At 40.7% G+C, this 218,631-nt stretch overlaps 4 protein-coding genes and 1 long non-coding RNA gene across 8 annotated transcripts; 1 reads left to right on the forward strand and 4 right to left on the reverse strand.

The window, feature by feature from the left end:
• Positions 1–8,666: 8,666 nt before the first annotated feature.
• Positions 8,667–30,319, reverse strand: cct2 (chaperonin containing TCP1, subunit 2 (beta)). The gene is made up of 16 exons (XM_080191225.1): positions 30,218–30,319; positions 27,778–27,852; positions 21,743–21,808; positions 21,406–21,517; positions 20,189–20,265; positions 16,539–16,651; positions 15,574–15,776; positions 14,778–14,878; positions 14,535–14,662; positions 14,315–14,418; positions 12,664–12,783; positions 12,425–12,553; positions 11,789–11,892; positions 10,150–10,249; positions 9,910–10,051; positions 8,667–8,909 (listed from the first exon to the last, which is right to left on the reverse strand). The coding sequence occupies exons 1-16, from the start codon at positions 30,218–30,220 to the stop codon at positions 8,879–8,881; spliced, it is 1,608 nt and encodes a 535-aa protein (XP_080047351.1). The 5' UTR covers positions 30,221–30,319; the 3' UTR covers positions 8,667–8,878.
• Positions 30,320–31,630: 1,311 nt separating this feature from the next.
• On the reverse strand, positions 31,631–116,564 carry frs2a (fibroblast growth factor receptor substrate 2a). Of its 3 annotated transcripts, none has more exons than XM_080191226.1 (7): positions 116,455–116,564; positions 56,746–56,856; positions 46,135–46,226; positions 42,311–42,497; positions 37,865–38,023; positions 36,349–36,512; positions 31,631–34,194 (listed from the first exon to the last, which is right to left on the reverse strand). In XM_080191226.1, exons 3-7 carry the CDS (start codon positions 46,198–46,200, stop codon positions 33,238–33,240), a joined length of 1,533 nt encoding a protein of 510 aa, XP_080047352.1. In that variant the 5' UTR covers positions 46,201–46,226; positions 56,746–56,856; positions 116,455–116,564; the 3' UTR covers positions 31,631–33,237. The 3 variants fall into 3 exon arrangements, with proteins under 3 accessions (XP_080047352.1, XP_080047353.1, XP_080047354.1); XM_080191227.1 differs by lacking the exon at positions 116,455–116,564 and adding an exon at positions 62,184–62,268; XM_080191228.1 differs by lacking the exons at positions 46,135–46,226; positions 56,746–56,856; positions 116,455–116,564 and adding an exon at positions 39,256–39,314 and having other exon boundaries at positions 42,311–42,442.
• Positions 116,565–116,620: 56 nt separating this feature from the next.
• On the forward strand, positions 116,621–137,519 carry LOC145344232 (uncharacterized). Its single transcript, XR_013886845.1, has 4 exons — positions 116,621–116,672; positions 136,111–136,185; positions 136,296–136,416; positions 136,567–137,519. It is a non-coding gene; the product is annotated as an uncharacterized LOC145344232 (long non-coding RNA).
• yeats4 (YEATS domain containing 4) lies at positions 125,236–139,696 on the reverse strand. The gene is made up of 7 exons (XM_080191231.1): positions 138,632–139,696; positions 134,473–134,592; positions 132,459–132,525; positions 130,792–130,886; positions 129,095–129,187; positions 128,643–128,730; positions 125,236–127,043 (listed from the first exon to the last, which is right to left on the reverse strand). The coding sequence occupies exons 1-7, from the start codon at positions 138,680–138,682 to the stop codon at positions 126,874–126,876; spliced, it is 684 nt and encodes a 227-aa protein (XP_080047357.1). The 5' UTR covers positions 138,683–139,696; the 3' UTR covers positions 125,236–126,873.
• Positions 139,697–174,814: 35,118 nt separating this feature from the next.
• Positions 174,815–218,283, reverse strand: cpsf6 (cleavage and polyadenylation specific factor 6). Of its 2 annotated transcripts, XM_080191230.1 has the most exons (11): positions 218,185–218,283; positions 207,916–208,006; positions 206,431–206,649; positions 205,546–205,649; positions 205,018–205,163; positions 204,144–204,314; positions 200,375–200,876; positions 199,107–199,222; positions 198,298–198,451; positions 189,303–189,502; positions 174,815–175,288 (listed from the first exon to the last, which is right to left on the reverse strand). In XM_080191230.1, the coding sequence occupies exons 2-10, from the start codon at positions 207,919–207,921 to the stop codon at positions 189,307–189,309; spliced, it is 1,614 nt and encodes a 537-aa protein (XP_080047356.1). In that variant the 5' UTR covers positions 207,922–208,006; positions 218,185–218,283; the 3' UTR covers positions 174,815–175,288; positions 189,303–189,306. The 2 variants fall into 2 exon arrangements, with proteins under 2 accessions (XP_080047356.1, XP_080047355.1); XM_080191229.1 differs by lacking the exon at positions 207,916–208,006.
• Between the last annotated feature and the right edge of the window lie 348 nt (positions 218,284–218,631).

Here is a 218,631-nt window from a genome sequence, read left to right on the forward strand (position 1 = left end):
TATTTCATTGTCTCCAAGGATTAAGGGGTGAGGGATAAAAATGGCACATTGACAATAAATAAAACATTTATTTTTATGTAAACACTATTAAAACAACAGAAGATTTTTGAATCTTACTAAATTCAGTTGAAGCATTGAACTAGTGTAAAAGGGGAGTCCTAATAAGATTTTCAGGCATAAATTAATGTCCAATCTTACCTTGTTTATCATTACTTGTGAGTCATTCTTTGGCTTTTTTTAAACAATGCCTTACTTGGTAGTTTTTCAACAATAAAGGGATTGCATATCGGTAGGGGAACAGTCCAGTTATCTCACTTCTGGCACTTTCCAGGTCTTGTACTGCACATGTCACGAGTGCTTCAAACTGGACTTAAATGTGCAAAATTGTTCACCACATCCCATTCATTGTTTCAAAAGAACATCATTGCTGAAGCATACACAATATTTATCACTTGAAGGAACATTCAAATCAACTTTCATAAACTCAACCACTAATCCCAGCATAACCAGGATATAAATGGAACTGTGGGAAAATGTGGCAGAAACACCTCTGACAGATGTGCTTAAGTGATGCTAAAACAAGGTCACCTAGATTCTAGGCTTCCACATGGAATCTTCAAGAACAACAGCAAATATTACTCACACTGTCAGCAGATATCTTCCCTTATATGGAAACTGCTTATCATACGTGACATGACTTTATATCCTTTTGATTCCCCACTCCCCCCATACAGTATATGATTTTATTTTCATAATATTGGCAAAAAAATTAACTTTTCCTGCCACAAACTTCTGGTTCTGTGGGGTTTCAAACAGAAAAGTTCTGAATTTGAGAATTAAGCTAATTAATATGTACTGATTTGAATGAGGCAGGTTAAAGATTGTATTTTTACCCTCTTTTTATGAAATGCAAGAGGCCACGGTAATCAGCTTCATGGAGGAGAATGTTAAGCATTTTCATGCTCTATTTATACCATGATTTGAAGACTGGAATCCTTCCAAAACCCTTACTGCTCCCCATTGCAATTGGGAATATTAATGCTGATCGTTCCAGACCAAGATTCTCTGCAGTTTGCAGCATCCAAACTAAAAAATAGGTTATCAGTAAACATTTGAGGTTGTATGCTTCTAATGTCCCACTGCCCAGTAATTTTGTATCAAAGTGTTGTCAGAATTGAATGTTCATAAAACTTCCTTTTCATCTATATCAGACGTATCTCAACATTTCAGCTCAAATCAACTTTGATGTGACCATGTCAATATTCTAGGTTTTCCATCAGCTTTTGGTGAGGAAATTAAAAACTGTCTTGTTTCCAAAATGTATATATAAGCCAGAAACAAATGTTCTGAGTATTTAATTCTAAATATTTCAGAGATAATAGCACAGCTTAGATTAGGTAGGACACAAAAAATTAGATAAATAAAAACACAACATGAGCGAGGTTAGAAGTAAAATCATGAACATTAGCATAAGAAAAGTTAAAGTAACTTTTTGGTAACATTTCTAATTTTGTATTAATTGGTATTCTTTGTGGTTGAAGGGAGGGAAGGAGGGAAGAAAGGAGGGAGGGTGGGGGAGGTTTACATGAAATGGAACATATGCAATTGTCCAAGAGGGGAATCCTTGGTTATGGAAAAGAAAGACCTGATTTGGAACAAACACAGTGGAGACAACAGAAACTGAGGATGAAATGAAGTCCTTACAGGAAGCAGAGTAGACTAGTCTAAGACAAGATATTTGTGAATACTAGTTGATATACGCAGCAAGACAGCTAGTGTTTGTAGTGAGAGAAACGTTTTTTGATTCTAGATCATTGCCCTGTAACCTTAACTCACTTAATTCTCTCAATTGAAGCTCTGAGCTACTGAGTTTTCAATTTCCTGTTTCAATTATAGCTTGGACCTATTTGGGTTCCCTTGTCAACTTTTATTTCAAGGGAGTGAAGAAGCCAGGCAGAGGGTAGAAGGAAACTGTTTGTCAGACTTCATTCAAGTCCTGGTGGGGGGATGGAGATTTTGAATCCATGGGAGCAGCACGGTGGCACAGTGGTCAGCATTGTTGCTGCACAGCGCCTGGGACCACGGGTTTGATTCTGGCCTTGGGTCATTGTTAGTGTGTAGTTTGCACATTCTCCCCGTGTCTGCATGGGTTTTCTCCCGCAGTCCAAAGATATGCGGGTTAGGTTATTGGCTATAGTACTAGATTGACCCTAGTGTCAGGGAATTAGCAGGGTAAATATGTGGTTACGGGAATAGGGACTGGATAGGATTATGGTTGGTACAGACTCGATGGGCTGAATGCACTATAGGGATTCTATGTTCTATGTAAAAAAACAAGCTAGATCTTCTAGCCCTCTTGACATGAATGCTAACATTGCATTTGACTTCCTAACTGCTGACTGAACCTGCACGTTAACTTTAAGAGAATCTTGAACAATGACTCCCAAGTCCCTTTGTGTTTCTGATTTCCTAAGCATTTCCCCATTTAGAAAATAGTCTATACCTCCATTCCTCCTTCCAAAGCAAATAACCACACACATTGTATTCCATCTGCCACTTCTTTACCCACTCTCCTAACCTATCCAAGATCTTCTGCAGCTCCCCTGCTTCCTCAATACTACCTGTTCTTCTACATATCATCTGCAAACTTAGCAACAGTGCCTTCAGTTCCTTCCAAGTTGTTAATGTATATTGTAAAAAGTTGTGGTCTCAGCACTGACTCCTGAGGCACGCCACTAGTCATTGGCTGCCATCCTGAGAAAGACACCTTTATCCCTGCTCTCTGCCAGTCAGCTAATCCTCTATTTTTGCCAGGATCTTATCTTTAACACCATGAGTACTTATTTAACAGTCGCCTATGTGGCACCTTGTCGAAGGCCTTCTGGAAATCTAAGTCACGTCCACTGGTTCTCCTTTATCTAACTTTCTTGTTGCCTCCTCAAAGAACTCAAACAGATTTGTCAGACATGACCTCCCCATGAAGAAGTTGTGTTGACTCAGTCCTACTTTATCATGCACTTCCAAGTACTCTGCGATTTCACCTTTAATAATGGACTCTAAACTCTTGCCAATGACCGAAGTTAGGCTAACCGGCCTATAATTTCCCATCTGCTGCCTTCCTCCCTTCTTAAACAGCAGTGTTAAATTAGCTACTTCCCAGTCCTCTGGTATCCTCCCTGCCTCCAGTGATTCCTAAAAGATCACCACCAATGCCTCCACAATTTCCTCAGCTATTTTTTAGAACCCTGGGGTGTAGTTTATCCAGTCCCGGTGATTTATCCACCTTCAGACCTTTCAGTTTCCCCAGAACCTTCTCCTTAGTGATGGTCACTAGACTCACCTGTGCCTCTTGACTCTCCTGGAGCTCTGGCATCCCACTGTCTTCCACCGTGAAGACTGATGTAAAGTAAGTAGTCAGTTCCTCTGACATTGCTTTGTTTTCTATTATTACTTCTCCAGCCTCATTTTCCAGTGATCCAATGGCTATTTTTGCCTCTCTTATCTTCTATATATTGAAAAACTCTTCCTATCTTCTTTATATTGTTAGCTAGCTTACACTCGTATTTCATCTTCTCCCCCCCCTTATTACTTTTTCAGTTGTCCTGTCTTCCCAATCCCCTGGTTTCCCACTAATCCTTGGCACTTTGTATGCTTTTTCTTTTATGCTGTCCTTGATTTCCCTCACTAACCATGGATCCCTCATCCTCCCTTTAACATGTTTCCTCCTCCTTGGGATAATTTCTGCTGTGCCTCCCGAATAACTCTCAAAAACTCCTGTCATTGCTGTTCCACTGTCTTCCCTGCTTGGCTCCCTTTCCAATCATCTCTGGCCAGCTTCCTCCCTCATGTCTTTGTAGTTACCTTTTATTTAATTGCAATACCCTTACATCTGATTCTAGCTTCTCCCTCTCAACCTGCAGTGTTAAATTAGATACTTTCCAGCCTTTCCTGGACTGGATATACTACACACCAGGTTTCTAAAAAATAGCTGAGGAAATTGTGGAGGTGTTGGTGATCTTTCAGGAATCATATTGTGGTCATTGATCCCGAAGGGTTCCTTCACCTTAACTTCCCTAATCAAGTCTGCCTCGTTACTCTCCATTCACCTGACGAAGGGGCTAACCCCGAAAGCTTGTGAGTATATTATCAAACAAATAGGTTGGACTAAAACCTGGTGTTGTCAGACTTTTTACTGTCGTTACGCATCACCAGATCACTAGGGTGGTGGATAAAGGAGAGCCGGTGGATGTGGTCTTTCTTGATTTTCAGAAGGCGTTTGACAAGGTACCTCACAAGAGGTTATTGCAGAAGGTCAGGGGACATGGAGTTGGGGGTAGGGTGTTAGCGTGGATAGAGGATTGATTGTCAAATAGGAGGCAGAGAGTGGGGGTCAATGGGTGCTATTCGGATTGGCGGTTGGTGACTAGTGGAGTGCCCAGGGGTCGATGCTGGGGCCTCAGCTATTTACCATTTATATAGATGATCTGGAGGAGGGAACCGAGTGTATGGTGTCGAAATTTGCTGATGACACCAAGATTGGTGGAACGGCAAATTGTGCGGAGGGAGTGGAGAGTCTACAGAAGGATCTAGATAGGCTGGGCAAATGGGCCAGGAACTGGCAAATGGAATTTAATGTTGGCAAGTGCGAGGTGGTCCACTTTGGTAGGAATAATGGTAGGAAGGATTATTACTTACGTGGCGAAAAACTGCAGCAGGCGACGGTGCAGAGGGACCTCGGGGTCCTTGTGCATGAGTCGCAAAAACCCAGCTTGCAGGTGCAGCAGGTGGTCAGGAAGGCAAATGGGATGCTGGCCTTCATAGCGAGGGGGATTGAATATAAAAGTAGGGAGGTCTTGCTGCGGCTATATAGGGCATTGGTGAGGCCGCAGCTGGAGTACTGTGTGCAGTTTTGGGCGCCGTACTTACGCAAGGATATTTTGGCCTTGGAGGGAGTGCAGAAGAGGTTTACTAGGCTGATGCCGGAGTTGAGGGGGTTGAGCTATGAGGAGAGGCTGAATAAACTAGGCTTGTACTCGTTAGAGTTTAGCAGAATGAAGGGAGATCTCATTGAGACGTATAAGATGATGAATGGGATGGATAGGATAGACGTGGAGAGACTCTTCCCGCTCAGAAAGGACAGTAGGACTAGGGGGCACAGCCTCAAGATAAAGGGGGGGGGTGGTTTAGAACAGAGTTGAGGAAGAACTTCTTCACTCAAAGGGTGGTGAATCTCTGGAATTCTCTGCCCGTTGAAGTGGTGGAGGCTACCTCGCTAAATATTTTTAAGACGCGGGTTGATGGGTTTTTGATAAGAGAAGGGATTAAGGGTTATGGGGAGAGGGCGGGAATGTGGAACTGAGTCACGACAGATCAGCCATGATCTTATTGAATGGCGGGGCAGGCTTGAAGGGCTAGATGGCCTACTCCTGCTCCTATTTCTTATGTTCTTAGATCCAGAATTACATGTGCCCTAGAAGGCTCTGTCACAAGCAGTTTTCAATAAAAAGATCTACTGCTTGCCAAGAGGCCAGGGAAAAGGGTTCCAGACAAAATATGCATCCTGAAAATGGGAGAACATGCAGTGGGAAGTCTCCTGGTCAAAGAAGGAGGTGTAGAGGCAGAAGAGAGAAAAACTCAGCATTGGGCCAAGCTTGAGGAAGGGGGTGAAGTTGAGATCTTTGATGTCAAAGAGATAACGGTCAGGAGAGGTAATGAAAATAAAACAGGGGATGAAATTTAAAGAAATGGATCAGGGGTAAGTGAGACAGTATCACAGGTAAAGATCCCTAAACTGAATAGAACGAATCAGTCCTTTCATAGAACCCCTACAGTGCAGAAGGAGGCCATTTGGCCCATCGAGTCTGCACCAACCACAATCGCACCCAGGTCCTATAACACCACTTATTTACCCTGTTAATTCTGACAGTGGGGGGTCAATTTAGCATGGCCAATCAACCTAACTGGCACATCTTTGGGCTATAGGAGGAAACCCACACAGACACAAGGAAAACGTGCAAACTCCACACAGTGACCCAAGCCCAAAATTAAACTCGGGTCCCTGGCATTGTGAGGCATTAGTGCTAACCACTATGCCACCATGCTGCCTTTTGTTGAAGCACTTGATGAAATGAAACAGTGGACCATGACAGTTTTGACATGAGTGCTTCAGCACCAGAGCAATCAAGACACATATGATAGCACAAAACTACCTTAGATACATGAAAACAGTGGTTCAAATACTGGACATCTTGCAAAGCTCCAATCCTAATAGATTCATTAAATGAAGGATGGAATTTCAATTGTAACTGACATGGAATAAGCTGGGACTTTCTATCGGAGCTTTTACCTCCCTTGCCCAATCTCTTCCTGTTTCAAGCCAAACACTTTGGATGCCCTCTGCCATTTTGTTTGGTCATATCCACCAAACATGGACATCCAATCCCATTACATCATCAACTGCACAAGACTGGATGGTTCTCTTCTTCCTTGGATGAAAATCCAACCAGTCCTCATCCTCTGTCTGGTTGAACTTGCTTTCACTGAATAGTATCTCCTGACTCTGCATAAAAGGTGTTGCTATGGTATAGTGTGGACCTTACCTAGCGCAGTCTTCGTGCAGGAGTTCCAGTCCTCAAGCCCTCTCGTTTTCAAACATATTGAACTGTTGGTGCTGTTTCTGCTTGGTTCAAATTGGAGAATTTTAACATTGCTTCCAGTTTCCACCCTTCCCCCTTCACATGGTCCATCACTGATCATTTCCTTTCTTGATTTTTCTCTCTCCATTTATTTGTGCAAAGGCTCTGTTCCATCCTCAAAAAATGTCATCATGTTTTGGTTCCACAGGCATCAAGCTAATTTTCTGTTCAGATGATTTCTCTTTCATGCTAGTGCTTCTGCTGTCAAGTTTTTTCTCAACTGATCAATTCCATGGTGTGACAAGGAATGTGTTTGTGCCATTTTCAAACACAAACCGTATCATTTTTTGCACTTTTGCTGTCACTCCTTCCCTTTCCTCCCACAAGCGTAATAGGGTTCCTCAGCATTCACCATTAGTCTCCAGCTCATCTTCCATTGCCAAACAGCATGACCTCCCCAAGCATTCTAAAGGTATCAAACTTTCTTCAAAACTATGGCCCATTCCTCAATCCCTCCCCCAACCCTTCACACAACAGCAGCAGATGCACCATCTACCCTTTTACCTTTTCTCTTCCCATTATTGAGGGCAAACAAATGATGCTTGGTTTAATATACTGTATTCACTGTACGTCATCTTCTCTACTTTGGGAAGACCAAATGCAGATCAGATAGCAATGTGGAACATCTCAGGTCAATTGATAAGTGTTATCTGGAGCTGTTGATCACCTGTCATTGTAATTTTCCAGTCAATCTGCATTCTGGTCTCTGTTCTTAGCCTCTTCCACTGCTTCATGGAATAGAATCACATCTTTCAATAAGGCATTTTTACAACCTTCTACTCACTGAATTCAACAACTGCAGATTGTGAACTTCTACCCCCAGCTTGAATGGCAGACATTGCTATATTTCTACTATTCTCATATACGTCTTCTTCACTTGTCCCATTTCCATCTCTTTTACCTTGCCATTACTCTCGTGGTTGCTTTTGCCTTACTCCCTATTATACCTTGCCTTTCAGGACTCCCCTTCCATATTTATAAAGCTTGGTACATCTCTAATTTTGTTCTAGTTTTGATGAAAGGGCAATGGCCTAATACATGAACAGATTCTCTTTCCCCGTGTTGCTTTATCTGAACATTTTGTTATTTCAGATTTTTAACACTTGCAACATTTTACTTTTGAACACAATCTATATTCTCAGGAAACAGAGTTTGAAATGAGAAAACTGCTTGTTGAAACATGTTTCATTCTCTCTCCAGTTTCACACCACAGTATTAAACGGCAAATATCCCAGCTCTTGGAAAGTCTGCTCAATATCAAAATATGTCACACCAAAAATATTCACTAAATAGTAAAACACTGAAGTTTAAAAACAAAAGGATTTACAGCACAGAGGAGCTGTCATGGTTATTTGGTTGTAGCAACTCCTTAATTGGTGCTATGCATGCATCTCACTTTCCCAAATCCTTTTGCACTCTTCCTTTGCACGTACTGATCCAATTATCCCAAGTTACGTTGTTGTGTGGTCTTAGCTATCTGGAGTAAGATATTCCATATTTAACAACCTCCATGAAGTTGTAACTTCCCCATTGGAATAAACAAGTTTACAGTTGCTGAATTAACAGTTAACTGCTCAAAATCTTAACTTTTGATGTCAGTTAATGATTTCTGTTCCAGAAGAAAAGACCCAATTTTTTGACCAGTTTTGATCATCACTTTAAACCATTGTTATACACTCCCATTCCTGATATAATTCCAGCAAGTCTTTTCACTGCTGTATCTTTCTCGCAGGAGGTTGTCCATAGCAAAAGAATACTCAACAATTGCCTCACCAAGTCTCTACACATAGTAAACAACTATTGTTTTATATTTAATAACCCCATGTATAAAATTAGAACCGTGTTCATTTCAGTGACGCCTCAAAGACTTATGGAAATCGCTCCTATTTTATTAAGGATGGTGAGATTTGTGTTTTTTCCCAGGAAAATATAAACCAATGCTTCAAGATTCGAAGTAAAAAGCATAAGAACTTGTGATGACAAAACTTTAATATAAGGCAACCTGAATATAGCCTCATCTTCAACAGCCTCATCTACAAGTGAGATCTTGTAATCAAATTGAACACTGACTTAAACATTCTACAATTTTATAAATACAAATTTTCTAATTCAGTTCTACTGGGTGGTGTCCCGTGTTCACTGTTGGCACGAGTCCAAATCTTCTCATTATTGATCTTCACGGCTTAGCAAGGATGATGATCAGGTACACGTTTCCTGAGAGAGATAATAAACATTATAAATGTACTGACCATCACACTGCAGGTAATTTTTTTTATTCATTCACAGAATGTGCGCATTGCTGGCCGGGCCAGCATTTACTGCCCATCCCTAACTGCCCTCCATTTCAGAGGACATGAGTCAATGACATTGTTGTAGGTCTGGAGTTACATGTAGGCCAAGGAGGGACAGTAGATTTCCTTCCCTAAAGGACATTAGTGAACAGATAGGTATTTTGGACAATCAACAATGGGCGGTATGGTAGCATAGTGGTTAGCACTGTTGCTTCACAGCTCCAGGGACCTGGGTTCGATTTCCAGCTTGGATCATTGTGCGAACTCCACAGACATTCTCCTCGTGTCTGGGTTTGCTCTGGGTGATCTGGTTTCCTCCCACAGTCCAAAGATGTGCGGATTAGGTTAATTGGCCATGCTAAAATTCACCCTTAGTGTCCTGAGATGCATAGGTTAGAGGGATTAGTGGGCAAATATGTAGGGATGTGGGGGTAGGGCCTGGGTGGGATTGTGGTCAGTGCAGACTTAATGGGCCAAATGGCTTCTTTCTGTACTGTAGGATTTCTATGAATGGTTTCATGGTCATCATTAGACTTTTAATTGCAGATTTTTTTTATTACTGAGTTTAAATTTCACCATCTGACACGGTGAGATCCAAACCCAGGTCCCCAGAACATTATCCTGGGTCTCTGGATTACAGCGACAATACCATTACACCACTGCCTCCCCAATGTCATTATACATGGAGTTTACAGCTAAAATACAAGATGCAGCAAGGGTGCAATCAACATATGGGATCTTTTATTACCACTGATGTGTGTGTATAATACTTTATGAATTAGAGCACACAGGGAATTTTGAGTTACGGCACATAATACTCAGGAATGTTCCTCTTTTGGAACAGATCATGTGCATGGACAGATTTTTTTATTTAAGAGTTCTATTTAATTCTTTGTCAATGTCTGACATATATAAAGCCTTACCTTGGTGCTGCTTTAATAATATCATCTACTCGAAGAATCATTTCAGCTGCCTCTGCTGCGCTCAACAGTACTTGTCTCTTCACTTGGAAGCTCTCTGTAATACCCATTACTGCCATGTCCCCAATGGTACCATTGGTCATGTCTAACAATAGAAATTGCAGATTTTTACTTATTGCAGCAAATCACTTTAAATAATATTTCCAAAGTCAATTTAAATGCATTTCAAATTTGGTTGCTTACCCAATCCATATGTTGTTTTTCCTTCGCTATGAGCAGCTCGCAACTGAGCCACTAAATCTGCACTGTCATACCCAGCATTATCAGCTATAATAGTGGGAAGCTGGAGGGAAAGAAAGCATAAATGCACCACAGGTAGAGTATCTGTTTCAAATCTAACTTTTCTTTTTACAGATAGCGTTAAGCTTATAAATAGCATATGATTCATTTTTTCATAATTTTCAGGATATATGATCCATTTAGTGCACAGGATACATAATGAAAATCTAACAGCAGTCATTGCAAGTACAGAAAGGTTGTATACACAAACATGGTCAGACATTATAATAGTGAGAAGAGTCAGCTTAACAGCAATGTGCTAATGGCAAGCAGAGGCTTAAAATAGTGAGGAAACCACTGGTGCACCTCAGCCACATTTGACGTATTCAATTCAGTAGTGTCACAATTTGTGAACAGATCATCAGGTGTTTATAGCATAACATAGCTGATGTAAGAGTTTGAAAGAATAAGCATCAGGAGAAAGTCTGTGATATTGGGGCAGCATGGGGCACACTAGTTAGTGTTGCAGCCTCACAGCGAGTGGGGCCCTGGTTTGATTCTCGCCTTGGGTCACTGTCTGTGCTAATCTGCATTTTCTTCCCATGTCCCACAGTCTGAAAGATACGCTGATTAGGTGCATTGGCCATGCTAAATTCTCCCTCAGTTTGTCCAAACAGGCGCCAGAATGTGGCGGCTAGGGGATTTTCACAGTAACTTCATTGCCGTGTTATGGTAAGCCTACTTGTGACTAATAAATAAACTTTATTTAGTTTATTTTAATCTGTAACCACTGATGGAGATTGTTATTGTTAACACGACTAATTTGGTAATGTTTTTGTTTTGCCTGGAAGAGTATAGTTTTGTGCAGGGACAATAATCTCCCAATAACTGATTTATCAGTAGGTAAATTTCTGTTTTACATGATGATAAATGTTAAGTATTTCATAACTATAGTTAAGAATAAACTCCATGAACACTTCAGTAACTGCATGATTAACATCTACAATACAATAATGCAATACAGAAGCTGGAACTCCAGGTGATTTCCCCTTCATTTCAGAATGAATCTCACCCAGAACACAATTCAAATTTACCTTATAACATGGTATAGAATTGAGCTGCCCATTAAAGAAATCACTTCTTTTGTTAGCGCATATTGTATTAGCAGCAAATGCAGGACGATAAGAGGAACATTAAACCAGCATGAAAAAGTATGGTCAAATGGTATCAACCCCATTTCTGTTAGAGGTGAAACATGCCACTGGCAAAATCTTATAATATTCATAGGAATTTTATTCAATAGTTTGAAAGTTGTGTCAGTTTTAAAAATCTGCAGTTACTGAGGAACCAAGCGGATGACTGCAGCTAAGATTATCTCAGTCACTTAAACTCCATGAACACTTCAGTAACTGCATGATCAAACAACAAAACCTTAACAAACATCACAGGACAATCAAATGAAGTAACTATTGCATATACAGTTATATGCATAGAACACCTCTGGTAATCAAAGCACTGAAAGTGAACTCTACATTGAGGAGGGAAGGCACCACGTTGGGACTGGGAAGGCGAAAACAAGCTACAATCATGTAATGAAACTTACCATTCCTAGTGCTTTAGCAAATGACTCCATTGCTACAGCTTCTTTGCCAGGTGTTCTGACAGCAAGTTCAGTTACAGCTTGTGCCATTAACATCTCTGAGCAGCCTGCAGAAAGAGGAGAGTCCTATCAGAGAAGTAATTATTGTTTTGCATGATAGGAAATCTGGAACATTAACTGCATCCCTCAAACAGGTGAACTTTCTCAGCATCCCTTCTCTTGAGGGTGCTGTTGATTCGAAACAAACATGGTGAGTTAGGTGCAGGATGAACCCACTGAACTTAAAACTGTCAGCTTCCATACTGTTAATTGCCACTAAACCAAATGTTAACTCTTGAAAAATGTCAACATATATCAGTCAGTAATGAGTTTAAAAATAACATCAACACACCAGCATCAAGTTTATCAGATTCATTCACTGCATGTTAAAGTTTGTTTAAACAACATTTCAGCACAATCAGACAATTCTTTAAATTTATCACTTTAAAAAGTGGAAGTTTGTAGAATTCTAGTATGGTTGAGAAATCACCTCCAATAAAGGGTGGGCAAATTGATCAATTTCAGAAGTCAGTCATTAACTTATTTAAACCTAAACTTCTAAAATCAGCAAGCCATTTATAACGATAAAAGAAAACATACCTCCGCCATAAACTGTTCTAGTTTCTTTCACTGTCTGAGCAAGCACACAAAGAGCATCATGCAAAGATCGTTCCGCCTCATCGAGAATCTGCTGAGTAGCTCCTCGAAGAACGATGGTACATGCCTCACCTTTAGGACGAATGGAAAAATATAAGAGTTGTAAATTAATGTTCTATAATTACTATACGTTATTTTAACAACTTTATCAAGAGCCCTGAAAGAAATAATAAAAAACCTACCTAGCTCCACTCCAGAGAAACGAAGTAGCTTGTCCTCACCAACCATCACCTCCTCAATAACTTTACAGTGGCCCAGTTTAACCAATTCAGGGTGGTCAAAGGTGGAAGCAATTTCACCACCTAAAATATTTCACAATTTCACGAAACTTTATTAGATCAATATTCATTAAGGGCCTAAATACGTTTTGCATTCTTAACCCGCATCACTTTTTTCATCTTAAGAATGTTTAAGTTAAATAATTTCAAAGTGTAAATGATTCAAGTGTTATATGGCAGAAAGTCATTATCAGCAAACAACTTCTAACCCAGCAAGTAGTTAGTCTGTTTATTATGGCATTATAGTTAATACCCACCACCTACATACAATTAAATAGTTAATAATGATTTATATATCTTTTCAGACTCCAAAAGCATAACACACATTAAATATACAAGACTCTGCAAATGCACGTAAAGGCCTACTGAGCATAGGAAGTATGCAAAATGCGGTCCATTTTATCACAACACATTTTACAAACTGGAAAGTAGCACAATGGTTAGCACTGTTGCCTCAGCACCAAGGACCTGGGTTCAATTCCTGGCTTGAGTCACTGTCTGTGTGGAGTTTGCACATTCTCCCCATGTCTGCATGGGTTTCCTCCAGGTGCTTCAACTTCCTCCCAGTCTCCAAGACACGCTGGTTAGGTGCAATGGCACGAACAGGCACCGGAGTGAGGCGACTAGGGCAATTTCACAGTAACTTCGTTGCAGTGTAAATGTAAGCCTTACTTGTGACTAATAAATACATTTTTAAAAAACTTTAAGCTGGTTTTCTCTTTGGATCAAACTACTCTCCCACCAGTGAAATGATTGGGAACACCAAAGTCAAAGATTTATTCAAACCTTCTAGCTCACACATACAGCACAATATTGCCTTATGCCTCAGCTTTCCATTACATAAGTTTTATAGCATTAAAATCAGTTCAATCAAACTGGCCACTTTGTTATCGATCAGCAGTTTGCTTCACAGCAAGAGTTGCATGATGGCACTGACGCATTTATCTCTTGGCCACATAGGAACATGCCCGGGCAATTTTCTACACGATATGCAAAGTATATAAGAGTTACAGTTGTGCTGGAACAGCATGGCTAAGGTCATGACAAGTTGTGGAACACAAACCTGCAGCCCAGATGCTGTCAAGACCTATAAAAGCCTTTGTGATACCCAAAGGCTGTTTCTTGTTATCACATGCAGTTTTAAGGTTTTCAGGGTGGGGAGATATAAACCTAGAAACTACAGGCAAAGTGAGCCACTAGCCTATTGCCAGTGATTTGGAAATATTAAGAGACAATAATCCTGGAAAATATAACCTGGCATTTGGAAAAATATGGGCTAATAAATAAATGCAATTTTTATGCATTTGACAATAAATTCATGACGTTATGAAATATCAGACATAAATTGCCAAAACAACAATGCTGCTTTTAAAAGTGTGAAATTTAAGATGTAAAAAACCAGAATGTCTGGAAAGTAGAATCCTGAAGAATGCAAATAAACTAAGAAGAACTTAAGCGATAATGAGTTGGTGTACACAAAGGTACCAATCTATTTAAACAAATACCTACCCAACTACAGAACAAGTATATCTTGTTAATGACTTCTTTGCCTTACCAGTTACAAGTGCAAGTCGCTCAATTCCAGAAAAGTCAGCATGTTCAATGGCCATAACACCCGCAGCACCAAATAACTGTTCAGGGTAATTATAAATGAGCTGTCTGAAATATAAAAATTGAAGCGTTTATATTATTTTAACTGCAACACTAAAAAATAGCTTATTTATACAAACACTTTGCAAATCATAGCGCTCTTAAAATAAAAATGCCATGACTACCTATTGATAAAACAATTGATCCCGTGTTTCAGGATTCGATCCACCTTTTCTTTCATTTTTTCCTTTTCAGCCAGTTCAATTTCTGCAACTTTTGCCGTTGAATCTACTCGCACACGTGAACCAAATATCTGTCAAAAGACACAATATGGATCAAGAGCAATTCTAGTCACTTTTCCTTGCTTATTGGAGTCGTGCAGCTTCATCAAGATCAGAGGAACAGACGCTCAAACAATTCTCACCCACCTTAATTTTATCTGTATCCATACTAGTATTTGCTATCAGAATTTTTGCATTTTCAATTCTCTTTGGTTGATTAACTCCAATTTTCTTATCCAAAAGAAAACCTGTAAACAATTATGCACAGAGTATTTGAACAGTCTTGATCTGGTCACTACTATCTTATTCTTAGATCTAATTATTCTATTCATTATAATTTTCTATAATTTCCAAGATAACAATTCAAGTGCTCGCCAAACTACTCACATTTATGCCTAGCCCTAGTTTGATGACAAAAATCAATTACTGGAAAGCAGAATGGATGACTCATGTCAATATCTGGCAATACGACTGGTTAAAATCAGAACTAATTTTAGTTTTGTAGATTTGGAAATGAAGGCAAGGAGAATTTGTTCAAATTATTTCCCTCACAGGAATAAATATTAAGCAACAAAATACTGTTGACATAGCATTCATCAGCAAACGATCTTGAAGGCTCAGATTTAAGTACAATGGCTTTCTACCATAAACTATTGGGTTTCTAGCCAAATAAATGTAGAGGCCTGGGAAGGAAGTGTACAGAAGCTAGGAAATATCTTTGTATAAATTCACAAAATGTATAAAAGAATATTGTATAATCAATGGCTGAGAATGTCTGATTTCAAAGCGAACCGTGTCAGGATTACACTGAAAGCTATTTTTAAAATCACATACTAGCATCATTATTTATAACGTCATCACTTAATCATTGAGAACCCAAACTCTACCTACTAGATACTTACTTAGATCATAACATCTCTTCATAAATTTCAAAATACATTACCTTCATCCAGATAGGAATCAACTAAGCTCCCTCCAAGTTTCTTAATCACATGAATAGCTTCAAGGTTGCCAGAACCTTTCAGCCTGACCACAGCTTCCACTGCCAGGCTAGAGAAGTGATTTTTGTGATGAGTCAGCAGCTTGGAAGAGAGCGTAGTCCTGGCAATATTCATCAGATCTTCATGAAATTTGACTTCATCATCCCTGATAATAAAAAGAGTCAGGAGAACATCAAGAACTTTCATAACTGTAGGATAAAAACTGTACAAACACTCTAATTTGCTATTTGCATCACCAAGTTCAGTTCAATTCTTAACTACACAATTGTGCAATCCAATATAAAAAGTCCTAATGTTTAAGATCAAGTGAAGCAATGGGTAAACTGCAGCCATTGCAGTTTATATAGTTGACAAGTCACTATACTCAAGTTTCTATACTCAAACATGAAATATGAAGACCAGCAAATTACATGAAATAATTCTTCCTCAAATCAATAAGAATTAGTTGCATTTGTGGACCAGCTGAATATGCTAAACTGAAACTTATCCAAGGCAAGTGATACGTAGGATTTCAATTTGCTTGGCGTTTACAATAGAAAAGGGTGGAGAATGAGATATTCCTAAAAATGCAATCATACAAGTCTGCTGCTATCTTCCCCATATAACTGGAGAACTAAGGGAAAGTATCCTGTAAATTTCTCTAACATCAATATACACCATCTGAAATCAAGTATATAACTCAAAACTGAAAACTTTAAACACAATGGTTCCAGATTATTTAGTTCAAAGCATTTTTACAATAAGTTATTAGTCAGCAATGGATTTCAAAAAGCTTTAAAATTTGACCAAACGAAAGGAGATTTCACATTTCAACATGTGTCAAGGTTTTGAGCCAAAATAAAAGTCTGCACTTTGACTCCTTTACTTTTCATACTCAAGTCTTTTTAAAAATACAAAATGATCTCACCCATGATCCACTGCAGCTTTTTTCAAGGCTTCTCTTGCTGCCTGGGTTGCTTTCCTCCAGCCTGCAATTATTGTCTGAGGATGAAGCTTTTTAGCAATAAGTAATTCTGCTTCCTAAAAAGGGATAAATGAAGTCCATAAAATCAAACTCTCAGAAATAAATTGTCCAAGACCTAATTTTACTGACAGTTAACCAAACATATTACAACAACATTTCCAATCAAATACTCAATTGGATTATTTATTTGTAAAATGAAAGTTCTTCAGTAATAGCGAATAGTTCTTTTTAATTAAATACTTAAAACTGACAAAAATATTTGGGAGCAATGTAAACAAAATGCATGAAAATATTTCTCTGCAAATGCTGATTATATAGGATTTCTTTTAAAATATATTACCAAAAGATGCTTGAAGAATACATGCTCAAACATCCCCTAGTGGCAGTTTTAATTCAATGTTCTCCAATTTCGCATTCTGCTGTTAAAAGCAAATGTTACTTACTGTTGCAATTAAGAATTAGTTGACATGAAAATTCATAGTAAGGATTCTTCATTGAAAAGCAATTATATGTCACATTCTGCCAATTCCATTAGATTATTCAACATTTCACAAAATGCCTTCTCTATTTTGCTGAAACTGAATTTAACATTTTTAGCTCATATTCAGCATCATTTGTACTAAACATTTTTTCTAATTAAATCACCGATAACACTGTCAACAAACCCAAACTGCTTCACAGCCAAATTAGGGAGCATGTCCCAAAAACAATGATGATACAAATGACCAATGTAATCATACTGGTCTCAGAACAAATGCTGACTCAGAAACTGGAACTCCCTGCTCTACAAAAAAAAACCTGCCACGTGATCTTTTGAACTGAAACAGAACCCGTTTAGTTTCTCAGCAGAAAAATTGGCACCTCCAGCAATGCAGCATTCTCTTCATACTGCATTTAAGCATCATCCTGAGTTGGTGTTTGTAAACAGGCTCACAAATAAAAGCATTGCCATCGAATGATTATTTAAAACTCATCATCCAGCTCAACTTAATTTTCCCTTCATCTCCTCTTCCTGATCAAAACTGCTTAATGTCAAGATTGTCCGAAAGCAGAAACTCTAAACTGCTTTCACTTTTGACCTCCAGCACCCCTCAGGTAACATTCACCATGCAAAAATCTTGGGACTTTCTAGACATTTCATTCTGTCCTTCATTTCCCAACTTCCAGTTCCCCTTCTGGCCTTCCATTTTGGGTGGCACAATGGTTAGCACTACTGTCTCACAACATGAGGGACCTGGGTTCAATTCCCAACTTGGGTCACTGTCTGAGCAGTCTGCAAAACTGCCCTCTTTCTCTGTGTGCATTTCCTCCAGATGCTCCGGTTTCCTCCCACAATCTAAAAGATATGAGGATCAGATGCACTGGTCATGCTAAAAAAATCTTCCTTCTGTATATCCAAACACATCCCCAGTGTGGCAACTCGGGATTTTCGCAGTAACTTCATTGCTGTGTTAATGTAAATCTATTTGTGACACTAAAACTTTAACATTTCTTTGAGGTTACTATTCCATTGCATCCCAGTTCACTTATCAGACCCAGGAAATCAACCCACTACTTACTCCATCAAGATGCTCCAGTTCCAGCTTCTCATCATCGATCTCACCTACATAATGGCAACATCAAGCACCATCTATTTTGCCCAGAACTGGCCCAACTACCAACTTGCATGTCAAATCTTTCCATCCCTTCCAAAAACTTGGGAGAAATTATTTCTATATTCTCATCTTTCACCACTCCTTATTGGAGACCCCCTAATACTGTTCCCAATTTGCCGAGAGCAATAAGGCAATAAACCAAAATCACATTATGTCTTTTGGCTACCTTCAATATTCAATAATTCCATCCACTATAAAATATGCATGGAATACTATTTAAAGCTGTACCTCTGAGGCAGTAACAAGTGAACAGAGCTGTATAGGGTGAAAAGGCACAAGGCCCCAAATTCTGTTCAGCAATCAAATTGAACAAGGTTGGTCATAAAATATCAGATAGCATTGCACGCAGCTGGTAGCAGACATAAGTAGAAGCAAGCAACGCATTTTTCGCCCTAAAACCTCATTTAACCTAAGCCCACCGATGCCTCTACTTTCTCAGGAAGCTAAGGAGATTTGGCATGTCCACTACAATTTTCACCAATTTTTACAGATGCACCACATAAAGCACGCTTTCTGAATGTATCACAGCTTGGGTATGACTCCTACTCTGATCAAAGTGCAAGGGGTTGTGAACGCAGCCCACCCATTGACTCTGTCTACACTTCCTGCTGCCTTGGAAAAGCAATCAGCATTATCACGGACCCCATGCAACCTAGACATACTCTCTTCCACCTTCTTCCGTCAGGAAAGATATAAAAATCTGAGATGACATACTAATTGACTCAAGAACAGCTTCTTCCATGCTGCCATCAAACTTTTGATTGGACCTATCATATGTTAAACTGATCTTTCTCTACACCCCATTAGTAACTGCAACACTATATTCTGCACACTTCCCTCCCCTTCTACTCTATGTACTCTATGAATGGTAAGCTTTGTCTGTGTAGCGCACAAGAAATAATACTTTTCACTGCAGCCCAATACATGTGGCAATAAGAAGTCAAATCAAATGCAAGTAAGTGTTAGGCATAAGACAAGCATACTACTGTATAGGTGCATTAGATCAACAATTTACCAAAAAATGGTGGCCCCAGCTTTCAAATCTATTGAAAGATAACCAACTTACCTTATTGAAACATATAAGATGATTAGCGGTTTGGATAGGGTGGACAGTGATAGCCTTTTTCCTTGGATGGAGAAAGCTAGCACGAGGGGGCATAGCTTTAAATTAAGGGGTGGTAGTTATAGGACGGATGTCAGGGGTAGGTTCTTTACCCAGAGGGTGGTGAGGGATTGGAATGCCCTGCCTGCTGCAGTTGTAAATGCGCCTAGTTTGGGGGCGTTTAAGAGATCCGTGGATAGGTTTATGGATGGAAAGGGTTTGGTTTAGGTTAGAGGGTCATTGTTTTTTAACTGGTCGGTGCAACATCGTGGGCCGAAGGGCCTGTTCTGTGCTGTAATGTTCTATGTTCTAACTTATCCAAGTCATTATGCACACTGTGTGCTGGAAACTTATTATCCACCCTGCCTTCTCCCATCACAGTCTCCATGCTTTTGGTTTGTAGTATTAACTGTATTCCTTTCCTCACCATCGTAAAATGCTGGCAGACATGCGAGAAGCAATATCTAACTGTAAGTAGCTGCCTTTCATCATTTAAAAATGCCATTAAAATTTTGAAACATTTAAGGCATTTTCATGCAAAGAAATGCTATTAGTGCAATTTGGAAAATGCAGCAACATAGCCAGCAAAACGGAGATATGTTAATTGGTACTCAACTGTTTGCATACATTATTTAGATACTTAATCCACAACAGCAAATACATCCTATTTATAATACCCTAAAATTAATTTTCATACCATTTTCATCTTCCACCTGATTAATGAGCAGGCATCCTCTATACAATCGTTGGCAGAGTGTAAAAATGTTGAGGTTGCAAAAGGATTCTTTCCTTTGGCAACATTTTTTTGCAAATGCATAAGAAAACATTCCACTTACTCTCAAGAGTTCAGCAGCTAACACAGTCACAGATGTCGTTCCATCTCCAACTTCTTCATCTTGTACCCTGGATAGCTCTGTTTGTAGGAGAACATAATCAGCAAAATATTATTTTTTGAACTCTCCAACCAGAAATGTCCTCCAGATCATAGCTGCTTTGCCCTCACCATCAGACCTACTTCTATCCAAAACCAAAACTATTGGTCTGTCTATTGTCAACCCAAAAAAGGTCCAAACTAAACAGAAAAAAAAAATTTCAAGTTAGCCTAATGTAAATTCGAATACGACAGTATTAAATGCCTTCACAAATGCAAATCATATTTGCTTGCCACATGTTGACAAGCAAATTCATGGGTGCTCTCTTGATTATAGCTTACCTGAAAGAACTCACCATTGAGCTCAAAATATACCAATATGTTGGAAAGCTACAACATAATGTCTAGGCTGAAGAAACCTCCAACTCAGCCTAATTCTCATTTCCACCCAGAGGCAAATTAAATTGCAAGCCAGCAAAACTAATACATTACTTAAAAGATCTTTTCCAATTTTAACTCCAGCAATGTAATTCCGAGGCCCGTTTGAATTTTGTGCACAAGATCGATCATCATATTGGGCAACAACTTCCTGGCTCCCAAGGGTTGAATTTGAGATGGACCTCAATATGCACTGGGTAATCCCTCTTGCAAGTTCCCATGTTAGGGTTTACCTGGCAATTGTCTAGAAGGGCTAACTTCCCCAGGCCAATTGCACTGGCTAGGAACCATCCGATAAAGCAATTTAAGTAGCTAACTTTGGTGGTTCTGCCAGTTTAATCCTCTGATTTGATTTATTATTGTCACATGTATTAGTGTACAGTGAAATGTATCTGAAAGAATTAAAAGCAAATAAAGTTTTTCTAACTTCAGAGAACTATTTTGAAGCCCCAGATCAAGCCTCGTGTGGGTCCCCCCTCCTCAGATGTCTGAACCCCTAGCCCCACTTGCTCTACCATTGTGGCAGCTAGCGACATAAAAAGGGGTGCGTCCCCATTCACTACATTTCATTTACACCATGTCATTGCAGTTGGGGGCGCAACAATGTTGCTGTCTTACCCTGCCTGAGTGAGGAAGGTTGACAGAGAGAGACAGAGGTTTTACAATTCCAGCAAAGGCAAGTTCCTCTGGAGTGGCAATCCATCGGTGATTACACTCTGAGGAAGTTATAGGCCATTAACTTACCAACCAAAATTCTAGCTGCTGGGTTATCAACACCAATAGCTTTAAGGATTGTGGCTCCATCATTGGTCACTGTCACTAAAGAATCTCTTCCTCCACTCAGCAGTATCTTGTCCTGGAACAAGAATAATCATTCCTTATTGAGTGGCATATCAAGTCATAGAATAAACAACACTTTAAATATGCAACACCCACAGAATGTTCTTCCTATTCATTGCCAATGCTAAAAAGTATGACCAAAAAATTATTTAAAAAACCTATAAACTTATCAAAAGAGCATACATAACTCAATTTATATTAAAGCATATAAACTTGTGAAAGTCTAAAATTTGCTACTTACCATGCCTTTTGGGCCCAAAGTACTTTTAACCAAATCTCCGACTGCAATGGCACCAATAAAAGACGACTGAAACAAATCAGATACATCATGGTGAAAATATTGTATCCAATGCAAAACTACAATTAAACTTTCAGCAGGAGAAATTGTCAATAGTTTCAGTGGGGGTTTTCACAGTGACTTCATTGTAGTGTTAACGTAAGCCTACTTGTGACACCAATAAGTAAACTTTAAACCTTCATGTGTTCAGTAACTCTGGATCAGCTCTCAAGCCAGTCTCTTTAATCTCCATAAGCCACTAAAGAACGCATGTGGTTGACATTAATCAGTGATGACGTAAGAGCTGAGTAATGAGAAAGAAAATATACCTAGCTCAGGATTCCAATTAAATTTGGAAAACTTAATAACAAAAATGCTAAGCATTAGGTGAAGGTATTATATTTCTTTCCAAAAAATTTAATTTTGTCTGTATTTAATGCCCAACTGAAATTTACTGCTTACATTTTAAATTTCATCCAGGCTCAAGCAGGGATACATACAAGCTCCCCAGTGGAGAGTAGTTGAAGCTAATTAAGGAAACTAGCTTAAGCTTAGCTTAAGGTTCTTCTTTACCTGGGGCTGAGTCTTTAGTTTCAGAACCAGACAAATTCAAGCCTCTCAATATGACAGGAGTGCTGGGAGTTAAAGGGATTAGGTGAAGGAGCTGCTCCTCTGCTTTTCTAACTGTCATCCTTTAGGAATTGGTTCTTGCTCTACTACAGGGGAAGAAGCTAGCTATTTGGTGAATATCTGGTGAGTGATTAAGGTCCATTTCATTCAAGGTTTAAAACAGTAAAAAAGGTTAAGTCGTCATAGTCCCAGATGACATAGCTTGCTCTTCCTTCTGAGGATATTGTAAATTGGTGATTATTTAAACAATGGATCACCACACCTCAGGTGAGAGGCAATCCTGAGAAGGTAATCCTTCATGAATAACCTTAGCCAGTATAGGAATTGAACTGCACCATTAACCAGCTGTCCAGCCAACGAAGCTACCCAACTCCACAATAAAATAGTATATGGACTCGTGTTAAGGTTAACAAAATAGATTACAAATGGAAAATAATTATCAATAAAATACAAGTAGTTAATTGGAATAAATTAAGGATGGCAGGACAGATGTTTCACAGTTGCAGCACATTGGCGCTCCAGCTCATTACAGAGCTGGAGGCCAAGCAGCAATGCACCAGGGAGGGGGAATGTTACCTGTACACTTTGTATGAGGAAGGTGGTCACACTTAAGATCTTGTCTTCTGATCTGAAGAGTGGTCAGGGATGGGAGGATGCAACTGCAAGCAACGAAGGTAAGGGGGCCCAGAGATCAGGAGTCAAACAGTTTGAGATTCTTGTTTGGTTAAGAGTGGGGGCTGCAGAGTGGATGATCTGACTGGGTATAGCATTGTGGTACAGAAGTTATTCAAGTGGGGGAAGCATAAAGTAGAAGACAGTATGAGAGAGATCAACACTGTTCATTGCAGAAAAGAGAGAGACGCCAGAAAACAATGTTGCCTGCCTGGTAAAAGGTTCAGGACATCGGCTCAGGGCTGCAGGAATTTGAATGGGAGGGAAGAATCCAATGGGGATGGTTCATAAAGGCACCAACAACATTGACGACAAGGAAAAAGATTCTGCATAGTCAGTACGAAGAGCTAGGCACCAAATTAAACAGAACCACAAAAGGTAATAATCTCTGGATTAAAGGACAAAAATACGTCACTCAAAGACTGGTATAGTACAAATGGGTTCCAGTTCGTGGGACATTTTAAACTAAATAATGGGAGCAACGGATCAAATTTGGGAAGATAGGTAAACAGACTAGAGACAAGGCAAGACAGAAAGGTACAAATATAGGAAATGATAAACACACCATGCCAAGAAGGGATGGAGAGTACAAATCTGAGTATAAATCAGTAGATAAGGCTAGAGATCACGAAAGGACAAGACTAAGGCTTTTTAACCAAATGCACACAGCATTCAAATCAAAATAGATGAGCCAGTAGAGCAAATAGAAATAAATAAACGATACAGAGATATGGCTACACAGCTAAAGATTCGGACCTGAATATAGAAGGTTCAGGAAGAATAGGAAATTGGGAAAAGGTGGGGGGATGACTCTGTTAATTAATGATGGTATATAAGATTGAAGAATAAAAGGGGATTGACAGGGTAGACTCAGCGCGGATTTTCCCATTCTAGAATGAAGTCATAATTTTAGACTAAGGGGTAGCAGATTTAAAACAGAAATTGAGGAGGAATTCTCACTCAAGGGGTTGTCAATCTGGGGGATTCTCTACTTCAGAATGCAATGGATGCCACAACAAAACAAATTTGAGGATACGGGTAGGTTTTCAATTAGTCATGGGATGAAGGGTTATGGGGAGCGAGCAGGAATTTGGAGATAAGGCCCAGATCAGATCAGCCACGATAGCACTGAATGATGAAGGCTGCTCGAGGGGGTGAATTGCCTACTCCTGCTCCTAGTTTTTGTGTCATTAGTGCAATAAAGGAGGAATGATATGGTTAATAAAACAAAATGTAGAAACAGTTTGGGACAAACAAGAAGTCACTTTTGGGAGTGACTTCTACAAGGTAGAATGAATAAACAGAACAGAATAAATCCAGGAATAACGGCAGCTTGTAGAAGGGTTAAAAAAAATCACGGAGGACTATAATCGACATGAGATGAGTAAAAGTAGAATAAATGAAAAGTTCATAAAATCTTTTAGGAACAGCATGTTCTGGAGCCAACCAGAGAACAAGCTATGTTAGACCCGGCGTTGTGTAACAAGATAGCACATTATTGTTTTACACAAAGGGCGGTGGGTGCTCGGAACTCGCTGCCGGGGAAGGTAGTGGAAGTAGGTACGATAAGTGAGTTTTAAGGGGCGGCTGGACAAATACATGAATAGATGGGAATACAGGGACATGGTCGCCGGAAGGGTAGGGGGCTTTAGTTCAGTCAGGCAGTATGATCAGGGCCAAATGGCCTGTTCCTGTGCTGTAAATTTCTTTGTTCTTGATTATATCCTACCACAATTGAAGTCTTGCATTCGGTTTGGGATAGAAGAATAAGGGCAATTATAAGGACATGAAAGCAGAGCTAGCCAAAGATAACTGGCAAATTAGGTTAAAGGACTGATGAATCAAGCTACAGTGGCAGACATTTAAGGGGATATAAGGAAATGGGAAGGAGGGAGGAACTCTAGAAAATTACAAGCACAAGGGAAGTGTGTGGTGTAAATTGTTAAAGCAGCGGGCTAACAAGTCCCCAGATCCTGATGGACTTCATCCTAAAACAAATGGCTGGTGAGATAATTGATCTGTTGGTTTTAATATTCCAAAATTCCCTAGATTTGGGGAAGATCCTATTAGATTGGACAATTGAGAATGCAATTATTTTATTCAAATAGAAATGGAGACAGAAAGCAGAAAACTACAGATCAATTAACTTGGCTTTTAACATTTTCACCATGACAGATACAATTGAACCAAACAGAAATCTCCCTAGATCATTCACCTCATTTTGACCTCTGAGTAATGATGCTTCTCAATTGTGTAACGTGTAGTGAGCATGAAGGTACCACAGGTTGCACACAAAGCTGTTCCCTTTAAGATATTGCTTGTGCATAAAAATTTTAAGGTACCACACAAGTGGAGTACAAGGACACAGTGATCACTGCCTCTGAATCTTAACTGTATTATAGGAAATGAAACTAGTTTCTACAATTGTACCAAGATCAACTGCCTGCAATAATCAATTAAAGTCAAATCTTAATTAATCAGACATAAAATGCTGATGATTACTGGTAAACAAATACAAAAATGCTTTAATTCTAACCCCAACCATTACTTTCAGCTAATCACATCTGCCCACTGCTGCTACAATTTAGTTTTTAAACTTTTTCCATGCTGAATGTTTATTATATATATAAGAAATAGGAGCAGGAGTAGGCCATCCAGCCCTTCGAACCTCCCCCGCCATTCAATAAGATCATGGCTGATCTGTCGCTGCTCAGTTCCACTTTCCCGCCCTCTCCCCATAACCCTTAATCCCCTCTCTTATCAAAAACCCATCAACCCGCGTCTTAAAAATATTTAGCGAGGCAGCCTCCACCACTTCAACGGGCAGAGAATTCCAGAGATTCACCACCCTTTGAGTGAAGAAGTTCCTCCTCAACTCCATTCTAAACCGCCCCCCTTTTATCTTGAGGCTGTGCCCCCTAGTCCTACTGTCTTTTTTGAGCGGGAAGAGTCTCTCCACGTCTATCCTATCCATCCCATTCATCATCTTATACGTCTCAATGAGATCTCCCCTCATTCTTCTAAACTCTAACGAGTACAAGCCTAGTTTATTCAGCCTCTCCTCATAGCTCAACCCCCTCAACTCCGGTATCAGCCTAGTAAACCTCCTCTGCACTCCCTCCAAGGCCAAAATATCTTTGCGCAGGTGCGGCGCCCAAAACCGCACACAGTACTCCAGCTGCGGCCTCACCAATGCCCTATACAGCTGCAGCAAAACCTCCCTACTTTTATATTCAATCCCCCTCGCTATGAAGGCCAGCATCCCATTCGCCTTCCTGACCACCTGCTGCACCTGCAAGCTGGGTTTTTGCGACTCATGCACAAGGACCCCGAGGTCCCTCTGCACCACCGCCTGCTGCAGTTTTTTGCCCCGTAAGTAATAGTCCTTCCTACCATTCTTCCTGCCAAAGTGGACCACCTCACACTTGCCAACATTAAATTCCATTTGCCATTTCCTGGCCCATTCGCCCAGCCTATCTAGATCCTTCTGCAGACTCTCCACACCCTCCGTGCAATTTGCCGTTCCACCAATCTTGGTGTCATCAGCAAATTTCGACACCCTACACTCGGTTCCCTCCTCCAGATCATCTATATAAATGGTAAAAAGCTGAGGCCCCAGCACCGACCCCTGGGGCACTCCACTAGTCACCATCCGCCAATCCGAATAGCACCCGTTGACCCCCACTCTCTGCCTCCTATTTGACAACCAATCCTCTATCCATGCTAACACCCTACCCCCAACTCCATGTCCCTCGACCTTCTGCAATAACCTCTTGTGAGGTACTTTGTCAAACGCCTTCTGAAAATCAAGAAAGACCACATCCACCGGCTCTCCTCTATCCACCGCCCTAGACACATCCTCATAGAACTCCAGTAAATTTGTCAGACACGACTTCCCTTTAATGAAACCGTGCTGCGTCTGCTCTATCAAGCAATTCCCTTCAAGATGCCTCGCAATTTCCTCCTTAATGACAGATTCTAACATTTTACCTACCACAGACGTTAAACTAACCGGCCTATAATTCCCCACCTTTTGCCTGGCACCCTTCTTAAACAACAGCGTAACATTAGCCGTTTTCCAATCATCCGGCAGTTCCCCGGAATCCAGCGACGTCTGGAAAATAACCACCAAGGCATCCACTATCACCTCCGCCATTTCTTTCAGAACCCTCGGATGCATTCCATCCGGTCCTGGGGACTTGTCCACAATCAGCCCCTCCAGTCTGTCGAGCACCGCCTCTCTAGTAACAGTAATGTCATTAAGACCCTCCAGTCCTACCACCTTTCCATCGCTAACACCCGGCAAATTATTCACGTCCTCCTCCGTGAAGACACAAACAAAAAAGTTATTCAATACCTTAGCCATATCCCCATCCCCTACCACTAGATCCCCTTTCTCATCCTCTAAAGGACCAACGTTCACCCTAGCCAGCCTCTTCCTTTTTATATATTTATAAAAACTCTTGCTATCCTTTTTTATATTAAGCGCTAGCCCAGCTTCATAGTTTCTCCTACCCTTCTTTATCAACTTCTTTGTCAATCTTTGTTGACATTTAAACCTCTCCCAATCCTCTTCTCGCCCACTACTCTTAGCTACTCTAAATTCCTCCGCTTTTATATTTATTGTTAGACGTAGTATTCCATTACGTCAAATTATAATATTTCGACCTGCTGAAGAACAAAGAATTGTTGCTTACCAGACGGGCTGTCTCAGCTTTCTCTTCATCGGCACCAGCTTTGAAGATGTTCACAGGAGCAAATGAAAGGGAAGCCTATCAAATAAAAATTAACCTCAAAATTAATTTTGAAAATTTGAATGAATGATACAAGTAATTTCAAATGTAGCAAATTACCACCACCCCAGCATTTGTCAAATATTATCGTATTGAGACAGTGAACCACTTGTTTTTGCTTGAATTACGCCAAGTGAATGTGCATCACATTTAGGTGCACGAAGCCTTCCAACTTACTTAAGCCGTAGTGATCAAGAGCATATGGTTGAGCAACTCCAGTTATAACATCTTCCTAACAGTTAGTAAGAATATTGCATTAAACAGAAAAGCAGTCACTTCAATTATTTTCTATTCTACAAGCACTGCATCAATTCTCATTTTGGCTTTTACCCGCTAGATTCGACCATATCAATGCTCTGGGGAACCTCCTACCTTCAAAGCTCACCCAAAACTGTTGCCCGTATCTTGACATGTAACAGGTCCTGTCATCTAACATGTGTGTTTACTGACCTACATTGGTTCCTAAAGTCAATAATACCCATTTTTAATATACATCCTTGTGTTTGAATTCTCTATAGCCACTTTTCCTTCTCTCAGTAGTTGCCTCCAATTCTATAACCCTCCAAGAACACTCTATTCCTCAAACTGTGACCTCTTGCACATCACGTTGGAGTTTAGAAGGATGAGGGGGAGATCTTATAGAGACGTATAAGATAATGAAGGAGATGGATAGGGTAGAGGTAGAGAGATTCTTCCCGCTTAGAAAGAATAGCAGGACTAAAGGGAACAGCCTCAAGATTGGGGGTGCGGGGGGGGAGAGGAGAGAGAGAGGGTTTAGATCAGAGAGTTGAGGAGGAACTTCTTCACTTAAAGGGTGGTGAATCTCTGGAATTTTCTGCCCATTGAAGTGGTGGAGGCTACCTCGCTAAATATATTTAAGTCACGGGTAGTTAGGTTTTTGATAGACAGGGGAATTAAGGGTTATAGGGAGAAAGTGGGAAAGTGGAACTGATCCACTTCAGATCAGCCATGATCTTATTGAATGGCAGGACAGGCTCGTAGGGCTAGATGGCCTTCTCCTGCTCCTATTTCTTATGTTCTTGCTAGCAGCTATAACTTTAGCCTCAAAGGCTCATCTTAAAACCCACATCTTTGACTGAACATTTGATCACCTGTTCCAACGCTTCAGGCTTGAGTGGAGGAGGATGAACGGCACAGCATGGACTGGCTATTTGTGAGCTGTATTATGGATCTTCTGCAAGTATGCAACACCCCAACTCTTACATTGAGTCTCTCTGCCAATAAAGCGTGCCACATACTTCAAGAACCTTAGATCAAGGCACAATACTGCAGACCCCATCCATTCAATCTGTCTACACTTCCCGCTGCCTCAGCAAAACAGCCAGCATAGTTAAAAATCCCACGCACCCCAGAAATTTTCTCTTCCACCAGGAAAAAGATACAAAAGTCAAGGTCATATACCGACCGACTCAAGAAAAGCTTCTTCCCTGCTGCCATCAAGACTTTAAGATGGACTTACATTGCATTAAGTTGATCTTTCTCTATACCCTAGCTATGACTGTAACACTACATTCTGCACTCTCTCCTTTCTCTATGAATGGTATGCTTTGTGTAAAGCGCACAAGAAACAATGCTTTTCACTGCACGCTAATTCATGTGACAATAATAAATCAAGCCAAATAAGTGCTGTAATCTGAAACAAAAACAGAAAATGCTGGGAAATCTCAGCAGGTCTGTGGAGATTGCAGCCAGCTAGTCTGGACTCCATAGTTCGGGCTCTATATTCTCTCCACAGACCTGCTGAGATTTTCCAGCATTTTCTGTTTTTATTTGAGAATCTTATGGGCTTGGCCTAATAAGGTCCTGTGAAGTGACTTGGCGATGATAACGAGGCTGCAAAACTAGAGTGTAGTTGTAGTCGAGTCTGGTCCAATTTATTTGCATTTTGCAGAACTGAGTCCTGGAGAGAATGGGCCGCGCCTGCGCACTGGCTCAGGTCGCCCCACCGAGTGCTAGAACTTTCGGTGCTGCCGCTTTGTCAGATCCTCTCGACGGCAATAGCACAATCTCCTGCCCGAGGCGGCGGCCGGGGTTCCTACACCACCTTGTAATTTCCCTCCAAGCCGGCCGATTTTAATATCAATCTGTCCGCCGAAACAGCATCCCCAGGCCCGGCGCGGGGGGGCCATCCCCAGACTACCACACCCCAGGGAACAACCGCAACACGTGCTGGGCCGGGTGCCGGGACGAACAAAGGCTCCCGCTCCCTCCGCCAAACGACTGAAAAAGCCGAGACAATGGACGCCGCCGCTAGGGGCCACGGAGCCGGCGGTGGCGGCTGTCGGTGGACTGGGCCCCGGGCGCTTTCGCACCGGCCACCTACCATGACCAAAGCTCGAGTGTCGCTCTCCCCTCAGCCGCTACCCAACCGACGGAAGCTGCGTCACGGTAACCCGGATGTAGGCCACGCCCCCGAATGGAAACCCCGCCTCCTGACGCCCGGATGAGAACGCCAACAGCCGGTGTGGTGGCCCTCCCCCGCCCCTCCAAACAAATGGAAGCCCCGCCTCGTGTGCCCGGATAGAAGTTTCGCCCTCGATCTCCTGAACGCCCGGGGGAGGCCCCGCCCCTGTACGAAAGCCCCGCCTTCAGCATACCCGGATGGAAGCTCCGTCTCTAGATTGCCTGGGTGGAAGCCCAGTCCCCCCGGGTACCCGGATGAAAGTCCCGCCTCTAGAGTGCCCGGATGGGACAGACTTTACTTGGAGACGAGGTTGTTTTAATCGTGTGCTGACCGAATGGATCCATCTTACACCCGAGCTGAAGGCAAAAGCAAAATACTGCGGATTTATTGCAATATGTCTCACAAAACCAGCTTAAATTCCAACAGGTTTATTTGGCAGCATAAGCTTTCGGAATCTTGCTTCTTCATCAGGTGAGTGAGGAGTTATGTTCACAAACAGGACATATACAGACAAACTCAACTTACAAAATTGTGTCTGTATATGTCCTGTTTGTGAACACAACCCCTCACTAACCGAATGGAGCGAGACTCCGAAAGTCCGTGCTACCAATTAAACCTGTTGGACTTTAATCTGGCAGTGTGAGACTTCTGACTGTTTACCCCAGTCTAATACTGGCATCTCCACATCTTTATTTATTGTTGCATGCATTGGTATACAGTGAAAATATTGTTGGAAATCAAATAAAAATAGAAAAATGCTGGGAATACACAGTAGGCTTGACAGCCACTAAAAACAAAGTTTATTGGAGTCACAAGTAAACTTTCATTAATACTGCAATGAAGTTATTGTGAAAATCCCCCAGTCACCACGCTTCAGTGCTTGTTTGGGTACACCAAGGCAGAATTCAGCATGGCCAATGCATCTGACCAACACATTTTTTGGACTGTCGGACGAAACCGGAGCACCCAGAGTAAACCCATGCAGATACAGGGAATATGTGCAGACGCCGCACAGTAACCCATGCCGGGAAATCGAACCTGGATCCCTGGTGCAGTGAAGAAGTACTAACCACTGTGCCACCTTGGGAGGTTAAGGCTGTTCCCCTCTCTGTGCAGATACTGCCAGAGTTGCTGAGCATATTCCAGCAGTTTCTGTCTCTAACCCTGGCATGAGGTGCGGGATTGTTTATTTATTTGAAAAGGTAGGCATTTCTCACATTACTCAGTCATGCTCATCTCCAGCTGGCATCAGGCTCCGCCGTTTCACCACCCACCACTTTTTGAGCACAAGCATCACCTTGTAGAAATGAATGCTAACAATGTCTCCAGAGATTGTTGTTATTCAGCGAAAAAAAGTTTATTAATCATACACTGCTAAGTACATTGCTCACTTCTCGTGAAGCAGCTTATTCCACAGTGAACTTCAAGAGCTGTTAAATGCCAAATCTCTGGACAGCTGCCAAATACATAAACAATGATCTGTTTAAAAAATTTGGTTTTACTTCAAAAACTAGAGGACTCTTGTAAACCTGGTAACTGTAGCAATTGTAAATGTTTGTAAAATCATCATTCTCATGCTACAAAAAAAGTATTATTATATTGGCACTTGACAACCTCAGACACAAAACATATGGGTGTTCCTTAAAACCAGCAATTTTGGCAAACGTCAGTACCTGAAATGCAAACAATAAAACATGGCAACGTCTAACTAATTTTTGCTTAGAGTATATCCTATACTCGGTTATGACAGAGCAATGCAAGAAAAACATGGAATGTTTGCAACTCAAAACATCAAAAGGGGTAAAATATATATAAAAATTTTTACAACAAAATTAAGCAAGGATGTGCGCCATTCTGGAGCTTGTACTATTTTTTGTGTCCTATGTAAAAAATAATTTTAGATCTATTTTACTACCTTTATACAATAACTATATTTATGAAGGAAGAGAGACTATCACTTTATAACATGTTAGAAATTTTTTTACAGTATTGTACAATATAAAAATAGTCAAGAAATATTAGATGCAAGTTTCATCTTTTAGTGTATTTTATAGTCTAGGAATTGTAGTGTCTTTTTACAACTATTAAATGGCACTGTCTTACTGACTGAAGGTTGAATATGACCAGTTGCTAATCGTGTCAAAAGTTACTGCTAGAGAAAATGGCAATTTTGTTTTCAGAATGTGATTCCATTCAACAAATTAGACCTGGATGTAACTGGTAGAAGTGAATTATTCCAAGCAAAAGGAACAACATTGACAGCAAAGTATTTTGAATATAAAGACTGTAAGGCACAAAACATGATGTTTTAACATTCGCCAACAAATTCCTTTGAAATTAAGGGACGTGCTGTATTATATCCTCAGTAATGTTACACGATTGCCTGGTAAAAGTGATTAATGCACATTTATACTTGGATTTTGTTTAGCAAGATCTCAGTACAAATACAAGCTGTATACCAGCATCAATTAAGTCTAATGAAAAACACGAATGCACACCAATCAATCACAGTAGAACTACAGAAATTAAATTTTGTTAGGTATGTAATTTGCCTGCAAAGAATACACATACCATAAAAATTCTGTAAGAATTGCTGGAGAAGCCAGCATAAAAGTAGACTTGGATAACTGCATCAATGTCAATGTTTTGGGAAGCAGCATTTAATTCCATTTCAGTTAAATGGAATTAACACTGTCAAAGTGACCATGTTCTGAAACCTAAGTATAAACTGCAGAATGATAAAGTGAAAAAGGGTGCTCTTATGGAGTTCCTGCTCTACATGAATTCCCTTTAAACTGGCATAGCATGTAAGGCTCAAAATACAATATTCCTATAACTTTTCCTTAATTCAGTCTTTAACGTGTTAGATTTTAGAAGCGAGAACTCAGTCCCTGTCTATTTAACAAAGGTGCAACTGAACAAAATAGTGCTTCCTAGGCTCACATTGGCAGGTCAGTACTATTATGTCTTGTTTTTCTTGCTGTTCCATCATCTCTCGGCAGTGCTTTCTGTAAGTTGGACATAGCAGCAGTCTTTTCTATGTCTATCATAGCATATAATTCTGTTCGCCTGGTTGGAGTCTGTGGAAGTGGAGTAGTGGGTGTTTTTGGAGTCTGTGGGTTGTCTGAATCACTACCACCTTCCAAGTCAACTTGGATGTAGTTCAGCTGCCTATGTTCAAGACTCGGTCGTCTTATATCAAAATTAAAAACACTTGGGGAACAATCCAGTTGTCGTAAAAAATCAACCTTGTGTACGTTAGGCTGAACAGTTACATTCTCTGTGTTGACATAGTTGTGCATTTGATCAAGATTAGTGTGATAACCATTCTGAGAAGGTGTCTTTGGTCCCAAACTATCTTCTTCATCTCTGCTTAGTTTGCGTACTTCCCACACTGGAGGCAAAGAAGGCAAGTTTTCATAATTCAAGAGTGCAGTCCTCCTCTGAGCAGAATTGTTGATATTCTGAGCATCTGTACTATTATTTGATGCTAGTCTACTCCGCCTGCCTCCTGAGGCATTGGGGATTGACAGACCATTAAGATTTTCATACACCAATTTGTTAGTGGAGGGTGCTTCTTTGCGCTCATCACTGTCGTAACCAGTGTCCCAATCAGTACAATTAGTGCCACTACCAGCACTTGTCTGCTCACTTCCCAGGGCTTCTTGTCTCTCCTTTTCCATTAGCTGCATTTGCACAGGAGTTGGTCCCAAAACAAACTTAACCCTTTCAGGTTCAAAAACAACTTGGGGGTTTCTCTCTTCAACTGAACAGCAATGATCTCCTAGTTCTCTGTTGACATCACCATTTAAAGGTCGGAGTTCCAATGGTGGTTGCACAGTGGATTTGCTTTTCAGTTCTTCATGTACACCAGAGGTATTGACATACGTGTGGACCTGTGGATAGATGAAACATAAAGACATCATTGCTTAAAGAACCATCCACGAGTATACAGAAGAAAATCACATCAGCAGTGGAGCAGTAATATCTTCAAATTCGCGAGTCATGGTTTTTCAGATATGGTGTTAATTTTGCAATAATGACAGTGAAACTAAGTGTTCATCATTCTCACAACTCTGAAAACTGACAGCTACTTCTGAAGTCTGCATGTGAATGCAGAAATGCCAACGTTTCTATCAATGATTTTACACTTCCCACAGGGTCCGCTGTTGAAGACCCTAGACTGCAATCAGGTAGAAATCACTCACCTACAGAAACTTTTGCTCTTTGAAATTTAGTCCCTTGACGAGTGGGACCATGTACTAAGCTGAAAATTACTGTTGAACAGCCTCACTGCTTTGTATTTATTGCATTTTGATGAAAAAAAGTCACATTTTTAAAATAAAGGTTTCTTCATGATATGTTAACTTCTATGTTAATCCCACATGTTGTCCTAATCATTTATTTTGCTCTCGAGAAACAACAACTTGGCGTCAAATTCAGACAGATTTCAGGAGAGGGAAAATCCTTGCCATAAAGATGGGTTGCTTTCTACAAGGTCACTGGTGAGTACTTTTGCTTAACTGCTAAAGCAAAATCTGGGTCTATATTTTCTCAGCACAGAGTATAAGAGCATATCTATTTCAGGAGCTTGCTACATTAGGATGCTCTGTCGGAGAGTCAGTGCAGACTGGTTGGGCTGAATGACCTCCTTCTGAACTGCAGGGATTTTATAATTCAATTAATCTTTAACATCTGACTTTATCTCTTCAACAATGTTAGATAAAACCAATAAAAACAAAATACTGGAAAATCTTGGAGTCCCGAATAGTATCCATCCACCACAATGCTTCTTCACCTGGCTGAATTTTTTTCTCATTGAGCAATTAATTCCTCTAAAAGATGTGGCTATGGGTACCCATATGAGCCCAAGTTATGCCTGTGTTTTTGTGGGGTATGTGAAACATTCCTTGTTCTAGTCCTACTCAGGCTGCCTTCCACAATTCTTTTACCAGCACATTGATGGACACATTCTGTCTCGCTTCTTGCTCTTGTCTGGAACTGGAAAAATGGATCAATTTCCAATCTTCTCTCATTGTCATGTGGTGCATCTTGGACACTTTTCTTCCCTTCCTTGACTTATGTGACTATTTTTGGGGAAAGACTACAATTATTCATTACAAGCTGACCGACTCCCACAGCTACCCCAACTACATCACCTCCATTCCATTCTCCCAAATTCTCCATCTCCATTGCATCTGTTCTGATGACGCTACCTTCCACAATGGTGCTTTCAACACAAGTTCCTTTATCCTCAACCATACCACCCTGCCTCCCCATCATCGACATGGTCCTCAAACGCATTTGATGCATTTCCCACACTTCTGCTCTCACCTCTTCCCACTCCTCCCAGAACTTGCCACACCACCAGCCTATGCAATCAAGGGATTATCTTTCCTCATTTCTGCCAACTCCAGCAAGATTCCCTCAACAAACACATATTCCCACCCTCTCCCATCAACATTTTGAAGGGATATTCCCTCCATGACACCCTAATCCACTCTCCTATCACTCCCAACCCTTCACCCCCTTCCCATTTAATTGCCAGCAATAAACATCTGCTGCTGTACCTCAATCACTCCCTAAGGACCCAAAAACTCCAGTCTCCTCTATATTAAGGGGACCAGAGACTGGGTGACCGCTTAGCAGAAAACCTTCTGCTCAGTCCACACGCCTGATCCCTTTGTAATTTAGTTTCCTCCAGCCTATAACCAATCCTCTCCTTCCCTTTTTGCTCCACCGTTTTCAAAAAAACAAAACCGATCGCCAGTGATAATACTCGTGTATCACTGATTTCTGCAATCTCAAAGGAGTGATATTAACTCTCTCAGTCTCCCCACAGATGCTGCCTGATCTGCTGAGTTTTTCCAGCACTTTATTTCAGATCCCTAGCAATGTTGTGCTTTCATTTTAGATCAAGCCAATGTTGTTTTGGCACGTGCAGTAATGCTGTGGAAAAAAAAGAATTCCTTTGCACCAAAAAATAACAACTTTTTTTTTGCAATTTAACCAAATAATTGTTCAGGGGTAAAATGTCACAAAGTTCTTACTTGTTCCTCTGAAACTATCAGAGGGTGTGTTGACTCTTCATCCACGGAGGGCAGACGTGCACTACCTACAGATGGATGTCGCGTTGAAGGATGAGAGGAGCCATCTCCAAATGATGGATACCGAGGATATCCATTTGGTAAACTTGGTTGCACAAAACCTGGAGCTGAAAGAAAAGAAACAGAATTTGTAAACCCAGCCCAATTTTTTTACAGGCTTGAAATTACAGTTTCAAGTGGACCTGGGAACAATCACGATCTGTGGAACTTCTATATTTAGATGCTCTCTGCCACAACAAAACTTCTGCTGTAACTTCAGCCTGAGAGCCATGGAAACCCTATAAAAATGGAAAATAGTACTTTTCCAGGGTCCTTCATTGAAATTAGAGCAGATAATTGGGAAAAACCTGTGGAAATTCACTGCCACTGTAACAGAAATCTGACTGGTAAAGTCTGGTTACAACAAATATTTGCATTTGAATCCTGACTCTCAACAGCTAGTTAAGAAAAAGCAAATGCTGTGTCTGAGAATCAAAATTATTAAGTATGTTGATTTTAGAAAGCTGCAAAAAGCAAACAATTTCTGTTTAGCGGTCATTTTATTTTGGATACCATGTGGTAGTATATCCTCATTGACATTAAAATATCTTTTTTCAGTGAAGAAAGAATTGCCATGATAATGTGTTATCCCCAATGTAGTAATCTTCTATGTGGCACCTTATCGAAAGCCTTTTGGAAATCCAAATACACATCTACTGGTTCTTCATTATCGACTACTGGTTACTTTCTCAAGTAACTCAAATAAACTAGTCAAAGAGGATATCTCTCATTCTCACCAATGTATAATTAAAATTTAGAAATTCAAATTGACACAGACTTTTCAGAGGGCTTGTTCCTTCATGGTTTGCTGATTAGTTTTGTCAATTGAACACTGCACTCAGTTGGGAGGTTGGAAAAAAAAAAGAGCTTGCTGTATGAGGAACGGTTGACGACTCTGGGTCTGTACTCGTTGGAGTTTAGAAGGATGAGGGGGGATCTTATTGAAACTAACAGAATACCGTGAGGACTAGATAGAGTGCACGTGGAGAGGATGTTTCCACTAGTAGGTAAAACTAGAACCAGAGGGCACAACCTCAGGCTAAAGGGATGATCCTTTAAAACTGAGATGAGGAGGAATTTCTTCAGCCAGTGGTGAACCTGTGGAACTCTGCGGCAGAAGGCTGTGGCGGCCAGGTCATTGTCTTTAAGACAGAGCTAGATAGGTTCCTGATTAATAAGGAGATCAGAGGTTATAGGGGGAATGGGGATGAGAAAAATATCAGCCATGATTGAATGGCGGAGCAGACTCGATGGGCCGAGTGGTCTAATCCTGTTCCTAAATGGTCTTATAGAACCTCATAGTTCAGAATGACAGTGAGACCAAATTCATAGCAGGGCACCTGTTAGCCACTTGGCCTTCAAAGGTGAAGTTGTTGGCTCTCAAGAAATATTTCTGAACAAAAATACAGATAATACTCACTGGTAGGTGTCCGCGGAGTTCTTGGAATATCTAATTCATTTTGCTGTTCGTTTCTTTCGACAACTGGCTCTTCCACTACACTTATACTGTTAGACTGCATTATGTCCTGCAGCAAGTTGAAAATCTCTTCTGCTCGTGCACATTTGAAAGCAAAGATTCCTAAAGAACATTAATGATCTAATATGAAGCCAATGTAAAAGATTTTGAAATATCTTCGACAAATTGAATTAATATGTACAACGTTCTATATTTTATTCATCAACACATTTTACATGTTGAATAAAAATAACAGAAACATATTTATTTGGTACCTTTAACATAATAAAACCTTCCAAATTTCACAGAAGCATTATAAAACAAGTACACCAAGCTACATATGGAGACATTAGCTCACTCAACCAAAAACCTAAGGCAGGTTTTAAGGAGCATCTTAAAGGGGGAAAGTGAGGTAGAGGGGCAGAGAAGAGTTGGGAGCACATTCCTGAACTTGTGACGAGGCAACTGAAAGGCATGGCCAACAATGGTGAAGCAATTAAAAATCGGGGATGCTGAGCAGGCCAAAATTAGGTAAGCACAGACATCTTGAGGGTTTGGGATTGGGGTAAATTACTGCGTTAGGTCAATGTCATGGGAGGATTTAAAAACAAGGATGGGAATTTTGAACTCGAGGTGTTGATGTCAATGTTAAAATGGTGAAATCAAGGTTTAATGATTTACAAGCTTCTTCCCCCCACCTTTTTCCTGAGGGCTTTGAATGCATGCCAGAGTTTCGATGCCAAGGGCACACTGACTCCCCCTCACTAGCTGTTATTCACCTGAGACTGGACACTGAGTGCCAGCAGGATATTCACCCTGTGGAGTTATATAGCTGGGTATAATCTTCCCCCAACTCACAAACAGATGCACCACCAGGAGCATCACTAGACAGCAATCAGGAACAGACCCACCCCTGTCCCAGAGTCACCATGGCAAGTTATAGCAATCTACAACCACCCTGCTGAGGATCTAATAACACAACACACATACCAGGAATTAAGTCTTTGTGGTTCACATGGCTCAGCTATTTACTGGATTAATGCTAAACCATTGTGGGGAACAATGTGCAGATTTTTCATTGATGTATTTAACAAATGAACACAAAATACATAACAGGGTCATAAGAGACAATATATATTTGATAAATTAGTCGGAATAAAAGGAGAAAGAAATGCTAATTGCATGATACTGTAACAACGTGGGGGGTGTGGGCCAGGGAAGACAATGCTGTTTAAACAGACACACAACTGGCTGGCCCCCTAAGTGGTTACATATAGTAAATGCAGGCAGCAATGCCAGCTGTCTCTCCAGTATTGTGCCTCTTTGTAATGAACAGCAGAGGGAGCTTCACTTACCACTACAAGTATAGACAGATACCCAGTGATGTCCACCATTCCCAGTTTTTTGATTTATTCTTCCAATGTAAGCATTAAGTCAGAGTCAACATTCTTGTTAATTTAAGTACTCAATGTTAGAAATTATTTACTTTCTAAATACCAAAACTGAATCAATTCTGATTAATTGACGCCACAAAATACCAATGAGCATTTGAATTCATGCAAGACATTTAATCCTTTTTTTATATTGAAAGGAAAACAAATGATAGTGTAACGCATTTCCAAGTGGATAATTAAATAGTCTCATGTCTCTGAATTCCTACAAACTTGGTTTATAAGTAATGAAATATTGTGAAGTCTAGAGTTTATTCATGACAGTGGCTTTTTGAAAACAGCAAGATCCCACAAACAGTAAAGTTACTGACAGGCAAACCTGACTTTGACATACTGATTTAGGGCAGAGCGCTGGCTGGGGAACTGGAAGAATGCTTTCCTCCTCTCCGAACAGGATATATAATGATCTGCTTCACCACCAAAATATGCAGATGGGATCGAAAGTTTGATATGTTATCTGAAGAGCAACATCATCACCAGGAGTCCTTCACCAATGCTTTGGAGTGTTACTTCAGGTTATGTGTTTAATTCTTGGATTGGGACTTAGACTCAGGATGATGATGGGTCCTGCGCCTTGATGTTATCCCACACACAGGAAAATTAAATATAAAGACAAGGTACATTTTGACTCCGTGACATTATTTGGAATTTCTGCTTGGAATGTTAATTACAAAAAAGTGCTTGCACTAAAATGTCTTAAGGTGGTGACAGAGCAAATTGTTTCTTAAGTGCAACGATGGTTGGTAAAATGGAGTGAGATCGGATCAGGAAATTCCTTAGCCAATGCTCAGTTCATTTATTGCAACAAGGGACTGAAATTGACATTAAATACTAATTTTTTGGAAGAATGGGGATAGGGAGAGAGTGCCAGCTTTTGATCATTATCCAGCGGCCCTTACTGGAAATGCAGCTGTAGGACAAGATCTTGGACTGTAGACTTCTTCTAAGACAAAGAAAACTCCTTGGGTATCTCGTCTATGCAGCAAATATTCATTTTCAATCCTTTCTATGCTATACTGAATGGTCTCATTTAAAAGTAAATTCCATCCCTCTCCTGAAGGCATTGATTCCTTTTTGGTTTATTGATCTGTGGGCATTGCTTAACTTCCACTAACTGAACGAAATGGCTGTTAATCAAGTGTGAGCCATAAATGTGAGTCACACAGTTACCGAAATAGGGAGCTCTACTGTGGTGCCCCATATGGTTGAATAGCCTGCTGACTCGCACTGTCAAAGCTCACACATTGAAAAAGGCCACTTGAGTGAAAGGCTGTAAAATCCATTGAAATTTATGATCAGGAATGGAGGGAAATTTTGATGAGAAAAGAGAAATCGTTCTATTAGTATTGGGACTGCTGTTATTTCTAATCAACATAAATGACTTGGATAAAGAAACACAGTTCAATGTTGTCAAACTGCAGATGAAAAGTGGTAGAATCTAGAACTGGGGGAGGGAGGTTGTGTCACTGTTTAAAAAAAGGGACCACCCATTTAACACAAAGATGAGGAGATTTCCCTTTCTCGGAGGGTTATGAGTCTTTGAAACTCTTTTCCTCAAAAGCCAGTGGAAATAGAGATTTTGAACACTTCTAAGGCAAGATAGATAGATTCTTGATAAGCAATGGGGAGAAGAGTAAGGTTACAATGGGGAGAATTGAGGTTACAATCAAATCAGCCATAATCTTATTGATGGCAGAGCAGGGTCAAGGGGCCAACGCGTACTCCTAGTTCATGTGTTCATAAAATGAAAGTAGGCAGAGCAGTAGTAGATTAAATTTTATGCAGACAAGTCTAAAGTACTGCGCATGGAAAGAAAACATTTGTGATATATCTGCTTAATGAATGGTGCTGAATTTGTTAAGAATGAAGGAGTGCAAGACCTAGCAGTCTTAAAACTCTTCACTCAACGTGTCCAGCTTCAAAAAAACAGAAGGCTGAAAAGTAGAATACAAGTCAGGGAAAGTTGCAAACAAACTTTGCACTGTGGATATTGCTGCTTCCACCCTCGGTTGCCAAGACTAAAATGACATTCATGCGCTGGAAGCAGTACAGAGCATTGTCTGAGGATGCCCCCTAATCTCAAAAGTGTGAGTTACGAGAAAATAACGGAGAAATACTTCAGTCTCAAAGAGACAACTGAGAAGGTCATCTTATAGACGTAGTCAAGAAAATGGAAAAGGAAAATTTAGAATATTACTTGAAATTGCAAAAGAAAGATGAGGATATAATATGATTAGACAGGGTCAACATGGTTAAGAAAGGGAAATAGCGTTTGACAGATTTGTTTGTTTTTTGAGGATGTAATTAGCAGGGTAGATGAAGGGAAAATCAGTAGGTATAGCATATTTGGATTCTTATAAGGCATTTCATAAGGGATGGAAAATACAGCTGAGCTCTAAGATCAGCCATCTTACTGAATGGCGGAGCAGGCTTGAGAGGTAGCATGGCCTAATCTGCTCTTATTTCTCATGAGATACAAGGTCCAGCCTGATAAAATGTACATTCAGGACTGTTATCCATAAACTCCTCACAAAAAGAATATTCAATGGAATTGACCCTCAGTTAGATGCTGAAATGGGGAACTTTAAAATTATGAATGAATTAAGATGGTCAGTAAATAACTTATGAAAATCAAAACTACTACTTGCATTTACATTAGATCCTTAACATTAGAAATTGCCCCAAAACATTCAATACGTATAGAAAATACCAGTAATGGAAATTAAATCTAGTGAGAAAAAACCATAATAAGCATAAGGTGGCAGAGTTAAGTAGTAAACTGTAGTTAAATAATATTTATAAATGAATAATATTCTCCCAAATTACTATACATATATGGAACAGTGCCATAAAATTCAACTGAATTCAAAACAAGGCAGTCGCTCAAAGTATAGATTTGAACAGAAATGCAAGAGGAGACAGTATTCTTCTAAACCAGATAAATAAATGACAAACATACCTTGCCCAGTTTGGCATCTGCGGCCACTTTCAAAAGAGAAGAGATTGGAATCATAACCGTATCGGCGCAGACAGAGGTAGGGCCATTTCACAAGATCTCTTTTCCGTGTGTGTAAAATCAATTCTGTGTCTGTAAGTTCCATTATACCAGACCCCAGCTCATTACCATCATCATCCACATTAATCACCTGAGGAGAGTGGAAAAGGTGCACCTTTAAACCTTAGTGTTCTACGAACTGAGTAATACTGTACAAAAAAATGTTCAAACACAGTTAGCAGTATCAATCTCATTTCTATGGAATTAAATGTATGAATTTGGGCAATCTAATACTCCACTAATGGAGAAATAGCTGTCTTAGGTCAAAAATGCATATGGTGTGGTTTCTTGATTTCTAACACGTTGGACAATGCCACATTGTTAATAGGAGGGATCTTGTTTATCATAGAAACCTGCAAAATACTGGTGAAGTTCAGAATCCTACATATATCCAGATTGCTGCTAAAGTGTGAAAGATAGACAAATAAATTGTGCTGGGATGCTGTAATCAGTAGAGCATTTGTAAGGATCAGCACTCAGGCCTCAGCTATTTACAATGTCCATTAATGATTAGAAGAAAGTGCCATGTGCAGCGTATCCAAATTTGTCGACATCACCAAGTTAGATTGGAAAGTCAGCAGTGAATGCAAAGAGGCTGCAGAAGGATATGGACAGGTGAGTGAGTGGGCAGATGAAATATGATGTGCAAGACTTATCCACTTTGTTCTATAAAAAATTATAGAAAGAATTTTTTTGAATCGAGAGAGACTGGGTAATGATTGCAGTCAGAGGAACCTTGTACACAAAAATCACAGAAAATTAACATGCAGGTACAGCAAGCAATTAGGATTGCAAATGGTATGTTCGGTTCTGTTACAAAGGGATTGGAGTATTGAAGTAAATAAATCTTTTGAAAATTATACAGGGCATTGGTAAAGCCACACCTGGAATATTATGTATAGTTTTGGTCTGCTTAAATAAAAGAGGATATGCTTGCCTGAGAGAGATTTTAGCAAAGGTTCACCAGAGTGGTTCCTTGGATAAAAGTACTGTTCTATGAGACAAGACTGTATAGACTAGGACTGTATACTCTAAACTTTGGAAGAATGAGAGAAAATCTAAGTGAAACATAAAATTCTTTGCAATGATTTAATGTTACAGCTTGTGTTTACCAGCACATCAATCATAATTATGCGTTAAACTCGGAAACCTGCAAAACCTTTGCAGTAAGATTAATACAGTGAGTCCTCACTTTAAGTCACCCTGCTTAACGCAATTTTGTTTCAATTTTTTTTATCCTTTAAGGCCTGTTATTTTTGTAATTCCAGCTAGGAATGCACAGCACTACTCACGTACAGCATGGCACAGTATTTCAACCTGCACACTGTTTTTTCTGGGCAAGAAATGTTCAAAGGAACTTAATTCAGGAATTAATATTGATTCCTATTGGAACCCATGATCCATAAAGTCGTTTCACTTAAAAATCGCAATTTTCAAAAATGCATTTGTGTATCTTGAATCCCACAGTATTTCTTTAACTGCCATTCCATCCTTCATATACCATCCTCATCCCTTTCATAGCAAACTCAATCCCAGTCTCCTCATTCAACATTTTTTCTGTATTCCCCACTATCCCAATTCCATGTCCCCAGAAAACATTACACTAGATGATTATCAGATGGATCAAAAATTATTATATGTGGTACGCTGAGTTTGCAATTTATAAAACAAAGTTTTAAAATATCTGATTAACCAACCATCATCCCACAGCTGCAGGATGGAGTTTTCTGGAACAATCTCACCAAACAAAACACTGTAAACATAAGAACATAAGAAATAGGAGCAGGAGTAGGCCATCTAGCCCTTCAAGCCTGCCCCGCCATTCAATAAGATCATGGCTGATCTGTCGTGGCTCAGTTCCACATTCCTGCCCTCTCCCCATAACCCTTAATCCCCTTGCCTATCAAAAACCTATCAACCCGCATCTTAAATATATTTAGCGAGGCAGCCTCCACCACTTCAACGGGCAGAGAATTCCAGAGATTCACCACCCTTTGAGTGAAGAAGTTCCTCCTCAACTCTGTTCTAAACTGCCCCCCCCCATCTTGAGGCTGTGCCCTCTAGTCCTACTGTCCTTTCTGAGCAGGAAGAGCCTCTCCACCTCTATCCTATCCATCCCATTCATCATCTTATATGTCTCAATGAGATCTCCCCTCATTCTTCTGAACTCTAACGAGTACAAGCCTAGTTTATTCAGCCTCTCCTCATAGTTCATTGTGCAAAGCAAGACCCTCAAACATGCTAGGAATCATCATAAGTGAGTCGCTGTTTCGGGGTTTAGTGGGCAAATCCCTGGTCAGCAGTGACCTGCTCAAATTTTACTCTAAATCTATTTCGCTTTGCCGCTATGTAGTAGTTCTGACGCTAGTTGTATATAAACCTCTGCTAATCAGTGTTGGCAATGTAGATTCATGGTTTCTCATACTTTCAAAAAGGTTCATTCCTGGTTATTTTATATTTTCCCCGAGGCACATTTCCTGGCAACGCCTTGCCATTGGCTGTTGGTGGGATCTTCCAGTCCCACCCATGTTTATGGTGTTTTGCAGTAGTTTGCCCGTCCTTCTGCCAGGGGACTGTCGAGAGGGGTCACCTTCGGCGGGACCAGAACATCCCAGGGGCAAGAAGGGCATGAAAATCTCACCCACTGAAATATTTTATTACATTACTGCACCTCATTGTTTCCTCAGGGCTTTTTCTATTCTCCCCAATTATTATCAGACTCACTTTAGCCCACTACTTTCTGTAACTGGTACTGACGTCTCCAATTTTGTTTCTTCTTTTAAGTCTTTTTTCTGCAGCCTTTGAAAGAAATTTCCTGCTGCAGTGGTTTTGATCATACAAGTCATGCTTACCATGAGAAAATGCTAAAAAAAAAAGTCCATAACTGAGACCAAGCAGATTTTAAATAGTAAATGAGATTAAGAATGGAGCCATAGGGTGAACTGATACACATGGTTTCTCAAGAAGGAAAGGAATCTAAGTTGAAAAAACAGTGCAGAGCACCGTCGGGTTTGAAGAATGAGACATAAGGTAAATCAGAAAATACTGATTAGGTCATGTGCAACTCCAAACTTAAAATACAGAGTGCTGTAGAAGGAAGAACTGACGTAAGTAGGAACTTGACCAGTTTAGAGGAGTTGGAAAAGAATGAGACTTATTCGATGTGAGTTTATTAGAATCCCTACAGTGCAGAAGGACGCCATTCAGCCCATTTGAGTCTGCACCAACCACAATCCCACTCAGGCTGTGAATCCTTAACCCTCCTGACATTAAGGGGCAATTTAGCATGGCCAATGCACCTAATCTGCACATCTTTGGAGGGTGGGAGGAAACCACAGCACCTGGAGGAAACACACGGAGACATGGGGAGAATGCGCAAACTCCACACACACACACACACACACACACACACACACACACAGTCACCCAAAGCCGGAACTGAACCCGGGTTCCTGGTGCTGTGAGGCAGCAGTACTAATCACTGTGCCACTCAGATTTGATTTGAGGGAGGAGGAAGAGAACCTGTACAACATGGATGAAAAAGTAGTATTCACTGTAGTTGCCGGAAATCCGACATAAAAACAGAAAATACTGGTACCCCCTCCCCCGACACTGTATTTTCTGGTGGTGGTGATGGTCTAATTGTGCGATCTTCTAGTCCCACAGTGTCTATGGAGTTTAACAATGAAAGAGAGACATGCAGTCGTAATGCACAATAAACCTGTTACCTTAAATTTTGCTTGATGGTCATCTGGGACAGTATCTTTTTCTGGACAGCTACAACAGCTACCCATGACTTCTTCAGAAGACCGCCTGATCTCTGAAATAAAAACAATCGAAGATGTCATGTATAAAGTCAAAGGAAAGTATTTTCCATTTAACTGATGTTGATTTTATAGGAAAATGTCAAGGAAGCGTTACAAAAGGAAAAAAAAACAAATTGTTACCAGACTCCAGGTCTTTTTCGTTTTAATTATGCTCATATAAGTTTTAAATTCATTTTGTTTGTTTCCGTGTATGATCACATACTGAAAGAGGGTATGATATATGTGTTTGTCAAATGACAACTAGTTTAATGTGTAAATCAGGGGAACAAAATGTTCCTACCTCACCCAGAACTCCAAACTTAAAGAATGATTTAAAGATTGTTATGATCATCATATGAGTTATTTCCGAATTAAGGACAACATAGATAGGCTAAGTTTAAAGCAGTGATGGGCAACCTGCAGACAGGGTCACATGCAGCCTCTCTGGGTTCTGAGTGCTGCTCATGAAATACTGTTGACCATTGCAGAATTGCTACATTTCACTGGTTTCTGTCTTAAATTTTTTCTCAACTGATATGGGCTGCACAGTGGTTAGTATGGCTGCTTCACAGCTCCAGGGGCCCAGGTTCAATTCTGACCTTGAGTAACTGCCTGTATGGAGTTTGCACATTTTCCCCATGTCTGTGTTGGTTTCCTCTGGGGATTCCAGTTTCGTCTCAAAGTCCAATGATTTGTACGGTTAGGTTGATTGGCCATGCTAATCAACCTAGCCCTACAGGGACACAGAGGGACAGGAACTGAGGGACACAGAAGGACACAGAAACAGGGACAGAGAGGGACACAGAAACAAAGACAAAGGCACACAGAGGGACACAAAGGGACAGGGATGGCTTAGTTTCAAGAAGAGTAGCAGAGTAAATATTTATGGGTACAACGAAAGAGTCAAGGTGAGATTGTTACCCGATGGGCCAAATGACCTCTTTCTGTTCTGTAGGAATTCTTTGACTGAAATGATATGCATGTGAAGCAAGGGCAAGTGAGGTGAGGAGCACGCTGATTGCACACAACATTGACTGTGAAAACCATGCACTCCCTCTGCGTCCAAAGTATAAATATTTATTTTGTTTTTATCATCTGGAGTTGATGATTAAGCATTTTCCATAATTTATGAAATATTTGCTTTGTATTAAATGCATTTAATTTTATTCGTGGGGTCAAGGTTAGTGAACAAACCTGATTTCAATCTTGTGGCCCACTGAGATGAAGGAGGGCCACCCATGTGGCCCACTCACTAACCTATATTGGCCATCACTGATTTAAGGGATTTACCAAATTCAGTTAGCTGGGAGATAACGAGGGACAGTCTCCCGATTATGACATTTTTAAAAATTTAAGTCTTGATTCAAGTGTCCTTTAACTCATAGGGATGAATAACTGCAATGCAAGCAATTGTAGGATGTTAATTTTAGAAGCAATGGCTTTAATAAAATTGCTCACAAAGAAAAATGCTAATTCAGAACACACAAAGTAGCTATCTTGTCTTATGAAACTTTTAGTCCTCAGACATGTCTAATCAGCCACTGACAATTAAAATGAGTGACTCATCACATTGGGTAGTGTATTAAAACTAAAGCAAATGCCAAGATACCTCATTCAGCAATACACTCCTCTAACCACCTCCCTATGCTGAAGTCATTCCCATTGCCATCGATCCAAAAGTAATTTGTGGAACTTGCAATAATCAGGTCTCGCAACCAGATAGGGCCGTTCAGATGACACACTAATTGGTGTTGTTCCAACTGTCTGAGGAAGAGAGCTGGAATCAGCACTATTGCTTTTGCTGATGCCAACCCCAGCAGTTCCAGAACCCAAAAGTAACTCATTAACTATTTCTCTACTTGCAGTTTTTTGAAAATCATAGTACAGCACTTTCTTCAAGTTGAAGTATTACAGTCAACAATATAAATATGGTTTGAAACCATTTGGCTCCATCAGATTTATCTGATTCAAAGCAAAGGCAGAGCACTGAAATTAAATTTCTTTTTCTAAATTACACCTAAATCTGGATAAACAACCAAAACAACTAAGTGGCTTCGTACAACTCAGAATCATCATCAGCACAGAATCCCTACAGTGCAGAAAGAGGCCATTTGGCCCATCTAGTCTGCACTGACCACAATCCCACCCAGGACCTATTCCCATAACCTCTCATATTTACCCTAGCTAATCCCTCTGACACTAGGGTTAATTTGGCATGGCTAATCAATTTAACCTGCACATCTTTGGAGTGTGGGGGGAAACCAGAGCACCTGGATGAAACCCATACAGTCACGAGGAGAATGTGCAAACTCCAAACTGACAGTGACCCAAGGCTGGAATTGAACCCAGGTCCCTGGCACTGTGAGGCAGCAGAGGTAAATACTGTGCTGCCCAATTCCAATGATTGGAATAAAATGTGAACTTCACTTATGCAGAACATAAATAGATCATGGTGTTTTGAAGTTGAGGCAGTTATGTTTCAACCGCTACATGTTACAATGCATTTCTAAAATGCATTTCCATTTCCACTGTGAAACTGAAAAGCTCAAGTAATTTAGTACAAAGATTAACGGTTTGAATATGGTTTGCCACAATTGAAAATTATTTGTTTTTTCTGTTATTTGTTAAAAAATAGACTATTGCTTTTCCAGTATTGCTTAAACATTTTCACAATTTGTTCTACTTGACTGCAACATTGGAGGAGGTCACAAGCACATATCCAAGCCAAAAAAACTATCGTGGTGAATATTTTTCATATGGAAGTTACTGATTTAAGCTCATCAAAAAGAAAGTGAATGGAATTATGAAATTAGATTCCCAAACATTTCTAAAAGTCCAACATTTAGTTAATATAAACCCTACTTGAAAACAGATGGAATTCTGAAATCTGATCTCCTTATACTTGTTAAAAAAGTCACTGAATCTCAAGTAATAAAATCAGAATTTGATTTAGTCACCATACGTCACTGGTGTTGAATTTAGAAACTAGCATCCTGGGATACAATGAAGTCTGTGCAGGACACAAGAACAGGATATGATCAAAACCTGTTCCCTTTCTCCTCCTTGAAAGCCCCAGGAAATTAAGAAAGTTCTTCTCATTTTATGCTTGACTGACTTTGAAATTGTGGCCAGCAATTTCACCACCCCGGATTCTGCCTTTGCCTGATATCAATCTTCCCTTTCTCTCCTCATTTGAAGTTCGACAATCTACAAAGGATATAACGGATATTCAATGGAGGAGGAAATTGGGTGCAAAATTTCTATACAATCATTAATTTTCTCACTGCTATATCTCTAGCAGCAAATTGTGTGTGATATGTATGAACTTTCTGATGTATGGCTAGATGTATAGAGCACACATCCTTACCACCTATAGTTCAGTGCAAAAATCACTACAACAAAAGCTTTAGACTGCACAATTAGCCCCAATTAATTAAAGACAGACTACAGTAATGTGCTAACTATAATAAAACATTCTGCTCTTTCAATGTGATGCATGTCAATTAATGCACTGTCTCACCTTCACTGATTTTTTTTTCTGAAATTGTTGCACATTTTTTCCTCATGTTCAACCACTCCTTTAGATTGAGGCTGACGGCCAAAATGTAACAGGTGCCATTCCCCAATCATTGGTAATTGACCCTAAAGATCTTGAGAAACCATAAGAATCATAAACAGGAGTAAGCAATTCAGCCTCTTGAGCCTGTTCCACCATTTAATTCGATCATGATTGATCTCATCTCAGCCTCAACTCCACTTACCTGCCTGTTCACCATAGCCCTTAAAACCCTAACTAATTAAAAATCTGTCCACCCCTTCCTTAAATTTACTCCAAGTCCCAGCATCCACCACATTCTGAGGAAGTAATGTGAGAAGGCACCTGACCTAGAAGGTCAGCAGTGTACAGCTAGGTAGCAACATGAAGCGGTATGCCATGGAGTCCTCTCCATATTTGCACTCTCTTTACAATTGTGTACATAGTTTCAGTAATGCTAACAAAGATTTCTTGGTAACTTCTACAAGGCTGCTTAATGTTTTAAAGCAGTACATACTACAGGTAGTGATAAACTAACAAAAAAAAGTCAGGCCACCAATTCTAAAGGCTTATCTCTCAGCAATTGCTGCAGAATGTCTTTTTAGCTAGAGACATGAATCAAGTGCAAAATGTTGATTCAGTGGTGCTCGAAAGCATTAGATATGATCTGCTTAATCTCAACTCAGCCAAAGTTACAGGGGCTCTTAGTTTCCAAACCAGCTTCCCCTTTAACCAACACCAACTGAAAGCAGACTTAATGCATATCATGGTGGTTTTAAGGATATTGCAGATGCAAACTAGTTTGCCTACATAACAACAATTGTTGTATCCCCACTACAAAATGTAATTGATCATTTAAACACTTAAGGCATTTCACCGTGAAAGGCAGTGCATAAATTTGAAGATTATGTCCATAGCTATTAATCCTTTGATAAGTACATTGTGTTAGTGGAAATGAATAGATTTAGTAAAAGGGGAGGTTACAGTTAACACCCCTGCATTAGAGTAAATCTCATGCTAGTCTAATGCTTATAGTCTGGTGTACATTATGCACCCCCAACGATCTGCAATCAGCAAGAACCTTCCAGCAAGGACTTAGCTGCTTACATCAGGGCAGATGGTCTCTAGCTAGGAGCAGATAATGTTCCTGCTTTTGGGTGAAGATTTAACAATGAACCTATGAAGACAAGGGTGCAATTTAAAACAATGTTCTGTGTACTGACCAATTGTAGAAACAACGTATCTGTGACTTAGAGTGCTGCTTTGGACGTTTCTCTGGAGTAGTGCCCTCCATGCCTGAATCATGACTAAATAACTATAAGTTGTACCCAAGTCTCCTGTGGTTAGTTGGAAGAAGTCTACCACAACAATTAGGCATAGTTGGCAGGATACTTGTTTTGGATCATTGGAATGGCTCTGCAAACAGGGTGAATATATTTACCAGCAATAGTTAGTGTAACAAGCCTGCCTAAGGACATCAAAAGAACCTGAAATGAAAACTCGGAGCAGGAGGCAACAAGGTAGGAGGCAGAGCCATGTTGGCAAACTAGCGGTCGCAAAGCTATGCAGGAAGGCCAAAACCCTTACGGTGTGAAGTTGAGGAGGCAGAGCCATGCAGTCATTGCTAAAGCAGGGTGTTGTTCATAAACATTATAGATTCAAAGAATTTGTTTGGAAAGGTAACTAAAAACACATTTAATTTGAACTGCTGTGTGTTTCTGTTTAAAGAAATTCAAACTGTGCTAGAATGCAACTACAAAGTAATAGTTTGTTCCCAAAATATAAAGATAAACCTGGAGTCTGGCTGAAATCCAATTTGAATTTTCCAAAACATGAGAGTTTAAAAAAAAATTAGATTCAGTTCGCAACACATTTCATAAAATATTTCTTTCAACTTTAAGTAGCAGAAAAGTAAACCCTTTTAGCAGACAGTTCATTTAAAAAAAACATTTTTTTGTTCTCTAATGTAAAGGTTGAAGTTTATTTATTAGTATCACATGGAGGCCTACATTAACACTGCAATGAAGTTACTGTGAAAATAGCCTAGTTGACACACTTTGGTACCTGTTTGGGTACACTGAGGGGGAATTTAGCATGGTCAATGCATCTAACCAACACGTCGTTTGGACTATGGGAGGAAACGGGAGTGCCCAGAGGAAATCCACGCAGACATGGGGAGAATGTGCAGACCCCACACAGACAATGACCCAAGCCAGGAATTGAACCAGGTCCCTAGCACTGTGAGGCAGCAGTGCTGCCACAGTGCCATTCCTGTTGTAACCTACAATTGGACATATTAACTCATTGGGAAGAGGCAGATGGATTGTTTATGTTTTTTTTTAAACAGGTGGCAAGTGAAACCAGCAGTTTAGAGAATTAAAATACAGAATAAAAAACTTTACCTTTCAGGAAACCATCAAATCTGCTTTTGAAATTGGAATTGATAAACATCTGGACATGAGTTGCTATTTCAAGCATTTAAAATGGAAATTTACCTGATGCTTAAGGGAAAGAATAAACAGGCAAATTTGTTAATGCCTGGATTCAAATAGGCAGAAATGTTTGATTTCTGTTTTAAAGGTATCAAGAGAATATTTTATTTGACTGTGGCCAAGTGTTGGCAAGTGGATTTAGGTGGGAGTTCAGGTGTTTCTCAAGTGTTGGTGCAGACGTGATGGGCCAAAAGGCCTCTTCTGCACTGTATGATTCTATGACTGCAAAGGTTGCCTTAGTGGAAGGAAAGTATAGATGAGATAAATAAGATGACAGCGTTTTCATGGAGATAGCTATGTCTTGACTGAAGCATTTTAAGATTTAAGTTTTGATAATCTGGTCACTACCTGAGACACTGGAACTGTACAGGGGGAAAAAAAACAAAGATCTTGAGACAGAGGCTGCCTTTACTGATTTTTTGAGAAGATTCTGGAAGAATTATTGAATCGTGCATCCTTTTAAAGATATGGAATCCAGGATGATTGGTAAACTACACATCACAATCCCTATTGGCCTGATAAACCTTTTACATTTTGTGGGAGAGGGCAGGGAGAAGCCAACAATCATGACAAATGAACATTGCCTGAATAGAAAGTCTAGTTCAAATAAAAACATGAGAGATAACATCCAGACAGGAAAATGTGTGAAGATGACATACAAATGAGGGATTCTAACAGGAGATTAAAGAAGAAATTGGAACAGTGACGTGAAAGAGTAGAACTGGTTTGTAACTTACAAATGAACAAACATACAACAGCGTACACAGTGCAGCTGCACTGAACAATGGGTTTGCTCAGCTATTTGATAAACAGATGACATGAAATGGTTAATATGGCCTGAAGAGTAAGACAGCATTTTTAAATGATCAAGGTACTGACACATTCCATTAAGAAATTAAATTTAAGACAAATAAATGTAAAAAGAATATTGGATTGGGACAAAATAAGGCTAGGGAGAAATACTAAGTAACTACAAGAAGGGTACAGCTGAAGAGAGAACTGGAGAATCTTTCAAGTCTATGCAATTACTCTGCAATATGTTATCACTGCTTTTATATGCAGTCATACTGCTTCAGGTTTCTAAATAGTTGTGAGAAGAGGAGCATAAAGGGAGACGAAATTGGCTACCTTGTTGTAGGTCAAGGGCAAAAAGAAGGGACTGTTAGAGGAAGTGAACAAATCTAGGAAAAGGCGGGGGGGGTTAGGAATTTTACCCCTGCATTGGAGTAAATCAAATGCTAGTCCAATACTTGCAGACCATTGAACTTTACACACCCCCAAAGATCAAAGATCAGCAAGAACCCTCTAGAAAGGTCTCAGTTGGTTATGTCAGATCAGATAGTCTCTAGCTAGGAGGCAATATTCTGTTTTTCAGTAAGGGTTTAACAATAAACCAATGTAGACAAGATTGGAATTTAAAACATTCTGTGTACTGGCCAACTGCATAAATAATGTATCTGTGACTTAGGAAAATGCTGTACTAGTGGAGAGTGCTGTTTCAGAGCTTTCTCTGGGGTAATGCCCCCCATGGTTGAATTATGAATAAACAATTGTAACCTGTTTCTGAGTCACGTGTGGTTAGTTGGAAGAAGTCGACCACAACAATTGGGAAGCAAAACTAGGTTGCACTTTCACACTTAAAACTAATCCAACTGGATAATAAACAGCTGTCGCGATATCAATGCTAACAGTTCATATCAGCTCAAAGTTCAAAGTGAGTTGGCTGGAGTGAAATCATTTGTAAAAGTTAGTGCATCATGGGCTTTTTGGTCACTTACCCTTGTCAAAACATTAGCATGACAACTGAAGTCCCTGGTCAGTTTAATGATCATTGACAGGCAGGCAGACAACAACTGAACATGTGAGCTATTCAGAAGAATGTTTATCACCTTGAGCACCTTTTATTCAAAAGATCTTAACATTACTTAATAACAAATCCTGTCAATCCTTGTTTAGAATTTAGTGCAGCAGGCTTGATGGAAATTATGATAACCAGCGATAAGGATCAGCATTGTTTACTATCTTCTCAATAAAAATAGCAAATCTTTCAGCATAGTTAAAGCTGCAAAACCAGGTTGTTCAAAGGTGCCAGAATGCTTAAGAAACGCCACTTAATATTTAATACCAATCTGAATAAATAACTGCTAGTTTGTCCACAGGCATTGGAACCCATAACCAAGAAAAGGTCTTAATTTAGATGGCACAAAGAACTTCATATAAAAATCCTTTCATTCATTCATCAGGGAGAATGAATGAATGTATAGTTGGTATCCTGCAAGCTTCCTGCTTTTCTTCCCAACCAGCACCTGCCCCCAATTTATTTCTCTTTCCCTTTACAATTTTTAGCACTTTTCCCACAGGGATAGTGCACATCTTTTAGGGGACAGTTCCTGCTGACATCTTAAGATACCTCACCCAGTGGCATTCTTCACATATTTAAATAAAATTAAAAACTGGTCTTCAAAGCAAATTTTTCAGCAAACTACAAAAGGTTCACCAATTCAGTTATCCTCATTAAGTTTTGGATAACGTTTTGTTCCTTAGTATGTTATCCTTACTGCTGAATTGACGCATTAATGGTGCTAGAGTTGGGTTAAGAGGCTTGCATTCCAGAATACATAGAAACATAGAAGATAGGAACAGGAAGAGGCCATTTGGCCCTTGGAACCTGCTCTGCTATTCATCACGATCATGGGTGATCTTCCAATTCAATAGTGTAATCCTGATTTCTTTCTCCCCATAACCTTTGATCCCATTTGCCCCAAGTACTATATCTAGCTGCCTCTTGAATACATTCAACACATAATATATGTACCTCCATTAACACCAAGGAGATGAATTCCAGTAATCTAGATCCCAATAAGGTTACAAGCTCCTGAAAAGATTTGACCTAAAAGAAAACATCCATCCTAAGTCTAAACATGAACAAATGTTCTCTTACCAAACTCTTTTCCATTGGAATGAGAACGACAGCTAATGCTGCTACATTATGAATCTAGGTTTTGTAAAATCAGCTCTCATCCCCTCACTGTAGTGCAGTGATCACAAAGGCACTTCCTCAAGAAGGAGTTCCATATTTTCAGTCTTGAACACCAGGGTTTGCAAGAAATTTGGTGTAACTAAGAAATACCTCAAATTCTATACATCAAAAGTAAACCTAAGTTGGTTTTCACACCAATTTAGGAGATGACTAGAATATAAAAAAAAAGTCCACGAGGTGGTGCATTCAGCTGCAAAGTGGCACTCTCACCTGAGGCACAATTTGGAGTATTTAGTGATTTTGAAGCTTTCATTTCAGGACACCAGGTTTTGAGGCCCTCACTGGGTTAACAGCCTGTACTGCAGCAGAGATCAAAGGCTTAGCGCTAAGGACTAACGAACAACACTCTGAATTTGTTCCTTGTGGTCTTGTACATTTCCTTCCTACATGTCTAGCATCCTGGTTAACCAGCTCAGGTCACCTTTATGGTTTATCCAAAACTTATGAGAATCAATACTTCCATTAGACGGTTGAATTATCCTAAATGAGTTTATAAGACAGTTGTTCTATGATAGACTTTCTCCCTAAACTATCTCGTCATTTAACTGACTTAATGTTCATTATGAGGATCCACTTCGGGGAGGGGGCCAAGGAAAAAAAAACAGCAGGCAGGATTCCCACTTGTAACTCCTGTAACATGTCCCTTTGTGGACAGTAGAAGATCATCCTCAACTTCTTCTACCCATACTCAAATAACCTGCTGACACCCATTGTCGTGGATTACACAAGAAAAACCACCTCTCGAATAAGCTCTCAAACGATTGTCAGCAGGAACTGCTTGTGGAAGAAATGCTGAAAATTAAAATGGAAATAAGAAAGAAAATGGGTCAGGTACTCCAACCAATAAACCATCCGTGCACTAGAATAAATGTTTTTTGTAACATTTTTAATAGAAATCCTAATCTCATTTGTATGCATTTAATATTAGTTTTTAAATCAACCTGTGCCACAATATGATAACTCAAAAATCAAAACCCAGGACATGATTCAGATGTCCAAATTGGACACTGTACATAACAGGTCAAAAGGTTGAAAGACAGCTTTCAGATTAATACTCTGTAGCTAAAGTGCAATATTTGTTTATAAAACAAACATCTTTCTTGAACAGGAATTTAATGTTAAATAAACGAATAGAAAAGAATCCAGGTACAAAGAAAACTTCATGAAAGCAACCTGCATGTCATCAGAATATTAAACTTTAATTTCTTTAATAAGTTAAATTTTAATAAGTTACTTTGGTTTAATTTGCAATAGGTGATGTGAACAGTTTAGAATGTCAGTTAAAAATCAGGACATATGCTTCTGTCTCTTAAAGGAGACACAGAACACATACACTCCCTCTCGCCAAATTTCAGGTCTACATCTTTCCTGGTTCAAAAAATACAGTATATTAAAAAAATGATACCCATCTTTAAGTTGATGCCTTTTCATCTGCATCTTAAGCAAAGCTGTAAAAATTCACTTACTCAGACTTGGCCATTAGAGGTAATGCTCCGAGTCTCTGTCTTAGTGTCATGAATCCAATCATATTTCAGAACTTCTGTGTAATCATTGAACAGCCATCTTATATTTTCACCCTGAAGACAGAAAACGCAAAGCATTGGGCACAGCAAGTCAGATATTGTGCAATTGCTCATAGAAGAACGTGCAGATGAAATCACAATTTGTGTGTACATTTTTTAAACTGCAATTCACCTCCATTTCAAATAACATTAAGATAATGATCATCGAACAAAAGTAAACAGTTTAAATTCCTGTAACTGTAGTTGGAAAAACTGGGACCAAGTTCTGAAGCCAAAATACAGGAGAATTCTTGTGTTCAAATGACTGATGATAATGCCACATAATTACATTTTTTGCATTCCACTACATCAAGCATGGGTTAAATTTAGCATTGGCAGTGTTTCTCCCACTGGCTTAGTGGATTTTATCAACATTTAACTAAGCCACAAAGCCTTTCAAGATACCAGGTTTGATCCTTAATCTGTTCTATATTAATTCAACATCACTAGTGTCACGGTAATGATCCTAAATCTAGCCTTAATTTCATACCCTTTTGCTTCGAGGGAAAAGTTAGTGACAAATCCCACCGCTGTTTTTCAAAACAGAGATTCCTAATAGAATGAGAGTGTATGATCAGCTGAGGAGCATCTATCACCGCATTGTCACTCATAAATTACAGACAGAGCTTATACATAAATAACAAACACTCAAATGGAATAATTGAGGGTCCCTGCTTCGTATGAAATTGGGTCCTGACACTGACAGGAAGAAGGGGTGGGGGGGTGCGGTTAAGAAAAAAATCCAAAATTTTAAATATCCCAAGCCAACTTAATATGCCTCAATCAAAAATGGAGGAGGAATTGATAAAGATCCTTTTCCCATTTATGATTTAAAAAAAAGTTTGACAGTAGGGTTTCTGAAGGGTAGCTGCCAACTTTTAGGGAGCTGTGTTGTGCACTTGCATCCACTCAGAATTATTTTAAGCTCCTCTTTATCTTGGACCCCATAACAGCTGTGGAGAGCAGAAATTTTCATCCCAGGCCATATGAACTACATTCGTGCAGCATTTCTTTTTAAACACCACTTCTAATTTAACAGGAAAAGTACTGCGTTTCAACCAGCTGACTTGATGCATATAATCAATTAGTGAGACATTCCATTATATACGACAAAACTAGCCAATTATACTGTACTGAAGTGTGCATGAATCACACTGCACAAGTTCTATGCACAACTTTTGAACAAGACATCGATGATTCTGTCTAGTACAATGCACCTTTTTAGCATTAACCTTCAATGTCTTAACTTCCATGTTGTTTAGTTACAAAGCTCATTTAAACTGCAGTAAAGACTGCCAGTGAGTTAGGTCTAAACAGTACAGAAGAATATGTACCTTGGAAATTATTTCAAATTCAAGAGGTTGAATTAATTTTTAGGAACAGTTGGAACTTTCCAAAAGCTCACTGTTTCAATCTTACGGATGTAGCATTATTAAACCTTTTTTTTATTCAATTGATGCAATTGAAAGCTACACAACGTTAGCCTTAACTTCTGCTGTGTCACTGATTTAGATCTCAGACATTTATACAATATAGCTACCTCTGGTTAGCATGATAAATCCATGACATTCACCAACTTTTTACTGAATAGAAGAAAATTAGAAATATTGTCAAAAGGCAGAAACAGTGGAAAAACTATTAGGGCCTATTATACTGATTTATACACTAGGAATCAGCTTTGGGCGACACAGGTAGCACTGTGGCCTCCCAGCTCCAGGCACCTGGGTTCGATTCCTGGCTTTGGTCACGGTCTGTGTGGAGTTTGCACATTCTCCCCGTGTCTGTGTGGGTTTCCTCTGAGTGCTCCAGTTTCCTCCCCACACTCCAAAGATGTGCAGGTTAGGTGGATTGGCCAAGTTAAATTGCTCCTTAGTGTCAGGGGGACTAGCCAGGGTAAATGCATCGGATTGTGGGGAATAGGGCTTGGACGGGATTGTGGTCAGTGCAGACTTGGTGGGCTGAATGATCTCCTTCTGCGCTGTAGGATTCTATGATTCAAAGAGGGAAAAAAGGGGCAGAAAAGTCAGCCATGGTTCCTGCTCCTGATTTCTGTCTCTGACTCTGTGAGAAACTGATGCCTCGTGTGGTTAGATACTGGCGTTCACAAATCATCATTTGAGCATTACATCAGGGTGTGAGGCCCCTTTGGGTCAAGACCTCAAAATCAATGAATATTTCAAGGAAAGGGAGGACAATTAATCTCAAGATCCTGAAGTTCCTTGAAATGACCACTGCCATGTTCTTCCAAGCTTTTTCTTGGAACAGTCCCCTTAAATAACCATTAACTACTACTCAGACAATGGTCGTAATTCAGCTTATTGCAAGGAAGAACTTTTTTATTAGGGATGGATCACAAATTTTTTTTATTGAAATCTAAGCTGTGAAGTTTTGTGGAAACTTGAACAAGTGAAAATTCTAGCCTTAATTTTCCAATCTTCCTTGTGGGGAGAGGATTGCAGAATTGCAAATGTTACATCCTTGCCCAGAAAAGGGTATAAGGATAAGTTTAGCAACGTAGGTTAGTCAAGGGGAGGCAATGGTCTAGTGGCTTTATCGCTAGACAATTAATCCAGAAACTCAGCCAATATTCTGGAGACCTGGATTAGAATCCTGCCATGGCAGATAGTGGAATCTGAATTCAAAAAAAAATCTGGAATTAAAAATCTACTGATGACCATGAAACCATCGTCGATTGTCGGAAAAACCCACCTCGTTCGCTAATTCCTTTAGGGGAGGAAATCTGCCATTTTTCTAGTCATTTGACTAATTTAGCAAAGCCAGCATAGACTTGTTTAACTAACCTGCTTGAATATTTTGATCAGGTAGGATTGATGAAGGTAGTGCTGTTGATGTGGTGTACATGGATTTCCAGAAGGTATTTGATAAAGTGCCACACAACAGACTTGCAAGCAAAGTTAGAGCTCATTGGATAAAAGTCACAGTAGCAACATGGATATGAAATTGGCCGAGTGACAGGAAACAAAGTAGTAGCGAATGGTTGTTTTTCAGACTGGAGGTAAAGTTTGTAGTGTTCTCTGCTCTTTCTGAAATATATTAATAACCTAGACTTTGGTGTACAGGGCATAAGTTCAAAATTTATGGATGATATAAAACTGGAAAATATTGTGAACCATGTGGATGCTAGTGTAAAGTTTCACAAGGGTATAGACAGGTTGATGGAATGGGTGGGCAAGTGGCAAATGAAATTCAATGCACAGAATCCTGAAATGCTTAGTTTTGGTAGTACAATAAAGGGCTCAATTCTAAACAGAACACAGGAAAAGAGGGATCTGGGTGTATACGTGCATAGATTACTGAAGGGGACAGGACAGGTTGAGAGTGGTTAATAAAGTATGCAGCATCGTGAGATTTATTAATAAGGGCATAACATGCAAAAACATGTTAAACCTGCATTAAAAAACTGACTCAGCCTCAACTGGGCACCACACTTTGGGAGGTGTATGAAGACATTAGAGAAGGTGCAGAAAAGATTCACGATAATGGTATCAGGGTTGAGTGAGGAACTTCAGTTATGTAGGAAAACTGAAGAAGTTGGGGCTGTTCTCCTTGGAGGAGAAAGAGGAGATCTGATAGTGGCATTCAAAATCATGAGGGTTCTGGGCAAAGTAGAAGGGAGAAACTGTTCTAGTTAGCAGAAGGATTGAGAACCAGAGGCCACAGATTGGAGGTAATTGGCAAAACAAGAAATGGTTACAAAAGGAAAACCCTTTTCTAGCGGCAAGGAGTTAGAATCTAGAACGCACAGCCTAAGTGTATGTGGAGAAAAAGCCAACTGAGTTTTTGGAAAGGGAAATGTATAGCAAACATTTGGAGGGCTAAAGAAAAGGACAGGGGAGGGGCAGTAGATGAATTGCTTCTGGAGGGCCAACATAGATAAGATGGGCCAAATAACCTCCTTGTGTGCTATAACCATTCTATGATTTTAAATTACAAATGAATTCACATAAAAACGAGAAACAGTTACATTGCTGCAGGCAGCTGGCAATGCTACAGCCTTTTATTTCAGCTCAAGAGGGTAGTGGACACTTTAAACAATTAATTTTAGTTTAATCAACAAACTTCGCTTTGGTAAGGTAATCAAGGGTTAACTTGTGGCAGCATAACTGGCAGATCAGTGTACAAGATAGGTTCATAGGAATCAATGCTATTCTGAGAGCTACTCATCTAACTGAATTGTTGTTAACTAAGGTGGTACTTTGTATTTTTTTCCTTGCTATGATCATTCCTTCCCCTGTCCTCCAACACACTTGCAACAATTCTTTTTGATGAGTATATGTATACTAAACCACACCTTCCCTCTGGCAAATGTTCTAAGCAGAGCTCATTTAAAATTTCTGGGCATGGGATCAGTCAGAACGGTTGGGATGAGTGATTATTTGTTTGTACAGGACTAATCTCCCTGGAACGTCTGCAACAAATAGGATACACGTCAGCTCAGACTTTGGGGTGGGGCGGGAAGGGTGTGTACAGAGCAGGGGAGGTGGGGCGGAGAAAAGATTGGAGTGCAAGGAAACGCCTTATTTTCCTACTATACCACAAATGATGCTCGCAGTTGAAGTTGGGATTTTCGATTGCTGCACAAAGTTGGAGCTGCTGTTCTGACCTCCATACAAACTGATGCTGTAACCTTTTACTGAAACTAATGTAAATTCTAACTACCCAAACTATCATCGTTAAATGGATTTTTTTCTGGCATTCACATCATATATATTGTGATCTGTATAAGGGCGGCATGGTGGTACAGCGGTTAGCACTGCTGTCTCACAGCTCCTGTGACCTGGGTTTGATTCCTGGCTTGGGTCACTGTGCGGAGTCTGTACGTTTTCCCCATGTCTGCATGTGTTTCTCTGGATACTCCAGTTTCCTCCCACAGTCCAAAAGGTGTGCTGGTTAGGTTCACTGGCGATGCTAAATTCTCTCTCAGTGTACCCGAACAGATGCCAGAGTGTGGCAACTAGGGGATTTTCACAGCAACTTCATTGGAGTATTAATGTAAGCCTACTTGGGACTCTAATAAATAAATTTTACATTAAATCAAAGTGAAATAGTTTGATCATCTTTTCATTTCACCAAATTGTCCCTTCACTTTTTGTATGACACAACATACAATACTGAAATCAGGTAAGACATGCAGAAGAAACCTTGCTTTTCTAGTGCCCGGGATAATTAATAAGGTACTCAGATTGGCTCAAGTTTTTTTAAAAAAACAGATTCTCTCTTCAATCGTAGAGAGCTAGGGAACAATAAGTTTGGAGATGCTACCTTCTTTTTGCCTCACCATGCTACTTAAATTCCATTTATCATGTCCCAATAATACTTACTTTCAATATGTAAATGAGCTTTTCTCTTTCCAGGGCACGCCGACATTTAACTTGCAGACAGAAAACAACATTCCATCGATTGCCTCAACATTGAATGGTTCAATTCCATTGAATGCTTACATGGCCTGATCCAGTTCCTAATCATAACATATCCATTCTCTTGAAGATTCCAAATTAATTCGTTAACCCCTTCAGTTCTAATGGGCAAAAAAAGCGTTTGAAGTCTCTACTCATAAATATAATCACTCACCCCTAACATGAAACCTCATCAATCTATTTGCCATTACTTTCACATCCTTCTTCTCATGATGTGTTGCACAAAATATCAGCATGTGCATATTTTGTTGCACAAAATATCAGCATCTCAGACTGTGCTGTGGCCCATCTATCTGCCATTACTTTCAAATTTCCTTCTCATGATGGGTTGCATCAAATATCAGCATGTCAATAATCTTAGACTGTCTTGTGGCTCTTGTGTTAATGGGCACTCATTGATGCAAAAGTGGCTGAATAATCTGGGAAGCGAGATGAGAACCCCGCTAAGAGGGTTGTATTGTACTTGTTTTTTTTTTAATTGCAAAATATATCCTACTTTAAAAAACTTCTTTCATATTCAGTTTAGCACCATCTCCCCAGTGCAGGAACTGCCACCAGCTGCATGAGGCCCAACTGTGAACATACCCAACTTTCCTCCAGCTAATGGCCTGACAGTTGGCACTGGAAGATCCACCAGGTCTTTCTTCAGATTATAGCCTGCTACATAAGCCCTATTAATGGGAACAATCGTTCTCATGGCTCACTATGTGCATCACAGCATTAATTAATTCTCACTGCCAAGAACAGTGTCAGTTGCAAAGAGGGCTGCAGTATTTCTGAAGATGAACATATGTACCGGGGACACCCAACTCTGGTGCTTTTTCAGTCAGAACTGTAAGATGTAGGATGAGAATGAATTTACATCGCTGACAATCATTTCACAAGACTGAGCTGAGACTGATTCCGTAAAGGTAGAATCCTGTATCAATCAGGGACAGTTGCTACTCATAACTTAAAGCAAACTACTGTGCTTCTTAAAATAAAAATTTATTTAGTTACACGTAAGGCTTACATTAACATTGCAACTAAATTACTGTGAAGTTCCTCTAGTCACCAAATTCCAGCGCCCGTACAAGTCAATGCACCTAACCAGCACGTCTTTCAGACTGTGGGAGGAAACCAGAGCACCTGGAGGAAACCCAGGCAAACACTAGGAGAACGTGCAGACTCCACACAGACAGTGACCCAAGCCGGGAATCGAACCCAGGTCCCTGGTGCTGTGAGGCAGCAGTGCCACCCACTGTGCCACGGCACAGCACAGCACAGTCAATCCAGGAATGGCATCTGAGAGTCAATATTGATCCTAATACGTCTGTACGTTTGATTCTTGATACCAATGTTTGTCATGAACATAATGCTTAAGATTTGCAATGGTGGTATATATTGGTGGAACAGTCAAGAAGCAAACCTTAGGAAGACTGTCCTCCAAGGACAAAAATCATAGAATAGAATGATAGAATTTGTACAGGGCAGGAGGAGGCCAATTGGCCATCAAGTCTGCACCAACAACAATCCCATCCAGATCCTATCCCCGTAACCCCACATATTTGCCCTGCTAGTTGATTGACATTATGGGGCAATTTAGCATGGTCAATCAACCTAATCCACACATCTTGGGACTGTGTGTGTGGGGGGAGTGGGGAGAACTGGAGCTCCTGGAGGAAACCCTCAAAGACACAGGGAGAATGTGCAAACTCCACATAGATAGTTGCCCGAGGTCAAAACTGAACCTGGGTCCCTGGAGCCACGAGGCAGCAGTGCTAACCACTGTTGCACCATAGTTGGCAGGAGGGCTATTACTGCTTTTCATATCCTTACTCCATTCTGACCTCTGTGGATTTCTGCGAATTAAATCCGAGAATGTTCTGATTTGGAGTCACTTCATTCTCGTGCTTTGCATACCAAAGTGTAAAACAGTCTTAGTGATTTCCAGCCATATACAGACTATTGTAATATCATTTGCTATCAAAAAAACTCAACTAAGAAAGTCACAGAAACAGCTGCGGCAACTATATCTTCGCTTATTCTCACTTTCTGGATTTAGTCTCTGCTTTTTTCAACTTGCTTGTACTGCACCACTGGATTCATTATCACCGACTGAGCTCTGATGGCTCTGTCACTTTTCATATGGTTTCAAACGGTCCTCAATCTGGCCAAAGGTTTTGGTTTCCAATTTCGGTTTCAGCCTTAGTTTCCTTAGAAACTGGGAGGGTCCATTTCTTTTCCAACTTTCCCTTTTCAGTTTCCTTTTTCAATTAAGTGCCACCTTTAAAAAATAGGAGGGCAGCACCGTGGTTAACACTACTGCCTCACAGCAGATGGATTGGCCGTGCTAAATTGCCTACAGGTGTCCCAAGATGTGCAGGTTAGGGGGATTGATAGAGTAAATATGCGGGGTTAAGGGAGTGGGGCCTGGGTGGGATGCTCTGACGGAGAGTTGGTGCAGGCCTGAAGGGCCGAACGGTAGGAATTCTATGATTCAATGAGGTAAATAAAAACCGTAAATTCCATCACATTCCAATGCATAATTTAAATAATGATCAGAATTTCACCTTGGGTCCAGCAAGTGCTGAACCTTTGGATCTGTGGGTCTGTCAACTCACATCCATTTGAGAGTTTGTTTCAGAATGAATAATGCTTTCACCCCTGACTGGTTTTCAGCTAAACATTTATTTAATGATAATTATTTGGCCACACTTACATCAGATACAATCACTTATATCATCCCTTCTTCCAAGCCGTGCAGCATTCCTTGTATAGCTCGAGTGTTAGTCTGCAGCAGCCACAGCTCCAGCTCCAGCCAACAAAGTACCTACTGTTTTCCTAATGATGGCCAAAATTCTTCAAAATACTGAGAAGGGCACTAAGAGGGTTGCAAACCTGCACCAAAATGCTACCAATACCACAACATTTTTCAGCTGCAATCATTCCATAATGTTCAAAGGCTCCTACACTGGCCATATTTCCACAGCTGGGTGCTGTCACACCACGGCAATCAGATTATTAATTTGATAAAGTCGTTGGCAACAGCTTGGTACTGAAATTAGAATAAACCAAACTCTCCACAACACTACCAATGACTAAAAGGAGGGTAGAAGTATTTCCTTTCAATGGCTGTCATGTTGCTTCATTATTTTGGACAGGAGCTGTACTTGAATGCGAATCTTACAAAATTCATTAAGTGTATCTGTTAGAAATTGTGGTCTGATAATTGCGCCAAAGTGGAATAGTCTAAGATTGCTAACTTAGTTAGCAAGCAACCAAACTATGTTTAACTTCATTCATTGACCCTTTCACCGCCACATTCCACAGAATGTACTGACGGTTAGCTTCAAAGCAACGATTTGTAGTCAAACAATTAAACACTAACCATTTTATTTACAGACACTGTATTAATAAATAAGTGGAAAAACTAGAAGGTATCTTGGCAACATTTAAATTCCACAGTGCATGGTGCTAGTAAATCTATTCAAATACACCATTGGCTCATTTAACAAATACAACAGAAAGAGCATCTTGAAGCTTCTTTTGTTTTTTCCATTGATGTGATGGAATGAACTCTGACCTGCTGTCTTGCCTTCAGTTGCAGAAACATGAATATTTCAAACCCTTTTCAGCAGTACTCAAATATCTACACAAATTGTCATAGGTTTGAAAATGATAGACATGTTACTCCTCTTTCACAGCATCTCCAGCAATTTTCAAATGTAGAATTCCTACAGTGCAGGAGGCAGCCGTTTGGCCCACCGAGTGTGCACCAACTCTCTAATACAGCATCTCACTCAGGCCCAATCCCTGTAACTCCACGTATTTACCCTGCTAATTCCCTCTAACCTACATATCTAAGGGCCAATTTAGCATGGCCCATGCACCTAATCTGCACATCTTTGGACTGTAGGAGGAAACTGGAGGACCCGAAAGAAACCCATGCAGACACAGGGAGAATGTGCAATCTCCACACAGACAATCACCCAAATCTGGAATCAAACCCAGGTCCCTGGTGCTAACTACTATGCCTGTGGAACAGTACAGAACTACATCAGCATTCGTCTGCAAGAACAGGTCTTTTCTCATTCTCTTTCCTGTTATCATTTGCCTTTGCATAGCGCAAAAGGGTTTGGTACACGGGCTATTGTTTTTGTGCCTGTCAAGAAATGTTTTACCAGCCTGGAAGGCAGCGATATCCAGAAGTTCAGGAATGAGAAATAATTTTCCATTATGACATTGTCAGACCTGTCCAAAGAGAGCAAATCATGGTACGATACAAACAACAGCTTTGACTTTTATGGCCACAAATATACATGTGTTGAACAGTACAGTACTTACGTACACAAAATCACTTGCAGTGATTGCTGCACTGTTACCTCTGGAGGTAACCCAAGAATCTATCCTTGACCCTCAGTTTCTGAATTATTAGACTGTCCCCAACACCCGCTCAACAGAATATCCAACTGAATATCAGGAAGACAAAGCCAATACACCTTCAGTCCCCACCATAAATCTCCAAACCTAGCCATTAATTTAATATCTCACCCTAGCAACTGTCTGAAGCTCAACTGGCCAAGCCATTCACAATTTTTGAGATCATAGCTGACCCTAACGTGAGCTTCCAACTAAATATCCTCATACCTACTTTCACCTCTGTAACATAACCCAACTCTACGCCATTTTCAGCTTATGTGTTGGTGAAACTCTCATTTAAAACTCTGCCTGCTGTATCTCACCAAGTCCTGTTCATTAACCACTACCATACTCACCCACCTACACTGAAGTGTCCCTGGGCATGTTAAAATTCTCAGCCTTATTTTCAAATCCATTTCTGCTATCACCCCTCCCCAACTCCTTAACCTTCTTTAGCCCTACAGCCCTCCAAACTCTGCACTCCTCTAAATCTAAGCATGAGGAGAACATGCAAACCCCACAGAGACAGTCACCTGAGGCCTGAATTGAAACTGGATGCTGGTGCTGTGAAGCAGCAGTGTTAACCACTGTGCCACTTGTCGAGTTCTCAAACTCTGGATTTGATTCAATACACCTCTCCTCCTTTTCCACCTCCATTTGATTGTTTCTTAAAACCAAGCTTTTGGTCCTGACATCTCATGTGGCTTGGTGTCAAAGTTTATTTAATAACACCCCTATTAAGTGCCTTAGGGCACTTGCATTAGAGGTAGTATAGAAATGCAAGCTGTTAAGTGAATGTAATACTATAATAAAAAGATAAAAGCAAATTACTGCAGATGCTGCAATATGAAACAAAAATAGAAAATGCTGGAAAATCTCAGCAGGTCTGACAGCATCTGTGGAGACAGAATAGAGCTAACAAAAGTCTGGATAATCTAGACTCAAAACGTTGACTCTGTTCTCTCTCCACAGATGCTGTCAGACCTGCTGAGATTTTTTTTAACATTTCCTGTTTTTGATTATAACAAAAAGCATGCTTTATCAATACGATAAAGGCTTGGCACAGTAAATACACATATTAAATGTTAAGATTTCATATTCCTAGAGCATCTTCAACTAAACCAAAATAATCCCAAAATGTTGAAGATGAAGGGCCACAATTAGAATAGCCAGAACGGGGAAAGAAACGTGATGTAGTTCCCTGAAATGTTGTAAGAATAATCCAGTGGTACTGCTGATTTGGGTCTTTAGAAGTCTTACCTATCCACCACAAAAGGCCCCAACAGGTTGGACAGAAGTCTTCCCTATCAAACTGTGTGGAATGAATATGGAGAGTGTTCAGGCATCTTAGTCCAATTCTTAATGCACAACACTGCCCCAATTTACAATCTCTGAGGTACATGATAGCTCTGTGGCGAGACACGGAAAAATGTCACTCAGATGAAGTAGATGGGTAAGGGTAGTGTTGGGGCACATTGGTGAGGGTCATTCCTGAGCAACATTTCTCACCGTCACATAAAGCAGATCAGATTTTTTTTCACAAATAGATTTAAAAACCATGAATCATAATTTTAGATCATTGCCTGATTAATTTCACACACTGCTCAGCTCTTGCAGACAAGTAGTTTCACTGGGAAACTACTTTTGATATTTGACACTGTGTAGTTGTTCCAGTCTGCAGCTTTGCAGAATGCTCGATTTAAATTAATTTGAACCTTAATTCAGGTCACCAATATGACCATTTTCTCCCTGAAGATTCTCAGTCACCGTCACCTTGTTGTAACCTGCAATACTTGGCACATTTTACCAACTGGGTGTGCAGTTTTGGTTCACATGGAATTTTTAATGTCAAGATTACATGGCAAAAAACAGTCTGTAAGATGACTGATCATCAGCCAATTTGAAAAGCTAAGATTTGATCTACAGTCAAGTTTCATTATGCCTTTGACACAAACTAAGTGAGTGAAGTGTGCTGGGATGCAGATAAGTAGGGAAGTTTTAAGTTAAAGTTTTATTTATTAGTCACTAACACTGCAACTAAGTTACAGTGAAAATCCCTAGTTGCCACACTCCAGCACCTGTTCAGGTATACTGAGGGAGCACTTAGCATGACCAACTCACCTAAACTGCATGGGAGAAGCCGGAGCACCGGGAGGAAACCCATGCAGACATGGGGAGAATGTGCAAACTCCACACAGTGACCAAAGCCAGGAATTGAACCTATGTCCCTGGCACTATGAGGCAGCAGTGCTGCACCATGCAGGATTGGTCTGCATTTGTGCAAGTACTCCCACCGTCAAAAGCAGCTGCATCTACAGAACCCAGGAAGCTTGCTTCTTTCAATATTCTACCAAGAATGACTAAATCAGAGATGGCATATTTGCAGTATGAGAATAGAGATTGAACTGTTGTCGGCAAACAAGCAGATACATACTTGGTTAGGAAAGACAACCAAAATGCCTGACACTTGGGAAGATCTAGTCATCCACTCGAAATAGTACTATGAGCCAAAGATATATTAGGCCACATATTCATAGGGTGAGGCTCAGGTATTGCAGCACAGCAGCATTGTATGATGCACAATCCTTCAGGCAAAACCCAGATGCACACATATGAGCTGGGTAGGATTAAGGATACACAGTTCAGCACATTGAGGGAAGACTGCTGACAGCTTCAAATTAATTGTGGTGGATAGGTAAAACTTCCAAACTGCCAAATCAGCAGCACCACCGAATTATTCTGACGTCATTTCAGGGAACTACTTCACATTCCTATTCCCACACGCCCCCCACCACCCGCCCGCACACACACACACACACACACACACACAATCTTCCTCCACCCACCAAAATGGCTTCTGCAACTTTCTAAAACAGCCCACTACGGAATGGTCTACAATGATTTTCTTTGAAAAAAAAGTACCATGCTCCTCCCAAATGGTCAATCTGGGGTTGTGCACTACGTTTGCCACTTGGTAGTCAACTGACTCCTTTACTGTCAATCACAGATCACTTAGTTAATGATAAAACTTTAATATCTTAAGATAAAATGGCACAACTTTCAAAAGCAGAACATGGAACATTTAGCCAGCAGTTTTCCTCCTGAAGGTCTAAAGTTAAAATTCTTGTGGGTATGGTTCAAAAGATAACTCTACGTTCACCCACATTTGTCACTGGATTCAATTGCAATTTTCTTTGCTCTGGTCATGGTGACATGAATATTAGGAATGCATTTATACCACCAGCTGTCAAGGATAGAAAGTTGTTTTTTAACAGCAGGGAATGAGTTATCCCGCAGACACTGTGTTGGATATTGATTTTTCAATTTGCGTTCCAGTCAACATTTCAGAACATTTTAACAAAGCCACTATATATGCAGTGTGGCGTTTCAGCAACCAAACTTGTGCTTTCATTCCTTCCACTTCCCATGACAGCAGACCTGTGACTCATTTGCCCATTCAGCTTGTGACTAATTAGCCATAACATCATTTTATCGGACCTAACATTTTGCCACCATGATTTACAGACCACGGTTAAAGCAAGGTGTATACTAGGAATGCGATTATATCATTGAGTATGATGGAGACAGTGTCATTAAACTTATATTTTGTAATGAAGTACTTCCAATGTTCACGCTTTGATCAAATGACTAAGGAGCATCGTCAGTCAGCCACCAGGTGAAGACCATTCAACAAAATTACACAGTCCAGCTACAACAGTCTCTTGTCTGGTTGCAGTGAATAAAAGCCAGCTTTTAACGAAAGTGTGCTGTCAGCCTGTCGGCCCATTTGAGAGAAAAAAAATACCATAACCACACACAGGCCCCACTGCACAGACTTGTAGTTTCTGCATTACACCCACACAGCTTTCTTTGACTGTGTGATTAGGAGGGCTGATGCATGATCACACTAAATTCCTTCCTTCAGCTCACACATCGAGAACTTGCCCTCTTGGCTGCATTCTTTTGCTAACAACCACGGTAACCTTGGCAACCGAGCACTCCTATTATGACCAGCTGGTCTTTTAAAGCTGTCTTTGCTCGCATCTGAACTTTTGTATCACTTCAAACAAGGCCAAGAGTTTATTTTAACTCCCACATCATTTCTTCTGAATCTAGACAGGGGCCTAGTTCAAGCCAAGCTTGGGTCACAATTGACACCGAAAGGAAAAGGCTGCATCTCCTTAAATCTTGGGTCAGATGTAGTGCCCCGCGACATAGTTTGTGCGTGCAGTTGTGCTTAGCTGGGAATTGAATTGCTGAGGAAAATAAAATGCCAGGATTTGTGATTGTTGGCAACGTACGCTCTCTGCCTATTCCTTACGGCAAAAGCAAGTCCTCAAACTAACCCGTTGCCAGAATCGCCAGAACCTTCCACCGTGTTGCTAAAATTGAATTCTAACTGTTTGGGATTTGAGCGCGTTGCTTGAGCAGACTTCACCAGGACAAAGTGGAGTCCTGCTGGTTTCAAACGGTATAAAAGGCACATTGAGAATATTGAAGTGCGGAGGATTGCAGACACCTGGCTCTGCTTCCACAGAAGAGCCTCAGTTTCAGGGGCCAGCGGCAGCTCAATCCCTTAAAAAGGTGGCTGAGTGGCTTGATTGTTGGGATAAGCAAGTCAATTTTACTTATGCAGATATATGGAGCTGGCATTTTCCCTCCACAGGTTTCTGCGTAAAAGCACACTTCTGGAATCTGACTTGTTAAAATCAGAGAACTGCGAGTGGTGTCTGCTCTTTGGAAGCAGGGTCTAGTGATGGCACATCACAACAGTAAAACTAGCTAAAGTTACAGAATTGCACTTAACCTTGAACAGAAAATCCCAACACTTGAGGTCCAATTCCTATTGCTGAAAATAAATTGAACAGTGATCAAGAAGAAACAAAAATATCACCTTGGTCAGCAACACTCACTCCCTCGGTGTCCCTGCTTCAAACCAAGAGTCAATGTTTGTAATAATCTGTAAACAACAGCAGTTGCTTTTTTCAACAAATCTTGTCCAAGTTCTATTTATGTAAACTCTGGATTGAGTTGACCACACTGTGTACAGTAACAGGAAAAACTTGTTGGAATTCAAGATGTATTATTGAAGATTCACTTCACTTTGCTCAATTTTTCCCTCCTTCCCTGCTGTCCTATCCTATTTTGAATACTTATATGGAGCTGTGCCAGATGTGTCCAATTCATTCCATGCTTTATTCTACTTTGATTCTTCATTTAAATCAGTATGCAAATTCAGTGTATTGTAAAAACAGCTTAAAAACCAGACAGCGTGAGTCAGGACAGAGTACAGAACACACTCATACTATAATCAAAAATAAATGATAGTTTTATATTTTCAAAAAACTGACTTCTATTTTGCCACTGATGCTCAACCTGCCAAGCATTTCCAGCTTTTGTCTCTCCTTTTTTTGCTCTCTAAAAATGTAGTATCTGTGGTACTTTGCTTTCTGTTTAAAAGCTGCAACCAATGTATTTTGTGGGAAAATAGCTAGATTTGCTCTAACCATGTCAGAAACTATTAAGGCACTGACTCAAACCTTCTTCAGATCAAATCCAAAGATACGTATGGCTAAACTATGCAACACAACAAGGATGGTGTCATTAGCAACTGCCGGCTGCAATTCTTTGAATGAAGGTACAGTATACTCCACATTCCATGGGCAACCAACTAACCAGAGAAAAAAAAATCAAACAATAACATCACTGGAATGTTTGATCCAATACTGTGTCACCAATCCTCAATTTTTGTTGAAAAATATTGCTGTTTATGGGGTAAAGCAAAATGCTGCAAATACTGGAAACACCAGAGATTGACGCAAAATTTTCTTTCCTCCTGATGTTTTTGCAGACTATTTAACAAGATTTTTTTAAAAAAAATACATGCATAACTTTTAGGATACAGCCAAAATATCTTCTGACTTTATTTAGCTTCATTTGAAATTCCATGTGAACGTTGTGATTAGCCATAGTAAGCTCAAAGGTGATGTTAAATTATACGGCAAGGCAAATAATTTTTTCCCTTTGATTTCATGCAATTAAGTAAACATTTTATACTGAAAGAAAAATATATTTGCTTCAAACAGTAATTAAGGTCACTTTAGGCTCTCACTCAATTATACATTTGAATTTAAATTTAAATCAAAGCAGGTCTGCACTGGTCTTTAATTAACTATTTATTCCATACAGTGAAGAAAAATAACACTTCCTTTACCAAGAAAACATTCTCCTATATTATTAGTCTATAAATTCACTTCTTTAACAAGTCAGTGAATGAACAATTGTTCTGAACAATTAAACATCATTAGATTTAGAACAAAAGTCAGATAAAGGTTAATCATAGAAGAGAGTTAAAGCTGACAAATTAGGAAAGAGTTTGTTCTCAGCAAAATTGACATGATAAATGTCTTTTTGTCCTATAACACTCCTTCTACATCCCTTACTCCTTTCATTTATAGGTAACTATGAGGAGTTTCTGAAAAATTAGTACTTAGTACATTGCTATAAGAGACATGCAAAAATATCCTCTGCTATAACCTTTTTTATGCATATTTTGTGCCAAATCAAATACATTTACTTATGTGTGTCACATCAAGATTAACACTGCAATGAAGTCCAGCGCCTGTTCAGGTGCACTGAAGGAGAATTCAGCATAGCCAATGCACTACATAAGAACATAAGAAATAGGAGCAGGAGAAGGCCATCTAGCCCTTTGAGCCTGCTCCACCATTCAATAAGATCATGGCTGATCTGAAGTGGATCAGTTCCACATTCCCACTTTCTTCCCATAACCCTTAATTCCCTTGTCTATCAGAAACCCAACTACCTGTGACTTAAATATATTCAGCAAGGTAGCCTCCACCACTTCAATGGGCAGAGAATTCCAGAGATTCACTACCCTTTGAGTGAAGAAGTTCCTCCTCAACTCCGATCTAAACTGCCCCCCCCCACCCCTATTTTGAGGCTGTGCTCTCTAATCCTGCTATCCTTTCTAAGCAGGAGGAATCTCTCTACCTCTACCCTATCTATCCCCTTCACTATCTTGTAGGTCTCTATAAGATCCCCCCTCGGCCTTCTAAACTCCAACGAGTACAGACCCAGTCTATTCAGTCTCTCTTCATAGGCTAGCCCCCTCATCTCTGGTATCAGCCTAGTGAACCTTCTCTGCACTCCTTCCAAGGCCAATATACCCTTCCGCAAGTGCGGCAACCAAAACTACACACAGTACTCCAGCTGTGGCCTCACCAGTACCCTGTACAGTTACAGCAAGTCCTCCCTACTTTTATAGTCTATCCCCCTCGCTATGAAGGCCAACATTCCGTTCACGTTCTTGATCACCTGCTGCAGGTGCAGAATGGGTTTTTGCGATTCGTGCACAATGAGCCCCAGGTCCCCCTGCACCGTAGCATGTTGCAGCTTTTCGCCTTTTAAATAATAATCCGTCCTATTATTATTTCTACCAAAGTGGATAACCTCACACTTGCTAACATTGTACTTCATCTGCTAGGTCCTCGCCCACTCGCTCAGCCTATCTAGATCTCTCTGCAGACTTTCCACACCCTCCACGCAATTTGCTTTTCCACTCATCTTCACGTCATCAGCAAATTTTATTACCCTACACTCAGCCCCCTCCTCCAGATCGTCTATGTAAATGGTAAACAGTTGAGGCCCCAGCACCGATCCCTGCAGCACTCCACTAGTCACCAACTGTCAACCAGAATAGCACCCATTGATTCCAACTCTCTGCTTCCTATTAGACATCCAATCCTCTATCCACGCTCACACCTTACCCCCAACTCTGTGCAGCCTAACCTTTTGCAGCAACCTTTTGTGAGGTACCTTATCAAACGCTTTTCGGAAATCTAAAAACACCACATCTACCGGTTCCCCTCTGTCTACCGCTCTCGTCACATCTTCATAGAAGTCCAATAAATTCGTCAAACACGACTTCCCCTTAACGAATCCGTGCTGCGTCTGCTCTATCAAACCATTCTTTTCTAGGTGCCTTGCTATTTCTTCTTTGACGACGGATTCTAGCATTTTTCCAACTACAGACGTTAAACTAACCGGCCTATAATTCCCTGCCTTTTGTCTGTTACCTTTTTTAAACAGCGGTGTAACATTAGCCGTTTTCCAATCTTCCGGCACTTCCCTGGAGTCCAGCAAATTTTGATAAATAATTACTAAGGCATCCGCTATCACCTCTGCCATTTCTTTCAGGACCCTGGGATGCATTCCATCTGGTCCTGGGGACTTGTCTACCTTCAGTCCAGTTAGTCTATCAAGCACTACCTCGCTAGTGACAGTTAACCCATTAAGGCCCTCATCTCCTACCATCCTTCTATCTTTAAGATCTGGCAAACTATTTGTGTCCTCCTCCGTGAAGACCGAGGCAAAAAACTTATTTAAAGCTTCAGCCATTTCCTCATGGCCCACGGCTAAATCCCCCCTCTCATCCTCCAAGCGTCCAACATTCATGCTAGCCAGTCTCCTCCTCTTTATATATTTGTAAAAACTTTTACTGTCATTTTTTATATTTAGAGCTAGTTTAGCTTCATACTCCATCTTTCCTTTATCACCTTCTTAGTCATTCTTTGTTGATTTTTAAATCTTTCCCAATCTTCTAATCGCCCACTATTTTTAGCTGCTCTGAACGCATGAGCTTTCAATTTAATACTTTCCTTTATTTCCTTAGATAACCACGGCTGGTTATCCCTTCTCCTACAGTCCTTCTTTACCATCGGAACTAACTAGCACATCTTTCAGACTGTGGGAGGAAACCAGAGCACCCGGAGAAAATCCATGCAGACATGGAAAGAACGTGCATACTCTGCACATGCACATGAGGAGAATGTGCGTACTCTGCACATGTAGACATGGGGAGAATGCGCATACTGTGCACAGACAGTGACCAAAGCAGGAACTGTACCCAGGTCCCTGGCGCAGGGAGGCAGCAGTGCTAACCACTGGGCCACTTTGTTGCCCATTATGCCAGTAACGACAATAGATCAGATGTGTCTTCAGGGTTTACTCGCTCTCCATTAGACAAATCTTCAATACTATAGCAAATAATTTATATATTATTGAAAATAATGAAACCAAGTTGCCATGCAGCAATCTGATTGATCCATTTAAATCATGCAAACACAGCTCCATTACGTTTTTTGGCAAACTTACTTGTTTGCGCTTTATCCAAACAGGGGTATGTTAGATTGTTTTTTAATAATAGCAACTGCTCTTCCAATTTACCTGTATGGCCACACTCATGCCTCTACCTCACTGATATCTCACTTGTGTGTGGCCATTCTCACACCTCTGCCTCATTGATATCTCATCTCTGTGAGGCCACTCTCACACCTCTGCCTCACTGACAGTGCAACAGGTATCCTCCCCTGATCAATAATCTCTCCCTGGCCTCTTTGAACATACACACACAGTATCTTGGCTTCTCCACTACACCATTGTTACAGCTTCATTGTGTATGCTGATGCTGTAAAAAGTCTGACAACACCAGGTTTCAGTCCAACCAATTTATTTGATCAAATAATTTGATCATATAAATCGGTTGGACTGAAACCTGGTGTTATCAGACTTTTTACTGTGTTTACCCCAGTCCAACGCCAGCATATCCACATCATGCTGATGCTAACAGTGCAATCTGTTTGGTGAGAACAAACCCAATTTAGAAAAGGGGAATATTGCAACAACCACAAACTAAATGAGTAAATACATATTATTGAGGGGATTGCCAGATGTTTGCCATAATTTTAATTATAAAAGAGAATGAATGCTAGTTTAAGTGATGAAACTAGACTATGATGTGGAGTTGCTGGCGTTGGACTGGGGTAGGCACAATAGGCACCAGGTTAAAGTCCAACAGGTTTATTTTATTGCACAAGCTTTTGCAGCGCTGCTTCTTCATCAGGTCCTTCATCATCTGACGAAGAAGCAGTGCTCCGAAAGCTCATGCTACCAAATAAATCTCTGGAAGTGCGTTCATCACAGGCTGCAGCAGTTCAAGAAGGTGGCTCATTACCACATTCTCAAAGGCAATTACACATGGGCAATATGTACTGACCTTACAAGCAAAGCCCACATCCCATGAATGAATTTTTAAAAAATCTTTGATTTAAGTAGTGATATGGGCACAAGTTTATGTGGCCTTTTTTGAAAACATTTTTATTTGGAGCAAAAGCATGGTGAGTCTGCCAGGCTGTCCAGAAATTCTGGTGATAGTAATAAAACTTGAGCAAAAGGCTACATGAAATTTCTTCCTATTCACAATAGGGTTTAAATAAAGAAAAGTCATCAGGTAAAATACCAGTCTGTGGATGTGCTATATGAGAACTATGCTCTGTACTTAATCCCCTGGCAATCTAACGTCAAAACAAACTCAAGCAGCTTTGGCAAACTCGAAGTACAAAAATCAAATGATGTCTAAACAAAGGCATGCAGTTAAAAACAGAGAACGCTGGAAAAACTCAGCAGCTCTGGCAGCATCCATAAAGAGAGAGGACAGAGTTAATGTTTTGGGTCCGTTTGGCACTTCATCAGAACTGAGCAGGGAAATCTGTTAGATACGATAAGCTGCAAGAGTTTGTAAACTGAAGAACAAGAGACAGGTGACCAAGTATGGGGGAAGAAGGAAGGAGTATTTTGCACTGGAACAAAAATGTATGAAATATTAAAAAAAGGGTTAAGATGGAGAAAGGTCAAGCTCTAAAGTTTTTGAACACAGTGTTGATCCTGAGGGCTGTAACATGCCTAGTCAGAGGATTAGTTGCTGCTGCTCCTCTAACTTGCATTGGGCTTCACTGGAGTAGGTCAAGGACAGACACGTGAGCATGAAAGCAAGGTGCTGAATTAAAATGGCAAGCAAGAGGAAAGCTGAGGGTCATGCTTGCAGACTAAGCGAAGGTGCTCTGCAAATCAATCACCCAGTCTGAGTTTAGTCTCCTCAATGTAGACAAAACTGCATTGGGAGCAGCGAGTACAATAAACCAAATTGACGGAGGTGCAAGAGAAACACTACGTAACCTGAAAGGATGTTTGAGGCTTTGAACAGTGAGGAAGAAGGAGGTAAAGCGGCAGGTGTTCTGCAATTGCAAGGGAAGGTGCAATGGGAAAGTGATGGAGAGTTGGGTGTGATGGAGGAGTGGATCAGGGTGTCGCGAAGGGAATGGTCCCTGCAGAATGCTGACAAAGGGAAGATGTATTTGGTGATATCATGCTGGAATTGGTGGAAATGGCTGGCTCTTGTGGGAGGGGGGAGCCGGGTATAAAGAGCTGTAATCAAGGTAGCTGTAGGAGTCGGTGGCTTGTAATGAATATTGGTGGCCAGTCTACCACCGGAAATGGAGACAGAGACGTCAAGGAAAGGAAGGAATGTGTCAGAGATGGACATATGAAGGTGAGAGAAGGGTGGAAATTGGAAGCAAATTGATAATGTTTTCCAGGTCCAGAGGAGAGCATGAAGCACCACACAGATGAATTGCAGGAGAGGGCCTGAGTAGGACTGAAACAAGGAATGTTCCACATTATGGGCAGCATGGTGGCAGAGTGGTTAGCACTGCTGCCAGGGAGCCGGTTTGATTCCCAGCTTGGGTCACTGTCTGTGTGGAGTTTCCACATTCTCCGTGTCTGCATGGGTCTTCTCCAGATGCTCTGGTTTCCTGTCACAGTCTGAAAGACGTGCTGGATTGGTGCACCCAAACAGGTGCCAGTGCGGCCGCTAGAGGATTTTCACAGTAACTCCATTGCGACGTTAATGTAAGCCTTGCTTGTGACTAATAAACTTTAAACATAATTGATAAAAAAGAGAGGCATAATTAGGGCACATGATCACACTTCTTATTTACAATATGTGAGACAAGTTAAAGAAATTATTGAATGGCAAAACAAGTTCAGTCAAGCGGAGAAGTGGTGGTGGTGGACAGGGATCGTTTGGGCCTCTGCTCAAGGAAGAGGTGGAGAGCCCTCAGACCCAGCTGTTGGGACATTCAGAAGGATTGGATATCCACAGTGAAAAGAAGGCAGTTAGGGCCAACGAACCTGAAATTGTGACATAAGGCATCAGGGGAATCACTAACATAGGTGGGAAAATACTGGACAAGGGGGAGACAGGATGGAGTCAAGATAGGAAGAAATGAGTTGTGTGGGGCAGGAACAGGCTGACATAATGGGTCAACCAGGGGCAATCCTGTTGGTGGATCTTGGGAAGGAGGTAGAAGCGGGCTGTGCAGGGTTGGGGTGTTTGAGGTTGGAAGCTGTGAAGGGAAGATTTCCAGAGGTGAGAAGGTCGGTGACAGTGGTGGAAACAACGGTTTGATGTTTAGTGGTGTGGTCCAGGTTGCAGGAAGTATTTGAGAGTTGGCACATCACCTCGACAGTCCGTTAAAAATATATTGGTAAAAAAGTAAATGTTTGTCTTTGCACAAGCATATTGTCCAACCAAGGATTCCAATCCAGGCATTTATATTGGCTTGCTATTTTGCGCAAATAGTCATCACCCCAAAAATATTCCCACAGCCGTCAACAAATTCATGTGTTTTGTTGCTTAATATTTTCCAGTATGGAATCAAATGGTTATTAATGATTATTGTATAACCCAAGATGAACCGGAGCACGGTTTTGCATTTTCTGCACTCATCTTCACAAAACCTGCCAGGGCAGGATGGGAGAAGAAGGAAAGACAGATTCCTGGTAATTTCCAGATCTAAGAAGTCTCACAACGTCAGGTTAGAGTCCAAAGGTTGAACTCTAACCTGGTGTTGTGAGACTTCTTACTGTGTTTACCCCAGTCCAACGCCAGCATCTCTACACCAGAATATCCAGATCTCCAGAAGCTTTTCAATTATGTTAAAGAGTTTGCAAGACACTGAAGCAGAATAAGTCAGCACAATGAAATTTAGTTCTAATTTAGTTCTAGAATAAAAGACCATGGGAAAGAAAGCATCTGGACATTTTTTTTTGTTTGAAGAATGGGCTATGCTTGTGCTGAATAATCCACCTTTTTTCATTGGTGGTTCATCACCCAAATTTCAACTTACTTCCCTGGTCTCAAGTTGAACTCTTTCCCTCTCATGTGAAGGTCAATTTCCTGTTTTCTGCAAACAAACAACTCATAATACTTTATAATGCCCAAATCAGAAGAAGATTTGAAAACTGCTCCAAAATCTGAAGAGAGTCTCCCAATATGTCTGCCTTACTCCTTCAGAGATATGGGAAACAAGCTCCCATTGGTTCGGAGAAACCTTTCTCACCTCTTGTTTTAAGCTTTTCTCTCCCTCCATGGTCTTTCCTCTCAGCTCTAATTTAAGTATACACTCCTGCGGCAGCAACTCTCTGACCTTTCCTGTTTTGTTCTTCAATGCAAATATGCCCATCTTCCTCCTCTCTAGAACCTCTATGTTGAAATTAAGGTTCATCACTAATGCCTCCTAATCTAGCTATTTTCTTCGTACAGAACTATGAAACTGCTCATTCACTTTCCTCATACAGTCGATAGATCTTTAAAAGAAAGCTGAACTTTATGACCTAAATCAGTATTTTGGATTTACTGGCCTGATTTTTAACACCTTTCAATCTTTGCTGCTTATACCATGGACTGCAGATCTTCATTCTGGTTTTTCAGTTTTGAAAAAAGGACACTCTCTATGAAGTGCCTTTAGGATAAGAACATAAGAAATAGGAGCAGGAGTAGGCCATCTAGCCCCTCGAGCCTGCCCTGCCATTCAATAAGATCATGGCTGATCTGTCGTGGCTCAGTTCCACATTCCCGCCCTCTCCCCATAACCCTTAATCCCCTTGCCTATCAAAAACCTATCAACCCGCATCTTAAAAATATTGAGCGAGGCAGCCTCCACCACTTCAATGGGCAGAGAATTCCAGAGATTCACCACCCTTTGAGTGAAGAAGTTCCTCCTCAACTCCATTCTAAACCACCCCCCCTTTATCGAGGCTGTGCCCTCTAGGATCATGTTAACCGTGACTACAGGGGCCCTTCAAAGAAATGCGGGTCCCACCTTATCCACAAACAGGCAATTGGTAATGAGAAGTAAAATGGTCCGTAGTGCTGGGCATCCTTAGAGGCTATCAGCTTATCACTAGCTCTTGGCTATGGGAATAGGGCATATGAAAGTAATTGGAAAATGCGCTTAATTATTATCAACATTGAACATACCCAGTGATGGAACAGAAAAAAAAACATATCTTCAAAAAGGATAAGATTCCCAACTAACTCATTTTCTGTAGTCCACAAAAAGTGTGTATGTTTGGACAGGGAACTTATAACACAGAAATATTGAAATGTGGAGTTGATGTATTGGACCAGATTAAACTCCCTAAACATGTGTAACTTAGCGTGATTCTAAAAGATATTTAAAAATCTGCCGTCTACTGCAGATGACATTAAATCTAATATGTTATCCATGGCACAATTTTCTAACTCCTCCAAGTAATATATTTACAGATCAGGAATAAAGTGGAACAAAACATGTATGTTCAGTTCCATGCAGGAGTTTTTAGAAATGAGAGAAATGGATGGGGGAAAGAAACACATATCAAGGGTGAACACCTGTATCTGAAAACAAAGGGATATTACTGGGTCACAAGTGAACACGCAAGAGAAAGCAAGGATATAAAATATTTGGGCTGTCAAAGGAATGGGACGGCTGTAATAATGGGGGATTTCAATCTGCATATTGATTGGTCGACCCATGTTGGACGCAGTGGGCTCGAGGAGGAGTTCTTGGAATGCTGCCGGGATAGTTTCCTTGAACAGTGTGTGTTGGAGCCGACGAGGGAGTGAGCTATCTTGGATCTGGTGTTATGTAATGAGGCGGGTAGAATCAGGGACCTCGCGGTGAAGGATCCTCTTGGGGAGAGTGATCATTGTATGGTGGAGTTTCTGGTGCAGATGGAGGAGGACAAAGTGGGTTCCCGGGCACGTGTCCTTTGTTTGAACAGAGGGGAGTACGGTAGGATGAGAGAGGAATTGGCGAATGTGGACTGGGGGAGCGCATTGGAAGGTAGGTCTGCTGAGGAGCAGTGGAGGATTTTTAAGGAGATCTTTCTTGGTGCTCAGCAGAAATTTATTCCGATGGTCAAAAAGGACCGTAGGAAGAGAGGTAATAAGCCGTGGATAACGAAGGAGGTGAAGGAAAGTGTTAAATTAAAAGCGGAGGCGTTTAGAGTAGCTAAGAGTAGTGGGTGAGAAGAGGATTGGGAGAGGTTTAAATGTCAACAAAGATTGACAAAGAAATTGATAAAGAAGGGTAGGAGAAACTATGAAGCTGGGCTAGCGCTTAATATAAAAAAGGATAGCAAGAGTTTTTATAAGTATATAAAAAGGAAGAGGCTGGCTAGGGTGAACGTTGGACCCTTAGAGGATGAGAAGGGGGACTTAGTGGTAGGGGATGGGGAAATGGCTGAGGTCTTGAATAACTTTTTTGTTTCGGTCTTCACGGAGGAGGACGTGAATAATTTGCCGGGTGTTAGAGATGGAAAGGTGGTAGGACTGGAGGGTCTCGATGACATTACTGTTACTAGAGAGGTGGTGCTCGACAGACTGGAGGGGCTGATTGTGGACAAGTCCCCAGGACCGGATGGAATGCATCCGAGGGTTCTGAAAGAAATGGCGGAGGTGATAGTGGATGCCTTGGTGGTTATTTTCCAGACGTCGCTGGATTCCGGGGAAGTGCTGGACGATTGGAAAACGGCTAATGTTACGCCGTTGTTTAAGAAGGGTGCCAGGCAAAAGGTGGGGAATTATAGGCCGGTTAGTTTAACGTCTGTTGTAGGTAAAATGTTAGAATCCATCATCAAGGAGGAAATAGCGAGGCATCTTGAGGGGAATTGCTTGATAGAGCAGACGCAGCACGGTTTCGTTAAGGGGAAGTCGTGTCTGACAAATTTACTGGAGTTCTATGAGGATGTGTCTAGGGCGGTGGATAGAGGAGAGCCGGTGGATGTGGTCTTTCTTGATTTTCAGAAGGCGTTTGACAAGGTACCTCACAAGAGGTTACTGCAGAAGGTCAGGGGACATGGAGTTGGGGGTAGGGTGTTAGCGTGGATAGAGGACTGGTTGTCAAATAGGAGGCAGAGAGTGGGGGTCAATGGGTGCTATTCGGATTGGCGGTTGGTGACTAGTGGAGTGCCTCAGGGGTCGGTGCTGGGGCCTCAGCTATTTACCATTTATATAGATGATCTGGAGGAGGGAACCGAGTGTATGGTGTCGAAATTTGCTGATGACACCAAGATTGGTGGAACGGCAAATTGTGCGGAGGGTGTGGAGAGTCTGCAGAAGGACCTAGATAGGCTGGGCGAATGGGCCAGGAACTGGCAAATGGAATTTAACGTTGGCAAGTGCGAGGTGGTCCACTTTCGTAGGAATAACGGTAGGAAGGATTATTACTTACGTGGAGAAAAACTGCAGCAGGCGACGGTGCAGAGGGACCTCGGGGTCCTTGTGCATGAGTCGCAAAAACCCAGCTTGCAGGTGCAGCAGGTGGTCAGGAAGGCGAATGGGATGCTGGCCTTCATAGCGAGGGGGATTGAGTATAAAAGTAGGGAGGTCTTGCTGCGGCTATATAGGGCATTGGTGAGGCTGCAGCTAGAGTACTGTGTGCAGTTTTGGGCGCCGTACTTACGCAAGGATATTTTGGCCTTGGAGGGAGTGCGGAGGAGGTTTACTAGGCTGATGCCGGAGTTGAGCTATGAGGAGAGGCTGAATAAACTAGGCTTGTACTCGTTAGAGTTTAGAAGAATGAGGGGAGATCTCATTGAGACGTATAAGATGGTGAATGGGATGGATAGGATAGAGGTGGAGAGACTCTTCCCGCTCAGAAAGGACAGTAGGACTAGGGGGCACAGCCTCAAGATAAAGGGGGGGGGGGCGGTTTAGAACAGAGTTGAGGAAGAACTTCTTCACGCAAAGGGTGGTGAATCTCTGGAATTCTCTGCCCGTTGAAGTGGTGGAGGTTACCTCGCTAAATATTTTTAAGATGCGGGTTGATGGGTTTTTGACAAGAGAGGGGATGAAGGGTTACGGGGAGAGGGCGGGAATGTGGAACTGAGCCAAGACAGATCAGCCATGATCTTATTGAATGGCGGGGCAGGCTTGAAGGGCCAGATGGCCTACTCCTGCTCCTATTTCTTATGTTCTTATGTTTATGTTCTTATCCTTGTACTGTTAAGTTAGGTACAATCAGCACTGAGAAGTCTTTGTGGAGAATTGCAGGAGAGTTAACATCAAGAACCAACGTCACAAAAAGTGAATCCTTGGTATCCTGGGAGAGCTACAGTTGGCACCTCACTATTCTGACTTAATATATGCCGCTCCCAAGAGTCTGCTGAAGCAATAGCTTTTCCATGGACTCTAAGTCAAAGGTCATAAAGTCAGCTGACTTGCAATAACTACCGTCAGAATCTGTCAAATGGTGAAGCGAATAATATATAAACCAAAACGAGCCAGCCAAGGGAGTATCAGATTATTTGGACAGAAGAATTATAGATCTTCTTGAACTTTTTTAACATTCATACTGATTTGTCCCTTCCTATTCAATGAGGTTTGAGAGCTTAAAGCACAAAAATGTATCTTGCAATGTTTTCAAGATACTGATATGACCCCAGTATCTTCGCTGCTAATTATTGCTACTTTAGATAATAAAGAGCATAGAAACAGGTCATTGGGTCCACGTAAAGCCTTAATGATGAGGTATTGACAAAGGATTACAATTATGTACCAAAAGATGACCCTGATTTCAGACCAGATAGCAACACATCCAAACAAACATGGGATCCAGGAGCAGGAGTAGGCCATTCAGCCCTTTAAGACTAATTCACGAATATCATGGTTGATCTGGTTGTGGTCTTCAACTCCACTTTGCTGTCTGCTCATAGCCCTGGATTCTCTTGTCACTCCAAAGTCTGTCAAATGCTGCCTTGAATAAATTCAACGACCCAGCTTCTACTGCTCTCTGGTAAATAGAATCCCAAATACTAACCACCCTTTGAGAAAAAAGACTCATAAAATTTCATCTCCATCTTAAATAGTAAATCTCTTATTCTTAAACTGTGATGTTCTGGTCTCTCCCACAAGTGGAAACACCCTCTCGGTATACATCCTATCAAGTCCCCTCAGGATCTTACATGTGTCAGTAAGATCACCTCTCACTCTTCTAATTTCCAGTGTGGAAAGGCCCAACCTGTTCAACCTTTCTTCATAAGATAAGCCTCTCATCCCAAGAAGGAGTTTGGTGAGCCCTTTCTGACGTACACCTAACACCATTAATTACATCTTTTTTCAAATGAGACCAAATGATATGGTCACCCATGCATAGTACTCGAGATGTGGTCTCATCAATACCCTATACAGCTGCAGTAAAACATCCCTTTGTTTTATATTCCATTCTTTTTGCAATAAATGTCAACATTCCATCTGCGTCCCAATCAATTGCTGCATCAGCATACTAAACTTTTGTGGTTCACATACCAGGATATCCAAATCCCTCTGAAGCACTGGGTTCTGCAACCTCTCTCCATTTAAATACTATGCTTTTTCATTCTTCCTGCCAAGGTGGGCAAGTTCATATTTTTCCACATTACACTCCATTTGCCAAAACATTGCTCACTCACCTGACCTTTCTACATCCCTTTGCAGACTCTCTTGACAACTTACTTTCCTACCTACCTTGGTGTCATTGGCAAAGTTAGCTGTCATACACTCGGACCCTTCATCATTGATGCAGATGTATCACAGCTTGGTGTGGCTCTTGCTCTGACTAAGACTGCAAGAAACTACAAAAGGGTTGTGAACGTACCCAGTCAATTATGCAAACCAGCCTCCCATCCATTAACTCCATATACACTTGCTGCTGCCTCAGAAAAGCAACCAGCATAATCAAGGACTCCATGCACCCCAGAGATTCTCTCTTCCACCTTCTCCTACCAGAGAAAGATACAAAAGTCTGGGGACACATACCAACTGACTCAAGAACATCTTCTCCCCTGCTGCCATCAGACTTTTGAATGGTCTTACTATATATTAAGCCGATCTTTCTCTCTACCCTAGCTATGCTGTAACACCAAGTTCTGCACCCTCTTCTTTCCTTCTCCCTTATGTACTCTGTGAACCAGTATGCTTTGTCTGTACAGTGTGCAAGAAACAACAATTTTCATTGTATACCAATACGTGACAATAATAAAACAAATCAAATCAGATTATAAATAGTCAAAGTCCCAATACTGATCGTTGTGGCAATCCACTGGTTGCAGCTTGCAAACCCAAAAAAGATCAATTTATCCCTATTTTCTGCTCCCTATTGGTTAATCAATCCTTTATCCATACTAATATATTATTCCCATATGGGAATAATATGTGGAATAATATATGGGAATAATGTCCAATCTTTTTGTTAGGGGATTGGGGGGTAGTGTGGGGGCAGACTTCCATTTTTCTCATTCAGGGAGACACTGAGCTAATTTTATGAAGCTAAAAAGGTTGGGCACAACATTCATGAATTTCAAAGAAAGGTTGCGCTCTTACAAAAACAAACGACCCACTGAACAACAATAAAGCAATGTCATAGCAATACACTGCGAAGATAAAAAAGAATAAAAATGAGTTGAATGTGCGTGCGCCAGACTTATTCCCAGTCTCTGGGTGTTTATTCACTCACCATTACCCAGTGTGTGAATGGGTGAAAGAATGTGATGATGTGTGGTAGTGAGAGTGAGTGAGAAGCCTAAGATTGGGAATAAGGCGCACACACACACTCCCACATTCTCTATCATGTGCGCGTGTGCACGCACACACACATCTACTCACTCACACTTGCCATCATGCATGCACTCGCTTGCCAACACACACGTTCGTCAACCTTGTCTCCAACACCCCCTTTACTGAATGAATCAGGGTACACAGCATCTCACCACCAGTCCTTGCAGCCTGGCTCTCCCTCCCCCTGGGTACATGTACACATACTTACATGCACACGCAACCTCCTCTTTCTCTCTCTCTCTCTCTCTTTCACCACTGCCCCCCCCACCCCCACCTGAAAGAAAACCTTCTTTTCCACAGCAAACTCACCTCAAATGATGTCTCCAATCACAGACTTTTTCTTTCCCACATTTCCGGCTCAAAGGCTCAGAGCCTATGAGTTTTGAATGCAGGAGAGAAATGGTCTGTGATTGGAGGACTGCTTCCTTGCAGAATCTTCCACTCAAACTACTTATCTGACTGGCATCTTGAAGATTGGCTCTCGGGGCCAAGTACAAGGCTTTGCAGGCCACATTCAGCCCTGGGGCCACTTTTTGGTCAAATCTGCACAACACCATGTAATCCTATCTTGTAGTGTGCTAATATTTGATGTGGCACCTCATCAAATGCTTTCTGGAAATCCAAGTACACTACATCTAAAGGTTCCCTTTTATCCACCCTGTTACCTCATCAAAAAACTCTCAAATTAATTAAACATGATTTCCCTTTCACAAACATGAAAATTATGAATTGCTAAGTATTCTGCTGTAACCTGTTTGCTAAGGATTCTAACAGAAGGTAGCAGTTTAAAAGTGTGCATCCAATTGTCATGCTAGGCCATAATTCTATATTTATATTCAGATCACCAGTAGTCCAACCTTGAGATACAGTAACTATCCATAGATGAATACAGTTAACTTGGAAGTAACTTTGTAAATAGAATGTCAATGAAAACTGCATTTGCCCAAATATCTATAGTATATACACTACATAATGGCTGTGGTTGCTAAATGCAGAACTTATTTTGAATGAAATGACAAATTTTCATTAAGTTTCCACACAGCAGAATAAAATCCACGGTACATTATTGTAAAAAGAGACATGCTGTTGAAACTCTTAGCAAAGCTCAGAACATTGTGTCCAACATTAGATGTAATTCTGACATTAGGCAGCACTTAATGAACAATCCTGACAGCCAATTTACGATTATCGGTCGAGCTCATTTATGTTTGTTAGAAGCTGCACATCTTTACTCGCAGGGTCATAACTGCTGTAAACGAAAATAACATGCCCACATATTATACCTTTTCAACAATATTTCTCTGGGAACTCACCAGGGCAACACCTTGACCAGAGTCTTTTTGCCAAACAACCAGCATTCTTTCTAATACAGTATATATAAATTGTTCCCTTTGAAATTTGATATTCTTGCAATTCTGTCCTGATGAGTGCAAGATGAAAAGCTTCGACAGCATGACTCTTTCTACAACAATACTCAAGTTCTGTACTACTAAACAACTATTTAAAATCAACTAAATTCCACACCTCTTGACTCCCCGAAACCTGTTCACCATCTACTCAGCACGTTAGCAGCGTAATGGAAGACTCCTTACTTGCCTGGATGAGTGCAGCTCCAGCAACACTCACTTGACACCACTCAAGTCAAACAGCCCACTTGATTGGCATACAACCCACTTCACCACCGACACACAATGGCAGCAGGGTGTTCCATCCACAAGACACACTGCAGGAGCTCACCAAGGCTCCTGAAAGCACCTTCCAAACCCATGACAACTAGAAGCAAAGGCAACAAATATTTGGGAATGCCACTACCTGGAAGTCACTCAGCATCCTGACTTGGAAATATATCGTCACTGTCGCTGGGTCAAAATCCTGGAACTCCTCCCTGACAGCATTGTGTGCACACCTACACCACATGAACTGAAGCAGTTCAAGAAGGCAGCTCACCACCACCTTCTCAAGGGCACTAAGGGATGGGCAATAAATGCTGGCTTAGGCAGAGAAATCTACATCCCATGAATGAATATTGTTGTAAATTTCGATTAAAGAAGATTTTTGCAATTTATAAAAAATGATTCAACTCATAATGAGGGCTATTATAAGCATACGGATACTTTTAATAGTTTACATTTAACATTCAGCATACTCCTGCCGTAACATCTGAAAATGCCTTTTGTACAAACAAACATTCATTTGAACATCTTACCCTAAACACAGCACAGTGAAGCAGTAAGTCACAAAGTTAGAATGCATCATATTTCTGAAAAAGAGACAAGATCTTACTTTGGAACTTCATATCAATTATTCAGTGTATTAAGCCAAGACAACTAATGAATGTTGCTCTTAAATCTCAGCTGAAGGGACTCTCATTATGGCAATGGATACAAAGATCTCCACAATGCATCCACAGTTCAGTATATGCGCAAACATGCAAGGAATCAATTTTACATACTATATATTTTTCTTCCATTTACTTGCCATAATACACCATTTTTAAAACCAATACCTAAAGTAAAAATCCATAAAACGACTTTTGTGTTCTGTGAAATCACAATACCAAACCATAATTGAAATTTACCGACCACAGAAAAAAAAAATCAGATTACAGAATCATTTTACCGAGAATTATTCCATTCCAAGAAGCGGTTGACCAAGGCCTAATCGGATTGCAAAACTGCAAGAGAGGCAACATATAAACTGCTAAGTATTCGCCTATTCCAACTGCTTTATCAATCTTGCTCTCCTGCACTGGTCACCTCAAGCCTGGGCTTTTCTCACCCCCACACATCAATTTAAATCCTCCCTCACAGCTTAATCTTTTCTGGAAGGTTACTCATGCTGTTTCAGTTGAGGCCGTCCCATAGGTGTCATCTTTCCTTGTTCCAGAACTCACCACAACGTCCCAACATAGTGAACCATTAGCACAGAATCAACCTATGTGATGCTTTCCTAACCTTCCCCTCCTTAATTTGTCCAGGACGTTAAAGAGAATGATTTGCTTACCACATCCTTAGGGCATCCAAAATCCCGTTAATTACTAAAATGCAGTCACTGTTGTAATCTGGGCAAATATGGCAGCTAACTTGTATATTGCAAGGTCTCAGAAGTGTGGTCTGGTCTTGCTGCATATGAACATGGCCTGATTTAATATGTGACAAGTTGCAAACAATAATGAACATGGTGTAATCATTAGCGAACATTCCCACTTCCACTCTAATGTTGGAGGGAAGGTCATTGATGAAGCAGCTGAAGATGGTTGGGCCTAGGATATTAACCTGAGGAACTGCTGCAGTAACGCCCTGTGACTAAGGGCCTCCACAACCCTCTTGCTTTGTGCCAGGTATGACTTCAACCACATTGACTCCAGTTTGAGCTTCTTGATGCCATACTCAGTCAAATGTGGTCTTGATATCAAGAATAATCACTCTCACCTTCCCTCTCCAGTTTAGCTCTTTTGCCCATGTTTGGACCAAGGCTGTAATGAGGTCAGGAGCCAAGTAGTCATGGCAGAACCCATACTGAGCACTATTGCTCAGCAAGTGCCACTTGATAACACTGCTGACAAACCTTCCATTACTTTGCTGACGATCTTTCTAACATTCTGTGAAATCTTTCAGCCTGGCACTAAGAAGGTAACACAACATGACTCCTAGTTACAAGATTTTAAAAAATGAAATGAATATCAAGCCTTTTAAAGAAACTTACTAACATAATCCAAACTGTGGGAACCTTCACTGATTTTGAGGCAGCTCAGTCATGCCAAAGAAATCCATTTGGGACAGACAGAATTTGTTTAGTCCATTTTCTAGTACTCATCACTGTGACTGCTCCACTTTCTCAATTTCTTTCTGCCTCATTTAATGACTGCTTCTCTGTCATTTCAGGAATGCAGTTTGAAGCAACAGTAGTCTAAAGATTCAAAAAGGAATTTATAAACTCAGGCTTTGCGAAAGCCACTTCCCAGTTGAGGGAAAATATTACAGTAATATTCAGACCACTGTACATCCAAATACAAAATATATGATTCGGCTTAAAACAAAGCAGATGTTCAACTATCAAAGGATGAATTCAGGTTATTTTGTCTTACCTGGAACTCAGGTTTGCATAAAGAAAACACTTGCCAATGTTACACAGGAACCATCTTATTCAAAAGATCCAAATCTAAAGGACCAACGGCATTTACGTGATACCTTGTCACAGCCTCAGAACAACCCAAAGAACTTCACATCCAATGAATGAATAATTATGTCAGCACTGTAGTGGCCAATTTGCACACTGCAAGACCTCACAAATAAAAAAAAATGGCTTTTTGGTTGCACTAGTTCAAGGAAGGATGTTGGCCTACATGAGGAAAAATTCCTACTCTCAAGTAGTGCCATCCATCCAAATCTGGGTGAATCATTCTACACTCTCTCCTTTCCTTCTCTATGAACAGTATGCTTTGTCCGTATAGTGCACAAGGAGTAAAGCTTTTCACTGTGTACTGATACATGTGACAATAATAAATCAAATCCACCTCTGACTATGCAGCATTCCCATCAGTAGCGCACTGAAGGATCAGTCCAAGTTCTTAAGTGGAGCCAACATCTGAACCTCGCAAACCTAGACAGCTAAAACAACAACTCTGGCTTATATAGCAGCTATAATGTAATAACAATGCCCGAGATGCTTCACAGGTGGAGCACTATCAAACAGAATTTAACAAGGGCAAGGATCTATCAATTCAGTAAATCTGGTAGTTAAGTGAAAGAAAAACAATACTTGGATTATTTCTTGAACTGTACCCCATACAATTCAGATGAATTATGCAAAAACTGATTGAAGGAAATTGCCTCTGCAACAGTGGCACTATTTGAATAAAGTTTTGGATCAAAACCGATTCGTTGAGATGGGTGACTCTTCCCACATACAGATCCTTGGCTGTATATTTCTGAAGGTTTGGTAACGTGCAATGCCTCATGTCATGAACACAATTCATTTTGCATTTTTTTTATTGTTCATATTCATAGAATGTGTGCAGTTTACCAAATTTAGAGTCAAATGCTAAGATCCATGTAGACTAACTATTCTTTGGCATTTTTCTTTTACCTTAATTTTAAGGCTCATTTTACTTACTGTTTAAAATTTATTTATTAGTGTCAAAGTAAGCTTACATTAACTCAAACTGCTTATTCAAACACCATAACTCATGTATTACCATAACCCCAATCTACTTCCAAGCCTACATCTTTACTCCATGATTCTTTTAGACTCTGACCTGCTCTGTTCCACCATTGATAGAACTCTCCACAAAAACTACCTTTGCACTTCTTCCCGAAATCCCTCTGTAAACGCCTCAAACTCATTACATCTCTCTCCTCCCTCAAAAGCCATCATGCTGTCAACCACCGTATTTCGTAATTCCACTCACCATCCGCACTTCTACGAGCAGTACTTGTGGCACGTACAATGTTGAGACAATAAAATGCAAGTTACTTTTATTTTTCTGATCACTTTATTCTTCATAAAACCCTTTCACATTCTAGAAACATGATTTTATCTGTTCCCAGGCAAAACAAAAGAAATTAAATAAAATTTGATTTCAGAATTTAAGAATTGAGCGCTTTAGGATAAAAATAATCCTTTTTTAAAACTAATGTATTACAGTAATTTAATAACGATAATATTCTCTGATCACAAAGAAATAGCATTCATCTCTGTACTGCTTATTGGGCCACTAAACTAAATATATGCCTCAGTGTATCAAAATAGCCCAAATTTCTTTAAATAGCTAATTTGTTTAAATTAGTAACTCATTATCGTTGTGTTTCTACCATGTTTTAGCATGACCCTTTTCAAAAGGTCACTCCAAACCACTCAGCCACAAGCTGGGAACACCCTGCTGCTTGAGAACTTTCAAACCTTTCAATAAAACTCCTTTGGTTCCTGCAGAACTCTAGCTTCAGCTTTGAGTAATTGATTGTCCCCAAAGGCCATGATGAGCTGTTGGGAGTAATTCACCTCAGGTTCAAATGAACATCTGTCCTGAGAAAACAAACACACGCATGCTCTGACTGATAGAGACAGTGTTATAGCTTGCCCTTGTGGATGGCACGAATGTCAGATTTAGCATCTCTTTTCACTAACTTCTGCATTTAGTCAACTTTCTGCTGAAGTTTTTTTCTTTAAATTCCCTTGTGTCTGCATCCTCCTTGGCTCCTCTCCCAAGCATGTTGAATCCTGCTGGAATAGAGTTCCGCAAGTGCTGGTTGCCTTCCAGAATCTGGACACGGTGACTAACCTTTACATTCAAGTCAGAACAGCGAGCAGTGGTGAGCCGCATGAAGACCGAGATGGGCATCAGAAGTGAGCAGCCCAAACAAATGCATAAACCTGCTGTTGGGGATGGTGGTGGTGTCACTGGAAAGCAATCAGAAAGAAGCATCTCCAGCTGAGTTCTTCTCCTGAACTCAAAAGCGCTATGTCTAAGTCTAGTCATTCTGGCTGAAATTAGCTAACTTAATTCATAGCAAGGATGAACCTTGTACCAGATAAGAACAGGAGTCAGTCCCTTGAGCCTATTTTGCCGTTCAATTAGATCAAGCTGGGTTGTATCTAAACACAATCAAATAATCTTGATCCTGTAAACTTTCTGAATTACTCAAGTACACTTTATATGCTTACTAATTCTTTCTTAATCAGACTTTGTTTTTATTTTCTCTTGATATTTCTCCAAAAAATTCAATTCCAAAATTTCTATTTATGAATAGGCAGAGAACTGACACAAAATCCACAGAATCTGTACACCACAGCTGCTCATGTAGTCGATCTAAGCCTACATAATGCTTCAAACTCAAAAACAAAGTCAAGGGTATGAAATCAAAGTATATAATTTCCACCAACAATTAACTGAGATTTTTCTGACCATTCAGGATAAGTTCAAAGAGAAACATGGATCTCACTCCCTTGCATACCTACATTCAGACCTCACAGTCAGTAGATGTACAAGATCAACAACATGACGACCTTCCTTGCTGCCCCCCCATCATATAAGCACCACAGTCCAAAGAGCTCATGAATGCAGTGAGAAAACCAAGAGCAACCTTCCTAGTATTCCATAGTACAGACTATTCTCCTTGTGCCACCAACTGATTCCTAACATAGATTGATTACATCATTTTGTTGGATGTAATTGTAATAAATTCCAATCAAACACTACATTTTCTTTTAATATACAAAATAAAACCCATTCCTTAACTGGACAGATTATCTGGTTAAAAAATAAACTAGTGAAATAACTTGCAATTCAATTACTTAATGAATTGCAGGTAATTTATAAGTGAAACATTTGACTTTCCCTGAGCAAATCCTCACTAGTCCACATGAACATCTTGCATGAATGAAATACCGCTATACCACCCCATTTGAAACTGTAATACCATGAGATCTTTCCACTCAGTACAAGTAGTTTCTGGACATTCAAACTACAGAAAACCTGACTATTTTTAGTTCCATTTCTGTGCTTTAGAGCACTGACTGAATTGGTACAAGAGGAAAAATCCACCTCATGCCAGACCACTAATTTGTCCCTATATAAAAATACTTTAATGCTTCCCCTCTATCACACATTAGTTTGCCTCATTGCATGACATTTGTGTGAATTTTAAAAACATATTTAAATGGTTACATCATTGGGTATCTTTAAATTGCTCAGTCATCTGGTGTCATAGTTATACCTTAATTCTAAAATGTGGTTTTCAGAATTTAAGACTCAATTTCTCATGTTATACTCAGTATTATTCTCCTTTAAAAATTATTTTCTCTTACTCTTTGATGGCATTAGCTCTTATCCTTCTTCTGAAAGTACCATCATTAGAAATTTAAATTTTGAGACAAAAGATTCAAGTCCTATTATGAGCCTTGAGCGTGTAATCCAACTTGATACTTTGATGGAACACTGAGGAAGTGCTGTCATTTGAATAAAATAGGTGGATGCAAAAGATTCCATATTGCTATTCAAAGGATACAGTCTCATGCCCAACATTCATCCACAAATAACACCACCAAAACATTTAACTAATCATTTGAAAGAATGAAAAATAACGTGCTTTGGTCACTAAGACAATGAGGTAATAATCAAGTCACGAGGGTGATGCAGAAGATTCACAGGATATATTCCTTCTGCCAAAGGATTATGGAAGCAGTGGCTCTTGAACGTTGAAAGGAAGTAACTGAGAGCCAATATAATCAAAATACATAATAATTTAGGCAAGGTAAATCTGAGAAACAGCTTTAAGCTGCACCACATTAAAAAAAGGGAGGGAAAATGGGTTAAATCTACTAAATATTCAACTTTGGATAAATATTAGGAATAGCTTCTTCACATTATTTTCAATAGTTTTCAAGGTAAGGTACTGACGGCATATACATGGCATGATGTAATCTTATATTTATTCTGAATAGATGAGTTAAGTAGGCTAACTAGCCTCTTTATCTGGGCATTTCTTATGATAACAGCAAGACCAGTTAGAAAAGGGGACCTTGTACTATTGCTGCTGTCCATCAGCTGCAGTTACGTGCAGCCTAATTTCTAAACTTCAATGTCCAAAGAAAAATTTAGGCACAGTTAGTACTGTTGCCTCAGCGCCAGAGACCCAGGTTTGATTTTGATCTTGGGTGACGGTGGAGTTTGCACCTTCTCCCCACGGGTTTTCTCCTGCAGTCCAAAGATGTGTAGGTTAGGTTGATTGACCATGCTAAATTGCCCCTTAGTGTCAGGGCAACGTCCAGGTGACTAGCAGAGTAAAATAGGTGGGGTTACGGGGATAGGGCCTGGGTAGGATTCCTGTCAGTGCTAGGCCGAATGGCCTCCTTCTGCACTGTAAATTCTATGACACGGAATAATGGTCAATTCTTTTAAAAATAATTTCTAACTTTATAAACATTGCTGTTGGTCATAGAACCATAAAAAAAAGCACCAAAAGGGCTATTTGGGCTCTCGTGTCTGTGACAGCTAAAATAGAGCTAATCAGCCTAATTTCACTTTCCAGTTCTTGATCCATTGCGTTGTAGGTTACGGTGCTTCAGTTGTTGTTAGCATAGTATTAATACATCTAATCTTAACAGAATAAACCATTTAGTAACATGTTAAAACAAGCAGCAACAATCTTCTATATTCCTCAAGGCAAGAGTGGTGCTAGCTGGCAACACACTTCCTGGCCACTTGCACCCCACTCTGAAAAAGGATCAACGTGCAACAACTTTATCAAATCTACTGGGGAAAATAAATGTTTCTGATAAAAAGTGCACCTTCAGTAAAGACAGGTTACAAAGAGGCTGAAGACCAAACATATTTAAGTATAAATGGGATAAAAATAGTACATGTTTAACAATCCTATAATTAAAACAGATTATATTAAACCAAACGCAACAGTGAGACAGGAGAGTAGACTTAAGACTTGGCCTTGATAATTAAAGAAAATTACACTGATTCTATGGACACAACCATGTTTATATAAGAGTGCTACAATCTAAATGTTTTGAATTTTCAGACCACAATAGCTACTTTGTCAGCAACACTGATCTACAAACTTTATCCAAACTCTTTGTTGTTTAAATTTTAAAACTGGGAATACCTGAGCAGTGAAATTAACAGCAGTACTTGCCCAAGTACTAGAGTTCCACAACTTCCAAGTACTCCACCCTATAGCAAGTTAAGGCGGTCTTTCAAGCAAGTAAAAGAATGCCCGGAATTCAGTGTACCTGATGAGATATTTTGTTTATTCTATAAGCTCGCCCAGCTGAAGTACTTGTTAAAATCAATTCTGGAATTGCTTGTAAATAAATATACACTGATGTTTGGATTGTTTGTGAAATCTATCATTACAGCAATAACAATAGCAATCATGGAAGGTTTTTAAATTCACTCACGATTAGAGGATTATATTTATGCACAGGTTTATTTTTATTAACTTCATCATTTAGATAATGTCAAATCCATAGATTTATCTCTGTTCGAAGAGCTAAAGTTCCCAAACACAGCCTCTTTCTTATTCATTCCCACTAGCAAGGCTAAATATTTTTCAATACATAAAAGCTTACATTCTTCTCCAACTCCTGGGTTACATCCAAATTTTGACATATTGGAGGACTAGCATTCCAGTGAACCAGCGATGGAAGAATTCAATTGGTTTAAGCTTGAATGCATCTATAACATCTAATGGCATGCATGACTTTCACTGCACCAGTACTTAACCATTCAAGCACTGTAATCAGTATACAGCTCAGTGGGACCTTTTAAAAACTCAACTAAAGTAACTTCCAAGGTAAAAGCAACCATGATTATGAACTTTAAACAGGATAATATGTAAAAAGTGAATAAAACACAACTTTGGCACTGACAAAGCACATACTCGCCATTCGCGGTGGACATTAGTAATAGGTTACACAAAAATCAGAATATAGAAAGAAACAATAAAGTCACAAAGGGCTAATAAAAGAATAAAAATACACCAAATTTCTCACAAGCCGCAGGGTTGCTTTGTTTTTTAGCTGGAAAGTCATTCACCCCCAACCGGCTGGCGAATGGAATTTTCCAGTCATGTCTCGGACTAAGCTAATTTATAAGTTTTCATACTTCCATTGAGCAGAGTAACCCTTCCAATTAAAGGTACTTAACATACATTGCAGCTAGTTTTTAAATGCACTTATTCTCAAAATGCAAAACTAATTTAATGCGCACTTATTTCAAACACAAAAATGTTCAACTGACCCAAAAGAAAACAAATATTTATTAGTAATCACAAGAGTCAGACATTTTCCAGAAAACATTAACTGGTTACTGTACTGCGTAAGATACTGAAAACACTCAACCACAATGTTGGACCAACAAGATCTTGTTTGACTAAGAAATGAAAACTGCCAGCATACAAAATTGAGAGGCAGATGACAACTAGCTGACCCATCAAACCTGTCCCATACTATAACAGCCAGAGCATCACAGCTAAACAGTTCTTCCTTCCTTTCCAAACTCCCCTCACTCCACCCACACAGACTGCAATCTTCTGACAGGATCAAAAAAAAGCAAACAGAATAAGGGAAAAATACTTTCGAAACACAAGACCAAAACTTTGAGTTTGCTTTAATCATTTCAGTATTTAACAAATGCACATAACCCCACTGGTTGACTTGACAAAGAAATACCATAATTTTTCCTACATAAAAAGTTTCATTCAATGCACTCAAGAGTTCAAATCTATTCAGAATTTCCTGAGAAAGTAACAGTGACTGAATGATGCACACCACTGCTAATGTGCAAATCTTTCAGGAACTTCTGGTGACAAAGATAATGCTGTCGTGAATCACCACAAGCTGTTGCACGATTTGCACCAGTCCAAAACTAATATTGCAAAAATAGTGCCTTTATTTTAAGCTTCCAATAAGTTACAGAGCATCTTCATGTTTGTACATTAAATTTCCATTAACCTCGCATAAATAGTATTTTAATGGCATAATAATTGTTAATGATTGCCAATCAACCTCACTGGCTCAGAAAGTAAACAATTGAATAGTGGAATCTCACTCTTTCAGGTAGCAAATTGTTGCTTGATTTTTAAAATTTCAAAATGGTCAATTTTCCTTTTCCTTTTTTTCTCTCTCCCTCTCTCAATCCAATTCACCCCCATTTTTGCACCCTCCTTCTCAGCCCTTCCTTTGTTTCCTTCTCAATTCTTTGATCTCATCAGTCAAGAAACACCATTGGTACCTTCCATCACCAAGGTGCCAGATGCTCTATCACCCTCGCTCCACCAGCTCACACTTCCACTAACTTACAGGGCCAAACAATTTTGAGCTGAAGGGCACAGGAACAAGTGAAGCTAACAGGGTACGCACAGTGAGAGCAAAGACTCCCTGGAGAAGGTGCTTTCAGTCTGCTTTGCTTCAGAGTCAATGTGAGTCTTGACACAAATGACACAAGTTTAGCATTAGCACAAAACAAACAACTTTGCACGGACACAACGTGTTGTGAGAGTCTGGACAGCTGTGTTGGCAACTGAAGAAGAAACTAAACCATTGATTTTTTTTTAAACTGTGAACAAGGTACTGTGTCAGTTATTAAGGCTGTTTTAATTGTCTGTTTAGCGCAAACTAAAAGGTGTAGGATACTTGCAAAGACTGAACTGAAACTGCAGATCATAGGCTGGAGGATGAAGTCCTGCTAGAGCTGTTTGGTCTCATGGACAAGGCATATTACTGATCCACTGCAACTAATTAAAAGATGACAAGTAATACTCCAACAGTAAAGGAAAGAACAATAATGCATCCAAAACATAGGCAGATACCACAAGACACTCCTTAATACAATCAGAGATGGCAGCACTGTGTTTAAGTTGCTGGGCTAGCAATCTAGAGACCTGGATAAATAAACTGGAGACATAAATTCAGATCCTGAACTGGCAGCTGGGGATTTAAATTCAGTTAATTAAATACATTTGGAATAAAAGGCTGGCATTAGTAATAGCAATCAGGAGGAAACTATCAGATTGTAGTAAAAATGCATCTTGTTCATTGATGTCTTTGAGGAAGAATATCTGCTATCCTTACTTGGTCTGGACTATGAATGATTGTGGACCCACAGCAACGTGGTTGACTATTAACTCTGAACTGTTCCAGCAAGGCTTTCAAAAATCACTGAGAAAAAGCATCAATAAGAAAACCGCGCAGCAAAATTCTAGAACTCCCCAACTAACAGCTCTGTGGATGTAGCTACACTATACGAGTGCTTACCACCACGTTCTCAAGGCAATTAGGGATGGGCAATAAATGCAGGCCATGTCAGCAATGTCCACAGCCCATGAACAAGCTTGCTGGCTGAAGGAATACCCTCCCTAAATGAGAATTTAAAATAATTTAGCTTCTCCAGTCCCAAACACATTCGACCCCTTTCGGACAGACTTCTCTCTACATCATCCTACCCAAAACACTTTTAGTCGTTTTTACTTTAAAATAAAATACTCACAAGAAATTTGACTAACTTGTTTCTTTTTCTACTGCACCACAACCACAATGATGCAACCTCCCTGCGAATGAGGCACAGCAGACAAAATTAAATTAAAAAAGAGAGGAAGTAAGAGGGAAAACATAAACAGTAAAAAAAAGAACTGAACTGGGTTCAATACAACTGACCAAACAATTGCTGCAATATATCACATTGGTAACTTGCCAAAATATTTTTTGTGCCTTTGCTATAAATAAATGATGCGTGAAAGAAAAAGTTGGACTGAGTTCAGCAGGCCAAAGCAAGCCATGTTTTGGACAATCAATCTATTTCTGTCACATGACAGTAGGTGGCACAAACAAAAATTCACCGTCCCAGCACAGCCACTCAGTAAAACAACTGCAACCAAAGCCAAGCGAGTTTTACATTTGAATGCCAAGTAATATGTTACAGATTGCATTCAGCAGTCTTTTAAAATTAGGGGAATTCCATCCAGTGTTAACATTTTTGCTTACCTGCAGCAAGCCTGTCACATCAAAAATAGCAATTCAAGGCCAGTGCAAGTAAGGCACTCTTTAGTAAGCAAGGTTATATGCTGAAATGGAACTTGCTATTGTGCATCAATGCAGAGTTTACCATAAACTGTGTTTTGTCAGTTCATGTTCTGTTATTGGAGCCCCTTCCAATTATTTTACGGCTACGTTTTTTTCTCCCCAAAAATATACTTTAATGAGCCGGAGTTATTTTGATACGTAATATTTCAGTTCAACTACAAGTTATAAAATCAAGCCCAATTTAACTGTAGTAAGATAAACAGACCAACCATGGAACTAATCAAGCTCTTCCACTGTAATTAACTTAATGTATTTACCATAGCTTGTTTTTCTAGTTTGAGGTTTTAGCTTCCAGTGTCATCCATGCAGAATTTTGTGAATGTGAGTAACTCAGGATCAATGTTAAATATAAGCTTTGATTTTACTTTTTTTTTAAAACAGTTATATTGTATTCCTGCATCTCAACTGAAAACAGGTTTCAAAAGGTCATTAGTTTCTCAGTTATATTTTTGGTAAAACCAAAGTTTATTGAATAATTTCTGGACTACTTACAGTTCTCCTGTGGCACTGCTCATGGGTAGTCTGAATTTTGCACAATAGTTTGGCCTGTTACAAGTCATAGTAAGATAATTCCAGGTCCTTATCGCTGAGACAATCAGGGGACCTCAGGTTTCAGGCTGTTACTGGCTTTCTCCACTTTTTAAGATTGCACTGCACTTGTGACAAAATCTGAAGTGCAAAATCACAGATTCCTGCAGTGCAGGAGGTGGCCATTTGATCCATCGAGTCAATCCTACCCAGACCCTATCCCCATAACCCCATGTACTTACCCTGCTAGTCCTCCCTGACACTAAGGAGAAATTTAGCATGGCCAATCCACCAAACCCACACATCTTTGGACTGTGGGAGGAAACCGGAGCACTCAGAGGAAACCCAAGAGAACATGCAAACTCCACACAGAGAATCACTCAAGGCCAGAAGTGAACCCAGGTTACTGGCACTGTGAGGCAGCAGAGCTAACCACTGTGCCACCATGCTGCCCATTAAATCTGCAACAAGACACGTTGTGCATGGCAAGCTGGAGATGACACTATTTTATAATGCTGTTTCTATAAAATAGTTTGTCCAGAAAATGGATTATCAAGCTACTGATTTAGGATCATGGAATATGTCAAATTCTATTTTTATGCCTTGGTATTCTAGATTTTTTTGCAAATTTTAATTTTTCTGTGAAAAGCATAAATGGTTGTTATAGATATCAGCTATGTTTCAGCAGGGCACACACTGAACTAGAAGACTGTGGATTCCAGATATTTTAACATGAAACCCAGGCTGATACTTCAATACCTGCAGTACTGACAGGTATTGTCAGAAGTGCCTTTTTTTGGATGAGATGTAAACTGAGGCCTCTTTTGCCACTGCAGGGATCCAGGTTTGATTCCTGGCTCAGGTTACTGTCTGTGTGGAGTTTGCACGTTCCCCATGTCTGCGTGGGTTTCCTCTGGCTGCTCTGGTTTCCTCCCACAGTCCAAAAGTTAGATGGATTGGCCATGCTTAATTCTCCCTCAGTGTACTCAAACAGGCACCAAAGGTGGCAACTAGGAGATTTTCACAGTAACATCATTGCAGTGTTAATGTAAACCTACTTGTGACGCCAATAAAACTTGAAATAATCCCATGGCATTTTCTTTTCAGCTGCTTTGCCTGAATGTAATTTTCTTTTTAATCTTTAATGGGATGTGGGCATCACCAGAAAGGCAAGTATATATTGCCCAAGCTCAATTGCCCTTGAATGGCTCATTTCAGCAGGTTAAGAGTCAACCACATTGCTGTGGTCTGAAGTCACATGTAGGCCAGACCAGGGTAAGGGTGGCAGATTTCATTCCCTAAAGGATATTAGTGAACTAGATGGGCTATGACAATTGACAGTGGTTTCATGTTTCAGACACTTTCAATTATTTTATTAACTGAATTTAAATTAATTCTCAAGGCGATTAGGGATGGGCAAATTTTATTAATTGAATTTAAATTCCACCAGCTTCCGAAGTGGGATTTGAATGCATGAACCAAGAACACCAACCTGGGCCTCTGGATTAAAAGTCCAGTGATGTTACCAGGATGCCACTACCTCCCCACTATTGCTAAACAGTCGCTTCTTCTACAAGTGTTCCTCACTGATTCCTGAGAATGCATATTTGCCATTCCTTGATGCCGCTGTCCAAGAAACACTTGGTCTTCCTTGGCTCCTTTTATCATTGTCACCCTCTTTGTACATTGTCATGCAATATCAGTTGGCTAAAAGAACTTAATTTTCAGATTTTGATGATGTACGCTTCTGGATTGCATTCTCCTTGGGCCATTCTCATCGTTTACCCTCCTTTTCCAAGATTGTAATGACCTCAACAAGGCCCATGAGGTTGGCCTCTCAGAGTATAATCTCCTGTCAGATGATGCATTCAATTTTAAGTTGCTACGTGCAACATTTCTACCATCTTTCCCATGTTACAACTATAGACAATGCAATAATACTTCACTGGCTGTGAATGGCTTTGAATGTCCTTAAACATTTACCACAAATTCAAAAATTCTTTCTACTTGTGCATACTTTGCCAAAGTTACCTTTTTCCTCTTCTACCTTCTTTAAAGGTCCACAACACACAGCCAATTGCATCAAGTACGGGGTACAATGCCTCCACAAAGTATCTCTGATCCTGGCACCTGGCCATATTGGACTAAGTAGCTGCCAGATCTTTCAGTGCTGGTTTGCAAGAGATTTCTGTAGCAATGACGAATTGTGTTTTTTGATTGGTTACACTTTCGTTAGATAAATAAATAATTAGCAGAGCTCCATTAATAAAGATTCCACTCCCTGTGTCTCAATCTCTATCTGGAACAGTAAATAAACATAGGATTGCTTTAACAACATTTACTTTTACTTTCTATTGGTGAAAAATTCTCAAAAATGTTTTGTACTTTGGAGTGAGAACAAGCGGGCTGGGAGGGAGCAATGGGGCGGGGCTTGCAAACTGCAGACTCTATGAACAGCCAGTCATCCTGTCGATCATAAACATTCACAGAAAAGCGCCCCGAAGTATTTCCTTTGATGAAAAACTGCTAACCGTTTTGGTTTATCGTACCAATTTTTTTTTACTTCTTTCATTTCCCGAACACATTACCCTATAGCAAATGACTGGTTCACCTTCTGGGCCTGCATAAACAAATATTTTGTTTCAAATGTAAACAATAGATTATCCACTGTGGGGGTAAAATTCAGCTTTGGTTGGGCAACAAATGATAGCAGATCTACTACTTGTTATACATCCTTATTTTCTTTTTTATTGAAGTCATTTACTAGAGATCCAACATGGGATGAGCCATTCAACCCTTCGAGTATTTTTTAAGATGTGAAGTTTATATATTAGCGTCATAAGTAGGCTTACATTGACACTGCAATGACTGTGGAAACCCCCTAGTCACCATACTCCAGCACTTGACAGTTGTTGTTCGTCCATCGTCATTGATGAGGACCTCGATACCATTAGTCATTTTGAGGCTGGTTGCGGTGTGTCTGAAGATGACTGGTCAACCAATTCAGGCACGGAATGTCCTGGCACATACTGGACAGACTTGTGTAGACACTGTAGTTGTTGTGCTGGTGGCTCTGGTCTTGTGCAGCTTGCGCTTAAGTTGTGCTTCAGCAATACACCTTGCTTCGTAAACTTGACAGCCCTTGTGGATGAGGTAGTGCCAGGTAGGGTGGTTTTGTGCCAGCGTTTCCCAGATGGCCGTGTCAAGCAACTACAGGGAGGCCTTGAGTGTGTCTTTGAAATGTTTCTTCTGCCCTCCATGCGAGTACCTTCCAGCAGAGAGTTCCCCAAAAAGGAGCTGCTTGGATATGCACATGTCTGACATACGGATGATGTGACCTGCCCACCGGGTCTGCGCTCTCATCAACAGTGTGTGGACTGATGGTAGACTTGCTTTAGAGAGAACTTCAGCGTCTGGTACTTTGTCTTGCCATCTGATGTGTAATATTCTGCGAAAACAAGTCATGTGGAAATGACTGAGCAATCTTGCATGCCTTCGATACACAGTCCACGTTTCACAGGCACACAGGGGGGTGGTGAGTACCGTGGTGCTGCAGATCTTCAGTTTTGTTGCTGGGCTGATTCCTCGACATTCCCATACAGTGGAGCGCAGTCTACCGAAAGCAGAACTTGCCTTTGCTATTCTGCAGTTAACTTCTGCATCAGTAGTCACTGCTTGGGAGAGGGTGCTGCCAAGATAAGTGAACTGGTCCACTACCTGTAGTTTCTGCCCTTTGATTGTGATTATGGGTTCTGTGTACGATGCATAACGAGCATGACTTCGGTCTTTTTAATGTTGACGGTGAGTCCAAAGTTGTCCATGCTGACTTGCATCTCCAGCTCTGAGCCAGTATACAGGAGCAGTCATTGGCAAAGAGGCAGTTTCTCAGAACAGTCTCCTTCACTTTGGTAATAGCTTGAAGTCTCCTCAGGGTTGAAGAGCTTCCCATCCACTTTGTACTTGAGGCTCTACTTCCAACAACTCTGTCCTGGAAGGCGTCATTCAGCTTGGCAGTAAACATCATGCTGAACAGTGTGGGTGCAAGCACACAGCCCTGTTTGACACCATTGGTGACTGAGAATGCCTCAGAGGATTCTCCACCATCCAGTACTCTGGCCATCATGGAACTGGCATATCATCTGAATGAATTTGGGGGGCAGCCGAACTTTGACATGATCGTCCACAGGCCTTGTCGGCTTACAGCGTCGAAGGCTTTCGCGAGGTCAACAAAGGTTGTGTAGAGCTCGCAATTCTGCTCCTGACACTTCTCCTGAAGTTGGTGCACAGCAAAAATCATGTCAATAGTCCCGTGACCTTTGCAGAAGCCACACCGTGACTCTGGAAGCAGGCCCAGCTCCAGTTGAATGACCAGACGATGTAGCAGGACTCTTGCGAGGGTTTTTTCTGTGATGGAGAGCAGCGAGATTCCTCAGTGGTTGTCGAATACCTGCAGATTGCCCTTCCTCTTGTAGAAGTGTACGATGGAAGCATCTTTAAGTTCCTGAGGAATGAATCCTTGCTTCCAAAAGGACTCGAACAACTCGGTGAGCTTCTCAGTAAGTACAGGACCAGCAGCTTTGTAGATCTTTGTGGGTATGGCATCTGCCCTGGGGCTTTGCCACTGGATGGCTGGCTGACAGCTTTCACGACTTAGGCTACTACTGGTGGGTCATCCATGGCGCTGTTGATATCAAGCTGGGGAATCCTGTCTATTGCCTCATCGTTAATAGATGACGGTTGGTTGAGGGCGGCTTCAAAGTGGTCAGCCCATCTCTGCAGGATCTCTGTAATGAGTGTTGTACCATCTGTACTCAGGAGGGGGGAGCTCCCAAGAGACTGAGGTCCGTAGAGTGTTTTGAGGGCTTCACAAAACCGTTTCAAGTAATTTCTGTCAGCACATCCCTGTATTTCATCTGCCTTGGCGCTCAGTCAGACATCCTGCATTTTACGCAGTTTATCCTGGACTGTCCTGTGAGCACTGGTAAAAGCATTTTTCTTGGCAGCTGATAATGGGGTCATTCTGACAGGCCCAATGAAGACAGTGCTTTTCAACAAGTAGAGCCTGTATCTCCTCATCATTCTCATCGAACCAATCATGCCGCTTGCTGGTAGAGGGCCTGAGCATCTTCAGTGCAGATGTATGGACAGCATCCCTGAAGCGTTCCCAGTCATCCTCAGCACTGCCTGAGAGGAGTAAGTCAGCAAGCTTGATTTCTGCCAGTGCTGAAGCTATGCTGGGGTTCTTCAGCTTAGCCGCATTGATTCTTTCCATAACCTTGCTTCCTTGTGGTTGCCTCCTGAGTCTGATGCAGAGCCTTATTTTGGAGACAATGAGCCTGTAATCTGTCCAGCAGTCAGCACTACACATGGCCTTGGTCACTCTGACATCCTGCCTGTCTTTTCTCCTGACAATGACAGTCGATAAGATGACAACGACATAGTTGATAAGATGCCAATGCTTAGAGCCGGGGTGCATCCAAGAGGTCTTGTTATGGGTAGACAGACAGAAGGTTGTGTTGGTGATGAGGAGGTCGTGTCCTGCACAGGTCTTCATTAAGAGTAGGCTGTTACTGTTACACTTGCCCACTCCATGCCTCCCAATGACTTCCTGCCAGACTGCACAGTCACACCCACCAGCCGCAGTAAACTGGCCAGGGTGGAGTGAAGCAGGCAATGTTTAGGGCACCTTTTCTAGCCCCTTCCTCATTCTATGGAGGTGAGCAGTGCATTCCTGAAGAGGACTGCTCAGTTGCCCAGGTAGATACCAAGTTTCACTGCTGCTTCGGTCAGCGGAAAACGACTATTAGACCTGAGCGGCCTGTGTGCAGGTCCGTGACTACAGCTCCCAGTGTATCCATACCTGCTGCTTCATTGCTCGCCCAGCGCCACAGGACTTCAAGGGTTGAACAGGACACTGATGATGATGATGGTGTTGAGACTAGTGCTTGATTTGAGTTGCGCAGCATCAGCCTCAGCCTCACTCACTCTTCCCAATTCCCATCTAGATCCAGTGGCAAGACAAGAGTCGAGATGGCTGGAGATGAGACTAGGCGCAGTGGATAACCAGGATGTCTTGTGTGTCTTGTCCTGCTCTTCGCATTCCACGACACCTGCAGAGATCGCCCACTTGACAGTTGGATCTTCCATTGGTCTTGTCCGCTCAATCCGCCGGAGTCTGTCTTCACATGCTGGGATAGACATCTCCCTATCTCACCAAGGGTTGAGACCTGTCGGCTACCCTCACCTGGTTTAGCTGGCTTGTCAAAACCATTGCCTGGGGTGTGGCCGCTGTCGCATGCAAACAGCTATGGGGAGCCACAGGTCACAGCTGACTGCCAGGTGGGGACAAAAGGTGGAAAACTGCCCTGAAAGGACACAACATGCTCCCCCACCAGAGGTACTACCACCTCCCTGACACCCCATATACGCATCTGTCAGTACACTGAGGGAGAATTTAGCATGGCCAATGCACCTAATCAGCACGTCTTTCAGCCTAGGGGAGGAAACCGGAGCACCCGGACGAAACTCACACAGACATGGGGAGAATGCGCAGACTCTGCACAAGCAATGACCCAAGCTGGGAATCAAACCCTGGTCCCTGGAAGTGGGCAGCTGTGCTAACCACTGTGCCACCCATGCATCCGCTCCGCCATTCAATAAGATCATGGCTGATCTGGTTGTGACCTCAACTCTACTCTCCCCAAAACCCTTCACTCCCTAGCCTGTTAAAAATCTGTCTAACTCTACTTGAATAAATTCAATGACCCAGCCTCCAGTGCTTTCTGAGGAAGAGAATTCTATATGCTAACAAGTATTTGAGAGCATAAATTCCTCCTCATAACTATGTTTAATGGTGAACCTCTAATTCTTAAACTGTGCACCCTGGTTCTAGTCTCTCCAACAAGAGGAAACATCCTCTGGTATCTACTCTATCAAATTCCCAGATTTATATCAAAAAATCTTTCACAAAAGGATCCATCAGCCCTACAGCCTTAAATGCACAGACACAATTTTTGTGTATGTTGCTATGAAACACTTTGAGATGTTTCTTTATGTTAAAGAATTTATTTTACATACATTTATTGCTGGAATTATGATCAAGCCTGTTTATTTATTAAATTTTGCGACTAAGACAATGTGGAGTGGCACATTGACTAGTACTGCTGCCTCACAGCGCCAGAGACCCAGATTCGATTCTCGGCTTGAGTCACTGACAGTGTGGAGTTTGCACGTTCTCTTCGTGTCTGCTTGGTTTCCTCCCACAGTCCAAAGATGTGCAGGTTAGGTGGATTGGCCATGCTAAATTGTCCCTTATTGTCAGGGGGACTAGCTAAGGTAAATGCATCGGGTTATGGGGATAGGGCCTGGGTGAATGAGATTGTGGTTGGCACAGACTCAGTGGGCCATATGACCTCATTCTGCACTGTAGGGTTCTATGAAATAATACATTGTGTAACCAAGTACGAATCTCCTGCCCTGATAATTTTAAAAAATGTATTTTTGACAAGTAAAAAAGATGTGTAGGTGAGGTGGATTGGCCATGGTCAATTTGGCCCATTAGTGTCAGAGGATTAACAAGGTAACTACGTGCAGTTATGGTGATAGGGCCTGGGTGGATTGCTGTTGGGACAGGCTCGATAGGATGAATGGCCTCCTTTGTACTTATGGATTCTATGATTAGTATGATTGCTAAGGCCAATTAAGAGGTCGTAGTCATAATGAAATCAGTGTCATCTCTCATTAGGGGAGCTCTTATTTATTGTATATGACTGTATGCCTTTTTTCACGCTTTTTGGCAGTGCGACACTTTATGTGTAATGGCACTGCTCCCAGGAAGATGAGAGGATACACTGTCTTCGGTTAGGAACAGGGTGCCATGTAAAAACACAATGTAATATTTATCTGCAAAAAAGCCTAGATACATCTTTCCAAAATGACAGAATTTAATTGCTGGTAGGTAATCACTGGCTTCTTACAGTTTTCAGTTGAGAGACTGCTGTTATGTAAACACAGAGTGAATTCATACAGATGTCAATTAAGAGATTGCAGACAGACTGGCTGTTATATTTTGTATTCCTGGAGAGTTCCTTTGAAGATGATAGAGAAAGTCAAGTGTTCCACTTTAAGTGTAACAGAGAGGAATGTGCTAGATGTAGTACTTTTTTTTATACATAGAATCACAGCCAAACCAAAGTCAGTGCTTCGCGAGAATAAGGGGGAAAAAAAAGCAAAAATACCAGTTTTGCTTCAATGACCAAATACATAAGTATTTTAACACAGACGTGCCACATAGTTTGACTAAAAGCACCTGACATTTTATTAATGCATACTTTTCTGCTGATGCATCTAACAACAGTTCATGAACATTTTAAAATGTATCACAAACTAATCTCCTCTCAGTCTATCATGCCATCAACTAATACCTTAGCCGTTGTATCCCACCACAAGTCCCCATTGTTCTATGACTGAGATTCAAGATTGGTGACCTGTTCCAAGGCCTCGGTCACCCTTACTCTGAATTACATAATCTTTTAGCACAGGAGGTAGCCATTTGGTCCATCAAGCTTTGAAAGAGCAATCCAATTAGTTCCACTCTCCTGCTATTTCCCTGTTTCCCTAAAGCAGGTTTCATAAGCTATGCACGTGAAATCTCTGTTGACGCACATTCCTTCCTCCACTGCCTCTCTCAACAAGGCTGTTACTGGGGAATTGGAAAAAGTTTACAATTTTGAACATGATCTCAATACTCCTCAGTCGGATGTAGCACTGGCTGGATTTAGGGCTGAATTTGCCCAACATCACCCATGTTGAATTCCACCTTCTGAATAATAGTTGCTACTGCACCAGTAATACAGTTCCATTCTCACAATAGCCTTTCATGTAAAACAACCCATTTGCCAAAATGTGGTGAAATGTGTGATGCCGTCTTACAGATAAAGCGGGTGAAACCAGGTCTCAGAAGTGAAGCTTCAATATTTTAATTTGTCACCATCCAGTCCCTTAATGGATTGAAGCAATACTATATTGGTTGACTCTCATGGGCACTCAGAATATAGGTAAAAATGTAACTTCAAAAAAAAACCAAACATTAACTTCCCTGTCGAGTGACTGATAACTTACAAGCGTTTAAAATGACAGACTTTCGGTACATCTAGTACAGCCTCTTTAGAAGGCTGAAGGGCAGACTCCTTCCTCCAATCATTATCCACAGGTCTAGCTTTAATTTATCCTGACCATAAAAGCTGCCTAAGCCTAATGCATGCTATATGCAGAATTTGTTTGTTGCTTCTCACACGCCTATCCTAGATGTGTCGATTCTCAGAGTGATAGAGATCCACGTGCTCTTTATAACTCACTTGCATCCTCCTGGGAATAGAGCAGACAACTGGCTTTTGGAAAGACAAATTATCTTCTCAACCTACATGCATCTTCTTTCAGGTGACATTCAATGGTGATCAATAAAGGGGATTTGATGGAATATATTCCTTTTCAGTCGAGGGGCATTGAAGCCAGTTGTAGCACCTTGATTACTGCCTCAGCTGAGATCAGCTGAAGCGAGTTATCAACTTTTGTCAAGAAGAGACAATATAAGCTAAAAGGCATACGGGGCAGAGGGACCTAGGGGTGCAAGCGCTCAAATCATTGAGTGCAGCAGGGCAGGTTGAGAAAGTGGTTAATAATGCATAGATGATGTTGGGATTCAGGAAAACAAGGAATTTGTGATGAACCTGAATAAAACATGGGTTTAGGCTCAACTGTGTTCCATTCTGAGCACAACGTTTTGGGAAGGATGTGAAGGCATGAGAAAAAATGCGGTATAAAATCGAGAACAGTTGAGGAATTGAGGAACTTTAGTTATGTTAATATAAATGTGAATATATTGGAGAAGATTGAGAAGAAACTTGATAGAGGTTTTCAAAATCAAGAGCGATCTGGACAGAGCAGATTGGGAGAATCGATTCCCAATGGCTGAAGGATCGAGAATCAGAAAGCTTCCATTTAAGGTGATTCACAAAAGAACAAAAAATTATTTCACGCAGCAAGTAGTTAGGATCTGGAATGCATTGTCTGACTCTCAGGGAGATTCAATCCAGGGCTTAAGAGAGATTTGGATAACTATCTGGGGAGAAAAATTTGCAGGGCTAAGGGGGAAAAGATGGAGGTGTGGAGCTTGTACTTGTAGGGAGCTTGCTCGGGCACAACAGGCCGAATGGTCTCCTGTGCACTAACCATTCCATGATTCTAAGGCAAAATAAAGTTAGCAAAGGTAAAAGAAATGACTTTTGAATGGCATTCATCATACCAGATACACAGGAGAACTGCTCTGTTCTCGAATAGTGCTATTGAATCTTGCATTTCCACTCATCAGGGCATACATTTTCTTTGTGTAAGGCTTCCTTTAAAAGACAGCACCACAAAGGGTGCAGCGCTCTTATAGCCAATTACCCCTCCCCTAGTACTGCAGAGAAGTGGAATGTGTGCTCAGAAAGGGGCAGCACAGCGGTAAGCACTGCTATCTCTCAGTGTCAGGGACTGGGTTCGATTCCAGTGTCAGATGACTGCACATTCTCCTCGTGTTTGTGTGGGTTTTCTCCGGGTGGTCCAGTTTCCTTCCACACACAATAGACGTATAGATTTGGTGGATTGATCATGCTAAATTGCCCTATTTTCTCCCAGAATGCTTAGGTTAGAGCTGTTAGTGAGGTAAAGACGTGGGGTTATGGCGAAAGGACCTGGGTAAGATGCTCTGTTAGTGAGTCGGTGCAGGTTCGATGGGCCAAGTGGCCTCCTGTACTGCAGGGATTCAGTGATTTCTAAATTGGGGACCGAGCCCACAGCCTTCAGGCTTAGAGGTGAGAGTGCTATAACAAAGCCACAGCTGATGGAAAGTTGGAAAGCCATTGTATGGACAGAATGAAAGATGATTTTTAAATTATTTTTCCAGCTCTTCTAAAATTACGTAAATCTCTCAAAATTCCTTCTGGCAAAAATGACAAGGAATAGAAAATTAATTTTTAAAAATGTGTACATGTCCTGTCTAGTATCTTATATATTTATGAATTGCAGTACATGCGTCACAGAGGTTTTTACTCGTTTAGCGCGAGCAGCACAAAGTGTACTGACAGTTTGGATCATCACTGACAACAATTACAAGAAAATGGAATAAAAATGATTGAAGCCCGAGAGTAATTACAACTTATACTATAAATAGATACCAAACACATGACTTATTAACCCAAACTTCCACTGAGTTTATTATTTGAATTCCTTAATTAGAGTACAGCTTTTAGAATCATTCCTCTGCCTCAGTAGCCCACATACAAACACAGATCTCTTACGAGATATGTCCTATCATATTGCAATGAATATAACATCCGAGGATAGTACAATATGTTGAAACTCCACTGCACCAAGTCACATGTAGCGCAGGGGTTTGCATCTGTTTCCTCAACACAGCAAAGTCCCAATCTTAATTAAGGCAGTATGACAAGACCAACAGAAAGAACAGGCAACCACACAGAAAAAAGAAAAAAATCAAAGGCCAGTCACCAGGAATATTCTCATGTACCCCTTATTAGTGACTTGGATTAATAGAGACCTCCATAATGTATTCTCATTTAATGATCTGAGTTAGGTTGAATGGCTTTTGTTACTCCTAACTATATTTGTGATCCCTACCTATCGCCCGAGCCTCCTTTAAAATTAGTCTTTCTGACCAAGCTTTTGTTCAGCTGTCCTAATATCTTAACTGGCTTGGTGCCAATTGTTTTTGGATATTACTCTTGTGAAGCACCTCGAGTCCCCTTACTATGTTGAACGTGCTATATAAATGCAAGTTACTGTTGCAGTTGTCCAGCAGAGAGAGTGAATAAAGGGAAAACAGTCAGCTCCCGGCGTTCATGGGCGGTCCATTCCCACGAAAGGTAAAATCACGAACGATGAACTTGTACATGTGGAGTGCATGCTTTCCATGTGGAAAGACATGGGAAAAGAGGAGTATAACCTTCCTTTTGGTAATTCTATCACATGTCAAGTAAAGTGAGGATCGTTGGTGCACTTACATTGCTGTGTGTACTTGAAGTTAAGCAATTATTATGTTTCCTGCACTGGTATATGTTAAATCACGGATGAGTGAACTTTCAGGGGCATGGACCACAACTTGACACAAACAAATTTGTATAGGTAAACAATATGAATGACAGAGTTGACTTTACCCACTTTAAACCATTAGAAATACATCTTTGGTTCATCATAAATGCTGCAACAACTTGTATTTAGCATCTTTAATTTAGCAAAATGTCCCAACGCACCTCAAAGAAGCAATGTAAACTAAAGTACAACACTGAGCCACATAAGGAGATATTAGTAAAATGAAGTTTGCAGTTCAGGCCAAAAGCGATGTCTTCCCAATACTTGTGATGTGGAGATGCCAGTGTCGGGCTGGGATAAACGCAGTAAGAAGTCTCACAACACCAGATTAAAGTCCAACAAGTTTATTTGATAGTGAACCCATAAGCTTTCAGAACATCATTCCGAAGGCTTGTGGGTTTACTATCAAATAAACTTGTTGGAATTTAACCTATGTTGCGAAACTTCTTGCTGTGTTTTCCCAATATTTAACAGGAGGAAATTTTTCCTTATCCAGTAGTGGATGCCGGGTAATCTGTTCGACAGCTTAGCAACAGCAGAGGCGTCATCTTCACAACTGTATTTTCCTTCTGACATTTGTGTCTTCAGCCATCTAAGGCATAATCTTTGGGACTCCCTCCCTAAACCCTTTTATCTCACTGACTCGCCCTCTCCCCATTAAGATGCTCCACATAATAATGGAGCATTTTAAATATTAAATATTATTTCATCCACTTGTTCTGATGCCTTCTTTTTGGTTCAGACATTTTACTATATTAAAGGTGCTTTAGAAATGTAACTTGTTGCTGTAAAGAGAAAGCAAACACCTGCAGCCAAAGTGCACCAAATCAGCTCCCTCCCTCACATGCAGGTTCACACATTAGAAGGGTCACTTGGCTGATCTAGAAAAAGTGTGCTTCCAGCATCCGTGGGACTGTCATCCTGCAGAAGCTGATGTTTTATCAAAAGAATGGAACTAGAGGAAATAAATTAAATGCTGCCCGAGAGTGGGCACTGATGATCTATAGTTTTGGCCACCTCCATTCTCCTGACAACTAGCATTTGATGTGGGCAAATAACATCATCTCATGGAAGTTGCTGGAAGATAACGTAAATCACATTCTGACAGCGCAAGGAAAAGTAATGCTGTGCAGCATTCCAAATACTCTGATGCACAACAGAGCACTAGTTTGTAGTTCAGTTTCAGGCAAGCCAACTTGTGCAAGCTGGCAACCTGTAGCAGAATGCAATTGGACAATGAAACTTTGATGTAGACAAGATGCTCACCATCTCATAATTCTATTCTGAAATCAAACATCCACCAGTTGATGGGCACTTCTAAGCTTAGCATTAACACTGATAGATGTCATCATCTGCCAAGTAGCCACCAGTCTATTTTCTGATAATTCTTTTTACAAGCATTTCTGACAAGAAGTTATTACCACAAATATAAGGTATTCTGCAAACATTTGAAAAGTCAGCCAATTAGAAGCCCGGGACCTATCTATACTTCAAGATATCATGGTGGTATAGTAGTGGTCAGCACTGCTGCATCACGGCGTCAGGGACCCGGGTTCGATTCCCAGCATGGGTCACTGTCCTTGTGGAGTTTGCACATTCTCTCCATGTCTGCATGGGTTTCCACCTGATGGTTTGGTTTCCTCCCACGGTAAGAAAGATGTGCTGGTTAAGTGCATTAACCATACTAAATTCTCCCTCAGTGTACCCGAACAGACACCAGAGTGTGGCAACTGGGGGATTTTCACAGTAACTTCATCGCAATGTTAATGTAAGCCTACTTATGACTCTAATAAATAAACATAACAGAAAGAAAATCAGTCCCAAGCAACAAAATAACTACCATGCTGCAATATTTCGAAAATCTGTTAACACAACTGAGCCAACTGTAACAAAGTATAGGATATAATTCACAACTTCTTTTAAAACAGAAGTAGAGCCGTTATCCTGTTTTTAATGCTTCCGCATACATCAAAAAGCTTCAAGGTTTCAAATGCAAATCATTTTTGAGATACCTTCTGTACCTGGAAATTAAAGCTCAAAACATAACTCTACATTTCTAGTCTTCAAAAGTGACATAATAAAAAATCAATGCAATCTGAGAAACATGAATATATACATGCTCAATTCTACTCAGGCTTTTAAATATCTTGAAGAAAAGACCTGGTTTTTAAAAAAGTCCGTTCTGGGCAAGCCAAAATGTCTCATGTGAAATTCAAGTCATCCTCTAAGCCAGCACAACAACTCATGCAAACTGTTGTGTTCATAAAGCTTGTATCTAGTAACATGCAGCTGATTGCATTAAATACTATAGAGAAGAAGCCAGTGTTTATTATGGTCACACGCCCAAGATACGCAGTTAATCATTGACAGAGTCACTGTGATGCAAATTTAAATTTGTCGACATTATGCAACTGAAGAAAGCTACCCTAAGAAAGTAACGTTTCCAAACATGTCACGCAAATCTCCTGGTTTGTCTTTTTAATGTGGTGCATCAAAAATAAAACACTATTTGCCAACAGGATAGCTTAGATTTCTCTCACTGTTAGATCTGTTCTGTATTTTTTTCCAATCATGAAGGTTAGTGCAAATCAAACACTCTTCCACAAGCAACAATCAACAACCAGCCAATGTGTCTTCAAAGGAGGGTGTACTTTCCCATATAAAATGGAAACCTGGAACTGACATTTCATTAAAATTACCCTTTTAAGTGAAATGCATTCTCTGTACTCCAAGTTAGGCTGACAGCAAAGACCCAAGCCCCCTCAGGTTGCAAATTCTGATAGGAACTTTGATTCTTTTTTGTCTGCCTGCTACACCTTGCTATCCTCTTTACTGTTTTCTCCTTAAAATGGTCGTTTCAGAGTCACATCCACCAGTTTATAAACAGAAAAGGCACACATGACCAGTTTCTTTCATTCATTCTGTCAACACTTAGCAATGAGGTCCAATGTAAACATGGAAGCTTAATTTCACAAACGCTAACCTCACATTGCACAAGTGAGTCCAGAAAAAGGTTTGGCTGAACAAAATTGAGCTGAGAATTGGAAATTCAGAGGCTGGGGAGCAATGCAGCCTTGACAGGAGGATAACAGAGAGAGAGGGAAACAATCAGATGCATACTGAGACAATCCCAGGTAGCCAGTTCACTGATTCCCAAGTTGGGATACTGGTGATGGCATAAGATCTGGGGATCACAGGAGGGACATGGTTCAGTCTTCGCCCAGCACTTGGGTTGAGCTCCCCTTCTTTCATTCTGACACCACCCCCCCCCATTTATTTGTCTATCCTCTTTTCACTCCCTTTCTTCCCATCAACTTCCTTGCCCCTTTACCTCCCTTTACTAATCTCTCACTCCCACTGTATTTCTCTTTCATTGTGCATTTCTCCCTCTCTACTCCCATCTTGTCCTGCTCTCTATTCCTCCCTCTGGCTGTATTCTCTCTCCCACATTCACTACGTACTTCAGTCTCACTCTCACTGTATTTCTTCCTCTCTTAATAATTCTCTCCCAACCTCTCTCCATCTGTATTTCTCTCTGGTTTCTTTCTCTTCCCCTTCTTTCTATTTTCTAACACCCCCTGCATTTCTCCCCTCTCCCATTTCTATCTCCCTCTCTCCACTTTTTTCTCTCTATATATATATATTTCTCTGTCTCTCTCCGGAGCTCAGTAATTTACAGACAGGTCTCCCTCTCCTTGCCTCCTCCCCCCCGCCCCCGGTACTCACTGTGCCGCCGGGGCTCCGCTGGGTGGCGGGGACTCGCTGACAGACACTCCGGGATCCGAACCCAAAGCCGCGGCGCCGCTTCCCGGAAAGCGCAGGCCCGAGTGGGCGGGGCCTCCGGGGAGAGCGTCCGGGTCAGAGGGCGAGGGAGGCGGGGCCCGGGCCCGGGCCCAGGGGGCGAGGAGGCAGCCGGGGCCCGGCGGTGCCCGGTGCTCAGCCAGGTATTTTTTTTTGACAGATGTGAGGCCGCCAGCCTCTACCATCCTCCCAGGCAGCGCCTTCCAGACCCTCACCACCATCTGGGTAAAAAAGGTTTTCCTCACATCCCTCCTAAACCTCCTACCCCTCACCTTGAACCTCTGTCCTCTCATGACTGACCCTTCAACTAAGTTGTGGTGGGTGACTTTAACTTCCGCCATATTGACTGGGACTGCCCTACAGCCAGGGGTTCAGATGGAGAGTAATTTGTTAGATGTTTCCAGGAGGGCTTTTTTTGATACAGTGCGTTGACAGTCCAACCAGGGGAGCGGGCCATACTTAAAAAGTAAAGTTTATTTATTAGTCACAAATAGGCTTACGTTAACACTGCAATGAAGTTATTGTGAAAATCCTCTGGTCGCCACACTCTGGCGCCTGTTCGGGTACACTGAGGGAGAACTTAGCATGGCCAGTCCACCTGACCAGCACGTTTTTTTCACATTGTAGGAAGAAACCAGAGTACCTGGAGGAAACCCACACAGACACAGAGAGAATGTGCAAACCCCACACATAATGTGGATGTGCAGGCGTTGGACTGGGGTAAACACAGTAAAAAGTCTGACAACACCAGGTTTTAGTCCAACCGATTTATTTGATAGTAAACTCACAAGCTTTCGAGGGGACTCCCTCTTCGTCAGGTGAATGGAGAGTTCTGGCCTCGGACAGAGCATATAAAGCACAGACAGTTTAGAGATTTCAGTAAAAAGTCTGACAACACCAGGTTTTAGTCCAACCATCTCTAAAATCTCTAAACTGTCTGTGCTTTATATGCTCTGTCCGAGGCCAGAACTCTCCATTCACCTGACGAAGAGGGAGTCCCCTCGAAAGCTTGTGAGTTTACTATCAAATAAATCGGTTGGACTAAAACCTGGTGTTGTCAGACTTTTTACTGTGCAAACCCCACACAAACAGTGACCCAAGCCAGGAATCAAACCCAGGTTCCTGGTGCTGTGAGGCAGCAGTGCTAACCATTGTGCTAACATGCTGCCCATGACTGAGTAGACTTGGTTTTGGGGAATGAAATGGGCCAGGTGATCGATGTTTCAGTGGGATAGCATTTTGGGCTCAGCGACCATAATTCCATATGGTTTCGGGTAGTCATGGATAACGATGAGTGGCCTTTGAGTGAGGGTGCTTAATTGGATGAGGGTCAATTACATCCAAATTAGACAGGAACTGGGGAATGTGGATTGAGAGCGGCTGTTTGAGGGCAATCTACTTCTGGCATGTGAGAGGCTTTTAAAGGCCAGTTGATTGAAGTGCAGGACAAGCATGTCCCTGTAAAAATTAAGGATAGAAATCGCAGGATTTGGGATGACAAGGAAAATTATAAGCATAGTCAAAAGGTAAAATAAAGCATATGATAGGTCTAGGCATCTAAAAACTGATGAAGTCCTTGAGAAGTGTGAAGTCAGGAAAGAACTTAGACATGGAATTAGGAGGGCTAAAAAGGACTATGAAATGTCTTTAAACAAACAGAGCCAAGTAGAATCCCAAGGCTTTTTACACATATATTAGGCGCAAGAGGGTAGCAAGAGAAAAAATAGGCCCAATCAAGGACAATGGAGGCAAGTTAAGTGTGGAGCCACAGAAGTAGGTGAGATCCTTACTTTGTATCGGTATTTACCGGAGAGTAGAATGGGACAAATGGGCTTGCTGCTAGTTAGAAGTCACTGTATCAGAGGGCAGTTCAGAAAATGCCAGTAGAGGCACAGAGAAGCTGTAGGATACAAGTGAATAAAGCCTGGAAGGGCAGCAGGAGAGTGGGAAAGATGATGATTACCAAAGATTCGGGATTTATGAATGTAGGCAACCCCAAGATGGACAAAAGGATGGATATGGTTTCTGGAAAGATAAAGAGGAAAAGGAGAAATTAAAGTGTTATGCTCAAATCCATAACTGCAGCAAAACACAAATGCAAATGGACCCTCTAACTAAGATGCATAGACTTGATTATAGGCAATGACAAATTGATGTCTAGGTGCATAAATAGGTGTTAGGCAAAATATATAAAGGCAGAGTATTGGGTATGAATTCAAATAGTTAAATGTTTCCTTAGGCAATATTGTTAAAAACTGTTGCTAATGGCTGTATCTCCCCATGGAGATAAGGGAGCCACTGACGCCTGTGGATAACTCCCAGGAATCAGAGTTAATAAATATGCTGGTAGGTCGAAAGTGTTGCAAAGTTGATGTTGAAAACATGTTTATGTCAACTGCTGGTGAAAAAGGCTATTGAGACAATCTGACAGAAGAAACAAGCACAGCCTTCCCTGGTCTGATTCTGGATTCGGAATTAACACCTTTTTCTGCTGCTCAATTCCAGAAGTTATACTGGGTCTTTCCCAATGTTGGAGTCAACTTTTTGCCACTGTCACTCGGTTTACTCCAGGGTATTCATCACAGCTGGCCAACATACAACATGGTTAAAACACATCTGTAATTGTCCGCTTAGTACCTATTTAAGTGGTTGATTAGATTTTTCAAGATATTATAGATTAAACTTAAAAGTGAAATGCCTCAATGGCTAACTTGCTAAATGCATCTTGTGGAGCAGCTTGACATTGAGACAAAGCCAGCATCCCTAAGTTAGACAGGTAAAGAGATATGAAGTTGGGAGTTGAAATTGCAGTTTCAATTCCTGACAGTATTCAATTGCCTCATGCTGAAAAATGGGTTTTATGGATTAGTTCGGGGCAGCAGGGGGATCAGCTATGACATGCCTTCTTCTCTCTCATGATAAAACTCCTGCTTGCACTCATTGTCTGACCTCACATACATGGAATGGTTATTCTGTGAGGGGCTTATGACTCATGGAGTCATATTTTAAAGTTAAAGTTTATTTATTAGTCACAAGTAAGGCTTGCATTAACACTGCAATGAAGTTACTATGACATTCTCCTAGTCACTACACTCTGGCACCTTTTCAGGTCAATGCACCTAACCAGCACATCTTTCAGAGTGTGGGAGGAAACTGGAGAACCCCAAGAAAACCCACACAGACACGGGGAGAATGTGCAGACTCCACACAGACAGTGACCCAAACTGAGAATCGAACCCGGGTTTCTGGCGCTGTGAGGCAGCAGTGCTAACCACTGTGCTATCGTGCCGCCCACATGATTCTCAGCATGTTTCAATGTCTTCTAAAAAAGAGGACAATTTCAAATCATTTTTAAAAATGTTTATGTAATGCTTAAAGATTTATTTAACAAAAGAGTCTGAACTATATTGGTCCAAAAAATACTCCTGTTAAATCAGCATATTTATGTCAGATAATGAGTTTGAATCAATAAGTTTATCTTAGCTGATGATGTATTAGATCAAGAAAATTTTCAAGTATTATTCATACTCATTCTACTTAAGCTTTTCAGTGTGATTATTTTTATGAAGCTGTTGCACAATTTTTCTATAAAGCAACAGTATTATTAGGCTAAACTCATAATGCCATTGTGGTTCCCTGAGGGATTAGTTTCTTTTTATAAATTATATTTAGTGACTATATAATCAGACTTGTCATTAAGAATGCCAACCATTCATTTCATTTAATAATGATTAGTTTTGATACATGACACTTAAATATAAACACAGCTCCATCAGTTTGAATGACCTTGCAATTCCCCTTCAGAATACTAATGTTTTACAATTTTATGTGTGATGTGCTCTGATCACTCAGTTCCTCTCCACAGCTCAGAAATTCCAAGTGTTATAATCCTTTGGAGAAACCAAAATAATCAAATTTACCCAATGACCTCCAAGTGATGAAATTACCAACAAGATTCCACGTTTAGTAGCTTTTACTTTAACATGAATCAGAACTGATGCAAATTGCACATCAATTAACAGGCAAGTAATATTCAAATAAAAAGGTACATTTCACTTCAACTAATCTACACAACAAAGGTGCATCTTATGCAACAACAAGCATTTGCATCACTCCCTGCACAGATGTAGCGTGCCATAACTCCATAGTTCCACAATATGCTGTTCCTTATTCACCCAGCGTAGCTCAGCTATCATATCCATCAACTCAAGAGGTTTCACTTGAGTTTCATAGGTATTATTATTGTAAGCAAGGCACACTTCTCAAGTCCTGATGGTAAATCTTTGCAGAGTTCCTTTTCATACAACCAACTAATAACATCATAATTTAGCCATTTCAAGGAAAGCACCCAACTCTTTAACATCTCTAAACTATTCACAGCTTTCCAGATTTTGGTCTTTTTAGCCAGCTTGCACAGTGTCCCCTAAAAGCTCCTATCTTTTATATCAAACAGAAAAACTGACCTGTTACTGAGGGTGATTTGCTTATTCTCAATTTTACCATGTGTTCTTTCTGTCTTTATCTGTGTACTGATCGCCTTCAGCCTCCAGCTCCGCTGCTTACAGCTCTCCTTTGTGTTTGCCAGCCACGTGGCTACTTTCTTAACTTCTTTCCTGTTGGTACTGTTTCCAGGTTAAGAGGTGCCAGATCATATGGACCATTTACCTACCATTATCCAAGATTATAGCTGATACGTTTACAAGTGATGCAAATACACAGAAGCCCTTTCAAACGTTTCTTAAAATAAAGAATCTCCAATTCTTTTGAAGAAATTTCAATTTTTTTCTTATTGTACTACTTTTGGGTCAAAGATTGTCACACACAAAATTGAAATAGTTACTTATTTCACGTTAGTTCGGGTGCACATTGGCCTGATGATGTGATAGGTTAGTACACTGACCTTTGTTGAGAATATCTAGATACTGCTTCATGTATTTTATTTGATCATAGAATCCTACAGTGCAGAAAGAGGCCATTCAGCCCATCAGCACTGACCACAATCCCACCCAGGCCCTACCCCCATATCCCTACATATTTACCCACTAATCCCCCTAACCTAAGGATCTCAGGACACGAAGGGGCAATTTTAGCATGCCAATCAACCTAACCCACACATTTTTGGACTGTGGGAAGAAACCAGAGCACCCGGAGGAAACCCACGCAGACACAAGGAGAATGTGCAAACTCCACACAGTGGCCCAAGCCGGGAATCGAACCCAGGTCCGTGGAGCTGTGAAGCAGCAGTGCTAACCACTGTGCTACCGTGCTGCCCATCCACGGTGCTATCGTGCCATTTTAATATATAACTTTTGTTTTTGGGAATTAAAGTCTTAATTGTAGAAAATGGGATAAATGCAATTAATGCAAGCTTGGAACCACATTAACATAAGAGGTTAACAGCCAGAAAAATAAATTGTAAAACAGCAGGCAGGCTTACTTGGCTAAAGAAGTGGAGATGGGACATCTACACTCCTTGCAGTAATGGCAGAAAGATGTTTTTGTTTACAGAATTAGAACTAAGTAGTTTAAAAGCATTCATTGAACAGAGGGTGGTGGGTGCCTGGAACACGTTGCCGGGGAACTAGTGGAAGCAGATACGATAGTGATTTTTAAGGGGTGTCTGGACAAAGTAAAAAGTCTGACAACACCAGGTTTTAGTCCAACCTATTTATTTGATAATATTCTCACAAGCTTTCGAGGGGTTACCCTCTTCGTCAGGTGAATGGAGAGTTCTGGCCTCAGACAGAGCATATAAAGCACAGACAGTTTAGAGCAGTGCTCCTACCACTCACATTATCAGCCACTTCAGGTCTTGAACAGCAGGTTAGGTGTAAGGATTCGCATTTTAATCAGTAATCTCTAAACTGTCTGTGCTTTATATGCTCTGTCTGAGGCCAGAACTCTCCATTCACCTGACGAAGAGGGTAACCCCTCGAAAGCTTGTGAGAATATTATCAAATAAATAGGTTGGACTAAAACCTGGTGTTGTCAGACTTTTTACTGTGTTTACGCCAGTCCAACGCCGGCATACCCACATCATGTCTGGACAAATACATGACTAGGATAGGAATAGAGCGATATGATCCCCAGAAGGAAAGGAGGTTTTAGTTCAGTTGAGCAAAATGGTTAGTGCAGGCTTGGAGGGCCGAAGAGCCTGTTCCTTGTAATTTTCTTTGTTCTTGTTCTTTTAACCCGGAAAAGTAGTAAAATCCATTCACTTCAGCAGATCCAAATTGTAAATGAGGAATCATTAACCTAAAAGTCAATTTGAGGCTATGTCATCATGGAGATGGGTGGAACTTAGGAACATTCTCTGGTTTTAAATTATTAAGGTATTTGCAAAGAGAATTGTTTGCAGTTTGGACCGAGTGTGGTTTGCAGCTCACTGAGAGAAGATAGCCTAAGTAAATGACAGATGGATCTGCATTATGAACAGAGTAAACATCTTACATTTCTGGGTTTCAGTTTGTCTGGAGTGAAGGGATGAAAGTCTCCCTTAAATTTTAGGAGCTTCACAAAAAAAGATTTGAACAGAGACGCTATCCATGTTCTGAGTAAAGATGAACCATGGCCCAAAGCCACCAGTCATCTGGCATTAATTGACACACAATTCATTATCTCACTTAGGAAGATCCAAAAAAAACCCTCGTGCAGATATTGCTTATCTGAGTTAGGATGTGTGATGACGAGACCATTTGCATCTGGTTGTGGTGTATCTGACTGAGGGGACTCAAGAACATTTGGTGTCAGAAATGACATCGTCATTTTTATTTCTGTGGTTTGCTGATGCACTATTTTTGTAACAGTGTTGGGAATTTGAGAGATCATCAAGACCTTCATTTTTAAGAAAAGGAATTCTGTGTATATGTTTGTTTTGTATCTTTTCTATTGTTCTAAACAGTTCTAGTTACTGTCATTTTAATACTCTGTTCTGCCTCTCAAATGCTAATCTGTTTGTCATCAAAGACACCCCACCAAAATACCAACTTTTATAATCTTGCAAGTACAAATGTCCATTCAGAAAACTCTTCTGAACCTGCATCAATTTAAAAAGTGAAACTTTAAATATCTGTCACAAGTACAAATCACTCAGTGAACTTTTGAAAACAATGGGGGTGATTCTCCCATCCTACGGCACTGCATTTTTAGCACAATGGACTGGGAGAATCCCTGCATCTCCCAACACCAGATTTCCAGCTCATTTCCCTACAATTTGAATCTCATTAGCAGGCATGGGACTGAAGTCTCCAGGCCCACTAGCCTCTTTGCCTCCCCTCCCGCCAGGAGTATTTCACTCTAGCAGAATTTACAATGGCTCCCCACTTATGGGGAGCTGGTGGCCCGACCCCGCTGGAGTGAAGGAGGGGAATCCAGGTGTTGACACCTTGGCAGTGGAGGAGGGGGGAAGGAGATCGGGGCTGTTGGGTGGCGAGGGGGTGGTCAGCGTAGGGCCTGGACATACTTGGGGGCTTGCGATTGCGCTGTTGGGGGGGGGGGGGGGGAGACAGTTGCACAGTGGGTGATGGGGGGATTGTGGGGCTGCCCAATCAGGAGGTCAGAAGACAGGGGTTACTGTGCATGCGCTGATCTCAGCGCTGACAAATTGACACATGCGCAGTGGCCCACTCAACACTATGCTGCTGGCTTTTCCAGTGGGAACAGGATTTTCAGCGTGATTCACGTTAAAGCACTCTGCAGTACACAAGAGTGTGGGAGATTCATTTTGAAAATCCCGCTAAAAAAAACCAACAGGATTTACTCCAGTTTTTACGTGAATTCGACACTTAGAATATTTTGTGGGAGAATCGCCCCCTATATTTTTCAAACTGAATTTTCAGTCTTGCCATGAAGGCCAATGTTTGAAAGAGAACAACACCCTCTGGTGACAAAAGTCAGACCCTCATACTATCCAGTATTTAAATACTGGAGGATCAAAGAAAAATGTGCACTCCAGAATGTCCTCCCAGTGGTTAACTTCAGAATTGCATACTAATTTTTGAACAGAAGGCTTGAAGGGTAGGTATTTGGTGATGGAAGGGCTAGGAAGGTTAAAGATAGAAATATTACATGATAAAGTAGGATTTTGTGTAATTAATTAGGTAGCATGATTTTAATGAAACCATCTGAATATGACTGGTGAAATTAAGTGTTATACTGCAAAATACAAACTTTTGAAACCTCTTAAAAAAAATGTTAAATCAACTAGATTTGATTCAATATCATCCATGTTTGAAACAAAGTAATTTGTTTGCTTTAATGGGAAAATTCACATATCAAAATCAAATGTATAACAGTTGTACATAACTTGGTTTAAATTTGATATTAAACTGAGCTGAGAGATCAAGTTGCACTGACTAAAACATTAAACATTTAACTATAATTTGTATGCAGTGGATTATTTAATAGACTCTTCCCTGAACTCCGCAACTTCAAAGCTGCTTCCAGAGTATCTCTGACCTTCAGGCTTAAGTAAATTAAAAAGGAAAGCTTCATAACTGAAAAATATTTAAAAATTAATAATTTTACATGTTTTTGCAAGATTGCCAAGCTAATCAGTTTGTTAAAACATTAGCAGCATATTTATTAACATGGTACAACCATACAATCCATATTGCTCTATCTGGGCTGTCTTACAAAGAACTTTGAGATCAGCAATTGAGCAATACTGTTTCCAGAACCTGTCTTCGCAACTGCCACCCCCCCCCCCCCTCCCACAGTAGTCAACTCCACAGAATGACCTCTTGCTTAAAATTAGTTTTGAATTCAGCCTATTCAAGCACAGGCCATGTCCCCTGCTTCTCCTGCTTTGGACAAAATGAAATAACTTATGACTCACATCATTTAGCCTCTTCAAAAGCCTGAACAAAAGCAGTAATTCAACACCGCTCAACCTATTTTCTAGCCAAGAGCATGCCAAATTTATATCATTACTCCTCATAACCTTCCATGTTATGGTTGTTTCTTTTATGTGCCTGCAATGCAATTTTTGCATTGTGGCAATATAATTGTACACAATATTATAAATCATTGGCATGAGCATGCTTAGAAAGTGGCAGCATTACCTCACTCAGCTCAATATTGACCAACTAATGCACCTGAGCATCCAATGTGACTTTAGTGCCAGATTACTGTAAACCCAGAGCTATGGCCTTTTTTTTGTGTTGCTGTCAGATTCTACTTGAGAGTAAGCTACCCTTCTTTTGGTCTATTCATTGAACATGATTTGAATTTAATGGCAAGAAATTGTCTTTTCCTCTCTCTCGCACCAAACTAGCATTTGTGTGGACAGTCAACAGCGATCAATTCTTACTCAAAATCAAATTAAAATTTCCTCCAGAAATTAAATATGAAGGAGCCAGACAAGGAAAACAGCTTGTCAAGTGCTTCCATTTGAAGAATCTGAACAATACCTTTGGAACTGCGATACTAGGGGACAGAGGAGATGCAGTGCTGCCTCACAGCACCAGGGACCTGGGTTTGATTTCTGGCTTGGGTCGCTCCCTGTGTGGAGTTTGCACGTTCTCCCGTGTCTGCAAGGGTTTCCTCCGGCTGCTCCGGTTTCCTCCCACAGTCCAAAAGGTGTGGTTAGATGCTCCCTCAGTGTACCCAAATTGACCCCAGAGTGTGATGAATAGGGGATTTTCACAGTAACTACATTGTTAATGGAAGCCTACTTCTGACACCAATAAACAAATAAAATCAGGAGCTTTTTTATTTTTAAGAGGCTTTGTTGGTGGAGGCACATAAAAGGTGTACATTAAATAGAGAAAGAACCTAGCAGATGTTTTCCCCAATAACATATTGAAAATAAAAAGTGAACTGCTCTGCAACTTCACATTATCTTACTTACAAAACCATACAGTTCACTGAAAGATATAATCATACCACAGAGTATTATAATGCATAAAACGTAGGATCAATTCTTTCCTCAAGATCACTCTAATGCATTCATACGCAAGTTTAAAGAAAAATTGATTTATTTAGACATATGCTTTAAAAATCAACTTTAACACCTTAAATATAAAACATAAAAAAAATGCATACACAGGAAGTCCACATACAAAACAGCCACACTCTTTCCCTTTTCCTCTTTGTTGGACAATACTGTTTGGATAACCAGTTAGCTTCTTCAAGATAGGGTTCTCAAGTTAGGTGTAAACGAGTTCATTCCAAAATTAAAAACAAAATAGTTCTGGATTCTCCAAAGTATAATTTGATTGAATAATTTGACCTCCAGTCATTCAGCAGACAATGCAGACCTTTGCTTTATAAAGAGCAAAACTATCCTCGGCAAATGTCGTTAAATCCTTCTGAAAGATTTCTAGTTAACTTAATAGGTATTTTTCAAGTTTCTTTTCCCTGATCATCATCTTCAATCTTTTTGATTTCACTCTTTAAATAGTTGATGGCTTCGCGGCTTGCTTTCAATCTTTCCTTAAACTCTGCAATTTCAAAGCTGGTCTTCTTCTTGGCAGCTTCCAGCTTTTCCCTGGTTTTCACCTCAAGCTCTGCAACTAAAATAAATACAGCATACTTTACCATTAATTCTACAAAACTATGACATTTAGATATTTTCTATATTTCACTTTTGTACAGGATTGCTGACAGTTATTTAAATAGTCACAAAATTGCCAGTCTAACTATTTCCCTGCATTTCAAAGCTCCTTCTTCAGTAGCTTTGAATTTTTGGGTGAATTATACATTAAAAATAAATTGTCTTTGGACTTGGATTCCATCTATGAAACAGTAAGAAATCTTAAAACAATAAATCATTCAGTTTCAAATCAAGCTGAAAATGAATGACTAGTATATTTCATATGGATATACTGAAGCATACAGCAGGTTTTAATGATCTTAAATTAAATGTTGTTCTCGGGGGAGCAGGGTTAAGACACATTGTTGGCCCAGATTAGTAGAAGCTTTACTCTCCAGCTGGCCTGTGTTATACTCAACTAGGGAATGCTTGGCATCAACACTGGTTGAACAATCATGGTACTGATTACCCTCACAATAGCCGGTCTTTACACAGCAAGGCCCCAAAAACTAGGTTAAATGATCAGTTAATCAGTTTAGTCAGAGTTACAACCTAAGAGCTGGATCTTGGGATTGGATTAGATAGCTCTTTTCCAGCTGGCACAGGCACCAGGGTCGAAGAGCCTCTTTCCTTTGGACTGAGCATTGATTAGCCAAGATAACTTGCTGCTCTTCTTCAGATAACGCATTGGGAACTTACATTTTCAAGTTTATTTATTGGTGTCACGAGTAGGCATACATTAACATTGCAACAAAGTTACTGTGAAAATCCCCTAGTCACCACACTTTGGTGCCTGTTCGGGTACACTAAGGGAGAATTTAGCATGGCCAATGCATCTAAGCAGCATGTCAGACTGTGGGAGGAAACCGGAGCACCTGGGCACAGACACGGGGAGAAAGTGCAAACTCTGCACAGACAGTGACCCAAGCTGGGAATCAAACCCAGGTCCCTGGTACTGTGAGGCTGCAGTGTTAACCACTATGCCACATCCAACTGAACAAACACTCAGAGCTTCAAATCAATGTGCGATTTAAAAGGCAGTGCCGCTGACAGTGTAGCACTTCCTGTACTGCACTAAAATATCAGCCCTGCTAATGCATTCATGATCATTCGTTTGGAAAGGTGGTGCAGTCATGCTGAGCCAAATAACCTCCACCTCCTGCGCTGTTACAATTCTGTAATCAACTGGTCACATCAGTCTTTATCATTTACGATAATTTGGAGACGTTCACCTGTGTCACACCTACTAATATAATGCCAATTATTTTACAACTATTTCATGCAGATAGCTCTGTGTGCAAAGAACTTTGAGCTTGCAGTATTTGATATTCAGGCAGTACGTTAAATAGTGACACGCTAAACAAAAATACATAATTGACTGTGAAGCACTTTGGAACAGCAGAAAAAAGACTATTTCTCTAGTTCTGGACAGAGAAATACAAGTCTTTTTTCTGCTGATAATTACAGACAGCTTTCTGAATTTACTGGAAGAAACATTGTAATTTTTAAATAAGATCCTGATTACATCATTGAACATTTTATTTAATTTAACTATACAAATATATTAACACGACCTTACACTCAGTTTCATGCTTGTAGGCTCCAAGTGTCAATTGCCGAGATGTTGTCAACAACTGTTGCATCATTGCGGTGGGATCTTGAAAAATCTAGATCCAAAAGTAGTTAAATGCAATAAATTTTAAGTCAGATTATCTGAATTTCGTAGTTGAAAACTGAAGATATTGAGCTTACTTTTTAGTCACCTAATTATGAAAGATTGTTTTATTTTTCTGAGTGTGTACTTTGAAAGAGTAAGATGTTTCAAACTCAAGGTCATCAACTTTTGTATTCTGACAAAATTAGGAGGGGGTTTCCGAGAACCGTGCAATATTTACAGGGAACTCTCAGCCTCACAAAAAAAGTTTGAAAACCACCACTGCAACCCTTTAATTTGAATAAATTGTACTTTTATTGAATTGGTGAAGAATCTGTGAATTCAGTAACCCTGCAAGAGCTCCTTCTTGTGCTTACCATTTCATCATAAAATTCAGACACCACAGTTTTTTTGCCCAACATTACATTACTGTCAGATTGAAACAGTTTCAGCAAATGATAGAGTGTCACCTGTTTAATAGAAAGAGCACAGTAAGTTACTTAAATACAGAACATTTGAACAATGCAATGCAAACCAATAAAATGAGATGTCACCCAGGAGTTAATACACACAGTCAGAAAGTTCAAGCCTTTATGTTGAGGCGTAGATTAATGAATTGATTCTACAGTAGGTCAGGCAGGTCCTTGTTGTAAACCACTTTCAGCATTGTAAAACTGTGCAAGCACTGGGTTAAATAGACGTACTTAGAAACCTAGAATCCTACAGTGCAGATGGAAACCATATGGCCCATCGAGTCCACACTGGCCACAAACCCAACCAGGCCCTATCCCCATAACTCCATGCATTCACCCTAGCTAGTACCTCTGACATTATGGGGCAATTTAGCATGGCCAATCCACCTAAACCATACATCTTTAAACTGTGGGAGGAAACCGGAGCCGGGAGGAAACCGGAGCCAGGAGGAAACCTACGCAGACACGGAGAATGTGCTAACTCCACAGAGACAGTAACCCATAAGACCATAAGACATAGGAGCAGAATTAGGCCACTCAGCCCTCCGAGTCAGCTCTGCCATTCAATCATGGCTGATATTTTCCTCATCCCCATTCTCCTGCCTTTCCCCCAAAATCTCTGACCCCTTTATTAATCAAAAACCTATCTATCTCTGTCTTAAAGACACACAATGACCAGGCATCCACAGCCTTCTGCAGCAAAGAGTTCCACAGATTCACCACTCTCTGGCTGAAGAAATTTCTCCTCATCTGTTTTAAAGGATTGTCCCTTTAGCCTGAGGTTGTGCCCTCTGGTTACAATTTTTCCTACCAATGGAAACATCCTCTCCACATCCGCTCTATCCAGACCTCACAGTATCTTGCAGGTTTCAATAAGATCCCCCCTCATCCTTCTAAGCTCCGAGTACAGACCCAGAGTCCTCGACCTTTCCTCATACAACAAACTCTTCATTCCAGGGATCATTCTTGTGAACCTCTTCTGGATCCTTTTCAATGCAAGCACATCCTTCCTTAGATATGAGGCCCAAAACTGCTCACAATATTCCAAATGGGGTCTGACCAGACCAGGAATTGAATCCGTGACCCTGGAGCTGTGAGTCAGCAGTACTAACCACTGTGTCTTCCTGCTGCACTCAACAAGCATGATCTGGTATGAAATATTCAATTACTGGGGAAGAATTTCAATGGCGTTTATCCCATATTCAAGCAGCAACTTTGACCATTTCTCTGTAGTTTCAGCTGAAGTTACAGAATGGGAAAATATCCCACTATCTTTAAAGACAGATAGAGCATAATTTTAGAGTAAAATGGACTGAACTTTATCCCGAGCCCTGACCTTTCCTCAGTTCCCAATCTCACAGTGATTGCTACCACCCTGTAGGAAGATACCTCACCTATACTCTGCCTCTTCTGGGCATCAGGGAAGAAAATCAAAAGAGGAGTTGTGGCTGAGACTGTTAGGAGAGTGAAAAGGCGGAAACAGAGACATTTAATTTCCAAAAAGCCACGTTGCTGTACTTAGGATACAGCATCTATAAATGGTATTGATTGCTACCAAGATTTTTGTTAAATCTGAAATTAGGAATGTTCTGGTTCCTTACCGGTCTTTCATTTGGATCAATGAAGAAGATTTTGATTATAATTTCAAATTCACCCCATCCCGTTTCAGTGATTTCATATGGTGGTTTAGTAACAACTGGAGAAGGGAGAAAGAAAGGTAAATCAACTTTTCAAAATACGTTTCACATAAACCTACTAGATTGAAGCATTCAACATATAGAGCAGGATAACCACAAGATAATATATCTTCATCTCTACAAATCCATTGAAAGTTCATAAATCGCCTTTTTAAAAATTTATTCTGAGGACGCAGATGACAGCAAGGCAGTATTCAATACCTATCACTAGTTGCCTGAGGATATTAAAAGCTACATTAAGAGGGACTGAAATCGCATGTTGGCTGGATCCCTTTCTTCAAGGGCATTGTTGAACCAGTTGAATGTTAAATGATGCCTGTACCTCATGCTAGCTGACAAATGACCAGATTTACTGACTCCAATTTCCTATCTGTGATGGGATCGACACTCATGACCTCTGGGTGGTTAGTCCAATATCATAATCACCAAACCCTCCTTCCACAACAAGTCACACGAGGTAGGAGCAGTGAACTGCTTGCTCAGAAATGTGTCCAGTATTTCCTTTTACATTCAAACTGTGAGACATCAGCCAAGCTTCTGCATTACATGAGAAGGAATCCTTTCATCCTCAAAATACAGCGAAGTGCTGAAGCGCACAAAATTTTTGATTTGGTTATATTTTTATAGTTTGTTTTTAGAAACTATACACAACCAGGAAAGACAAAAATCACTTATCATTATTAAAGATTTTTGAAATCACAAGATTAGATGCATCTGTGTGCAGCTCAGGGGATATATATATTATATATAAATAAATATAGGTTGGCATGGTGGCACAGTGGTTAGCACTGCTGCCTCACAATTCCCAGCTTGGGTCACTGTCTATGTGGAGTTTGCTTGTTCTCCTCATGACTGCATGTGTTGCTTCCAGTTTCCTCCCACAGTTGTAGGGACGTGCTGGTTAGGTGCATTGGCTGTGCTGAATTCTCCCTCAGTGTGCCTGAACAGTGCCAGAATGTGGCAACTAGGGGATTTTCACAGTGGCTTCAGTGTGGTGTTAATGTAGGCCTACTTGTGGCTAACAAAAAAAAACAGCATGCTTTCTGTCCAAACTATATTCATGGCAAAACTTAATATCTACTAACACCTTAATACAGGGATCTTGATTAGTCCAGAAGGCCCCACAGATCACAGTAACCACAATTTTAGATGACTGAACAATTTTTATTGTGCACAGTTATCTTTGAGTATCCAGTTCTGGCAACAGATTTACAAAAGGGTGGTGAATCTCTGGAATTCTCTGCCCGTTGAAGTGGTGGAGGCTGCCTCGCTAAATATTTTTAAGAAGCGGGTTGATGGGTTCTTGATAAGAGAGGGGATTAAGGGTTATGGGGAGAGGGCGGGAAAGTGGAACTGAGCCACAACAGATCAGCCATGATCTTATTGAATGGCGGGGCAGGCTCGAAGGGCTAGATGGCCTACTCCTGCTCCTATTTCTTATGTTCTTATGTTCTTATTATCAACCTGTGTTTTCAGATGCTGATGAAGCTGGATATTTCCAGCATTTTTTTTACTGAAATATATTTGGCAGAATTGTAAAAATTTAAAGATGTATTTTTGCTTAAACTTGCCTCTCAGAGGATTTCCGTAACTTTCATGCAGCTTGAACTGAATTTTCTTTACATATGCAGACATATCCTGCACAAAAAGAAATATTTATGCTCATCAGGTTGGTATCTGACAGTTAAAAGTAGTGGTAAAGTAACATGAAGATATGTATTACCAACACTCTGATCATAGAGTGGGACTTAAACCCATAACCTTATTAAGCAGTTGTGAGAGTGCTGCCAAAGAACAAAGAAAATTACAGCACAGGAATAGACCCTTTGGCCCTCCAAGCCTGCACCAACCATGCTGCCTATGTGAACTAAAACCCCCTACCCTTCCAGGGACCATATCCCTCTATTCCCATCCTATTCATGTATTTTTCCAGACGCCCCTTAAAAGTCACTTTCGTATCTGCTTCCGCTACCTCCTCTGGCAGCGAGTGCCAGGCACCCACTACCTTCTGTATATAAAAAAAAACTTGCCTTGTACATCTCCTTTACACCTTGTCCCTCGCACTTTAAAACTGTACCCCCCGAGTAAGACTCTTCCACCCTGGGAAAAAACTTCTATCTAACTGAGCAACATAAGCACAATGACTAGGCAGCAAACCAATGACTCCCTTAATCCACGTGACTCAGCGACTAGCTGTTTAAGCTCAGAGCTCAGAATACCCCAGCCTTGGTTATTTTCATTAAGTTGAGATAGCCATTTTAAACAACATGGCCACTTGTTGCAGCTCAAGAGCATTTAGATATTGTGCTATTTTAACACCTTTGTTTTAAGGTAGCGTAAAGTAGGAGCACGAGTTGAATTTTGCTAGGTAACTCAGTTACTCACTCTTAGCTAGAAGAATGAAATGTATACAGCAGATATTTCAAAAGCCACTGAGAAATATGCATAATGCAAGTTTCCTTAGGATGCTAAGTGAAGTTTATGCCTTGATATTAATGGAATAGAAATTTTATAAACCTGGAACAGTCATAATTTGATTTTCTGGTGAGTTTTGTGCCAGGCTCTAATCACAAACGTGAAGCAGTATCAAAATCAATTGCTTAAAGTAACATAAAAGCAAAACTTTTAAATTAAAGAAGATGAGCTATCTATTATGTTAAGAGACTACAAGTAATCTAGGAACCAGGTTTGCAGGCCCACAGTTCCCTACAAGTGGCAATACAGGTACCTAAGGTGATTAAGGCGGCATATGGCGTGCTTGCCTTCATCAATCGAGACTTTGAATACAGGAGTTGGAAAATCATGTTGCAGCTATATGAAACCTTGGTTAGGTTGCATTTGGAGGATTGCGTGTAGTTCTGGTCGCCACACTATCAGAAGGACATGGAAGCTTTGGAGAGAGTGCATAGTAGGTTCACCAGGATGTTGCCTGGTCTCGAGGGTGTTGACTATGAGGAGAGATTGAATAAACTAGAATTGTTTTCACTGCAGAGATGGAGGCTGAGAAGAGACCTTATAGGAGGTCTACAAAACTATGAGAGGCATAGATAGGGTGGATAGTCAGAGGCTTTTTCCCAGGGTGTAGGTGTCAATTACAAGGGGGGGGGGTAAAGATTCAAAGCAAGAGGGGGAAAAATTTAAGGGCGATATGCGGGGATGTTTTTCACGCAGAGTGGTGGGTGCCTTGAACATGCTGCCAGCGGTGCTGGTGGAAGCAGGCACATCAACAACATTTAAGAGACATTTGGATAGGTACATGTACAGGGAGGGAATAGAGGGATACAGATTGAGTAAGGGCAGGTTTTTTTTTTAAGTTTAGTTAGAACGTCATGATCCACACAGGGTTGGAGGGCTTTACTTTCCCTTGTTCTCTTTGATCTAATTACATACTCTACTTTCCTCCTTTCAATGGGCCAAAAGGTAACTTCATTATAAGCCTACTTGTGACACTAAAATATTTATAGGATCAAGAGAAACCAGAGTAAGGTATGATACAACAATTTATAGATTATGCTTTACAATGTGTTCCATACACTGTTACTGTATTTCTAATATACATACCAAGGACTAAATAGCAGAACTCACTTCATTCCTGTATGGTTTTACATACACTGTCCACTGATGAGTGTGCCCATCTTCCTCTCGTTTCTTTCCAAAATAACGAGCAACATTTCCAAAGACTATCGGTTTAACTATTGTGACACCCTGGAGAAGTACAAATATTAAATTACGTTTTAGTTTCTCGATGTTTTATGAACATTAGGGAACATTGAGCTTTTCTAAAAAAAAGTACAGAAAAGAATGCAAGGAAATAAAAATTTCAGTATTGAATTGCAGCAAGCAATGCAGAGGAACAAATTAAAGGCAGTTCACCCCTCAATCACTAAAGCAGCCTTTCTCATTGAGAGTGAATAAACTGCATCTTACTCAAGAATATCTCCCATCACAGAACAATTACAACAGTCTGATCAAAATCAAGAGTTAGTGAACCACAGATGCAAAGCTGCAGCAATTTGCAACACTCACCCGAATCCAAGAATTAAACTTTGACCTGTAAATTAGATTGTGGTCGCTAAGGGAACTGTGCAATGAGAGTTAGAGTGGGAAGATGGAGCTGCAATAGATGGTCAGCCATGATTTTGCAGAATGGCTAATCATGCTTAAAAGGGCCAAATGGCCCACGTTCATTCTTATTTCTGATGTTCTTCCTTAAAGCACTCTTAGGAGGAAGCGCATATATTGAATTGAATGCACTGAAGTTTATTTATTAGTCACAAGGCTTACATTAACACTGCAATGAAGTTACTGTGAAATTCCCCTAGTAACCACAGTCCAGCACCTTTTCGGGTCAATGCACCTAACCAGCACGTCTTTCAGAATGTGGGAGGAAATTGGAGCACCTGGAGGAAACCCACACAGACATGGGGAGAACATGTAAACTCCACACAGACAGTGACCCAAGCTGGGAATCAAACCCGGGTCCCTAGTGCTATGAGGCAGCAGTGCTAACCACTGCCGCCCTTAGTTAAGCTTATGCCCTAAACTCAGCTTTGTCCTGGCCTTGATTTTAGGTTGGACACCTGGGCAGCATACTGAAGGCACTTGTGGAACCATGACCTAAGCAAGAGTCAGACAATATTAGACACGCTGTCAATTGCATGCCATCCATCTGTACTGTGTGGGTTCAAGAGCTTCACTTAGCACAAGTCAAGTTTATCAGGTCTAATAGCTAGGAGTCATCACTGCGACCGCCCTGGCCTAGGTTATTTCCTTGGTTAGCAAATGAGGCTTTCCAAGAAGACATTTTTTTCCCCCTGGGCAGTACAGTGGTTAGCAGCACTGCCTAGCAGCGCCAGGGACCCAGGTTCAATTCCCAGCTTTGAGACACTGTCTGTTCTCCTGTGTCTGCGTGGGTTTCCTCTGGGTGTTCCTGTTTCCTCCCACAATTCAAGAAATGTACTGGTTAGGTTGATTGACCATGTTAAAGACCCCCTAGTGTTAGGGACAGTGGCAGGGCAAATACATGGAGATACGGGGATGGAATCTGGGTGGGATTGTTGTCGGTGCCTCCTTCGGCATTATAGGGACTCTATACCTAATGAGTCAAACGGCTTTCTTCTGTGCTATAAATGTCTATAATTATCTTGCCCCTACACCAAAAGACTATATGAATAAAAACAGACCAACGCATATTTAAAAAAAAAACCCTTATTCACGTTTCAGGAACACTGGGAAGTACCTGGGAGCCTGGTTGACGATACTATTTGCAGAGGTCACTGCTTGCAACAGAGCCATAATGTAAAGGAGTTTGATCAATGGAGAGAAGATATCTTTAAACTTCACATCACAAAACATACATCAAGTTCATTTCCAAATTTTCTAAAATTTTGCCTTCTGATTACTACTAGCAAGCTCTGGAAATGCCGCATAACGGATTCCATAATATCAGACCAAATTTATCAAGAGATTGCACAACTACAAACAAGAGGTTGTTCCGCCAAGGAATGACAATGGTGACGTTGGGGAAAGGTGAGAGAAATTGCTGAACCAATACTTTTCAACAACGCTCACAAAATTTAAGAAAAGAAATTACAGAAAGGTAATAGCACAGGAATTTTATAGTAAACAAAAATACTTGTGCTGAATTGTATACCAACTTTTACTTATGTTGTCTTACAGGGGTTCAGCAGAAATTCAGCAACACTGAAACGGTGGTTCAAAAGGAAAAAGCTCAAGAATCCCTGGTCAAGGGATATTTTTCACAGTTCACTGGACACAAACCAAATCACAAAGGAGTGGGGGAAGGAGGACAAATGTGGATGAGGGTGCGCCACCAAGTTATGGACCTATAAACTTGACTTATACAATTATCGGGTAAATGCTAAATCGTACTTCTATTGGGTAAATGCTAAACCATACTTATAACTATTGGGTAAATGCTTTAAAATTTTAATGAAGGACAGTACACAGGAGCATCACAAATGGTGAGGTGGGGATGGCTGCTGAGCTATCATGGGAGAATCAGCATGGTTTTAGAAGTAGGAAATCATGCTTGACTAATGTAATGTAATTCCTTGAGCCAGTGACATAACTAGTTGATGGGGAAGGAAGTAGTCAAGGTTATCTATCTGGATTTTAGGAAAGCATTTCACACTGAGCATAACAGACCAATAAATTAGTAAAGGGTGAGTCCCCAAGTTATTAAGCAAGTATTAAAAAGTGAATTCCTGGCAGTGTGGATGGTCACCATTTTAAAATGTCATTGTCATCCAATACAGAGTGTGGATGTCTTAAATCCCTGTGCATCTTTGAAACAAAGGCCACATTGCCTGTTTTGATCCCTTGCATCCCCATTACAAGGTGCCAGTAAGTAAAACATCTAGTTCTGAGGTGAAAAATTGAGATTGACTAATAATGCAAGTTTAGCATGTCGTAGTTAAGAAGGGGAGGTTCACCAAAAATAAAACATGATTTTTTTGGGGTACTCAAAATTAGATCATCCTGTACATCGAGCCACCTTATTCACCACTACTACAGTATTATGACTTTAACTGTTGTAAGCACTTCCTCAACAATGTATTCCAGCATTTTCCTGACAACTGACGTCAGGTAAACAGGCTTGTAGTTCCCAATTTCTCTTGCCAGCAGTGCCATTTTTGTCGAGCAAATATTGAAAGATCAGCTAGCTCTTTTAGAAACCTAGGATGAAGGCCATCAAGTCCAGAGCCATTTGTTGGCTTTCATTCACTAATGTCCTTTAGGGAAGGAAATCTGCCGTCCTTAGTTGGTCTGGACTCCATGTGGCTCCAGATCCACAGCAATGTGGTAGGTTCTTAACTGAGTGGGCAATAAATGCTGACCCAGCCAGCAACTCCCATATCCCATGAACAAATATTTTTAAAATCTCACTAATTTATCTTTTGCGTTTTCTTTACTAATTGAGATCACTTAAATTCCTATGCCACACGGATTGCAACAGCTGAAGATGGTGGTCCACCATCACCACCTTCTCAAGTGCAATTAGAGATGGGCAACAACCCATTTTCCATTAAGTAACATAAAAAGCTAATTAATCCTATCTTATTATACAAAATATGATCTAAAATAGCCTCTTCCCTGCTTGGTTCCACCACAATCCAAAGTGTCAAATGTTTACAGACAGCACCAAATGGTGACCGTCAGTATAAATGTCATGATGCTTTGTGGGGTCAGACAGAGGAGAGGACATGTCTCCTTTTCTTCTTGCTCTGCAACTTTTCGTTCAGTTCACGTCCAACCCTGGTTGTCCCTTGTGTTGCCTTGTCCTTGTATTGTGGCTTTTTGTCTTCTTGTCCCCATGGAGTTTAGTTGCTAATAGTAATGGCAGATGAAACCGAGCATAAGGTTATGGAGATGTGTGTATGAGTTTGCAGGGTGGGTAGAGGTTTAAGTTTATAATTGTTTGGAGATATTCACCCTGTTTATTACCCCCACCACCCTCCCCCCCCAAAGGATGGGCAACGCAAAAGATGATCATTTAGTCCAAACAACATAGACCATGCATTAAAAAAAGTGAAATATTTACAATGCTGCCCGACTTCCAACAAAAGGAGTCACTCTGGCAGTTTGCAATGCCGCCTCTGAGCGTTAATAACTCTTAATGATTGCTGTGAATATATTTTAGAAACATTCAGACTTTCCCCTGTTTGCTGTGGGCAGAAGGGGGGAGAATTAGCTGCCCGCCAGCCTGTAAGGACTCTTTTACCTTCACTCTCCCTCCTGAGTCAGGACCGAATTCCGCCATTCTCTTGAACATATTGTTGGAGCGGCGCCGCTTCCGGAATCAGACCCGAGCCCGCGGTTTCTCGCCACCAGCGGCTGGAGCCACTAGGCCGCAGCGGCCTCCCCGCCCTCGCCTGGCCCAGGCCCGGCTTACCGCTACCCTCCCACTCCGCTGCTGGACCCCGGGGGAATCCGGCCCCGCTTCCCCTCGCTCCCGCCAACACTGGTTCTCCTCGGTGACACGGAACGAAGCCGCACCGCCCGCTCCCCGTCAGTAAGCCTGCCCTTTAGGCGCCACCGGCTTCACTCCCTCACCAAAATGGTTCCCGTCGCCCTTCCCTCATCAGCATGGCGGACGCACCTTTCCCCATTCCTCCAGCCCTTGCCCTTATCAACATGGTGGACACTCGCGCCCTCACCAGCATGACAGACGCATCAACTCGCCACGTTTCCCTCACCAACATGGAGGATGCACGACTCGTACCCGTATCAATATGGCACACACCTACTCCTCCCTCATCAAGATGGCGGATGTGTCCGTCCCCTCTATTACGTCAGTGTTCTCCATGCTCTCAACCTGTACTGAGGAAAGGCCATTAACCTAAAATCGCAACTCTGCTTTTCTCTGCACTGTATTCTACCGAGTACTTTTTAAAAAAAATATATACTTTTAGCCCCCATTTTCACCAAAGTGGTAGATCTTCCTCCTTTCACGTAGCACCGCACTTAGCACTCAAGCACCCAGGGCTCCGGCTTCAATTTCAGCCTTGGGTCACTTCGCCCTGTCTGCTCCAGTTTCCTCCCACACTCCCATGTGCAGCTTAGGTGGATTGGCTATGCAAATTGCCCCTTATTATCAAAAGATGTCGAGGTTGGATAGATTAGTTATAGTAAATGTATGGGACTACAGGAATAGGCACTGGGTAAGATACTCGTCAGGTAATTAAGCACTCCATATACATATACTGTAAATTCTGGTCTATGTGATAATTAACATTCACACCGCACAATGATCATTCAGCAAGAGAGAACAATGGCATTCAATGCCACTACTAGAACATAGAACATTACAGCGCAGAACAGGCCCTTCGGCCCACGATGTTGCGCCGACCAGTTACAAAAACAATGACCCACTAGCCTATACCAATCCCTTTTCGTCCATAAACCTATCCAGAGATCTCTTAAACGCCCCCAAACTAGACGCATTTACAACTGCAGCAGGCAGGGCATTCCAATCCCTCACCACCCGCTGGGTAAAGAACCTACCCCTGACATCCGTCCTGTAGCTACCCCCCCTTAATTTAAAGCCATGCCCCCTCGTGCTAGCTTTCTCCATCCGAGGAAAAAGGCTATCACTATCCACCCTATCTAAACCTCTAATCATCTTATATGTTTCAATAAGATCCCCTCTTAGCCGCCTTCTTTCCAACGAAAACAACCCTAGATCCCTCAGTCTCTCCTCATAGGACCTCCCCACCATACCAGGCAACATCCTAGTAAACCTCCTCTGCACCCTCTCCAACGCCTCCACATCCTTCTTGTAATGCGGGGACCAGAACTGCACACAGTACTCCAAGTGCGGCCGCACTAGAGTAGTGTACAGTTGCAACATTACACTGCGACTCCTAAATTCAATCCCCCTACCAATAAACGCCAAGACACCGTACGCCTTCTTGACAACCTTATCTACTTGATTCCCAACTTTCAGGGATCTATGTACACACACACCTAGATCCCTCTGTTCATCCACACTATTCAAAGTCCTCCCGTTAGCCCTATACTCGACACATCTGTTGCTCCTACCAAAGTGAATTACCTCACACTTCTCCGCATTAAATTCCATCCGCCACCTCTCGGCCCAGCTCTGCAACCTATCTAAGTCTCCCTGCAGACTATGACACCCTTCCTCACAATCTACCACACCTCCAACTTTGGTGTCATCAGCAAATTTACTAATCCACCCAACTATACCCTCATCCAGATCATTAATAAAAATTACAAACAACAGTGGCCCCAAAACAGATCCCTGAGGCACACCACTCGTAACTGCACTCCATGATGAATATTTACCATCCACCACCACCCTCTGTCTCCTATCTGATAGCCAATTCCTGATCCAACTTCCTAGATTACCCACAATCCCATACATCTGCATTTTCTGCAGAAGCCTACCATGGTGAACCTTATCGAACGCCTTACTAAAATCCATGTATACCACGTCAACTGCCTTACCCCCATCCACCTCTTTGGTCACCTTCTCAAAAAACTCAATAAGGTTAGTAAGGCACGACCTACCCGCTACAAAACCATGCTGACTATTTCTAATCAATTCATTACACTCCAAATAACTATAAATCCTATCCCTAATAATTTTTTCTAAAACCTTGCCCACAACAGAAGTAAGACTCACCGGTCTATAATTCCCGGCAAAGTCTCTGTTCCCCTTCTTAAACAATGGGACAACATTCGCTATCCTCCAATCCTCCGGGACTACACCAGAGACCAATGACGACCTGAAGATCTGAGCCAGAGGCTCTGCAATCACCTCTCTAGCCTCCCAGAGAATCCTAGGGTAGATCCCATCCGGACCAGGGGACTTATCTATTTTCAGCCCCTCAAGAATTTCCAGCACATCCTCTTTATCAACCGTAATACTGTCTATTTTACACCCCTGCAACCCAATGTCCTCCTCAGCTATATTCATGTCCCCCTGCGTGAAGAGAAATATTGGTTCAATACTTCTCCAATCTCCTCCGGTTCCACACACAACTTCCCCCTGCTGTCTGTAACTGGCCCTAATCTTGCCCTGACCAACCTTCTGTTCTTGACATACCTATAGAACGCCTTAGGATTCTCCTTAATCCTATCAGCCAAAGTCTTCTCATGTCCTCTTTTAGCCCTTCTCAACTCACTCTTCAACTCCCTCCTAGCCAATCTAAAGCTTTCTAGTGCACTATCTGAGCCCTCCAATCTCATCCGAACATAAGCCTCCTTTTTCTTTTTAACCATCGACTCAACTCTTTTAGTGCACCACGGTTCCCTAGATCTACCAAATCCACCATGCCTGACAGGGACATACCTATCAAGGACTCGCAGTAGCTGCTCCTTGAAAAAACTCCACATTTCAGACGTTCCCAGTCCCTGTAATCCCCTAATCCAATCCATGCTTCCTAATTCACTCCTGATAGCCTCATAATCGCCCTTACCCCAGCTAAAATTGCTGACCCGAGGTTCATGCCTATCTCTTCCCATCACTAAGGTGAACGTAACCGAATTGTGGTCACTATCACCAAAATGCACACCAACTTCCAAGTCTAGCACCTGGTCTGGCTCATTTCCCAGCACCAAATCCAATATAGCCTCACCTCTAGTTGGCCTGTCTACATACTGAGACAAAAAACCTTCCTGCACGCTTTGTACAAACACTGACCCCTCTAGCGAGCTAGAACTATAGCAACTCCAATCAATATTCGTAAAGTTAAAGTCCCCCATAACAATTACCCTATTACTTTCACTCCTAACCAGGATTGTCTCCGCAATCCTTTCCTCAACCTCTCTAGAACTTTTAGGAGGTCTATAAAAGACTCCCAACAGGGTGACCTCTCCTCTCCTATTTCTAATCTCCGCCCATACTACCTCAACTGACAAGTCCTCATCAAACTTTCTCTCCGACACTGTGATACAGTCCTTGACTAGCAATGCTACCCCACCCCCCCTTCTACCTTCTTCTCTACTCCGACTAAAGCATTTGTACCCCGGAACCTGCAACATCCATTCCTGACCCTGCTCTATCCATGTCTCAGAAATGGCCACAACATCAAAGTCCCAGGTACTGATCCACGCTGCAAGTTCATCCACTTTATTGCGAATACTCCTCGCATTAAAGTACACGCATTTCAAACCCTGCTCCGCCCCACCCCCACTATGCCGTGCCTTGCATTCCCCAACTATGCCCCCCTCACTTTCACCCCCTTTCCTCACTATCCCTCCCCCCCTCCGAATCAGTTTAAACCTTCCTGCATCGCTTTTGCAAATTTACCCCCCAGGATATTGATTCCCCTCTGGTTCAGGTGTAGACCATCCCTCTTATAGAGGTCCCACCTTCCCCAGAATGAGCCCCAATTGCTCAAGTACCTGAACCCCTCCCTCCTGCACCATCCCCTCAGCCACGAGTTCAAACTTTCCCTCTCCCTATTCCTCTCTAAACTATCCCGTGGCACAGGCAAGAGTCCAGATATAACTACTACTGTCAATGAATCCCCACTATCAGCAAACTGGGGTTCACTATTGACCAGAAACTCAAGTAGACCAGCCTATAAATTCTGCAGCAAATAACTCAGCCTCTCAGACCCCAAATCTTATCCACCAGGGACAAGGCACAAATCAGGAATATTGTCAACTTGGGTGAGTGCAGTTTCAACAACACACTGGAAAAGCTCATCCAGGACAAAATAACCCAAATGATCAACACTCCATCCAGTACCTTAAAAAGGTCAGAGATCACGTACCAACAGAGTCAAGAACAGCTTCTTCGCTGCTGCCAACAGAATTTTGAATGGATCTACCATATATTAAGCTGATCTTTCGCTTCACTATCTGTAATGCCTCTACTGCCTCAATAGGCTAATAGAATTCAGCATGTACACTATGAGTCTCAACAACTTTTATAGATGCACCATAGAAAGCATCCTTTCTGAATGTAGCACAGCTTGGTATGGCTCCTGCTCTGAACAAGACCACAGGAACTAAAAAGGATAATAGATGTAGCCCAGTCCATCTCAAACTAGCCACTCATCCATCGACTCTGTCTACACTTCCCATTGCCTCGGAAAAGCAGCCAACATGCGCAAGGTCCCCACTCACCCCGGACATTCTCTCTTTCACCTTCTTCAGTCAGAAAAAAGATACAAATGTCTGAGGTCGCGTACCAACCAACTCAAGAATAGCTTCTTCCCTGCTGACTTTTGAATGATCCATCTTAAATTGATCTCTACATCCTCGCTATAATTGTACACTACATTCTGCACCCTTTCCTTCTCCCCTCTGTATGCTATGAAAATTAATGTTTTGTCTGTATAGTGCAAGAAACAATACTTTTAAGAACATAAGAACATAAGAAATAGGAGCAGGAGTAGGCCATCTAGCCCTTCGAGCCTGCCCCGCCATTCAATAAGATCATGGCTGATCTGTTGTGGCTCAGTTCCACTTTCCCGCCCTCTCCCCATAACCCTTAATCCCCTCTCTTATCAAGAACCCATCAACCCGCTTCTTAAAAATATTTAGCGAGGCAGCCTCCACCACTTCAACGGGCAGAGAATTCTAGAGATTCACCACCCTTTGAGTGAAGAAGTTCCTCCTCAACTCCGTTCTAAACCACCTCCCCTTTATCCTAATACACATGACAATAATAAATCAAATCAAATGTGAGGGGTGGGACCTGGGAGGGGCATAAATGAGTTCCACTTTCACTCAATTTTATTCAGGAGTGCTTGAAGATCCCTGTCCAGGAAATTGAAGACTCCTTTTCATGGCAGCTTTGACCTGGAATTCAGTACACATCGGTGTGAGGAGAATAAGTAAAACAAAACAAATTACTCAAATAGAAAATTACATTCTTGTGTAAAAGAAAGGTGTCCTGCTAGGAACATTTCATTCTTTTTGCCATTTCTCATGAAGGTACAACTCTTAAACAGTTTCATGGATATTCTCTCACGCCTCACCACATGGCCATTATTTATTTGCGAGTGTGGGAAGGATATTCACTGCGGAAGCAAAGCAGTCAGGTCCAATGAAATAACCTTTGATAACGACAGTTAAGTAACTGGAAAAATGAATGTGATGCAAAGGTGTTGTTCACATAAGAATATATTGCCACAAAATGTTATTTATTTCTGATAGTTATAATGAACTGAAATGTGAGTTTGTGCAATGCATGTTTAGCTTTAGTTGTATTTTAAGCTGCAAAGACCGAACCCCAACTAGGATTTCATAACTGATCATTTATCTAAATCACGATTATGATGCATTAGAAATAAACATTGATTTTATTTCTGCCACAATCAAATTGCCTAAAATTTTGATGACATGTAAAAAATCTAGATATTTCTCCTTTAATAGGGAACATCTTTTTCTAGTTAACAATGTCCAGATGATAACATATATGAACATTTTGTTTCAATTTCACCATTAGATATAAATTCTACCTGAGTGTTTGACACTTCCACCAAAACAAATATGACTTTTACTCCTTCAGAAATGATATCCAACACAAACAATAAAATTAACGTAAGAAGGACACATAAAATTTTATAGTTATGGTATAAGGCACCGACATTTAGGTCAAAGAACAAAATGGTCTCTCCAGCAATTAATATTCCCAAAGGACTTTAGCTCCATTTTCACCTTCAGCAAAACCGCAAAAATGAGGTGTCCCTGTTCAAGGTATAAATAATGAACTGTTATTCTGCTGGAAACACCTCAATATACAACACAATATAATAACCTTTATAAATGTTTGTCTCCCCCTCTCAAGAGGCAAGACTAAAAAAACCTTAATAAGTTATACTAATTTGGAAAAACATCAATGCATGGATTGTAGATCACTCTATAGGATTCCACACAATCCCTTCAAAACTATGAACGCCTTAGATGCTGCACAGTCCTGTATGGAATATCCAAGAATAGTACATTTGTGATCTTGCAAAACTAATATGGATTCTTGTTCAATGGTCAGAGGGTTCAGTGTTGTGCACAATATCTCCATTTACATTTAAATTTATTTATTAGTGTCATAGATAGGCTTACATTAATGCTGCAATGAAATTACTATGAAAAATCCCCTAGTGGCAACACTTTGGTGCATGCAGCACGTCTTTTGGACCGTGGGAAGGAACCGGAGCACCCAGAGGAATCCCACACAGATGTGGAGAGAACGTACAGGCTGCGCGCAGTGACCCAAGCCGAGAATTGAACCCAGGGTCTGTGGCACTGTGCTAATCACTGTGCCACCATGCGCTCTGACATGTGGAGTTGGACCTTACAGCCACAAATTGGGTCAATCACACCCTTACAATTATGTAAAATATGGCACGATATCATCTGGTTGGCAATTCTGCATCATCACGGCAGCATCCAATAATATGGAAATGGAATAAATGCTGAAATTGGAAGACTGCCTTCCATTTTGAAAATAAAAATAGCAGTTTTTGAGCTTGTAAAGAGGCAATCCACTGCAATTGTATGTTGCCCAGTCCGTTTTTGGGTAGTTGCATGGGACTTACCCCAGGAAAAAAACATAAGGAAACAGGAGCAGGAGTAAGTCATTCAGACCTTTGAACCTGTTCTACCATTCAATATGGTCATGGCTGATCCTCTATCTCAAAGCCATACTCCTGCACTCTTCACATACTCAACACCTTTAGAGTCAGAAATCTGTTTCCTTCTTAAGTATATTCAGTGAGTAAGCCTCCACAGCCTCTGCAATAGAGAATTCCACAAATTCACTTGAGTGAAGATATTCCTCCTCATCTCAGTCCTATATGGCCTATTTTGTATCCTGTGACTGTGATCCCTTATTTTACACTCCTAACTAGAGAAAACAATATCCTTGCACCCAGTCTACCGGACTCTATACATTTCAATTAGATCCCTTCTCATTCTTTTAAATTCCAGTGAATACAGGCTCAGTCGATCCAACCTCTCCTCATACAACAATCTTGCCTTCCATGAATCAGTCTGGTGAACCTTTGTTGTATTCTCTCAATGGCAAATATATTCTTAGACAAGGCAACTAGAACAGCTAGAGTACAATATACCAGATGTGGTCTCACCAAGGCCCTATACAGTTGCAGTAAGTCATCTAGTAAGTCATGAAGAATTCTATCATGTAATGGTCAGTGTTCCCTAAAGGATGCCACACAAGATTAGCGATTAATCCCTCCTCATTGCATAATGCCAAATCTAGCATAGATCAGCATAAGTAGTGCTCACGCATGGATGAAAGGCCTGTAAACCCCATGGCTGCAGTAGCAGCAGAGTTTGCTGCCAAAGGTGGCAGTGTTTGGATGTTGGCAGATTTTATTTCTTCAGTTCTTATTGGCTGACATTACAAATAATGAGTGGAGGGAAGGGGACCTGAAACATAGAAGATAGGAGCAGGAGGAGGCTATTTGGCCCTTCGAGCCTGCTCCACCATTCATTACAATCATGGCCAATCGTCCAACTCAATAGCCCAATCCTGCTTTCTCCCTATAACCTTTGATCCCGTTTGTCTCAAATGCTATATCCAGCTGCCCCTTGAATACATTCAATGTTTTGGCGTCAACTACTTCATGTGGTAACGAATGCCACAGGCTCACCACTCTTTGGGTGACGAAATGTCTCCTCACCTCTGTCCTAAAAGGTCTACCCTGAATCTTCAGACTGTGACCCCTGATTCTGGACTCCCCACCATAAGGAATATCCTCCCTGTATCTACCTGTCTAGTCCTGTTAGAATTTTATAAATCTCTACAAATTTGATCTCATATCTCAATTTCATAAGGCATAGGTTCAAATCCTAATTTTAAATTTAATTAATTAAAATAAAAATCTGTAATAAAAAGCAAGCTTCAGTAATGGTGATCATGAAACTACTAGATTGTAGTTTAAAGAAAACATCTGATTCATTCATGTCCTTTAGGTAAGGAGATCTGCCACCCTTACCTGGTCTGTCCAACATGCGATTCCAGGACCACAGTGATGTGGTTGACTCCATTGTCAAGATGGTGACTTATAATTTGTCTGAACTCCAGCGAAAACAATCCTAACCTAGTCAATCTCTCCTCATACATCAGTGCCGCCATTCCCAGGATCAGCCTGGCAAGCTAGCCAGGAACCCTGTTCAATACCAGCCTGGAGATAGGCCTATCCTGGATGGTGAGAAGTCCAGCAAACTGGGACTGTGCATGCTGGAGGAGGCAACTCCAGCGAGGAGGAAGTGAGGCAAAGGAGACAGGGGAGGCCAGGTGTCTATGGACAATTGCGCTCTGTGGTCCAAGCAGGTGAAACTTCCTGCTGCACAAAGGCCTGGTCAAGACAGACAACAGCGGCCAACCTGTGGTAGAAGAAGAGGACTAACTTCTGATTTTTATTATTGTCATATGTATTAGTATACAGTGTAAAGTATGGAACAGTATGGTGGCACAGTGGTTAGCACTGCTGCCTCACAGTGCCAGGGACCCCGGCTTGGGTCACTGCCTGTGTGGAGTCTGCACGTTTTCCCCATGTCTATGTAGGTTTCCTATGGGCACTCCGGTTTCCTCCCACAGTCTGAAAAATGTGCTGATTAGGTACATTGACTCGAACAGGTGCTGGAGTGTAGAGACTAGGCGAACTTCACAACATCTTCAATGCAGCATTTATGTAAGCCTTACTTGTGACTTTAAATTAAAAGTTTAAAGTTTTATTTATAAGTATTGTTTCTTGTGCACAATACAAAGCATACCATTCATAGAGAAGGAAACAAGAGAGTGCAAAATGTAGTGTTACAGTCATAGCTATGGTGTAGAGAAAGATCAACTTAGTATGAGGTACATCCATTCAAATGTCTGATAGCAGGGAATAAGATGTTCTTGAATAGGTTAATACGTGACCTCAGACTTCTGTATCTTTTTTCCTCATAGAAGAAGGTGGAAGGGAGAACGTCTGGAGTGCGGGGAGTTCTTGATTATGGTGGCTGCCTTTCTGAGTCAATGGATGGGAGGCTTGAATCTTCTGGATCTTGGCCCAACACTACTCCCCACTGAATGTCCTGTCCTACACATCCATTTGTGCATAAAGTTCTCCCCATCCTCCACCTTCCTAGGGATGAATTGTAGGCCTTTCCACTGAACACCTGATGCTTGATTCATCATGTTGAAAGGAAAAGGAATCAGTGGACCTCCTCCCTCCTCAAAGCTGTTGGTACGTGACCTCAGACTTTTGTACTTTGTGCAAGTTTCAAGTGTCTTTCTGGTGAGCACATCTGGTTGCTGGGTAGGTTTGGCAGAATAGTTTTCATAGCAAAGTATATCGTGACAATAACAAACTGTTCATCTTGGCATCAGTAATAAAGAAAATTTTAGTAAAATAGTTAAAGGAATGATTTCCTTTAAGGTGGTTGAGGAAAAAGCATTTTCAGTTAACCCTGTAAACCAAGATTAGCACAGGATAAGATTTAATCAGTTTTTAGCAGCAACTTTTGGCATCCCTTCACAGAAGGACCTGTAACTAAAGTGTTCTTAGACAATGTGTTTACTGCAGCTAAGTGGCATCTGTCCACTGAATAGGAAGATTCATCCTGTATGAATCTCAATTTTTGCTTGCAAAAAATAAGTATTTTAGCGGCACGTGGTTGGCACTACTGTCTCACAGCATCACGGACCTGGGTTCAATTCCAGACTTGGGTGACTGTGTGTGGAGTTTACACATTCTACCCATGTCCACGTGGGTTTCCTTTGTATGCTCTGGTTTCCTCCTACACTCCAAAGGTGTACAGGTTAGGTAGATTGGCCATGTTAAATTGATCCTCAGGTGAGAGAGAAATTAGTGGGTAAATACATGGGGTGATAGGGATATGGCCTGGGTAGGATTGTTATCAGTGCAGACTTGATGGACTGAATGCTTCCTTCTGCACTGTAGGGATTCTATGATGCAGCACTGAAATAAAATTTGGCATTTTAGTTATTGTTCACAACTATCGTTGCTATGACAACTAATTACAAACTCAGAAGAGGCGTTTGCTGAGTAAAGTTGGTGAATATCATTGATGGGTGGGGGATAACTAGTTTGACAAAAAACTGATACTGAAAGTGGGATGAGGAGAAAAAGAAGAAAGTCAGACTTTTAAACAAGGGACATGAAATCCACAGGCAGGCTCAAAAGTTAAAAATTTGGAAAGTCCATTGTTAACTAGATTTCATGCGGAGATAGACAGATTTTTGCCATCTTTGCTAATCGAAGTATGAGGAGTGGGAGAAAGTGGAATTCAGCGATGTTCAACTGTGATTCTATTAAAAGGTGGAGCAGGCTGGAGGGACTATAAGGTTCACTATTGATCCTATTTCAGTTGGTTAGCTTAGTTGGCTGAATAGGTGGTCTGTAATATTCAGTGACACCAACAGCATGGGTTTAATTCCCATACTGACAGGTTATTCATGAAGGTCCCCCCCCCCTTCTCAATTTCACTCCTCACCTGAGGTGTGGCGATCTTCAGGTTAAATCACCAATCAGCTGTCCCCAGCTCCTGATCATCTGGGACTATGGCAAATTTATCTTTATTTTTTATGTTCTTAAGTTATTGCAGTGCATTTTGTAGACAATATATACTGCTGGCACTAGGGTGATGAATGTGGATGGTGTGTCTAGCAAGAGGGCTGCTATGTACTGGATGGTATTGAGTTTCTTGAATGTTGTTGGAGTCAAGTAAGTTCCAGGTATGTGGAAAGTATTTCATCACTTGGCCTTGTCAGTGGTGGGACAGACTTTGCAAGTCAGGAGGTGAGTTACTGGCAAAAGAATTCCCAACCTCTGATCTGCTTTTGTAGCCACAGTATCTATAGGACTGGTTTAGTTAAGCTTTTGGACCATGGTGTAACTTCCAGGCTGTTGATGGTGGGAATTTGGCAAAAAATTCAGTGATTCATTGAATCTTAAGTGAAAATGGTTAAGATTCCCTGTTATTGGAAATGGTAATTACCTGACACTTAAGTGACAAGTACTATTAGTGCCACATATCGGTGAAGGCCTGAAAACTGTCCAGGTTCAGCTGCATATGGTGATGGGTTGCCTCAGCATTTAAGTAAATGTTACTGAACACTGCATCAATGAACTTCCCCATGCTGTCCTTTTGGAGGGGAGATCATTGATAAAAGCTTGGGAAGTTCAGCCTATGGTACTTGCACAATACACACAGAAGATTAAGGAAATTTGGCATGTCAGCCACTACTCTCACCAACGTTTTCATATAAATCGTAGAAAGCACTCTTTCGGTTGTATCACAGCTTGGTTTGGCTCCTGTTCTGCCATAAGAAACTTCAAAAAGGGTTGTGAATGAAGCCCAGTCTATTACACAAACCAGCCTCCCATCCATTGATTCTGTCTACACTTCCCGCTGCCTCAAAAAAGCAGCCAACATAATTAAGGACCTCACACACCCTGGACATTCTCTCTTCCACCTGCTTCCATTAGGAAAAAGGTACAGAAGTCCGAGGTCATGTACCAGCTGAATCAAGAACAGCTTCTTTCCTGCTTCAATCAGACTTTTGAATGGACCTACCTCTCACTAAGTTGATCTTTCTCTACATTCTATGACTGTAATTCTACATTGTATTCTCTCCTTTCCTTCTCTATGAAAGGTATGCCTTGTCTGTATAGCACACAAAAAACAACTTTTTACTGTATACTAATACATGTGACAATAATAAATCAAATCAAATCCTTGATAGTAATGGTAGATTGAGGGATATGCTAGGTTACGAGGTTATAATTTATGGTTAAAAATAATTCTTCCATTGGTCATGGCCCACAGCAGTTCACGGATGCCCAGTTTTGAGCCGCAGGTTCTATTCCGAATCTATCTAGCAGAGTGGTGGTACCACACATTACAATGAAAGGTATCCTCTGTGAAGATGGAACTTTGTCTTCACAATATTGATGTGGTGACCACTCCTACCAATACTGTCATGGACAGATGGATCTGCAATAGGTAGATAGGGGTTATTTCCATGATCACCTATTGTAGTTCCACGCTGACAATTTTGTTGTTTAACATGAAACACTGATTCAACAGCTGAAGGAGGGGGTAGGTGACTCAATGGTCCAAACAGAATCCCACAAAGCAGGAGGAGGCCAAGTGGTAATAGCAGAGAGTCTGGAGTTTGGAGTTAATGTTGAGGATCCTTGGGGCAACTTCCTCCTGACCATATAAAAACATAAGAACATAAGAAATAGGAGCAGGAGTAGGCCATCAAGCCCTTTGAACCTGCCCCGCCATTCAATAAGATCATGGCTGATCTGAAGTGGACCAGTTCCACTTTCCCGCTTTCTCCCCATAACCCTTAATTCCCTTGCCTACCAAAAACCTATCTACCCGTATCTTAAATATATTTAGCGAGGAAGCCTCCACCACTTCAACGGGCAGAGAATTCCAGAGATTCACCACCCTTTGAGTGAAGAAGTTCCTCCTCAACTCCGTTCTAAACTGCCCCCCTCTTGTCTTGAGGCTGTGCCCTCTAGTCCTGCTATCCTTTCTGAGCGGGAAGAATCTCTCTACCTCTACCCTATCCATCCCCTTCATTATCTTATACGTCTCAATAAGATCCCCCCATACCATTCTAAACTCCAACGAGTACAAACCCAGTCTATTCAGCCTCTCTTCATAGTTCAAACCCCTCATCTCCGGTATCAGCCTAGTGAACCTCCTCTGCACTCTTTCCAAGGCCAAAATATCCTTGCGCAAGTGCGGCGACCAAAACTGCACACAGTACTCCAGCTGCGGCCTCACCAGTGCCCTGTACAGTTGCAGCAAGACCTCCCTGCTTTTATATTCTATCCCCCTCGCTATAAAGGCCAGCATCCCATTTGCCTTCCTGATCACCTGCTGCACCTGCAGACTGGGTTTTTGCGACTCATGCACAAGGACCCCCAGGTCCCTCTGCACCGTAGCATGCTGCAGCTTTTCACCCTTTAAATAATAATCCTTCCTACTATTATTCCTACCAAAGTGGATAACCTCATATTTGCTAACATTATACTCCATCTGCCAGGTCCTCGCCCACTCACTCAGCCTATCCAGATCTCTCTGCAGACTTTCCACACCCTCCATGCAATTTGCTTTTCCACTCATCTTCGTGTCATCAGCAAATTCCATTACCCTACACTCAGCCTCCTCCTCCAGATCGTCTATGTAAATGGTAAACAGTTGAGGACCCAGCACCAATCCCTGCAGCACTCCACTAGTCACCAACCGCCAATCAGAATAGCACCCATTGATACCAACTCTCTGCCTCCTATTAGGCAACCAATCCTCTATCCACACTAACACCTTACCCCCAACTCCATGCCCCCTAACCTTCTGAAGCACCCTTTTGTGCGGCACCTTATCAAATGCCTTCTGAAAATCGAGAAACACCACATCCACCAGTTCCCTTCTGTCTACCGCACTAGTTACATAAGAACATAAGAAATAGGAGCAGGAGTAGGCCATCTGGCCCCTCGAGCCTGCCCCGCCATTCAATAAGATCATGGCTGATCTGTCGTGGCTCAGTTCCACATTCCCGCCCTCTCCCCATAACCCTTAATCCCCTCGCTTATCAAAAACCCATCAACCCGCATCTTAAAAATATTTAGCGAGGCAGCCTCCACCACTTCAACGGGCAGAGAATTCCAGAGATTCACCACCCTTTGAGTGAAGAAGTTCTTCCTCAACTCCGTTCTAAACCGTCCCCCCTTTATCTTGAGGCTGTGCCCCCTAGTCCTACTGTCCTTTCTGAGCGGGAAGAGTCTCTCCACCTCTATCCTATCCATCCCATTCATCATCTTATACGTCTCAATGAGATCTCCCCTCATTCTTCTAAACTCTAACGAGTACAAGCCTAGTTTATTCAGCCTCTCCTCATAGCTCAACCCCGTCAATTCCGGCATCAGCCTAGTAAACCTCCTCTGCACTCCCTCCAAGGCCAAAATATCCTTGTGTAAGTACAGTGCCCAAAACTGCACACAGTACTCCAGCTGCGGCCTCACCAATGCCCTATACAGCCGCAGTAAGACCTCCCTACTTTTATATTCAATCCCCCTCGCTATGAAGGCCAGCATCCCATTTGCCTTCCTGACCACCTGCTGCACCTGCAAGCTGGGCTTTTGCGACTCATGCACAAGGACCCAGAGGTCCCTCTGCACCGTTGCCTGCTGCAGTTTTTCTCCACGTAAGTAATAATCCTTCCTACCATTATTCCTACCAAAGTGGACCACCTCGCACTTGCCAACATTAAATTCCATTTGCCAGTTCCTGGCCCATTCACCCAGCCTATCTAGATGCTTCTGCAGACTCTCCACACCCTCCGCGCAATTTGCCGTTCCACCAATCTTGGTGTCATCAGCAAATTTCGACACCATACACTCGGTTCCCTCCTCCAGATCGTCTATATAAATGGTAAATAGCTGGGGCCCCAGCACTGACCCCTGAGGCACTCCACTAGTCACCAACCGCCAATCCGAATAGCACCCATTGACCCCCACTCTCTGCCTCCTATTTGACAACCAGTCCTCTATCCACGCTAACACCCTACCCCCAACTCCATGTCCCCTGACCTTCTGCAATAACCTCTTGAGGTACCTTGTCAAATGCCATCCTCATGGAATTCCAATAAATTTGTCAGACACGACTTCCCCTTAACGAATCCGTGCTGTGTCTGCTCTATCAAACAACTCCTCTCAAGGTGCCTCGCTATTTCTTCTTTGAGGACGGATTCAAGCATTTTTCCCACAACAGACGTTAAACTAACCGGCCTATAATTCCCTGCCTTTTGCCTGCTACCCTTTTTAAACAGCGGCGTAACATTCCACCCAGAATGGCAACAAAACAGTCTTGTATGTCCTCCTATGACTAGCGCATGTAAGATAGCTCTCCTAACTTTCACAAGTCTCCAGAAATTGGAAAGACTTTGCATGGTCAACTGGACAGAATATATTGTTGTTGTATGTGATACCTAACCTGATTACTGGACTGTCTAGTTTTATTCCTTTAACTTCTCTGTAGCCAGCTGGTATCACGGTGCCCCAGTAAACATTTGTTACCTAGAACACTGCAGAGGTGAGTAAAGTCAACCACATTGCTGTGGGTCAGGCAAGGTAAGAATGGAAGATTTCCCCTAAAAGGCATTAGCGAACCAAAAGATTTTTTTATAAAGACAATGATAGTACTGAGCCTAGCTTTGTGATTCAAGATTTTAATACATTGAATTTAAATCCCCACAGTTGCCATGGCAGGTTTGGAACCTACACTCTCAGAACATTAGCCCGGCCTCTGGATTACTAGTCCAGTAACATTATGCCACCATTTTCCCTTCTTTGGAGAGCAGTTACAAATTAACCACATTGTTGAGAGTCTGGAATCACATGTAGGTCAGATTGGATAAGGAAAGCAGATTGCTGTACCTAAATGACATTAATTCTAAATGCTGGAACATCTCAGCAGGTCTGGCAGCATCTGTAAGGAGCTGACATTGAGTCCAGATGACCTTTTGCCAGAGTTGGGAACAACTTCAGAGGAGTTTCAGAGAATGAACTCTCCTCCACCTTTACCCCAGTTCCATTTATTTCCTTCCCTCTCATTCATCCATTTGCTCACTTCCATTTTTCCACTTCTCCATTCCAGCTGTCAGTCTTGCCCCCCTCCCTTCAGTTCAACTGCCACATTCCTCAGGCAGTCTTTTAACCATCTGTACCTGTGTTCTGCTGTTCATGCATTCTGATCACTTAGTGGACACTTATAGCACCTTCTCAGCCTTTTCAATCCTCACCGACATTCCCTTTGTTCAATTTCACAGCCCGCACCCCCCCCCCCCCCGCCAAACAGTATAAATCCGCTGATTGAGCTTACAAAGGGTCATCTATTGGCTCTATTCTCTCCCCACAGGTGCTGTCAGACCTACTGAGATTTTCCAGCATTTTCAGTTTTTGTTGGCACTGTTCTTCAATGTCTTTTGAACTGATGGCAAGTCTAAAAATTTTGTTAAAAATGAGAGGTGAACCTTTACTTTTGGTCCGTTCCCCATTCTGCCACCATAACTTTGCCAGAGACTTTATTTATGTTTGACGTTACAATGGAAGCCCCGAGTATATTAACCCACATAATTAATATTCCAGTTCCATGTAAAACTAAGATTAATTGTTCGTAAATTCCACCCCCCCCCACCAGCCTTTAAATTTACAAGGGCACAACGGTTGCAAGGGTACAATAGCCTCAGCTGTTACACTCATGAGGTTATTCAAGTCATCAGCTTTTACAAATGGGTAGAAGACAGCAGCAGTTGCTTTCTTTTGAAGTGCAGTGACTGGTATGTAATTTTTGTGACACACTGAAATGGCTTGACATTCTAGTGTGCTTTAGAAAGCATTATTATTTTCTTTGTGGGCATCAGCACATTTATGATTAATGATCAGGAGATACAGTAAAACAGTAAAAAATCAGTACGGTGCTCTTTCAAAGAACTCTAATTTTCAAATATTTAAATTCACACAGATGAACAAGTGACAGACGGAATTAAATCCTCAACACGTTACTTATGATAGAACTAGTATTTAACTGTTTAACACTTTGAACCATCAAAACCAAATTCAACATGGATTTTTAACTGGAAATGTCTGCTGAGTATCAAGTGCTCGATTTAAATATACTTTTCATCAGGAAATAAAAATCTTCCAAGTTAAAACTGATGTGTAATTAATTGCTAGCAGATTTGCATATTGTGATCATTTAGCAGAATATCCTTCACTGTGCTAAATAGCTCCAAAGCAAACTTAAGAGTTATAATTGGAACTTGTGGAAACAAAATGCAATGGATAGGTGTACGAATATTGTACTCACTAGATTTGTCTCATTTTACCTCAACCTATTTGTTTAATTTGGAGGATGATGTAACTGGTTTGATTAGTAAGTTTGCAGACAACACAAAGGTTGGTGGATTTGTGGATAGTGATGAACATAAGAACATAAGAAATAGGAGCAGGAGTAGGCCATCTGGCCCTTCAAGCCTGCCCCGCCATTCAATAAGATCATGGCTGATCTGTCGTGGCTCAGTTCCACATTCCCGCCCTCTCCCCATAACCCTTAATCCCCTCTCTTATCAAAAACCCATCAACCCGCATCTTAAAAATATTTAGCGAGGCAGCCTCCACCACTTCAACGGGCAGAGAATTCCAGAGATTCACCACCCTTTGAGTGAAGAAGTTCTTCCTCAACTCCGTTCTAAACCGCGCCCCCTTTATCTTGAGGCTGTGCCCCCTAGTCCTACTGTCCTTTCTGAGCGGGAAGAGTCTCTCCACCTCTATCCTATCCATCCCATTCATCATCTTATACGTCTCAATGAGATCTCCCCTCATTCTTCTAAACTCTAACGAGTACAAGCCTAGTTTATTCAGCCTCTCCTCATAGCTCAACCCCCTCAGAACTGCAAGGGCATACAGCAGGATAAAGATCGGTTGGAGACTTGGGCAGAGAGATGGTAGATGGCGTTTAATCCAGACAAATGTGAGGTAATGCATTTTGGAAGGTCTAATAAAGATAGGAAATATACAGTAAATGGCAGAACCCTTAAGAGTATTGATAGGCAGAAGGATCTAGGTATACAGGTCACTGAAAGTGGCAATGCAGGTGGAGAAGATAGTCGAGGTGGCATACGGCATACTTGCCTTTGTTGGTCAGGGCACTGAGTTTGAAAATTGGCAAGCCATGTCACAGCTTTATAGAACCCTAGTTAGGCCGCACTTGGAACATAGAGTTCAATTCTGGTTGTTACACTATCATGTGGAGGCTTTGGAGAGGGTACAGAAAAGATTTACAGGATGTTGCCTGGTATGAAGGGCATTAGCTATGAGAGGAGGTTGGAGAAACCTGGTTTATTCTCACTAAAACAAGAGGTTGAGGGGCACGCTGATAGAAGCCTACAAGATTATGAGAGGAATGGGCAGAGTGGATAGTCAGAAGCTTTTTCCCAGGGTGGAAGAGTCAATTACTAAGGGGCATAAGTTTAAGGTGAGAAGGGCAAGGTTCAAAGCAGATGTACGAGGCAAGATTTTATGCAGAGTGGTGGGTGCATGGAACTTGCTGCCGGGGAGGTAGTGGAAGCAGATAAGGGGTATCTTGACAAGTACATGAATAGGATGGAAGTGGAGGGATATGGTCCCTGGAAGGGTAGGGGGTTTTAGTTCAGTCGGGCAGCATGGTTAGTGAAGGATTGGAGGGCTGAACGACCTGTTCCTGTACTGTAATTTTCTTTGTTCTTATCTCCTGATGCCCTTCAGCTGTGAATATATTCAACGACTAGAATTCTCTACATCAGAAAACACTTTGGATGCTGAAAAATTCACAACCTTCAGTCAAGAGAAATCCTCAAATCAGTCCTAAATGGCCAACCCTTTGTCTTGAAACTATGTCCCCAGTTCCAAGGGAAACCAGCCTCTCATATCTACCTTCTCATGCCCCACCAGAATTTTGTACATCAATGATATCACCTGTACTCCACAATGGAGAAAGTATCGGCACATTCTATTCAGTCTCTCCCATCATGTGAGGAATCAATCAAGTCTACCTTCCCCTCTAAGGTAACATGTTCTTCCTTTGGTATGGATACCTTACAAGACACAATACAAGTTCTCCACATATAGTCTCACCAATGCCCACACAATTACAACAAGACTTCTTCACTACTGTACTCCAAGTCCTTGCAAAACCAAAAAAGCCAACATTTACCTTCCTAATTACTTGCTCTACTGCATATGCACTTTTGCATTTCTCATACAAGGATGCAGAACGTGCGCAGAATACCAACATTCAATAATTACTCACCATTTAAGTTTTATTTTCCTATTCTTCTTAGCAAAGTGAATAACTGCAATTTCCCCACATAATGCTTCATCAGCCACATTGTTACCCACTCACCTAATCTCATCTATATTCCCTTGCGGCATGGTAGCACAGTGGTTAACACTGCTGCTTAACAGCAGGGATCTAGGTTACTGTATGGAGTTTGCATGTTCTCCCCATGTCTGCGTGGGTTTCCTCCCACATTCTGAAAGACGTGCTGGTTAGGTACATTGACCCAAACAGGCGCCAGACTGTGGCGACTAGGGGAATTTCACAGTAACTTCATTCCCGTGTTAATTAACGTAAGCCTTACTTCTAACTAATAAACTTTAACTTTTTGTAGGCTGATTTTCTGTGGGAGTGGAGTCAACGAATGCCAATTTGGTGCAGAGAGGAGGTGACGTATTTAATACCTTTTTTCAACTTCCAGTAGTTAGCGAGTGCACAAAAGCATTAATTAGGTCAGCAAGTATATTGATTAAGGAGGTTAAGATTTGTTTTCATTCGTGGGACATGGGCTGGTGAAAGTGATGGTCAGCTGCCTTCTTGAATCGCCACAGTCCATGTGCTGTGGGTTGACCCACAATGCTGTTATTTTCCTTTGAAATGGGGACAGTAGTTTAAAACTGATATTGGGGACAGGTGTTGTTGCATTAAATTTGTAGCTTAACTAAACTACTTGATATAACTACAGATATTAGAGACTGATACTTCCAAACTTTAAAACTGATTAGTTAAATAAAACACAATAAAGATGGCAGGTAATGTTGCAGCTCCAGCATGCAAGAGCTGGTGAACACTAGTGTCCAGTGAAAACTGTGGAACTCTAGCTCAGTTGATGAGTTGGCGTTCCAAGTTTGAGCGCAAAGGTAAATCCGTGACTAGCACAAGGTCCGTCTGTTTTTGGTAATGCTTATTATGTATTGTTAGATCGAAATTTAAATCATGTCTGTGTACATACAAAGTAGTTATAAATATGTGCATTTTTTCTGTAAACATCAGAGTTTGCCTCAGAGGCTTCTGAATTAGTGCTCCCATTCATATCCTTGGATAAAGTGATCTTAACCTTCTGAGTCTCCCATGTTTAGTTTGTAAGAAATCAGCAATAATGTAGTCAGCAGGCTCAGAATGGCTCTGCAAAGGGACAAGTACATTTACTTACTGCCTATAGTTATCACAGTAGGCCCACCCAGGAATAGTGCTGTCGAGTATCAAAAGTATATATAAAATAGTACAAGCAATTTGTGAACAAAGGTTTTTTAAACTCAGATCAGGCCAGATTAGACAGGTGGTGCTGGGAAAGCGAGTGAAGCCATGCTGACAGGCTATTTAACCAAAGCCACACATGGAGGCCAGACCCCTTGTCCATGAGGGTTTGCAAACAGTGAGTTCAGAATCGATCGCACAGATGCGAGGGTGCAGAATTGGTCACTATGAGTGAGCGCCAGCAGGCTAATATTCAGCTGAAGACATATTGGCAAACAAGAATCTGATTGAAGCTATGCAGGGAGAGTTCACACACTCCTGAATATTTCACACCCTCCTAAAATTAACAAGAGTTGTGCTGGTTTAAAACAAAGTGCGCAGAGGTAGACAGAATAATGTCCGACAGGAAGGAGGCAAGACATATGGACTTCAACTGGGAGCCAAGGACCCCATCACAAGGTTTATAGTGGATAAATAATTTAGAACATGCAGAAGAATGGGTGGAACTCAGAAGGGACCTCCAGAGAATAGAAAAGCTGGTGGTTGAGTCAGAAGGACAAATAACAGAAAAGGTAAATGGTTGTTAACAGTTCATAATTACAAATAGTTAGACCAATGACAAAATGCAGAAAAGCTGATGGCTGCAGTTTGCTGTGACATGGTTGAGCCTATAGGGGAAGGGCTGATAGAACAGAGTCATCAACCGCCCTTTTAGGAAGAGGCATGCATTAAGGCCATAACCATTAGGATTAGTAAACCTAGATAATGGGGTAAGACTGGAAGAACTTGAATTCATTGAGGAGTGGAAAGGTGAGGGAACAATGTCACTTGACTGCACCTGAAAGCATAGGAAATGTATTGATAAAAGTGAAAAAATTAAGTTGGTCGAACTATAAATGACAAAGAATGTTGTGACAAAGCATTTTGCAAACAGTGCCATTTAGGGCTGCATGTACGTTAATAAGGAAAGTCCAGCTCTTTAGCTGATTACAGGGGAGAAGCTGTCCTCAGTCTAACCGAAACACTAGGATTAAAACCCAGTCCTCAGTCGACTTGTGAAATCTCTTGGGGTTTCATTGCCCCTTATGTATTTTCCCTTACCGTGTACTAGGGAGGTGGAGTTAACACAAAGCAAATGAGTTTACTGTATTATTTTTAAGATATTGATAGTAAGAGATTTTGTTTATTATCGAATTTAGTTCCCATGGGGAAAAAAAACGGAATTAGTCTGGGTAGGAAACTAAACTTCATTAATTTGAACTGCTGCAGCATTCTGTTTAAAGAAATTGTCACACATTTCCCATTTAAATTTTCCAAGAGCTATTCTGGCCTACTGTGCCTGTACTAGCTATTTGCAAAGGTAGTGTCTCACACATTCCCAACACTGCAATTTCACCCTTTCAAATACATATTCAGTTCCCCTTTGAAAGTTAAGATTTAATTTCTTTACCACCCCTACAGGCAGTACATTCCAGATCAGCACTCAGCTGATTTAAAAAAACCTCGATATCTCTGGTCCTTTTGCCAATTATCTACAACTTATCCCCTCTGGTTACAGACCCTCCTGCGAATGGATGGTTTCTCATTTGCCATGACGTTACCCCACTTATCACAATTATCCTTCTCTGCTCCAAGTTGAAGAATCACAGCTTATCCAACTCAAGACACTTGTATCCAGTACCACTCTAATAAATCTCTTCTATGCTCTTGTGAAGACTTGATATCCTAAGACATGGTGCTAGAATTACAGCACTCCAGTTGAGCCCCAACCATGATTGATAAACATTTTGAATAACATGCTTGCTTTTGTACTTAAAAAAGCAACGCACAAAGCCAAGGATTCTGTATGTCCTGTCAAAGATTGGTGTAAGCAATTATCCCCATCTCTGTTCCTGTACCTTTTAACATTGTATCAGTAAATTTAAAATATTTCTTTCCAGTTTTCTGTCCAAGATGCAACACTTCGATTAAGTGCTCATTCTTATCCATGAAAAGAACCAGCACCATGGATAGCTAGCAAATCAAACCTAAGTTTATTTTCCCTCTGCAAATAGAAGAATAAGCTGAATTTAAGCATGGACTTCAAGACGAAATGGGAATCCAAGGTCAGCACCTGTCTGTAGTGGAATCCACCCAATGATTTTTGCCCCGAGGAAACCACCTACCTGGCTGGAATCCTAAAAGCACTACTAGGAGAGAGAGGTATTGCAAAAGGTGGCGAGGAGACTGAGAAGCCTCAAGGATAAGTTGTATATGGAAGTGATGCCCAAGGGCAGAAATCCTCCAAATCAGAGCAGAATGCCCCACTTAATTTTACCTTGTCTTAAGCACATCCGCAAAGACCTTCCAACAGACTTGCAGAGCTATTCTGATGCAGCTCTCGTATTTTACTGGTCCTCACCTTGACTTCTGCTACCAGAGGGGCTGATAAAATTCTGTCACCAAAAAGTTTCATACAGGTGAAGCATTCTGCAACTAAGTTTGTCTTTTAAAAAATGGAAAATAATAAGCCTGCATGGAAATCCTTTTAACTGTAAATTCAATTCCTTTAGCATTTTTACTGTGTTCATGAAGATGCACCATATTAGCTGGAAAATAACTTTCATATTTACAAGGGATCTTTTAAGATTCAACTTATTTACTGACGAAAAAATATGAAGTACTTCAGGAAAATTTTCTGTTCAATTGATATCCTTTCACAAAAATTAGAAAACTATATTTGACTAAAACTATACCAAACATCTCTAGGAAGTTTGCATTGAGAAACTTTACATATAGCACACATGATTTTAAAGGACTGAACATCAACACAAGATAATATTGACTTTGTTTTATTTTTTAAAAAATGCTACAACTCCTGTAAATTAAATATAAAAAAAAATACACAGAACACACACAGCTCTAAGAAAATCCACAACCATAAGATGCAACTTATTGCACATCAATGCCTTTCAAGTAAGAAAAATACAAAATTTCTAAGTATTGGTCACAACGACAGACTATTTGAAAATATGGAAAATATGAAACTATTCTGCAAACCAGGTGTTACTTATTTTCTCACTTATTTTTTAGTTAAACCGGCACATATTTACGATCCTGAACAGCCTTGAAGGTCTCATGAGCTGTTGAACATAATATCAGGTTAGTGAGGGTTAATGACTAAAATTAGTGACATGGGAGCCAAACTGCTCCCATTATGTTGTTTTATTCACGCACTCCTTTTAAAAACTTGCTGGATCACTTCTTCATAAACATCAATAACTTAATATTCTTAAATTTTGTTTGCTTACCTTGAAAGCTACAAACTGACATTAGCTTGTAGTATACAGCACCTTTCAGAAAATGCAGCACATGCAATGTTGTAAAACCCAGGATGCTTTTCACTGAAATTTGAGAGCCACAAGAGATACGACAAGGGACCTAAAGCTCGGCCTAACAACTCAAGAGGAAAGAGGGAGAAGTGGCCAGGGTGGAAATTCCAGAGTTCAAGACCAAGGTAGCCAAAGTCACAGTCATCAAATGGTGGAGGAAAGAAAATCAGGAATGAGAAAACAGAATTAGAGGACAGCAGATATGTTCAGGCTTACAGTTAGCAAGGGGCAAGGTCATGGAGGATTCTGAATAGAAGGCTGAGAATCTTGAAAAAAATTTTTGCTGAACATGAACCAAAGTAGATTGGCAAACAGCAAGTAAATAGGATTCAGTATTTTGGATGAAATATTCCATATTCAATAACATTAAAATTGCACTCCCTGATGTTTAATGCCTTTATCCATTTTTTAACATGGTATTTAACCTTTTCAAATAGAGCAAAATGGAATTTTATTTCAACTTGTACACATCTTACAGAACTGTTTCTAATCTAAGCCAGTATTTACTTTAATTAATCATTTGAGTTGCATGCACTGTAATCCACTTTTAAGAGTTCAGATCTGGAAATGTTTCTGAATTTGTATTAAATGATATCAGGAGAATCAAGATTATATTTAATAATTTACTGACTGCATATTGAATGGTGCATTTCCTTCCAGTATGTATGTACCCCTACCTTGGTATACCTGGGAATTGCGATACATTTGGTTTGTTATATTAAAATCCTTGGAGTAAAAAAGTATGCTTTTAAAAAGTATTTCTTAAAGCAACTGGACACTGAGACTGACTTCTGTCACTGCCATTATTTGAAACCCCACATCTTTTGTCACCTGGGCAAATCAAATCTACAGGAATATAATCTGAGTGTGGAATAATATAAACAAAGGCTTTTAATGCAAGTAATTTGTTGGAAAATAAAACGCTATTAGATTCCAAATCCACATCCCCCACCCTGCCAAATTTGGCATTGATAATATTAATGTACTTAAAGGTGTTTAGAGAAATTATTGACAAAGTATTAGTTCTTGTATATTTCTAATATACATCACAAAATAATGTTTAGGACAAATGATTCTTGGCTCCTGTAGCAAATTATATGTTAATTTACAATATGGTGAACCACAAATACAAAACATCAAAGATGTGCAACAGTACCTCGATTTGCAGATTTCATTTCTCTAGCAAAGCAGTAATTGACATTTATACACAAACACTTGTTTAATTATAATTACATCCAAGTCTATTACAAAAGTTGCCAAAGCGTGCCTATTTGACCCAGTGTTAACTTTCTTAATTTTCCCACAATTTTGTTGTGAGGGGTTAAGGGGATACTCATTATTACTTTACGTTAGGAATCAATTGAGAGATTTCATGCTATGGATTTCAGGCTCCAATGGGTATACTTTTCCAGATAATTCAGAAGTTAATTTTGCTTTTCAATTACAGCTACTGGATTGCATGGTGTCACCTTTCTTTGGAAAATTTAAAAAACTGTATTCAACATTTTTAGTACAAGTCACATGCTGGAGATTCACTACATACTTCACAGCAACTAGCATCATGCAAGCTACTCAATATAGCTTCAACACAACACATCCAATCCAGTTAGCACCAACTCTAGTTTTAGTGAAATAAATGTTAAACAGTCGTAGTAATTTGAAATTTCCTTCCCAACAAAATGAAATAAATATGATGCATCATTTACCAATTATGAAATCTAGTAATATATTTTAAATTGAGTGGTCTTTCTATAGTCTTCACCATCCTGTTGGTTTCTCTGAAATATTCTGCAAAAATCCATGGGCCACACTTCTGCATTTACCACTATGAAATTATGATTGGAGTATCATTTTGTATCTACTGCATGCAAAATTCATATAGAAAATAATCTGTAAAAAGAAAATTATGAACAGTACAAGAAAATACTTCATTTTAACAAAACTACTACAAGTACTGCACACTCATTCAACTTCAAGGTTTCATTCACAGATCACGCCTGGAAAAAAATCAATTTATTCTTTAAGACAATAGAAAGAGGAAAGGGCAAAGATAAAGACAGACCTTGCCAAATGTTTGGCATGTAAATATTTAGCTGTTTCACTACAAAAACTTTACATTGCTGAAAAACAAATCTTTTTGTAGCAATGAGGGAACTGGAGACAACCCTGAACTTTACAAAGAAACAGACTGATTTCAGTGAAGTTATCCAATTTCACAAGGTACATTATAGAAATTTAATATTTATCTAATAAGAGCAGATCTTGCCTGCTAATTGATGTTCACTTGGACTACCTGCAGTGAAAATGTTACAAAGATGTTTGGATATGCTTCTAGCTCAGTGACTGAATGCATCAGCTGTTGATCTGCAAGGACCAAGAAAATGCCAGATAATTCTTCGTGCTCAGATCTCAGCTGGAAACTTGATCAGAAGTAGATAAAATGTAGGAAAATTAACATCCCTGGCAAGGTTGTTCTTTGTTTAATTGTTAAGTGACAGAAAACTTAGTGGCATGGGATGTCTGCAAAATTGCTTGAGATTATGCTCCAACAATTCCACCCATCTCCTTACCACTGGAGTGATGGATGATGGGTGGAGAGAAAAACAATTGGAGGGAAATTCATATGAAGTTTTCAGTGCACATGAAGACTTTTCGTGTTAATTTTAAGAAGCTATCAAAGTGTTTTTCTTCATTTTATAACATATACAATATGCAGTCATATATTTTGTTTTTGGGTGCAGGTAAGCGAGGTGTGTTAACTATGTCCTTGGAATAAGACCCAAGACACAAAACTATTCATTTTTTTTCAGTATTCATGACTAATTGTGCTTTTTCTCCAATGTTCATCCGATCACTTCAATTATCATAATGTACAATGGATTAAAATTTTAGCAGAAAGCAAATCTTCAATACTTACCGAAGCAGCACCTCTGGATTTTGTGAACTACCCACTTTAGCACAGCTGTATGCTGCAGCAGTTAACTGCAATTAAATTTGTATAACAAAAATTAAATGCAACAATCACAATTTTGTTTGTCGGTTATGGCAAATAAACTCTCACTTGCAATCTATAATCTGAAGTTACAGTACAGACTTACAATGTTGTCATGAAACCATTAACATTTCACAAATTTTCAGTAATGTATGCAACTGTGAGAGGGATAGTCCCATTTTGTAGGGAAAATGAAAGCTTGATATGCAATTACCAAAAACAGAATTACTTACACATCTATTAAACACTGGTTCTTCTCAAAAACGTAACATGGTCAGGTTTTTGACCCAGTAATGAAGAACATGGCATCATGTCTGATCTGAAGGCGATAGCACTTGCTGCCCTTCAAGATGATGTTCATGGGTTTGGGAGGATTTGGAATTATTTTGGCAGATATATCCTCTTAGCAGTACACAATATAAGAATGATACACTGGTGATAGATGTTTAAGCAAGGATCGGAGCTGATCAAATAGACTACTTCATCTTGGATCATGCAAGCTTGAATTTTGCTGCTTCTGCACTCAAAACAAGTTGTGCACATTTCATCATACTCTTAATTGCTTTCTGAGCAGTGGGTGGTTTTGAGGTGAGCTACTCATCATCGACTATCAGCAGATCAGACAGTGGATAGATGCAGCCAGAATAGTGATCAATGGTTCAGAACCTGACTGCAATAATGTCTTTGCACGTCACAAACAGATGGTAAGATTCACTCTTGCTGCAACTGGTCATTGCCTGGCCCTCTATATCACAAATATTACTTGTCACTTACCAGCCCAAGCCTTGAATTTGTCCAGGTCTTGCAGCTCATGGGATGTGGATGCCATTAAAAATTTTATTCATTTTCAAGCACCAATTGAATCTCAGGTTAGTGATGAGCCTCTTTCCCTGACTCAAGGAAGTCATACTGACACAAACTGCTGTGGCTCTGTTGAAATCAATTTTCAGAGCTTGTTTAATCCTGAACATCTCATGTAGCACTTCGATGTTGGTTCACATCTTTGTGGTTTTGGAGGTAGCCAACTAATTTTTGGAGGTAGCAAGACCAAATGTCTGAAGATTGCTCATTTGGCAGTTCAACTGTTTGGTATTTGTTGAGTCAGTTGGATTGCTGTTTAATTGCTTGTCCCCCATCGCTGATGGCAAAATTCAATACAGCTATTTATTTCACCCCAGAACATGAAGAGTCAAAAAAGAGAATCACATCTTTAGTAATGTGCAGGACACGATTACAAGGCTTGGCTCCTGGTTGAATACCTTGTTAATGGTGCTCCTTTGCAAAAGCAAGGAAAGCTACTCCTGGCTAAGACACTTCATAGCACACTCAAACAGGATTTCAGTACCTTATTCATCTACATATCCACAGTAGCTCATCTTTTATTCACTCCAAGCAATGTAGAGAGAATTGATAAAAAATGATGAGCTCATGCATACAGCAGCTATGCTCTGAGGGCATTTTAGAATACCTGTATTAATTTTAGTTGAGTTACATCTCACTTCAAAGGGCGCTGCTATTTCCCAAATAAATTCCAGTAAAACTGCGTAGTCAAAACCTTTGTGCTGGTTTGTTACAAAATTGCCCAGATTTGGGCATTGCATATGTTGCAGAGAGAATTGCCACAATTGGCTGAGTTATATAAACTGTCACCAAAGTTAATGGGATGTTGACAGCTATCGTTTTTGGAACTGTGAAGCTTTCAAGGGGTGCACCTTCAATCTGCTGGTGACAAGTGCAGTTGGTATCACCATCGGTGCTGTGGTAGGTACAGAATTGGATAAACTGCACCTTCTCATGATGTCCAGAACTTAGGTGGCAACTTGATAACTTATGGTGATGTCTGCTCTTAAAGATGACACTAATGATGCAGTATTTATATCACTTGATTTTGTTCACCTCATTGGTGATGAAATCAGTCTGCCCTAACATTTGCATTCAAGTCACCAAGGATGCAGTGAGTCACAGAAACAGTTTTGTCTGAGATGCTGGCACACAGAATTGGTGCATATATGTTGATGGAGACTCCATCAGATGATGACTGTAGACTATAAGCATCAAGAAAACCATGATAATGAAAGGTGTTGCATCGAAACAACATCTTATCGTAAGTGATTGCTAAGTTCTTCTAACTCAGGTCCACAGTGACAACAGTCAGTCACTTAATGCAGAAAGTAGCTACCACCTTTGGTGGACTCATGAAACATGCATGTGGGTATATCTTGGCAGGACAAAAATCACAAATGCGCGGACCTTTCAAAGGTCATTTGTTGGTAGTCAAAACAATGGTGGCTTAGCTGGCTCAAGCACATCCACACAATGGAATATGGTCATATACAGACGGACATTCTGTGGGAGAAAGCCACCAGAATCACATGACCAGCATAACACCCAAAGCTTTGCCTTGAGGATAATTACAAACGTAATATGATTAAACCAGGGGATCCCTAACCGTGTCGCAATGATGGGGTACTGAGGTCGAGCATCGAGAGAGCAATGGTGGCTGTCAAGCTTGGACTGACAGCTTTGTGGTTCCTTTAAATGGTCAATTTCTTTTCAATAGGCATAACATCTTTAAGTTAAAAGTTTATTTATTAGTGCCACAAGGCGGCTTACACTGCAATGAAGTTACTCAAATCGCCACATTCCAGCACCTGTTCAGGTACACAGAGGGAGAATTTAGCATGGCCAATGCATCTAACCAGCATATCTTTCAGACTGTGTGAAAAAAAATTGAAGCACCCGGAAGAAACCCACGCAGACATGGGTAGAAAATGCAAACTCCACACAGACACTTACCCAAGCCATGAATTGAACCTGGGTCCCTGGCCGAGGCAGCATGCTAACCACTGGGCCACCCCACCGCATCTGTTCTAAAGTTTAATCACTGCCACAACAGCCTCTGAAATGGTGAGGTCTTCACTTTTTCAGGGTAAACACAAATTTTAAACCTCCTGCCCAGTCAGACTCTCTCCTCTTCCCTCACTTTAACAACTCTCAACATTCTCCTCCACTACCATGCTCAACAACCCTCCAGAAACAGAAAATAGTAGGTGGCCATTGGGTCCTTCAAGCCTGTTCTGCCATTCATAATTGTGGCTGATCATCTAACTTAGTAACCCATTCCCACTTTCTCCTTCGTGTCCTTTGATCCTTTTAGCCACAAGAGTTATATTTAAGTCCTTCTTGAAAACATACAATGTTTTGGCCTCAATTACTTAATGATAATTCAACAGATTCATCATCCTTAGATAAAGAAATTTCTCATCTAAGTCCTAAATGGTTTATTCTGTATTCTCAGACTATGACCCCTGGTTCTGGACTCCCCCACAATTGGTAACATCCTTTCTGCATCTACCCTGCCTAATCCTGTTAGAATTTTCCAGGTTTCAATGATATCGCCCTGATCCATCTAAATTCCTATGAATATAGTTCTAACCGACTTGATCTCACCATGAAGGCCAACACGCCATTTGTCTTCACTGGCTGACACTCCTGCATGCTTACTTTCAATGACTGATGTTCAAGGACACCCATATCTTGTTGCATATTCCCTTGTCTGAATTTATTGCCAGACAATTATCTGCCTTCCTATTTTGCAACCAAAATGGATAACCTCACACTTATCCACATTATACTGCATCTGCCATTCACGGCAAACTTACTCAACTTTTCCAAATCATACTGAGGCACCTCTCCATCCTCCTCCCCAGCTCTGTCATCTGCAAATTTGGAGATATTGCATTTCGTTCCCTCATCTAAATCATTTATATTGTGAATGGCCGGGGTCCTAGCACTGATCCCTCCTAGACACAGCCTGCCATTTGGGGAAAAAAAACCTGTTTCTGTCTGCCAACTGGTTTTCTACTCATCTCAATATACTACCCCCAACTTAGTGCTCTTAAATTTTACACATTAATCCATACGTGGGACCTTGTCGAAAGCCTTCCAAGAGTCCAAGTCAACCACAACCACTGGCTCCCCCTCATCAACTCTACTAATTACCTTCTAACCCTACCCAATTTTCACTCTAGGAATAGATGTAGCTGAGGTATTAAAATGGGATTACACCAGGAAAAAATTGGGACGCACAGGCCCAAATATAGATTTGCACCCATGGGAGTCATGAGCCGTTACCAGAATGGCGACAACTCCTATAAAGTATGTATCACAATGTTGCGGCTTGGCAACCGGCGCCATGCCTGAAAGCAACTTATAACATGTGGAAGCTTCATGTGTGACACTTGTGACAAAATGTGCCTCTCAAGGATTCAAATAAGCGACATGAAAACACCCCATCTGAAGTTCACACTACAGCCCATCACTTTTCAGAGATGAAAAGATTCTGTGCACATGACAAATGTTAATGGGAGCAGAGAACGTGGAGACTATGCCTTTTGACACGCTCTGTGGAATCTAAGTTGAACTTTCAAAAAATGGGATCTGTGACATGAAGGCCAACTACACCTGCACAACTGGAATTTGAGATCTTCAGCAGTGCAAATCTGTTACCTAGAAGAACTCTACCATATGAAGTTCAATTTAAGGACTGAGTTTTATCATTTGACACTAGCAGAAAGAGGCATCCAATTACCCAGATTTTGCAATCAGCAGCCAGGTGGTGCTGCTTGCCACAGACCTTGAAGAAAGCAGCCCACAAGGATCTAACAATCTCATAGAATAGAATTCCTACAGTGCAGAAGGAGGCCATTTGGCCCATCGAGCTTGCACCAACTCTGACAACAATCCCACCCAGGGCCTATCCCCACAATCCCACATATTTATCCTGCTAAGCCCCATAGCCCACACATATTGGGACTTTAAGGGACACTTTAGCATTGCCAATCAACCTAACACACATCTTTGGAGTTTGGGAGGAGATCGGAGCACCCAGAAGGAACCCATGCAGACACAGAGAGAACATGCAAACTCCACAGTCACCAAAGCCAGAATTGTACCTGGGCCCCTGGCGCTGGCATATGAGGCATCAGTGCTAACCACTGTGCTGCCTGTAAACACAAACTCTCAGAGGTCCAGCCATTAATTGCTTCAACTATTATTTCAGAGTAAAATATCACAAACCTTAGAATCATTTCAGGGATCTTTGGTTTCTCACTGGCCAATTTAACCAATTGCTTCACTTTTCAGTTTTGTCTTCAACTTCCATGGACAGTACTCCATTCCAATTCCAATTTTTGTTTGTTCCTTTGACTTCAAACTGCCTAGAATCTCTCTTTTCATTCTTTAGTCTCCATAACTAGCTGTTCTTTTGTTTATTATGTGCTTTTTGAGATCATGGCCTTTTTGCAGCTCCCTTGTCCTGTTTCTATTACTGGCAGAGCTAAGAGCTGTTTTTTCTCTAGCTTCCTACATCCACCTATGAATTGAGCTAAAACACAATCATAAGGTCTGTTCTCCTAAAGTGGACCCTGGTTGCTAAACAATGTTACATTCTTTCCCCAAGCTTTGTTCACTTTTCCTGTCATAAGCTCTCTCAGTACAGTCGCAGTTTGAACTGAAATCAAAAGTCCTCCAAATATGCAAATGCATTTGTTTTTACATGAATCTAACAAGAGTAGATTTATTACACAAAGATATTAAGCTAAACGCACGTAAACCTACGCCTTGTTTAACAATACAATTATGGATCACTTAAAATCACCTCTGTTTCTTGACACCTCTCATGACTGTAGAGTCCAATGAGATCATCATAGGTGTCTACAGAACTGGCAGTTCATGTTATCATTGTTGGTGCTCAAGGGAACTTCCTTTGCTATGTCAGTGTTGGCCATATTGGCACATTGGATGTTATGAGTTTGGGGTACACATTCGAAACATACTGAACCAAATTTCAGTGCTTGACTCTAAGTAGCTCAGTTAATGGCAGTGATTTCCAAAGAGAGGTGGTCTTTAATGGTCTTTAATCTCTCTGGCATGGATTTCATTTTCCCAGTGATATTTTTAATTTTGGCATCAAGGATTGCCACAGCATCTAGCACTAATGCAATCAAGCAAAACAAACAGTCAATCACATTCTCAGTCAAAAGAAAGTAGAACTGCCAGTAATTCTACATATTTTGTAAGTTTTATATAGAAAAAAGCTTGGGACATGCACATTGGATTAAGGTAACCGAAATATCAGATTGAAAAAAAATCTAAATGACATTCCACAAACATGACTTTCAGGATTAGTGAGGTTGTTCTGCAGTAACTGTGAACTTGGAAGGCTGTAAAAACCCAGTCACATTTCGTTCAACATAGTATAACTTTTTTCAACAGGTTCACAGCAAGAGCAGTTGTGTAGAAGTGGAAATTTGAGCAATTTGAGTTTCCCATCTGTAGGGACTTCTAACCATGGAGGAGCAAGGAAGTCACTGGCAGTAATTTCTGAATTTCCACGTTTAACCGCATGTGTGGATAAGCAGCTGTCAGTTTTATAGTTGTAATGAGGGCAAAGGTTTTCCCACTAGAAATGCCATAAAGATCTGGGCCAGTAAAACAAAACTACAGACTAACCTTTGATTCATTTATATATACTGCATACCATAAATAAAAACACTTGAATTTTATATAAAACCTTTTATTTAAAAAAACTGTTTAAAAATGTGTAACAAAAGTGCTTAGTCAATGATGTAAAAGCAGATAAGCAAAATATCCAAATTTAATTTTAAAAAACGATTTTACTTACCTGAGTCTTGTTTTGAACACCCATGTTTTAAGAATTTTTTGGGTAAATTTCCAATATTATTTAATTTAAAATCTCATACCTGTACTGGAAAACCTTATTTGTGCTGTCTGGTTTCTTGGTGAACATAGCTTGCAAATGTCAGAAAGGTTAACGTTCACGACTATTAAAGCAAAATTCATCATTTCAAAAAATGACAATGTCCGATCCATAACAATTCAATTGACTGCTTCTTTTATAATTAGTGAAGTAATTTCATGCAAATATGATCCATTTACAATTCCTGGCAGTACACTTTTCAATTACTAGTTCAGATCAAAGGCTTTCCAGAAAAAATATAATGCAAAACCAAAAAATTGTCACTTTTAGAATAACAAAGTTATGGTAGACGGTCTTTTTTTGAAGCGACTACTGACGAGTAAAAACACAATTTTGTACATGAGGTGAAACAGTGAACCATCTGTTACATGGGCTAAAGAATTACATGAATGGTACCCCCGCTGTCAAGCCCACCACCACGGCCCGCCAAAAAACATGTAACATTGATTGTCTGAATTGTTAGGGGAAGGAAACAACTTGCAATGATGCTGTGTAGTATAGTGTGGTGTAGTGAGGAACCAGAACTGCCTTGGATACTAAAAAATTGTCAAGTCTGAGAATAGAAAGTATGACCAGTCAACATTTTTTTTTAGAAAAACATATTTACTCTGTCAAACAGAAGCTGAATTTAAGTGCCCCACTGCTAGTGCTCGAAATTTGTGTTACAAATGGTCTGAACAAACTCTCCCACGTATGCTGTCAGTAATGCGTCAAATTAGCCAAAAGGAAGCAAACTTTAGGGATTGAATCTCCCAGTCAAATCACTGATCATTAAAAGAGACTTATCTAGCTGAGGGAGGTTGTGGTGAAGTGGGCAGTGTCTCTGCCTTGGACTCAAAAGTTCTGGGTTCAAGTCCCACCCTGTGACTGATGATCAAAAAAATTGTTTGATTGTCCTTCCAACACATGCCAACGGCAGGCAGTAAGCGTTGGAGAAATTCCCGGTCAGCGACATGTTGGAAAGGAAGTTGGAGCCTTTACCACCACCCCAGAATGCAACATGCATGTAAAAATATTGCCATAGCAAATGACTCCAACACCCCGCCATCTAGCTATGAGGGACTGAGGAAATAATTCCCATGAAAATAGCTGAGTCCCAAGTTCAATGAACACAAGAGTCAAAAAAGGACTTCTAAATGGGAGTCAACTACTACTACTAGTGCAACCAGTCACCCATTGAACCGGAGATTTGTTTTATTACACTTTAGAAACTCAGGACATTTTGCAACTGACAGTTGTGCATTAGACTGATCACACCCTAACCCAAAAGCATTCTTTCTTCAAAAAGCTTAGACATTTTTGTATTTGGCCAGTGGTTGAGTTTCACACATTTAACATTTAAGACTTTTCAGTGCAAAAATAGTGCTAATATACAGACAGTTGAAACTGTGCTATCCTTGATTTGTTCTCGATTTGTACAAGAACATTAAAACCATCAAAAATTAATCTACACGGACTGCCCTTTTGACCATACATGCTTTTAGACACCTTTTGTGCTAATTTTCAGAAACTAAGGCTACAGAAAAGTACTTGACATTAACTGCATTTTCTACTGAAGGCTAGAAATCTATTCACAAAGTAAAAAGCAGTGTGTAGAGGTTTTGGTGGTTTTCAAATTCAAACTCAAGACAAAATGAAAACAGATACAGAGCTTTCAGTTTCAATTACCATAACAAAAACTTAGAACATGGGCTTCTACTTCTATATTCAGATTGTCTGTCTGTACTGTGTTCAGTTAAAAACTGTATTTGGTAGTCCCAAATAGTCTACATTAAAATACAAATGCAACTGCTGTACATTTTTGAAGTAAACCATTCCTCTTCCCAATTGAGGTAGCAGAGGCAGATAAAAACAATTAAACACAGGACATGAAAAAGTCCTTCACTAAAATCGGAATTTCATGCCCAATACACTATGCTGACATACAAAACAGGAAAAATACTTTCTTCTACACAAATAGTGTTTGTCACACATTATATTACTGATCTTTTATAAACGAAAACGCGAAGTGAGCGTGTTAAATGTCCTCAATCAGCCACATCTGGATTTTATCATTATACTTCTGTATTAAAACTACAACGGGAGTTTGACTAACACAAGCTTCAAACCAACTGAGGCAAATTACACATGTTGGAATTTATCAAATTAAAATACCACAACATACAGCCTTCAAAAAGGAATTCAACATCAAGAAACTGAATCTGAGAACTTGCATAATCTACACAACTGTAGGCTCCATTTAACAGTTTATTACAACACTAATAGTACATCTATTTTGATAAACTGAAACTTAGCTGTTTACAGTCATTATTTGAACATTAACATTTTTGTAACAATTTTGGTAACAAGATGAAAGAACTATAAAAACAGTGAAGCTAACGACTTTTAATTTTACATGTCATGTACTTCTAACGCTTAGAATACGAAGAGTTGCCAAAGCTTTTAGTAACTTTTAAGTCACACAGGTTGTGTCCAAATAAAATGGTTAATCAAGCAACATAAAAAAAATGTAGAGCAATCAGTTACCATTACAGTGGATTTGCTTTATTCGTTACTGTTGCTCCGTTTAACCACGTAGCCTGAGAATTCCTGTTCAACCATGAAATTCCAACAGATGGATAAAGGGCAGTCTTTTCTGTGAAGAGCCTTTGTTGTTTCTTTTATCTGGAGACGTTTCTCTTCAGACAGCTGTAATGTGTCAAAATTCATGATGTAGATTTTGTTCTTCCCTGACTACGTTTGTACATACTTTACACCATCACACTGAATTTACTGAGTACATATTATAAATCATGCATTTGTGTATTAATATTGGTGTCTTGAACATCTTTCCCCATTACTGAAAAACTACAGATCAAAAGCAACTGAATCAATTCAAACTCACTTTCAGCAGTTGCAAGCTTTGCCAAATCTTTTTCCACACATTCGAAAAAATCCCAGAATATACATTTTCCAGACCAATATTATGCTACACATCAGTAAATTAATTGATTAACATGTCATAGATACTTTTCAATCACATTTAGAAGGAAACCATTTAAAAAAGACTTGAGCTACCACGAGATTCATTAGAAAACATTTCAAGTGTGAAAACTGAGCCCAGTTGTGACCTTTCACCAGCTGACTCAGTAAAATAGTGGCAACAATTTGTCCACTAGTGCCAAAATGTATTTGGCTTTGGAGTTTTAAATGCTTTATTTCAGAACAGTTACTGAGCTAACAAATCACATTTTATGAAGTGCCCAGTCATAATGCATTACTTGGCAGCTAAAATGTCTGTCTGTATTAAAACATTCTGCCCTTTTAGCGTTCTGTGAAAGTTTGCACCTAATATTTAAATTCTTGAAAACTAAACAGAGAGGCAGGTAAGGAGAGGAAATGTAAGTCATACAACTGCAGATTTAAGGAAAAGAAAATCAACTTAAAACCTAGGGGATACTTGAATTACAGGTCAAAGGTCTCAACTGGGCTAGTGTGTTTGGAAATACTCCCTTTCAAACATGAAACATTTTCATTAAATTGATAAATGATATTTGCTGGAAAACTGTTAATATATTGCACCTTACAGAAACACACATGGATTGCATTCTTGCATAATAACCAAACATGCAGATATACAATGCTTTGGGCTAAAACTCTTAACATTATCTTATATTTAAATTGCATTTAGATTATCTCATTCCAAATAAAAACATTAAAACAATTTTACAAAATTTTGCAACAGCCCACGTTTCCCCACGTCCTGTAATTCCATAACTAGTCAACTGAACTAAAGTCTTTTTGACTTAATTACATTACTCAATAGCAGGACTAAATAAACTAAGATTTTTTTTGCTCTTGGAACCTAGCTACCAACGCATCCATTGCTTAATTGAAGTTATTGTGCACAATTTCCCTCCCTTGTTATCCAAAGACTGCATTAATTGCATCAGACTAGGTCTTTTAATAAAATCTCTTGTGCCTGAAGAAGCTGCAACTTTTACACTGCTTCTGAACAGTAGCTGTTTATGTATATTTTAATGCTTAGTTGAACTATAAACAGCACAGCCTATTAAATAGCAAAGTCATACAAAGTAAAATTTTATCAAGAGAATCAATCCAGTTTTGCAGTCATCTAGAAATGTTGCAATACCACATTAAATTATACGTAATCATTTGAACCAGATGATGTTGGAGGAGGAGGTGGGGGGGGGGGGGGGGAGAAATAAAAGAACTTTTACACTCAATAAAACTGAGCCTAAATGTCAAATAATCTCCATGAGACAGCATTTCCCCTCAGCCATGTCATAATCAAATGTTCACCACCTCACCATAAAGATAGCCCAAATTGAACCAACATGGATTAAATTTGGAAAGCACACCATTGTGTTCCTTCACAATTTAAGGCTACTCTCAAACCTACATTAAAACATTATTGGATTTAAGGATAGACAATTAACACCACTATTGGAACGAATTAAAATTCTCCTGAAGCGTATTTTGGTCACACAATTACATCAGAATCCAGTGACCAATTGATATTTGTATAGAGGAAATACCTCAAGAACTGCGAATCCTTGGATGCACAAAGTGCAAGCATTTATTTACCACTTAAACCAGTGTCACCAATCTAAAGGTATTAAGCAGCAATGAAATTTAATGACCAATCTAAAAATAAGTTACTACAATGTGTTAACTCACTTAATATTTTAAACGATGTAGATTTTAAGTGGTATGTTAATATTGAGGACAGCATTCACGTTTAACGGTACATACTCTACCCTCGCAGTTGACCAATAGCCTGCAGACTATAAGGGCTGATCTTAAGCCGAAGTACGGTTGAGAACCCTCCTATCTGCCTGCCTCAGCAGCAAGCAATTAAGCAAAGCACACATCTAAAATGGATAACAACTAATCCAATACACAGAATAGTTGTTCATCCAGTGCTGTGCCCAAGTTACCAACAAAACTACTGTAAAAATGTTTAGAAAACTGATCAGAAGTTATAGGAAGTTTTTGAGTTCCTAATGATTCAAATTTAACAGCCGTTTCAATAAATCCAATATGCTTTTGTCTTTCTACCAAGTCAACTTATTTCTGCATCTTCAGTGAATGCTATTCACATCTCATCATTTATGTTAATAGATTATTTATCTGTCTACGCGTGAGCAATAGGAAAGTTGCCTCTAGGTTAGATGACTAAAAGCTGCTCAAAGTGACTTGGCTATCTAACTGTTAAAAGGTTGGATTTATTAGTGGGAATAAACATTAACTTACTTCCAAGTGGACATATTACTAAAAGGCAACACGGTTTTGTCTTGCTGCGGCTGTATAGGGCATTGGTGAGGCCGCAGCTGGAGTACTGTGTGCAGTTTTGGGCGCCGTACTTACGCAAGGATATTTTGGCCTTGGAGGGAGTGCAGAGGAGGTTTACTAGGCTGATGCCGGAGTTGAGGGGGTTGAGCTATGAGGAGAGGCTGAATAAACTAGGCTTGTACTCGTTAGAGTTTAGAAGAATGAGGGGAGATCTCATTGAGACGTATAAGATGATGAATGGGATGGATAGGATAGAGGTGGAGAGACTCTTCCCACTCAGGAAGGATAGTAGGTCTAGGGGGCACAGCCTCAAGATAAAGGGGGGGTGGTTTAGAATGGAGTTGAGGAGGAACTTCTTCACTCAAAGGGTGGTGAATCTCTGGAATTCTCTGCCCGTTGAAGTGGTGGAGGCTGCCTCGCTAAATATTTTTAAGACGCGGGTTGATGGGTTTTTGATAAGAGAGGGGATTAAGGGTTATGGGGAGAGGGCGGGAATGTGGAACTGAGCCACGACAGATCAGCCATGATCTTATTGAATGGCAGGGCAGGCTCGAAGGGCTGGATGGCCTACTCCTGCTCCTATTTCTTATGTTCTTTTGTGTCTCACGAACTTGATCGAGTTTTGAGGAAGTGACAAAGATGATTGATATGGTTTGGGCAGTGGATGCTGTCTACATGGACTTCAGTTAGGTCTTTGACTAGGCCCCTCATGGCAGGCTGGTGCAGAAGGTGAAGTTGCATGGGATCACAGGTGAGCTGGCAAGATAGACACAAAACTGGCTCGGTCAAAGAAGACAGAGCGTAGCAGTGGAAGGGTGCATTTCTGAAGTGAGGGCTGTGACAACTGGTGCTCACAGTAAGTCGCACAACATCAGGTTAAAGTCCAACAGGTTTATTTGGTAGCAAACGCCACTAGCTTTCAGAGCGCTGCTCCTTCGTCAGGTGAGTGGCGAGTTTGCAAAGGAGCAGCGCTCCAAAAGCTAGTAGCATTTACTACCAAATAAACCTGTTGGACTTTAACCTGGTATTGAGACTTCTTCCTGTGTTTACCCCAGTCCAACGCCAACATCTCCACATCATGACAAGTGGTGTTCCTCAGGGATCAGCACTAGGGCCTTTGCTGATGATTTGGAGGAAAACGTAACTGGATTGACTAGTAAGTTTGCGGACGACACGAAGGTTGTGGATTTGTGAATAGCGACGAAGACCATCAGAGGATACAGCAGGATATCAGTCGGAGACTTGGGTAGAGAGATGGCAGATGGAGTTTAATCTGAACAAATGTGAGGCAATGCATTTTGGAAGGTCCAATACTGACAGGAAATATACAGTAAATGGCAGAACCCTTAAGAGTAGTGATAGGCAAAGGGATCTGGGTGTACAGGTATACAGGTCACTGAGCGTGGCAATGGAGGTGGAGAAGGTAGTCAAGAGAATATGTGGCATGCTTGCCTTCACCAGCTGGAGTATTGAGTTTAAAAACTGGCAAGTCATGTTGCAGCTTTATAGAAGCTTAGTTAGGCCGCACTTAGAATATAGTGTTCAATTCTTGTCGCCACACTACCAGGAGGACACAGAGGCTTTGGAAAGGGTACAGAAAAGATTTACCAGGATGTTGTCTGGTAAGGAAGGCATTAGCTATAAGGAGAAGTTGGAGAAACTTGGTTTGTTCTCACTGGAGCAATGGAGGTTGAGGGGAAACCCGATACAAGTCTACAAGATTACGAAGGGCATGGACAGAATGAATAGTCAGAAGCTTTTTCCCCAGTCAATTACAAGGGGGCACAGGTTTAAGGTGCTAGGGGCAAGGTTTAAAGGAGATGTATGTGGCAGATTATTTTTTTTTTCTACATGGAGTAGCGGGTGCCTAGAACTCGTTGCCAGGGGAGGTAGTGGAAGCTGATATGGCAATGGCTTTTAAGGGTGTCTTGACAAATACATGAATAGGATGTGAATAGAGGGATTAATGTTCACTAAACTGGTATTACAATACATGACAATTATAAATGGGTTGTTACAAAAAATTACTTGAGGCACACTAGAAAATGTTGATACAGAAAATGAATACCTTAGTGCAGATCTTGTTCAATTTTTCAAAGGATTACCCAATCATTAAATAGACGATGCATACTATTGTTAGGTTTACAATTTAGCAAACATTCATCTCACAAATAATTTAGTGCAACAATACAGAAAAATAATCAACTCTGATCTATTGGAATGGCTAAAATTAGCTTGAAACCCTGGCATTTATAGATTCAGCACATTTCCTCCGCATCTTCAATTATTTTATGTATTTAGACGATGTGCAGCAGAGTGCTATTGAACATTAATAGAGGCAAGAATGTGCATTTGAAAATATGGTGTTTGGACATTTTATCAGGCATTAGGTTGTCTCATCCACTATGACAGCAATTATTAACTAATTCCTGCAAAGGAATTAAGTTTACTCTGGCTAAACTGTGCTCAACAATATCTCAAAAACAGCTTCTGATGTTTGAATATACAAATAACGATAACTGAAATTAGACCATTAGTCACAGCAGTTGGGCTACAGGAAATTAAAGATAAAAATCCACAAACTCCACGCTGTAGTCATGAATGGGAAGTTATAACGTCCACTAGAGAAAAGACTGAAACTGATGTAGATAAACAGTCAAGAAGTACTTTTTGAACGGGTGTATACAATGCAATTACTAAGATTTCCACTTCTTTGGGGTTCTACTGAATTTAAAATGAAAAAATTAATCTTCAGCACATCAGTCCAATATTTGCCAATCCCAAATACTTATGTTTTTCCAAGTGCTTGATCTTTCAAAGACAAAGCATATTAAAATAGTGATCAACCTGGCACAGTGGTTAGCGCTGCTTCCTCACAGCACCAGGAACCTGGGTTTGATTCCTGGCTTGGGTCACTGTCTATGCTGTATCTGCACGTTCGCCCCATATCTGCATGGGCTTCCTCCCACAGTCCAAAAGACATGCTGGTCAGGAGCACTGGCCTACCTCTGTGTACCTGAACAAATGGGGTGTGGAAACTAGAGGGTTTTCACAGCAACATCATTGCAATGTTAATGTAAGCCTAATTATGAACTTGACCTCGAAAGTTTTGTTCTATTCAAAGTCAACTGCAGTGAAATTTCACAAAGAAGTTTAGCTGCAAAATAATAGTGGTGTAAAGTCTTGCCCAATTTTGGGGCAGAACAGTGGTTAGCATTGCTACCTCACAGTGCCAGCTTAATTCTGGCCTTGGGTGACTGTCTATGTGGAGTTTGCACATTCTCCCACTGTCTGCATGGGTTTCCTCTGGGTGCTTCGGTTTCCTTCCACACTCCAAAGATGGGTAGGTTAGGTGTATTAGCTATGCTAAATTCCCCTTTAATGTCACAAGGTGTGTAGGTTAGGGGAATTAGCAGACTAAATATTTGGGATTATGGAGATAGGGCCCAGGCAAGATAGTCTGTTGGAGTCAGTGTGGACTCGATGGGCTGAACAGCCTTCGTCTGCACTGTAGGGATTCTATGAATCCTCCCCTTATAAATTTTTTGATCTCATCTCTACAGAGAATTTTGAAACTAACAGTCTTGTACAAGACTTTCATTCGTGAGGATGCTGCTGAGATGCATGTTACGGAAAGAATGGGATTCATAACTTTCTGACAGTAATGTTTTCAATAGCATTCCGATACTAAACTGAAATTACTTGCACAATGTGGAGATTCATATACTGATAACAATGATACAGAGAAAATTATTCCATTTATGATGACAACTTCGCTCTTCCCCACTACTAATTAATTCAAGGTCACACCCCAGATTTGGAAAAGGTTTCTCAACTTGGGAAGAGCATTTTGCATTGATGAATAATAATGAATATTGTTTAAAAATGTAAAGATCAGAATACATCTTGACATCAAGAAAAGTCACTTGAAGATCAGCAAGAATACATCTCGAACCCTCCCCCACTTAAAGATCTTTATGCTTTTCAAGTCTGAATATCAAGACCTGCACCAAGAATTTTACAAAAGAACCAGATGTGTTGCAAGAGGCAAAAGACCGATGTTCATTTGTCCCACTTTCTAGTGATGCTCAAAGTTTACCTTTTCTAAACACTATTTTTCTCATCTGCAAATTTTGAAATTACACCCTGCGCACCCAAATCCAGGTCAGATCATCAATATAGATCAAGAAAAGCAGCAGCCCGAATACTTATTTTTGTTTCATTCATGGAACACGGATGTTGTTGACAGGCCAGCATTTATTGCATATCCCTAGTTGCTTGAGGGCTGTTGAGACCCCCACATTGCTGTGGCTCTGGAATCATACACTGGCCAGACCAAATAAGGGTCGCGGATTTCCTTCCCCAAAAGGACATTAGTGAACCAAATGTGTTTTTCCAACATTTGACAATGATTTCATGTTCCACCATGTGCTATGGTAGGATATGAACACAGGTCCCCAGAACATTAGCTGAGTTTCTGGATTAATAGTCCAGTGATAATACCACTAGGCCCTGCTTTTGGAAAACTGCATTATATACACCTTCGTCCCATCCAAAATAAAACTTCAATATTACTCTCCATTTCCTGTCACTAAGCCAACTTTGTATCCACGATATCGCTGTCCCCTTTATCCCACGTTGCTGACAAGCTGGTAATGTGGTACTTTTACTAATTGCCTTTTTGAAGTCCATGTACACCACATCAATCCTATTTACCCTCGTGAATCATCTGCTACCTAAAAACAAGTCAAGCAATTTAAACATAATTTGTCCTCAACACATCTGTGGTTTCGCTTAATCAACCAACTGTCTTCAACCTGGAATATCATTTCTAAAAGCTTTCCCACCACTAAGATACTGAAATTAAACTCACTGGCTTGTAGTTGCTAAATTTACCCATACATCCAATTTTGAGCATGGGAGTTTCATTTACAATTCCTCACTTCTCTGGCACACACCTGCACCTAAGGCTTAGAAGAATATGGCCAATGCTGTCGCAAATTCAATCCCTACTTCTCTCAGCATCCCAAGCTGCATCTGATTTGATCCTGGAGACTTAGCAACAAAAGCTTTCCTCTTTAGAGAAGGCTGAGATGTTATTTGATAATGTTCAAAAACATAAATGGTCTAGACAAAGTAGAGAAAAACTGTTCCCAATAACCGAAGCATCGAGAACCAGAAGACACTGATTTAAGATGAATGGAACTGCCCAAGTACAGTGGAGGCAGATTCAACTGTGACTTTCAAAAGAGAAATGGATAATTCCCCTGAGGAGGAAATATCTGGAGGCCTACAGGGAAAAGGTAGTGAGTGGGGCTACTAGAACAGCTCTGAGAGAGCCAGAATGGACATAATAAGCTGTACGGTTACAATACAAAAAAGGTCAATATGATTCTATTTATAAAAAATGTCTTCTTCCAGTATCAGTGAATTAGGCATTCCTCTAACAGACAACAGTTAGTTGTGTAATTCATTTCCACTGACATGAGCACTGGGTCAACTTAGTGGAAAAACAATTATTAAAAAGCTCTTCTCTTATGGTGCCTCTGGCCAGCAATTTTGAAAGTATGGGAGGATAAAGACATAAATATGGGTTCATCTATATATCATATGCACATTCAGAATAGCCTCCCTTTTGAATGCAATAAAATTACAGCACTAAATTTTTAGTCAACTTATCCTGCTTTAACAAAAAGCTAGTGTTTAATGACTTGGCATGTGGCAAATTATATCCAACTGATTTAGCAAGCCCATGCAATGACAAAAGGTGGGCGTAAATGTGTGAGATAGGATTATTGTAAAAGTTACAAACTTATTTTAGATAAAAGATTTTATCTCTACCACAACGCAAAGAAACATGACTTTTGATTGTAATTTTAATGCATGCTGGAGCAATAAGTCCTTGGAGACAGTTTGTGGTGCAACATGTTGAAAGAAAACTTCAATTAAATGAATAAGCCAACATGTAAAATCACTTCCATAAACTTTATTAAATGCTCATAAGCAAATTATGGCAAGTCCATGTCCCAGGATCTCCAGATGGGAAATAATGTCTCATGGTGATTATATAGGTTATATCAATATAAAATACCTCAAAAAACCTTGAAACCAAAAAATAGAAATAATCAGCTGTCCAGCTTTTACAACAAAAATTCTGCAAAGTACAAACCTTTAAAGCACATGGGAATTATAAAATGCTTGAAAAAGATATCATAGTACATTCATTCAGGCATCAACATCTTTGAATACTTTCTACACTATTACTGTTTTGTAGAAATATTAAACACCTGAAGATTTGTTGAGTCTTGTAAAGAATTAAGTAGAATATATTGTTTGTTTAGTAAAACACAGCCTCTTTTTGCGCTCTTTCTGGGCAATTTATCCAAGGAAACAGAATTGGGAAATACAGAGTTCAATTATTAAGCAATTTAAAAGTAGATTTTAAGCGGAATCCAAATATGGATCACAAAAAAAATGCACACAATTTCTATTCCACCAAAAACTGAAATAAATCTAACCATATGTCACTTTAAGGATTATCAAACATTCATAATCCACAGATATAATTAGGAAATCAACTAATAATAAAAACACAATGAGAAATGGCACAGAACACAAGTGATTTGATATTTAGGGTTGAAATAAGAGGGATAATTAATGAATTTTAACTTGTAGAGATCACATTCGAATTATATTACAAAGCAATTTTTCACACCCATGTGACAGGTCATTTTAAATGTATTTATACAGGTAACAAAACCAGCATTTTACAATGTTTACACAACGTAAAAAAATTTTACAATAAGAGTATTTTGTACAAGCCTCTAGTTTTGATTACGGTGGGTAATTCCTCATGCAAATTGTGGCCTAATTTTTGTATACAAAACAACCATTAACAAAATTTATTTCACTGTTTTAAGGCATTATATCCCTAATTGGCTTATAAAGATGAAATAGAAATTTTCTGCAACTGTGAAATGACACAATAAGCACTATGTTTCTACCAATTTACAAAACAAAAATAACACAGACCAGACAGGTTTCCAAAGTCTGCAGAAAATGTTGACACAAGTAAATAGTGAAAGGTGCAACACAAGATTGATTTTAAATTGGGGGCTGGAGTACGTTTTTAAGTAGCTAAAACAATTCAAAGTCTGAAGAAAATGAATTTTGAAATTATTGAAGATTAAATGCTTTTATTAAATAAAGACTTTTGCTAGCTACCAGGCACAGCCAACAGTTTATTGCCAGGCAACAGCAATTTCTTTATTTTTTCCATCGGAAATTCAAGGGAAAATTTAAGAGAAGCAAAAGGTAGAGTGGTATTGGTAACCTATAAAAAGTCCAATTTGGTTGCTTTTAATTTGAGAGCACATTTTACATGAATATACATAGATTGCAGGGAAAGATATACAGAACATCCAATTCAACCTTTCATACAAGGCAAACAAAACTTTACATTCAATATCAGTTATAGGTGCTGATCACCATAGAAATTTATCAGAACCAAATGTGTGCGTACTGCCTTGAAAGTTTTTGAAAAGACTTGCATGTGCAAGCTATTCATGAGATTGGGTGAAATTTAAATCCTAGATTAAAATTTATTTAAAATGTTAGTTACAACTTACAACAAAATACAGAATTTAAAAGTTACTACCAAATGAGAAGTTCTTGGAGAATATTGTATAGCTTCAAATGCATATGTTCAATGAACATTTTATTCATTTTTCTATACAATGCATTAAAAAATTAATTCCCCACCTGACAAGGAACCTCATTTGCTCTCTGTCAATTGACTCAATTCATCACTTGTGAATTTAAGTTACCAGATAGGTCATATTGGGCAGAATTCTTACCGCTCTATTTGCGTAATTTGACACTTCACATGGCTTTCATAGATTAATTCTGAAGATAGCTCATAGGATGTACTGTGCAATTCAGTTACATGAATTTGTACTGTAGAAATTTACAGGATAGTATAGTAAAAGCAGAAAATAAAATGCAGCTAACCCTGGTACTAAGCTCCATTTACTTGTAGACTATGCATTAAGAACTTTAGTAATAACTACAATTAAAATTGAACATACACCTGATCTAGTGCCCAGTTCTGTGAATAGGCTTGTGCTTTCTGGTACCATGGCTTTAAAGTAGCATTGTATCACTGATGCATATTTCATTCGTTTAACACTGTCTGTAGCGACATAAACATTCTTAGAGTGGCAATTAAGGAATTGCACTGTCAAGTGCTTTTTTTAAACTCCTTCAAAGTCAAACATACACAAATATCAGACTAAACCAATTAATCTTTGGCAAGCTACAGTAAACTTGAAACTCTGAAACCTGTTAACAAACTGACTCGAGAGAGACAGGTCTTCAATTAAAGATGGAATGGAAGAGCAAGGGGGGGGATAACTGCCCAATAATTTTAAGGAATAGTGGACAACAATAGTCAACAGCCAAATATAGCAGAATGAAAATATGTCAAGTTTTTGATTCAATTCTTTCTCAATTTCATATACAGCACTGGCTTCTACCTATTCTCCTGACTGTGGAGTTTAAGACAGGATACTCCATGGCTACAATTAATATAGCTACGTGTGTGAAAATGGGAACAAGTAAAATATAAATTTAATGAAAAGTATGCAGCACAACAGCACTATTAACTTCATCCAACCAAGGCAAGTAGACTTAAGCAATACAATTTATAACCTACATTCCTGAAATGCCCCACATCAGAATCCTTAAATCAAAAATGTTCTTAATATTAAACAGTATGTCATTCAATTCTGGTGTAAAAATAGTAACTGAGGATTTGTGTTGATATTCAGCAATGTCTTTATGACTAACTGAGTATTTATTACTTCCATGAACATTGGTTGCAATACATTAAAAAGATTCAAAACGTGTGTTGCCTACTTCACAAACCAACTTGAGCGGATTACTTTGGAAATGACCAAATCAGTGTGGTGCATAGATTTCATAAAATAAATTACATTTAGCATACCAAAAAGACATTCACAATTCCTTGAAACTATAATACAAACATTTCCCCACATCATGGAGAAAAACGATTAGGGTGAACACACTCAAATTTATAAAATTTAAAGTGAAGGGAAAAAACCAGGACTTTACATACAAACTGTGCATAAAATGAACTTTCACCAGCCTTTGTCTTTTTAAAGATCTCACTAAAAAAACAATCATAGCAGGCCTTAAACCATCCATGGGATTATAGAACCATAGGAATGATACAACACAGAAGGGAGCCATTTGACCCAGCTTGTCCATGCTGATCGTCAAACTATACCCACCAAGTTAAAAACTGCACAGTAAAAAAATCCATGAACAATTCTTTTTACCAATTGTATCTATTTAAATTGCAATAGCATAAAAATTACAATACTTCTCAATAACACTGATGACTGGATTTTGTAAACTTCTCAAAAGTGTGCTGAGCAGTTATCAAATGGCTAGCAGAGCTCAGACACTGCTTTAAAAAGTGCAAGTCAAAAAGGTAAGAAAGTGCATTTAATTTTGAAGCTAAATTTACAATAAGCTTCAACAAAAGAGCAAAAGTTAAAACATTCCCTTATATTAACCTATTTACCTGTGGGAAATAAAATGTAAACTGTCAACCAATTTGCTATTTTACAATTTTTCTGCACGTGATATTTGAAGACCACATCACAAAAACATTACCTGAATCTCTATTTTTGTATCAATACTCATCATTACTTTCTTTATACCATTATTCTTCATATCATTACAATGCTCCCTTTGCCTTTACATTACGGGCCAACTTGACTATAAATGAAAGTAACTTAAGGCATAAAAGCTGCAGCTTGCTGAATAAATAAATCAAAGCAAAACATGAAACATAAAGATGCAAAACTGATTAGGAAATTGCAAGTGCTCCATTTTGAAAACTATTCCAAGGTAATTGTGCAGGACTGTCCTCATTTGTAAAGCCTATTTACTCAACCAGGTGCAAAAGAACGAAAAGCTTTAAATGGAATGTTTACCATCAATCCAGAGCAAATGTAAACAGTCAGATAATAAAACATTAATGGGGTGGGGTGGGGGAGGGAAGAGGAGAGGAGGAGGAGGCAAAAAGAGCTTTACCTGAAAGTTTCTTTTTGGTAAAATAATTACTGCCACTCTTAGTGCAGGACACATCAAGTTGCTCTTTTCAGAGATGTGTCATAAAACCTACAAATCCTGCAAATGGGTTTCTCCTTTCTCAGGCACCATCAATTGCCAGAGGGATCAACAGGTTGTTTGTTAAAAGACCTTAAATGGATATGCCATTTGTGACTTTTGTTCAGGAGGGTCGCATGGCCTCTTGCACTCCTTCTTTCCTGTGAGGAATTTCAACTTTGCTTCACATCCTCCCAATGGCCTATTTTTGGATTATTAAACACCAACCAACTATACAGAGCATCTCTCAATATTGCCATTTTAGAAAAGGTTTAAGCTTCTGAATATTAGATTGCTGCGAAATCTGTTTCTAAGAATTTGAAAATAATGAGTCAGAGCCCCATCTCCCTAGTTGGAAGGCCACAGTCAAAGAAAAGAAATTTAAATTTAATACATATTCAAATCTCCAAACATTAGTGACAACATTACTTGTGCATTTACCCAAAACTTAGTACTCCTCTATCTTTTTACAGCCCAAATTATACATCTGGTAAACTGGCCAGTTGATATCACAGAATCACTTTTACTTTAATCAATCATTCTTACAACATGCAGGGGAATCTCCCTTACATAAATTTGGCAAGAAATGGAACTTGGAAAATCTGGATGCAAACCTTCCCCACAATATGGAAAAGGAGGCGGCTTGCAAGTCAGCATTCTTGTATTAATAGGCTTAGCTTTGAACCTGTTCACAATTAAAAATGTGGTCTGCAACACCTTGTGCTGAAGGCAGTTTACTTGGAATGGCAGAGGTGAGGATGATGGGAAACAAAGAATGGATACATATTTTAAAAATACCATTTTAAGAGGAACTATGTAGCGAGAGGCACCCAGAATCTCAAATCTGTGGCAACTATTATTACTTAAACACAACATGTAGCACCAAACAAAAATCTAAATTGGAACAGAAATTGTGGGGAAAAAAAGCTTTTTAAAAAGATTCTTACATGAAAAGTAAAGCTTTAATCTGTGAATTCAAGAGTAAAGTAACTCAAATGTAATCATAAATTAGACACCAATTTCAATGGTGTAATACTTACCAAAATTAAGAATGTTATTTGAGAAATGTGTTAAAACAGCTTCTGTGCAACTTAACATAAGGTCTCAGTCGAATGTTACTGCGTAAAATTGAAGAATTATCAAATCTGTTTGTGAAATAGGAAGAATAAAAATAAATCACTTTAGTTCTAAAATGAACAGAGCAACCCACCTATTTAGCGATGACGATACTCTCGTTCTCTGTCTCGCTCCCTGTCTCTGTCTCGTTCACGATCACGATGCCTTTCCCGCTCTCTACTTCTTTCACGGTAATAGTCATCATGCCGATCACGGCTTCGTGAGCGCTCTTTGTGGCGTCTGCTTTTCTCTCTCGATCTACTGTGATCTCGCTCCCGTGAACGTTCACGTTTTCTAAGAGGAATTATGAAAAACATTTATTTTACAAGTTCCATTTGTTTTGATGGTCATACAGGTTAATTAACTAATTTCTACTACTCGCAGGATTACTTCCAGCATTTTTTTTTTTGCTGGTTGCTAATACTTACAAATATCTTATTTTATTCTGTACTGTAACAAACCAATATGTAACCTGAGGCATTGCCATCCACATTGCTTCGGTGACTGAAGCATCCAAAGTTAGTGATTTAAATTGTTTTGTCAGATGGTTCCCAGCGCTGAGCAATTGCCCTGGGGAATTTAGTAATTGTGATCAATTGCTGCATAAATCCTTATCAAGGAACTTCCTTGATAAGGTTTTAGGGGATTTTCTTATGAGGAGAGGTTGGGCACTGGAGTTTAGGTGAATAAGAAGCGACCTTATTGAGGCATAAAGAATTGTCAGGGGCTTAAGTAGATGTGGAGGTTTCTTCTCCTTGTGGGAGACCAGAGGACCAGAAAACCATCTCAGAGTAAAGGACCACCATTTAAGACAGGACAAAGAACAGAGAACAAAGAACAATACAACACAGGCACAAGCCCTTTGGCCCATCAAATCTGTGTTAATGCACAGTTTCTATCTCTCTGTTCGTCTCCAATTCATGTGTCTATCAAGATACACCTCGGATATTGCTAACGTGCCTCCTTCCACCACCTCTAATGATAGACCAGACCAGGCGCTAGACTTGGAAGTTGGTGTGCATTTTGGTGATAGTGACCACAATTCGGTTACGTTCACCTTAGTGATGGAAAGGGATAGGCATGAACCTCGGGCCAGTAGTTTTAGCTGGGGGAAGGGTAATTATGAGGCTATTAGGAGAGAATTAGGAAGCATAGGTTGGACTAGGAGATTACAGGGACTGGGAACGTCCGAAATGTGGAGTTTTTTCAAGGAGCAGCTACTGCGAGTCCGTGATAGGTATGTCCCTGTCAGGCAAGGAGGAATTGGTAGGGCTAGGGAACCGTGGTGCACTAAAAAAGTTGATTCGTTGGTTAAAAAGAAAAAGGAGGCTTATGTTCGGATGAGACTTGAGGGCTCGGGTAGTGCACTAGAAAACTTTAGATTGGCTAGGAGGGATTTGAAGAGTGAGTTAAGAAGGGCTAAAAGAGGACATGAGAAGACTTTGGCTGATAGGATTAAGGAGAATCCTAAGGCGTTCTATAGGTATGTCAAGAACAGAAGGTTGGTTAGGGCAAGATTAGGGCCAGTTATAGACAGCAGTGGGAATTTATGTGTGGAACCGGAAGAGATTGGAGAGGCATTGAACCAATATTTCTCTTCGGCGTTCACGCAGGGGGACAAGAATATAGTTGAGGAGGACACTGGGTTGCAGGGGAGTAGAATAGACAGTATTACAGTTGATAAGGAGGATGTGCTGGATATTCTTGAGGGTTTGAAAATAGATAAGTCCCCTGGGCCGGATGGGATTTACCCTAGGATTCTCTGGGAGGCTAGAGAAGTGATTGCAGAGCCTCTGGCTCTGACCTTCAGGTCGTCGTTGGCCTCTGGTATAGTACCGGAAGATTGGAGGTTAACGAATGTTGTCCCATTGTTTAAGGGGAACAGAGACTTCCCCGGGAATTATAGACCGGTGAGTCTCACTTCTGTTGTGGGCAAGGTTTTAGAAAAAATTATTAGGGATAGGATTTATAGTTATTTGGAGAGTAATGAATTGATTGGAGATAGTCAGCATGGTTTTGTAGCGGGTAGGTCGTGCCTTACTAACCTTATTGAGTTTTTTGAGAAGGTGACCAAAGAGGTGGATGGGGGTAAGGCAGTTGACGTGGTATATATGGATTTTAGTAAGGCGTTTGATAAGGTTCACCATGGTAGGCTTCTGCAGAAAATGCAGATGTATGGGATTGAGGGTAATCTAGGAAATTGGATCAGGAATTGGCTAGCAGATAGGAGACAGAGGGTGGTGGTTGATGGTAAATATTCGTCATGGAGTTCAGTTACGAGTGGTGTGCCCCAGGGATCTGTTTTGGGGCCACTGCTGTTTGTAATTTTTATTAATGATCTGGATGAGGGTATAGTTGGGTGGATTAGTAAATTTGCTGATGACACCAAAGTCGGAGGTGTGGTAGATTGTGAGGAAGGGTGTCATAGTTTGCAGGAAGACTTGGACAGGTTGCAGAGCTGGGCCGAGAGGTGGCGGATGGAGTTTAATGCGGAGAAGTGTGAGGTAATTCACTTTGGTAGGAATAACAGATGTGTTGAGTATAGGGCTAATGGGAGGACTTTGAATAGTGTGGATGAACAGAGGGATCTAGGTGTATGTGTACATAGATCCCTGAAAGTTGGGAATCAAGTAGATAGGGTTGTTAAGAAGGCATACGGTGTCTTGGCGTTTATTGGTAGGGGGATTTAAAGGGAAGTCGTGTCTGACAAATTTACTGGAGTTCAATGAGGATGTGTCTAGGGCGGTGGATAGAGGAGAGCCGGTGGATGTGGTCTTTCTAGATTTTCAGAAGGCGTTTGACAAAGTACCTCACAAGAGGTTACTGCAGAAGGTCGAGGGACATGGAGTTGGGGGTAGGGTGTTAGCGTGGATAGAGGATTGGTTGTCAAATAGGAGGCAGAGAGTGGGGGTCAACGGGTGCTATTCGGATTGGCGGATGGTGACTAGTGGAGTGCCCCAGGGGTCGGTGCTGGGGCCTCAGCTTTTTACCATTTATATAGATGATCTGGAGGAGGGAACCGAGTGTAGGGTGTCAAAATTTGCTGATGACACCAAGATTGGGGGAACGGCAAATTGTGCGGAGGGTGTGGAGAGTCTGCAGAAGGATCTAGATAGGCTGGGCGAATGGGCCAGGAAATGGCAAATGGAATTTAATGTTGGCAAGTGTGAGGTGGTCCACTTTGGTAGGAAGAATGGTAGGAAGGACTATTACTTACGGGGCGAAAAACTGCAGCAGGCGACGGTGCAGAGGGACCTCGGGGTCCTTGTGCATGAGTCGCAAAAACCCAGCTTGCAGGTACAGCAGGTGGTCAGGAAGGCGAATGGGATGCTGGCCTTCATAGCAAGGGGGATTGAATATAAAAGTAGGGAGGTCTTGCTGCAGCTGTATAGGGCATTGGTGAGGCCGCAGCTGGAGTACTGTGTGCAGTTTTGGGCACTGTACTTACGCAAGGATATTTTGGCCTTGGAGGGAGTGCAGAGGAGGTTTACTAGGCTGATACCGGAGTTGAGGGGGTTGAGCTATGAGGAGAGGCTGAATAAACTGGGCTTGTACTCGTTAGAGTTTAGAAGAATGAGGGGAGATCTCATTGAGACGTATAAGATGATGAATGGGATGGATAGGATAGAGGTGGAAAGACTCTTCCCGCTCAAAAAAGACAGTAGGACTAGGGGGCACAGCCTCAAGATAAAAGGGGGGGCGGTTTAGAACGGAATTGAGGAGGAACTTCTTCACTTAAAGGGTGGTGAATCTCTGGAATTCTCTGCCCGTTGAAGTGGTGGAGGCTGCGTCGCTAAATATTTTTAAGACGCGGGTTGATGGGTTTTTGATAAGAGAGGGGATTAAGGGTTATGGGGAGAAAGCGGGAAAGTGGAACTGAGCAGTGACAGATCAGCCATGATCTTATTGAATGGCGGGGCAGGCTCGAAGGGCTAGATGGCCTACTCCTGCCGCAACAGCTCAGTGACTAGCACTGCTGGCTGTGCAGACACATGGATTTGGGCGTGTGTCTGTGGGAGTTTGCGCATTCTCCCTGTGGTTGCGTGGGTTTCCTCCGGGCGCTCCGGTTTCCTCCCACACCCCAAAGATGTGCTCTTAGGCTAATCGGTTTTTACCAAATTGACACTATTTCTTCCCTGAATGAGTAGGGTCCCATTCACAAGAACACAAGAAACAGAACACAAGACACGTAGACATGCAGGGTAGAATAGGTGTAGGGTGATGCGGCGGCGCGGGCTTGTTGGGCCGAAGGGCCTGTTTCCCGTGCTGGGTTGTTCTTTGTTCTTCTTTGTTCTATTTCTTATGTTCTTATGTAATTTAGGAGTTGCAGCGTCATGTTGCAATTGTACACAACTCTGGTGCGGCCGCACTTGGAGTACTGTGTGCAGTTCTGGTCCCCACATTACAGGAAGGATGTGAAGGCTTTGGAGAGGGTGCAGAGGAGGTTTACCAGGATGTTGCCTGGTATGGAGGGGAAGTCCTATGAGGAGAGACTGAGGGATTTGGGGTTGTTTTCGCTGAAAAGAAGGCGGCTAAGAGGGGATCTTATTGAAACATATAAGATGATTAGAGGTTTAGATAGGGTGGACAGTGATAGCCTTTTTCCTCGGATGGAGAAAGCTAGCACGAGGGGGCATGGCTTTAAATTAAGGGGGGGTAGTTATAGGACAGATGTCAGGGGTAGGTTCTTTACCCAGAGGGTGGTGAGGGATTGGAATGCCCTGCCTGCTGCGGTTGTAAATGCGCCTAGTTTGGGGGTGTTTAAGAGATCTGTGGATAGGTTTATGGATGAAAAGGGATTGGTTTAGGTTAGTGGGTCATTGTTTTTTAACTGGTCGGCGCAACATCGTGGGCCGAAGGGCCTGTTCTGCGCTGTAATGTTCTATGTTCTATAGTGCGCGCTAGGCACCCACCACCCTCTGTGCGAAAAAAAACTTTTCCTCTGTCTCCCCTAAATCTGCTACCTCTTACTTAATCTTTGCCCTCTTGTGGTTGACCCTTCCACCTGGGAAAAAGTATCCGATTATCCACCCTATCTATGTCTCTCAATCTTGTAGACTTCTATCAGGTTGCCCCTCAGCCTCTGCCTTTCCAATGAAAATTCTCCTCATACCTAAAACATTCCAGACCAAAACATACTGGTAAACCTTCTTTGTACCACTTCCAAAACATCCACATCTTTCTGGTAGTATGGCAACCAGAACTGCATACAATATTCCAAATGCTGCCTAACTTAATTTTTGTACAGCAGTAATATAATTTGCCAACTTTTATACTCAATGCCCTAGCCAATGGAAGGCAAGCATGCTGTATGCCTTCGTGACCACCCTATCCACCTGTGTTGTCACATTCAGGGATCTACTGACCTATACACTCAGCTCACTCAGTATGTCAGTGCTCCCCAGGCTTCTTCTGTCAGAGGGTAATGAATCAGTGGAAGTCACGGATTTTATAGCAGAGGGCTGCAGAAATTTGATTATTAAGCATGTTCAAGGCTGAGAAGGGGAAGATTTTTTAAAATCAGTAAAGGAATCAAGGGTTATGGGGATAAGGTGGGAAAGTGGAGTTGAGGATTATCATATCAGATCAGTCACGATCTCACTGAATGGCAGAATAGGCTTGATGACCCAAATGGCTTACTTCTAATTCTACTTTTCATGGATTCCCCAGATGACCTTCAGGGTTCTCCCAAATCTGGCACTAGGGAACCAGGAAGTTATGTGACATCATCTTGTGAATCAACCAGTAACCTGGCAAACAGTTTCTTGGTTATCGCAAGAATGATTCACCTTCACAGCCATGGAGGAGGTGAATCAGTCATGAAGGGTCCTTGCATACAGGAACCTTCACCTCCAAAGAAACTGTCTGCCCAGAAATAGCATCACTTGAGATACAAAGAAAAAGACTGTCTTTTGCAATGAAAAGTGAATGAAAGATTAATTTCTAGACAGCTGGACTTCAATCATCTAAGGCATGTAGACATAGTAAGCACAAACCTTGTGATAAGTTTATTTAGCACTAGTGTATTAAACACAACATTCTCTTGTTCAAAATGTGCTCAGCTGAAAAATTTATAATGTTCAATCTGCATCAACCCAATGTCTCCACTGAAGTTCTAAAATATGACAAAGTTTCAGTTCTACTCCCCAGAAGGAACTTTTTGTAAGGCCTCCAACATTGTTTTAAACCTGAACCTCAAAAGAATCTTTTGTCTCTATGCTTACAGCTGCTGAAGTAAACACCTATAACTCTTGACAGGTCCTTGCTAAGTAAATGGTAAGGCCGTACCTTCGAATTTATGAAGTGTCAGACCCTTACTAATTATGACTTTTGCGTAGGTTTCCAGTTACTCAATCTCTTATGCAAATACCTGAGCTAACTCTGCATAGGAGACTCGTCTTCCTGGCCCAAATCTGGGGAGGCAATTACATGTTGATTATTAACTGGGGTGGTTGAGGACCTAGAATGCTGAGTGGCAAAGTTCAAAAGAATACCCAATTTTATTTGGCTTAGACCAAACGCACTGATCACTGCACAATCACTGGAACTTTGTGGAACAGTGTGATCATTTTTACTTTATAATACAATGTATTTAAACTGCAACAAAATCTCCAATTAAACTAATCCAAATCCACTGAAGCAGATATTACAATTTATATAATTTTATCAAAGAGTCTGTAACTGATTACACAACATTCCATACAAATCTTTTCTCCCTCTCCCACACCTCCCCAATGCTTTCTTACTTATCCTTAGCCGTGTGAAGTCCTGGCTGATTTAAATCTGAAGTATGGATTTGGAACTTGATGTGTCCACTTCAAAGTTTAAAAGAATTCAATAAGCTAAACATGCTCCTGGACAAATTGAGATTTTCTGAAATTCAGGTACACAGCACTTGGGCAGAATTGCCTGCCTCTGTTGTAGATACTATCCAACAGGTCCATGCTGGTTTTTATGCTCTACACAAGCATCTTTCCACCCTCTTCATCTAACTCCATCAACATATCCATCTCATTTGCCTCTCATGCGTTTACCAAACTTCCTCTTCATTGCATCTATGCCAATCGCCTCAACTACATTTTATGGTAGGGAGTTACAACATCGAACTCTGGGAGAACAACTTCTCCTGAATTCCCTATTGGATTTATTAGTGACTACCTTATAACATATAGATCCCTAGTGCAGGTACTCCTTGCAAGTGGAATCATCTGTTCTATTCCTACTCTATAAAATCCTTTGATAACACTGAAAATCTCTCTCTGGTCATTAGTCAAGTTTTCCAATTTCTGGGGAAAGAGTCCAAGCCGGCTCAATCTTTCCAGATAGGTATAACCTCTCAATTCTGGCATCACTGTACAAATTCAGTGCCTCCAGGTCATTTTTATAAATTTAAACTAAAACTGTTCACAGTGCTCCTATGACCTAACCAAGATTCTATACAAGTTTGGCACAGCTTTTCTGCTTTTAATTCTATCCCTAGAAAATGAACCCATGTTTTTTTTTTAAGTAGCCTTATTGATCAGGATAACTTGTGATTTGTGCACCTGTACCCCAAAATCACTGCTCGTTTTCTATACCTGAAAGAGTATGTGGCCCCAAAATTACAAAATTTATCACCGATATTGAAGCCGTTTTTCCAATTGCACAATCATTGTGCAATATATATTAACACCTCACTGCAGTCCACTTCTGCATTAAACATCCTCAGCTTGTGGGAAGCGAGAGAAATTAAGAGATTCAGCTGGAAAAATTGTTTGAGTGCCACTACAAATGTATTATATAAAAATAGGTGCACAGGAAAAACAAACAAACCAGAAAGAGGCTCATTTTTGTTACAACAATTTGGAATGGAAGTTTGTGATAAAATTCTGACATATGTGGTCCAAGAGAATATTTTTGGTTGCACGGTCATGCTTCAAACTGAAGCCTCAATTCTGAAGTTACCTTGACACCATATTCAAATTAAATTTGCTCCAATCTTAACCAGGATTCCATCAGGGGAATTTAACCATCCGTTTAATCTTAAAAAAAATTATTTCATGGGATGCGGGCATTGCTGGCTAGGTCAGCATTTATTGCCCATTCCTAATTGTTCTTCAGGGGCTATATATATTGTCATGCATCTGGTGTCACACGTAGGCCAAACCAAGTGAGGACAGCAGATTTCCTTTCCTGAAGGACATAAAGTGAATCAGATGTCTTTTTTTAAAAAAATGACAAGTGACACTATTTCATGTCACCATTAATTCCAGATGTTAAAACTTGAATTCATCTTTAAAAACTAAGATAACTTTCTTCATTTGTAAGCAAATGTTCATTTCATGACTGAATCTTTCATCCTATTCTGAATGGGTAGGATTGAAAGCAGACAACAAAAAAAAGTGTTCTGGTTTCAAGAAGTTTTAAATTCCCCTCTCAAGTGAAACGGGCACTGAAAAATTTGGACAAAGCCACATGAAACAGTTCTAGAATGGAACTAGCTAATTCCAAGAAGGTTGATCCTATGCGTTCAAGTGGCTAAAGACAATCTTTAAATGGGGATAAAAAAAATTTTCAGCTGATGATCAGACCCTTTTTTCGATGATCAGACGCTTATGGGAACACTGCTGTTCAGCATGCGGAAGCATCAATGGAGGCAACTGCTCTTGTAAAAGCCAACTATGTTAGCACAGAATAAAACATTTGGAGGCTCTGATAACACAGATAGTACAATCATCACTGAACACAGGACCAGATTGCAAATCCTAAGTTTAGTCAATTTGAGTTTATTGCTGCAAAAACGCAGCAGTCCATTCCTAGTCACAAGCTTGGAAAGTTAAGCAGCTGATTTAAGAAAATTAGGATTGCTCTATGTCTAAACATTATGATGTTAACATCCTTTGCAAAGCAAAATTCAGCTCTGGCAAGCCTTCCACTTAGTAAAAACCAAGTCTGACAGTTCAAAACACTGTCATTGTCTGCTGATTAACTTGTACCATCGATGAAATGTTGGCAACTAATAAGACAAAGTTAATGCAACACAACTGCTGTTATTCATTAACACCAGCAACATTACTGAGTTTTGATTAAGGATGAAACTATCATCTTACCGTGACCCAGAACCATAAGACTTTGATTCTATTCCATGAAGACAATCCTGTAGAGAACTTATGAGAACTTTACAACGGTCATCAGCAGATACTTTAGACTGCTTAATCAAAGAAATAGCAGTGACCAGGGTCTCAATAGCACTCCCATAATCACCTGCAATCCAAATGGAAAAAATTGGTCTTTAGTCTATTGCAGCAATTCAGTGATCTGAATCATACATGGACACAGTCAACTAATTCCTGAATTCACACCTGAAATTCCTTCTTTACTACAACTATTTTATCTTACTCAACCCCAGTCTTACAATTTGTACTTCTGATCTTACCTTCTGACATTCACTTAGATTACTTTCTGGTCAGTTAACGGTCCAATGAATAAATGAATGGTTTAGTGCAGTACTAAGCCATACTGATCAAAAAGGTTAGTTTTTCTGGCTGATCTCAGCTAGCCAAGCAGTTGGCATTGAGAAGCCACAACTGGCATGTGTCTTTTGTTTGGAGAGGGGTGCGACCTTTGGTTTCAACTGTGAACACTTTCCAAAGACTTCTCCTAGCATACATTGACAATGAGTGAGCATAAATAATTCTGAAGTCAAATGAAGGGTAATTTTTCCACATGTAATGCCCTCCAGCTTCTGAAGACAACTGCAATGTCCTTCAATTGATCAAGTTGCTGAAGTTCATAATAAACCAAGTGAGGTACATGGTTACCAGAATCAGTACAATTATATCCTACACAATTTGCTTTTTTCAGAATGGAGATATATTTTGTGGGTGGTGTGTGAAAGAAAGAAGTTGCTTCAGTTTACCAGCACTAGCATCCGACACAGCCCTTGAAATTGCACTGCTAGAAATAGCTCTGTTTCGATTCATGATTTCCTCAAATTCTGCTTCACTCAGTGGCGTCCGTGAAGAATCCATGTCTCTATCATGAGATAAACAGTGAACAATAGCAAACTTAGTATAAATTTTATTTCCTAATAACTATAGCAACAAATCACCAGTCTTTTCTTGACATCTCAAACTGATTCATGTAAGGTAAATTGAAAAAAAATACAAAGGAGGTATTTTCAGATGAATTTCTTTGTGAACATTGATGATGGAATTTGTTTCCTGCTTGGGAATGCTGAATGGTGACACTGCAATAAAGTTAGAAGTTGGCTAAATTTCTATTCATACTGTGCCTGAACCCAATTTCTGAATATCACCAACCTACTTGTCTGACAACACTATTTCAGTAAAAAGTCTGACAACACCAGGTTTTAGTCCAACCGATTTAGACTTTTTACTGTGTTTACGCCAGTCCAACGCCGGCATACCCACATCAACACTATTTCATACATGAGCTATTGTTGCTGCCTTCTGGGTTAAGTTACACTTGATTCATGATTTTAGTGCAAGGCGATTTTAGTCTGGCTTAGAAATCAGTCAAAACTCAACCTGATTTCTGGACAAAGCACAGTGACACAGAAGCATCTACATAGCTCTTATAACATTACAGCAGAGTGTCAAAGTTGGACTATTAGTTCTACTAGCTAAGTAAGTACTTCTTAAAAAAATGTTCGAAGTTACACATAAAGAAAGCAGGGATTCACCACTCTACTTTCTAAAATATTTGCATTTCTAATAACTGGAAGATAGCTTTGTCCCCTCTTGCATCCACAAATGCAGTTCTCACCAAACATACAGGATGAAATTCTAATCAGACAATAGCCAATTATTGCAAACAAGGTTCTGCACAACTGAAACCCAAACTGCATACATTAGTTTCAAACCAATTAATGCAATATAAAGGCAACCTATGATTTCCATTGTAGTTATGAATTATAGATTGTTTTATCATGCATTTGGCTAATAAAACTAAAACCATAACCTTAAAGGGTCATTCACCACTGCTGAATTTGAACTTAAGTCTCAAAAGCGAAAAGTCAGTAATCAATATAAAATCCAAATGCCCCCTTCCCACAGTATTCCCAGATATCAATTTAAAACAAATTAATATTTGTATGAGTCAAGGGATTTCATTCAAGATCAACAAGGGGACATTTATAAAAACTCAAGCATACGCAAGACTTACCTGCCAGCAGGTCCATAATCTCCGCGATCATATGGTGGAGGCCGTCCATATGGATCTGATGGAGGTGGTCCACGACTGTCAGATGAGGGTATTACATTATTGGCCGGTGGTGGGAAGAAAGCAGGATTTACATGAGGGGCTGGAGGAGGTGCACCAGGAGGGGGTCCAGGAAGATGGGGAGGTGGAGCAAGATTAATGGGAGGGCCAAGTGGACCTGGAGGACGTGGTGGGAAAGGACCAGGTGGTGGGGGTGGTCCTTGTTGAGGAGGAGGGGGGCCAGGAGGAGGGCCATAGCCTGGAACAGGAGGGGGAGGACCAGGGGGGAGTGGTCCCATGGGAGGTTGCCCAAATGGCTGTCCTGGAAACAAAACCGGGGGTGGGGGACGATCACCACGATTTGGTGGCCCACCTAATGGAGGAGGAAGGCCTTGCCCAGGTGGAGGTGGACCCGGGGGGCCTGGTGGGCCAGGAGGACCTGGAGGTGGTCGGGGTGGACCTTGTCCTGACAAAAATAAAAAGATGCTGTTACACTCAAAGCAATGCAATTTTTTATAATCATCTGCTCTAAAGATCACACGCATTATATTTAGAATGCCAAAACTCTGTTTTGAACAATTTTAGGAACATAGGAGCATGAGTAGGCCAACTGTGAGCTGCTCCACTATTTAACTAGATCATGGCTGATCTAGTCACCTCAACGTCACGTTCCTGCACTATCCCCATATTGCTCATCAGAAGACAATAAGACATAGGAGCAGAATTAGGCCACTCGACGTATCGAGTCTGCTTTGCCATTCAATCATGGCTAATTTTTTCATCCCTATTCTCCTGCCTTTTAGTCATAACCCCTGATTCCCCCTAGCAATCAAGAACCTATCGCTGCCTTCAAGACACTCAATCACTGGCCTCCACAGCAGTTCCATAGATTCGCTATTCTCTAGCTGAAGAAATTCCTCAACTGTTTTAAGGGATTGTCTCTTTAGCCTGAGGTTGTGCCCTCTGGTTCTAGTTTTTTCCCCACTAGTGGAAACATCCTCTCCACGTCCACTCTATCCAGGCCTCACAGTATCCTGCAAGTTTCAATAAGGTCCCCCCTCATCCTTCTAAATTCCAACGAGTACAGACCCAGAGTCCTCAACCGTTACTTATACGACAAGGTCTTCATTCCAGGGATCATTCTTGTCAACCTCCTCTGGATCCTTTCCAAGGCCAACATATCCTTCCTCAGATATAGGGCCCAAAACTGCTCACAGTATTCCAAATGGGGTCTGACCAGAGCCTTATACAGCCTCAGAAGTACACCACTGCTGTTGTATTTTAGCCCTCCCGATATGAATGCTAACACTGCATTTGTCTTCCTAACTGCTAAATGAACTGTACGTTAACCTTAAGAGAATCTTGAACAATAACTCCCAGGTCCCAAGACATATCTAGAAATCTACCAACCACTGCTTTGAACACATGCAATAACTGAACCTGCACACCTCGCTTCCAAATCGTCTACCTCTTATTCTGAGTCTCTCCCAAGATTCTCACCCCTCCCCACTTCACCTTTCCTCATAGAAAAATAACGCAATCCCTGGATTAGACTGGTAAGTCTTAGATAAGGTGACCAAAACTACTCACAATATGCCAGGCGTGGTCACACCAAAGTTTTATACAACTTCTGCAAGACTTTCTTATCCCTATGGTCAAATCACTTTACAAAAAGGCAAAAATACCATTTGCCTACTCAATTGCTTATTGGACATGCACGTTAGTTTTCAATGACTTAGGAACCCAAGACAATGCTGGTCTTCTTGGTCATCAACATTTTCCAATCACTCCCCACTAAAGAAATACCTGTCTGTTTTCCTTACCAAAGTGAATAATTTCATATTTTTCCACATTATATTCAACCTGTCATTTTCTTGTCCACTCAATTTACATCTCCTGGAAGTCTCTTTGTATCCTCTGCACACCTCACATTCTGATCAATTTTTGTGTCATCAGCAAACCTGGAAATATTGCATTTGGCCCCCACATCCAAATCATTGATTTAAATTGTGAATGGCTGGGGCCCCAGACATTGATCTTGTAGTACACAAGTCACAGCCTGCTGAGATTGATTTATTTATTTGGTAAACCAACTGGTGTTAACCAAAACACAATCCATGCCAATATATTTCTTCTAATCTTGCCTACTGAAAGCCTTCTGAAAATCCAAGTATACTACATCCATTTGTTCTCCCTCACTCATCTATTCTGCTAGTAGCATCCTCAAAGAATCCAACAGGTTTGTCAAACACGATTTAGCTCTCATTCATCCATGTTGACTCCACCCAATCATTTTTTTTTGCAAATGCCCACTTATCACATTATTTGAAATATATTCTAGTATTTTCACTACCGCTGGTGTCAGGCCATCAGGTCTGTTGTTCCTGGCTTTCTCGCTCCGTCCTTTCTTATCTAGTGGGGTCACATTTGCTACCTTCCAATCTGGGAGGCTATAGAATCTAAAGAATTCTGGAAGATGATCACCAATATATCCACGATCTGTGTAGCCACTCTGGAACACAGATCAGGTCCAGGGGATTTATCAACTTGCAGCCCATTAACTTGTCCAACACTACTTTACTTTGAAACTAATTTTTTTCCCCCAGATCCTCAATTAGTCCCTTGGCTCCCCAGGGAGATTTCTTGTGTCAGCCTCCATGCATGTTTATCCATTATAACTTCTCCATTCACTGCCCTGAGTCCACATTTCTTTTCATAAGCATCTTCCTTTTTACATAACTTTGAAGCTTTGTCCGTTTTTAATTTTGTACTGTATTTTTTCTTTTTTTAATAAAAATTTCTTGGTTCTCTTATTGACATTTACTAGTTTTTTGGCACAACTTTATATGTCTCTTCCTTTGATTTGATAGAATCCTTAATTTTTAGTGTTACCCATGGTTGCATCACATTTCTTATTGGATTTAGGGATGTAAATTTGTTGCAAACCACATATTAATTCTTTAAGTGGTAACCATTGCTTGTCTACCGTCATACCTTTTAATGTAGCTCTCCAACCTACCTCAGCCAACATGACCCTCATACTTTCCTTGTATTGTTACGGTCACTCTTTCCTAAAGGCCCCTTTACAAAAGATTCATTACCCTTTCTCATTCTAATTTATATTTCCATTACAATTTCTTGAAAAAACATAATGAAGAATAGCACCTAAACATGTCAACTCACTGCACTGAACATCTTTAAAGATTTGCTTTGGCAGCAATGAAGTCTAGGAAAATGAATTAAATTTTCGAAATTCAGTGGAAGATATCTGAACGTGGCTAATACTTGTTCACCTCCAAAAAAAACGCACAGTGTGGCGGCAGTGAACTTACAAACGAAGCAATTGCCTGAACAATACTTAGCAGTCCAAATGACTTGATGACACTATCATCCAGAGAACAAAGAATAAGAAAATACTGAGAATGTGGAACTTGCTGCTGTACAGAAGTAGTTGAAAAAGATAGCTTTGACATAGTTAAGGTGTGGCTTGATGCGTACATGAATGAAAAAAGGCAAAAGATCAGGGAGAAACTTCAAAAGAGGCACTTGGTACAAGAATGGTCACAGGAAGGAAGAATACCCAACCTAGATCAGCTGCTATTCTTTACTATGGAAATTATGGAACATCCTAAGAAATTAAGAATCATGAAGATTTGGATATTAAAGTATGCATGGCATTTTGTTACCATCTTTCTATATTGTTCGTTAAATACTGATAATCACTGACACTCACCAGGAAAAGGTGGAGGGCCTCCTGGTCCAGAAGGCCCGGGGAATCTGTCCCCACCAGGCCCAGATGGTGGGAAACGACCACGGCCTCTTCCACTTTGGGAAAATGCTAAGCGACTGTTGGCTCCAGGAGGCCCAGCTTTGCCTTCCCCTGACATTTGGCCAGATTGAGTAGCTGCAAGAATGATAATTGCCAATCACTGTTTAAAATAACGATTTAAGAGCTAATGTGCAATAAACAAATATCAAAAGCAGTTACATTACCTAATATATATTGACATCAGGTTTATATCACCGCGCAACTGATGGGTAATGCTATATCTATACTGCTGCAAAATTGCAGTGTCTGAGAGCATTCCATGGGTAGGTGGTGGTAAAACTCACATACAAACAAGTACATATTATGTGCACTAATTATGTGCATTTATTTTCAAGTGCACCACGGAAAGAATAAATAGAACACCCAGATTTAACAGAAAAGGCTGCATTCGTGTAAGTTAAGTTCCAACAATTTCAGGTGGTCATTTCCCTTATATACACAAACATGTCAACATAATGATATGTGTTCACGTTCTCCTGAACAGATAGAATGATGTTTCATTAAAGCACACCTGAAAGACTGCATGACTAATAACATAGCAATCGCTTAGTAATTGCATAGAGCTAGATTAGATTAAATCAAGTATTCAAGTCTTGGAGTGAACCGATAATTCAAAGCCTGAGGGCTGTTTTTAACTGAGCTCAATCAAAATGCTCAATTAGTATTAGTAAGACCTTCATAAATGATAAAAAAAAGTTCACACACAACTGCTCCTTGACAGTATTTGTATGGCAAATAACAATCACATTCTGCAATATGTGGACTTCCATAAACTTACATTTCCTAGACTGCATTTCAAATTGACTGAGTGACTGCTTATTGCATGGTGTGACAATAGGATTCTGTCCATGCATGTCTCGTTTAGGAAGCATATCCAACAGTTTTTTGGATGAACTCTCGGATCCCACACAAATGAGCGCAAACCTGGTTTTAAAAAAATAAAACAACCAAACTTAATTACAATTTGATGGCCATTTAATAGCATTACTAATCTTTTATACCACCTAAAATGGCAAATTCTGTGATATAAATTTATGTAATTAGTTAACTTTCAACATGATTGGTTATCATTAAAAGCAGTTTCCCTCTGCAAACGGTGCTAAAATCTTTTGCAGCTTATTATATAACTTGCCATTTCAAGTTTCAGATAACATTCACTGCACTATACAATTGAGGTTTTACTTAATTTATTGCAATTACAGTTCATTGCAGATCTAATTACCTGAACCCAAATAAATTGCAATGTTAACGTTTGCAGAAGTTGATCTGTAATGCTTAAACAGTGTAAATCCATATATGCTCTCACCCTTTTGACTGTCCATTAGCCCGGTTCTCAAAAAACTTTATTTCTAAAATATCAGTAATGCCCATTGAATGAAGAGCTTCAGTCAAATCCTCATCTGTGGTCCACTGTAAGACAATGTAGGGAAAAAAAAAAGAAGCAATATGTTTTAAAAATACATATCTCACTAGCATGCAGATTACGTTCTTATGATGCTAAATTAGTTTATGAATTTAGAAGGGATGCTTGCCAACTGTGAGAAGTGAAGATAACTGCATCAAGCGTGAACAACACTGTACAAGGATTTTCAAAATGTACTCAAAATCTTTCATTGTCACTGGACTGAAACACAGTTTATGAACAAGTTCATTAAATTTTGTTTGCAAATTCTTGAAAACCCTGGGTAGTATCCATTACAGGTTTTGAACATTAACCTTTGAAACACTTGGGGACAATGGGCCTGACACACTTGTTCAACCACTGGGAACCATTTAGTGTATATTTCATGCTAGATAGATAACTAATCTATGCAAGTCCAATTCTTAATTATGCCAATCATTAACTATTGACAATCAGATACTCAAAGAAAAAGTGGAAGCTCTTCTAGTCTACAGTGGGATAAATTTCATGGCTCTTAAGGCCAGGTGTTGGAAAATAACTCTCACTAGCAGATGGGATTGGCTCTTTTACATTTACTGTCAGCTCATTGTCAGTACAACTATATAACTTCTATTGCAAAGAAGCTTAAAACTCTGTACAATTCCACCCAAAATATTATGTTCATCTGTTATTGAGCCAAATCACAAACTTTTGAACAAACTGTATTTGCAGCTGTTTGGGGAGAGGCTGTTGCAAAACTCAAACACTATACAAATAAAACTCTTAGTAAAGGTAAATCGGAACACTTACCCAAGTCAGATTCCCAATATACAAAGCTATTCTCTTGCCAGTATAGGTATAAACAATATTTGGACCCAATGAATTGGGAGTTTTGCCACCATCATCTGAAACGGACTGTGGCATGCTGTCCATGTAATCACGATCCTCTGGTGCGTCACCATTATTGGCAGATGGCGATATGACATCATCGTACAAATCTATCTGATCATGACCGCTGTACTCAGTTTCCTGATAAGGCAAAAACCAAATTAAAGTTTTTAAAATAAAAATCTTAAATGAGAATTATGATTAAACAGGGCTCTGCATTAACATGAATACAATTTGATCCTCTAGACTAAAGCAGCCCTCACTGTTGGTCAGTCAATAAAAGATTGCACAACCAAGAGAAACTGAAATTCAAAAACCAAACTCCTCTATAACATTATGATCTTGGTGGAGACCAGCAACTATTAATAAATTCAAATTCCCAATTAACTGAACAAAATGATGCCGCAAGATTTCAAATTTAACACAAAAAATGATTACTAATCACTAACTAAACACTTTCTTCATAAACAACTTTATACCTGAAAATCTCAACAGCACATACCCTGATTTATTTAATTTCTATCCAGAGGTTTCCCTACATTTTATAGATTTGACGATCCTTTCACTTCTAAACAAATCCAAGTGTGCCATCGCTCTCAGGGATTCACTGATTCTCCTCAATGTTTTTGCTGTTCTCCAAGGTACAGGATTTCTTGGGGTCCTCTGACTAGGCAACCCTTCATGATTATGGACTGCCAAGTTCAAGCACAGGCTTCACTGCTTTCTCGTTAGTGACTCAAAATCAGAAAATACCTAGATTTCTGATAAACCTGATTGCTCCTGGCAGATCCTCTCCTTATATGGCTCTAACTGCCCGTTTCTCCAAGAAAACACAGAGCCAAACCCAAAACCAAGAACACCTCCTGTAATCTATCTCCAAAACATCATGGCATACCTGGGATATTTCATCAGAGATTTATACTAATTATCTCAGATTTCTAAACTCTCTTATGGATATAGCTACAGACATTTGATCTCCACCAAAAAACTCAGGGTGGAGTCACTCATTGTTTAATGTTTTCTGTCTTCCAACTCTGATCTTGTAGATATGTCCTCTTGTTCGAGACTCTTCCATTAGTGAAACAATCTCATCATCTACCCTGTCAAGCCCCCCCCCCCCCCGCCCAATTATTTAGTTGCTCTTAATAGAACAACTCTTTCATCTCAGGAATCACCTGGTGAATCTCCTTTGGACTGCCTCCTATTTGTTTAAGGTAAGGGAACCAAAACTGTACACTGTATTCCAGATGAAGCCTCACCAACACTCTACAATTGCACCAATGTCTCCCTATTTCTAAACTCCAATTCCTTTGCAATAAAGGGCAAAAAATTACCCTATTTGTTGTACCTGCCTGTTAGCCTTTTATGATTCGTGCAGTAGAACACAGATCCCTGTACTTGACTCACCTGCATTCCTTTTCCATTTAGATAGTAATCTGCCTTTTGATTCCTCCTACTGATACTTGTCAGATTTTCATCCAGTCACTCAATCTATATCCTGTTGCAGAATCACAATATTCTAATCATGACATGCTCTTCCACCCAACTTCATATTATCAGCAAATTTGGTAATCATCTTAAGGTGATTAATGTAAATAATGAACAATTACGGGCTAACTGATTGCTGTGGTACTCCACTAGTACAGCTTCCCACTCTGAAAATGGCCCATTTATTCCAACTCTTTTCTATGTGAAGGCCGGTTTTCAATCCATACTAACACGCTCCCTCCAATTCCATGGGCTTTTACTTTATGCACCGACCTCTTATGCAACACTTGTCAATTGCTGCCTACTCCATCATTCAACTCAATCAATTTTCATAAATGCTACTTTCTTGTCTATTCCCTATATCCTTTGAATTTCTGAGATCAACAATCTGAGCGTATTCAATAATAGAACATTAACAACTCAAGATTCAAAAGAAATTTCTGTCAGCCCTAAATGATCAACCCCTAATCCTGGAGCAAAGGCACATGGTCTAAATTCCCCAGTCAGTGCCTACCCTTCAGAATCTTCAATGAGATCACCTCATTTTTAAAAACCAGCAATTCTGATCTGAGGATGACTGGAGGCTCAAAGGGTTCCACTGGTGGGCTGCAGACAGACCCAAAATGCAAATCACTAACACAATGTCATAGTTGTGCCATGTAAGGTAACTGGCCAGAATTCTCATTCACTCAAATGAGATCCTGGGTATATAGCATAGTTATTACAAGTGTAAACAACAATACAAATTTATAAGCAATATGTGTGTTAGTATTGATTTTGTTTGATTACTATTGATGTAAGCATTAGTTTCTTTCTGACAATTTTGTAACATTATAATGTTTCAAATAAACATGTTCCCTTATGATATTAAATGTTTATAATATGAAATTGTCTGTATTTCTGTTTCCCCAGCATGAAGCATAATTAATGATATTTAGCTTAAAAAATTAATGCACATACGTATATTGTAATTCCATTAATTCTGATGAGAGTGGGTGATGTAGAACTGGTAGGTAGTCTTTGGGGTCTCCTGCCCCACCCAAATGGTCTCCAGAAAAAAAATTTGTGAACTACTGTTTGAAACTCTACAGAATTTGAGCCCAATTTACACAGTCTCTTACAGACAAGACTCTTGACAATCCTCTCAGCCCAGGAATGTATATCCTTCCTTGGATATGGAGATCAAAACTCTACAACGCTTCCCAGATATGGTCTCCTCAAACCCTATAAACTGTAGCAAGGCTTCCTTGTTACACTCCAATCTCTTTGTGATAAAGACCAACATGTCATTTGCTTTCCTAATTGCTTGATGTACCTATATGAAGTTTCCAAGTGTCTTTAACATCGGCAAGCTTTGCACCTTTTTAAAAATATTCCTACAACCAAAGTGAGCAAGTACTTCCCCACATTCTGCTCCATCTGCAACTTGTTCAATCTTGATCTATCTCTTTGTAGCCTCATCGCGTCCTCCTCACAGCTTACATTCTGTTCGAGTTTAGCATCAAACTTGAATGCATTAGTCTCAGACCTCTTAGTAGGATTCATTAACATAACATGAAAATAGACGAGCATTCACTACTTACAGAATTAACAAGTTGACACTATTTTCTGCTTCCTGTCTATTAACCAATCCTCCAGCCATGTTGATACTCCCAAATTCATGAGCCCTTATCTTGCATTTTAAGTTCTGTGCACCTTATTAAACGTCTTTAGGATACTACCTTTAGATAAAGCTCCCCTTTACCTACTCTACAATTTACATCCTCAGTTAATAAATTTAGCAAACATGATTCCCTTTTTGTAAAACCACATTGACTCTGTTTAATCATACTACAGCTTAAATTCATTAAGACCCCTTTAATAATAAATCCCATTCAAGTAAATATTTTCTGTACCCTCTCCAAAGATTTCATGTCTTTCCCAAAGTGTAGAGCCCAGATTGGATGCAATAATCCAACCAAGATCAAACTAACATTTTACATCAACACAGCATAACTTCCTGGCTTTCGTGTTCTGTGCCTGCCTGTATCTGCAGTAAGAAGTCTCACAACACCAGTTTAAAGTCCAATAGGTTTATGTGTAGCAAACACCACTAGCTTTGGGGACTGGCTGTTCCTTCGTCAGGTCCTGTATCTGTACAGCCCAGGATCCCACATACTTTCACCTGTTCTTCCACCTTCAAAGACATGTGCATAAACAGCCCTAGGTTTCTCTTTGAAATTGCACCATGCCTCCACGAACAAGGAACTTGGCTCTCAACAGAATTTATACTCTCATAGAAGCAAAAAAGTCATTAACATGAAACATTTAATATTTCTCTCTCCACACATGCTGTCAGACTTGATCATTTCTATCATTTTGTGTTTGTTTCAGATTTCTGAGCCAAAAAAAACTAGAAAAAAAAATGGTTACTTCATCAAGAAATTAAACTTGGAAATCACAGGATACCTGGGATTTCTTAGGTTGACAGAAGTAATGATTGTGGCTTTTCATGCAGGGTAAGCATAATCTATAGGAAAGCCTTCCTTATTTGGTCAAATGTGGTTACAAGTTAATTTTCCGGGCAACATCAATATGACGACATGATATAACTGTCAATTTGGCCCATCAAGCTTCATTGGGCTAAACACATTTCAATTAACGTCTAAAACATAATGTGAACGTGACTATACACTGTTCAAATTAAGCAGATACGTGACCCAGTAGTTCAGGAGAAGAAAACAATTCCGTAATTAAACATTTCATTAAAACAAATAGAAAATCAATGAAAACATATCCACAAAGAAAATGACCAAGAACTTTAGCTCATTTGCAGCCAGCAATACAAATGTGATTGATTCCAATCATGGGGAAACAAACAGCATTGTTCAGACTCCAACATCTGCAATAATTTGCTTTGATAATTGAAAGTCTGAATTGGGGTTAATACCATAGCAAGAAGCTGCCTTAGCAGTTGCAATGAGGAACGTGTGTTAACTTGGGAATTTGGTGCAGAGGGGTAAGAAGGTGCTATTTTCTATATCATTATTTCAGCATCCAATTGTGGGTTAGCATTCAAAGGCATTAATTAGGTGAGCAGGTAGGTGATTGATTGGTGCGTTTAAGATTTCATCCCTCTAAATGGGGGCAGTGATTTAAATTGGTGCTGAGGACATACAAGTATAGCATTAAAACTTAATTCATTAGACTATTTAATATAACCACAGATAACTGTTGTGTTTATATTTGATCATGGGATATGGGCATCAATGGCTAGGCTAACCATTTATTACCCTCAAGGTGATAAACTGACTGCTTGAACCTCTGTAGTCCATCTGGTGAAAGCACAGCCAGAGTGCTGATGGGAAGGCAGTTCCAGGATTTTGACTCAGCAATTGTGAAGGAATGATAACAGTTCCAAGTCAGGATGATGTGAGACACTGAAGGAAACTTGCAAGTGATGGTGTTCCATGCATCAGCTGCTCAGGCTCTTTTAGGTGGCATAAGTCTGTTTAGAAGGTGCTATTAAAGGAACCCTTTTGAATTGCTGTAGTGCATTTTATAGATGGTGTGTACTGCTGCCATTGTGACTTAGAAACTAAGAGCAAGAGTAGGCCATTTGGCGCTTCAAGCCTGCTCTGCCAATCAATATGACCATGGTTGAATCCCCTATCTCAATGCCATATTCCCACTTTCTCCCCATACTGTGTGAAGCCACTAAAATCTAAAAAAAATCCTCAAATGACTTAGCCTCCATAGAGAATTCTACATGTTCACAATCCTTTGAATGAAAAGATTTTTCCTCATCTCAGTCCTGAATGGTCCAATTCCGTATCTTGAGATTATGTCCCTTTCTGAGACATTGGTGGGAGGTGTCTTTCGGGTCAAACCAAGTAAACAAACTCAAATTACATTCAGACAAAGAAAAAGGGGGTGGCTCCCCAAAAGGAGGGGGAACGGCCTGAACAGAAACAAAATGTACAAAGGAAACTTAAGACACGTCAAATCAAATTGTGATTGTCGGGGTCTATAAGGCACCTCAGCCCGAGGTGCCCAACGGGCACGGAAGGTGTCGACTGTGCCCAAGGACACCACGTGCTCCCTCTCCAGGGACACCTGGCTGCGAACGTAGCCGCTGTAGAGGGGCAGACGGTCGGGACAGATGCCCCCCCCCTCACTGCCTGGACCTGTTGACGGCGCGTCTCGCCAGGCTCAGGAGCAGGTTCGCGAGGACATCAGCATCCCGACCCTCCCCTCTCTGCTGCGGGTGTCTGTAGATCAGGAGCGTGGGACTGAAATGCAAACAAAACATCAATAAAAGGTTCATCAGAAAATCAAAAAGGGTGTGCAATCTATAACACAAAACGTAGGCGTGGTCCACGGACTCCAAGTCCACAGAAAGAGCAGTCTTGGGAGCCCGCGAACCAGCGAATCCTACGGTTGTGCAGCACTGCTGCATGCAGCACCCTCCACCCCAGGTCCCCGAGGTAATTGGGGGAGATCCCTCCGTAGAGCGCCCTCCATTGGGGACCTCCGCCACCCGGCAGCAACAAGACCTACCAAGGCGTATCTGGGCGAGGACGCGGTACTGGAAGGTGTGCAGCAGCAGCCCATACAGGAAACGCTTCTGCGCGCTGGGAAAAGGCTCGGAGGACATTTCTGCCAGACGGCTCATGCTGTGGCGCACCTGGGCTTCGGGCCAATGTGGAATTCCGTCCAAACAGGGGAACACTCGGACGAGATCCCACCGCATGCCTGAGCCGCCTCGAGCTCGTGTGTACTTTTGGGGCCGAGCACGACCATCCTAAGGTCTTGGATGGCTTTGGCCGCATGCCAGACGGCAACTCCCGCTCACTCAGCCAGCACGCGAGGGTTCATCCAGCCCGCTCCTCCGCCATCCAGCACGTCCCCGATCCTGGTCACCCCAGCGTCCATAGCCTCTCTGTCCATTAGCCTTTTTTCTCTTTCTTTTAGTGAATGGGGTGCCAACTGAGCAGGCTATTGTGTCTTGAATGGTGTCAAACCTGAGTGATATTGGAGTTGCATTCATCCAGGCAAGTAGGGCGTATTCTATCACACTCCTGATTTACACTTTGTACATGTAAACAGGCTTCGAGTGCCAGGAGACAAGTTACCTACTGCAGAAATCCCAGTCCCTGATCTGCTCTTATGGTCACAGTATTTACACAGCTAGTCCAGTTCAGTTTCTGGTCAATAGTAACTGCCAGGATGTTGATAGTGAGGGATTCAGTGATGGTAATACCATTAATTCTCAAGGTGGAATAGTTTGATATTCTTTTCCAGAGATGGTCAGTGCCTGGTACTTGTGCAGCATGAATGTTAGTCACATTTCAGTCTAAGCATGAACGTTGCCCAGGTTTTGCCGCAATCTGCTTCAGTATGAGGATATTTCTAAAGTAAGAATCCAATTAGTTAAAAACAACACAGCAGTTCATGTATTGCAGATGTAGCAGCTGGTGGACACCAGTGTGATCCAAGACAACCATATCTGCTTAAATGTCTGCAACTTGGGCAACTTCAGCTCAGAGCTGATCAGCTGGAGGCTGAGCCTTGGACACTGCAAGGGGGAATGTTACCTGGATACTTTGTTCCAGGAGGCAGTCACAGGATCCAGAAGGTAGCAATGAAGGAACATTAGACAAAATTGTCTGACAGATTCAAAGTTCTTGCAACTTGTGCTGACGAGTTAAAACTGCAGGATGGACAAATAGCTCACCATGACACCACAGTGCAGGGTGCCATTTAAACAGAAGGAGTAAAAAGAAATGCAGTTGTAGAAAAGGCAAGTATACTCAGGGGATTGATGTTGCTCTTTGCAGCTGAGATAAGGTCCTTAAGATGATATCACTTGCCCAATGCCTGAGTTAAAGCCATCTCCTTTGGGCCGGAGAAGAATTGAGTGGGAGGGGAAGGATCTACTTACGATATACATGGTTATCAATGACAAAAGTAGGACTAAGAAAGAGATCCAACAGGGGATGAGTAATTCCGGCCTAAATTATAAAGCAGAAAGACAAAGGTAATAGTCTCTGGAATAATGAGCCACAAACCAGCATAGGTTAAATAATGTCAAAGAGCTAAATGCATGGCTCAAAGACTGCTGTGGAAGAAAATAATTTTGATATGGAGATAAATGGCTTAGATCTAATGAGCATCGCAAAAACATGATTATAAGGTGGTGAAGATTCGGAAATAAATATTCCAGCGTACAAAACATTTAGAAAAGATGGCAGAATGGAAAAGGAGGAGAAACCACTATAATAAAGGATAACATGGACATGAGGAAGGATACTGGCTCAGAAAAATCATGAAGTAGAATCTGTATGTGTGGATATTAGATTAGCAAGGATCAGAAGTTTATAGAGCTAACAACAGTTAGGCCGTTGGTCAGTACATTAAACAAAAAAAAACTGGATCTTGTAACAAAGGCAATGTAATAGTTGTGGGGGACTTTAATCTTAATTTATACTGGACCAATCAAATTGGCAATGGTGATCTGCAAGATGACTTCGTAGAATGCTTCTGTCATAGTTTTGTGGAGTAATATCTGTGGAACCAATTAGTGACAAAGCTATTTTAAACCTACTATTGCATAATGAAGCAGCATTAAATTATCATAGTGAGAGATCTGCTGGGAAATATTGATCATAATACAACTAAATTCCACACTGAGTGGAAAATAACCAAACCTACACATATTTGAACTGTTGGAGGAAACCATAGCACCCAGATGAAACCCATGGAGACACAGGTAGAACATTCAAACTCCACAGTCACCCAAGGCCAGAACTGAAGAGAGGTCACTGTGAAGCAGGAATGCTGACCATCTTTGTCTTGTTTGGTCTATAGTGCCTGACGCAGCAACGTATTGATTCTTACCCTCTGAAATGGCACAGCAAACTGTTTAGTTCAAGGACAACTAGGGATGGACAACAAATCTCTACATCCCAAAGAGGAAAAACATTAACCTCCATATTTAAGGAATGATATATTTGCATCGGAGGCAGTACAGCAAAGATTCACTGAATTGGTCCCTTGGATGAAAGGGTTGTCCAAAAACAAGAGGCTGAGTAAATTGCATCTACGTCATCTGGCATTTAGAAGAACGAGAAGTGATCTCACTGAAACATTCAAGATTATGAAAGAACAGGGTAGTTACTGTGAGCTTCTGTTTCTCCTTTAGCTTGGGAATCAAGATCAAGAGAACAGGTTCTGGATAAAAGGCTGATTATTTACATTTGAGATAAGAACATAAGAAATAGGAGGAGTAGGCCATCTAGCTCTTCGAGCCTGCCCCACCATTCAATAAGATCATGGCTGATCTGAAGTGGATCAGTTCCACTTTCCCACTTTCTCCCCATAACCCTTAATTCCCTGGTCTATCAAAAACCTATCTACCCGCGACTTAAATATATTTAGCGAGGTAGCCTCCACCACTTCAACAGGCAGAGAATTCCAGAGGTTCACCACCCTTTGAGTGAAGAAGTTCCTCCTCAACTCCGATCTAAACTGCAACCCCCCCCTTATCTTGAGGCTGTGCCCTCTAGTCCTATCCTTTCTAAGCAGGAAGAATCTCTCTACCTCTACCCTATCCATCCCTTTCATTATCTTATACGTCTCTTTAAGATTCCCCCCCACTCATCCTTCTAAACTCCAACGAGTACAGACCTAGTCTATTTAGTCTCTCTTCGTAGTCCAACCTCCTCATCATCGGTATCAGCCTAGTGAACCTAATGAGAAAATTATTTACTCAAAGGGCTGTGGATACACCACTACTAAATATATTTAAGGTTGAGGTAAAAGTTTTTTGTATCTCAAGAGTATGGGAACAGCCAGGAACATGAAGTCAAAGCCTAAAATCGATCATTATTGTATCTAATGGGCAAGCAGACTTGTTGGAGTGTATGGTCCTCTCCTGACCCTAGTTACGTTCTAAATGACTAAGCTTTAATTGGCAATATACAAGACTGCATTTCAGAATAAACTTTTCAGATAGCACCTGGTGCAGCTAAAAATAATTTCCCTCCTTTTCTGTATAGCAAACCACCAAAAAGTGAAAGTATATTTCTGCCACTCATGCATAACCAATTTTCTGTTTTGCTCCTAGAATTCTAAATTGCATTTTTCTTCATCTCTCCCTCACCCTACACATTTTTTGGCTAACTAGGAAACAAAACATTACAAAAACAGAAAATGCTGGAAAACCTCAGCAGGTCTCACAATATCTGTTGAAAGAGAACAGAGCTGATGATTTTAAGAACAAAAAATTACAGCGCAGGAACAGGCCCTTTGGCCCTCCAAACCTGCACCGACCATGCTGTCCAACTTAACTAAAACCCCCTAACCTTCTGGGGACCATATTCCCCTATTCCCATCCTATTTAGATACTTGTCCAGATGCCCCTTAAAAGTCACTACTGTAACCGCTTCCACTACCTTCCCCGGTGACGAGTTCCAGGCACCCACTGCTCTCTGTAAAAAATCTGTCAGAAGATACGTTTCTCTCTTTCTTCAGAATTTTAACAACCCAATTTGTACTAAAAATCTATGCCAAGTGGCATGCTATATCTAAAAATGACTGAAATCCCAACTGATTAACTTTAGCAAAGGATGTAAGCAATTATGGAAATGTTTGTTTATTGTTGGCTTTCTGGAATTGCAAGCCTGTAAAGAGCAATGTAATCATTGCACATAAGCAACTAACTATTGAAAAATTTGGTACAGCCTCAGACACAAAACTATTTCATGAAAAATTACTTTTATCAGAGCACGAATGAATCACTGTCAAAATTTTTTAGAGAAGACACAGCTAGGGCGTAGAAACAAATGAGTCTACTCCTGGTCCATTGACGGGAGTACAACATTTGCAAATGCAATTATGGAGACTGTGTATTCAAAATTTCTTGAGTGATCAGCGTTCAAGTTTAAGTAATGGCAATTTAAAACTGCTTTCGAATTGTGAGAAATACATGAGTATTTCATGAGTACATGAGAAATACATGAAATGAGTTTTAAGTCAATTTACAAAAAGGAGACAACAGCCAAGGGAGCAGAAACAGGAACTGCCTCCCATCCATTGACTCTGTCTACACTTCTCACTGTCTTGGATAAGCAGCCAGCGTAATCAAGGTCCACACGCAACCCAGATATACTCTCTTCCATCGAGAAGATAGAGAAGTCTGAGATCACATACCGATTGACTCAAGAACAGCCTGCTGCCGTCAGACTTCTGAATGTACCTAACTCTGTTTAAGTTGATTTTTTCTACACGCAAGCCATAAGTAACACTACATTCTGCACTTTCCTTCTCTATGTAAAGATATAGCTTTTCTGTATAGCCCACAAGAAGCAACACTTCACTGTATAATTAACATGTGACAACAATAAATCAAACTTTTTTTTAAAAATCAAAAATGTGGCAATTGTTCATTTTTGTTTCCCAAATTTTCACCTTACTTAATAATTCCAAGTACTTCCAGGATATTTGCTTGCCCCTCCCCCCTCCTCTTTTTCTAAGAGGAAAACGACAAGTGTTGAGAGGGGTTTCAAAGTTGAGCGCAGGCTGCAGGAATGTTGTTGAAGAGAGAATACGCAATCACTGGCTGCTATTTACTGGCGCGCCACCCTCTCTCACTCGGGCGCCATGTTGTCCTGTTTTGTTCTCACAAAAAAAAGCGGTGCCTGGCTCAGCGGCACGGCATCCAGCAGCCGGGGGCGAATGAGAAAATGCGGGTTTCAAAATAACCCGAGCAAATAAAGGATAACGCCGCCCGGAGTGGTTGGTGGGGGGGTAGAAAATTAATCTACGAATTAATGTCGGGGCAGGTTAGGAAAAGCAGGAAAGGGGCCAGGCTCCCTGCTTTCTCGCGTCTTTGAGGGAAGAAGCGGGAAAACAGGGCCATCCTCTCATGTAGGTCGTCTCTCCCTCCCCCTCGGGCGGAGCTGCGTTCATGGGCTGTTGAGATTATTGATTAGAGGCCCGGTCGACTCTGGACGTGAGAGTGGGCGGCTGCCGTTCAAGCGGGTGAAACAGGCCGACTTCTCCCTCCCGCCCCCTCGATCGTGTGTGTAGTGTGTGTGTGAGGAACGGGGAGAGCTGGTAGTTAATGGCGGTACTCCTCTCTCTCTCTTTCTCTCTCGGCGCCCAGGCGCAGCGCACCGCTTCCATCTCGGCCGAGCCGTCCGTTACCTGGTTAAACTCCTCGCCGACATCAGCGTAGATATCGATGTGATCCACACCGTCGGCCATTTCAGCGCCTCTCTCTGCGCCTCGAGCGGCCGTTTGAAGGGCCACTGCATCACTTCCGGAAAGAGCGCCCTCCTCCTCCCCGCCAGGCCATCCTCCGAATTGCACCCTCAACCCTTCACACCGAAGGGACAAGTTCAGCCAAAACTTTTTAAAATTGAATCGTGGAAGCCCCACAGTGCAGAAAAAGGCCATCTGGCCTATCGAGTCTGCATCGACCACAATCCCACACAGGCCTTACCCCCATATCCCTACACATTTACCCACTAATCCCTCTAACCATCTCAGGACACTAAGGGACAATTTTAGCGTGGCCAATCAACCTAAAGTGCACATCTTTGGACTGTGGGAGGAAACCCACACAGACATGAGGAGAATGTGCAAACTCCA

This window comes from Carcharhinus amblyrhynchos, chromosome 6 (genome assembly GCF_965287045.1).
Source record: "Carcharhinus amblyrhynchos chromosome 6, sCarAmb.v2.hapA, whole genome shotgun sequence".
In the NCBI taxonomy this organism is placed as follows: domain Eukaryota; kingdom Metazoa; phylum Chordata; class Chondrichthyes; order Carcharhiniformes; family Carcharhinidae; genus Carcharhinus; species Carcharhinus amblyrhynchos.

What these genes read in the sequence shown, in the direction of transcription:
- cct2 (XM_080191225.1), bottom strand. An exon ending in TGATTCCTATCTGGATGAAG is followed by an intron (nt 14,879 to 15,573) that starts GTAATGTATTTT and finishes AATTGTTTACAG; the next exon opens with GTTTTCTTTTGGATAAGAAA. An exon ending in TTGCTAAAGCACTAGGAATG is followed by an intron (nt 10,250 to 11,788) that starts GTAAGTTTCATT and finishes CTTTCCCTCCAG; the next exon opens with CTTCCCACTATTATAGCTGA.
- frs2a (XM_080191226.1), bottom strand. Translation starts at nt 46,200, where the DNA reads ATGGGTAGCTGTTGTAGCTGTCCAGAAAAAGATACTGTCCCAGATGAC. An exon ending in ACCATCAAGCAAAATTTAAG is followed by an intron (nt 42,498 to 46,134) that starts GTAACAGGTTTA and finishes CACTCTCCTCAG; the next exon opens with GTGATTAATGTGGATGATGA. An exon ending in CAGATGCCAAACTGGGCAAG is followed by an intron (nt 38,024 to 42,310) that starts GTATGTTTGTCA and finishes AATGTTCTTTAG; the next exon opens with GAATCTTTGCTTTCAAATGT.
- yeats4 (XM_080191231.1), bottom strand. Translation starts at nt 138,682, where the DNA reads ATGTTCAAGAGAATGGCGGAATTCGGTCCTGACTCAGGAGGGAGAGTG. An exon ending in TAAAACCATACAGGAATGAA is followed by an intron (nt 132,526 to 134,472) that starts GTGAGTTCTGCT and finishes CTTTTTGTGCAG; the next exon opens with GATATGTCTGCATATGTAAA. An exon ending in CTACAAGCATGAAACTGAGT is followed by an intron (nt 127,044 to 128,642) that starts GTAAGGTCGTGT and finishes TATTTATTTTAG; the next exon opens with TTGCAGAGCTTGAGGTGAAA.
- cpsf6 (XM_080191229.1), bottom strand. Translation starts at nt 218,244, where the DNA reads ATGGCCGACGGTGTGGATCACATCGATATCTACGCTGATGTCGGCGAG. An exon ending in ATATTGGGAATCTGACTTGG is followed by an intron (nt 205,650 to 206,430) that starts GTAAGTGTTCCG and finishes ATTGTCTTACAG; the next exon opens with TGGACCACAGATGAGGATTT. An exon ending in TGAAATGCAGTCTAGGAAAT is followed by an intron (nt 204,315 to 205,017) that starts GTAAGTTTATGG and finishes TCATTCTTGCAG; the next exon opens with CTACTCAATCTGGCCAAATG.